At 42.9% G+C, this 237,770-nt stretch overlaps 16 protein-coding genes and 1 non-coding gene across 31 annotated transcripts; 8 read left to right on the plus strand and 9 right to left on the minus strand.

Annotated features, from left to right (window-relative positions):
• Positions 1-3,884: 3,884 nt before the first annotated feature.
• Positions 3,885-35,106, minus strand: kctd5b (potassium channel tetramerization domain containing 5b). Of its 2 annotated transcripts, XM_014158936.3 has the most exons (7): positions 34,752-35,106; positions 16,504-16,612; positions 16,259-16,350; positions 13,763-13,858; positions 13,469-13,573; positions 6,071-6,196; positions 3,885-4,090 (listed from the first exon to the last, which is right to left on the minus strand). In XM_014158936.3, exons 1-7 carry the CDS (start codon positions 34,971-34,973, stop codon positions 4,061-4,063), a joined length of 780 nt encoding a protein of 259 aa, XP_014014411.1. In that variant the 5' UTR covers positions 34,974-35,106; the 3' UTR covers positions 3,885-4,060. The 2 variants fall into 2 exon arrangements, with proteins under 2 accessions (XP_014014411.1, XP_014014414.1); XM_014158939.3 differs by lacking the exon at positions 13,469-13,573.
• Positions 35,107-35,821: 715 nt separating this feature from the next.
• Positions 35,822-45,946, minus strand: pdpk1b (3-phosphoinositide dependent protein kinase 1b). The gene is made up of 14 exons (XM_014158934.3): positions 45,773-45,946; positions 41,442-41,714; positions 41,155-41,197; positions 40,906-41,043; positions 40,613-40,757; positions 40,291-40,388; positions 40,055-40,130; positions 39,824-39,892; positions 39,570-39,666; positions 39,216-39,389; positions 38,824-39,047; positions 38,586-38,643; positions 38,177-38,329; positions 35,822-38,001 (listed from the first exon to the last, which is right to left on the minus strand). Exons 1-14 carry the CDS (start codon positions 45,794-45,796, stop codon positions 37,888-37,890), a joined length of 1,686 nt encoding a protein of 561 aa, XP_014014409.1. The 5' UTR covers positions 45,797-45,946; the 3' UTR covers positions 35,822-37,887.
• A 758-nt stretch (positions 45,947-46,704) lies between these two features.
• tsr3 (TSR3 ribosome maturation factor) lies at positions 46,705-52,353 on the minus strand. Its single transcript, XM_014158932.3, has 6 exons — positions 51,954-52,353; positions 51,169-51,379; positions 50,740-50,933; positions 47,998-48,165; positions 47,711-47,765; positions 46,705-47,590 (listed from the first exon to the last, which is right to left on the minus strand). Exons 1-6 carry the CDS (start codon positions 52,072-52,074, stop codon positions 47,440-47,442), a joined length of 900 nt encoding a protein of 299 aa, XP_014014407.3. The 5' UTR covers positions 52,075-52,353; the 3' UTR covers positions 46,705-47,439.
• Positions 52,354-52,411: 58 nt separating this feature from the next.
• Positions 52,412-58,904, plus strand: gnptg (N-acetylglucosamine-1-phosphate transferase subunit gamma). The gene is given in 11 exon segments (NM_001141599.2): positions 52,412-52,544; positions 55,092-55,146; positions 55,255-55,322; positions 56,691-56,745; positions 56,959-57,042; positions 57,174-57,267; positions 57,448-57,562; positions 57,671-57,753; positions 57,970-58,095; positions 58,262-58,343; positions 58,485-58,904. Coding segments are annotated over 11 exon segments (912 nt in total). The 5' UTR covers positions 52,412-52,477; the 3' UTR covers positions 58,568-58,904.
• A 3,667-nt stretch (positions 58,905-62,571) lies between these two features.
• chlsn (cholesin) lies at positions 62,572-79,326 on the minus strand. 2 transcript variants are annotated; one of them, NM_001146629.2, is given in 6 exon segments: positions 62,625-63,575; positions 63,939-64,020; positions 64,297-64,526; positions 78,524-78,658; positions 78,796-78,946; positions 79,287-79,326. In NM_001146629.2, coding segments are annotated over 5 exon segments (753 nt in total). In that variant the 5' UTR covers positions 78,931-78,946; positions 79,287-79,326; the 3' UTR covers positions 62,625-63,404.
• LOC106579223 (uncharacterized) lies at positions 65,582-71,208 on the plus strand. The gene is made up of 2 exons (XM_014158922.3): positions 65,582-65,771; positions 69,707-71,208. Exons 1-2 carry the CDS (start codon positions 65,769-65,771, stop codon positions 70,754-70,756), a joined length of 1,053 nt encoding a protein of 350 aa, XP_014014397.1. The 5' UTR covers positions 65,582-65,768; the 3' UTR covers positions 70,757-71,208.
• Positions 75,673-77,160, plus strand: LOC106579224 (G-protein coupled estrogen receptor 1). Its single transcript, XM_045702539.2, has one exon. The coding sequence runs from the start codon at positions 75,891-75,893 to the stop codon at positions 76,902-76,904; it is 1,014 nt and encodes a 337-aa protein (XP_045558495.1). The 5' UTR covers positions 75,673-75,890; the 3' UTR covers positions 76,905-77,160.
• A 605-nt stretch (positions 79,327-79,931) lies between the features above and the next one.
• On the plus strand, positions 79,932-81,255 carry uqcc4 (ubiquinol-cytochrome c reductase complex assembly factor 4). The gene is made up of 2 exons (XR_014381654.1): positions 79,932-80,147; positions 80,701-81,255. It is a non-coding gene; the product is annotated as a ubiquinol-cytochrome c reductase complex assembly factor 4 (transcript).
• Positions 81,256-81,976: 721 nt separating this feature from the next.
• Positions 81,977-88,870, plus strand: c19h8orf33 (chromosome 19 C8orf33 homolog). Of its 7 annotated transcripts, none has more exons than XM_014158925.3 (6): positions 81,977-82,335; positions 86,974-87,086; positions 87,195-87,703; positions 87,793-87,883; positions 88,049-88,195; positions 88,470-88,870. In XM_014158925.3, the coding sequence occupies exons 2-6, from the start codon at positions 87,059-87,061 to the stop codon at positions 88,691-88,693; spliced, it is 999 nt and encodes a 332-aa protein (XP_014014400.2). In that variant the 5' UTR covers positions 81,977-82,335; positions 86,974-87,058; the 3' UTR covers positions 88,694-88,870. The 7 variants fall into 7 exon arrangements, with proteins under 7 accessions (XP_014014400.2, XP_045558496.2, XP_014014401.2 ...); XM_045702540.2 differs by having other exon boundaries at positions 82,158-82,270; XM_014158926.3 differs by lacking the exon at positions 81,977-82,335 and adding an exon at positions 86,088-86,178.
• h3f3d (H3 histone, family 3D) lies at positions 83,449-85,880 on the minus strand. Of its 3 annotated transcripts, none has more exons than XM_014158930.3 (4): positions 85,771-85,880; positions 84,526-84,667; positions 84,269-84,422; positions 83,449-83,902 (listed from the first exon to the last, which is right to left on the minus strand). In XM_014158930.3, exons 2-4 carry the CDS (start codon positions 84,651-84,653, stop codon positions 83,774-83,776), a joined length of 411 nt encoding a protein of 136 aa, XP_014014405.1. In that variant the 5' UTR covers positions 84,654-84,667; positions 85,771-85,880; the 3' UTR covers positions 83,449-83,773. The 3 variants fall into 3 exon arrangements, with proteins under 3 accessions (XP_014014405.1, XP_082821982.1, XP_014014406.1); XM_082965856.1 differs by having other exon boundaries at positions 83,449-83,898; positions 84,265-84,422; XM_014158931.3 differs by having other exon boundaries at positions 85,738-85,832.
• A 407-nt stretch (positions 88,871-89,277) lies between the features above and the next one.
• On the plus strand, positions 89,278-94,230 carry anks3 (ankyrin repeat and sterile alpha motif domain containing 3). 3 transcript variants are annotated; one of them, XM_014158918.3, is made up of 16 exons: positions 89,278-89,380; positions 89,704-89,918; positions 90,011-90,209; positions 90,351-90,472; positions 90,565-90,646; positions 90,777-90,894; positions 91,012-91,167; positions 91,317-91,442; positions 91,612-91,727; positions 91,826-91,993; positions 92,122-92,246; positions 92,423-92,564; positions 92,667-92,937; positions 93,059-93,130; positions 93,238-93,341; positions 93,463-94,230. In XM_014158918.3, exons 2-15 carry the CDS (start codon positions 89,746-89,748, stop codon positions 93,318-93,320), a joined length of 1,953 nt encoding a protein of 650 aa, XP_014014393.1. In that variant the 5' UTR covers positions 89,278-89,380; positions 89,704-89,745; the 3' UTR covers positions 93,321-93,341; positions 93,463-94,230. The 3 variants fall into 3 exon arrangements, with proteins under 3 accessions (XP_014014393.1, XP_014014394.1, XP_014014396.1); XM_014158919.3 differs by having other exon boundaries at positions 93,238-93,329; XM_014158921.3 differs by having other exon boundaries at positions 91,826-91,960.
• Positions 94,231-94,466: 236 nt separating this feature from the next.
• On the minus strand, positions 94,467-102,751 carry wdr24 (WD repeat domain 24). 3 transcript variants are annotated; one of them, XM_014158914.3, is made up of 12 exons: positions 102,676-102,751; positions 102,095-102,196; positions 101,681-101,742; positions 101,005-101,488; positions 99,757-99,934; positions 98,910-99,582; positions 98,674-98,783; positions 98,474-98,589; positions 98,214-98,318; positions 97,533-97,873; positions 97,032-97,216; positions 94,467-96,676 (listed from the first exon to the last, which is right to left on the minus strand). In XM_014158914.3, the coding sequence occupies exons 4-12, from the start codon at positions 101,483-101,485 to the stop codon at positions 96,508-96,510; spliced, it is 2,358 nt and encodes a 785-aa protein (XP_014014389.1). In that variant the 5' UTR covers positions 101,486-101,488; positions 101,681-101,742; positions 102,095-102,196; positions 102,676-102,751; the 3' UTR covers positions 94,467-96,507. The 3 variants fall into 3 exon arrangements, with proteins under 3 accessions (XP_014014389.1, XP_014014390.1, XP_045558498.1); XM_014158915.3 differs by lacking the exon at positions 102,676-102,751 and adding an exon at positions 102,344-102,648; XM_045702542.2 differs by lacking the exon at positions 102,095-102,196 and having other exon boundaries at positions 102,676-102,698.
• zgc:112496 (uncharacterized) lies at positions 102,682-105,226 on the plus strand. Its single transcript, XM_014158917.3, has 6 exons — positions 102,682-102,854; positions 103,246-103,418; positions 103,691-103,784; positions 103,982-104,141; positions 104,469-104,621; positions 104,873-105,226. The coding sequence occupies exons 2-6, from the start codon at positions 103,285-103,287 to the stop codon at positions 105,046-105,048; spliced, it is 717 nt and encodes a 238-aa protein (XP_014014392.1). The 5' UTR covers positions 102,682-102,854; positions 103,246-103,284; the 3' UTR covers positions 105,049-105,226.
• A 1,308-nt stretch (positions 105,227-106,534) lies between these two features.
• LOC106579218 (rhomboid-related protein 1) lies at positions 106,535-167,015 on the minus strand. Its single transcript, XM_014158912.3, has 8 exons — positions 166,554-167,015; positions 153,679-153,837; positions 146,271-146,495; positions 145,253-145,401; positions 144,054-144,166; positions 120,197-120,297; positions 115,701-115,761; positions 106,535-115,225 (listed from the first exon to the last, which is right to left on the minus strand). The coding sequence occupies exons 1-8, from the start codon at positions 166,590-166,592 to the stop codon at positions 114,954-114,956; spliced, it is 1,119 nt and encodes a 372-aa protein (XP_014014387.1). The 5' UTR covers positions 166,593-167,015; the 3' UTR covers positions 106,535-114,953.
• Positions 167,016-189,940: 22,925 nt separating this feature from the next.
• Positions 189,941-191,440, plus strand: h1-0 (H1.0 linker histone). Its single transcript, XM_014158911.2, has one exon. The coding sequence runs from the start codon at positions 190,212-190,214 to the stop codon at positions 190,806-190,808; it is 597 nt and encodes a 198-aa protein (XP_014014386.1). The 5' UTR covers positions 189,941-190,211; the 3' UTR covers positions 190,809-191,440.
• A 6,601-nt stretch (positions 191,441-198,041) lies between these two features.
• On the minus strand, positions 198,042-208,752 carry rhot2 (ras homolog family member T2). Its single transcript, XM_014158910.3, has 19 exons — positions 208,550-208,752; positions 207,490-207,548; positions 206,839-206,920; positions 206,544-206,587; positions 205,325-205,378; positions 205,082-205,134; positions 204,817-204,925; positions 204,524-204,625; positions 204,310-204,408; positions 203,545-203,653; positions 203,246-203,366; positions 202,823-202,907; positions 202,445-202,590; positions 200,519-200,619; positions 199,576-199,706; positions 199,263-199,343; positions 199,042-199,164; positions 198,681-198,883; positions 198,042-198,498 (listed from the first exon to the last, which is right to left on the minus strand). Exons 1-19 carry the CDS (start codon positions 208,584-208,586, stop codon positions 198,381-198,383), a joined length of 1,857 nt encoding a protein of 618 aa, XP_014014385.1. The 5' UTR covers positions 208,587-208,752; the 3' UTR covers positions 198,042-198,380.
• A 17,313-nt stretch (positions 208,753-226,065) lies between these two features.
• Positions 226,066-229,300, minus strand: LOC106579377 (adhesion G protein-coupled receptor E3). The gene is made up of 9 exons (XM_014159216.3): positions 229,174-229,300; positions 228,767-228,904; positions 228,532-228,575; positions 228,298-228,411; positions 228,032-228,191; positions 227,749-227,871; positions 227,288-227,442; positions 226,697-226,858; positions 226,066-226,538 (listed from the first exon to the last, which is right to left on the minus strand). Exons 1-9 carry the CDS (start codon positions 229,244-229,246, stop codon positions 226,389-226,391), a joined length of 1,119 nt encoding a protein of 372 aa, XP_014014691.2. The 5' UTR covers positions 229,247-229,300; the 3' UTR covers positions 226,066-226,388.
• Between the last annotated feature and the right edge of the window lie 8,470 nt (positions 229,301-237,770).

A 237,770-nucleotide genomic window follows, 5' to 3' on the forward strand; every position in this document is an offset into this window, starting at 1 on the left:
GATTGTCTCCAGCACTTTCTCGGTTAACGCAGAACTAAATTCTTACGTAAATTGGTCAGTACCATTTACAGTTGAAGTCAGAAGTTTACAAACACTTAGGTTGGAGTCATTAAAACTCATTTTTCAACCACTCCACAAATTTCTTGTTAACAACCTATAGTTTTGGCAAGTCAGTTAGGACATCTACTTTGTGCATGACAAGTAATTTTTCAAACAATTGTTTACAGACAGATTATTTCACTTATAATTCACTGCATCACAATTCCAGTGGGTCAGAAGTTTACATACACTAAGTTGACTGTGCCTTTAAACAGCTTGGAAAATTCCTGAAAATGTTGTCACGGCTTTAGAAGATTCTGATAGGCTAATTGACATAATTTGAGTCAACTGGAGGTGTACCTGTGGATGTATTTCAAGGCCTACCTTCAAACTCAGTGCCTCTTTGCTTGATATCATGGGAAAATCAAAAGAAATCAGCGAAGACCTCAGAAAAAAAATTGTAGACCTCCACAAGTCTGATTCATCCTTGGGTGCAATTTCAAAGCGCCTGACGGTACCACGTTCATCTGTACAAACAATAGTACACAAGTATAAACACCATGGGACCACGCAGCCGTCATACCGCTCAGGAAGGAGACCCGTTCTGTCTCCTAGAGATTAACGTACTTTTGGTGCGAAAAGTCCCAGAACAGCAGCAAAGAACATTGTGAAGATGCTGGAGGAAACAGGTACCAAAGTATCTATATCCACAGTAAAACAAGTCCTATGGACATAACCTGAAAGGCCGCTCAGCAAGGAAGAAGCCACTGCTCCAAAACCCCATAAAAAAGCCAGACTACGGTTTCAACTGCACATGGGGACAAAGATCGTACTTTTTGTAGAACTGTCCTCTGGTCTGATGAAACAAAAATAGAACTGTTTGGCCATAATGACCATCATTATGTTTGGAGGAAAAAGGGGGAGGCTTGCAAGCCGAAGAACACCATCCCAACCGTGTAGCACATGGGTGGCAGCATCATGTCGTGGGGGTGCTTTGCTGCAGGAGGGACTGGTGCACTTCACAAAATAGATGGCATCATGAGGGAGGAAAATTAAGTGGATATATTGAAGCAACATCAAGACATCAGTCAGGAAGTTAAAGCTTGGTTGCAAATTGGTCTTCCAAATGGACAATGACCCCAAACATACTTCCAAAGTTGAGGCAAAACGGCTTAAGGACAACAAAGTCAAGGTGTTGGAGTGGCCATCACAAAGCCCTGTCCTCAATCCTATCGAAAATTTGTGGGCAGAACTGAAAAAGCGCGTGCGAGCAATGAGGCCTACAAACATGACTGAGTTACACCAGCTCTGTCAGGAGGAATGGGCCAAAATTCATCCAACTTATTGTGGGAAGCTTGTGGAAGGCTACCTGAAACGTTTGACCCAAGTTACGCAATGCTACCAAATACTAATTGAGTGTATGTAAACTTCTGACCCACTGGGAATGTGATGAAAGAAATAAAAGCTGAAATAAATTACTCTACTATTATTGACATTTCACATTCTTAAAATAAAGTGGTGATCCTAACTGACCCAAGACAGGGAATTTTTACTAGGATTTAATGTCAGGAATTGCAACTGTATGTTTACGTAGTCTGTCCACAAGAGATTACCAGCTCTAACATTGAAGTGGTAGCAAACCACTTGGAAATGTATACGTTAACATAAATTAAGTTAACTATTTACATGCATTTAAAGTCTATCTAGAGTGGGGTGTGCTTGTTCCCTTTTCTCCAGTCAAACAAGTCAATGTTTAGGTAAGTGGGGAGTGCAAGATCGCTGGAAGGCTTCAGAATACTATAGCAAATGTAAACATAGCCTAGCTGTCAAAACACACTTATTTAAATTGAACCTCTGCAGATTTCATAGTTTCCACTTTAAAAGCCCTTGTGTGTGTATGTATGTATGTATATCAAAAACATGCATCCAATCACCTTTAATGATATAAAACTGTTTGTTTCATGGAAAGAGTGTGTGTAAAATAGTTGTGGGTCAATATATGTTTCCTGCTGCACATACAGAGTGCGTGTGCCCGCAACCAGAAATGTTTACTTATCCCGGACACTAAAAGTTCATGTATAAGCGGCACGTAAGACATTGGATTTGGTCATCACTGGGAAAAGGAAACACTATCAAAAGTTGAGCAGTACCGCATCTCCGGTCAGAAACAATTCTCGGTATAAAAAGTCTCCTGAAATGCAGCATTTACCCTTAAAACAGTGTTGCAGTGTAAGGAAAGCAATGTACACATCCTCCAACTAGCTTGGAATGCTGTAGTCTACACAATACAAAAATGTCTCAAAGAATGTGTAGCCTTTCAAGACCAATATATCTTTTTACAACATAACAGTCAATGTCTGAGCCCAGGTATATTGCCCACATTATTGGATATCAAAAGATTTCAGGTGTTTTCTAAGTAAAACAGCGCACCAACCATTTGAACCTTGATTTACAAGTCTTAATATGCAGAGACCCATGTACAAACATTGCAAAACTCAAGTTATCAATTTAAAATTGTCAAGACTTTCTAGCTATGATCCAGTACAACAACTTACATTTGAAGTTGTGTTTAACTATACAGTGTACAAAACGTGCAGTTTAACAGTTAAATATTAAATTGACTTTTTAGATTATGCACATCAACAACCCTAAGGATATTAACATATATTCCTTCTCCGTTACCTTCAAAACATTAGCAAACCCCAACCTTCTCAAAAATATCTTAAACCCCTAAATAAACGCTTTAAACAGAAAGTCCCATTTAAAATACAGAGGACACACCAGAAAAGGAAGCATTAAACTCGTTTGAAAACAAAATGAAGAATCCCTGTCTCTTTTGCGACCAATTTCTCAATAAGTATGCTTAACTACCTTCTACTACTACTGACAGTACAGGTTTTAGCAGTTTATGCTTGATAAGAGATTGATCATCATAAACCCTTACAAGATCCTGGAGTGAGAAGGTAACAGAAACTCAAAAGTAGCCCCTGAGTGAATCATTGGCCGTGTATGACCATGGCTATGTTTTATAGCATAAAACATTATAATTCATCACTTTTAGTTAGAAGAAATTTGCCACTAATTCAAAAATGGTCCAGTTTAACCTTACATGCACACAGTCTCTAGACTTATTTACATTATAAAATAAAATGGAGGAAAAACACAAACAAATGTACGTCCCTCTTAACAGTCTTATCCGTTGTGTGACGGGTTCTTCCTTGTCAAGGATATGTTTGCATCGTTATAGAGCCCCACAGTGGAGGTGTCGTAATACCCAGAAAACCTGGCGGTTAAACAGGGAAATGGTTTCAAATCGTTTTCACACTAATCATTTTTCCCCATAGGTGATTTTAGAAACACTTAAAATAAAAGGGCCGTGTTTTGTTTAGGCTTGATGTGATGTTTTGATAACCATGTAAATCCCTCTCGGACAAGGTGACTTATCAAGATAGTCGCTTCTATTTCCCCTCATATTCAAAAATGCTAATTAGCATCAGAGTAGACATCATGCAAGACTACAAATCCCTACAAGCTCCTGCATGTCATTTCTAGCTGAAAACCTTTGCTAAACAAGTATTGTGTCAATTTAAAACTTGCACAAGACAGTTCACAGAATAGTCAAGTTTAAGACATTTTCCCAATTTATTACTACATTCAGCTATCATTAGATAGTTAATCCAGACTCTTACCTTTGCCTCGATTCAGCAGTCTCATCCAGATCACCATCGTATTTGTTTTTCTTTATGATAGCCACATTAGTGGTTAGATTTACATTTTTTCGTGGGTAAATATATTGATAAGTAATCTTGTCCTAGAGAGATTTACACAGTTATCAAAACATCACCCCAAGGTAAGCCTACACAAAACACAGCCCTTATTTTAAGTGTTTCTAAAATCCCCTATGGGAAAAATGATTGGTGGAAAAACAATTGTAACCATTACCCTGTTTGACTGCTAGGTTTTATGGGTATTATGACTCATACGATTGTACTCTATACCTGGTGCTTGTAATACTGATCATTCACATCCTGGATCCCCTCTCCTGAAGAATCTGCAAAGGGATTAATCAGTTCATGTTAAAATATATAGTAAAATATCCCTGCAATTACTTAGCTGTAAATGTGAAACTACACTGCAGCAAGCTCAATCTTTGAGTCTGGTATCTGTGAATGGGACAGACCTACTAAATCTAAAAATCAATTTATTGTACCATTTTTTTTTAGATGCATCTTTGTTTAATTTTCCTTGAGAATCTAAACAAAAGTCGACATGATTTTACCTCTTTCCTTCCCACACACAATGATCCAAGCAAGCGAGTACATGCAGGTGCCACACACACACACACACACACACACACACGAGTGGGAGGATAGGATATGGTGAGGGGTTTCCTAAGATAAAGTGCACTTGGTTTCCATGTCAGCAATACAAAGCAAATATTTGCTAATTGCTAAAAAGTAAATAATGACAACTGCAGCCAACCTTAGTTCTAGAGAGACAGTGTGTAAAAGACTTATGAAGTGATTGAAAGCCTGACAGGACCAAAAGCCCAGACATAATCATCTTATTGATCAGGGTTGCAAGCACCAGGGCAAAGACACATGGGGGAGTTGTGGAAAGGTAAGATGGAGGGAGTCGAAGGAAAGGAGGGCAGCTGAGCTCTCACCGTTGAGTCATAAGTGCTCAACCCTAATCAGAGTCATTCATTTCATAATCCGTCTCTTCGTCCTCGCTCTGAGCAACATGCAGCATGCAAATGGGACAGGAAGAAGACAAGACAGGCAAGTCTTACAAGAATGAAAATGAAAGGGGAGAAAATGTCAGGGGTAAAGTGGGGTATAAAACAACAAGGTTGTGTAAATGTTACAAAACATTTACCTTCAAACCAACATCAGTCAAATGAAGACTCAAAACAGGGGATGTATCACCAACTATTACTACAACTAATTGGGACTTGATTCTCAAAAGGGGTTCCCTCACATTTCCGGTTCAAGACACGATCACAACAGAGGGACATTGAAGGGTCAGAGGGTAGACCACCTTTCATATCTACTACGACTCACCTGCAATCGATCCAAGCCCCCCCCCCCCCCATCCTCAAGATGTCCCTTTGTGATTGCGTTGCACCTTAGTCCATTTAGTATACAGACGTACTGTAATAGGCGTATCCAAATCTGTTTAGAACTAAAGCGAAAAGCCTCTGGTGTAAATGTATTGAAATTCCTATCAATAGGAAAATAAATCTAAAACTGGTTGTAACTAGACTACATCCATGTGACTTCTAAAACCACTGACAGAATCCAAGACTCCTTAATGTCAGCCTATTAGCAACAATTCAATAGAATTACCAAGTCTGGGACTAGCTAGAGTATGAAGCAGGCCCCAGAGGACTGGGCCCACATGGGAACCAGCAGATGGGACTAGTAATTCCCACTGCTAGGCCTGCTGCTCTGCTCCCAAAGCCCTCAGAAAGAATGACATTCTCCACTAATAGTCCCAATAATCCTCAAGGCTATGCTCTTAGCGTTCTCCTAATGTGGATTCAAATGTTTCAGTTTTTTGGTGAAAGGTCAAATCTAACAACTTCAATCTTGTAAAGCTGGATTAATGGATGTAGGCCTGCGTGTGGTCTGACTAATAACTGTACACTAAATGACCGTACTGTCCTTTTGATTTAGATACAAAATGGTTGACAGTTCATTTTTAATGCTATGAAAAGGATTTGGATAGATTAATTGAAGGCTAATTCTCAGTAAATTAATCGCTAACCAAAGTCATTGACCATTTAAAAAAATACTTTTCAGAAAATACCAAATTCAATTAATTACTCTGTGCAACAGTCCAAGCCTATCTGCTTCAAAATGGACTCTTCTATGAAGGTTGACATCAGTAAACTAGGGATACTTATATCACTGTCTCATAGGAATAGTTAGTAAATGTGTTGCATTTAGACATTAGAACAATCCACCATTCAGACAATCTTGTCATTGGGCTTACTTTCAGTGTAAACACATTTTAGGATGGGGCTCACCTTGGCTTTCTCACTGGGCTCACTGTTTGGGCCATATGATTGGTTGTGCAGCTCCTTGGAGACTACACAAAGGAACTCAGATTGGTCCTCGTTTCCGTAGTTATAAGAGGATCCAATGCTGACCAGCTGGGAGGGGAAGAGAGAGTTAGCTTCAGAGAGAAAAAAAAAGAAGAGGATTACAGTGTACTTAGAGCAGATGTGAAGAGTTTGAACAGAAATTAAAAGCATTAGATAATACTTAGAACATACAGAAGACAGAGCTAGAAACAGATCAGAACACAAAAGGTGAGTTGGCTACAGACTCCAAATATGTAGAAAGAAATTAGTGTGTGTGTGTGGGGGGGGGGCATATTTGCTTCCTTAAAATGTTAGTTCCTTTCTTAAAGGTTAACTTTTAAAAAGGACACAACGAAACAGACAGGGATAACAGCACATTAAACAAACATGCAGACGGTGAGGTGATACGATGTCATGCAAATACATATTTGACAATGTCAGACGAACACAAAATGTTCCTCCACTCAGTCGAATGCTTTTAACTTTAGTGTTCAACCAGGCGGTGTGTGTGTGTGTACATACACTATATACACACACAAAAGTATGTGGACACCCCTTCAAAAATGTGTGGATTTGGCTATTTTAGCCACACCTGACGCTGACAGGTGTATATAAAAAAAATAATAAATAAATATAAAAAATTAAAAAAAAATCGAGCACACAGCCATGCAATCTCCAAGGATAAACACAGGCAGTAGAATGGCCTTACTGAAGAGATGTGACTTTCAATGTAGCGCCGTCATTGGATGCCACCTTCCCAACAAGTCTACCACAGTCAACTGTAAGTGCTGTTATTGTTCAGAAGCAACAACGGCTCAGCCACAAAGTGGAAGGCCCCACAGACTCACAGGAAGGGACCGCCGAGTGCTGAAGCGTGTGAAAATCGTCTGTCTTCAGTAGCAACACTCACTAGCGAGTTCCAAACTGCCTCTGGAAGCAATGTCAGCACAAGAACTGTTCGTCGGGAGCTTCATGAAATGGGTTTCCATAGCCAAGCAGCCTCACACAAGCCTAAGATCACCACGTGCAATGCCAAGCATTGGCTGGAGTGGTGTAAAGCTTGCCGCAATTGGACTCTGGAGCAGTGGAAACACGTTTTCTGGAGTGATGAATCACGCTTTACCATCTGGCAGTCCGACAGACAAATCTGGGTTTTGTGGATGCCAGAAGAATGCTACCTGCCCTAATGCATAGTGCCAACTGTAAAGTTTGTTGGAGGAATAATGGTCTGCGGCTGTTTTTCCATGGTTCGGGCTAGGCCCCTTATTATCCTTCACTGGAACTCTTAACGCAACAGAATACAATGACATTCTAGACGATTCTGTGCTTCCAACTTTGTGGCAACAGTTTGGAGAAGGCCCTTTCCTGGTTCAGCATGACAATGCCTCCTTGCATAAAGTGAGGTCCATACAGAAATGGTTTGTCAAGATCGGTGTGGAAGAACTTGACTAACCTGCACAGAGCCCTGACCTCAACCCCATCAAACACCTTTGGAATTATTTGGAACGCCGACTGCGAGCCAGGCCTAAATGGCCAACATCAGTGCCCGACCTCACTAATACTTGTGGCTGAATGGAAGCAAGTTCTTGCAGCAATGTTCCAAAATCTAGTGGAAAGCCTTCCCAGAAGAGTGGGAGGCTCTTGTAGCATTAAACGGGGGACCAACTATTGATGCCCATGATTTTGGAATGAGATGTTTGACGAGCAGATGTCCATATACTTTTGGTCATGTAGTGTATGAGAACTTAACAGTGTACTCTGTGGGTGTGTATGTCTCAACATTCACAGACTCATTAGCCACTTCTGCAGGAGCCCTGTTGTTGCCAAGAGACGTCTCACACAGGAGGCAAAAGTATTAGACTACTCTATAATCGATGCTAAACGTTAAAGTTACCAGCTACTGTACCATGATTGACTCCCACCAATCGCGATACCTACTTAAGCCAAACAATATGGTCAACCCCAAATTTTCTGTAAGTGCAGTCAATTTGCAGAGCACTTGTTTGCTAAGGTTACTTTGAATAAGCATTCACAAACCTCTCCACCAACCTAGTGTGGATGATCGGTTAAAAATCTCAAGGCAGCCCAGGATCGGGTTTGTAGCACGAAAGTGAAGAAAAAAGGTCAGAAATGGATTATCACACAAGTTTCAATCTGAATAATAATTATATTTTTTGTTGTTGCAAAACGTTTCCCAATGAACACAAACCAGGACTGGGTGGCTCTGAAATTAGGGCAATAGGTTAGCGGAGTGCGTGTGCCCAGATGACAGGGCTCACTGCTGCTGAGCCTTAAGCTAAAGGTCAAGGAAGTGTTTTAAGGGGCTTCCCATCAGGAACCCTGTAAGAAGATTAGTGAGATTCCTGCTCTCAGGGAGATCCAGTGATCATTCTTACCCCCCCAAAGGGATAGTGGGGTCAGGGGAGATTCAGAGCTTATCCACACACACACTTACAGCCTGCACACAAACCCCCTAAAACCAAAACCATAAAAGCACTGAATGGGGTCATTGCAATTACCAACTTGGAGTCAAAACAGACAGTCTGTCAAGCAGTAACTGGTGTTAATTCCCCAAAATAAGCATACATTTGAACATTACACATTTAGTCAAGTTTTATGTTTGAACAGTTATTTTTCTGCTCAATTTCATCCACATTTTCTGTTATTCATTCAAAGATACTCAGAGGCTGAGAAATAGGCGATTGAGCTAAATTGGACATACCGGTATGACCTACGTTTTATTTTACACTTGATACCTTTCAGAAATTTTTGGTGAACTCGGTTTGGGTTAAAGTTTGGTGCAATGCGAATGCTCCAAAATAATTCAGATCCCTCAAGAGCCCCTGGAGCGAGTCAAACTCGAGAGGTGGTCTGAGTTCGGTTGGCTTTAAGTCCACGGTCCGGTTCTCTTTTTTTAGTGCAATGTGAACCCAAAGCTCTTCAGGCTCGCTTGTCATTATTACCACACCATGCAGTAGGCTACTGCAATACCATTTACCCTGCTATAACCCCTCACGTTGGTGCCACAAACGAGAGAACATGTGCAGGTTGGCGGGGGGGAAAAATGTGTGCTGTTTTTGGGCGGTAAGCAGCAATTTAAGGATTCCAAAATATGTGTGGAGTTAAACAATGTTTATATTTAGAGCATCAGCACTAAACATTTTAAAAAAAAGTTACTTTATTCAAGCCCCACAATCGAATAAACTAACATTTCATGAAAACCACAGAAGTAAATTACAAAATCAACACAAACTGTTAGGGGCAGTAGCCTACATCACATATACAATTTTCAAATACAGCATTCAATCTGCAGTTAATATTCTGCCATTTATCCTGTTACCAGTCATATTTACATTATTATATTTAATATTTTTATTATAATGGTCTTTGATGAACTCAATTAAATCTATTATCTTCCAACCGGTTCTGATGGTATGGCTTGTCCTAAACATTTACCCATAGTGGATTGAGTCAATATTGGAAGATGATCTTGGTTCATTTCTAAACACAGCAATGTGAATGTAAGAGTACTCTGACCACAATTGTTGAAGTGAACTGGCAAGAGAGCAGAGTACTCATTCAAAAAGGCAAGGGCAGTGTGAAATCGGGTTCGAACCAAAATTATTTTCCAATCGTTTCGTTCTAAACAGAACCATTACTTTATTAGTTCCATTCCACTGTTCTGACCAGCAAAATAAAGTTCTGAACCGGTTCGGAAAAAAAACAAAAACATTATGGTTTATATGGTTCCTTTGTTCCTTTTTAAAGCCTCAAATTTACATTTAGCTCAACAGTAAATTACTTCACCAATCAGCGCAGATAGAGCAGCTTGCTATGGAGCGGGCTAGCTATTTACATGCATTGGACCGACAAGTGTAGGGGCGCGACGTGACAATTTTGCGCATAGCGAGAGGGAGGCTTGAAGCATTGGGCATCTTGTTGTTATGACATGCATTATCTGAATTAGGCCCACAGAATTATACCTACGGAGGAGCGGCTTCTATTGAGGAACTTTGAATGTCTGAACTTCAGAGACTGGACCAGAGCTAGCTAGCGAGCTAACAGGCATGTGTGTGCAGCGCGGCACCAGAATTAAAATAAAAACATCTTACCTTTCTGTAGTTAATACAGCCATTGAAATAACTATAGTATCCTTACCTAGTATTGAAAAGGTTAATCCATTCTTCTCTAATAAAAAAAATCCCTAATTTCTGAAACACGCTTGTAACGTCAGTAGACTATACTTCGGAGGGGGAGGGGCAGGTAGCCTACACATTTTTAGCTGGCAGGCACTGGAATAAGTTTGAGTGACAGAGTGAAGGCTTTGCATAGGCACTTTGTTCTGTTTGTGGGAGTGAAAAAAAAATGCTTGAATGTTAATAACCAGTTCCAATGCTTTTAAAATAACAGTTCTGTTCCTTGAACCGGTTCCAAATCCTGGTGTGAATAGAGGACCAAGATTGGTTAAAGAGGACTATATGTGAAAACAAAGATGGCCACACTGGAGCCATCAGACATTTAGTGCCAATTTTGCATTCGAAAGATCAATGTTTTTTATACCAAGTTGAGTGAATGGAAGCTGAATATGTATTAAAATGTCTGAGTTATATTTGTTTTAGTGGCTGCCACACCCCCTCAAGGCCAAATCTGGGTGGCTCCATATCTATCTCTTCAGGGTACATCTACCTCTGTGCCAAATCTGGTGCTTGTATCAAAGTGCACTATTGAGTCAACATTTTCTGTTTAGTATACAAAATATATTACTTTTCATCCCTCCTGGAAATCATGGTAAATTGTTATTTTTTTTTGTCAGTTACTAATTGCTTGACAAAGTGCAAACATTTCAGAAGGATAAAGTCTTACAAAATTGATTATTTTAACACTTTGGGGTCAAATTTGACTTTCTAGCCACATTATTTAGCCTGGCAACAAGGGCGCAGTCAGTTTGTTGCCAGTGCCTTCCAACTTGCGGCACATTGACACAGCAAATCCAGGGAGGAGCTAAATATATATTATATTGGTCAAAACTATTTCATTAAGTGCACTGACTCTGAAAGATTTTAATTCTCCTTCTTGAAATATTGTAGAAATAAAAACATTTGTTTTTAATGTCGAAAAAAAAAACGCCAACATTAGCACAGTTAGCATTCCCATATTGTCGCAGTCTGACGAAAACCTCTCATCTTCCAGACACTGAAGGAAAATAGGGAAAAAAAATGCAATATTTGACCATTAACAAACCTACAATTTCAAGACTTCAGAAGCTATTTGGAATATATTTTCCAGGTCCTAAAATGTTATGAAATATTCAGGGTACATTGAGGTGAGTTACTGCTCACCTCAATGTACCCTACATGTAAAATAATAAAAATTGGCAAAAATGTACTTAGAGGTTTTCAATCAGACAGCAATGACATACTAAAACATGGATGTTAGTTACCTAGTTAGTTATGTGGCACAAGAGATCGAAAAAACCTAATGTTATCTTCAGAAAACCCTCTCGGCACACATGCAGCAAAGAGATCAATGGAACGCAAACCGTCGTGGCTAGAACAAGGATGCCGTCATTGGTGTCCAATCAAAAACAGTCAAATCCATCATGATGTGTGTGTTCTAACAGGCCCACAGTGTGGTTAGTAAAATCCGATTAGGATATATTTGGCTGTTTACCCTACATAATATTTAGAAGTTGTCCTTTTTGGGTTTATAAAAAAATAAAAAAATCTCTGCTAAATACTAGCTCCTGTTTTGTATAAGCTGGTAGCATAGCTAGCCATATAGAAAAAAGAAAAGAAAATCGGTGGTAGTTGAATTAGTTTGAGTGTAATGCAGATTATGGTGACATGAACAAGTATTGGGGTTGACATTCACACAAGCATTATACTCAGATTTTTACCTCAACATAGTGTGAAATACATAAACAGTAACCTAAATGTAGGCTAATTTTGATGGGAGGCAATGAGGAGATTCTGGATCTATCCCCAAGGGGAACTCATGTGTGGCGTTTACATTGTTTTTGTCAAACTCTACCCAATCTATTGTGTCTGTCTTTTGTCAATGGTATTCGTGTCTAACAATCATCCTTTCAAGTATTGCTCTTTGAGTGAAAAGGGAAATAGCCTGTGAGGATAACAACCATTATATATGGTTTAAATACGCTATCTAGCTAACCATCCATGTTGAGTCTATGGGAATGCTAACTGCACAAATGTCAATGTTTAAATTAAAATGTAAAAAATATATATATAATTTTCCTCATGTTAATAATCAATCTTTCAGATTCTATGCAGTTTGTTGAATAATTTGGAGAAGTGTGATTTATGTTTAGCGACTGCTTCTCCCTGGGTTTGCAGTGTGTCAATGGGCCAGAATAGGCCATAAGGTGGAAGAGAACCGCGTTCAATCAGGAACTGGGTCAAGTGGGTGGGGCTACATAAGGTGAATAGCCTAATCAGGCTTCAATCTGTTCCTTCTCTCATCAACTAGCATGGGTTAAAAGAATAAACAAGGTTGACGATTTCTTCTTAAAATCAGCCCTGAATCTCTTTGTGACAGGGGGAATGGCAGCTTGTTGTGTGCAACGGGGGTGGCAATTGAAACATTTCTAGCCTGCCTATTTTAACCTGCTCAGTTTTCCACCACAAAACACTGGAAAATGTCCAAAGAGTAGAACCAGCTCACCTGCTTTTACACTAGGATTTGACTATTAGATATTCAAATGTTAGATTTTTTTTTTTAAGGAATAGTTTCACCATAACAAAAATGAGAGTTCAGTTCACGTAACAGGGTTGACCTTAAAATGAGGGACAGACGTAAATGAATCACAGGAAATAAATAATCTTCAGAAATGACTGTCAAAGCAACAAAATAACTAGGGCTTTATTTTGGGGATTAAGTGGGATAAAAATCGTCCTAGAAGTGACACAGGGTTACATTTTTTGCACTTTAGCAAGCCTTCTTTCATATAAAAATCTGATTTAATAAATTCGATGTGGTCTGTATTAAAAAGGGCACTTCATATAATATAACAGGCTTTTAGAATTCCATATTGCCACACAATTTCTATAAAAATAGCAATAACTCTTTGTGGAACAACCTGCATATAACCAACAAACTGAAAACAAAAATGTGAAGGGGAGGGGATAATCAAACACAGACATAGAAAGGGTGCTGTGTTCATTTGGGTCCTTTGTTGGAAAACAGTACACATCTTAAAATTGAAATCAACTCAAAATGGCTGCCTACTGTTCATAGAGTTGGGACAGAGGCCAAAAGGGTTGTGAATGGGTACATAGGGGACATGCAGTGACCAGCCCGTGGACGGAACATTGTGGGACACACCTCTCCGCTGTGGCTTGGGAAAGTAGACTCCTCCCCCTTCACCTCCCTTGACACAATCAGCAGAAACTCTGACTGCTGGGCCCGCCCGTAACCTATACTGACAAGCTGCAACAACCAAATCAGAGCACAGAGGGATGCTCGGATCACGTATAAGACACAGAAAATGTAACAGTTTTTTTTTTTATGTTAATTTCCAATTCATGAATTGGATTGTTTGGGCGATGTGAGGATTATGGGTCGAGGGAAGTACAAATAAAAGGACATTTGGCTCCTCGTGGCGAGAGGCAGCATTACCTGCTCAAACTTCCAGCCGTCTGACATGGTGGACACCATCTGGGTGAGCTCCTCCTCCTGGCACTGCAGCACCCGGTACACATGTTTCACTGGAGCCTGGGGAGAGAGCAGGGAGACGAGAGGGTATTCGAGTTGAGTGAATTCTGGCTACACACACACACGCGCGATGGAGCAGGTGCATTGATTAACAGTGCACTCACAGCCAAAGGCCAGCAATCCCAAAGGGTAGGGAATCTACCCACCTCTGCCCAGTGGGTGAAAACATGCTTTGGTGATGAAATGTCACTTCCTAAAATACATGTTACCAAGACAAATCTGATTCTTCATGTTCTGAATCGTTCAGTGGGGTCTTTTAACCTATCATTAACATTGTATCCAAAAAGTCAGATTTCGTAACCTAATACATCCGATAATAAGCACCAAGCTCTTGACATTGTGGTGTAGGTTTCTCATAACTTGAGGATTTTACATTCTGTAGCCATCGTCCTCGAGCTGAATTAAATGTAAAAGGCTTTGAAAATAAAAAGCTCAGTGCTCTGTTGACATTTCACAGAGATGCACTTGTTTTTCTGAGCAATCTTCGAAAAACAGGAGTTAAGGATATAAAAAGCATACACTAAAATATGAAAATTCTAAGTCTCAAAACCAATATCCATCTTACGTCTATTGTTTTATGTCCTGCGGATTTGAGAAGAAAAATGACGAGTTCAATGGGAAAGTGAGCCTCTCAGGTACCAGTAGCCTTAATTCTTCACAGAATCCAGCCTAACTAATGCAATGTAAAACTTGACCACTTTTTTTCCTCTGACCTCCGTTGATTTAGTCACCCTAATTCTGGCCATCCTACAAAGGGTTCCTTACTCCAATAACTTTTGAATGGACTATGATAGACATGAGGTTTGGACCACTGGATTTCTCAAAGGATTATCTACATAATTAAACTCAGGAAAAAAGGAAAAGGTCTCTTTTTCAGGACCATGTCTTTCAAAGATAATTCGTAAAAATCCAAATAACTTCACAGATCTTCATTGTAAAGGGTTTAAACACTGTTTCCCCATGCTTGTTCAATGAACCAGAAACAATTAATGAACATGCACCTGTGGAACGGTTGTTAAGACAATAACAGCTTACAGACGGTATTAAGGTCACAGTTATGAAAACTTAGAAAGGCCTCTTTAGTGTCCTATGGACTCTGAAAAACACCAAAAGAAAGATGCCCAGGGTCCCTGCTCATCTGCGTGAACGTGCCTTAGGCATGCTGCAAGGAGGCATGAGGACTGCAGATGTGGCCAGGGCAATAAATTGCTATGTCCGTACTGTGAGACGCCTAAAACAGCACTACAGTGAGACAGGGCGGACAGCTGATCGTCCTCGCAGTGGCAGACCACGTGTAACACCTGCACAGGATCGGTATATCCGAACACCACACCTGCGGGACAGGTACATGATGGCAACAACAGCCCGAGTTACACCAGGAACCCACAATCCCTCCATCAATGCTCAGACTGTCCGCAATAGGCTGCGAGTGGCTGGACTGAGGGCTTGTAGGCATGTTGTAAGGCAGGTCCTCACCAGACATCACCGGCAATAATGTTGCCTATGGGCACAAACCCACCGTCGCTGGACCAGACAGGACTGGCAAAAAGTGCTCTTCTCTGATGAGTCGCGGTTCTCTCTCACCAGGGGTGATGGTCGGATTCGCATTTATCGTCAAAGGAATAAGATCTGTACTCTGGAGCGGGATGGATTTGGAGGTGGAGGGTCCATCATGTTCTGGGGCGGTGTGTCACTGCATAATCGGACTGCCTGCAATGACGAAATGCTCAATCTCAACACTGTGTGTTACAGGGAAGACATTCTCCTCCCTCATGTGGTACTCTTCCTGCAGGCTCATCCTGACATGACCCTCCAGCATGACAATGCCACCAGCCATACTGCTCGTTCTATGCGTGATTTCCTGCAAGACAGGAATGTCAGTGTTCTGTCATGGCCAGCGAAGAGCCCGGATCTCAAATCCATTGAGCACGTCTGGGACCTGTTGGATCGGAGGGTGCGGGCTAGGGCCATTCGCCCCAGAAATGTCCGAAAATTTGCAGGTGCCTTGGTGGAAGAGTGGGGTAACATCTCACAGCAAGAACTGACAAATCTGGTGCAGTCCATGAGGAGATGCACTGCAGTACTTAATGCAGCTGGTGGCCACACCAGATACTGACTGTTACTTTTGACCCCCCATTTGTTCAGGGACAGATTATTCAATTTCTGTTAGTCACGTCTGTGGAACTTGTTCAGTTTACGTGTCAGTTGTTGAATCTTATGTTAATAAATATTTACATATGTTAAGTTTGCTGAAAATAAAACGCAGTTGACAGTGAGGACGTTTCTTTTTTTTGCTGAGTTTATTTTAACCATTGGTCAAAAGATACGTATCCTTACAAAAGGGATAAGAGTTTTGAAGAAATACAAAATCAATAGCGTACGATTGGGAAGTTCACCTACCTGTGATGTTTTGCAGTCTCGTTCCCTGATCTTGTCCTTGAGGAGCTTTATTAGTGATGTGATATTGTAGAATTCGGCTTCCTCCAGGACACCTTCAAAAACACACATTAAGAATTCATTCTGGCAGGAATGAGCAACATATTAAAAACAGACTGCTACAGAGGATACTTAAGAGTTGATGTTGGAAACCAACAGCTTCACTGTGCACATTAGTAGCAACATTCATCTCACATGTCTAGTCTTACCTTCCTCTGCCAGCTCCCTGTTGAGCACCAGCTTGCCATGCCTCAAGTAGTTCAGTACCGGCCCAAAGTATGTGGGGTCTCTGTCTATGAGATAGGCACCAGTGTCATCCTGTAAATGGAACAGATTGAAAATAATTAAGTCAAGATTTACAGTTCACCATTGTCAGACAAAGACCACTACGTTAAGTGAAGAGAGGAAAACCACTGGACAGAAGTTAGAACACACAAAACCACACTGCATATATCAGGAAACAGAAACCCCAACATAAACCCATATGAATGATGGAGGAAGCTACTGGGCTCATAATCCCTGCAAGTGTTGAGGAGTCACACACACACACACACACACAGCAGTCAATGATCATTTCTAGCCTTTATTCCCAGAAGCACGCAGAGTTTGATCCTCTTGAGCTCATAACCAGTGGGCATTGCAATATTCCAGTAAGTACTGTGAATAGAACATTCTGCCTTTATGTACATATCTACCTCAAATACCTTGTACCTCTGCACAGTGTTATGGTACTGGTACTCCCTGGATATAGCTCTATTCTGGTATTTTATTCCTTGTGTAACCATTATTTTTACACCATCATTGGGATGGGCTCATAAGTAAGCATTTCACAGTAGTCTACACCCATTATATTCGGCGCATGTGACAAAATTAATGGTCACACAAGGAATAAAAAATACCAGAATAGAGCTATATCCAGGGAGTACCAGTACCATAACTCTGTGCAGGGTTACAATGTAATTCAGGTAGATATGTACATAAAGGCAGGATGTTCTAAATCACAGTACTTATAGGAATGCCCACTAGTTATAAGTACTGCGATTAAAAAAATAAAAAATATCTTTGTTTCCTGGGGGAATGGGTTGTTGAAACAATTAGAGCAGAACAGAATGAGATTTGGAACAGGAGGCTGAATCCACAGAGGGGACCAAGAGGGAAAACACGACTGTACCATCTTCAATGCAAAACAAGACGGAACAAATTACACAACCACCCTCTTCATTCCATTGAAAAACACAGAAGTTATTGAGACAGTTTGTCAGCAATCTGCAGTTAACACCAGTGCACCGAGAACAGGGGAAAACAAATAATTCAAGTTACAATTAAATGGAGAGTGAATGTCATTCACCACCAAAAAAAATAAATAAAAAAAACAAACACTTGTGGGGGGGTGAAACCCAAAACAAATGTAACGCAAATCTCGTTAATGCAACAGGATGTGTGAGTTTGCATACTTTTGAGTACTTGGCTTCAGCGATCTAGACAAATTAGCTGAGGCACTGGGCTGGCAGCTGTCCCAACATAATTTACACAACACACACTTCATTTTCATACTTTCCAGGCCTTGGTCAAACAAAGCTAGGCAAACACCTCTTCCTTCGCCATTGATAGACTGCCATCAAACGTTGTTAAACCCTATTAGGTCTTTCCAATAATGAGAAACTGTCTCAGAGCATTCTCTAAGGTGCTGAACCTGAAGATTCATGGCTGACTGACCTCCTTTCCACGGCAAAAAATACCCCACTGGACCCCCATGGGTTATGAACTAGTCCAAATGCTCTGTGCATCAGTTCCTTAATATTCTTCTGCAGACATTAATTTAACCACAGTTACAGGTGGAAAGTACAGGAGAACAGAAATAGGTCAGTTAAGACTCATTTTCTGGTGTAGCGGCACCTCAAAAAAAATAAACTTACAAACTTAAGTCCTGCTAAATTAAACAGACGCAAGTCCATAGTGATAACATTACTGTGCCATGTTTGTACTTTGTTGATGTGCAGCAATGAAGGTTCATAGACAGCTTTAAGGACAGGCCACCTAGATTTAGAAGCATGCCTCTGTTGCCATATCTGTACATTGTTTCAGTCTCTCGTTGACATGTCAGCTCTGAGCTGAACAAGTGGCCTATCCTAGTGTTATGCACATGTCAAGAGTGTGCAAAGCTGTCATCAAGGCAAAGGGTGGCTACTTTGAAGAACCTCAAATATATTTTGATTTGTTTAACACTTGTTCACTACATGATTCCATATGTGTTATTTTATAGTTTTGATGTCTTCACTATTATTCTACGATGTAGAAAATAGTAAAAAATAAAGAAAAACCCTTGAATGAGTTGGGGTGCCCAAACTTGACTGGTACTGTGCGTGTATATACACTGCTCAAAAAAAATAAAAGGGAACACTTAAACACAATGTAACTCCAAGTCAATCACACTTCTGTGAAATCAAACTGTTCACTTAGGAAGCAACACTGATTAACAATACATTTCACATGCTGTTGTGCAAATGGAATAGACAACAGGTGGAAATTATAGGCAATTAGCAAGACACCCCCAATAAAGGAGTGGTTCTGCAGGTGGTGACCACAGACCACTTCTCAGTTCCTATGCTTCCTGGCTGATGTTTTGGTCACTTTTGAATGCTGGCGGTGCTTTCACTCTAGTGGTAGCATGAGACGGAGTCTACAACCCACACAAGTGGCTCAGGTAGTGCAGCTCATCCAGGATGGCACATCAATGCGAGCTGTGGCAAGAAGGTTTGCTGTGTCTGTCAGCGTAGTGTCCAGAGCATGGAGGCGCTACCAGGAGACAGGCCAGTACATCAGGAGACGTGGAGGAGGCCGTAGGAGGGCAACAACCCAGCAGCAGGACCGCTACCTCCGCCTTTGTGCAAGGAGGAGCAGGAGAAGCACTGCCAGAGCCCTGCAAAATGACCTCCAGCAGGCCACAAATGTACATGTGTCTGCTCAAACGGTCAGAAACAGACTCCATGAGGGTGGTATGAGGGCCCGACGTCCACAGGTGGGGGTTGTGCTTACAGCCCAACACCGTGCAGGACGTTTGGCATTTGCCAGAGAACACCAAGATTGGAAAATTCGCCACTGGCGCCCTGTGCTCTTCACAGATGAAAGCAGGTTCACACTGAGCACTGTGACAGACGTGACAGAGTCTGGAGACGCCGTGGAAAACGTTCTGCTGCCTGCAACATCCTCCAGCATGACCGGTTTGGCGGTGGGTCAGTCATGGTGTAGGGTGGCATTTCTTTGGGGGGGCCGCACAGCCCTCCATGTGCTCGCCAGAGGTAGCCTGACTGCCATTAGGTACCGAGATGAGATCCTCAGACCCCTTGTGAGACCATATGCTGGTGCGGTTGGCCCTGGGTTCCTCCTAATGCAAGACAATGCTAGACCGCATGTGGCTGGAGTGTGTCAGCAGTTCCTGCAAGAGGAAGGCATTGATGCTATGGACTGGCCCGCCCGTTCCCCAGACCTGAATCCAATTGAGCACATCATGTCTCGCTCCATCCACCACAGACTGTCCAGGAGTTGGCGGATGCTTTAGTCCAGGTCTGGGAGGAGATCCCTCAGGAGACCATCCGCCACCTCATCAGGAGCATGCCCAGGCGTTGTAGGGAGGTCATACAGGCACGTGGAGGCCACACACACTACTGAGCCTCATTTTGACTTGTTTTAAGGACATTACATCAAAGTTGGATCAGCCTGTAGTGTGGTTTTCCACTTTAATTTTGAGTGAGACTCCAAATCCAGACCTCCATGGGTTGATAAATTGGATTTCCATTGATTATTTTTGTGTGTTTTGTTGTCAGCACATTCAACTATGTAAAGATAAAAGTATTTAATAAGATTATTTCTTTCATTCAGATCTAGGATGTGTTGTTTAAGTGTTCCCTTTATTTTTTTGAGCAGTATATTTTCAAAGAAGTCTGACCTTTTAACAGTCCCCCCCCCTTCTTCTTCTACCATTTTCAAGGCACACATTCACCAGGCTCACAGCCGGTGCATTTAGCTGAACAATTTATGACGGATTAATGTCTCAAGTTCTAAAATGAACAGCTCCTTTTAGAAGCCCCTGAAAGCTTTCCCTTCATAAGAGGCCGTTAAAGAGTTCCATCATGGCTGGGCTGGCAAAGGGGAAAATCACTCCTGTCCAAAGCACTCTCTGGGTGGGGAATATCCCTGTAGAGGAGGAGAAACAGGAGCAACGTAAAATATTTACTCTGCCTCAGAAACCATCAGTCGACAGGGAGATCGAGACACAGCTTACTGCTTCTCGATTACGCGACCGACTGAGCTGGCTAACTTCTGGAGTGTTCCATCGCCATGCGGCAGGGCCACCAAGGCATGTACAGTCATCCATAGCTAGCCTATTTTTGCAAGTGCCCTGCGGTGGTGCCGAATTGTCACTGGTTCTGGTGATTTGTGGCATGGTGTTTAGAGCATGGCAGTGTGAAGGCAGCAGTGGAGGAGCAGGGAGCTGGTAGTGTTAAATATTTACACTGCCTCCCTCCCAGTGTTCAGGCGTGAACCCAGCGCTAAATGCGGGCCGCACATCTCACGCACATGGAGAAAGCCTTCTCAGCAGGCAAATGGATAGGAATATGAAAAGAATTAGATGGGAAAGGAACAAGAATTTTATGCAATGGAATTCTTGAAATATTGATGTTGCTCTCAAAACCAGAGAGCTGGAATGTCACTTGAGTGGCCCTGCATTTGGTTCAGATGAGTAGTCTGATCTCACATTAACAAAGGAAAAAGTGATGAGGTCCTGTAAGCTTATGGTCCTGAAGTCATTAGATTGCGGACCATCCACAACTTACCTGACGTCTGACCCAGTATACTTGGCTGATAAAATACTTGTTCTACCTGCACTTCAAGTTAGCCAAGAACTGTGCACAAAATCAGTCAAAAATCAACTAAGAGATATGTGGCAGAAAGGACCCATAAGTCAGGTGATTATCTAATACTATTCAATATTTATTTAAACAAAATAAAAGCAGGAAGAAATGTCTTAAAATATAGATGCAGTTCCCTCTGGAAACAAGAATTTGGGAGAAACTTAGTTGTGGTGACCGTGCATGTGAGTGTACTACACCCCCCTACACACTCTCCCTGGCTTACCCCAATGTGCAAAACAGGCTCCAGTCAACATGAATAAGGCAAAGCTCCTTCTGAAGCACATCAGACTTAGTGACGGAAGACCAAGGCACTCGTTTCCTGAGGTGGTAAACAATACTGCATCGCCAAAAATAGAACACTTGAATTAGCCATCAGTCTTTGGTGCTTCCTGTTCAAGTGAAGGGATGTGAAGTGACTCAAAAAAATATAAAAAAATAAACTTGCACTCAACCATGTGCAAAATGAATTCATGTATAAACATTTTTGAAAGGTGTTGGCTATAGGGCTGACTATGGTTGATGGGAATAGCTCTTTTTATATTGAAGGTAGCTATTAGTCAAAGCTGCTGGCAGACAGGGATATGTAGTGCATTAGCCTGAGAGCCCAATCTGCACTTAGGCAGGGGATTGGGCTGGGTCGCTCCATTTATGATCAGCTGTTCACGTTTGGGAAAACCACCCAAAAACACACCGATTTAGGCTATTGAGAGATTAGGAGATTTGCATGAGCAAATGAAAATATGAAAGGAACTGAGAACCGTAAATCCAAGGGAATGTGTGGTAATGGAGATTAACGGTGCTAGCAGATGAGCGCAACGGCATGTGATGGAGCAACGATCCCGCAAGTTAAGAAGCCGGATGTGGAGGTCCCGGGATCGTCTGAGATCAGCCACCCGGACAGCTGATGAAACTGGGTTTGCACAACGGAATAATTTCTGCACAAACTGTCAGAAACCATCTCAGGGAAGCTTATTGCATGCTCATCCTCACCAGGGCCTTGACCTGACTGCATGGTTACATGTGGTCTGCAGTTTTGAGGTTGATTGGACGTACTGCCAAATTCTCTGAAACAACGTTTATGACAAATTAACATTCAATTCTCTAGCAACAGCTGTGGTGGACATTCCTGCAGTCAGCATGCGAAATACACTCTCCCTCAAAACGTGATACAGCAGTGGCATTGTGTCGTGTGACCACGATACACATTTTAGAGTTACCTTTTATTGCCCCCAGCACAAGGTGCATCTGTGTAATGATCATGCCGTTTAAATCAGATTTTTGATGCGCTACATCTGTCAGGTGAATGGAATATCTTGGCAAAGGGAAAATGCTCACTAACAGGGACGGAAACAAATATGTGAACAGAATTAGAGAAATATGCTTTTTGTGGGTATGGAACATTTCTGGGATATTTTATTTCAGCTCAGGAAACCAACACTTCACATGTTGTGTTTATATTTTTGTTCAGTGTACATTGTGCCAGTGAATTGAAATTGAGCAAATGTTAGTTTAATTAGGCCTAAATGTGCAATAAAGAGTATTGTGCCTATAGTTTATTTAATGAAACCCTGGCTGTTAATTTCCTAGGCAATAGATCGCAAAGCGACTGAGCTAAACTTTTTGGAAAGGGCAAGTTCACTTCCTCATCCAGTCTCAAACGCAAATACTGTTCAGCAGCTAAAAATCACTTTATTAGGACGAAAGTCTACCATGTATCGCTAAAATAATGATTATGTCAATTCCACAATTTAAATATTATGGGGACACATATAGGCTGTTTGGCAGCCAAGCACGAGTTATTAGTGTAGCCTATTATCTATCATCTGCATGACCTTGAAACATCTTCACGCACAATTACAAAAAACCTCCACTCCAAGCTTCTGTTATAAGTGCCAATTGAATGAAAAAAAAACAAAAAACAGGTAGCAGTTTGGAGAATTAATGGATTGTTTTAAATGCTCAAAAGTACGGCACAATGAGCACAGTTTCCTATTACAAAAATATATTGTTCAAAATATGTTGTTCAGTTACTTACTATTAATACTGTGCCCCTCATTGACTGCCAGCAGCGGCAGCTCCGCCTCAGTGGGCGCAAAGGCCGTGCATATCGTGCGAGAATTGCCAGCTATTTGCTATGAGGGGGGGGGGCTGCCCATAGCAAACAGCACAAAGTAAATGGACGGTCCTGGTGCACTCAAATGTGCGTTCAGTCAGAACTTCTGGAGCTCCGCTCTAGTCTCCTCCCAAAGAGTCTCTCGCACCACACTGCTTACTTCCGCCAGTGACAGTAGGTTGAAGATGGGAACCTAGAGCAGATCTAGTCACGTTTATCAGATGGAGTTAAAGCAAATTGTAATTAACTTGTAAATAAATAGGAGCCTGGGACCTGAAACCAGACAAACAAGAGTCGAAGGACTAACTAGCTAGAACCTTCTCATCGCGGATCTAGTAGGACAAAAAAGCATGGGCAATTTTAATGCTTCACCTTGATGTGGTTTGTCAGGTTCTACTGTGGGTGACAGGGTAACATGTGCGGACTATAACAGCATAAAACCAGGTGTATCTCAAAGCATGATCAAATTAATTAGCCAGCTACAGCAATTGTGCGAAATAGAGAATTTGTTACGCAGCTAGCTAGCTCCCATGCCAATGTCAAGTCTTTCTAAACTCATGACCAACCCGGAAATATGAAGTTTTCAGAATGAACGTTAACTGGTTAGCGCATCATGCTTTGTAACATTAAGTTAGCTAGCTATCCCCAGTTAGATAACGTTTTCACTTGCATCTGCGTGCTTGTGGCGTTCTCCCTAATGCACTCGTTAGTTCGTGAGCTGGCTGCTCGTTCTACATAGTATAACCTATCCTGTCCAAAACAGTGGCAGCATGTGCAGCAGTGTTCATTCGGTTTTTGACATACCAAAATGTAATAGGTGTATTTATGTTGTTCAAATGCACATATCACTTTACATTTCTTCAAAATTAACTACCGGTGGTTAGCAAAGCTAGCATTCATTTCTGTCATGCTGCTTTGTTGACAACCACCATCTCGCGTACCGGGTATTCAGCGGCCGCCGCTGTACTAATTCCGTCCGAACAGGCTATAGCCTACAAAACACGGTAAAGAACAGGCTTATTTGCATAGAGTGCATCATCCCATGGGATCTGTCAAGGCTGCGCCCAGCAGAAATATTCTAGTTTCCCCAGCAGAAATATTCAAGTTCCTACACGTCACCTATTTTCAAACTAAATAGGCCTTTATAAGTTAATAAGCAAATGGGCAGCATCATGCTCATGCCAGTCCGCTCTAGAAAGCAACATTTGTCTTCCAAGTAGGACTGCAATAATGAGGTGGTTTGAACGTGTTTTGGGAGTCAAGCAAAAAAAAAATACTGTTGTTCCCCCCTGGGCGGAGGGGAGAAGTGAAATGCAAGCTGCTGCTGACAGATGGACGAACAGAGTAGGGATGGGCATTGGGCAAGGTTATTCGAATATCCGAACAGATGTTAGTATTCGAATACTTGAGTGTCTTCATTTTTGACAAACATTTTAGGCCCATTTCAATGAAAAGGCGTTGTCTGAAATTAAATGATCTATGTGACATTGCTACATACAAGGATAGACCATGACATTACAAAATGTTAGTAAAACAAGTTAGTGTGCCCCATAAACAATAAGTACCGGTAGCCTACACACTTTCCCATGTGTAGCTTGTTATTGTTGATCAATCAAAGCAGCACTACTGTCAAGAGGCTCCATGTATGCAAATTACAATTCCATAATTAAGTTGGTTAAATGAGTAGACTACAATGATTAACCAACAGGTAGGCTGTTTAATATGAGTTGTATACAAGGACGTGAGGAGCGCAGCAAAAGCCTCAATTAGCCTTGATAGCTGGCTAACTAACTTAACTGGCTAGTGTACCTAGCTTGCTAATTTAAAAATAGATTTAATGCAGTCAAGACAGACACTACCAGATGAGATGATAGGTAAGTTATCACAGCAACAAGTTTGTCCAACTTGCGAGTTGGTTTGGCTACTTTGTGTCAGACACGCCCAAGTGTGCAACTGCAGCCCACAATTTGGGGTGTTCCTGCCTCAACTCAACCGTGTTCCAGAGAAAACCGTGCCTGGGACACAGTCTACCGGTCGCCCCCGTTTCCAGCTAGCACAGAAGGCGGGAGGGACACAGTGTGTTAGCTTACTAGTTTGTGACACTGTGGTAGCTCGCTAGTTAGCACACTGTCACCTACACCTCCTTTATACTGGAGTCATCCTTTGGAGTAGCTGGCTAAGCTAGCACACAGTGTCATTTGCTTCTGCCTGCCGAACACGTGCCCTCACCGTCGTTAACAGAACTGCGGGAAAACAATGCCCGACACGCAGGGGCGAAGGACACTCTACCGGTGTGTACTAGCTATAGCTAGCTACCGTTGTCGACCCTGCCTCTTCTTGTGGGGTTTATCAGCGGTTGGCATCCAACGTTATGGTGAATTACCACCATCTACTGTACTGGAGCGCCCCTGCCCATGTACTAAAGTCATAGCTTAAAGAGAGGATGCAGATGCAGGAATGCCCACACACAGGAACTCCAAATTGCGGGCTGCAGTTGCACCCTTCAACACCGGCCCCTGCTCCTCTTGTGCACCTCAACACCAGTCTGTGCTGAAACAGAGTGCACTGCCTCTTTTTTAATGGTCACATATACCTTTTTAGCAGATTTTATTGAGGGTGTAGCAAAATGCTTGTGTTCTTATCTCCAACAGTGCAGTAGTATGTAACAATACACACAAATCTAAAGTAAAATAATGGAATATATAATTTAGGATGAGAAATGTCAAGAGTGGCATTGACTGAAATACAGTAGAATAGAATACAGTATATACATGAGATGAGTAAAGCAGTATGTAAACATTTAAGTGCAACAGTAGTCACTTTAAAAAAGGGACCAATGATTCCATGTCTATGTATATAGGGCAGCAGCCTCTAAGGTGCAAGGTGGAGTAACCAGGTGGTAGCCAGCTAGTGATGGCCATTTAAACAGTCTGATGGCCTTGACATAGAAGCTGTTTTTCAGTCTCTCTGTCCCAGCTTTGATGCACCTGTACTGACCTCGCCTTCTGGATGATAGAGGGGTGAACAGTCCGTGGCTTGGGTGGTTGTTGTCCTTGATGATCTTTTTGGCCTTCCTGTGACATCGGGTGCTGTAGGTGTCCTGGACGGCAGATAGTTTGCCCCCGGTGATTCTTTGGGCAGACCGCACCACCCTCTGGTTGCTGTACCAGGCCGTGATACAGCCCAACAGGATGCTCTCAATTGTGCATCTGTAAAAGTTGAGGGTCATTGGGGCCAAGCCAAATTTCTTCAGCCTCCCGAGGTTGAAGAGGCGCTGTTGCGCCTTCTTTACCACACACCATAAATTGTCAGTGATGTGTACGCTGAGGAACTTGAAGCTTTTCACCTTCTCCACTGCGGTCCCGTCAATGTGGATAGGGGTATGCGAGCAAGTCCCCATTGAAGAAAAATTCATTTTTTAAAAACATGCATTTCGACGATCCAGATATGCAAACAAAATGAACGATATAATAGTGTAATAATTTCAAAATGCCCAACCCTAAAACAGAGGCCCCTGATTCTCACGCAATACAAGCATACAGCCCATTCAGGGAGGGGAGTGACGTCATCCCTTGGCTCCCCACCACACTTGGAAAAGACTAGAACATGAACTAAGCCAGTGAGAGAGATATCCATACAAGCTGCTCCTTCCAGACCAGACACACAGCCAGAGGGTGAAGGGGATGAAGGATGGTAGTCAGTGTGTGTGTGTGTGTGTGTGTGGGTGTGTGTGTGTGTGTTTAAAAACAGAGCTAAAGTGGGGGAAAGGAGAGAGATGTTGGATATTAAGGCATTTTCATTTGCAGGGCAGGTTACTAGGCCTATTAGAAAACAGTGATTTATTTATTTATTTTGCCATCGTCTATCTGGCTTTTATTTCAGCTGTCAGTCAACTTTCCCTTGCACTGTGACAAGAAGAAATCTAAATTGCATGACAATCTTATTTGGAGCTAGGCTTACCTCTTCTAGCATTCTCATTTTAGAAATGTCACAGCAGAACAATATTTGTCTAAATTAACTCACGTTAACCTTGAAAAAACAAGTGCATGCATTTCATTATTATCATTGTGTGTGAGCAGCATCACACTAACTGGTGCTGCCCATACACAACTGCTTCTTCCTCTATGCCCAGTGGATGAATAGGAAATTCATCACACGTGGCTGGAATGTCATTCATGCAAGCATTCAAACCAGTTAGCCAACGCACATTTGGGCACTGGTTCATTCCACGCCATACAGTAGTCTGAATCCCTTATGCCGCATTTCCATTGAGGATTTACCCCAGAGTTTTAGCCAAAACGCTCAGACTTCTGTTTCCATCTACACAGGCCGGCACCCGTCTCTCACTGGGCCGCGGCTCTGTTGGACCAGCTCTGACTTGGAGCCAACTCAAGGCCCAGGGTACTTTTCAGCTTGCATTGACATAATAGCCAACTGGACTGGGTCGCACACGTTACACGGAATGTGGAACTCCTGTTCATTCAGCGCGCTGTTGACATCTGACACCGGAAATCCACGTAGCACATTGGGGGCGAAACAAAGGAGCCCCATTCATTTTCAATGAAGGGAAGCTAAGTGGGAAGGGGACCATTGGGCGATAATAGCATGGCTAAGGGAGCATGAACAGGGAGGGACCAAAGTTGGAGAAAGCTGAACATTATGTAAATATTCTGCGACGTCGCGTTGCTATTGACCAATCGAAGCTCACTATAATTTCCAGCCCCTACTGGATTATCTGTTGATATCTAGCACCAACGAGGGTGAAACAAGCTTGGCTATCCAAATGTACTTGTTACACGGATCTCGGCCATGACTACCAACATTTTCACATGATTCTACATGTAAAATTGGTTTGCACTCAGTTCGCAAGTACTCTCGGCAAGCAAACGCCATTGTTGTGTTCAAGCCCTAAAACGACAGTCTTGAATGATGGAGGTTGTTGATTCTGCTTGCCACAAGTATTTAGTGTCACAAGCTTGATGGAAACAAAAACACTAGTAGTGATGGGCATTCCGAGTCTTTTCGGTGAGCCGGCTCATTTGACTCCAGCCAGTAAACAAGTATGCTTATTTGGCTCTTCGTTCAAAATGCTTAAAGGGCAATTCCAGCATTATGGATGTGACATTTGCACACAAAATGAGAAACAAAATGTCTCACAGAATTGACTTATCAAGCATAAATGAAAATGTTAATGTGTATGTTTCTAGAACCCTATAGGGGAAGTGTAGACAAAATTATAAAAATGTTAATAATTAAACAACTTGCATTATGGAAGATATGTACAGGCATTTTTGGGAGAATGACTGACTTTGGCTAATATGTCAATCTCAAAGTCTTAAGGTAAAATATGAATAGCCACTTTGAAAATAAGGCTTGGCTACACAAAAAAAAAGTCATACATACACTTGAGGAAAATGTACAGTCGTGGCCAGAAGTATTGGAAGATAGGTCGGTAAGACTGGCGTCCAATTCATTAAACCAGTCAGAGAGGAGAACGAGGGATCATGTACCTACCGTATGGAGCACTTAAAAGTTTGGGATGGGCCCCCTGGCCTATTCAGTGCTCACTTTGACAATGACAGAAGCTCAAAGTTAAGTAAACACAATCATATATATGATTGTGTTTACTTACCTTTGAGCTTCTGTTAATATATACATGCATATAAAAACATTTTTTTGGGGAGTGACAAATATTAATTTCCAAAGTTTGCTGCTTCAGTGTCTAGATATTTTTGTCAGATGTTACTATGGAATACTGAAGTACAATTACAAGCATTTCATAAGTGTCAAAGGCTTTTATTGACAATTACATGAAGTTGAGGCAGAGTCAATATTTGTAGTGTTGAACCTTCTTTTTCCAAGACCTCTGCAATTTGCCCTGGCATGTTGTCAATTAACTTCTGGGTTACATCCTGATGATGGCAGAGGTCATAATCAATGCTTGGAGTCTGTCAGAATGTGTGGGTTTTTGTTTGTCCACCAGCCTCTTGAGGATTGACCACAAGTTCTCAATGGGATTAAGGTCTGGGGAGTTTCCTGGCCATGGACCCAAAATAATTGATGTTTTCTTCCCCGAGCCACTTAGTTATCACTTTTGCCTTATGGCAAGGTGCTCCATCATGCTGGAAAAGGTATTGTTCGTCACCAAACTGTTCCTGGATGGTTGGGAGAAGTTGCTCTCGGAGGATGTGTTGGTACCATTCTTTATTCATGGCTGTGTTCTTAAGCAAAATTGTGAGTGAGCCCACTCCCTTGGCTGAGAAGCAACCCCACACATGACTGGTCTCAGGATGCTTTACTGTTGGCATGACACAGGAGTGATGGTAGCGCTCACCTTGTCTTCTCCGGACAAGCTTCTTTCCGGATGCCCCAAACAATCGGAAAGGGGATTCAGAGAAAATGACTTTACCCCAATCCTCAGCAGTCCAATCCCTGTACCTTTTGCAGAATATCAGTCTGTCCCTGATGTTTTTCCTGGAGAGAAGTGGCTTCTTTGCTGCCCTTCTTGACACCAGGCCATCCTCCAAAAGTCTTCACCTCACTGTGCGTGCAGATGCACTCACACCTGCCTGCTGCCATTCCTGAGCAAGCTCTGTACTGGTGGTGCCCCGATCCCACAGCTGAATCAACTTTAGGCGATGGGCCTAGCGCTTGCTGGACTTCCTTGGGCGCCCTGAAGCCTTCTTCACAGCAATTGAACCGCTCTCCTTGAAGTTCTTGATGATTCTATAAAAGGTTGATTTAGGTGCAATCTTATTGGCAGCAATATCCTTGCCTGTGAAGCACTTTTTGTGCAAAGCAATAACGGCACGTGTTTCCTTGCAGGTAACCATGGTTGACAGAGGAAGAACAATGATTCCAAGCACCACCCTCCTTTTGAAGCTTCCAGTCTGTTATTCGAACTCAATCAGCATGACAGAGTGATCTCCAGCCTTGTCCTCGTCAACACTCACACTTGTGTTAACGAGAGAATCACTGACATGTCGTCAGCTGGTCCTTTTGTGGCAGGGCTGAAATGCAGTGGAAATGTTTTGGGGGGGGATTCAGTTCATTTGCATGGCAAAGAGGGACTTTGCATTTAATTGCAATTCATCTGATCACTCTTCATAACATTCTGAAGTATATGCAAAATGCCATCATACAAACTGAGGCAGCAGACTTTGTGAAAATGAATATTTGTGTCATTCTCAAAACTTTTGCCCACGACTGTACCATTATGTGACTGTGCAAAATGTGTGTTTATATGAGATATATTTCACCAAACGTCATCATAATACTTTTGTCGTCATCTGAAAATGCACTGTACCTCAAAGAACCAAGAATTCACCAGTATATTGTATAGTTATTGCATAGGCTATCAAAGTGTACTTGAGTTCCATGAATGCCCAAATGTGCTAAAACAAATGCATTTAAAAATCTCTCATTTTCATTGCGAATTAGAGTGCTTCATACCTCAATCGGAAATATTTGCACTTTCATAATAACACTAGAGGAAAATGGTATGTGACAGGGTCCCAAAAGACAGTTAGCAAATTACACTGCACTCCATTTCAAATGTACAACGTTTCAGTAATTTAATTCAAGATCATTCATGACAGATGTGTTAAAATATTAAATGTTATCAATCACCTACTGAGTAACAGAATACACTGTTTAAAAAAGTGTATTATTAAGATGAGGCTTTGTCTTGATCTAACACCCTTTAATCTGCCAGCACAGGCTCTATGAAACTGTACCCCCTCTCCCTATATTGTCCACAAATTGACACAGGGACTGAACAACATGACCTGCAGCCACCCAAGTCTGGTCGTCCTTGGCTAGCAAGATGTACAAAAATCGTTTCTCCTCAAGAACTGCATTTCAACAGCATCTGAGTCAGTCTTTATCTGTTACCAGTCCCACAAACTGCCTGTAAATACACACACGTCGAATATACCAAACATTAGGAACATCTTCCTAATTAAGTTGCACTCCCCCTCTAAAAAGGCGTCGAAAGCATTCCACAGGGATGCTGGCCCATGTTGTTCTTGATACAGACGGGAAACCGTTGAGCACCCAGCAGCGTTGCAGTTCTTAACACAAACCGGTGCGCCTGGCACCTACTACCATACCCCATTCAAAGACACATTTTTGTCTTGCCCATTCACCCTCAATGCACACATACACAATTTCTGTCTCAATGCTTAAATATTCTTTAACCTGTTTCCTCCCATTCACCTACACAGATTTTAAAGGTGATTTAACAAATTACATCAATAAGGGATAATGGCTTTCATTGAGAGACATCCTGGTCAGTGTGTCAAGGAAAGAGCAAGTGATCTTAATTTTTTGTAAACTCAGTGAATACCTCTAACCCTAGATTCTGGGATTGATACACTGATTTCATTCCCTTGTTTGAGCTAGCTGGACTCATTCCTTATCTATACTGTATCTTGACATGTCATTTTGTTGACGTCAATCCTATTTAGGGTTTATCTTAATTTTCGTTAGGTGAAATAGTAAAAAGATTTAATTGAAATATAACCTACCACTGGTGCAGGGTTTGCACTTTCACAGACATTTCTTGTCAGATCGTAAATCACCTCAGGCTTGACAGCTGCAGTACACAAGCACGTGCAGGACAGACTACACAGATACATTGTCACTGACGGGTACCCGTCCTTACTCAAGGAAGTAAACAAACTCAGCATGACCGGTGAAATTGTATGGATTTTTAAGAACTTAATTATGCAATGCTCCAGTTAGCAGAAAAACATGATTGCAGTTCACATGATAACGTGAGTAGACCCAAAATAGATAACACTATGAAAATGTCCAGCTAGCTTGTTTGCAAATAAGCACACTAGGGCAAGCAATAGAATGGGCATGAACATTTGATCATGATCGCGTTATACAGTGTTGCAGACTGTAACGGTCACATCCGTTACGCTTAGAACGAATAAGTTACTGACAAACAGAAAGGAAACCAATTATACATCACCTAAGCACTTGATTAAAGCAAGCTTTGCACAGAAAGTTTGCATACAATCATACTCGAAACGCGTCCACAATAACAACATTTCCTCCAAAACGTTACGATTGTAACACTGCCTGTCCAAATCAGCGTTCTTTCTATACTAGCACTCAGACACATTTAAAAATATATATTGTTTCATTAACCTTCCGACTTGGTCAGAACACAGGGGGACAAATGAGTACCAAAACAAATTCTGTGAGCCATTGCCAAAAGCTATGAAATCTGGTTGACTGAAAAAACATTTGGGACTGTATCCTACTTTGTAGTAACAATAACATTCAATTTGGCAAATAAAGGACAAATGTAGTCTTTAAATTCACACATCCAAGGTAAATATGAAAGTAGTTTAATTAGGAAATAATATTGTTCATGCTCAGGTTGAACTTACAATTTTTTTTAAATCGACCTAGAACCATAAAAACATTGCAAATCTCCAATGTAAAGCACAAAAAAGGTAGGCCACCATTATGTCAGACCCTGAAATGCGCGGTCAAATACATTTTTACCTAGTCAAATTCTTAACAGTTAAAAAAGTTTAACACACTCCCCACTATTTGTTTCTGCAGTGAGGATTCACCCCATTTAGATAATTATTTTTAACTTCTCTGCAGAAAAACATTTTTTTAAACTAAAAAAGCAGTAGTAGCTGTATGCAAATCACAGCTGAACGGCTCTTTCACAGATGCGATTCGGTTTCCCGACGTTCACCAAAAAGAGCCGTTCGACCCATCACTTAAAGTTGTTATTAACATAATACACTGGCAGCAATTAATGTTAAAGTCTCAATGGAAAATACCAGTGTCCTTAAACTGGACATGGTCACCAATACAAAAATACATACAATTAATTATGACACTGAAAATGCATATTTCAAGAAGGTAATATGGTATATTGTTGAGACTTATGTAGGCACTCAATGCCAACCTAATACGCACGCATTCTAACAAGTAGTCAGTAAAGACCGCACTGGAGGGGAGGACTGGCGAGCCATTTCAGGAAGCTAAGATGAAAATGTATGATCATTTAATTTCCTTGAGCTAATTCTAGCTTGTTAGTCTACGTTGTATCAACCAACTCTTTACAATGTTTGTAGCTACCTTGGTAACTAGAGAACCAGTTCTGCTCTCCTGCTAGCTAGCTAACAGGCTACCAGTACCAACTAGATACTTGTGTGTGTGTGTGTGTATGTGGACACCCCTTCCCTTCGAATTAGTGGATTCGGCTGTTTGCTGACAGGTGTATAAAATCGAGCACAGATGCATGCAATCTCCATTGACAAACATTGGCAGTAGAATGGCCTTACTGAAGAGCTAAGTGCCTACCAATGTAGCACGTTATAGGATGCCACCTTCCCAACAAGTCTGCCCAGGCCAACTAAGTTCTGTTATTTTCAAGTGGAAACATCTAGGAGCAACAACGGCTGAACCGTGAAGTGGTAGAGCACATAAGCTCACAGAACGGGACCCCCGAGTGCTGAAGGGTATACAACTCTGGAAGCAATGTCAGCACAAGAACTGTTTCTTGGGAGCTTCATGAAATGGTTTTCCATGGCCGAGCAGCCGCACACAAGCCTAAGATTACCATGCGTAATGCCAAGCGTCAGCTGGAGTGGTGGAATCACGCTTCACCATCTGGCAGTCCGACGGACAAATCTGGGTTTGGCGGATACCAGGAGGACGCTACCTGCCCCAATGCATAGTGCCAACTGTAAAGTTTGGTGGTGGAGGAATAATTATCTGGGGCTGTTTCAGGTCGGGCTAGGCCCCTTAGTTCCAGTAAAGGGAAAGCTTAATGCTACAGCATACAATGACATTCTAGACAATTCCGTGATTCCAACTTAGTGACAATTGCTTGAGGAAGGCCCTTTCCTGTTTCAGCATGACAATGCCCCATGTACAAAGCAAGGTCCATACACAAATGGTTTGTCGAGATCAGTGTGGAAGAACTTGACTGGCCTGCGCACACTGCCCTGACCTCAACTCCATCAAACACCTTCGGGATGAATTGGAACACCGACTGAGAGCCAGGGATAATCGCCCAACATCAGTAACCGAACTCCCTAATACTATTGTGGCTGAATGGAAGCAAGTCCCCGCAGCAATGTACCAACATGCTGTTATAGCGGGATGGACCATAACTCTATATTAATACGCATGATTTTGGAATGGAGATGTTCGACTTGCAGGTGTCCACATACGTTTGGTCTTGTAGTGTACATCGTTTGACGGCTGTCGGGAATCTGGAATTAACGTTAGTAAACTAACTAGCTAGTAGTCGATTGCAATCGGTCATAAAATCTCTTTCACTACATACCATTACATTTGCCGACAACCTAGTTAGGCGAACCCAGACATTGAATTATTCACCATTGACACAAGAAACCCGGAGAAGGCTAGCTAACTCGGCTAACATTACCTTATCAGAGTCGAGTTCGGGGTCAGCCTGGCTCAGTCGGTACAGAAATGATTTCGGATCTCGGCACAGCGTCTGTCGTGTTGTTAAGAAATACGTTCCCCCCACGTTCAAGCGAACCCATTTGGATACCCCGTTACTGGTTGACTGGGTTTTTTCCCCGGTAGAATGAGTCAAACACCTCCGATAAACGGAACCACAAGTATCGGAGCTGTTTTCTGCCATCCCCTCTTCTACGCCCTCTGGTATGACTGGGTGAGGCTGTTGACAGGAAGCTTTTCCTCTCCAGTAGGCTCCACGCCATGCACTGGGCTGCGTTCAGTACGAAAAAAAAACGTAAGGGAACGTAAACGGTGCTGTTCTGAACGACCAGTTAAAAAATAGAGGGGATGGGTTGTGGATTCAAAATGCACCGCTGCCCGTTAAATAAGTCACTCATTGCTTCCAGACACCATCCAAATGGCGCAAACGCACCTCTTAGTCTCGGAGGGTCAAACTCACCACCGCGAGCCGAAGCGTTTTTCATTTCAATCAAGACCTAGACTACCAGGTGAGGGGATTTCCTTACTAATTAGTGACCTTAATTCAAGTACAAGGGTGGAGCGAAAACCTGCAGACAGTCAGCCCTCTGTGGAACGAGTTTGACACTTAGTCTGTTCAAGACATGAGCAGCTATAAAAAGAACAGGTTCAAGAACGTGGGACCGTGTCGTTCAGTACGAGCAGTTACGAAACGTAGCATACGTTTAATCAAACTGAACGCACCCCAGGCGATACCACTCCTTTTCCTCCATCTACTAGAGGCCTACCACGCCACTTAATAGCATAATATGCAGTGAGCAGAATCATTTCAAACGCATCTCTGAAATACATAACATTCCTATCAATGTACACAACATATTGAAATCAGGATACAGTAGACCTACTTATATTTCGACAGCTATGTTGGAATGTTAACACTTTCTTGCAAGTCTTCATATTGTATCAATTTAACACTACGCTGATGGACAGATACATGACTGGTGAAACATTACAAATGTATTGTCAGGTTGTAACAGAAGACAAGAGGCATGGTTTTATTGTATGCCTAAATCCCTACATGCTTTAATTACTGGACTACCAAGCATTACGTGGAAAATTCATCATTCAACTACTGACCTAGCGCACAAATAATGAACAGATTCATTAAATTATCAGAAATATATGATTAAATTACTGCGCAAATAGAAAATGTATATGATATAGTAAGAAAAGAAAGCTGTAAAATATTATAGTTTACAATAATTATTCACATTCAAAGGCTTTACATCTCAATACATACACAACATGGCCCCTGAACATGACTTCAATCCAAATATGATTCATATATTAGAATTTAAATAACACAGAATGAACTAGAGGCTAAACAATAGCCATCAAATAACCTTATACAAGAATAAAAATACAAAAACTGTATCCTAATATCATTGCATTTCTTGCTTCAGAGTTCAATAATACATTGTCTGTACATCACAGTTCTAGTCGGTTACAAACCAGGTAGAGTATTACATACAATGTAACCGACTGTCGCCCAACTTGATAAAAAAAAAAAAAAGTCTAGCAAGAGAGCAAACACTTTCTATAGTGTTTCCTTACTTTAGAGAGATAGATACAGCAATTTCATCTCTTATTTGGATCAGATACCATTTAGCTGACATCAAAGCACGTTCAGCCCAAACCAGAGGCCCGCGGCTACTATTCACTCGCTCCAGTCACAAAGGCAAATCAATCGCTTGATACATGGGCCATAATTGGGCCATGTATCACATTGTAGAAAAACCATAGGAACACTCCCAATGAACCTTGATAACCCAAACAAGGCAAAGCTGCCAACTTGCCCTGGGACTACAGCTTTACTGTGATTGCTTCCAAGAAATGATAGTATAGTATTATGGATGTAATGCTCTGTTGATGCTTTCCTTATCACCAAAGCTGTTCAACATGGTCAGCATTAGATTTAGTTTTAAACATGACATACTTAAGATGAACCGACAATCCCACCCCCAAAAAACTAAAAGTATTCAAACCACAAAGAAATAGCCAGTGAATGGTAAAGAACAGCCAAATAATTCAATAATATTAGCCATGGTTGCCAATGCAGTCAAAATACCCACCTTAACTTTAATAAAACTACATCGCCAGTGCCCTGGGAGAGAAGCAGACAAGGCTGAGCTACAAAACTGGCCGTGCAGGAAAGCTAAGCGGGTCTTATGATAGAGTACAAGCTAGTGGCATGTTCACCTACCCCGTATTGGCAATGTAATGGGTCTACTATTAGGGACTGTCCCCTCATAGTCTCAGTCTCTGGAGAACCAATGCTGAAGCACAGAGCTATTCATAGCTACGCCTCACTTTGGGGACCAGCGATCCACTCCGAAACATTAACCTACAGACTCAAACTGAACTGCAATCATTAAGTACCAAGAGCCTTGAAAACCAATTAAAATATTATACTCTTGTGGACAATGGGGGTCAGACTAAAAATATAGTTTATTTGGTTAGTGCCTGGTTGCAGTGCGATACTGAACCAGGCAATAGTCTGCTCTAAGTATGGAGAATGTGTGTGTGTGTGAAGTTCAGGTCTGATCACAGAGGCATACAATGTTGGATTAAGAACTGGGTTGAGTGTCATACTGTGTTAGGATAGGCTCTGGTATACAAGTGATGCTGGACTGTGTTTTGTGGTTGAACAAGTAAACCAGTCCTTGCACTCAGGTGGTCCGAATGGTACCTTATGCCAGTGGAATTATACAGACAAGCCTGTCCTCTCCCTTTACATTGCAGAATATACAAGATGCCGATGTGCATGGAAGCAGTCACATCAACACATGGAAAAATGCATTTAGAAGCCTCACAGAGAGCACAAAGAACAAGCAAAGCAAACCTTAAATCCCATGGTCTTTTTTTTCCTATTGGTTCTGCTTATTTCAGAGAAGGAAAATAAACAAGGTCTAGATGCCATAGATGCTAGCGTCTCTAAAATTGTTGTTTTTTTTGTGTTTTTTTTACATTGCTGTGAAGGGCACTCAGGAGGGTGTCACTCTGCTCCGTGATTGGCCTCAGAGCTAGGAGGAAGGAGTGGCGCAGGAGGAACTGCTCTCCTATAGGCCAAGATTTTGGTGCTTGTGATAGATCTTTCTCCACACTTCCTGGATCTTCTTACACCACTTGTCTGCATTTCCGCTGGGGTCCATCAGATAGTATGTTCGATTGGGCTGTAAATAAATGCCAACAAAGACCAAATAAAAAAAAACATTCAAAGCTGAGAAAGTCAATATAGTCAGAAGAGACCAAAGTTTGTGATCAGGTCAGTTTGAAGCTACAAACGGTTGCTTTTTGCCAATATAATTTTTTCTACAGTCATTAGTGTTAATTGCCGTTAACATTTACCGTGTGGACAAAGAATGTCTTAAAGTTCTTGGCCTCTGGACGCAGCTCGGGGGACCAGGGGATCTCCCCCTTCAGGACCTTGTTGACAGGGTCCACGTAGTACAGGTGTGGCCCTTCAGTGAGGAGCAGCTGTCTCCTTCGAGCAAACAGGCCCTGTAATGGAATCATGGCATGAGATCACCACCAGAGGGGGCTAGTTCTAAGAGCGTGGCATTACACACCAGAGATGGTATTCCCCTTCGCTGCTGACCTAGAATCAGCTTTCTCCAGCTCTAACAAGTGAAACTACACACAAACACTGCTCCTCATTGTCAACAACTAAACATTTGGTAAGTTCAAAGTGATAGTCTTATGAACTTACTTACTATGAAAACTCTGAAATGTGATGTAAAGTTTGGCTTCCACTCACCTTCCGTTTATCCACTGGGCCCATTTTCAGGATCAAATTATTCTCAACAAACTGGTGCCTGTGTAAGCCAGTAATAGTAAGGGTTATGAGCAAGTACTTCCAAGCAAAGCTAAGCAATGTAAACAAAAAGTTCTTACAACACACTTCAAACTATCAATGTACATTCCAACATCAAATGTTCATGGTCAAACCAATTTTTTTGTATTGCTAGGAGAGAGTTCCTCAGAGTGGGGCTCACCAGGGGTTTCCACTGGTCTGTTTGTCCAGCAGCAGCTGCTTCTCCTCCTCGGAGAACAGCAGGTCCAGCTCAAACGAGTTGTTGTCCAGGTCGTGGATGTACTGCTCAATGTTGCTGCTGGACCTCTGCGGCGCTGGGGGAATGGTCTCAGGCGTGGAGAGCGAGTGGGACGAGCTGGACTGGGCCACCTGCATGCTGCTGAACTGGCTCAGGAGGTCGTCATACTGGGGAAATACAGGAGATGGGGGCAGAAGGTGGTTAGTTGGATTATTGCATGGGCTTTTGCATGGCACAAAGATATAGATCCAATGAATTAACAGGATTCTTGAAAAATCACCACAAGCCAATATGACATGGTTGCCAAGTTCTATGTATGGGTGGAAGTGTCTCACGTTTCCATAGCAGTCCTCGTCATCCTCAGACATGGCTGGCAGGTAGGGGGTGAGCTTGGGTGGCGTCTGCACATGGAGGTCTCCCCAGGAGATGGTCTCGAAGAACGGGTGTCCCCTCAGGGGGTCGTACCCTCCCATCTCCTCGCAACCGATTCTCTTGGAGGGGTCCAGCGACTGAGAGAAACAGAATTACATTAATATACAAACACACACACACTGACCCATAGCCTTAAAATCTTACTACAATTAATGAATCCAGTCTGTGGATGATCGAGAGATGCACCATAACATGTTGTACAACCTATACTACAGTGCTCGTATTACTTTGAGTATATTGATGAAAACAAGACCTACCAAAAGCTGTTCAACAAGATCTTTCGCTTTGGGGAAGAACTTCTCTGGGAATTCATACTCCAGCTTGATTATCTTCTGGAATATTAGGTACTCGTTTCTGGTCAGAAGTAAGCACAGAAGGACAGTTTGTGAAGTAGAAGTAAGAGCAGCTCCATAAAACATAATATCCAGATTAGTTAATCACAAGTTTAGTACTAGCCTAAAACAAAAAAAAAGGTGAGAGAGGCCGCAAGCAGACATCGTGCTCTACTTACCCAGCTCTGAAGGGTGGTAGCCCAGCCACCAGCTGATAGACTATGCATCCCAAGGCCCAGAGGTCAGAGCTGAAACACACAACCAGTTGATATCAATATGATATCCTATGGGAGAAGGACAGACATTCACTAACTGTATGGAAAAACAATGCATTGGCACAACACTACAAAGGGAGTAGAAGAAAACCAAGTGAGTTGTGAAGAGGTACTCCATGTTCGAATCCCAGTTACCTCTTGCAGGCAGATTTTTCTGTCAGCAGCTCTGGAGACACATACTGCGCAGTTCCTACAAAGGAGTTTGCTCTCGCTGCAAAACAATAAGGGGGTATGAATCAGACAACACACCTGATGTGACTGATCAAAACTGTAAAGAGAACAAATTTGGGCATTAAACTAAAAATATAAAATAAGGGAATGTTCAGGGAGGAATAAATCGCAATTATTGCTAACTGTTGATAAACATCTACCTTGTTTGCTATCGGAAGATAATTGCTTTGCTGTTCCAAAGTCTGTTATTTGGATGTGCATGTCTTCGCTCAGTAAAATATTCTCAGGTTTAAGGTCTCTGAAAGACAAAGTAAACAAATGTGAGGGAACCTACTCAATCTACATTTTCAATAACAGAATATGGCATAGCAAGAAGGGCTCATTTGTGTAAACAGTGGCAGCAAGTTTACAAGTCGAGTCATTCATACAAATATTGTACATTTCATGTTAAAATGTATTATATAAATTGAACTAGAATATCCTGTAACATATGACAGGCTTACCGGTTCAGACATTTCCTACCTGTGAATAATCCCCTTCTCATGCAAATATTCTAGTGCGCAAACAATTTCCGCCGAGTAGAATCTAGTACAGGTCTCATCAAAAGAACCGATTTTGCGAATATATTTCAAAAGCTCTCCATTCTTAGCATAGCTAAGGCCAAAATCTGATAGCAAGTTGTTAAGGAAAACTACAAGTCAAAGGAACACAAACAAGAGACAAAATATTTGAATCATACAGAGACTAGATAAGTTGATAAGTGAGTGATGCAGCCAGGCTCCGAGTCATCGTGGTCTCGTCTTATTAAAGGATACACAACTTTTCATCATCTTGAAATGTAAAGTAGAGTTTGACAAAGAATGGGTGATCTAGGTTTGACATCACATCCCTTTCTCTTTTCACGTACTGTGCCTTGTTCTCCTTCATAATATGCCGCTTCTCCAAAATTTTTACTGGAAGAGAGAAAAGTTAGGAGTGAAGTTGAGGGTAAATAGCACAAAAGAAAACACGATAAACAGAAACTTTGCACGGAGTTCGACGTGAATGCCTACAATTCAACTTACTTGCATATTCTTTTGCCGTTGCCTGTTCTCTTGCAAGGACAACCTAGAGGAAAAAAATACAATGTTTGAAGAAAATCTATTTCTACAACTAAAGCAGTAGACCACTTCATCACCATAGTAAATGAGGTGCCAGGCTAATTTAAAATCTATTGAAACTACTCAGCCATTCTTTACAATAAACATTAATTGAAGTTGAGTCACTGGAGTATATGACCACAAAAATGCTTGCGTGTAACAACATCTATCTGAGACTAATTCGTAAGTAAAATGGAATGCAGGCTACATACGGTTGAGAACGAGCCCTCTCCTAGTATCTTGCCGAATTTGAAGTCCTCTGGCCTCTTTTTGCGCGGCTGAGGGGCCTGCCGGAGCTCGGAGCCCTGGCTGGTAGGCTTGCCCGGAGCCCGGGACTCGGAGGTGGGGCCATCCATGCTAGGACAGTGGCTGCTACTTGCGCCTGGGATACCAAGTGGCGAGCAGGAGTCGGGCTGATTTCTTACCATTGATGGATGTGGGCAGGAACAGATGACAACGCTGGATTGAATGGGCACAACATCATACTGTAAGGGAGAGGAGAAAGGGGCGACATTAGGTGACTTACCCACAACATAGTGATGATGGTCTGTCTAGACTTGGGGCCATCTAAATCATCAAGTTTTTTTGCTCAATCATTCTCCGTTATGTGAATGATTGAGGACAACAACCAACCGAGCCACTGCCTGTTCACCCGCTATCATCCAGAAGGCGAGGTCAGTACAGGTGCATCAAAGCTGTGAACGAGAGACTGAAAAACAGCTTCTATCTTCAAGGCCATCAGACTGTTAAATAGCCATCAGTAGCACCTTAGAGGCTGCTGCCCTATATACATAGACTTGAAATCACTGGCCACTTCAATAATGGAACACATCTCATATGTATATACTGTATCTTAGTCTATGCCGATCTGACATTGCTCATCCAAATATTTATATATTCTTAATTCCATTCCTTTACTTAGATGTGTGTATTGTGAAATTGTTAGATACTACTGCACTGTTGGGAGCTAGAAACAAGCATTTCGCTACACCAGCAATAACATCTGCTAAACACGTGCATGTGACCAATCAAATTTGATGTTTAATGTCTTGTCTCTAACACACCAATAGCGTTTTCCTGCCGAGAGTACTTGTGAAGACAGTGCAACCCGATTTTATATGTATAAATGCGTGAAAATGTCTGCAGTCAGACGTCAACAGCGCAGTGAACAGTCGGTAGATGAATAGGAAATCCACATTCAGTGCGATGTGTTATGTGGATAGGGCTAAATTGAAATGTTTCTAACAGAAGAAATATTGAAAGCAGATGCATAACCATGATAGGAATTAAAAGGGAACAGTTTAGAGATTATGGAAAAATATGACTAATAGTGAGTACACAACCATTCACCTGATAAGACTCAATCCAAACATTACACTTGATTTTATCTGCATTTTACATGACTGTACTTTTTGCCACATTTGTTGATAACGAAATCTTAAAATACACAGGATACATTCAGTAACATGATAAGAATAATACCCTCATAGCTGTGCCATTGAGGAACTAGAGCACGCACACTTGTTTTGTTTGGAACACAGCCCTGTATCCCCTACATCACACAATTAATGTTGTTTACGCAATCCAAAAACAGTCCATTAGAAATCGCAATCTGGGTAAGGTGGGCATCATTTGAAAGCTAGTTCTACTGCCAACATTAGAAAATAGGATCTTACATCGTTAGGCTGTCACAAGGCAATTCATAGAGGCAGATTGTAATTGTGGTGCGCATAGAATGGAGTCACGAGGGCATTCAGATGCGTAGTCCAAGGCAAATTTTCTTCACAATACAACAAACAGGCTCATTCTGTTCAGAATGACCCAAGGTATAAAGCCATGTCATCTTTTAACAGTACATCAAACGTAGTGACCATAAACATTGACACTGTATATTACATGAATTTTATGATATAGAAATGTGAAATGCACATTTGGACTTAAGGGTGTTTGGCTTGCTTGTATGACAACGGTACTTATTATCCTCAACCTCTCATCATTCCAAAGACATCAACTCCTCTTAATTAACAACATTTCCCTCACTCAGACAAAAAAACTACTGCAACCGTTTCCAATAAGCGGGAGGGATGGAGGCAACTTCTTAAGGTGTGCAGTGCTCAAGTTCAGAATGGCTGTCAGTCAAAACCCATACAGCGCTGTGAAGCGCTGACCCTGAGCTCTGAAGTCCTGTATAGCATATCTTACTGTACAGCCAATTTAGGCACAAATCAGCCATTTACAAACTGTATATGGGTACGAGTGTAAAGGGCTACGCTATGCCATGTTCAGTCACAGTTCTTTAAGAGTGTAGGTGTGAACAAAAACAGCCTAAACTCTGTTCTCTGGAGGGTCTGAGGGCCCCATGAGGAGGCAGGCTAACTTAACCTAGACATGTGCAGGAAAGCACACTGTACAAAACTGTCAACATGTGCATGAGGTAATCTAATAAAGACATGTTAATTTAATCCCCACTGTCAGGGGACAGTATTTCCTTTGCACGTTTGAGTCAGGATTAGTGTCATTTCTATACATTTTGTCATGTCTGGGAGACAGGTTGGCTAGGTGTTTGAAAATAAGGATAGCTGGCAGGGCTCCAAGCCCAAGTAGGAGCACAGGTGAAGAGCATTATGTTCTATTTACAACCTTGGGCTCGTTCCACTCCAGACATGCTTAGTTGAGGATGAGGCAAAACTTCAAGGCAACAAAAAAATGATAATATAATGTGGACATTCTTGAATCATCTAGCTATTTAGGTCATCATGATCAGTAAGTAACCTCATACCTTATGCTCACTATGGGGCAATTTAATCACAAGGGGTGGAGATTTATCTCGTTGACAAGACAATGTGAAGTAGATAAACTCCTGACCCAACCCTTTCCCTGGAAGAAAAATCCCACTTACGTCCTCCAGTGAGAGACGTCAAATGGCTGACACCAAATGCTTATACGATTAAATTCATGACAATATATATTTTTTTAATTGACTGGTGCTCAAAAAAAAAAACAATGATATCATGTGGTGCATTTTCTTAGGCAAATAGCTAACTAGCATCCCGCCTACCATCCTGTCATTAACTAGCTAATGCTAACAAGCAAATTAGCATTGGCTAACAGCTTGCGAATGTGAGCGAGGACGCCCAACGGTTGTTTCACTTAGTAAGCAAGCATCACGAATGATCAGGAAGCCAGTTCCTCTTTAAAGTGGCAAACATACAAGCACTATCTAAAGACATCACCGGCCAAATAAAAAGCTTTAGATTCTATAAATATCGACTTCCTAAATTGTAAACTGAGTTAACTAGCGAACGTTAGCTTGCTACCCAGTTAAGGCTGAGAAATGAGAAGCTAGCTAGCTTTTTCAGCTAGTTAGGCAGTTTAGCGAAAGGGAGACATTTATTATTATTATTAGTCGAACACGGACAAGTGAAATCTCGAGCGAGCTGCTACTGTAGCTCGTCAACCGCGACACACAACAAGGTGTGGCCAGATTGGTTCCTTATCCATCGGCGAACTACCTAACGTTACATCGTATTGATTCGGTTATTTAGCTAGGATGCGCCTTTACATAGGTCTCAGTCTGCTAACGTAACCAACTAGTTTGTTAGCATCATCGGCTAATTCTAGAGCGGAAGCTTCAAGTGTCCAACAACAAGTTAGCTTCCTACTTAATTAACTAGTCAGCAATCCCTTTGCTTTGCTTGGTAGCAACGGTTAGCGAACGTTACTGTGTTGAATAGTCAACCGCCAGTTAAACGCCAAGTTGGCTAACAACCTGGAATTCAACTCACTTACGTTAGCTAAAAGTAAAGCGGGCTAGCATGCTGGCAGGATAACTTAATTGACAAACTAGCTAATTTATCCAACAGAATAGCCAAACGTATCTACATACAGTCGTTAACGTTACCACATTTCAAACAATGTAAAACTACCCAGCTATAACGTTAAGGTAATGTTCCTATTTGCTAACCAAACCAACATTTTTACGCTAGTAATCAAGCTGGTCAAACTAGCTCGGTGAACTTGAAGTGAAAAAAGGTTTGAAAACGTAACGTTAGCTAGTTACCTCAAAGGGATGGACCGCGTCTTGTACCGTTAGTTAGTATTTATCCCACAACAATTTGTCAAATCGATCAGATTTAATCTAGCTAGCTAGCGGTATTTCATTAAACTGCCATTTTTGTCCTCATGCTAGGCTAGCCAATGCAGCCCATTGGCACTGGAATCCGTGAAAATTGATTGGCTAAACTAGATAGAATAAGGACGAAAAAAAGCAGTTAAAGCGACAATTTCCATCCCTAGATTGGGGCACGTTTTCAAACCATTTCACTAGAAGTTCACCAAGGTGCAAATATATTGGCATATGGTCGTTTCGACTATTCCTTGTAACTGGTCGAAATGTTTTGGTTAGCTAGTCAGAGGTCCTCGTACTGCTGCGCTGTTTTAAATGAGGGCCTAACACATCGAAAATGTTGTCAAACTGCCGCCAAACAATACATCTTGAGCAACGGCTTCGAATTGAAATTCGGATGAAAGAGCCAATACTCACAATTTGACTTGTAGCTCTTGCCATGGAAGTTTTCCGCGAGTATTTATTTGGGAAAAAAATATTACAGAACCTCCATTAATGGCTGCCTCTGCACCTTCATTTTTCCAGCTGTGACGTCGTTCCACAACAATGTTACCGCAAAGACAGAAGATGATAGGCCTACTTCCCTGTATCCGCCCCCTTCGCATCGTTTCAACTGAACTCCGTCAATATGAAGACGGCGATAGTCGTTTCAGGAAAAGTTCAAAAACGTATTGCTTAAGCCTATTTCAAAGCGCCTTTGCATTGCATAACTAATAATCAGCAGCATACAAAATACGTTACGTCTATATAATAAGCCTTTACTGTATATAGTATTCACACTGCAGATACTCCATGTCATGGTCTTCTCTTTCAAATGTTTGAGACTTAGTATGTCCATGTACAACCCATGTTCAAGTATATTTTCTACCATCCACACACTTTTCATACTCAATATCTTGTCTTTGCTATTGATGCCTATGTCATTGAATACCCATCTCTGCTGCTTTTCTTGTTCATATTGTAGGGAACCCGGTGGGTAGCCCTGACAGGGACTCGAACCCACGTCCAACGACTGTCAAGCTAACACCTTAACTGTTATGCATCTCTTGTCGAGGTGGCTATATTACCCCCTCCTTTCTGAGAACGTGTCCCCACGATTCTCTATAACAAAGCTCCTGACGTGTACACACCTCCCCAATTGTCCCACGACTGCCCCCCGACTTCTGACGCCAGTGTAGCGAATTCAGGATGTAGCCCTGACCGGGACTCGATCTCAGGTTCAGCGACAGTCAAGCCAAGACCTTAACCGTTGCACCTTGACGAGGTCACTAAGTGTTGGGTTAAATTCGCTACAATATCCTATTTTTTTCACTCACATAATTGACACAAACTTAGATTAAGAGGCGTAATTGCGTTACTTTCAATTCAATTTAATACTCGTCAATTAAATTTTACTGAATTAAGAATGTATAGACACTGACTAAGGTTACATGCACACAATAATACGATTATTGTTGATAGTCAGATTAATTTAATAGTTCGTTTAAAACGTTAACATGCTTTGCAAAATGGACGATTTCCCTAATAACCATGTTTACATTGACACATCTGGAATCAGGCTACCTGATGAGAAATAAATGCATAAAAATCACCAATCAAAATAAACGTTCTACCACAGCGACCATGTTATTTTTGCGAAGCCTACTTGATTCTGAGTTCGGACACAAAGTTTGTACTGAAAAGTATTTCCAAAATGTATAGCCTACTTTCAGTTTTTCCAAACTTACGTCACTCCCTCAAGAGGGAGGATTGACCTACTGGTGCTGGCAGGTCAAATACACTACTGGAACGAGATTTATGCAGTTTACATGTCCTAATAATTATAAATATTGATCAGAAAACCAGGTGTTTTAATCGACATATGCTTACTTCGATTGTGACCATATGACGATTAAGATAAACAGAGTAAAGTGTTTACATGCCTATTGCCATACTCGGCCAATTGCCATAATCCGTTTATTATCAAATAAGTGTCCATGTAAACCTACACAATGTTTAGTAAACAAAGGGCCTCAATTTCTTCCCTTTCACATAGTGAAGAAGTCTTGCCATTCTCCTCAAAGTCCCAAGTATATCCACATTTTTCATTGCACTTTTGATGGCTCTTCCTCCTCATCTCGTTTCTCTCTCCTTTCCCCATCTTCCTCTTTGACATCATCGTTGTCATCTTCTGATGTTCCAGAACTTCCAGCTTCCTCACCATCACTCTCTGTATCATCCTCTTCCTCAGCAACACTAAACAAAGATGATATGCAATACCATTTACCAACATAGTTGTCATAACAAATGTGAAACTGAAATGAATTAAATATATTATGATTTTCAATTCAATACAAAGCAATGCGTCTTTATTACCGAGGGGGTCTGTTGAGATTCATGCATTCTCTCCCTGAGTCAACATCGAATGGATCTGCAAAGACAATGGATTAGACATTTTTGGTTCAAGACAGTCTCTGAAGAAATACACAAACACTCAAAGTAAAATGTTAAAGACTAAGCTTTCTATGTATGACATCAAAAGTGCTCCCTCCAAAGGCATATCAGTTTTCTTAACACCTTCTTGTATGGCTAAACATTCACCCCTCACTCAACTCCAAATATTTCCTGGGATTTGATCCCAAACTTCTCCAACAGTAACTTACCAAACTCCTCTTTCTCAGGAGGGGTGTTAAGGTACTCTTTCTCCACAGCCAGCAGCTCCTCCTCTGACTGACAAGCTGCATAGCGATCCAGCAGAGTCTTGTTCAGATCCAGAAACACAGTCCCCCACTTAAACTTCCTTAGCAGAATCACAGCCAGGTCCTGAAAACCTGCATTTCAGACATGTTAATTAATGATTGATCATGACACTGCCAACATTTAACACTACTAAGGTAATCTGATGGTAAAACCAATTAATTTGTATAGATTAAATAAAATGAAATGTTATTTGTGACACACGCCGAATACAACAGGTGTAGACCTTACAGTGAAATGCTTACTTAAAAGCCCTTAAGCAACAATGCAGTTTTAAGAAAAATAAGTGTTTAAAAATAACAAATAATTAAAAAGCAGCAGAAAAATAACTAGCAAGGCTATATACAGAGGGTACCGGTACAGAGTCAATGTGCAGGGGCACAGGTTAGTCGAGGTAATTGAGGTAATATGTACATGTAGGTAAGAGTTAAAGTGACTATGTATAGATAATAACCAGAGAGTAGCAGCAGAGTAAAAGAAGGGGTGAGGGGGACAATTAAAATAGTCTGGGTAGCAATTTTAATTAGTTGTTGGGGGTAGAAGCTGCTAAGAAGCCTTTTGGACAGAGACTTGGCACCCCGGTACCGCTTGTCGTGCGGTAGCAGAGTAAACAGTCTGTGACTAGGGTGGCTGGAGTCTTTGACCATTTTTAGGGCAATCCTCTGACACCACCGGGTATAGAAGTCCTAGATGGCAGGAAGCTTGGCCACAGTGATGTACTGGGCCGTACACACTACCCTCTGTAGTGCCTTGCGGTCGGAGGCCGAGCAGTTGCCACACCAGATAGTGATGCAATCAGTCAGGATACTCTCAATGGTGCAGCTGTAGAACCTTTTGAGGATCTGAGGACCGATGCCAAATATTTTTTGTCTCCTGAGGGGGAATAGGCGTTGTCATGCCCTCTTCACGACTGTCTTGGTGTGTTTGGACCATGACAGTTCGTTGGTGACGTGGACACTAAGGAACTTGAAGCTCTCAACCTGCTTCACTACAGCTCCGTCGATGAGAATGGGGGTGTGCTCGGCCCTCCTTTTCCTGTAGCCCACAATCATCTCTTTTGTCTTGATCAAGTTGTGGGAGAGGTTGTTATCCTGGCACCAAACGGGCAGGATTCTGACCTCCTCCCTATAGGCTGTCTCATCGTTGTCGGTGATCAGGCCTCTGTGTCGTCGGCAAACTTGATGATGGTGTTGGAGTCGTGCAGTCATGGGTGAACAGGGAGTACAGGAGGGGACTGAGCACGCTCCCCTGAGGGGCCCCTGTGTTGAGGATCATCGTGGCAGATGTGTTGTTACCTACCCTTACCACCTGGGGGCGGCTGTCAGGAAGTCCAGGATCCAGTTGCAGAGGGAGGTGTTTAGTCCCAGGGTCCTTAGCTTGTTGATGAGCTTTGAGGGCACTATGGTGTTGAACACTGAGCTGTAGTCAATGAATAGCATTCTCATGCAGCTGTTCCTTTTGTCCAGGTGGGAAAGGGCAGTGTGGATTGCAATAGAGATTGCATCATCTGTGGATCTGTTGGGGCGTTATGCAAATTGGAGTGGGTCTAGGGTTTCTGGGATAATGGTGTTGATGTGAGCCATGACCAGCCTTTCAAAGCACTTCATGGCTACAGACGTGAGTGCTACGGGTCGGTAGTCATTTAGGCAGGTTACCTTAGGGACTATGGTGGTCTGCTTGAAACTCCCGTACGGACTCGGGAGAGACGAAGGTCGAGAGCCGTGCGTCCTCCGAAACACAACCGCACTGCTTCTTGACACCATGCCCACTGAACCCGGAAGCCAGCCACACCAATGTGTCGGAGGAAACACCGTACACCTGGCTGCTGTGTCAGCGTGCACTGCGCCTGGCCTGCCACAGGAGTCGCTAGTGCGCGATGGAACAAGGACATCCCTGCCAGCCAAATCCTCCCCTAGACGACGCTGGGCCAATTGTGTGCCGCCCCATGGGTCTCCCGGTTGCGGCCGGCTGCGACAGAGCCTGGACTCGAACCCAGAATCTCTAGTGGCACAGCTAGCATTGCAATGCAGTGCCTTAGACCACTGCGCCACTCGGGAGGCCTTGCTCTCATGCATGCTTCAGTGTTGCTTGCCTCGAAGCGAGCATAGAAGTAATTTAGCTTGTCTGGTAGGCTCGTGTCACTGGGCAGCTCGCGGCTGTGCCCCACTTTGTAGTCTGTAATAGTTTGCAAGCCCTGCCACATCCGACGAGTGTCGGAGCCGGTGTAGTACGATTCAGTCTTAGTACTGTATTGACACTTTGCCTGTTTGATGGTTCGTCTGAGGGCATAGCGGGATTTCTTATAAGTGTCCGGGTTAGAGTCCCGCTCCTTGAAAGCGTCAGCTCTACCCTTTAGCTCAGTGCGGATGTTGCCTGTAATCCATAGCTCCTGGTTGGGGTATGTACGTACGGTCACTGTGGGGACGACGTCACCAATGCACTTAATGATGAAGCCAGTGACTGATGTGGTGTACTCCTCAATGCCATTGGAAGAATCCCGGGAACATATTCCAGTCTGTGCAAAACAGTCCTGTAGCTTAGCATCTGCGTCATCTGACCACTGGGCATTTGTGTCAAATCTTCTATTCAGGTAAATGCGATACGACACCACAGGTTATGAATGAACTGCAGAATAGCTCAAGTCTTACCCACAATGCAGAAGGTGGCAGCAAAAGCCTCCACACAAGACAGCTTGCAGGGCTTCCCATAGTTCACTGGGTTGGCAGCAACCAAGTACGGTAGCAACCGAGGATGACTACCTATCATCTTATTGAAGGGCGTCTCCTCAAGTTTAGCCCAAGAGCAGTCAATGACAGCAAGTCCATTCTGAGCCACAATGTCCCTGAAAAATAAAAGAAAACACAGGACTCTGACTTCAACATCACAAATACTTGCATATACTATTGAGATATGCCCCAATAATCTTGATTAGAAATTGATGGTTGTGGTCGGTTAAACATGTCCTGATCTCACAGACAGTGAAAGGGTAAAGGTATGGTCAAATTATATCCAGCCCTTTGATCTATCAGTGGTCATGATGTGCTTAGGGTTTTGGCCATGTCAAAAGCATCACTCACCTGTCTGCTGGTGAGACATATTTGGTGCCCATAGGGCTCAGAATGAGTCCATGGAACCTCTGGTTGAGGCGTAGGTTGTGAACAAAGCCTTTGCGGACCAGCTTTCTTCCTGTGCAGCGCTTTGGGTCGCAGTGGCCCAGCTCCCACATGGCCAGGGGGCAGGGCAACTTCACCTGGGCAGCCTCCCCTGCATCATCAGGCTGCAGGCTGGCTGAAACCGAGAAAAAACAACCAAGTTACCAACCTGGTCTCGGAGCATTTCGTATTATTCTGTACGTAAATCCGAGGGACCTCATTTAGTATGATACGTTACGTGTGGTTACATAAGACAGATGGTTACTTAAGGCAAAAACAAAAGGAGGGTAGTTGCTCAGGGTGGATGGCTACGCATAACAAATCTCATCATGGACAACTTTAAAATTGTAGCTTCTTTTCAACTACTTACTACTTTTTAGCTACTTTGCAACTACTTAGCTAACCCTTCCCCTAACCCTTTTAGCTAATCCTTCCCTTAACCGTAACCCTTTAAGCTAACCCTTCCCCTATCTCCGAAATGTAACCCTAACCACTAACTCCTAGTAACAGATAATACGAATTGTAATTCGTAATATATCATACAAAACAGATCATACAAATTAATACATACCATACTAAACGTAACAAATCATTCTAAATGGGGTCTCGGATTTACATACAGAATAATACGACATACTCTGAGACCAGGTTGAAGTTATATGATCACACATGCACACAACGTGACTGTTTCGGGAAGAGGCATACTGTACCTTGCAATGCATCATGCATCTCTTCTGTGAAACACTCAAGAGATTTCCCCTTCATCTTGTGTCGTTTATCTTTCCCCTTGTTCACTGGGCGTTCAAATTTACCCTGCTTCTTTCGCCCCATGTCAGAACTGTCAGACTCTCTCTACCTACTGTTAATTGACTGAGAAAAAATGTAACGTTAACCTGACTTTGTAGCACTTGAATCAACTGGTCCAACAGAACAGAAGTAAACATCCAAGCAAGCTACCAACATGACATAGAAAACATGTGTACTCCGCTCCTCTTGTTTTGAGATTATTTGGTGTCGCTTTAGTTGACTAAATAAAAGTATTAACAACAATTTCGTTCACTTTCCATGTGCTCACGCTGTACGGAGGAAGGACTAACATGCACGCGCAGACCGTGTATTTTGGTCAGCTGACTTCTTCCCATGTTTCCCTAATAGTCACGTGACCACTACTGTAAAACAAAAAAATATAGCCACGGATTGTATAGCTAGCAAAGTAAATAAAAGTCCACTAATCATGTATTATACATCGACTAGAATACTACATTTACTATGGATATGTCTGCTATGTCTTACCCTGCTGAGTAAGTATTTTTCACTTAATTCATGTACTCAAACAAAACAGCATCTGTCGTTTCAAGGGTTCTTCCGGGTTAGGTTTTAGAGGAGCGGATTGCGAACTCAAACATTGTAACCAAAATATAGAGCAGTTAAATATATACAGTACCAGTCAAAAGTTTGCACACACCTATTCATTCAAGGGTTTTTCTTTATTTTTACTATTTACTAGAATAATAGTGAAGACATCAACTATGAAATAACACATGGAATCATGATTGATGAAGTGCTGCATCCGATGACCTGGCCTCCACAATCACCAGACCTCAACCCAATTGAGATGGTTTGGGATGAGTTGGACCGCAGAGGGAAGGAAAAGCAGCCAACAAGTTCTCAGCATATATGGGAACTCATTCAAGACTGTTGGAAAAAACATTCCTCATGAAGCTGGTTGAGAAAATGCCAAGAGTGTGCCTACTTTGAAGAATCTGAAATATAAAATATATTTAGATTTAACACTTTTTTTGTTTGTTTACTACATGGTTCCATATGTGTTATTTGATCGTTTTGATGTCTTAACTATTCTACAATGTAGAAAATAGTACAAATAAATAGAAACCCTGGAATGAGTAGGTGTGTCCAAACTGTTGACTGATACTGTATATATTTTGATGTTATGTGGCTCTGGATTTTATTTTATGTGTATTTTCTTGTATATTCAAGATTAACCCTGCTGACAAATGATGTCGCTCAAATGTTTCTTTTTTAATTAAAGCTGCAATATGTCTATGAACATAGCAATGTGAGTTATAGATCTGTCAATGTCATTGAGAATAGATATGAAGCGGTAGGTATGTTCTATATGTGCCATTTATGTTCTATATGTGCCAAGTTTTGTTTTTGCATCCTTTACTTTCGGTTTTGTACACCAGCTTCAAACAGCTGAAAACACAATATTTTTGGTTATTGAAAATATATTTCACAACGGTTTAGATAATACAATTGTACACAAACTGAAATTAGGCAAACTATTAGAATTTGAGCAATTTCACATTATGAGCATGATTTGTGTCAAATTACGTATTAGCATCAATACACACTAGTGTTAATTATAAATTACATACATTTCCCCGTTTTCAATCACTTCAAGACAGTATCTTCAAACTTAGCCCATATTTGTTCGTATTCATATGACTTTCCATGTCCATTTGCAATAGTTTTCAAAAATGTTACAGTTGGCTATTCATTGACAGCTGGAGCCATTCTGCAAATGAGGGCGGCTCCTCTTTTTTCCAATGCTTTAAATTTCCCTTTTAGCTATGAGAGTTAGTGTCCTAAGCATGGAAGCATTTGGCGTATTTTCCCAGCGAGATAAAGGCTGCATTTGTGTGTAGTCTGTTTTTCTATTGCTCCTAGAAATAGAGAGAATATTATTTTCCAATATGCTTCCAGTTTAAGACACTTGACCAACATCATCTGATATACATCTTCAACATTTGCTGTTGGTTGTCATTTTTGCCATGTGTATGTTTTGAGTCCAGTAGGTTCTATTAATTATATTATACTGAACCATTTGTGTTTTAGATTCTGCACGGTTTAAAACTGTTTTTCCATACCTTTTCCCATTCAGTTACTTGTATATGATATATTCACATTTTTACCCCATTTCTCTCTTAAGGGAAGTGTGTAGTGCCCTTGTTTTTCGTTTAAGAATTTATACACTTGATGCCAGGTGGTTTTTGGAATGGACATCCTTTATGAAACTTTCCAATTCTTTAAACTCATGTTTATATTTAAATGGTTATTTATGCCGACTTGACTGCCTGAACAATCTGAATGATTGTAAAATGGTTGATAGAGCCGTCCTTTTCCTTCAGTTCATTCAGATCCATAGTTTTACCATCTTTATACAAATCCTCCACTATCCAAACTCCCATCTGTAGCTAATCTCTCCACAATACTGGTCTGTGATTGATTGATTAATATGTGTGGATTGCTCCAGATGGTTGCTTGGAGAGAGGTACATATGGAAACTGCGTATTTATTTCCAACTATTTTAAGAACATTCCAAGAAGCAGATCTTTTTGGATGGCCTTTTAGATATTTGGGAAGTATTCCCTATGCTATCAATCTAAGTGGCATGGGGTGGGATATTTCTTCAATTGCTAACCAACGGGGTTATTTTGGTGGGTAGAGCCAGTATACGGTTTATCTTGTAATATGTTTTAATATTTGGAAGTACCATGCCTCCTTTATATTTTGACATCATTAGTTTCTCAAGGGCAACGCTAGGTTGCTTTGAATTCCATATACATTAAGTGATCGGTTCATTGATCTTCTTAAAAAAAGCCTTGCGGTAGATTGAGGCAACATGCTCAGTTTGTAATTGATTGTAGGAGCAACTCATTTTTATTATTTAAATTCTTGCTCAGAATGTTAGAGGGAGGACCATCCCACAAAGTGTGCTTGAAAGGATTGCACAATAGCTTCTAAGTTCTCTTCAGTCTTCTTCAAATGTTTCTAATTTTAGTGTGGATGCAGATGGTTTATTCTTGTTAAAATTCCTATTTTAGGCCCCTATTCATTTGCTGGTAAAATGAAGATTGTTGAGGAACCAAATACATTTGGGTAAGTCCTTATGATATTCTATAATTGCATTTATATATGTTTCAAAAGTTAAATGTATAAAATATACTAATTCAGTCAGTGTAATGTGGTTCCCTCCTATTTCTCTAGGCTCAACAATCCCTTTTTGGCCCAAGGAAGTAGACTCCAGCCCAAGGTGACTCCAGGCCCAGTGTCAGGTAATAAGAATACGTATTACTTACTGGGTTAAAACTACATTATGGTCTGCAGACTGCAATAAGGTATTGTATAGGTATAGCAGTACAGATTGCTACTTTCACCAGCAGTGGGAAGGTACCGCAGTAGTCTGGTCCCTTTTTCGTTGTTGCTCAGTAATCAAAGGATTGAAACAATTGGAAAAAGAATCCCCTAATACAGAGGTAAATGAAATCACAATACGTCACCAACTGGTTTACATTTGTGAAAGCAAAGGAGATGGTGTTTGCAAGTAATTATCTAATTCTGTCAACACTGGCAGATCATGTGATTAATCAAGAATATACAGGTGACAAAATAAAAGAAACACCAACATAAAGTGTCATAATAGGGCGTTGGGCCACCACGAGCCGCCAAAACAGTTTCAATGCGCCTTGGCATAGATTTTACAACTGTCTGGAACTCTATTGGAGGGGATGCACGCCATTATTCCACAAGAAATTCCATCATTTGGTGTTTTGTTGATGGTGTTGAAAAACGCTGTCTGTCGCCATCCCAGAATCTCCCATAAGGGTTCAGTTGGGTTGAGATCTGATGACTGAGCCACAAACACACACACACACTTTAAACCCCCTATGCTCCTTTGAGACCCCTCTTTCAAAGTCACTGAGATCTTATCTTCTAGCCATGGTAGCCAAAATAATGGGCAACTGTGCATTTTTATACATGACCCTATGCATGATGGGATGTTAATTGCTTAATATACTCAGGAACCACACCTGTGTGGAAGCATCATCTTTCAATATACTTCCTATCCCTCATTTACTCAAGTGTTTCCTTTATTTTGGCAGTTACTTGTCTGTCTAAACTGACCATACCTAGCACTGTATTCAGTATGACCATACCTAGCACTGTATTCAGTATGACCATACCTAGCACTGTATTCAGTATGACCATACCTAGCACTGTATTCAGTATGACCATACCTAGCACTGCATTCAGTATGACCATACCTAGCACTGCATTCAGTATGACCATACCGAGCACTGTATTCAGTATGACCATACCGAGCACTGTATTCAGTATGACCATACCTAGCACTGTATTCAGTATGACCATACCTAGCACTGTATTCAGTATGACCATACCTAGCACTGCATTCAGTATGACCATACCTAGCACTGTATTCAGTATGACCATACCTAGCACTGTATTCAGTATGACCATACCTAGCACTGTATTCAGTATGACCATACCTAGCACTGTATTCAGTATGACCATACCTAGCACTGCATTCAGTATGACCATACCTAGCACTGTATTCAGTATGACCATACAGCCCTGTTTTTTACTTGTGCTCTTTTCATAACATTGCTAATCCTTTCTTATAGGACCAGCACATCTCCACCGACTAGCAGGAAAGTGCTTCAGTTACATAGAGTCCACGTAAGTACTGGGAAACTGAGCGCCTACAAAATCAACACCTAATTGCTGCGGTGAACATTATGGCAAAGTTTCGATCAAACTGTTTAGGACTCATCTTTGATTTCTGTACCAGTTTTCCAATTGGTTGGTTCACCGCTAGTCAAGGCTGCAAGATGACATGTGTAGAAAATAGGTATATTTGAGAATACATCATTGTGTTGTTATTTTGTTTAGGTATAAATATGAATTCTGTCCATTCCACAACATCACCCAGCATGAGCAGTCATTCAGGTGGAACGCTTACAGTGGCATACTGGGGTGAGTGGATCCTCCACAACACAATTTCAAACTGCACTCATCCTATCAGGTGAATCAGATTCATTGAAGCATGTTATCCTGTGAATACATTATTTCCATTCATCAGTTTACACCCTTTGTCTTTCCAACAGAATCTGGCAGGAGTGGGAGATTGTGAACAACACCTTTTTGGCCATGTGGATGAGAGAGGGAGATGCCTGTGGGAATAAAAATAGGCAAACAAAGGTAATAAATTGCTTGTGCTCATTCCTTCCAGAGGCCAATTGACAAAGCAGGATTGGCGAGCGTTTGTGAGTATAACGTGCAAACCCGGTCAGCGAGCTTTGTGAAAGGCCTAAAGACATCGCAGAGTTGAATGTTGAGGTTACTGTTCTTTGTGAAAAACAAATTCTCTCGTTTCACTAGGTCATTCTGACCTGCGGTGGAAGTAGCAAGTTGGCTCAAGTGTCAGAGCCCACTACCTGTGTGTATTCTCTAAGCTTTGAGACCCCACTTGTATGCCACCCACATTCTCTCTTAGGTAAGACGAGCAAAAGCAGGGACTCTTTAAAAAACATTTTTTTAATTATTAACATTTTAAGATGGTGCTTGTTTACATTCTGAGACACACGTGTGTCCTCTCATCAAGTGTACCCAACTCTGAGTGACAAGCTGCAGATGGAATGGGATGAAGTCGAACAGGCCCGCTATGAGAACCTCATTACTGAGCAGGTACGACTTTACATACTAACATAGGTGTTGACATTGCCCTTTCATAGCACTTATATGAGTGTAGGACTACATAGGAGTTTAAAGGTGCTCGCAGACAAAGCGGCAGGCGGGGTGGCCTATTCATTTTCAATGATATATGCGATATCCACTCCGGAGTTTCACTTCTTGTCTGGAAAGCGCTTAAGAAGTCTTTTAACGTGTATATGTGTATTACAGGGCTACAATAATCTACTGAGGGATATTTTTGAGGATGCTGGTTTCCTAAAGAGCCAGAAGGCAAAGGAGAGGCCGGATATCACAACTACCTCAAAGACACATGATTCCTTGCAGAAATGCAATCAGGTAAGTTCACTGGAGAGAATCCAAAACCATTCGCGACCATGAGTAGTAATGGAAGCCCTGACATTTAGAGCTTTCAGCTAACGCTCTAGTTTAGCTATCCATATACATGAAATGTCATTGTGAAGTTGTATTTGTTTACATTTCTACGGATGCTTGTTTTATGCAGGACGTCCGTAAACAAAGGGAAGAGATTGAGAGATTGCAAGCTCTCCTCACTCAACATAACATTCCCCATGATTCAAAGGCAGGTGAGTGTGAGCATTATTCTTCATGTACTAGTCCATACTTCTCCATGAATAGATGTAGGAAAGGAATCCCTTTGTAAGTTACGATTGCATTAGTCCGTACAATGTTAACATGTTTGCACCCTTCCCTCCCATTACGGACAGCTAAGGAGAAGATTCCAGTGAGTGTGACTGTGCAAAATCAGCACCTGAGGGGGGACAACGGCCTCATCGTAGACCTACTCTGAGGATTCCAGACATTTACACAAAATATTGCAGACCACTAACTGAACAGCAGAGAAGGCAGATGTCACACAATAAACATGGCAGTTCCATATTAGAGAATTAAAGTTAAAAAAGAAAGTGTTTATTCTAAATACAATTTTAGAGAATCAACCATGTTTTCTTGACTGTGAGGCGTACCTGTACTCCCCAATGGCATAGCTACATTCTTAGAATATATTTTTTCAACTCCATTGTCTGTCTAGACAGAAATCACACCTCTGCTATCAAAGGAAGGACACTGAAGATGTAAATTGTTTGATCCAGAAAATACATTTTTTAAGAAAATAAAAAGTTACAGCCTTGAGCAATTTTTTTATTTTATTTAACCTTTATTTAACCAGGTAGGCTAGTTGAGAACAAGTTCTCATTTACAACTGCGACCTGGCCAAGATAAAGCAAAGCAGTGCGACACAAACAACAACACAGAGTTACACATGGAATAAACAAACATACAGTCAATAACAAAATAGAGGGAAAAAAAGTCTATATACAGTGTGTGCAAATGAGGTAAGATAAGGGAGGTAAGGCAATAAATAGGCCATAGTGGCGAAATAATTACAAATTAGCAATTAAACACTGGAGTGATAGATGTGCAAAAGATGAATGTGCAAGTAGAGATACTGGGGTGCAAAGGAGCAAAACAATTCATAACAGTATGGGGATGAGGTAGTTGGATGGGCTATTTACAGATGGGCTATGTACAGGTGCAGTGATCTATGAGCTGCTCTGACAGCTGGTGCTTAAAGTTAGTGAGGGAGATATGGGTCTCCAGCTTCAGTGATTTTTTTGTTTGTTTGTTTGTTGTTGTTGCAATTCGTTCCAGTCATTGGCAGCAGACAACTGGAAGGAAAGGCGGCCAAAAAAGGAATTGGCTTTGGGGGTGACCAGTGAAATATACCTGTTGGAGTGCGTGCTACGGGTGGGTGCTGCTATGGTGACCAGTGAGCTGAGATAAGGCGGGGCTTTACCTAGGAAAAACGTATAGATGACCTGGAGCCAGTGGGTTTGGCGACGAATATGAAGTGAGGGCCAGCCAACGAGAGCATACAGGTCGCAGTGGTGGGTAGTATATGGGGCTTTGGTGACAAAACGGATGGCACTGTGATAGACTGCATCCAATTTGTTGAGTAGAGTGTTGGAGGCTATTTTGTAAATGACATCGCCGAAGTCAAGGATCAGCAGGATAGTCAGTTTTACGAGGATATGTTTGGCAGCATGAGTGAAGGATGCTTTGTTACGTAATAGGAGGCCGATTCTAGATTTCATTTTGGATGGGAGATGCTTAATGTGAGTCTGGAAGGAGAGTTTACAGTCTAACCAGACACCTAGGTATTTGTAGTTTTCCACATATTCTAAGTCAGAACCGTCCAGAGTAGTGATGCTGGACGGGCGGGCAGGTGCAGGCAGCGATCGGTTGACGAGCATGCATTTAGTTTTACTTGCATTTAAGAGTAGTTGGAGGCCACGGAAGGAGAGTTGTATGGCATTGAAGCTCGTCTGGAGGTTAGTTAACACAGTGTCCAAAGAAGGGCCAGAAGTATGCAGAATGGTGTCGTCTGCATAGAGGTGGATCAGAGAACCAGCAGCAGCAAGAGCGACATCATTGATGTATACAGAGAAATTAGTTGGCCCAAGAATTGAACCCTGTGGCACCCCTATAGAGACTGCCAGAGGTCTGGACAACAGGCCCTCTGATTTGACACACTGAACTCTGTCTGAGAAGTAGTTGGTGAACCAGGCCAGGCAGTCATTTGAGAAACCAAGGCTGTTGAGTCTGCCGATAAGAATGTGGTGATTGACAGAGTCGAAAGCCTTGGCCAGGTTGATGAATACAGCTGCAGCTACAGATGGTTTGGGATGAGTTGGATTGCAGAGTGAAGGAAAAGCAGCCAACAAGTGCTCAGCATATGTGGGAACTCCATCAAGACTGTTGGAAAAGCATTCCAGGTGAAGTTGGTTGAGAGAATGCCAAGAATGTGCAAAGCTGTCAACAAGGCAAAGGGTGGCTACTTTGAAGAATCTAAAATATTAAATATATTTTGATTTGTTTAACACTTTTGGTTACTACATGATTCCATGTGTTATTACATAGTTTTGATGTCTTCACTATTATTCTACAATGTAGAAAATAGTAAATCTTTAAAAAACTCTTGAATGAGTAGGTGTGTCAACTTTTGACTGGTACTATATATACATACATACATACTCTGGACTCCGACATTGCCATCCTAATATTTCTGTATTTCTTTATTCCATTATTTTACTTTTAGATTTGTGTGTATTTTTTGATATTACTGCACTGTTGGAGCTAGGAACACAATCATTTCGCTACACCCGCAATAACATCTGCTAAACACGTGTATGCAACCAATAAAATGATATTAGATTTTTGATTTGAGATTTAACGATGCTCCTACGAAGGTTCTGATGATTAACTTAGCCTTAAGATGCTTTTGGGAAACCGGGCCATGGGCTGATGTGTTTCTCTACTGAACATGTGAGTGATTGTAAGAGACTGTAACTATGCATCCAGCGTCTCTATGGAATGAAGATGAATGAAGATGGAAATATGTTATTATACAACAAGCCAGATTAAACTAAGGGAGAGGAATGGTAAAAAAAAAAAATATCCATTAAAGGGAATGTTTCCGATTATGGGGCAGGGGAGCGCTTGAGGGAGGGATAGAAGGAAAGAGAGGTTGACGCTTAAAGTTGTGTGGAGGAAGGGAACGAGGGATGAAATGCTTAAAGCTGGGTGTAAGGAGGCAGGGTGGGAAGAAGGAATGAAAGGGGAAAGAGCCATACCATGCAAGGAAGGGCAGCAGTGTCACTGCCAGCTTCAATAACCAAGTGGTGCATGTGTAGTGGTGGCCATTCACAGGCATACGCAGTACACCCACCAATGTCTCTACAGATACAGAGTATACTTAAGCAATAAGGCCCGAGGGGGTGTGGTATATGGTCAATATACCACAGCTATGGGCTGTTCATAAGCACGGCACAACGAAGAGTGCCTGGACATAGCCCTTAGCCGTGGCATATTGGCCATATATCACAAACCCACGAGGTGCCTTACTGCTATTATAAACTGGTTACCAACCTAATTAGAGCAGTAAAAATAAATGTTTTGTCACACCGTGGTATACAGTCTGATATGTTGGTAACCAGTTTATAATCAGCCAATCAGCTTTCAGGGCTCAAACCACCCAGTTTATAATCACATTACCATTGAGAATGATTGAACAATTGAACGATTAATCTTAATTCCTATCTCTGCCATTATTTGGTGGAGGGAAGGACCAGCTATAGCTAGCTACACCATATAGACAATTGCTGATAATTAATTCATACTCACCTGATGGCAGAGAGTGATGGTCAAAAGTTGTAATCTAATGCCTGCCTCAGAGAACTTGTTCATAAAGTTGCATTTGAAAACGATAGCTGGTCTGAGGCAGTTTTCTAAATAACTAAGTGCATCGTTAGATCATTTTTTGCCTTCCCGCATCAACTTTATACACAGAAGGGTCTAAACTACAACTATGCGACAATGAAACAAATTTGAGTTTACGCTTTTTTATCATTAAACAGCTTTTTATAAAATAGTTTGACAACCCTGTTTGTAAGGTTGTCAAAACTTAACCATTTATATTTTCCAGTGATGAAGACATGGATGTCTCATGGTAGGGTGGGGTATGGAAAATGGGTGCAAATCTATGGTAGATTTGGTTGATGGTTGATGCTGGACCAGGCCCTGGTCTCTGCTTGGCATTGATCGCAGTCACAGCTGAATTTATTAGCCATTGGCCAAAACACAGGCGGGGCAAACTGCATACTCAAGAAGTAGTCTTGAAGAACTCACTTCAGTTTCCCAAAAGTTGCATTGGTTGTACTGCAACAGTGAAACATTGGCTTGATAGCAGTCTAGTGTGCAAGACTTTGAATAAAATGTGTTACTCTTGTTACAGAATTTTTTTTATACTTCATACTCATTTATTATTTTTGTGGGGGGGAATTCCAATATATATTCTGTATATAGCCAGACAAACTGTTAAAAAGGCTACCTCACATTGAGGATACAGATGAAGCACAAACGGCCCATCTTCCCCCAGCAAAATTAACAATCTGCTTTAGAATAGAGTACTGTGAAGGGTTAAAGAGGCACTATGCACAAGTTCCTGGTTACTAAAATTCAAATAGTTTTCCTGATTTCAGTTTATGTGACCAAACAAGCAAGTATAGTGTAGAGAATCATTGTACCATCTAAACTGCTGTGAAACATTTTCCATAACCCAAAATATTGTATTTTCAGCTGGTGTACAAAACTGAAAGTAAAAACCGAAACTTAAGCACAGGAAGCATAGCGCACATAGAACAGATCTACTGCTTCTTAGACTTGCTTTCATTGCAAATAACAGATCTATAACTCACATTTCTATGTGAATTTGGCAGCGTTGCCCAAAAAGTTACATATTGCAGCTTTAAATGACTCATCTACTGGCAAATGACAAGTTTGATTACATGAAACCATGGATCTATTCACATTACATCATGTCATAACAAAACGTACAGCATCACAATACTTAACAGATGTGTGAACATAATATGGAATTCATTGGTATCAAAATCCCAGCAACCATGGATGCTTGCCATTTAATTTTGTATACACAGTGAATATACCACACACTGCATTAATTGAGGAACCAGCAGATAAGATTCTAGTGAACTGAATATTCCCTTTGAGTGTGGTGGTGGGGCTGTGGTGGTATTTGATTGATCATCTAGAATAATGGTAGTGGTTTGTCAGGAAAGCAGCTGGATGATTTCCCTAGCTCTTTGTATCCTCTGCTGGGCATCTGTGTCCTGTTCCCCCTCCCGCACCAATGTCTCAGCCTTCTGCACGGTGGTGTCCCTGGCCCCCCCACGCAGCCCCTCCAGGTAAGACAGAAGCACAGAGAAGTTCTCATCTGGGATCTGTGGAGACAGAGAACGTGATTTTGTCCTTATGTAAGAAAAGTTACGGCCTCATTGACTTCTTAGGATTTTAAAAGAAATAACTACCTAATTAGTATATTATAAAGGCTATACGTTCTATTTCAGGTGAGATACAGGTAAGGGTGTCATAACATATTTGCACAGAAAGTCATGTCTGTTACTTGGCAGTTGAAAGGAGACACTCAACACAGATGAGCAACCTCTCCCAACAGGGGGAGCCCTAAGATTGCTCTTTGGGGGTTTAGGTTTGACTACATGCAAGAAAAGTGTTTGTAAAAAGCACAATCAATATCTGATTAGATGGATGAAAAGGGTTTCCACTCAGGTCTTAGGACAGTTTACCTTCTCTGAGTCAAACATGTGCTGTAGTAACCACGTCTGCCTGGTCTTCTGGAACTTCCACTCCTTACGGTTCTCAGCCCAACTGCAAAGATGGAGAAAGACAAAATAGATAATAGATCACCTCCAACAAACACCATGCTGTATTTAAGGTTGCTAACAAGCTACATTTTACTGTGATCATCCAGTACTGTAGCAAATTTGATTGCACAGTAGTACTCAATTTGGAATGTGTTTGGGGACATTTATGTCCAACATACAGCAACATCAGCAGTGAAGAGTGCAATAAACAGAAGATATCCGTTTTACTTGAAGTCGCAGTGTGTGGGTGTGATTCATATGGTGCACTCTCCTCACTTACCAGGTAAGGTAGTCTAGCGCCTGTTGGGGAGCAATGGGTTTGGAGGCCTCATCTTTGTCTTCTGTCTTCCCTTCAGCTTTAAGTTGATCCTTTTGCTCCTTTTTCAGAATCTTCTTCATTTTCCTCTCGAGGACTCGTCTCTCCTCTGGACTCAAGTCCTCCTCTCCCTCCATCACTTTATCTTCCTCCTCATCTTCTGCTGCAGCTGGGACTATGATTGGCTCGGGACTCTGCTCAACAAAACCAGGGATTTATTTTTTTTAAATCACACTGTCATTAATTATCTCCACAATGTACTGAATAAGATTTATTTTTTTATACTTTTATTGGACTTAACTACATATCAGATTCATTTCATATCTCATTCTGCTAAGGGATGGAGGTAAAACATAAGTGAGGGGTGTCTTGCCTCCAGCTGGGCTGAGGCTACTTCCTGTCCCTTGGCTGTTCAAGGGCCATTTCCTGCATCTACAGCAAAGTGAGGCCAGCGAGAGACACATTCTGAAGTTCAATATGGTCAACCGCACCTCAGGTTAAATCAGAAGAGCGCCTTCCAACATCCTGTCTCTAGCAAAGTGAAAATAAACAGCCTTCCATCACATGCCAAATGTTACACATGACTTTTCAATTAAAAAGAGTCCGTGCAACTTCAGCCGTCTCATTACTGAAATGAAGATCATAGTACGGTGAAAGTATATTGAGCCACTTTAAAAGACTAAGGGGTAAGAACATTTCAAGCTGTTAGAACTAAAAGGAGCAAATAGGGAGAGAGCAGAAGAGAAGGTAAGAGAGCAGAGTGTCGATTCAAGCTACCGCGAGACCAGAGACACCCTTCAGGCATTTTCCATTTCTGTGTATTTACAGGGGTGAATCTGACGTACACAGTTTGAAATAAGTCCAGTGAAAATAGTTCCATTGATGCTCAGAGAATTTTCCACTGTGAAAATAAGTCAACTGAACTGCTCCACAGATGTTTATTTTTTTTAAAGCCATTGCGTTTCACTGAAACACATTAGGAAAAAGAGGATCTTGCGTCGAGAGGCAAAGGGTACATGTGTCTTTGTACAAGAGAAGATTGATGAATTGAAAAGATTTAGCATTTTGGATTTAGTTTCTTGGAAAAGTAAACCCCATTACTTCCAAAAAAGAAAAGTGTAATTCATATGAAAAACACAGACACCTTCTCAGACAAACTCAAACAAGGGACATGTTTCTTGTGGGTTTCTATAGTCATAAAAAAAAAACAAGTGTGGGAGGAAAAGATTTAGATCACGTGGCCACCAAGTCATTCTCAGAATATGCTGGCTGGGTGTAGCCAATAAAAATACAACAACCTCTCCACTGAAACTTGATGACTTGCTCTGCTCGCCTATATCCACGCAACATGCATCAATCCAAGAGAATGAGACTTTAGATCGCCTTGGCAGACAGAGTTAGTGAAAATAAACAGAAGACTCCAGCCGAAAGTGAAAATGGTAAGCGGAAACATTTGTTGCTTTGTGTGCAGTGAGTTCCTTCCTACTCAAAGCAGGGTATGGGGAGGTCTATGTGGTGATAGTCCACAAACCAACGTTTTCTTAGATATTGTCTATGAGAAATAAGGGACTAGGAGGTTCTCTACCCTGCTGAGAGAGCCAACACAGAGCTGGCAGTGTGTAGTTTTTATATGTTGGTAAAATTAGCAATTTCTGCAAAACTGAATGACATGGTAACATCCATCTTAGTGTGATGCTCTTTTGGGGAAAGCAGGTGCAGTAAAATGGATTAAATTGAGATTTTGTGTCACTGGCTTACACACAATACCCCATAAATGTAAAAGTGGAATTATGTTTTTAGTCCTTTTTATAAATTAATTAAAAATAAAAAGCTAAAATGTGTTGAGTAAAAAAGTATTCAACCCCTTTGTTATTGCAAGCCTAAATTAGTTCAGGAGTAAAAATTTGTAGAACAAGTCATGTAAGTTGCATGGACTCTTTGTGCAAAAACTGTGCTTAACATGATTTTTGAATAACTACCTCATCTTTGTACCCCACAAATACAATTATCTGTAAGGTCCCTCAGTCAAGCAGTGAAATTCGACAACAGAATCAACCGCAAAGACCAGGGAGGTTTTCTAATGCCTTGCAAAGAAGGGCGCCTATTGGTATATCAATAGTCACTACAAAGATATAAGCGTCCTTCCTAACTCAGTTTCCGGAGAGGAAGGAAACCGCTTAGGGATTTCACCATGAGGCCAATGGTGACTTTAAAACAATTACAGAGTTGAATGACTGTGATAGGAGAAAGCTGATGGTGGATCAACAACATTGTAGTTACTCCACAATACTAACCTAAATGACAGAGTGAAAAGATGGAAGCCTGTACAGAATACAAATATTTCAAAACATGCATCCTGTTTGCAATAAGACACTAAAGTAAAACTCCCAAAAATGTGGCAAAGAAATTAACTTTATGTCCTGAATACAAAGTGTTATGTTTGGGGCAAATCCAACACAACCTGCGTTTAATTTGAGCCAGATCCTGCACCACTCAGTTTTGGACTGTTTCGTTCTGGGAACCCATTTGCCAGGATCCGGTACCTTTCTTGGCATGAAAAATTCATTTTCACAGTTTGCAATGTAAACGTTAAAATTAAAGCAATCAGAGGTAATTCAAGTTGCCTCTGCAATTCTCCTACTACCCAAATAACTTAATGTGAAAACGTGCCTGATATTTTCAGAATTGACTTGGACCGGCCTGGGTTTATGCAACATCGCAGCCTATAGACCGTCGCATGGCCATTGCTGTGGTGAGAGAGAAGCGCCTCTGTATCTCTCAGAACTAGAATGACATTAACTTATATGATCTCTCTCCCGCTCTCTGACAGACATGAGGCTGCAACTCTCTTCTCTCCAGTGTTGCATTTCATAATTTATTTCATAATAGAATCATAGCCACGGCAACGATGCTAGAGGTGACATAACACCCCATATAAACTGAAATACATTTGCCAAAGTTATTTAGAATTACTTCTGTCTGTTCAGAAATAAAGTCTATAATTAAGCCACAGAGGATAAATAGCTTTAAAATAATAATAATAATAATAATGTATTGCCTAGCTGTGTATTGTGAGTAGCCCACTCAAAAGGCATGCCTACAGTTGGGAACGTGCGGCAAATCGGTCAGTGAGCAGCATTCAAACAAAACAGGCCTTTTGCAATATTTCAACGGCATTGATTTACAAAGTAAAACGAGAGAGGCTTCAGCCATCGCCGGTGAGTGAGATGCGCATCGTTGGGTGAGTCAGTGAAACTGGAAATCTTTTTTTACACACCTAGGTCTAGGCTATTGATGTATTGAAGTTTTTTTTCTTGATCTCAGATTCCCAGTGTCAAAGTAGGCTGTCATTCCGATCATTTGTGAGGTATTCAAAAAAATAAATCTGCTCAAATCTTAAGTAATCTAAAATGATATGGGTGTGAAAAAAAAAAATGGGTGTGAAAAAAAAAAACTTTCATAAAAATGTTTAATTCAGGCTGTAACACAACAAAATGTTGAATAAGTCCATGGGTATGAATACTTTCGGAAGGCACTGTTGCTGGTTAAAGCATTGAACCGACTTTGTAATAAACTCAGCAAAAAAAGAAATGTCCCTTTTTCAGGACCCTGTCTTTCAAAGATAATTGGTAAAAATCCAAATAACTTCACAGATCTTCATTGTAAAGGGTTTAAACACCGTTTCCCATACCTTTTCAATGAACCATAAACAATTAATGAACATGCACCTGTGGAACGGTCGTTAAGACACTAACAGCTTACAGACGGTAGGCAATTAAGGTCACAGTTATGAAAACTTAGGACACTAAAGAGGCCTTTCTACAGACTCTGAAAAACACCAAAAGAAAGATGCCCAGGGTCCCTGCTCATCTGCGTGAACATGCCTTAGGCATGCTGCAAGGAGGCATGAGGACTGCAGATGTGGCCAGGGCAATAAATTGCCATGTCCGGACTGTGAGACTCCTAAGACAGCGCTACAGGGAGACAGGACGGACAGCTGATCGTCCTCGCAGTGGCAGACCACGTGTAACAACACCCGCACAGGATCGGTACATCCGAACATCACTCCTGCGGGACAGGTACAGGAAGGCAACAACAACTGCCCGAGTTACACCAGGAACGCACAATCCCTCCATCAGTGCTCAGACAGTCTGCAATAGGCTGAGAGAGGCTGGACTGAGGGCTTGTAGGCCTGTTGTAAGGCAGGTCCTCACCAGACATCACTGGCAACAACATGGCCTATGGGCACAAACCCACCGTCGCTGGACCAGACAGGACTGGCAAAAAGTGCTCTTCACTGACGAGTCGCGGTTTTGTCTCACCAGGGGTGATGGTTGGATTCGCGTTTATCGCCGAAGGAATGAGCGTTACACCGAGGCCTGTACTCTGGAGCGAGATGGATTTGGAGGTGGAGGGTCTGTCATGGTCTGGGGCGGTGTGTCACAGCATCATCGGACTGAGCTTGTTGTCATTGCAGGCAATCTCAATGCTGTGTGTTACAGGGAAGACATCCTCCTCTCTCATGTGGTACCCTTCCCGCAGGCTCATCCTGACATGACCCTCCAGCATGACATTGCCACCAGCCATCCTGCTCATTCTGTGCGTGATTTCCTGCAACACAGGAATGTCAGTGTTCTGTCACGGCCAGCGAAGAGCCCGAATCTCAATCCCATTGAGCACGTCTGGGACCTGTTGGATCGGAGGGTGAGGGCTAGGGCCATTCGCCCCAGAAATGTCCGGAAACTTGCAGGTGCCTTGGTGGAAGAGTGGGGTAACATCTCACAGCAAGAACTGGCAAATCTTGTGCAGTCCATGAGGAGATGCACTGCAGTACTTAATGCAGCTGGTGGCCACACCAGATACTGACTTACTTTTGACCCCACCTTTGTTCAGGGACACATTATTCCACTTCTGTTAGTCACATGTCTGTGGAACTTGTTCAGTTTATGTCTCAGTTGTTGAATCTTGTTATGTTCATACAAATATTTACACGTGTTAAGTTTGCTGAAAATAAACGCTGTTGACAGTGAGGACATTTATTTTTTTTGCTGAGTTTATAACTCCTCTGGATACCAGCCCAAACACATTCAGTAACACCCTGTGAAAGCACACAAGGCTTCCGACAACGGTTTTGATATTTCTTCATATCTATACGTTTCATTAACTCTTTATTTGGTGTGACTGTATTGGCATTGTTTATAATGTCGTCTTTGGTGTGTAACTGCAGGAACAAAGCAAATGCTCAGTGACTGAACATTAGATGGTCATGTTGTAACTGGAACAGTGTTGTGTAATCTCATCAATGAAAATTGGATTGTGTACGCTCTTATTGTTCTAAATTGCCATGTGTTCTTTTTTCCTCATTGGACACAAGGCAAATCAAACAGACTTTCTGCCCCAGACTGAGATGAGCACCGACATGCAACCCTTCAACATCACCTCAACATCCAGCCCCTTGAACACCTCAGACTTCATTGCCAAAATCGCAGCCAACGACCTGACATCCAGGGCCAACTACGTCTATGCCCTCTGTGCCGTGCTGGGCTTGGCCTCGGCATGCATTCTACTCTACGGCTTAATTCGGTCCTACAGAGCCCAGAGGCACCTGGCCTGGCTGGACTCCCTGCTCTGGGCCTTTTCCAGCTCCCAGCTCCTTCTCTTGCTCCTCTCCCTCTCTTCCGTAGCACACCGGCCCAGCTACCTGGTGACAACACACATCGGCTGTGCTGCACTCGCCTTCACCGTCAACATGGCATCCCTCTGCGGGCTGTTGCTCCTGGTGTTCATGGGATACGCCCTGACCTTCGACACCCCAACTCACGCCCTGCTGAAGAGGCCTGGGGTCTGTGTGGCTCTGGTGGTCCTGGTTTCTATCCTGTGCTCCTTGGTGCTAGCCAAACTCAGAGGCCCCCCCCAGGAACTGCATTTGGAGGGCATATGTATTATAGACCCAGCTGAGGCAGGAAGGTCTTATGCCATGGCGAAGCTTTGTCTAGGGCTCCTAATTCCCTACCTCCTCCTGCTGGGGCTCCTGACAGGCGGCTGCGTCCGCCAATGGAAATCCAGCAGCCGGTTCCTCTCCGGATCAGAGGAAGGTCCAGTTTTCCTGGCCGTGGCTGTGGTGATATTTGTATGTCAGCTATTCCATGGCATTGTGCTGGTGAGGGGGGCAGGGATGCAGCAGGCTGGTGATCTCAGCTATCACGAGAGGGCGTTCATGCATGTGTCCGAGTTTGTGATGTTCTCTGGGAGTTGTGTGTGTCTAGTGTTAGTGCTCCTGCTGCATAGGCCGTGCAGGGAGAGCCTTCTGGAGGTGACAAGGCAGCTCCGCGACTGCTGCCGGGGCCTGGGGGGCCGACAGACCCACAGACAGATCATGGCCCCCCATATTGAGATCACTGACACTCAGGACTATAACCCTTAGGTCAATAACCATCTCAGACATTCTGGATTCAGGAATATTATGCCTTTTTTAAGACCGCCAAATCTATCCCTATAAGCGTTGATTCATATATATTAGAAGCTGACAGCAGATAACTTAAAAGCAAGGCTACATTCTGTAAGTTTACTTGCTGATCGTTTACATATAATTTTGGCTTGAATTTGAAGACTGTAAATAGTGTTATTCAGTTTTGTTTTCCAATGTACTTTTTTGTAACTTTTTCAACCTAACGATTATAATCTTATTTCATGTATGATCAGCGTACTGTTACTTCACCAACCAACCGACTTTAGTATGTGATTTTTTTTTTCTTCTGTGAATCGAACGATGTCTGTACATTTCATTGGTGACTTTTCAAATATGATGATAGTGAAATTGCAAACGACTTAGTGTAAAACGAAGTTGTGCAATGACAAATAAACCATTAACAATCATTGGCAAGACTATTTCTACTAATTCAACTGACATTATGTGCTACTGTTTCTACACTTAGACTTGCTATTTGACACACCCCTCTTCCAAGAAACAGACAGTGGCTGTGTTGGCATAAACATGTTTTACACAAAAACCCATTCAAACTCAATGCCACAATATGACAACTGAATAGTGGGAAAACACATTACATAGGAAATACAGTGCATTTGGAAAGTCTTCAGACCTTCCCTTTTACCAAGTTACAGCCTTATTCTAAAATTGGTTAAATTATATATTTTTTGTCATCAATCTACACACAAAACCCCATAATGACAAAGCAAAAACAGGTTTTACACATTTTTGCAAATGTACTTGAAATAAAAAACTGAAATAGCTGATTTACATAACTATTCAGAGCCTTTGGTATAAGCCTCGAAATTGAGCTCAGGTGCATCCTGTTTCCATTGATCATCCTTGAGATGTTTCTACAACTTGATTGGAGTCCACCTGTAGTAAATTAAATTGATTTAATTAATTGGACATGATTTGCAAAGGCACAGACCAGTCTATAGAAGGTCCCACAGTTGACAGTGCATGTCAAAGCAAAAACCAAGCCATGAGGTCGAAGGAATTGTCCATAGAGCTCTGAGACAGGATTGTGTCGAGGCACAGATCTCGAGAAGGGTACCAAAACATTTCTGCAGCATTGAAGGTCCCCAAGAACACAGTGGCCTCCATCATTCTTAAACCAAGACTCTTCCTAGAGCTGGTCACCTGGCCAAACTGAACAATCGTGGGAGAAGGGCTTTGGTCAGGGAAGTGACCAAGAACCCGATGATCACCCTGACAAAGCTCCAGAGGTCCTCTGTGGAGATGGGAGAACCTTCCAGAAGGACAACCATCTCTGCAGAACTCCACCAATCAGGCCTTTATAGTAGAGTGGCCAGACGGAAGCCACTCCTCAGTAAAAGGCACATGACAGCCTGCTTGGAGTTTGTCAAAAGGCACCTAAAGGACTCTGACCATGAGAAACAAGATTCTCTGGTCTGATGAAACCAAGATTGAACTCTTTGGCCTGAATGCCAAGCGTCACGTCTGGAGGAAACCTGGCACCATCCCTACGGTGAAGTATGGTGATTGCAGCATCACGCTGTGGGGATGTTTTTCAGCGGCAGGGTCTGGGAGACTATTCAGGATCGAGGGAAAGATGAATGGAGCAAAGTACAGAGAGGTCCTTGATGAAAACCTGCTCCAGAGTGCTCAGGACTTCAGACTGGGGCGAAGGTTCACCTTCCAACAGCACAACAACCCTAAGCACACAGCCAAGACAACGCAGGAGTGGCTTCGGGACAAGTCTCTGAATGTCCTCGAGTGGCCCAACCAGAGCCCGGACTTGAACCCAATCAAACATCTCTGGAGAGACCTGAAAATAGCTGTGCAGCGACACTCCCCATCCAACCTGTCAGAGCTTGAGAGGATCTGTAGATAAGAGTGGGAGAAACTCCGCAAATAGACTCAAGGCTGTAATCGCTGCCAAAGGTGCTTCAACAAAATACTGAGTAAAGGGTCTGAAATCTTATATAAATGTGATTTCTCAATTTTTTAGAAATGTGCAAAAAAATTATACAAATCTGGTTTTGCTTTGTCATTATAGAGCAATGTGTGTAGATTGAGGGGGAAAAACAATTGAATCAATTATAGAACAAGGCTGTAACATAACAAAATGTGGAAAAACTCAAGGGGTCTGAATACTTTCCGAATGCACTGTATTTTCTAAAGGAATGTACTAAAGAGAAGCTTGCCAAAACATTGGTGTAAGTTTCTTTTGGACTGGATATAGTTCAAGCATCCTATGGTAGTAATCAGTAGCGTGATGAAGAAAATGTCAAATCTTAGCAGCCAGGGGCTTCCTGTTCATAGATGGCAGAGACTCATCTAAAAATGGATTGACAAACTCAGATATATTTAAATAGAGATCTCACAAGAACATTTCCAACGGTGAAAACATGTCCTTAAGTTGTGTTGAGTAGGTGATGGCGTAACTTTATATAGGGGAGAGTGGGTTAAGTTGAGCCAAAGAGTTAATTGAGCCATGCCTTGTTTCTAGGAAGCCATACACAAAATGGAGTCTGAAGGAAGAAACCACATGGATAGAGGTAAGCAAGTTAAGTCCAAAATGATTTTCAGAAAATCAAATTAATTGGTGTTATGGGTTTCATGATGCTTGTATCTAAACCAAAGGTGATTGTTTTATAACATCAGTTGGGGACTCTTATCAGCTACAAGGTAGCATAGTGGTTAGAGCGTTGGGCCAGTAATTGAAAGGTTGCTAGATCGAATCCTCGACCTGACAAGCTAAAAGTCTGTCATTCTGCCCCTGAACAAGGCAGTTAACCCTTAAGAACTTGTTCTTAACTGACTTGCCTAGTTAAATAAAAAATGAAAGTGCATCCTTGTAGCTGTGTGGGATAATTATAGTAAAAATGTTTGCCTTGGGGTAAGATGAGCAAATGGTCACCATACTAATGATACAATTGTCTGTTTTATGCACACTATTTTTGCAATGTGTCATGGATATGAACAACAAAATATATTGTGCATTTTTATGGTTACAGAGCAGCCGTCATCATGCCGTACGTATACAAACGTAAAACAAGCAAGTCTAGCCCCCCTTGTGGTTCTTGAGAGAGCAGCTAAGGAAGTGAGAGAAGGGAAAAAGTACATTCGAGTAGCAGCAAAGGGATACAATTTTTAACTGAATGACACTGAAGAGGAACATTGACAAAAAAAAGAACACCTACACCTGTGCGAAAGAGGATATGATAGAGTAGCAGGGTCTTATCTAATCTCACTGACCAGTTTTATGGGCTTATTCGTCTCAAATGCAGAGAACTTGCCCACGAATTGGCACATCGAAATAACATCCATGTCCCAGACAACTGGTGAAGAAATGGAAGGGTAAGTGATATTGAACATAAATGTATGCCTACATTCAGATACAGATCTAAGATATACCACACCCCCATTCCATGAATTAAACTTTGACCTACCACTACCATCACCCACTGTCACAGACAACCACCATCCACTTACTCCAAGGTGGCTCAACTTACCCTGTCCCTATGCCCAACTTACCCCGTACACAGAGACCCCTTATTGGACAAGCTATGTTTTCAAAACTGTTATGTTTACATCATGAAATCTTATTTCCAGGGATAAACAACATCCTGAAATATATGTAGATATCTTTGTTAGAAATAACACTACATTTCCCTTGACGTTGAATGTAAAAAATGGCTCAACATACCCTACTCTCCACCACAGCATACCAGTTCTGCCATCCATCTTGTTTTGTGTAAATATGAGGCAGTTTCCAGTTTCCCCATAAGTTACCCATACCCAGTGACTCCCTTATTTATATATTTGAACATTCTACATAATGATCCACCCTTCATGCATGGATGATTATACTTGAATAAAAATTCCTTCCATAGAGCAAAAACAGTAAAACTGTGTAAAAAAAATCATTAAGAATCAGTCTCAAGTAACAGAAAACAGTAGAGAAGACCGGCTATAGCTGAGGACAACAGCAGAGAGAGAGAGGACTGTTTGCATACATCTCTATCTTATGCTGAGGAGCGGGTGACGTCAAATGACTTGGGGGATGAGCCAGTAAGGAAAGTCTACACAGCCTCAGTCGTTGGAAGGTAATGAGAATTGATTGGTGATGGTTGTTATACCTCTACACTGACAGAGAAAGATCTCGACATGAGCTATACATTCTGGTAATGAAAACAACACAGGAAGTCAACAATGTAAGTTTGCTTTTCCTCTTACCTCACCCTCTAAAGGGCAAGTGCTTCAGACTGGCTTAAGAGTGAGTCAGTCAAGCTCTTAAGTTAGGACAAGAGAGACAACAATCCATAGTTTTAAAAAATATATTAAAAAAACCCATAGTTCAGCTAATGCCAGAAAGCCAATACCAAGTATTTAGCTGATCATGTTAAAATACTCTGTTCAAGTTGTCTTTAGTATAGAAGATGTTGTATCTTTTTTCAGGCTGCATGGCGAGAATAACTTTCTCTTATATGGTAAAGATATTGCCATAGAAATGTCCTCATCAGCCACTGTACATGTAGTGTGCGGTTCCAGTTACATTTGTTCCAAAATGTTTACTACTGCATACATTTTCATGCTTTCATTTATGCTAGTTCACACATCTGCAAGGAAGAAGGACAAATCTTCTCAGATAAATAATGATTAAGTAATTATTTTTGTTGTTACTTAAACCAACTGAAGGGCACTGATACTACTGCACTGTTTGAGCTAGGAGCACAAGCATTTCACTACACCCGCAATAACAGCTGATAAATATGTGTATGTGACCAATAACATTTGATTTTACCCATTTCATTATTTATCCCCTTCCTAGCACCGTGAGTGAGCCATCAACCCTTCAACCTGAACCAAGAGAGTGTGTTTCTAAAAAGCACTGTGACTATTTGTGTCCAAACGCCAACACACCTTTGAGTGAGAAACAAAGAGACTATCAGCAGTGGTTATTATTGATGTGGGATTTTTACCTGGCAACAACTCCTTGATACCCCATTGTAAATTACAACTTGGGGCTAGAGTTCAACTGCAGGCTCAAAATGACAGCTTGTAACATTTGACACAGACAGACACCAGACCAGACAATGACATGGAGGTGCGCACGTACATGGACTATCCCGTTGCGATTTATAGCAACGTCACAGAACAGTTGAATAGCTCCTCAGCCACCTCATCTGGGCTGGCAGGAGAGGAACCTGACCCCCACCAGCATTACACCATCAGCGTCTTCCTCTCCTGCCTCTACACAATCTTCCTTTTCCCCGTGGGCTTCATCGGGAACGTCCTCATCCTGGCCGTCAACCTGAGCCACAAGGGCCGCATGACCGCCCCCGACCTTTACTTTGTCAACCTGGCGGCTGCCGACCTGGTCCTGGTGGCTGACTCCCTGATCGAGGTGTTCAACCTTAGCGAGCACTACTATGACATGGCTGCCCTGTGCACCTTCATGGCCCTGTTCCTGCAGGTCAACATGTACAGCAGCGTCTTCTTCCTGACCTGGATGAGCTTCGACCGGTTTGTGGTGCTGGCGGGCTCAATGAGTCTGGGCAGGAGCATGCCCCGGGCCCGTCTGACCTGCTGCCTGATCTGGGTGACCTCCGCCCTGTTCACCCTGCTGCCCTTCACCGTGGCCCAGGTGCAGCACGCCGGGGAGCTCCACTTCTGCTTCGCGAACGTATCCCAGATCCAGTGGCTGGAGGTTACGCTGGGCTTCCTGCTGCCCTTCTGCGTGCTGGGCCTCTGCTACTGGAGGATCGCCCTGGTTCTGGTGAGCGCTCAAAGGGAGCACAGTGGGCTGCAGCGGCGGCCACAGAAGCGGAAGGCTTTGAGGATGATTTCTGCGGCCGTGTTGGTGTTCTTCGCCTGCTGGTTACCGCAGAACATGTTTGTCAGCGTGCACCTGCTGAGAGGCGATGTGGATGGAACGCTGTGGCATGACTACCCTCTGACGGCCCACATGGTCAACCTGGCTGCCTTCTCCAACAGCTGCCTCAACCCCCTGGTCTACAGCTTCCTGGGGGAGACCTTCCAGGACAAGCTAAGGAGCTTCATCAAGGAAAACATCAGCTGGGCCAAGTTAGACAGCTCCTGCTGGAGTAGCTAGCCCCTCTGGCCTACCCACTGCAAGCTCCTGCCCCTGTCCCATACTTAAAAGTACCAGTCCCATCACACAACCTCTCCAAAGCTCCTGCTGCCTCTACAAACCAGCCATCCATCCTTCAAATCAAAACTCACCAACATGTGTGTGCCCTGGACAGGATTTCAATCACTTTCTGACCTCACTCCCTTTGACTTACACAAATCAGTTGGTCAAATGTTTGTCCTGCCAGAGCTGCCCCGGTCAACTGTAAGTGCTGTTATTGTGAAGTGGAAACGTTTAGGAGCAGCAACGGCTCAGCCGCTCACAGAATGGGACCGAGTGCTGAAGTGCGTAGCGTGTAAAAATCGTCTGTCCTCGGTTGCAACACTCACTACCGAGTTCCAAACTGCCTCTGGAAGCAATGTCAGCACAAGGAATGTTTGTCGGGAGCTTCATGAAATGTGTTTCCATGGCCGAGCAGCAGCACGATTCTGTGCTTCCAACATTGTGGCAACTGTTTATGGAAGGACCTTTCCTGTTTCAGCATGACAATGCCCCCCTGCACAAAGCAAGGTCCATACGGAAATGGTTTGTTGAGATCGGTGTGGAAGAACTTGACTGGCCTGCACAGAGCCCTGACCTCAAACCAATCGAACACCTTTGGGATGAATTGGAATGCCAACTGCTTACCAGGCCTGAGTTCAGTGCCCAAACTCACTACTGCTCTTGTGGCTGAATGGAAGCTTACAAACAGGGTTGTCCAACTATTTTCTTGAAACATTTTTCTTTATTGTCATTTTAAACTTTAACGTCTAAAAAAAGCTTCAACTCTGATTTTCTTCATTTTTGCATATTTTATAGTTTAGACCCATTTTAGATAATCTGAGGTGTTTGTTGTGTCCGCCATCGGTTGAGACAGCATACTCTTGAATAAGGGTGGGTGTCATTTCAATCGTAGAAATAGAATTCATAGAATGGATATATCCCTTCAGACCACTACAATTTAGCTAGTACATCAATGAAATATAAAATAAATGGACATTTAGAACTTCCAATTACTACCACAAAGATGGGTGCCAGTCCACCCATCGTCAAATGTCTACTTAAATGGAAATGTATATTCTATTATCTTTATTTCTATGATTCCAACAGGTTTCCTAAAGAAGATTGAAGGTGTAATTTAAAACTGATATTCCCATTCAAATAAACATTCTCTGATGTGTGGACCTCCAACTATCTTTGTGCTACCATTTGAAAGTAAAAATGTTTCAATTGTATTCCCATTTTAGAACATTTATCAGCCAAAACATGACACCCACCACCCTGTATTGAAAGGCATGCTGTGTCTCAACTGATGGCGAGCACAACAAAAATACCTCAGATGATGTAAAATAGGGTCTAACCTACAACATCAGCACACTGAGTCACAGAGTGTTCAGATAATTGCATAATTCTACACATATATATGCCCATGGATAGATAGATCTAGATATATATATATATATATATTTCTGATCACTTCCATGGGCAAATATGTGTAGAAAGCTTTGTGTGTGTGTGTGTGCGGCCCCATCTAGAGGTGTCACCATACAACATTTTTTCTGTAAATTAAATGAATAAAGCAGGAATATATAGCAGTTTACCCCAGTAGTTTTGTTTTTCTTCTTCTGCTTCTTTTCCTTCTGTGCATCATCTGCTGGTTGTTTGCGTTTCTTTGAATTTGTCACCACGTCCTCTGAAGTATTCTTTGACACTGTGGGGACTGGTATAGGAGCCTCCTTGGAATGTGCAAGACCTTATTTAATATTTCATCATGATGAGCTCAGCTTACAAGAAATGTCATGACATATGACTCTATGCAATCTTTTTTTTTTTTTTTTTTTTTAAATCACCATATTACTGTTACCATACTTGCCTCAATGTAAGTATTTTTCCTTTTCTTTTTCACTTTGCTTTCATCAATGCAGACATTTCTCTCATTTGAATTCAACTTCTTCCTTTTGGACCCACTTCTTTTGGGTTCTGATTCACATGATTTACTCTTTGCCATGATAACCAACTTGTTCCTGAAACATAATTGCATAGTTAGCTAGCTTCACAGTACAGTGTTGGACAATGGACATCCTGACATATCTGTCAAGGTAAAAGTCATGACTCTCATATGACGTTTAGCTACAATTTTACTTTGAAAACTAGCTCATTATTACTAGCTATGATACTTACACTGACTAGCTAGCTAGCTATTGTAACGTTAGCTATCAACAGTGCTAATTACACCACAATAACGTTATAAGCTTGCCATTTAGTTTCAGCATCTTTGACATGCTTTATTGTTTCATGTTAGCAAAAATTAAAGCAGGTTACATTCAAAAGATGTTAATAACTTACTAATAAGAATAAACTTACTGTAACAGAATAACTGTACTCTCGTTGACCTCAGCAGCATGAACACCAACATGCGTTGTGTGAATCAGGAAGTGTTGTCGCTTAGCTTGTTGTGATTGGTCAAATAGTCATTTCAGTTCGGTGATTGGTGATTTGAGATTAGTTACGTTCCTAAGTGTGCTGGGACTTGTAGTCTCAAGGTGAATGCTCTTGCAATTACAAAAGATGACAATATTGTCCAACATTTTATGCAAGCACAGTATATTGCATTTGTGATCTTTAGCATTTAGGATTATAGTATAAAATTCAAAGGCCTCTTCCTCTCGAACATCTCGCAAACGAATTTATTGACGGACACAATGCATTGCACAAGGAAATCAAAGATGTATTTTAACTAAACCCAAGATAGACCAAAGCCTGTCGTTTCCAATGGGAGTTGGGCAGGGCCAAGCAAAAGCTAGCGATAATGTATTTGCATATTTCCGATAGGGAACGCCCACCTTGTGAAGTGCGCGTGTGCAATAACTCAATTCGCTCTTGCTCTCCTCGACAACGGCTTTTATTTTATTTTTTATTTAAGGTTAAAGTCTACAAAACGCAGTTCCCTCTCGCTCCATCTTCTCCCACTGCCGGTTACAGTCATCACCATATTTGGTAGTGAGTGGAAACGCCAGCCGGATGCTTCACATTTATACATCCGGTGAAATATCTGTCTCATTGTTATATGTGTGACGAAATGTTACATGACCTGCATCGAATTGAGGATTTTGCCATGACATGACCATTCTACAAAATGTCGAGAATAGGACGTGTTTTATCTAGATTATCACACTATTCTCTGTGTCGTGGGATTGTGATTGATGGTATCAAGACAAAGCTGAGGTATGTACAATATGAGAAATATAGCCAGATAGCTATTTATGTTCACTTTCATGGACAGTGAGTGGTACAATGACAATGAGTCAAACCTGACAGAGGCAAGTTAGCAAAGTAGTACACATTTGGTTCAGGTTTTAAAATCATCACTCGCATGAGTGTTCCCAATGTATTGTCATTGGTTATTTGACCTTCCGATTTGACTTGGGAGTTCTATTGAAGCTTCCGGCACCTCATATATGCTCAGTTAGAAGTGATTTACGCATTAGTTAACAGGGATTGCTAGTTACTTACATTTCCTGCGGTCAGATCTGTGATCATGAGTAGCTGCATATCTGAAGCTCTTTCAAATATGAAAAGGAAAAAGATTACATGATTGCTAAATAGCTTGTGTGTTGTAGCCAAAAGATGATAGAATGCACAGCCCAGGCCAGCTTCCAAAATACATCAACAGGTGGCAGTATTGTATTATTCTATTTCTTGATATGTAACAGTTGTCACTTTGGCTTTTTAAGTGTTTTTGTAGATTCTAAAAAGGTTGTTCTCTTTTTCTTTTGAGATTGAACCATATACGGACCCTCTGCTTGACCTCCCATTGCCTGGCTAAGTCAAAGAAACCAGCAGATGAGGATGATGAAGAGTTTAGTCAACCCATCAAGTTCTCTAGCAGTAAAGCCAGTCACAAGACTTGGAATGTAGACCAGTCCCTGGGAAGCAAGTATCAGCGGCCATGGTGGAAAGTCCTCCCCATCAGTCTCTTAGGGGTGAGCTTCTTGCTGTGGTGCGCACTCAGGGGCGAGACGGTTATTGATGAACAGCTTGAGAAGAATCTCTATGAACAGTTACCTGGCTTACTCTCAGATGAAGAACAAAGCAAATCTAGCTAATATTGTGCCATTTAAAAAAAAAAGTATAATTTAAGGCTATTTATTTTAGCTAGATTAGGCCATGTCTATGGCATGCACAATTGGTGTATGCTTCCAGACCGAAGAGCAATGTTCATAAGATGTATTGTAATGTTCTGACTATTGTCCACCTGTGTCCATAAGTGCAGAGGCTCAATAGTTATTGTCCAAAATCCAATTGTCATTAAATTTTTCACCATCAAGATTTAGACTATGATCAATTGACAATCTGTTCTGTTGGAAAATATTGATACAGGCTCCACTTTCACTCGGTCTGCATCTATCTCCATGTACAAATCCTTTGACGTCACTCAAAATGGTTCACATCACACTTATTTTTCTAAATGTAAAACCCTATAGGAAATACAACACGTTAACCTGGCCAGTTGTCAGAATAGTGTGAAGGTAACATTGATGCAGTTTATACTTGACATACAATGGCAGGGGCCATTACCTAGCCACTGCAGGATGACATGTACACTAAGCAAATCTGAGTGAAATTAACCAAGTTGCATTACATTGAATGTTTTGCAGACACAGAAATGCAATTGTAGTTAATGTATTGGAAGCAATGCCTTTAGTAGAGCCACTTGTTTTAACCTCTGGTTGTGAAATGTTCTTTGACTGATCATGTTTGCTTTGTATAAGTAATTTTGCTTCAATTAAAATTGCCTTAATTTAGTCCTAACTACCGATTTAGGTTTACATTTCCACCCAATTGGCGACAGATTTGTGCAACTATTCTAAAATCTTCATTTTCCCCACCAGATGGCTTTCCAAAATGGCTTGTGAGTAAAATGCTGTGTGGTGTGGCGCACAAAGCATTTTGGCGTTCAAGTTTCCACATACCAAAAAGTTCAGCGTTTCCATCACATTTTCAACTGATTGTTTTGTCAAACATGCCCACTCTGGTTTTTGCGCATGCTCGCCAATAATGGAAAGTGTAGGCTATGGACAGGGTTGGGGACATGTAAGGGATTACAAAAACGGCAACTAATCCGTTACATTACCAGCAAAAATATTGTAATCAGATTATACTTTAGAAAAAAAAGATTTATTCGATAATTACTTTTCATTGAGAAGTATTTTTTGCAAACATCCTTTCTGAATTTAAATCAGCATCGAAAAAATACGCACATTTAATTTGTTCCACCTGAGCGAGTCACTGACAGTTTGGTTCGCGGGAAAAGAGCAGGAATATGCAGTTGTAGACTACAGCCCAAGGTATGTCTTCCGACGGTGCGACTGTCTGCATCCAAAGATTATCCAACTTGAAAAAACGCTTGGAGGTAAGGCGATACGGATACTTAGCGCATTGATGTGAAGCACACTGCTGCACTCCTATTAAGCTATTTGCGCTATTTGGCAGTTCACAAATGTAAATTTAAACCCAATAATGGTTGAACTCGAGCACTGAACTGTCAATCGTTTTGATACCAGTGGACAGCCAGTGACGAAAGCGCTCTTGCAACAGCTGAATAGTGCGGATCCCAACATATTGAAGAGGCTTTTATTGCTCAAATTCATGCAGACAAATTCCGTAGGCTTAATGGACACAAGCTCAAACTAACATTTGACAGACTTAAATTACATCCATTGATTGTAAATGCCTCGTGAACTTAATTCAACTGGTACACTCCATGAGAACCTAAAAGCTTTTTTTCCATGTTGGTAAACAAACTATAGCCTCATGGTTAAAACAATGTTGATATTATGGATGGTCATTCCTTGCATCCACAGCTCTCATCTGAGAATTGTTACATTTCTAGGGCCATCCCTCAGTTTTCTACCGAAAACGCGGGGCGTCCATTTTGTTGTGTATCTGCCCTTTAAAACAGCTGCATATTAAGCAGTCGCCAACATAGGCATAATGTAACATGGCATTCGTTGTCACATGACTAGAGCACGTAATTCATGATTTGCGACATTGTAGTAACTTACGTAGCATATCGAATGAAGTTTATGCGTAAAGTGAAACCACTTTGCTGTAAACGACTTCGCCGCAAGTCTTTGGCCCAACGGGATGAAATTAAGCCATTTTCATGATTTCTAGTCTTCACGGCAAATATCGTATGTCTTACTTTCGGTTTTGTACACCAGCTGAAAATATTTTTGTAATGGAAAATATCACAGCGGTTTAGAGGGTACAATGATTCTACACCTTTTTTTTCCCCAAACAGAAATTAGGCGAATGTAGAATTTCAACCAGGAAATTGCTGAGCGATTACATTTTATAGACAAAGATCCCTCCCTATCAAAGAAATTGTGAAAATGCAACTGTACAGAATTAACGTTGCCACTCATGGCTAGTGTCTACTATGCCTCACCTCACGCAAGGCCAAGAAAGTATACACTGTCAGCCCAGAATGTCCATAAAAGAAGAGGGGGTAATAAACCAAACATGAGGTAGTGGAAAGTTTATTTACAACAAATGGCCATAATGAGATTAAAAACAGTTCTACTCCACATGACTCATGCACATTACAAGATGACCTGAAGGTATCAACCATTTCTAAAATACACTTTCAAAACCTGAGAGGTTAGGAATGTTTGGCAAGACACTTGCTACTTCTGTACTATAAATCACAAGCCTTTATCCTACCAATGAGACATTACAAAATTAATTGAAACTAGTACATACTAATTCATAGTTCAGAGAAAACACAGCCCCAACCATGCCCACCCACCTAGTTACCCTCCAAAGAGGGAGTTCAAAAAGTGTTCATATTATGCACGCTCGCCTCGGATTCGCCTGGCCAGCTGAATGTCTTTGGGCATGATGGTGACCCTCTTGGCATGGATGGCACACAGGTTGGTGTCCTCAAACAGGCCAACAAGGTATGCTTCACTGGCTTCCTGTATTTGGAGAAAACAAGCATTTCTCAGAAAGTAACAATTACATCTTAAAGGGATAGTTGAATTTGTGGAGACTATTTTTATGTCTGTCCAGTATGAAGGAAGTAAGTTTTGCGAGCCAACGCTAACTAGCCTTAGTGCAATGACTGGAAGTCTATGGTATCTGCTAGCATGCTCCCGAAGTATCCCTTTTAGTGCAGCAGCAAACCATTACATCAGTTACTTGGGACACAGTTGGAAGCAAGGCCACTCTGGCTCACCACTTTGGGTGGTCCAATGTTGCTTTAACATTGGTAATTCTAAAATCAGCACCCATGTGACTACACCTAACAAAATCAATCTGTTCCAATCATAAAGTTAACTTGCCTGCAGAGCGCCAATGGCTGCACTCTGGAAGCGGAGGTCAGTCTTGAAGTCCTGGGCAATTTCACGGACCAGACGCTGGAAGGGCAGCTTCCTGATCAGCAGCTCAGTGGATTTCTGATACCTACGGATTTCTCTCAGTGCCACTGTACCCGGCCTACACAAAACACATTAAAATCAGTATCTGCAGGCGAGTCAAAACATTTGCCCAGAAGTCCAACATGGCAGAAAATCGAGAACTTCCAGGTGAAAAGTGTTACCTGTATCTGTGAGGCTTCTTCACACCGCCAGTAGATGGTGCGCTTTTCCTTGCAGCCTTGGTGGCCAGCTGTTTTCTGGGCGCTTTTCCGCCAGTGGATTTACGGGCGGTCTGCTTAGTACGTGCCATGACTCAATTGACTTCTGAAAATATATCAAATTCAAATGTGTAAGGAAAAGAGTGGCATTAGTATTAAAGTAAGCGCAAACTGATCCTTAGTCAAGGTTACTGAAGGCCAGCAAATTGACTAGTTGAGACCTGGCTAGTGTGGTTGCTCTAGATTATTGCAGTAAATAGCTAAATGACGTAAATGTAAATGTAGTTATCAGTTGGCATGCACCTACAGTCAATAGGCTAATATTAGCGTCATACGGGCCTTATAATAACGCCAAGTTAGCTACCGCAGCTAGTAGGAAACGGCAGCCATGATAGAATAAAAATAAACCACCAAAATGACAAATCGAGATTAGCATTGTGTAGTTTAATAACGTTAGCTTTGGAAAATATAATTGTAATCGTGTGGAATATGGGATTACTAGATAGCCACTTGATAACTGGCAAGTCGGCTGGCCAGGAACAGGACATAGTTGAACACACTGGAAGTAGCCAGGGCGCCAACTATCTGAACCGGTGGCGGGTCAATTGAAACTAACGTTAACTATTCTAACTAGACATTTTACATAGTACCAAGATGTGAGTAGTTGGCTAAAACTAACATCCACATCAGTAATTAACTGCTCATTAATAGATTGTTAAGGGCAAACCAAACTGAACGCTAGTTCAAAAGAATGTGCGCACCAACTACTGTTAATCTGCTTTTCAAGCCACCATTACGCGGCTTGTAACCTACACGTTTCGTTTATCTTCAAAGATGCCCGGCAGCTGCCCATTTTGTAACATGGCGCCTACACCGAGGAATCATATTCCCATTGCCACACAATGGCCTTCAAGGCCTGGGTGAAGTAAGTTACCTTACTCAGCGAAAATCGTAGAACGCACAGCACAATCAAAAACGAGTCGCTTGTATGTCGCAAATCGTAAACATGACTAAACACGTTATGCTAGGTAGGTGCTGTAGTTAGCTGCCTAGACAAACTACAGTTCTGTTTTACAGTAGTTAACTAACGTTACCAACAAAACCTCGCTTGATAGTTTTGGCTACCTACATAATATCAAAACGAACATTGACATGAACCACCACACATTTACACACCGTATTAATTTAGATAAAATCTTAGCTTGCTACCTCTGTGACCAAAACAGACGTTCAATATTTTTTTTCAAATGCTGTCTTGAACCGCTTCGGTGACTGTTCGTTAAGCGGAAACGGCACATTCTATTTATACTTTTTTATGTCTGATTTGTAGACCTGCCCACAAACATCAGCAAAACGCTTTGTATTGGTCAAACCAAAATGACGCAGTCTTCTTTACAAATTGAATCAAATTTGTAACAAGTTTATCCAAGCGAAATGTGAGACTAGTTTAATGATAAATAACATACCGGTAAACAAATTAAACGTAACACTTTTTAGTTAATTTTCAATCTAGACAGTGGCAACAACAAAAATATGAAAAGCGGAACCAAAAGTATTTGGAAACTTTGCCGGTTCGGAATAAGGATGGACGTGTACACAATGCTTGATGCATGCCCGGTAAATACATAGCCACAGTTAGAATTAGTCATACATGTATTTGATACAGTTTGGTGATGCATGCCTGTCGAAGAAAGTCTGCCAAACATTTTTATTTGGTTGCTTGAAATAGCGTTGTGAATCTTTTCAAAGGTGAGCATAAAGGCCTCTTCTCACCAGGTCCGTTAAAAACATAAATACGAGCACGTCTTGTTTATGACGCCATTCACACCAATTGTGAAATATCGTCCTGCTGCAATCCGCCCATTATTTATTCGAAACAGGTTCGATTTTTGCGTATTTTCGCTTTCCAAAAAAAGATGTTGACCAATAGAAATCGTTATCAGGGACACGTGATCTTTATCACAAAGGTAAACTTGTCTGACAGACTGATCGTGTTTGTGTCTCAGCACAGGGAATTATATGATAAACAGCATGTGTGCATGTTTTTTTTATTTTTTAAACCCCATCATTATTTGACAAACTGATTCTAGGTAACTGTAACATATACAATTGTGTCTAGACATGGCAACGCAAGCAAATTGAGTGAAGCGCAGGGAACTGCTTCCCAGCGAGCATTGCCTACACTCACCAGCCGTAGCCAGGTAGACCTAGATAGACCTAGACCTATAGGCTAAGCTTCGTGTTATATCATTAGCCTATATCTTAATAAACAACAATTCGTACAAAAAAAAACGCAACAGACTTGGTGAGAAAGGGCCTTAAGGGTGCAAAAACAATACTTTGATCGTCCGCTAGTGACACTTTATGTCATGTTCAGATGTCATGTTCAGCTTTGGCATAATCTTTCTGCAGCAATCTACATCTCATTTGATTGAAACAGAAGTTATATGAGTGTCTTCAGAGTGTTCATCTGGAAATAGCTGGAACTGAGTGAATCATGACAGAGCATAAGACACTGGTCATAGGTAGGACACAACAAGTCATTACAAGAAATTCCTTTACATTCTTATGCATTGTAGTCTGTTTTAATACTGTGTCTCTGCATGTGCTTGTATTTGTATGTTTTGGAGCAGACTTTGAGCCTCAGGTGAATGACACTGCCCAAGGCGAACAGAACCAACAAAGCAGAACAGAGAAACAACTCTGGGTACGCAGTGAAAACTCTTTCACCTTCAACTTCTTCCCTGAGGGTGCACCAGCAGCACAGGGGGCAGAAACTGCCCTCTCAGATGTGAAACACCAGTTTGCAGGATTACTGACAAAAACATCCACCTCTTCGACAGAACAGGATTCTGGTTTTGCATTCAACTTCCAAATCCCTGTTAGTACACCAGGGAAGATGGAGAAAGAAATTGGCACACCAGTACCCTCAGGGGCTGTAGCCCTGAAAGAGTCCAAAGAGGAAAAGCCTCAGGGCCAAAACGCTCAACAAGTAATTAAAGCACCTGAGCCAACCACATCTTCTAAAGCCAAGAAAAATAAGAAATCAGGTCATAAGAAAAAAGCCAGTGAAGGACAGCAAAAACAGATGACGAACTTGACAGACACAGAAGGGTCTCGTGGGGAGGATGGCACAATGCTGGTGGGTGATGGTGTTGTTTGAATTTAGTATTTATATTTGATTCAGTGTGGCTGGTGTATATCAGTTCAACTTTTGGTTGTATTTTTCAGACTACAGAACAGCAGCTAAAAAGAGAGCTTGACTGGTGCATTGAGCAGCTGGAGCTGGGCATGGCTACTCTGAAGGCTACGCCAAAACAGAGTGGGTGTAGTTTAGACTCTAGAATCCAGTTGATCTCTGAAGTGTACGATAAACAGTACATTCAAATGTGAGATGTTCATAACAACAACAGTGAAGAAGTAGATTGTTATGAGATGCATAAAAAGTTTGATGTGGGATTATATCTTGAGTCTTTGCTGTCTGTAGAGGAGGAGGCCTCTCGTGCCCTTAAGACGCTGCGCAGCTCCAAAGCCCCCCTGGCAAAGAAGAGGCAGGTGATGAGGGCCATGTCTGGGGACTACAGGAAGAAGATGGAGGAGGAGAAGCACAAGCAGTTCAAATTGATTCAGGCTGGTGAGTGAGTACAATGAGTACAAATCACATTTTATTGGTCGCATACAAATATTTAGCAGATGTTATTGCAGGTGTATCGAAGTCCTTGTGTTCCTAGCGCCAACAGTGAAGTAATATCTAACGATACAGCAAGACACATATAAGTTAAAATTTAAACAGGCTTGAAGTGGAAAAAAATAAACATGCAGCTTACACTAAAGTCAGACCAGAAATACTGCAAATGATGATAGATAGAAATATGTGGCAACTAAGTATTTATCTTTTTATATTTCAGCAATGACATCGGCTCAGGTCAAAGTAGTGACAGACCCTGCTAAGAAGTCTATTTTCCACAGGAAAGCGGAAGGTAAAACAGAGACTCTACACTTAAAATCCAATGCAACGAGTCAACAAGAGAATTTACAGGCACAGACTCCAAACACAAGTGTGCTGAACCAGGAGAACTCAACTTTTGTCTTCACTCCTGCTAATGAAGAGTTCTGCTTTAACTTCCTCTGATTTGCTCTGGGGAAGTATTTACTCAAGAAATCAGTCTTACTCTATAGACAAATACAAATTAATCCATTTTTAAAGTTCTTTGCTTTTGAATGGTTTTGGTTGATTATAATGCTATTGGTTGTGGTTTGATTAAGTATTGTAAACCTTTTGATTAATAAAATGGACAATTTGGGTAAATATCTGCATCTCGCATGAATTCATTTAAGTTACATCAATCTACGACCATCTCTACCTTTATTGAAACTGAAAGGTTAGCATTGTCCAGCAACAGTGGTCTTGAGTTCAGGAGGGAGAACAACGTTACAAATGTGCCCATGGGGCAGCTTCAGTGTGTACTATTTCATGCCATAGTTTCTCTTGCTACTTATTTTGTGTATCTCTATCAATCAAATACTGTATGACTGGGGTAAATATGATGTACATAATGAGGTTTAAAAGGTCTTGACCGGGGAGAGTCCACAAAACCCTGACTGTTTCTGGAGCTAGGAATCATGGGAAATGAAGTTACCCACCCAAATGTTTACTTTAAGCATTTAGTTCTCAAAGAAAAATGACTACAACTACCAGAAATATTGACTGCACAACTTTGGGCAGTCACCCGAGCAAATGTAATTGTAACACAAGCAAACAAGAGAAGTCTTGAAGACTGGGCAACTGAAGAAAAACTCAAAATAACTAGTTTTTACGGTAAATTTAAATGCTTAAACTATTGCTTAATATATCTGTTGTTTCCTCTGTCCAACAGCCCTGTCAGTTTTTGACTGTGTGCGTGTGAGTCTATATTAAAATGGCTAGATAACGAACGTTAGCTAGCTAACGTAGCTAGTTTGCTGTTGTTAGCCCCATCCAAAAAGGGGCTACAAATTTGCTTAGCCTGTTTTCTTAGCTAGCTACATGACAATGACAGAAGAGTTGGCTACAACACATACAGTATGGGACCAGGCCAAAGATTGCTCGCTAGAAAACATTTCTCCATGGCATCCTTTCTAAATTGGGTATCTTGTGTGCAGATTACAGCGGTGCAGTGGGAGCTTGCCTGGTCTGGGTTGAGAATGTCGGAGTTGAGCGATGAGGCGAGTGAATCGGAGCAGTTTGGTGTCAGCCTCTCCCTGTGGCTAGGGGACATTAACACTTTAGTACGACCTGAAGAATTGGATGTACCCCTCGACCTCCACACCGCCTGCTCTATTGGCCAGTATGATGTGGTATCAGAGTGTATTAAAAAGTAAGTACCTCATCAATTGTGTGTGTTTGTGAGAGAGAGACTGGATGCTTCTCAACACTCATTGATAGTAATGTACTGCTATGTCTTTTTAGAGGGGAGTTGAACTTGGACAGCAAGAACATTGGTGGCTGGACTCCCCTGATGTATTCCTCATATATTGGGCATGACAACATTGCTAATCTTTTGCTGGAGGCTGGAGTGAACGTTAATGCCACCACTGGCAAAGGTCTGACACCCCTTATGCTGGCAGCGAGCTGTGGGAATGAAAGCATTGCCTACTTCCTAATGCAGGTCAGATTTACTTTTCTGAATCAAACATTTTTCTAATTTTCACCTCAAATAAACCTCAGTTTAGGTTTAATTTTAGTGTAATGGGTGGTGGTGGTGTTATTGTACACTATGAAAACATTTCCTAGTTTTATCTCCCAAAAGCAAGGTGCTGAGTTGGAGCTGAAGGACTCTCGAGGCTGGACAGCCCTGTACCACTGCACCAGCACTGGCCACCAGCAGATGGTCAAGTTCCTGCTGGATAGCAATGCCAATGTCAATGTGAAGTGAGTATCGTCAGTCAAATTAATACAACCACAACAATCTATGTCCCACTATTCAATCATGAGGTGTGTAATGACACGTTTCTCACCTGCAGAGAGCCAGGGTCTGGCTTCACTCCGCTGATGGAGGCTGCTGCTTCTGGACATGAAATCATTGTACAATGCCTCCTTGACCACGTGAGTAGGTTTTCGTTTGCTAGTATTTACAGTACTGTCATTTTCATATGTTAGTCTCAAATACGTACCTGATGCAAATCTGTTGAAGGGGTACTGAAACCTAGTTTGTATATGATAACTCTTGTCTCAGGGTGTCAAAGTAGATGAGCGGAATGCCAAAGGAGAGACCGCCCGTGCCCTGGCTATGATGTACGGCCACACAAAGATCGCCAGCCTCATTGACATGCGCTCTCCTAAAGCCAAAACAGGTGCAGGGGAGGATTTGCTTACTAAGATTACTCTTTAAGTCTGACCTTTTTTAAGTTTTGGAACAATTGTGGTGGAGCAGTTTAGGTTCTCATTGCACCTACGTCTGTCCCCCACAGGACACTTTGAGGACCTGAGCTCGTCGGAGGACTCTGACAGCAGTGCTACCCCCAGACTGAGTCGCTTGAGTCGCAGCCGAGCCAAAGGCCCCAGCATCCACGATGGGCCTCAAGCCATCGCCAAATTCAGAGTGGGAGGCCCCAGCAAACACTCAGGTAGCGTTCTTTAGGTTACCTCTCTATTACAGCTGTATCTATTCCACAGAAGAAGTTGAAATGGTTGTGCTGAATCCAATTACTGCTCTGCTGCCAGATATTGTCCTTTTGGACCTTGTTTGACATAGCTATTATTCACATTCCTATAGAGCCAGCGGTGGCGCCCCCGGGATACATTGCATTCCGTGATGTCGGGGAGCAGAGTGAGGGCATGTGTTTCCGTGATGTCACCTCGCCTATCAACGAGCTGGACGGCCAGAGCAACAGCAGCAGAGGTATGACTACATAGTTAAGCACTCTTAACCGTTCACCTGTTCACTTATTTGGCAGTAGATCGTCCTACAACAGCAGCAACGTTACACGTTTCCTCTACACAGAAATACCAGTCTACACTTCTACCCATTCCGCCATGTTGCTAATCCAGCTGCTGTGATTCCGCTATAGATGAGAGCCCCTTCTTTGATAACGACATGCCCACCATGAGGAGCAGCAGTAGCAGCAGCGAGGGACTTCCCCGTGTGATCGGACTTAGCCGGGAGGGCTCGCTGGAGAGTAACGAGGTAACCGCACAAGGCACGGTGACGCATTCACATACCACAATGGTGATTCCAGTGATCCCTTTTGTCCTCCATTCACAATGTACCTTTGTCCTTTTTAGGACTCGGATCAGGCTAAAAAGAGCTGCTCCCGCCGCGCAAACAAGGGTCATCACGGTAAAGGCAAAGGTCGCCATGGTAGCAGCAGTGAAACGGTGCAGCCCGGTGGCCCAGGGAACTGTGGGATGCGCTCGCCTGTAGGTGGTCGTCCCAACTATGCAGGTCCCAAGGCACGTGTCAGTGTTGTTGGATCACTATACATTCATGAATATTTCATGCTGTTCAGTGAGTTCTGTTGTGTTTTTCCCTCGACCAGTGTCTGATCGATACCTGACCTTTGACCCCTGCCCTCTTGTAGGATCTGGCTGAGTTCCTGGAGCAGATTGGCTTTTCCAAGTACCTCCCCCTGTTGGAGGAACAGGACATTGACCTAAGGATATTCCTCACCCTCACAGAGAATGACCTTAAGGAAGTGGGAATCACGTACGTCGCCGTGCTCTCTCGTACCTAGCTTTGGCTCCAAAGCCTTCTCGTACTGTCTGGGACATACCCACATTCTATCGGCTACTGACTTTGTCTGTCCATCTCAGACCTACTCTGGGCACAATAGAATATCGCACGTCTCTCCATTCTGATCTACTTAGTTTTCTCCGCTGCAGGCTTTTTGGACCCAAGCGCAAGATGACCTCAGCGATTGCACGTTGGCACAGTAGTGCCCGGCCACCTAGTGACGCTCTGGAGCAGGCCTACGCTGACCAGCTGGAGGCTGAGATGCAGGAGATGGCCATTCAGCTACATAAGGTGTCTACACGATAAAGAAGCAAAAACTAACCAAAACCTTATTTCTAAACCACTTCATCGCTCCTCTCATCCCCCAACCCCTCTTTCTCCCCTCTGGTGTAGCGGTGTGAGGAGGTGGAGGGCCTGCAGGGCCAGATGTCTCAGGAGAAGGAATTACGCACAGTGATGGAGGGATGCCTGATGGAGTACAAGATGGCCTGGAGGAAGGTGCACACAGAGCTGGTAGACAACCACAGACTGGCCCAGGACATGAATGCCGTGCTAGAAAAGGCCCGCGCCTGCCGCTGCGAGCTCCTGTCTCGCCTCAGTGCCGACGGCAACGGAAGTCCTTACCACGGCGACGGAAAACTGAAAGGCGATACTGGTGGAAAAGGTGGGTGGCCGTGAGCTGCATTGTTGGATGACGGGTCATTTGCATGGGCCCAAAACCAAATGTCCTTCTGCCACTCCTTTGGAAAGCAACTTATTATTTCTCTTCTCGTTCTTTCCCTCAGGTGGAGAAGGTTTGAAGTCCACCAGTGTCTCGGAGTTAATGACAACGCTGGATTCGTATGAAGAGGAGCTAGGTAGGACAAACTATCGCAGGTTTTCAAATCTATCCAGTGCTCGGATGCTAACCATTGTTATGAGAGCTACTGTTGTCTGAGTGTGTCTGGTTGTTTGATCCTGCCAGGGGAGACCCTCCAGGCTGTCCTGCAGAACTTGAGGAGACTGAGTGTCCTAGAGAAGGTCACAGACAGCTGGGAACAGCCTTAGGCAGTACTGGTTAGTGTCTGGGTGGGTATAGACATTAGGTGCTAAAGCCAACCATTAACATGAATGGCTAACCATTTTTTAGGTAGCTAGGACCCTATCAACATGAGTAAGAAGTTCTGGGTCTCAATTCTGTCTTCAAAAGGCTTCCTGACAATGCTGACGGAGGGTGAACATGCCACCCTGAACACACTCAATGGACTGGGAGTGGGCCAGGCCAGCTGGCCTGACTGGATACAGTGGGCCGAGGACCAGTGTTCCCAGGCGCTCCCGAATGGGCCAGGGGTTGTGGCCTCTAGCCTGGCCAAAGATGGAAGAGGCCATTGGCAGCTACTGCAGGGATACGACAAACGGGCAAGGGCAGCTGTCCCTCACATGCCTGTGCTGGTGGACTGCTTCAGTTGAATTAAGAGATGCAGTTGGGGGAAAGCTGATAAACCAGCCAGCTCCCTTTGGCAAGGCTGTCTGGCTGTGAAACATTTGACAGTAGATCCTCTGTCCTCCTATCCTATATGTATGAGACACATGCATGCTGTGATCAATGATGCAGCCAAACAAAATAAAGATCACTCATGTTTTTAACTAAACTGATCTTTGACATGAAGAGAATAAATGTACATGAATTGATCATTTTAGATTTTTTTTAAAATACTTTTAAAAATGTGTTTTGTTGCATGTTAGGAAGTGTCGTCCTGCTGAATGTATCGTCTGGAACGGAAACAATGTCTGTAACCTCCATTGTTAATCTTTCACCACGCCTATGTTACTAGTGTCTTCTATAATGTTTAACTGTGTTTTCTGGGATGTTTTTTTTTCAAACTTTCCATTTTATTGTTCATGTTCACATATCTTAAGTATGACTTCAGTGAATGTAGTGTATAATCAACAGCGCAATAAATGTTTTATCGTGTCAGTCTGAAACCTGTGCATTATTAGGTTAACTTTCCAGGCAATTTTATCTAACAATGGTCATTTCTCAATAACATTGTAGTATGCCAGTCTTTGATTATTAATTACAATTTGATTAAGATGTAATCTATCCCTTTTCAAATTCTAGTTCCGTAAGCATTATGGCAATATGTCCCATTCAAAAGGTCACTCACTGACTGGGTTAATACAAGTTCACATGGTTTATGATACAGAGACAGCTGAGCTTCACAAAATGTTTTATTGCCATAGAAAACAGTGCTGGAGATTAGTTATCTGATGAATAAAGTCCACATCAAGACAGACATCTTTATCGCTATTTACATACAAATGATCCATTTAGAAGAGCAAACTGTTCCGCCCAGCTGAGCAACACACTGAATTACAAAAACAAAAGGCCATTTCAGCAAATATACAGTACCAGTCAAAAGTGTGAGCACACCTACTGATTCAAGGATTTTTCTTTATTGTCTACTTTGTAGAATAATAGTGAAGACAACACTATGAAATAACACATGGAATTATGTAGTAACCAAAAAAAAGTGTTCAAACAAATCAAAATATATTTTAGGTTTTTCAAAGTAGCCTTGATGACAGCTTTGCACACTCAGCATTCTCTCAACCAGCTTCATGAGGGAGTCAACTGGAATGCATTTCAATTAACAGGTGTGCCTTAAGTTAATTTGTGGAATTACTTTACTTAATGTGTTTGAGCCTATCAGTTGTGTTGTCACAAGGTAGGGGTGGTATACAGAATATAAAGACCAAGTCCATATTATGGCAAGAACAGCTCAAATAAGCAAAGAGAAACGACAGTCCATCATTACTTTAAGACATGAAGGTCTGTTAATCTGGAAAATTTCAAGAACTTTGAAAGTTTTTTCAAGTGCAGTCGTAAAAACCATCAAGAGCTATAATAAAGCTGGCTCTCATCAGGACTGCCACAGGAAAAGAAGACCCAGAGTTACCTCTACTGGAGAGGATAAGTTCATTAGTTACCAGCCTCAGAAATCTGCAATTAACTGCATCTCAGATTGCACCTCACAGAGTTAAAGTAACAGACATCTCAACATCAACTGTTCAGAGGAGACTGCATAAATCAGGCCCTTATGGTCAATTTTCTGCAAAGAAACCACTATAAGGACACCAATAAGTAGAAGAGACTTGCTTGGGCCAAGAAACACGAGCAATGGACATTAGACCGGTGGAAATCTGTCCTTTGGTCTGATGAGTCAAAATTTGAGATTTTGGGTTCCAACCGCAGTCTTTGTGAGATGCGAAGTAGGTCAACGGATGATCTCCACATGTGTGGTTCCCACAGTGAAGCATGGAGGAGGTGTGATGGTGCTTTGCTGTAGACACTGTCGGTGATTTATTTAGAATTCAAGGCACACTTAACCAGCATTGCTCCCACAGCATTCTACAGCGATATGCCATCCCATCTGGTTTGCACTTAGTGGGACTATCATTTGTTTTTCAAACAGGACAATAACACAAAACACACTTCCTGGCTGTGTAAGGGCTATTTGACCAAGAAGGAGAGTGATGGAGTGCTGTATCAGATGATCTGGCCTCCACAATCACCCAATCTCAACCCAATTGAGATGGTTTGGGAAGAGTTGGAATGCAGAGTGAAGGAAAAGCAGCCAACAAGCACTCAGTATATGTGGGAACTCATTCAAGACTGTTGGAAAAGCATTCCAGGTGACTACCTCATGAAGCTGGTTGAGAGAATGCCAAGAGTGTGCAAAGGGTGGGTACTTTTTAGAATATAAAATATATTTTGATTTGTTTAACACTTCTTTGGTTACTACATGATTCCATATGTGTTATTTCATAGTTTTGATGTCTTCACTATTATTTTACAATGTAGAAAATAGTAAAAATAAAGCAAAACCCTTGAATGAGTAGGTGTGTCCAAACTTTTGACGGGCACAGATGATTGTGTTCACTTAACTTTGAGTTTCTGTCATTGTCAAAGTGAGCACTGAATAGACCAGGGGGCCCATCCCAAACTTTTAAGTGCTCCATACGGTAGGTACATGATCCCTCGTTCTCCTCTCCGACTGGTTTAATGAATTGGACGCCAGTCTTACCGACCTATCTTCCAATACAGCCATCCTGCTACCATGGCCACCCCCCTGTGGACCCCAGTCTTTGGAGAGGCCAGCCTGGAGTGTGAGACGCAGGCCAGCGTGAGCCAGGTGAGGTGAGGTGCTCTCCCTCTCACAGAGAGCCGGCTGGGCGGGGGTGGAGCTGAGGGTCAGGTGTACTCACACAGGTGTCCGCAGCCGGCCGGGCAGTGAGAATTGCTCTTTAACCAGTTCATCACGTGCTCCAGGTGCCCGCCATGACTGCAGCCCTGGCACCACACAAACAGCCCCTTCACCACATGGTGGCACACGGCACAAACACTGGCACACTGGTGGCACCTGGGGAACAGGCAAAGAAGTTAAGTGGCTATATTGCACAACTTTCCAAATGTTCTCTTGCCTGGCTCCTCTAGGTTTCTTCCTAGGTTCCTGCCTTTCTAGGGAGTTTTTCCTAGCCACTGTGCTTCTACATCTGCATTGCTTGCTGTTTGGGGTTTTAGGCTGGGTTTCTGTATAGCACTTTGCGACATCTGCTGATGTAAAAAAGGGCTTAATAAATACATTTGATTTGAGCGTATCTAGAAATATGTAATTTGCCATTTAGTTACACTGTTAATGCCTTTCTAGATTGTTTCTCATAGGTTAGTAACCCTTCACTTAACAATTTACTGTGTTAGGTAGGTCAAAGTTATACCGGTCACAGATCCAGCCCCTGTTGCTCATGGGCCGTTTGCAGTTGCTGCAATTGACATGCAGAGTGGTGGATGTCTGGTTCAGACAGGTGATGGCGCTGCAAGTGCTCAGCTTGATGACCTCGTTGGACACGTTCCACAGCTCGAAACGCTGCAGCAAGTCAATGTAGGACATGTACCAGTGCTCCTGAAATAGGGTCAACGCTATTATTAGAACATGCCGAAATGAACAAAATATTTGTCAGCTTGGAAGACATGCAGATTACCAAGACTCTAACCTCCATCATTATTTAGTCAATCAAGCAGTTATTTGTAAACCAAATCAGCCATGTTAAATCGTTCAGAATTCAGAATTCTCAAGAGCATCCCAATTAATTTTATGCAACACATAATCATTGAATTTCTATTCTGGTTCAGGAACCGACCATACATATTCTCAACATTATCCGTATTAGAAAGCTTCAGTTCTTCACCATGACAACTGTTATATTCCTAGCTCACACCTGAGTGAGGTCGTTGATCTCCTTACGGATGCGGTCACCCAGGACGATGAGCACCGAGACCGCCATCTGCACGTCGCCCTGCTCGGCGTAGTGGCTCAGCATCTCCCTGACCACGGGGCAGAAGAAGCGGGCGGGAAGGTGGGGGCTGAACAGCGGCTGCGAGATGGCGATCAGTGAGAGGGACTCTATGGGCGTCAGGCACATGACCTCCGCCTCGTTGCCGCTGGCGTGCGGCGAGTCGGCCTTGTCCTGCTGCAGGTGCTCCGGGACCGACGGGTTGTCCATGATCTCGTGGCGCAGCGGGAAGGCCTCCTGGGGGAGCGTGTACTCCTGTTCTTCCACTGAAAGCACCAGAGAAGAATAATGCTCAGAAAGTACTAGGCGTAGATCATAGACTAGCTATGAAACATGGCTGTAACCTCCATTGAAATGGCATTCGACATATAAGGTTAGTGGAGGCTATTGGCTACATCAAAGGTCAAATAGGGGGGTGCTTATATTTATCCCGTTTCCCTGCATGTACAAGTGTACCTTGTACCCGTTTCCCTGCATGTACCTGTACGAGTGTGAGGTGTGAAATGGAAAATATATATGTATTTCCCCAACTCCCCCTTGGACACCCTCGGAGAGTCCAAGTCATCAGTGTTGAATGTATACGACCTGTGTTGGGGTCAGACTCACCGGCCTGGATTTCGTGCTCCATAGAGTAGAGGTCATCGTCATCCAGCTCAGCGTCACCAAACATGTACTCCGCCTGTCCCTCACTCCCCTCGGTCTCCTCATTCTCTGCAGTTGGACAAATCTCTGTATTGTTTACTCATCTATTGCATCCATCATAGTAAGTAACATTCTACTAAATGTGGTTCACAAAAACAACCTATATGTTGATTCATTTCTTCAGTCAAGTGGGAGCAGCTTGAATGTTTTTAGTTTATTCTCACCATCGTTGTTGCTGTTGATGAGCGAGTTCCCAGGCTCCAGGTGAATGTTGTCCTGTCTGCTCTCTCCTTTACTACGGTCCAGCCTGCTCTCCGTCCCCATCTCCTTCATACTGAAACTTGGGCGGACACAAAAAAAGGATTTTAGTTTGTCCACACTATTTTTCAGCTTATGTGTTTTATGTAAAGCCTGTGGTCAGTACCTGTTCATTAAAGGAAGGTTGCCCAGTTTGCTGATGTTATTTGGACCAGGTGTCGAGAGGTTCGCTGGATCTGAGAACATGAGCCGAAGCATCGTCCATGTAGTAGAAACCTTCAAATGGGGAAATATGAAATAGGTTTGTTAGTGATCCTCAAAACTCTACTTAGTTCCACAACAATATTTAATTGGATATGTGTAAATGAATGCAGCTCATCTCTGAGGGGAAGACTGACCAACCTGAGGTCTGTTGAGCTCCTTGGCCACCTTGGCATTGTGGTCGCACAGCTCAGCGAAGGGTTTGCCGCCGAGGAGGTAGAGGCGCGCCGTCTTGACAAACCAGTCCATGCGCCTGCTCTCCAGAGACGACTCGAACACGCTGAGGGCGCTGGACACGTGGGCAAACTGCTCCGTCAGATCGGGCTTCTTGAAGAAGAAGATTGGGTAGCGGCGGTCGCCACCCGGGTAGGGTTTCCTGTTGGAGTCGCCACTGATGAGGCTCTCCTTGGCGGCGAAGGCCAGGTCGCCAAACAGGCCGAAGCACAGCCCCTCGGGGTTGGCCCGATCCACGGGCCGGCTGGCGTCCTTGAACATGTGCTGGTAGAGCGTGCTGTCCTTGGAGCCTGACAGCAGGAAGTAGGGGTCATGCTGGTGGCGCCACACGATACCCGTGGTCACGTCCTTGTGCTCCTCGAAGGTGGCAAAGGGGATGAAGGGCCGTCGGACGTCCCACACATAGATGTTGTGGTCCACCATCATGGAGCAGGTGGCCAGGTGCCACTTCCTCTCAGGACGCCACTTGACCCGTGCCACCGAGGCAATGGTCTGGACGCAGTAGATCTCTTTGGCCCGGTTGGTGGTCATGTCCCACACCTTCACCATCTTGTCCCGGCCGCCAGTGGCCAGCCAACCCCTGCAGACAGAGGTCAATACATTAGCAAAGTGGCTGTTGAATCAGGTGAATCAACAGCCACACTGTAAGCAAGAATGGTTACTGCATCTAAAGAAAATTAACTTTAGATGAATGGTCAACCACTGCAAACATCTATGCTTTTTCAACATGTCTTTCTCTAAAGCCTCTGCCTACCTGTCATCGGGGTGCCAGTCACAGCAGAACACAGGGCCGGTGTGGGCTGTGAACATCCTCTCATACCGGTCAGGCCTCCGGATGTCCCACAGCTGGACGTTACCGTTCTCAAAGGAAGCAGCAAAAGTAAAGTAATCCTTCATGCTGAACTGAACATCTCTTACACTCTCCGACTGACCTGAAAAAAATAACATCGATAAACAGGAATGTTCTCAGGCCAGGTACGTTACCATGTCGTACGACTATGTTGTTTATTTAGTAAATAATAAGATGCTGTTTGTTTTGTAGCCCAGAGGCATTCCTGGACATGAGCAGGGCCCGGTTTCCCAAAAGCATCTTAAGGTTAAGTTCATCATTAGAACCTTCGTAGCAGCATCGTGAAAATCACCCAGCTGTTTCCCAAACCATCGTTAGTAAAAACGCACTTCAAAAACTATTGTTATTTATCAACTACCACAAACCATTCATAGATCAGCTAAGTGCATCGTTAGATGCTTTTTTTTGCCCTTCTGCGTCACTTTATACACAGAAGATCTCTGCTCAACATAGAATCAAGTTGTTTATCTGTCTCTCTTTGACAGCCGATAACTTCGGAAAGAAATTGACTATAAATACAAAGTTGCCAATGTCTTTGCAAGTGAAGGATAAAAATATGTTCTAAATGAAAACTGAGATAACTGCATTCCTACATAGGCATATACATTTAAATCATATGGAAATCAATTTCATGTTCAGTCAATTGAGTTCTATTCGTTGCTACACTGTCATTTTTGCCTCAATATATTTAATGATGTGTAACAACATGTGCGCAATGATGTGCCAAATTAAATTGGAGATTTAGTGCATTATAGGGTAAGCATTAGAATAAGCCACCTCAATATTTGCAGCCGTAAGGTGATAACTGTCTAGGAGCTGATCTGTCGTCAGTATTGTGGAATAATTATTATGTTAAGGTAAGATTTGAATGGAGAAAGCTGATCAAAGAGCAGCGCTGCCTTTCTTCCTATCAGTATTGACACATGCTCCAACAACGCACTCAGTGAACGTTCTTTCTGCGTGGTGTTTTGGGAAACGCATGTTAACATCTTCGGCCGTTGTAAGAACGATGCATCGTTAAAACACTTGTAAGCCTAAATTGCATCGCTATCGGGAAACCAGGCCCGGGTAGGTATTTCTACACTCCACCCAAGGTGTAACTCCTGGGTTCAACCTCAAAAGAGTGCAAGAACTATCCACAGACACACATACCTGAGAAGGTGCTGACGGACTCCTTCTTGCGCAGGTCGAAGCACTTCATGTAGCCGTCCTGGGAGCCACTGAGCAGCATGTAGACTTCCGTGGGGTGGAAGCACACCTTGTTGACCGTGCGCTTGTGCTCGGTGAACAGCTGGTCCTGCTTGTTGCGCGACGGCTTGCCCAGGTTCCAGGTGACTACCGCCCCGTTGGTGGCAGCCGTGGCCAGCAGGTTCTCCTCCATCTGGTGCCACATGACGTCGGCGCAGCTGAAGTTGAGCGAGGGCTTGCGGCCCACGCGCAGGTTGAGCTTCTCCACAAACTGCTCCTCCTCCAGGCCGTAGATCTTGAAGATATTGCGGCCGGCCACCACCACCTGTGTGGCATCGCGGCACACGCTGATGGCGTTGGCGGGCGCGTCCAGGTGGCAGAACATGGTGCGTCCGCTTATGGCACTGCTGCCCAGGGCTGTGGTTACCCGCGACATCTTCTCCATGGCCTGGTGGGGGACACAGAAGGGTGGTTGGGGAAATTATATTGGGAAATTCCAAAAGAATGGCCATAGTTTCACCAGAAGATGGCACTACAGCTATGAGGAGAGCTCAGTTTGGTACTTGAGCTGTGCTGTTGGCAGTGGTCTGTCACATACTTATAAGACTCTGTAATCTCTAATTCATTCCAATGGACTTACTCCAAATAGCAGCAGCGATCCTCTCTGCCTCTAGAGAAACACAGAGGCCTCCTCATACAGTCCTGTCAGAGGTCACCAGAGAAAAGGGTCATTATCCTCCACTTCAACAATCATCCACATGTATATGTTAATCTTGTGGGGCTGAGAAAGGGAACCCATTCAGTAGTGTGTCTGTAGGTTTTTGCTCCAACCAGCCAGCCACGACCTGATAGTACCTAGGCCTAACCAGTATCTACTTAGACAAAGTTCCTTCCTGTTCAGGTGCTGAGGTCCAAGCTGGAGCAAAAAGCTGTCATTGCAACTCTTCAAAATCAAATTATCTTTAAAGAGTAGCTACACTGATACGTCACTGAGGCTGAGACAATTACAGCAACCAGATTAAACATTCACAAGTTACACCAAAACAGCGCTTACCTACAACCCAATAGTCTTCTATAACATGGCTCAAGAGAATATTCACCCCCCTTTGCCCGAAGTGCATGGCGGACTGCTTAATGCTCCCAGCTCTCCAGATTCCTGCATGATTATAACAGAGGGGCGCATAAAACTAAGATGACCATTCATTGCTTAAAATGAACTTTGCAATGTTTAGGGAAGTTTATGACCTGTCATTTGAAATGTTTATAAATATTAGCTAGCATCTGGCTAGGGTAGCTAACGTACCTAGCTATACTAATTGTGTCGTTCACGTTCTCGAAATGACCTCACACCAGGAACAACAAGACTGAGACACACAGCCAATGAATGCATTTCAATAAAGAACATTTGTCTTCTAATTTGCGAGCAGAAATCACCTGGGAGCTGACTATAAAGCTTACTAGCTAACGTTAACTTGCTAAAGTACTAAACGTTAGTTTCAACATGCCAGCCGGATGACATGATGCTAATTATTTTACTAGCAGGTTCAAAATATTAGTTGACAAGAAAGGTACCGTTATTTGCCAATATAAATGTTTTCAGTGCACAACAATTGGCGCTAATTTTGGAGGACTAACCTTGCTTTTGAAAAAAAATTGTTGTTCACTGCACTGAAGAACCGGAAGTTGTAACTGTTATTTCCATGAATCTAGCGAAAACAAGCATTACAAAACGGAAGTACATGTTCTGAAAGGAATTCATTCATCGTTCATAGTTTGTTTTGTAACATTTTATTACTGTTCTACACAGTTGGATGGTAAGTGTTTTTATACCTTTTATTATTCTGACATCATGACTTTGAAGTCGCAGCTGAATGCATTTGTCTTGTTCTTCCCATACAGTTTCAGTTCATGCACATCTATCTATTGAATAGGCTATTTTGGGCCAGAATGAATATCAATACAGAGAGTAGGCCTATTGATCTGAAAAGAGTAGGCCTATTGAACTGAAAAGAGTAGGCCTATTGAACTGAAAAGAGTAGGCCTATTGAACTGAGAACTGAGAATGAGGCTTGTCAACTTTAGAACTTTAGAATGTATATAAAGGTTTAGATAGCAGCTGTCATCTGCAGTGTGTCAGGGGAAAAGTCCCTCCTCCCTCAGGAGTTTTGGGGAATAACAACATTCCTCTGTGTAATGTCTACTCAGGTCTGAGGTGGTTTTGGCCCATTAACCCTTTATAAAGCAATGAGTGGAGCACTATTCGCCTGCGAAGACCCAGCTGTCTGGAGAAAGTTATATGGGAAATACTGGGAGGTAGTGGAGGCCAAGTCCCTTGGGAAGGGCAAGAAGTCTGGAAAACTGCTTCCCTTGGATAAATGGTAAGTGTGGCACATATATGATCCCATTACCAGGTATCAATGAAGAGCAGACTATCATCACAACTACAGTCAATCTGTCACATTAATTAACATAAACGCACATAGATTTGAGCTTTCAATTTATCAGGATGGGGAATCCTTCAATGACATTTATGCATGCCCTTTGATTGATGTCAGTAAACATGGGATTTGTAAGTCGCTCTGGATAAGAGCGTCTGCTAAATGACTTAAATGTAAATGGGATATTTAGTCTGAGCCTCGTCTCTGGCCAGGTATCAAGAGGAGCTGCCTGTAGCCATCGCTGGGCGTGCTTACAAATACATCACCCAACCAGAGCTGGTGAAACTGATGGAGTGGAAGCTCACTGTAAGTAGTGCAGATAGATGCATAGCTTTATTGACTAAGTAGTAAGTGAATGTTTCTGATATTCCAGGTAATAATTTGAAATTAAAATAAAAATCCTAGTAACTATGCTTTCCTTACAGTCCATGAACAAAGAAATCTCTTTAAACTCCCTGCTCCCTGACTGGTTGTGAAATGTCTTGGCACTGTATCACCTGCAGAGGGGGAAGTTCCGTCCGCGGCTGCAGCAGCTCGTGGCCTCTAACAGTGATGAGATGGTGGAGAAGTGCTCTAGAAAGGCCTTCAGTCTCCTCCCTGACGTCCAGGCAGCCATCACAGAACTCAGCTCTCTCAAAGCCCTGGGCCCAGCCACCGCCTCAGGTCAGCAGCACCCAGGGGCTGTCTGTCTGGTTCACAGGATGAGAAAACACTTTTTAGGCAATTTTTAAGACTGAGAAGGCTGACATGTTTTCTTCTTTTCAAGAGTAGAAAAAAAAGTAACCTAGACAATGTTGGTTCAGTCACCTTCTTAATGGGATAAATTGATTTAGGCCTATTCATCTCAATTTAGCACGCTGAACAAAGCTCACAATGCAGGACGGAGGTTCCCGACACTGTCAAAGCGTAGTTAATATTCAGGAAACTACAGCAATCCGGTAAGGGGCACAGTTTAACTTGGACTATCTTTGACTGGCCGTTGTGTTCCAGCTGTATTGGCAGCAGGAGCTCCCGAGCAGGCTGCGTTCATGGCCGACGAGGCCGTTGAAAGTATCCCTGGACTGGGGCCCATCCAGTACACACCCAGGCACTATGCGCTCTACCTGAACAAGATGGCTACACACACACAAACACTTAACAAAGGTGAGATTGTGTGTGTGTGTGTGTAATGCACATTTGTGGATACATATTCAGTGGCTCCAAATATTATCTATCTGCAACATTGTAGTTTTGCTCCATATGCAATAGGCTCCCTCCTGGGTGTGTGTGTGTGTGTGTGTGTGTGTGTGTGTGTGTGTGTGTGAGAGACAGGGGGGGGGGGGAACTATGCCGTAACCCCATGCCATAATCTATGCTGATGTTGTTTGTTGACCCGCCTCCTCCATCTTCCTCAGTGGACAGCGAGCGGGACTGGACCCCCCATAGGGTGGAGCTGTGTTTGTGGGCATGGGCTATAGCCAATCAGCTGCAGCTCCCCCTGCTGAAGGACGTGAATCTAGAGAACAGCCTTCACAATAAGTCAGACCCGGAGACCAATGACAGGCCAGCTAAGAGACAGAGGACCAAGTAAACTTTTTTCGTCAGAAAACTACCTTGTCAAGCCTGTAATTTGACTATAGAGAATATGACTGGGATGAAAGAATGTCAGGCTACCTCACCATTATGGCAGTAGTGTTTTGTCTTTATGGTATGTCTAGTTTTACAGTGTAACTTGCAAATAAACTTCCAAATGAAATCTTTAAACAGGATTTATTTAGCATCTGGTGCTTGGTTGACTCACCCCATGTACCCACAATGTGTAGTGCCCACTTGATGATACTTTTGTATATATAGTGTATGTGGACACCCCTTCAAATTAGTGGATTTGGCTATTTCAGCCACACAACTGTTGCTGACAGGTGTATAAAATCAAGCACACAGCCACGCAATCTCCATAGACAAACATTGACAGTAGAATGGCCTTACTGAAGAGCTCAGTGACTTTCAACGTGGCACCGTCAAATGATGTCACCTATCCAACAACTTAGTTCGTCAAATTTCTGCCCTGCTAGAGCTGCCCCGGTCAACTGTAAGTGCTGTTATTGTGAAGTGGAAACGTCTATGAGCAACAACGGCTCAGCCGCGAAGTGGTAGGCCACACAAGCTCATAGAACGGGACCGCTGAAGCGCTTTGTCCTCAGTTGCAACACTCACTACTGAGTTCCAAACTGCCTCTGGAAGCAACGTCCGCACAATAACTGTTAGTTGGGAGCTTCATGAAATGGGTTTCCATGTACGAGCAGCCGCACACAAGCCTAACGTCGGCAATGTCAAACATCGGCTGGAGCGGTGTAAAGCTCGCCACCATTAGACTCTGGAGCAGTGAAATGTTTCTCTGGAGTGATGAATCACACTTCACCATCTGGTAGTTCGACGGACAAATCTGGGTTTGGTGGATGACAGGAGAACTCTACCTGCCCCAATGCATAGTGCCAACTGTAAAGTTTTGTGGAGGAGGAATATTGGTCTGGGGCTGTTTTTCATGGTTCAGGCTAGGTCCCTTAGTTCCAGTGAAGGGAAATCTTAACGCTACAACATACAATGAAATTCTAGACGATTCTGTGCTTCTAACTTTGTGGCAACAGTTTGGGGAAGGCCCTTTCCTGTTTCAGCATGACAATGCCCCCATGCACAAAGTGAGGTCCATATAGAAATGGTTTGTCGAGATCGGTGTGGAAGATCTTGACCAGCCTCCACAGGGCCCTGACCTCAACCCCACCTTTGGTATGTATTGGAAAGCTGACTGGAGCCAGGCCTAATCACCTAAAATCAGTGCCCAACCTCACTAATGCTCGTGGCTAAATGGAAGCAAGTCCCTGCAGCAATGTTCCAACATCTAGTGGAAAGCCTTCCCAGAAGAGTGGAGGCTGCTATAGCAGCAAAGGAGGGGGGGCAACTCCATATTAATGCCCATGATTTTGGAATGAGATGTTTGACGAGCAGGTGTCCACATACTTTTGGTCATGTAGTGTATGTACAAGGTGGCTAGTATAATAAATATAGCGGTGGGATGATGAGACATTTCCACAGTATTGTTCTTTATTCGTATTGTTCCTAAATTAAAGCAAATACAATGAACAGTACAAAATAAAACCAAAATATATACAATAGAAAATGGTTCAGTTCAGAACATTTAAAAAGTACAATACATCATGAAATAATTAATGAGGACTTTAATATAAACTATCCATATTTACATTAAATTTAGTTTTCATTTGTTTCTTGGTGACCCAGAGAAAAATAGCCTCTTTGTTCATTTTTTTAAATTATTTTTTTGTAAAGCTGTATTGGTACAACCTCTGGTCTGGATTTGGAAACTTAACTGCCGAAGCTTGGCACCATTTTATCAATGCAAGATAACAGCCAGTGAAAACTACCACAGCAGCACACATGACCTTAAACCAAACTGCCTCAATTATCCATAATATTGTACCATATTCTGCATTCAAAACCTCCATATACTGGTATTATAATGGTCTAGAGATGGATGAAAACAACTTGGATAACTGTTGATAGTTGTATGTTGGTCAAACCATGTGTGGATTTACACTGCTATCAAGTTTTTTTGTATTAGAAGGATACTGAGAAAGTAATGTGCTGGTTTGCTTGCTTTGATTCTTATTGAAAATAAGTTTATCTGGCTAATGAGCTACAGTAGCTTGCCTCATACAGTACTGCATTACAGTACCCCATGTTCAAGTAGTACACCGCTGACACATACTAGGAGAAGGCATCCTGCTTGGTCACAAGCATCAGCTTAAAGCAGATACTGCATACTGATATCATTAAGGTTGGTTGATCTACATATCCATAAAATATAAAGATCAGATCAGTGATGCAGTGCAGTGATCCTCCTAACCTGATGCCTTTAATCACACACAAACGCAACAGCCAAGTTTAGGGTGTAGATGCACTGGATGTAACAAGGCATTATCCGTAAGAGCACAACGGATTGTGGTAAGGAGGTAATACCTATGAAAGCATAAAATAAAGAACAAAATGGCACTATAACATATTGGCACAATGACATGCCAGTTTATCACGTTACAACAAGTGCAAAAAAGCTCACCTATGACAAAACACATGGGTCTGGAATATCTAATAACAGTATAAATCTCAAGTATGCTTGCTACAAAAGTTGTTGCATTTAGACACGGACAAGCAGAGAAGGAATGAACAGGGGGAGTTGTTTGAGAACGGCCCCATAGAATGATGTCAACTAAGGGGTTGACGCATCCGAGGAAAATGGAGGGCACACGGCAAGATGGTACGTTGGTTCCACTCTCTTTCAACAGTGACGTCCTTTAATTGGGATGTGGTTCAACAACAATACGACCTTCAAGGTGTTAGGCTATTCATGGACACTGACAAATATGCGAGGGGGGGGGGGGGGGGTCTTCAGACCACTCACTAAAAAGGTGGTGGTGGTGTTCTAATCAATAGAGCATCATTGATAAAATGGATCACGATACTGTATGATTGGCTGGCGGCCCCTATTCTACTCATGCTATTCTTCACCAGGCCCACCTATGTAGATGAAAACAAATGTCACACAAAAGACAGCAATTAAATCAACATCATGCAGCTTGTCACATTTACTGAAAGAAGAAGATATGTTTACACTGGTGGAGCCCCAGGTTCTGGTAGAACTGAGCCCTGCGTAACAGCCATACATCACTTCCGACGCCCGAGGCGTTGTGATGGGCACACGACAAGATATGAAGGCACACACAGCTGCTTTACGACCCCAATGGTGTTTTATGAGTGGTGCCACCTCCATCCCTCTTTCTCTATTCCCCCTCTCCCTGCATCGCTCACAGTCACACTTTGGCACATGGCAAAGTTGTCACGTATCAGCCTGTAGATGACACTTGCTCCTTCATTACAGTGTTTATGCCTCTCCCCCCAGATCCTCGGCTGTCTGGATAAAGCAGACAGCTTCATAGCCAAAAGGAGAGTGGGATTGGATTGGCTTTTGTAGAAGATGAGTTGTTAGTGCTGCTGTCTTTGGAGGCGGCCTAGGGCCAGGTAATTTGGCTTACAGATGGCTAATAAACCACTCCTGATGACTTTTCTCTGCCTGCTTAATTAGGATATATGCACTTCTTATTTCCCCCAACGGCTGCCTCATACGCCATGGTGAAAAGAGAGAGGAAAAAATGAGCATGTCTATGAATACAGAATTGGAGACTTATTTGAGACTGATCATACATTAAGAACAAATAACTTAAAGGGGCAGTGCAGTTAAAAACGTGATAAAAAACCCCAGTATGAGGTCGAAATAACACTGAAATTGTGAAGATTATCATAATGCCCTTTTTCTGTAAGAACTGTTTGAAAGAAAATCAGGTGGGATGGAGTTTTTGGCCCATATCATGACATCACAGTCAACCATGGTTTGCCAGTGCTGTGATAAGATTTGGTATTAAACAATGAATTTGAAGAATTTATATGCACTGTATGTTTGTTAGCTAGCTAGCCAGCCAGATTTAGAGGAATGATTACATTAATTTAAAAAGTAACTGCCATTTGCCATTCAAACAATGCAGTCAATCCACAGCCATACACTGGCTGAAATCAGTTAAGTTGTAAATTCAACAAGTACTGATATTGTATCATATAATAGCACTCACAGCTTTCCAAGTAAACAAACATTTTGACGGTCTATTTTAGAGGCTATTTATACAGAAAATTGGTATAAAACCTGTATAAACTGTATATATATATATATATATATATATAACCTGGCACCATCCCTACGGTGAAGCATGGTGGTGGCAGCATCATGCTGTGGGGATGTTTTTCAGCGGCAGAGACTGGGAGACTAGTCAGGGTCGAGGCAAAGATGAACGGCGCAAAGTACAGAAATCCTTGATGAAAACCTACTCCAAAGTGCTCATATATACAGTGCCTTCAGAAAATATTCAGACCCCTTGACTTTTTCTTTGGTCTGATGAAACCAAGATTGAACTTTTTAAGAAAACCTGGCACCATCCCTACGGTGAAGCATGGTGGTGGCAGCATCATGCTGTGGGGATGTTTTTCAGCGGCAGGGACTCGGAGACTAGTCAGGGTCGAGGCAAAGATGAACGGCACAAAGTACAGAAATCCTTGATGAAAACCTACTCCAAAGTGCTCAGGACCTCAGACTGGGGCGAAGGTTCACCTTCCAACAGGACAACGACCCTAAGCACACAGCCAAGACAACGCAGTCTTTGAATGTCCTTGAGTGGCCCAGCCAGAGGCCAGACTTGAACCCGATCAAACATCTCTGGAGAGACCTGAAAATAGCTGTGCAGCAACGCTCCCCATCCAACCTGACAGAGCTTGAGAGGATCTGCAGAAAAAAAATGGGATAAACTCCCCAAATACAGGTGTGCCAAGCTTGTAGCGTCATACTCAAGAAGACTTGAGGCTGTAATCGCTGCCAAAGGTGCTTCAGCAAAGTACTAAGTAAAGGGTCTGAATACTTATGTAAATGTTATATTTTTGTTTATTTTTAATAAATTAGCAAAATTGTCTACAAACCAGTTTTTGCTTTGTCATTATGGGGTATTGTGTGAAGATTGATGATGAAAAAAAAACAATTTAATCAATTTTAGAATAAGGCTGAATACTTTCCGAAGGCACTGTATACAGTTGAAGTCGGAAGTTTACATACACCTTAGCCAAATACATTTAAACTCAGTTTTTCACAATTCCTGACATTTAATCCTAGCAAAAATTCCTTGTCCTAGGTCAGTTAGGATCACCACTTTATTTTCAGAATGTGAAATGTCAGAATAACAGTAGAGAGAATGATTTATTTCAGCTTTTATTTCTTTCATCACATTCCCAGTGGGTCCGAAGTTTACATGCACTCAATTAGTATTTGGTAGCATTGCCTTTAAATTGTTTAACTTGGGTCAAATGTTTCAGGGGTAGCCTTTCACAAGCTTCCCACAATAAGTTGGGTGAATTTTGGCCCATTCCTCCTGACAGAGCTGGTGTAACTGAGTCAGGTTTGTAGGCCTCCTTGCTCGCACGTGTTTTTTCAGTTCTGCCCACACATTTTCTATAGGATTGAGGTCAGGGCTTTGTGATGGCCACTCCAATACATTGACTTTGTTGTCCTTAAGCCCATTTGCCACAACTTTGGAAGTATGCTTGGGGTCATTGTACATTTGGAAGACCCATTTGCGACCAAGCTTTAACTTCCTGACTGATGTCTTGAGATGTTGCTTCAATATATCAACATAATTTTCCTCCCTCATGATGCCATCTATTTTGTGAAGTGCACCAGTCCCTCCTGCAGCAAAACACCCCCACAACATGATGCTGCCACGCCCGTGCTTCACGGTTGGGATGGTGTTCTTCAGCTTGCAAGCCTCCCCCTTTTTCCTCCAAAAATAACGATGGTCATTATGGCCAAACAGTTCTATTTTTATTTCATCAGACCAGAGGACATTTCTCCAAACAGTATGATCTTTGTCCCCATGTGCAGTTGCAAACCGTAGTCTGGCTTTTTTATGGTGGCTTTGGAGCAGTGGCTTCTTCCTTGCTGAGCGGCCTTTCAGGTTATGTCAATATAGGACTCGTTTTACTGTGGATATAGATACTTGTGTACCTGTTTCCTCCAGCATCTTCACAAGGTCCTTTGCTGTTGTTCTGGGATTGATTTGCACTTTTCGCACCAAAGTACATTAATCTCTAGGAGACAGAACGCGTCTCCTTCCTGAGCGGTATGACGGCTGCGTGGTCCCATGGTGTTTATACTTGTGTACTATTGTTTGTACAGATGAACGCGGTACCTTCAGGCATTTGGAAATTTCTCCTAAGGATGAACCAGATTTGTAGAGGTCTACAACTTTTTTTTCTGAGATCTTGGCTGATTTCTTTTGATTTTCCCATGATGTCAAGCAAAGAGGCACTGAGTTTGAAGGTAGGCCTTGAAATACATCCACAGGTACACCTCCAATTGACTCCAATGATGTCAATTAGTCTATCAGAAGCTTTTAAAGCCATGACATCATTTTCTGGAATTTCCAAGCTGTTTAAAGGCACAGTCAATTTAGTGTATGTAAACTTCTGACCCACTGGAATTGTGATAGAGTGAGTTATAAGTGAAATAATCTATCTGTAAACAATTGTTGGAAAAATTACTTGTGTCATGCACAAACTAGATGTCCTAACCGACTTGCGAAAACTATAGTTTGTTAACAAGAAATTTGTGGAGTGGTTGAAAAACTAGTTTTAATGACCCCAACCTAAGTGTATGTAAACTTCCGACTTCAACTGTATATACTGTATATGGCAGTATTTCTATTAAACAACTTCTGATATATCGCATGCCTTACTTTTATTTTCCTGCATAAGGAAAAGCAGAAAATACATCACCTATGCCTTTACTGCCATTAATTCCAATTAGACTGGTTTGGATTTCTCCCTGACCAAAATGGCTGCCATTTCACCCCATTCTGGAACATTGAGGAATTAGTCATTTAATAGGATCTCTATGCCTCCTACTTTGAAGGGGTAAGCGGGGTAGGCTCTGGAGTCTAGAAGATCCTATACGCCAATCAGGGCTGTGTATGTAAATATATTTACATTCGTATTGACACGCTGCACAATCAGACTGAGCATTTCAATGGCAAAAAAGAGTCTCGGAGAAATAAATGATTAAACATATATTTTGAGTAATTTTGATAAAATAAACACACAGTGATTTATTAGACATACAGTGATTTAAAAATACAATTAAAAAGCCTGCTTTAACTGAGACCTGGGTGCATTTTTAAGGGTGGAGAAATATAAGCTTGTACCTTGTACTTCAGCTTTTGTCACCCCTTCAGTCGTTTAGTTTTCACTTCCTGGAAGGTTCCTATTCAAGGCCCAGTGCAGTCAAAAATGCGATTCTCCTTTGTTTTATATACAGTATATTTCCACGCTATGAGGATTGGAATAATACTGTGAAAATTATGATAATGCCTTTTTAGTATATGAACTGTTTGAAAAGACCACCTGAAATGTCTGCCTGTTTTGGTGGGATGGAGTTTTGGCCTGCCTGGTAACATCACCAGGCAGTAAATTCGTTAATAGACCCATAAGAACCTCTCTGAAAATAACAGCTAGTTTTCAGTTTTCCACTCCTCACTCAGTCCTAGCAAAATTATTTATTGAGATATTGCTCTTTTCTAAGAAGTAAATTTTTTTCAATTTTAATTTAAAACAATCACAGTTAGGTACTTAATTGTTAACCAGAAATGATTTGATATTGAGATAAAAATGGCTGCATTGAACCTTTTAACAGTTTTATGTGTTTTACAATAACATTGGTATTTAGTTTATAGCCCTTTCATCAGCCCTATGCCTTTTCTCGGTTAATGTGCTATGGATTCTTTAGCTTACGAGGCACAATTATCCTCCTCTTAGATAGAATTCACCTTTCATAAAGTTATGGCACACTCAGTATGCCTGTATCATCTGTCAGTGGCATAATCATGTATGCTGAGGATTATGTCTGAGACCAACTGTCAACATTGGAACTCTAAAAGTTTTCTAAAGCAGTCAGAAGAAACCTTCCAAATTAAATAGACTACAGACTGAAAAAAAAGTATACAGAAATTAAATAAGTGAATGGAATTTCAAGATTAGTCAAAGCTTAGCATTTGCTTGATTCAATCAATGAGCTAATTTGTGGCAGGTTTCTCTATCCAAAATGTGTCATTAACCAAAAAAGACTGGCGTCAGGCATCACCACACTGGGGGGATTTGGAATCTGGCAACCATGCAGTAACGTGTGTCTAAATATTCTATCTGGCAACCAAGGTTTTAAGATGTGTTTATCAACAAATATCTAAGGTCGCCTGAGAGCGACAGTCCAGCATTTCTCAAGCATGTTCTTGCACAAACAGTTTGGCTTTGTCATCCTGTCTCATTTGCCACATAACTCATATGACATATTTTATTATCAGCTTTGACATTACCAATGAGGACTACACGGCAGAAAGTTCACCGAAGCATATACCAGCAAACAGTCACTGATTGTTTTCACTCTGCCTTTGTTTTCCATTTCTACGTTGAATTGGTTCTTCTATGGCTTATTCTGTAAAGCACTAAGATTTATAAAGATGAGTGTAACTTGCTTCATTGATGTTCATTCATCATAGTAACCAGGGATGTCTGCTGTCGATTTACTTTCGGAGGATCAAAGCTGTATAGTGAGAGTAATCATAAGAACAACAATCATAGCAGTACGTCTGCACCATTTGAAACATTCTTCTTTTGTTTTCCCAAACAACAAAGAAACAGAAATAAATGATTAACACTCCTTTTTTTGTGTGTGTACATTCCTTTACAAAAGTATACAGTCCCTAAGAATGAGACACTGAGGTATAGACTGGGCTTTGACAGACTGAACCCAATGCCCGCTGGGACACGAAGGTCAGAGGTCAGACGATGATGACATGTCCGTTGCCCTCCCCAGTTCCGTCTGTTAGAGTGAGAATAGACAGGGGCCTGTGTCGCTCTCTTTGCGTTCCCGCGCTGACTTACAGCATCAGGCAGTGGTTGTTCTTGGAGACGGGGACACCGGAGAAGGGTGCGGGTTGGTGTGTCCAGGGTGTAAAGAGCAGACGTCTCAGTTTGAACCTTAGAGCATGAGCTAGATGAGATGCTGGTGCTTTAGCAGGCTAGGGTATGGTACTGCTAGAGATTATGCTAACCTGCTGAAGCATTTAGGTTGGGTGGAAAATGAGAATGACAACGACTACTAGGGACATGAGCACCACAGTGGTGATGGTGGGGAAATAGGATATCACGGTTTCAGCATAGATTTTTTTTTCTTCTCTGTCTTTTACACCTTCCTAGCTGCATGCCTTGTTACATGTAATACCTATTCCTGTGAATTCCAATTCTTATTCCACAGTGTAGATCTAGTGTTTAGGTGCATGTTGAGCAGTAGAACACTGGTGTCCTTCTGCCTCATGTCTTTAAAAGGGGCAGTGAGGAATACTGACAGAAAACACATCTGTCCAGTAAGAAGCACCTCAAGGGTCATAAACCCACTCTGAACGCAAAGGAGAGCTGACGCTGCATGGTATTAATCAAAATGGCTCTCTGACAGGTTCGACCTGAAGGTGGGTTAAGCTTCAACACAAAAGACAAAAGGGATGCTCCACAATGAGAATATGAAGACAGCTACACATCTTTCACCTGCATATATTGCTACCAAATTCCCTCCCACCACAAAACAGAGATCATTCTATGATGATATGGGTACATTGGAAAAAATTATTCCTGTTCTGTACAGTTTTGAATTAACTAACTTCCTGTGTTTTGAATGGTGTTGCCGGGGGGTTGGCTGAGCGGACAGGAAAAGGATACGGCGAAGACGCTGGGTCTTGACATGTGACAATGAGAGGAAAATGTAATGGAGTGAGAGAGAGCTTCTTGGTGTCAGGGAGCGGGTGGAAGCTGCACCCCCAGCAGCTCGTAGGCGAAGATGTTCCAGAAGATGGCGAAGAGAAGGAAGGTGATGAAGGAGAAGAGGATGACCCACCAGGAGCACTGCTTCTGCAGGCTCTCCTCGTAGCTGCGCAGGATGAGCAGGCCCATGCTGATGCCCACTACCGCCCCCGCCAGGTGGGCCATGAAGCTGGGCTGGGGCCCCGAGGAGGGCAAGGGCGGGGAGAAGCGCAGCCACACGGCACGGCCCACCTCCGAACTCACTGCAATGGAAGAAGTCATCAATATCAGTGGAAATGTGGGATTTGGCAGATAGAGTTTTGAATACGGTACAAGACTAGGGCTTTGTTAAGGCTAAGGCTATGTTAAAAGAGATGGGCTGGTTAAGGATACACTAAACTGAGGTATGGGGAAGTCAGACGCGGGACAGACGGACGGGACATATTGCACACTGACAAAAGTCATAGTGAATTGGGAAAAGTCACTGCCATACAGCATAAGTCATATCCTCTGAACAAAATACCACATATCCCATCTGCAACCTGAGGGCCACTCACTCCTCCCCATTGCACTTGAAGCAATACCTCAACTCATTTTACAAGGCCCACTCAAGTTTTTACACAAGCATTTCGCTATACCCACAATAACATCTGCTAAACACGTGAATGTGACCAATACAATTTGATTTGAAAATAGTGTAGATATTGAATGGCTATATGGATATAGTATGAAACTTACTGCACACCAGTGCCAGAATCATGCGGAGGAGCTTGTATGGACACCGCATACCGGCCCAGTTCTGCAAAACAGAGAGACAAGCGGCAAGTCAATCACAAACAGTCAGTTCCAAAGACCTGTATATTTACAGCTTACACAGTGAGTATCTCCACCATCTCTGCATTCTGTAGGGAACATGTGTAAACCACAGCAATCAGACATACACTTCCATACAAGTAGGATGAGGACAGGCCTACTAGACAGAGACATGATTATACACCTGGCTGGTCTCAAATCAGTGGTTCCACCTCGCTGCCGTTCTATTAATCAGGGTTAAGATAGCTTTACGGAGGGTGAGAACGGCCCAATAAAACACCCTGTGTTCCTCCTGGGATAATACAAAAGGTTTCTGCCTCAGAATAACATATTTATTACCCAGGATGAAGGATTGCACCAATCTCGTCCCTCTTCATATCCTCTAGGTCCTAGGAGACCGGGAGGAAGCAGCAGTGTTTTGCTCCCTGCAGAGGAAGCCAGGCAGGCAAAGCCGAGTGCCACGCAAGATTAAAGATCCTAAAGAAAGTCAATAAAGTGCAGGCCTATACACACAACTCGGCCTATTCGTCTATGGGACGGCAGGGCCTCGTAAAAGTGCAATAATACCACAAATAAATGACAAGTGTCAGAGTAGGGGGAGGTCAACCAAGCAGCATAAGTAAAGAGGGGAGAAGGGGGGCATTCACGTGATAGAGACACTCACTTTTCCCTTATTTTTTCCTTGCTGAAGTTGGGTTTGTTTAACATGCCGGTGCTCTCAAAGGAGAGAAGTGTATCCTCCATTTTGCTTATCAATACCAAGCTCAGGGATTTAAGTGAAGCTGTACCTTCATAGAGACAAGGGGATAATGGGTGCTTTTGTACAGTATTCTAAAAGCTGAATACTTTTCTTTGGCATTTCTACATCAAGACGATGTTAGTGTAGAACATGGGGATGTGTGAAAACTACTCCTCTGCATTAAGTGTCCCGCTTGCATTGCCTCATTAGCTAGCTTTTGAGGTGGCGCGTTTGGCTAAGACGCTTGAGGAGGCCAGTCGCATGTGTTTAAGGCAGAGGTCATGTGTTTAAGGCAGAGGTCACGTGTTTAAGGCAGAGGTCACGTGTTTAAGGCAGAGGTCACGTGTTCCTGTTCGTGCCAGGTATGGGCCGAATCGGGAGGAAGTGGTACATCCTTTACATTAGCTCTGAAAAGAAATGTCTGTTTTCAAAAGGTCTTCATTCTTATGAGCAATGCTAATCTCATTTCATCCTATTTATTGTCTTTAGCTTGTTGCTCAATAAAAAATAAAACATCTACACTAGTGAAATCATAGCGTAAAAGCAGGTGAGCTGATTCTATGCTTTTTGGCCATTTTCTGGTGTTTCGTAGTGGAAAACTGAGCGGGCCGAGCATAAAACGTCAACCCAGTTACCCATAGATGGACAGACTAGAAATGTTTTAAAAATAAAATAAAAATGTGTGAAGCTTACATTAAATTGCCCCTCCCTGTTGAACACAACAGGCTTCCATTCCCCCTGTCACAAGGGGAGTTATGGAGGATTTAAAATTAAGTTTTAAATCCTGTTACAGGCAACCTTGTTACTTTGTTTGGCGCTTAATAGGCACTTACTATAGTCATTTTTTTATTTAACCTCTCGAGATGGGAAAACATGTTTTTTATTAAAACTTCTTAAGGCTCCTTTTTTCTCAATTTCCACCTGAATGACGTGCCAAAAGTATACTGCCTGTTGCTCAGGCCTTGAAGCCAGGATATGCATATAATTGGTACCATTGGAAAAAAAAAACTTTAAAGTTTGTAGAAATGTTCAAATAATGTAGGAGAATATAACACAATAGATATGGTAGGAGAAAATCCAAAGAAAAACCAACCGGAATTTTTTGTTTTTTAGAGACCATCCTCTTAGAATGGCAAGTATAAGGTCATATTGAAAATTAGCTCCCTGGATGCAATTCCGATGGCTTCCACGGGGTGTTGTAAAAGTCTGGGTGTAGCTGGTGCAGAGGATTCAGGCACAGGGCAGCAGAGATGAGTAATAAAAGTAACTTTACTCAAAATTACCAAATACATGTAGAAATGCTAAGCCCACACAAAAGGACCGAAATACATAAAACAAACACACACAAAAACCATGGGGAAAACAGAGGGTTAAATAATTAACATGTAATTGGGGAATTGAAGCCAGGTGTGTAAAACAAAGACAAAACAAATGGAAAATGAAAAGTGGATCAGCGATGCTAGAAGGCCGGTGACGTCGACCGCTGAATGCCGCCCGAACAAGGAGAGGGACCGACTTCGGCGGAAGTCGTGACAGGTGTCAGCAGTCTATGTTCAAGGTTTCAGGCTTGTAACTTCAAAAATGAATAAGAAATATCAGTTTTAGTACAGGGACACAGTCTTGGAAATATGTGTTTGCGCGCGCCATGAAGACAGGATGCACCTGCTAAAATCGGTTTCCTATTGAACATACTTCTTTCCGTAAGAAATATTATAGTTTGATTACATTTTAGGGTATCTGAGGAGTAAATAGAAACATATTTTGACTTTAGGGGTAGATTTTTGGATTCCAATCTCTGATTGTTGAACGAGTGGATTACTCAAATTGATGGCACCAACTAAACTGACTTTTTGGGATATAAAGAAGGATTTTATCTAACAAAACGACACTACATGTTATAGCTGGGACCCTTTGGATGAGAAATCAGAGGAAGATTTTCAAAAAGTAAGTGAATATTTAATCACTATTTGTGAATTTATGAAACCTGTGCCGGTGGAAAAATATTTTGACGTGTGTCGCCGTCCTCAAACAATCGCATGGCATGTTTTCGCTGTAATAGCTACTGTAAATCGGACAGTGAAGTTAGATTAACAAGAATTTAAGCTTTCAACCGATATAAGACACTTATATGTACCTAAATGTTAAATATCCATCATTTTTATGATTATTTATTTGAATTGCGTACCCTCCAGTTTCACTGGAAGTTGTCCCGCTAGTGGGGCTCCTAGCTCTAAAAGTATTTTATTAAGTTGAACAGGTGCTCTTTGTGACAGAATGCTAAAATGAGGTGAAATATAACATTTTTTTCCCACCAGCTTTACACTCCACACACACACACACACATGCGCGCACAGGCAATAAAATTGAACGTTTTTCTCACTTTAACCTTGGGTGAGTATGACACTTAAGTTTTCAACAAATTATAAGATCAACATACAGTACATAAAAGGTTAATGCGGTCTCTAGTTACCCGTGGGAGGACAAATTAAAGTGTTAATTCAACCAGGATAGGTGCAGATTTCTTGTTCAGTCGGAACTTTAATGTAGAGATGAAGAGGCATTCAGCCGATTTAACGTAAATCATTTTGATGGCCTTGACAGCAGTGAGACAAAACCTCTGTTGAACCGTCTCATCCAAATAACTGACGATAAAAGCTTTTGGACAGATAGATGAGGTCTACTGGAGTAAAAACACTTCCGCCCCCCGAGACACAAAGAAGAAAAAACGAACCCAAGGGCCAGGCATAATAAACAACAGACGCTTAGTTTGCTGGGAGTAGGGGTCAAAGTTTAAACTCTTTACTCTGGGGCTGCTGATGCATTTTGAGTTCGACTTTTGCTGGCATCTCTTTTGCCTGTAGTGAAGGCCTTCTCTACTAAGAGTCATTCATCAGATCTTACACAGCCCTGAGTCCTCTGACAGAATGTGCTGAGACATCGCACATCCAGACACACTGATGCTGACACACACACACACGCACACACACACACACACACACACACACACACACACACACACACACACACACACACACACACACACACACACACACACACACACACACACACACACACACACACACACACACACACACACACACACACACACACACATACACAGTGTGATCACACATTTTATGTTTTCTGTTGCGGAGATATTTGGCAGACCAGGCACCTAGGGAGTACTGAGGAACAGATTGACATGGCCTTTAATATTCCCATATGCATAGAGTTTGGCACTTCTAAATAGAGAGGTGTTAAGAATAAATTACAAAGGAAAACAATGAATAACAGAGCAAGGGTGGAATCAAAACAGCCTTTCAAGTCAAGTCAATAGCCCAATGCAGAGTTCCTTTCTGACAAGCTGTGATCATGGGGGTTCTGGAATATTCGATGGCTCTTATCCAAAAAAGTGCTTGTTAGCCGGTTATAAAAAGTCCTTATCTCATCATATTGATAGGGACCCACTCTCTGTGTGTGCTCTCTGGCATGGAATCCTTACTAAAACTCATCGCTACCATTGTACATCCCACTCACACCTGCAGAGCTTGATGATGGCAAGCACAAGAGTCTTATCTAAACACAAACAAAAACAGAAGGATTTCGGGATTTCTCTGACATTTTGTCCTCCATTGGTACCGTTATCAAGTGTGACAATGAAGGCGACAATGACGGCAGTTACCATGACGACGTTGGCCAGATGCGCTGAGCACAGAGCGTAGACACCCCCGGAGCCCCCCACCACTGGAGCACGCATGTCTGTGATGGACACCGTCAGGGAACCTGGAGAGAGAGAAATGGAGAGAGAGAAAGAGGGGGAGAGGAGAGAGAGAGAGAAAGAGAGACGGAAGGAGAGAAATGTTCAGAAAGAGAGCGCATGAGTGAAAAAGATTGCGAAAAATATTGGGAGGGAGAAAAAGAGAGAGAAGGAGGGTTAGGTTACTCATCATCACCATAGCAATTTCAGTCACCTTCCTCCCAGCATTCCCCTGAACCCAAAAGAACACATCCTGTCTGTCTGTCGTCAGCTGACCTTGACTTTCCCTCTTTATATCTATACACCCGCATACTGCTTTTCTCTTCTGTGCTGCTGTGCACATGCTTACACTATAGCTGCAAGCACCACCACCAGGCTCATTAAACAGAACAGCCACATTAAACAAAAAATACCATAGTCACAAATGTTATCTTATATACTGTACTTAGACACATATTAAATTGGGCAGCTACAAAGACCATAATCTACACAAACCACATGGAGACCATAATAGGAGGGTTTATCTATGACATACTCTTGCTACGATACTATAATGTCCTCTTGATCCCATGTAGATTATACTGAAGCATTGGCTTCTGATACACTACATGGTCAAAAGTATATGGACACCTGCTCGTCGAACATCTCTTTCGAAAATCATGGGCATTAATATGGATATGGTTCCCCCTTTGCTGCCATAACAGCCTCCACTCTTCTGGGAAGGCTTTCCACTAGATGTTGGAACATTGTTGCAGGGACTTGCTTCCATTCAGCCACAAGAGCATTAGTGAGGTCGGCACTGATGTTGGGCGATTAGGCCTGGCTCGCAGTCGGTCTTACAATTCATCCCAAAGGTGTTCGAATAGGTCAGGGCTCTGTGCAGACAAACCATTTCTGTATGGACCTCGCTTTGTGCACGGGGGCATTGTCATGCTGAAACAGGAAAGTTGCTACCTGCTACCCTTTCTCTACTACCTGTTGCCACAATGTTTAGTGTTAAGATTTCCCTTCACTGGAACTAAGGGGCCTAGACCGAACTGTGAAAAACAGCCCCAGAACATTATTCCTCCTCCACCAAACTCTACAGTTGGCACTATGCATTGGGGCAGGTAGCCTAGTGGTTAGAGCGTTGGGTCAGTAACAGAACGGTTGCTGGATCGAATCCCTGAGCTGACGAGGTAAAAATATTTTGTTTTGCCCCTGAACAAGGCAGTTAACCCACTGTCCCCAGTAAATAAGAATGTGTTCTTAACTGACTTGCCTAGTTAAATAAAGGCGCTTTTTTTTTTCATCCACCAAACCCAGATTTGTCCGTGGGACTGGTGAAGCATGATTCATCACTCCAGAGAACATGTTTCCACTGCTCCAGTGTCCAATAGCGGCGAGCTTTACACCACTCCAACCGAAGCTTAGCATTGAGCACAGTGATAATATGATTGTGTGCTGCTGCTCGACCATGGAAACCATTTCATGAAGATCCCGACGAACAGTTCTTGTGCTTGACGTTGCTTCCAGAGGCAGTTTGGAACTCGGTAGTGAGTGTTGTAAACGAGGACAGATGATTTTTACGGGCTATCAAGCTTCAGCACTCGGCATTCCCGTTCTGTAGGATTGTGTGGCCTACCACTTCGCTGCGGAGCCATTGTTGCTCCTAGAAGTTTCCACTTCACAATAACAGCCCTTACAGTTGACCGGGGCAGCTCTAGCAGGGCAGAAATTTGAAGAACTGACTTGTCGTTAAGGTGGCATCCTATGACGGTGCCACGTTGAAAGTCACTGAGCTCTTCAGTACGGGTCATTCTACTGCCAATGTTTGTTTATGGAGATTGCATGGCTGTGCGCTCGGTTTTATACACCTGTCAGCAACAGGTGTGACTGAAATAGCCAAATCCACTGATTTGAATGGGTGTCCAGTACTTTTGGACATGTAGTGTACGTTCTCTGTCACAAATGACTGAAAGTGTTATAGAAATAAGTTAAAGTGGAGCAGCATTGAATACCATTTGTAATTTGTTTAGGATGCTCAAGAAAACTGTCAATGAATGCCATTGACCTTATATAACAAAAGCCTAGCATTACTCTGGAAGATAAATGTAATTGGCTTCCCAAAATTACTTGCATACGTACAGTGCCTTCATACAGTGCCTTCAGAAAGTATTCACCCCCTTGACTTTTTCCTCATTTTGTTGTGTTACAGCCAGAATTTAAAATGGATTAAATTTAGATTTTGTGTCACTGGCCTACACACTGATGTCAAAGTGAAATTATGTTTTTAGAAATGTTTAAAAATGTGTTAAAAATGAAAAGCTGAAATGCCTTGAGTCAATAAATATTCAACCCCTTTGTTATGTCAAGCCTAAATAAGTTTAGGAGTAAACATTTGTAGAACAAGTCATGTAAGTTGCATGGACTCTATGAGCAAAAATAGTGTTTAACATGATTTTTGAATGACTACCTCATCTTTGTACCCCAGACATACAATTATCTGTAAGGTCCCTCAGTCGAGCAGTGAATTTTAAACACAGATTAAACCACAAATAAGAGGGAGGTTTTCCAATGCCTCGAAAGAAGGGCACCTATTGGTAGATGGGTAAAATAAATAAAAGCAGACATTGAATATCCAGTTGAGCATGGTGAAGTTATTCATTACACTTTGGATGGTGTATCAATACACCCAGTCACTACAAAGAAAGAGGCATCCTTCCTAACTCAGTTTACGGAGAAGGAGGAAACCGCTCAGGGATTTCACCATGAGGCAAATGGTGACTTTAGAACAGTTACAAAGTTGAATGACTGTTATAGGAGAACTTAGGATGGATCAACAACATTGTAGTTACTCCACAATACTAATTTAAATGACATAGTGAAAAGAAGGAAGTCTGTACAGAATACAAATATTACAAAAGATGCATCCTGTTCGCAATAAGGAACTAAAGTAAAACTGCAAAAAATGTGGAAAATAAATTAAGTTTATGTCCTGAATATAAAGCGTTATGTTTGGGGCAAACCCAACACAATAGATCACTGAGTACCATATATATTATTTTCAAGCATGGTGGTGGCTGAATTATGTTATGGGTTATGGATATTTTTGTCATCGGCAAGGACTAGGGAGTTTTTTAGGATACAACACAAACGGAATAGAACTAAACACAGGAAAAATCCTAGAGGAAAACCTGGCACAGTCTGCTTTCCAACAGACAATGGGAGACAACTTCACCTTTCAGCAGGCCAATAACCTAAAACCCAAGGACAACAATACTATGCCTTCGGAAAGTATTCAGACCCCTTGACTTTTTCCACATTTGTTACGTTATAGCCTTATTCTAAAATGAATTAAATAAAACAAATTCCTCAGTAATCTACACACAATACCCCATAATGACAAAGCAAAAACAGGTTTTTAGACATTTTAGAAAATGTATTAAAACTGAAAAAACAGAAATACCTTATTTACATAAGTATTCAGACCCTTTCCTATGAGACTCGAAATTGAGCTCATGTGCATCCTGTTTCCATTCCATCCTTGAGATGTTTCTACAACTTGATTGGAGTCCACCTGTGGTACATTCAATTGATTGGACTTGATTTGGAAAGGCTCACACCTGTCTATATAAGGTCCCACAGTTGACAGTGCATGTCAGAGTAAAAACCAAGCCACGAGGTCAAAGGAATTGTCCATAGAGCTCTGAGACAGGATTGTGTCGAGGTACAGATCTGGGGAAGGGTACCAAAACATTTATGCATCATTGAAGGTCCCCAAGAACACAGTGGCTTCCATCATTCTTAAATGGAAGAAGTTTGGAACCACCAAGACTCTTCCTAGAGCTGGCCCGGCCAAACTGAGGAATCAGAGGAGAAGGACCTTGGTCAGGGAGGTGACCAAGAACCCGATGGTCATTGACAGAGCTCCAGAGTTCCTCTGTGGAGATGGGAGAACCTTCCAGAAGGACAACCATCTCTGCAGCACTCCACCAATTAGGCCTTTATGGTAGAGTGGCCAGACGGAAGCCACTCCTCAGTAAAAGGCACGACAGCCCGCTTGGAGTTTGCCAAAAGGCACCTAAAGGATTCTCTGGTCTGATGAAACCAAGATTGAACTATTTGGCCTGAATGCCAAGCGTCACGTCTGGAGGAAACCTGGCACCATCGCTACGGTGAAGCATGGTGATGGCAGCATCATGCTGTCGGGATGTTTTTTAGCCCAGCCAGAGCCCGATCGAACATCTCTGGAGAGACCTGAAAATAGCTGCGCAGCTACGTTCTGAATACTTGTGATATTTCAGTTTTTTTTTTAAATAAATTGGCAAAAGATTATAAAATGTTTTTGCTTTGTCATTATGGGGTATTGTGTGTAGATTGATGAGAACATACAAAAATTATTGTAGAATAAGGCTGTAACCTAACAAAATGTGGAAAAAGTCAAGGGGTCTGAATACTTTCTGAAGGCACTGTACACTGAAGTTACTTACCAAGACTAAATTGAATGTTCCTGAGTGGCCTAGTTACAGTTTTGACTTAAATTGGCTTGAAAATCTATGGCAAGACTTGAAAATTGCTTTCTAGCAAGGATCAACCAACTTGACAGAGCTTGAAGAAGTTTTAAAAGAATAATGTGCAGATAGATATTGTACAATCCAGGTGTGAAAAACTCGTATAGACTTATCCAGAAAGACTCATAGCTGTAATTGCTGTCAAAAGTAATTCTAACTTTATTGACTCAGGGGTGTGAATATTTATGTAAATTAGATATTTCATTTTCATTTTCAATTTTTTTACTATATTTAATCCATTTTGAATTCAGGCTGTAACACAACAAAATGCAGAACAAGGGGTATGAATACTTTCTGAAGGCACCATACACGCTACACAGACCAGTCAGATGATTTAATCAATTCCATAAAAGATAATGATAATGACGCTGGAAGGAAAAGCGGACGTTTTACGGGCACTTGACCAATTGCTATTTGTTTATTATTTTGTGCTGATTTTTCCTTTTACTGTACATAATGTTTCCGCCATCGTTTCCTATGACCGAAAAGGGCTTCTGGACATCTGTCACTAACTCGATTTGGATGAGGACTTCTACTTCAATGAGTCGGAGGCGAAAGACCATTGTCCCAAGACCAGATCCAAATCCTCGACACGGGACATCTGACGTGACTGTGTCGGAGAGTGGATAAGCCGCGTCTACTCTTTGTTCTATTAGCGAACGTGCAGTCACTGGAGAATAAACTGGACGAGCTCCATTCGAGGCTATCCTATAAACGCGATCTGAAGAACTGTAATATCCTATGTTTCTCTGAGTCGTGCCTGAACAAGGACATAGACAATATAAATCTAGCTGGTTTTTCTATACATCGGCAAAACAGAACAGCAGCTTTGTGTAAGCTCAGGGGAGGGGGTGTGCGTCTCTTTGTTAACAACAGCTGGTGTGCAAAATCTAATATTAAGGAAGTCTCAAGGTTCTGATTGCCTGAGTAAGAATACCTCATGATAAGTTGTAGACCATACTATTTACCAAGAGCTGTCTATTTATTACCACAAACGGATGCTGGCACTAAGACCGCACTCAATGAGCTGTATGGGTCATAAGCAAACAAGAAAATGCTCACCCAGAGGCGACGCTCCTAGTGACACTCCGGTGATTTTAATGCAGGAAAACTGAAATCTGTGTTACCTCATTTCTACCAGGATGTCACCTGTGCAACTAGAGGCGAAAAAAAACACTAGATCACCTTTACTCCACACACAGAGATGCATACAAAGCTCTCCCTCACCCTCCATTTGGCAAATCTGACCATAACTCTATCCTCCTGATTCCTGCTTACAAGCAAAAACTCAAACAGGAAGTATCAGTATCAAGGAAGAGGTCAGATGAAGCGCATACTTAGTTACATGACTGTTTCGCTAGCACAGACTGGAATATGATCTAGGATTCATCTGATGGCATGGAGGAGTTTAATACATCAGTCATCATCTTCATTAATAAGTGCATTGATGATGTCTTCCCCGCAGTGACAATACATACATATCCCAACCAGAAGTCATGGATTACAGGCAACATCCGCACTGAGCTAAAAGCTAGAGCTGTCCCTTTCAAGGAGCAGGACACTAATCCAGATGCTTATAAGAAATCCTGCTATGCCCTCTGATGAACCATCAACCAGGCAAAGTGTCAATACAGGACCAAGATCGAATCCTACAACACCGGCTCTGACACTCATCGGATGTGGCAGGGCTTGCAAACTATTACAGACTACAAAAGGGAAACCCAGCTGCGAGATGTCTAGTGACGCAAGCCTACCAGATGAGCTAAATACCCTCTTTGCTCACTTCGAGGCAAGCAACACTGAACCATGCATGAGAGCACCAGCTGTTCCGGACGACTGTGTGATCACGCTTCCAGTAGCCAATGTGAGTAAGATCTTTAAACAGGTTAATATTCAAAAGGCTATAGGGCCAGATGGATTACCAGGACTCGTACTCATGCGCTGACCAGCTGGCAAGTGTCTTCACTGACATTTTCAACCTCTCCCTGACCCAGCTTGTAATAATTACATGTTACAAGCAGACTACCATAGTCCCTGTGCCCAAGAACGCCAAGGTAACCTGTCTATAGGACTATCGATCTGAAGCACTCACATCTGTAGCCATTGTTAGGTTTTAATTCTCAGAGTAAAAAACTCAGCGGACACTATGAAAGCTCAACCAAGTTTATTCTTCCATGAGGATCAATACAGCTGCACAGGACAAAAACATTTTCACACAAGCACTGGTATTTAACCCTTCCTCCTAGGCGGAGTCTCCTCCTACACATCTGTACAAACATTGTATATTCTACTGCTAGGCAGGACACTAAGTGATATGGGCCATACACTTTTCTTCCTCCCTTAACGTGACCTGACCTGACCTCGACCCCCCTTCATCACTAATCCATCAATACCTGCCACATGTGATCACTTCTCTGCACTCAGTCTTTCAATAGGATCCCTGATATAATGTAAACATTATACATTACCCTCTCTCCCTCAGTGACATGAATAAGTATATTTCATATTCTCAGAACCCAACACCATGAAAAGCTTTCAAAGGCTGGTCATGGCTCACATCAACACCATCATCCCAGACACCCTGGACCCACTCCAATTCGCATACCGCCCCACAGATTACATTTACATTTACATTTATACAATCACTATTGCACTCCACACTGCCCTTTCCCACTTGGACAAAAGGAACACCTACATGAGAATACTGTTCATTGACTACAGCTCAGAGTTCAACACCATAGTGCCCTCCAATCTCATCACTAAACTAAGGAATCTGGGATTAAACACTTCCCTCTACAACTGGATCCTGGACTACCTGACGGGCCGCCCCCAGGTTGTGAGAGTACGCAACGACACATCCGCCACGCTGACTGGGGCCCTCAGGTGTGCGTGCTTTGTCCCCTTTTGTACTCCCTGTTCACCCACGACTGTGTGGCTGCGCACGACTCCAACAACATCATTAAGTTTGTTGACGACACAACTGTGGTGGGCCTGATCACTGATGACGATGAGACAGCCTACAGGGAGGAGGTCAGAGACCTGGAAGTGTGGTGCCAGGACAACCACCTCCCCCTCAACGTCAGCAAGACAAAGGACCTGAGGGCTGAGCACGCCCCCATTCACAGGGCTGTAGTGGAGACGGTCGAGAGTTTCAAGTTCCTCGGTGTCCACAGGACCTATCATGGCACAAACACACCAACAAAGTCATTAAGAGCGCACAACAGCGCCTCTTCCCCCTCATGAGGCTGAAAAGATTTGCCATGGGCACTCAGATCCTCAAAAAGTTATACAGCTGCAACGCTAAGAGCATCTTGACTGGCTGCATCAACGCTTGGTATGGCAACTGCTTGGCATCTGACTGCAAAGCGCTACAAAGGGTAGCATGTACGGCCCAGTACATCACTGGGGCCGAGCTCCCCACAATCCAGGCGGTGTCAGAGGAAGGCCTTAAAAATGGTCAAAGGCTCCAGCCACCCAAGTCATAGACTGTTCTCTCTGCTACCGCACGGCAAGCGGTACTGGAGCGCCAAGTCTGTGGCCAAAAGGCTCCTGAACAGCTTCTACCCACAAGCCATAAGAATGCTGAACAGTTAATCACATGGCTACCCCTTTTTTTCCCCCACTGGCATTCTTGCACTGGCTCTATGCACACTCACTGGACTCACACACACACACATGCTACAATGTCACTCCAACACACACATACACATTCACATACACATACACACACACTACATACACTCACACACACACCAAACACACACACGCACACACATACATATTGACACCACACACACATTTTCACACTCTTCACATATGCTGCTGCTACTCTATTTATTAGCTATTCTGATTGCCTAATCACTTCTACCCCTACCTACATGTACATAACCTCAACTACCTCAACTACTTCGCACCCCTGAACATTGGCTCGCTACCGGTACTCCTTGTATATAGCCTCGTTATTTAGTTTTTATTGTGTTACAGTTATTTTTTTGGTCTTATTTGCTACATTTTCTTACTTTTACTTTGCATTGTGGGAAAGGGCTCATAAGTAATAATTTCACGGTAAAGTCTACACCCAATTGTACTCGGCACATGTGACAAATACAATACAATTTTATTCCAATTCTTTTTGTGACTATCTGGTCCTGTATTCATAAGGAAAGTCTAGTTAGAGATCTGCATAGCTTGGCTATGGGCCAATTCCTCTGCTAGACTGTGAACGTAACCTGATTGGTTAAGTAAAGGCGTTTCAGACACCGGCAAAATACATGATGGGGTCAAAAAGCTAATGCGGCCAGACAGAGACTCGAGTGGAAAAAATTTAGACGTGAAGTATCTCTTCGCTATCACTATATTTATATGTAATGATATGGGTAGCAGGTACTGTCTAGTTGTGTAGGCACACATTGTCAAATCATTTACAGCAAAAATGTTGATAAAACCTCTCCTCACTCAAATTATTGTCTCGAATTACAAAGTAAAACTTGGTTTTGTCGCAAATGTGTTTTTTAAACCGTGCAATCTACACAGACATCGCAATCATACTACAACATGTCACAGTGTGTCCTCACTGTTGTTCTACTGTACCCGCCAAAGTGAAGTAAGACAGAATTTTAAGCAGTTAATCACAGTGGCAGTTGTTCACAAGGACACCGTCAGCCTTCACTAATTATGGAAATGAGCAGAAATGAAAAAGGGTTGATAAAATAAAATTGTGCGGGCATTCATCTATAATGCCTATTCCATTAATATTCTGTGTGTGTGTGTGTGTGTGAGTGTGTGTGTGTGTGTGTGTGTGTGTGTGTGTGTGTGTGTGTGTGTGTGTGTGTGTGTGTGTGTGTGTGTGTGTGTGTGTGTGTGTGTGTGTGTGTGTGTGTGTGTGTGTGTGGGGCTCCTTAAAGAGTGCCCTGTCAGCCTGTGGTGGCAGTGGTGATCATCATCAGATGACAGATGGAAATCGGAGTGCGTTTCCTGAGTCGTTTATCCCCCCCTTTCCCCCCCGACACTCACGGTTCTATTTTACATGGATTTCCGGAGGATCCGACGCTTGATGAAGTGAGTGCAGCAGCTGAAGACTTGTAAAGATCCATATTCCCCCATTTTTTTGTGGTTCCAAGAAATTGCAATTACATACTGAGTGCTCTCTGATCTCTTCAAAGTCACGGGAAAAAATGGAATTGGAGCAACTTTCACACAGGCTACTCTCAGATGTGTTCCTCGAATCCTCAAAAATATAAATTCAATATGGTTCAATTATTACTTCAATACAGCATTAATTTTCCAGTTAAGACTAACTGTAAGTGAAGCTTTCATGTACATTTGAACTGCAAAGGTGAATTCACAGTACAAATGCAAGAGTAACTCATGATACTCATACTATGAATGAGTTTCCTTTAAAACACAGCACAGAGATGTAATGTAGTTGGCAGGCTGTCATAACAACACTACACTGTTTTAGCACTAGCGCGGCGAGCTGCCACATCGCTATGGCTGCATCCTATTAAGTAGCCAGCGGCCCAGGGCCACACGACACTAGTCGCTGACGGGACGCCGCATCTGTAGTAAAGTGGGGGGAGCAGGGAGGGAGGGAGCCCAAAGACCCCCGGCCTGAAAGAGAAGCGAAGGAGTCCGTGGGGAGGACAGAAGTCTTTCACACAGCTCCCTCCTCCTGCTAGCACAGCTCTGGTTAAAGGGCTTTGGATATGATTATTAACCAGGGCCTGTCATCTGGGCTCTCCTGTTTACAGGGAGTTGGAGATTTAGGGATATCTCACTCATCGGGAGCCCAGACGTGAGGACTCAGATTATTTCTGTGTGTTGTTGGCAGTTTACAGTTCATGCGCAGATGCATTTACTGTGCTGATTTTCCAAGCATCATCAAGTTCACCCCCTGGTCTTTGTGTGTGTGTGTGTGTGTGTGTGTGTGTGTGTGTGTGTGTGTGTGTGTGTGTATATATATATATATATGTGCGCACAGTATGTCTACAGTATGAATCCTCTTGTAATGCATAGAATGCATTTTTACACTATATACTCAGGGTCACATTTACAGTGACTATGTGATGATGATCCTCTTTTGTGGGCGAACTCGACTGATTCTGGTTGTGCCTGTCAAACTAAACCAAGCAGATTGGCAGTGATGTTAGTAGATGATGCCCTTAAGCAATGGCTAACCATGACCAAGGGAAAACTGACCCCAGACCAGAGCTGAGTGCCTAAGGGAGTCACTCCAGTGGCTCAACTGGCAGCTACAGAACAGAACATAAAATGATGCAATAACTTAAGAATCCTTCAAAAGGATAGCTGCCGTATAGAGTATTTCAACAGCACAGCAGGGTTAAACAGTTGTAGGTGGAACAGGTTAAAGTATCGTTGTAGCGTTACACATTTTAGGTGATTTTTGGACAGATAAGAGCTTAACCAAAACGTGGGATTTGTCAACCTATTTTATTATATGACCCAAACTGTGTGGAGCACTAAGGACACCAATTGATTAATTGGCCCAGAGCATTAACATGCATTGAGCAGCATTTTCTGATTGGCCAGTCAATAAGTGAATCAGAAAGGGACGCTGCAAGGACAATGAGGGGTGATTTATTCATGTGATTCACACACTCCGTGATTCACATACCCCGTTCCTTTTAATCCTTCACTGCGAAAGGAAGGATATAAAACATTTTGTCAGTCAACTCATCATCGCCAGAGCTCTCAATTCACGGAACGGCGATGACCGTGTCTGATATCTGATCCCACATAGTTTGCTATTACCCAGACTAAACTGCATGCATGGACAGCGTGTTTTTCTAAAAATGTTATCGTGGTAATCGTCATTGATGTGTGTCTATAATCAATACCAAACGGTTGAAATGAACTACACTCCACTTTGCCTCAGCCTTAAACCGAACTCAGGTGCTTGAGAATTCTTCCTTTCAAAGATCTTTTCAATAGAGGCTATTTCTATCCTCTGAGAGGATTGTTTAGTTGAAGTTCCGGTTGCTCAGTTTGTACACGCTCGCCTCAGACAGATACATCTGCTATGTATTACATCTCCCGGCCCTGCAAGTGAGAGGTGCTGCAGTCAGCACTCTCCCACTCGAAAGGCTGCCTCGCCGGGCTAATAAACTGAGGAAATGCCTGATCAGATTTATTTCCCAAGCCGAAATGGAGGGAGAGGGAGGGAGAGAAAGAGAAAGGGGGTGAGAGAGAGAGGATGAGAGAGAGAGAGAGTAGAGAGAGCGTATGGGGGCAGGAAACTTAACAAAAGGCAGGTGTGTGTTTTCTCGAGGGGTGGGGGGTTTACCCGGAGTAGGAGTAACCACTGTTCTTCAGGCAAAGTGAAACTGACATCCTTTAACGAGACAGAGATGAATTAGTGTGCTGTTTGCAGTGCTGCAGAGAACAAGGTTGAGAGAGGAGGCAGCCACAGTAAACATGACTAGGAAATTGTAATCAGCAACCTTGACAATCTAAAATCAACACAAGTTTACTGCAATGGGGAATGAATGCTCACAAGTGGTGCACATGAAAGGACTGCAACTGAGCTTAGGTCAGAAGGTCAACACATTGTTCTGTTACACTGGGATAAACACACATGGAACATCTTTGCAAGGAAACAAACACAGCCTTTATCTTAAACCTAACCTTAGCCTTAAACCTTATACAGCACAGATCTATAAAGTTGTGCACATTTGTTCCTTGGTCAAATAGATTTCTGATGGAGTGGTATCTGCAGTCATTACACAACAAGAGCCACACGCAACAGGATGAGGGCATACGGGAACTCTACTGCCTGGTCTTGATAATGAGTGGCGGACAGGAGTGGGCGGGATGAGGGTGGATGGGGTGACATAACTGGAGGCTAGCCATCTTTCACATGGGCTTTTGTCTACTCTATTTGATATGGGCATAACGCCAAAGGTCATTTACTTGACGGGAGTCCATTTTCAAGTCCCAATAGAACTGCAATGGTCCTGTCAATCTGGGAAAGTTTGTTTAAAATATGGAGGTATATCTGGGATAGAGATATAGAGATCCCTCTCCCTGCCAGCCCTTCTCTGGTCCTTCGTGGGCACGGAAAGATAAAGGAAATATCCTCATCCTCCTCTCTGTGGCTTTTCTCTAAGGGGAGCGGAACAATCTACAATCAGTCCCCATCCAATCTGCCACCACAATCCATCTCCCTGGCTTGGTGTAGAGTCAGAGGACAGAGGAAGAGATTCAAATCGACGAATGACCTTAACGGAAAGAGGAGACTGAGGCCTTTTACTCATCATCCCCAGTTCACACATACCAGGTCACCAAGGGAATGAGTCCTTTCAAAACACTTACACCTGGACATCCAGTCACAGCACACCACCAGAGTCCCCATATCAAGTTGAAGTTTGTTTTCTGTCATACTGTATACACATGATGCACATGGAGTACACAGTGCAACAAAATGCTTACTTGCAGGTTCACCACTAGACAATGCAACAACAATAGGGAAGCAAGTAAGTGTATAAAGAATAATAACAATAAAAACTCAATCAATAAAAATAGGATCAAATGTTGCTCAAATATAATACAAGAAGGCACTCAGACGAAAGTAGGATATTTACACGTGCCGGGGAGTTCTGAAATAGATTGCGCAGTAATAATAACTAGTCATTGTGTAGTAATAATAAATAGTCATTGTGTAGTAATAATACATAGTCATTGTGTAGTAATAATACATAGTCATTGTGTAGTAATAATACATAGTCATTGTGTAGTAATAATACATAGTCATTGTGTAGTAATAATAACTAGTCACTGTGTAGTAATAATACATAGTCATTGTGCAGTAATAATACATAGTCATTGTGTAGTAATAATACATAGTCGTTGTGTAGTAATAATACATAGTCATTGTGTAGTAATAATAAATAGTCATTGTGTAGTAATAATACATAGTCATTGTGTAGTAATAATAAATAGTCATTGTGTAGTAATAATACATAGTCATTGTGTAGTAATAATACATAGTCATTGTGTAGTAATAATACATAGTCGTTGTGTAGTAATAATACATCGTCATTGTGTAGTAATAGTAAATAGTCATTGTGTAGTAATAATAAATAGTCATTGTGTAGTCATTATAAATAGTCATTGTGCAGTAATAATAAATAGTCATTGTGTAGTCATAATAAATAGTAATTGTGCAGTAATAATAAATAGTCATTGTGTAGTAATAGTAAATAGTCATTGTGTAGTAATAATAAATAGTCATTGTGTAGTCATTATAAATAGTCATTGTGTAGTAATAATAAATAGTCATTGTGTAGTCATAATAAATAGTCATTGTGCAGTAATAATAAATAGTCATTGTGCAGTAATAATACATAGTCATTGTGCAGTAATAATAAATAGTCATTGTGCAGTAATAATAAATAGTCATTGTGTAGTCATAATAAATAGTCATTGTGCAGTAATAATACATAGTCATTGTGTAGTAATAATAAATAGGAGTCCAGTAGAAGCAGTCATGGAGTTGATGTGTGGCGTGGATGTGTGTGAGCGGGAGTGTATCTGCATGTGGTTTTGAGCCTATGTGTGAGCGTGTGTGTCAGTGAGTGTGGTCATATTAGCCAGAGAGAGACAACATTTAAGCTCAATGTACAAACAACACAACAGCCCAGTCTAAACACTGAGTTCCACATAATCAGAGGGTTCCTTAAACGCTACTCTATAAAAACAAAAACAGCAATAAAAACATGAGTGCGATGCGAGAGCAGCGCTTCAAATCATCCCACAGAGAGATATAAAATTCGGAACATTTGCGCTGTGCTAAAACACCCGGTCCAAAGACACCTTGCCCTTGGTCTCCTCGGAGATTGATTCGGTTTATTCTATCACAGGCAGCGTTCTACTCTGTCCAAATTTGTCAGGCTGGGAAAAATATGATAATATTTATGTTTCCCGGAAGCACAGGGGGCACCGAGAAAAATCAATAGTCACCAGCAGTCACATCCTCAGAGCTGCTGAGAGAAGAGACCATTCAACACAGCACCGGGTGTCAGAGGCCAGATATAATCACATCTCACCTCTGGGTGTGGTGTGCACGTGTGTTTGCGTGTTTCTGAGAGATTGCGAGAGAGAGAGAGAGAGAGAGAGAGAGAGAGAGAGGGGGGGGGGGGGGGCATAAGCAAATGAGAGTGTAAGTGTGGTGTATACTATGGTGTTTGTTTGTACTGTTTGTGTCTCTGGGTGTGTGTGAATGCCTGTGCTGGTAAGTATGAGTGGCTACTGGTATGTGAATACACTATTTAAAAAAAACGTTTCCAAAAAGGTTATTCGGTTGTCCCAATGGGAGAAGGGTTCTACCTGGAACCAAAAAGGGTTCTTCAAAGGGTTCTCCTATGGGGACAGCCGAAGAAGCCTTTTAGGTTATAGATAGCTCCTTTTTTCCTAAGAGTGTAGATTCTAGTCACAACCAATATCGTCCTCAAGTCACGGCTACTTTTCAGCAAACAGACACAACAGATGACCTTGGGAGAAAATGATTCCACATTTTTTTTAAGATTGCCAAGAAAACATCCATGAAATACAGTCCTGTGCTTTTGCTCAAGGTTATGGAGCCACTGTTCAGTGTCCAATGGAAACAAACAGAATGTAACTGGACAACCCACAGAAATAGAATATAAAGTCATTATTTGGGACAACCACAACACTTCAGAAAGGATTCTGGCACAAAATGGTCACCGTGCATCACCCAGGAGGGTGTTGCTGCATTACAACAAAGCATGAGATGGGCAACACCCCCACACTTCCAGGATCCTCGGATGAGGTTGAACAACTTGCACTACACTAAAGCCATCCGTTATCATTGGTATCATTACCAGTGAGGCCGCAGAGGGAAGACTGGGAGAGGAAGTGAGCCTGGATGGTGCCACATTGTGTGGTGGGGTTGACGGTGAGAAGGGCCCCATGGAGGAGGGCTGGGGGATTACCATAATCACACCGGCAGCCAATGAACCAGCCACCCACTGCACCGCGCCAAGGTCACCCTGCCTGCCTCCTCAATGCAGATTCACACTACCCTGCCACCGGGAGACTACATTGAGGCACTCACAGCCACAGAACTACACACAAGGCCAGGGGCTTAATGCAACACCAGGGTCTATAAACAAATACAGGTTAAACAGAGCTCAGTACAGGCTATACTACTAATGTACTGTGTAGTGTAGAACACCATTCATAAATTCACAGAACCAAACGTATAATAAAGCAAGTGACTCAGCTAGCAGAAGCAAAGCCATATTGACAACTACATAAGCCAAAAGAGTGTCTCCTCTCTCTCAAATCAGACCACAGTGAATATTAAATATCCTTCCGCCTGGAGTCAGAGCCTCAGTGCCAGGGTGTCTGAGTCACACCCTGAGTCACCTCTCCCTGGCACCCGAGGTGATTTATCTAGCCCTGTGTTCTCTGCACCCTCTTCTCTCCTCCTCTCTACTCTTCTACTGTGCTCTCATTCTCCCTTTCCCTCTCCCTAAAGGCTGGCTTAAAGTTTTCCCACATTGGGCCTAAGAAAAGGGAAAATAACTGTCTGATCGGAATCCTCTGTAACACGACAGCCATACCAGGTATCCACAACAACACTCATACAAATCAACTTCCTGGGAAGAGATTAAAGAGGGCCAAGTTTCTGACATTGTATTCTGATAAAATATTATATCAAATACAAAGGATAGCTAATCCATCTCATATCATGGCGCATCAAATTTATATGCCTTAAATTTCCCCTTTGGGAAATACAATGTGGACTCCTTAATACCGATTTAATGTGTATCCAAGACATGATGAAACTATGAGACAAAATCGACAATGACTTGTCAACCCACACAGGTCCCTTGCAAAGAAATGTGAATATTTTCTCAAAACAATACAAGGCGCGTTGTAGAAATATCATAGCAATTTCTACAAAACTGAAGAACAGAGAAAACAAAAAAATCGATTCAGCCCCGTTTCAGGTTTCTATCACATTGATAACTGGATGCCCAACAGAATGCTCCTGAATCAAACCCATTAAGAGAGAACTCAATGATGGATTGAAACCATTATTCGAATTGAAAATCAGCATTACTGCAAAGCCATATTTGTTATCTTTGTTTGAATGAATATGTTGATATGGGAGCTACAGTATGGATTTTTCCACATACACTACATGACCAAAAGTATGTGGACACCTGTTTGTCGAACAACTCATTCCAAAATCATGGACAGCCTCCACTCTTCTGGAAAGGCTTTCCACTAGATGTTGGAAAATTGCTGCGGGGACTTGCTTCCATTCAGCCACAAGAGCATCAGTGAGGTCGGGCACTGATGGTGGGCAATTAGGCCTGGCTTGCAGTCGGCGTTCAAATTCATCCCAAAAGTGTTTCGATGGGGTTGAGGTCAGGGCTCTGTGCCTGTCAAGTTCTTCCACACCGATCTCGACAAACCATTTCTGTATGGACCTCACTTTGTGCATGGGGGCATTGTCATGCTGAAACAGGAAAGGGCCTTCCCTAAACTTTTGGAAGCATTGAATCGTCCAGAATGTCATTGTATGTTGTAGCGTTAAGATTTCCCTTCACTAAAACTAAGGGGCCTAGCCCGAACCATAAAAAACAGCCCCAGACCATTATTCCTCTTCCACCAAACTTTACAGCTAGCACTATGCATTGTAGCGTTCTCCTGGCATTCGCTAAACCCAGATTCGTCCGTCAGACTCCCAGATGGTGAAGCATGATTCATCACTCCAGAGAACGTGTTTCCACTGCTCCAGAGTCCAATGGCGGCGAGCTTTACATCACACCAGCAGACGCTTGGCATTACGCATGGTGATCTTAGGCTTGTGTGCGGCTGCTCGGCCATGGAAGTATCTACTGTCTTCTCTGGGATGTCGATGTCACGTCTACTCCCGCTCCCCCACTCCAGAGCTCGACTTCACCGGTCTACTAACCACCGGTCCTGGCAACCCATCATTATGCACACCTGGCAACCATCATTACGCACATCTGCGCCCCATCATGAGGCACACCTGGACTCCATCACTCCCTGATGACTTCCCCTTTATCTAGCACTCCGTTGTATCACCCATTAGGTAGTATTGTTTCCTGTTTTCATGTTCATGGTTCATGTTTTTGTATTCACTCTGGTCGTTCCTATTGAACTCACCGACTGCACCTGCTTCCTGCGTCTCTGTTACAGTCAAAATCAATTCAGAATGATTTGATGGCTTCCATTGCATCATCCATTACAAGTGAGATTAAAAGAGAGGTTGGCGCAGCACATGTTATCGCATGGTAAATGGATGAAATCACAGACATCAGCTGTCGCTCGCAGTTCTTAGTTAGTGTCAGTTATGTGGATGATCAGGGCTTTATTCAGGAACATTTATTTGGCTACCTTGATGCGCAGTCTGTGTTTTACTTTGTGAAGTCTGAGATGTCTGAGTTTAACTTCATGGAGAAACGTGTTGCCCAAACCTATGATGGTACTGCTCTAATAGAATGGATCTGCTATTTATATTTATAGCTAAGTCCCCTCCCGTTCCCTGATTAAGAAGGGATGTCCACTCCACTACGTGTCAACTCTCTCCTGATATGACCTGATTGTGCCCTCTCATCCATTGGCACATTGAATGTTTCCTCTCCAAGCACTGTAAGAAACCCTGTCAATGTTCTCTCATTACTGTATGTAGAGTCAATCATATACACCAACACAATCACGTTATTACACATACACATCAATGTGTTTTTAATCCTGGCTTGGACAAACTCATTCTTAGTTTTTTTTTGTCTATCTGCGTTGTGTTCTTGTTTTTTGACTTCCCAGTCAAATCCTGTCCTGCCCTCAGCGGAAGTGTCGCACTGTTCTCCAACACCGTCCAACCACGATGAGCCTGTCCTGCACTGAAGTCAAGTCTGAACAGCTCCACTCATGCCTCATACCCTCATTCAGTCACTACTGTGATTCCCTTCCAACACTGTGTAAGTAGACCTCTCATTCCCATTCCCCAACATATTTTACTCTTAATGTCTTTAAGTGTTTAAGGTTATAAAAGAATTTGCCATTAACAATTTTGAAACAGGCTTTGTCGTCTCTGTGCGGTCTGCACCTATACCGTGGGTCTCCCATCCTCCTAAATTGTTCAGGTCACCAGCCGCCACTGGTCCCTATAGGCCTACAAGGTCCACTGCTTTTCGGTCAACACCCACACACTAATGCACACACACTAATGAAAGTATAAGCGTATTTACACTTGGAAATACAAGGCTTTGTGCAGTGACCTTCTATTACAATAATGAATTAATTAGGCTATGTTCTGGTGAATACTGAAAACCAGCAGTGCTGCTTTCATGGATTAGCAAGGCTTCATCATCCTCCACATAATTTAATGAAGAGCTGATGGTATATTTACTCAAAAGAGAAACCTGAAAATAACTATAGATTGGACATGTTTACTGTGTATAATCGACTCCCTATAACTCTTGTACCGCGAGTGAAGACACACGCTCACTAGCTGCTGAAGGTCTGTGAGGATGTAATCACAGAGCACGACTAAACCCTGTGAGGTCTACTGCTCTCCAAGAAAAACAAACACATTCTGACACGATTGAACTCGTAAGCAAGACAAAACATGCATATAAACATGAGGCTACAAACTGAGTTCCAGTAATCTGTATCCCTGGGCAACTTTTATATAATTCACAAACAATCAAAGAGAGGAGATTTCTGGGAAAAACAGAGACTTGAATGAAAAAGAAGACTCAACGTCACAGGGTTGTTCTCCTTGAGGTAGGCATTAACTTCACAAAAGATTGGCATATTGGAATAACCCATGGAAAGCACAGTAGAAAATGTATTGTTATGATCGCCTACAGTATGTTAATGGAGGCTGCTGCTGGGCCCTAACTCAAACTTCATATCACAGAAAATGTATTCCAACAGCATAAAGCTTTAAGGCTTGCTATATCGTGTCTGCCATTAAATAAGCCAAACTAAAACTCCAGTCGGAGCGTCAGTAACCCCCCCCCCCCCCCCCCACCCCCACCCCCCACCCCCCCCACCCCATTTAATGTCTGCCTGTTATTTTCATGTAAAATGTTAGCCGAAGGCAAGAGGGCTCGGGGTTCCGTGTCTTTATTACCCTCCCACTATGCCTAGAGCTGCGGCGGTTGGCCCCATTGACCTCTCACCTGGAAGTCAATCCTCGCTCTCTCACAACTCCCCTGTTAGTACATGTACCTCTCATCATTAGTCCCCCTATAACCCTACCTGAACCTGTGATTTTGAGTCCCGGCTGAGCCTATGAACCCCAAACCCCAAACAGATTACCGACCATTTCGAAACCCACCGCACCTTCTCCGCTATGCAATCTGGTTTCAGAGCTGGTCATGGGTGCACCTCAGCCACGCTCAAGGTCCTAAACGATATCGTAACCGCCATCGATAAGAAACAGTACTGTGCTGCCGTATTCATTGACCTGGCCAAAGCTTTCGACTCTGTCAATCACCACATCCTCATCGGCAGGCTCAATAGCCGTGGTTTCTTAAATGATTGCCTCGCCTGGTTCACCAACTACTTCTCTGATAGAGTTCAGTGTGTCAAATCGGAGGGCCTGTTGTCCGGACCTCTGGCAGTCTCTATGGGGGTGGCACAGGATTCAATTCTTGGGCCAACTCTTTTCTCTGTATACATCAATGATGTCGCTCTTGCTGCTGGTGAGTCTCTGATACACCTCTACGCAGACGACACCATTCTGTATACTTCTGGCCCTTCTTTGGACACTGTGTTAACAACCCTCCAGACGAGCTTCAATGCCATACAACTCTCCTTCCGTGGCCTCCAACTGCTCCTAAATACAAGTAAAACTTAGAATATGTGGACAACTACAAATACCCAGGTGTCTGGTTAGACTGTAAACTCTCCTTCCAGACTCACATCAAACATCTCCAATCCAAAGTTAAATCTAGAATTGGCTTCCTATTTCGCAACAAAGCATCCTTCACTCATGCTGCCAAACATACCCTCGTAAAACTGACCATCCTACCGATCCTCGACTTCGGCGATGTCATTTACAAAATAGCCTCCAATACCCTACTCAACAAACTGGATGCAGTCTATCACAGTGCCATCCGTTTTGTCACCAAAGCCCCATATACTACCCACCACTGCGACCTGTACGCTCTCGTTGGCTGGCCCTCGCTTCATAATCGTCGCCAAACCCACTGGCTCCAGGTCATCTACAAGACCCTGCTAGGTAAAGTCCCCCCTTATCTCCGCTCACTGGTCACCATAGCAGCACCCACCTGTAGCACGCGCCCCAGCAGGTATATCTCTCTGGTCACCCCCAAAGCCAATTCCTCCTTTGGCCGTCTCTCCTTCCAGTTCTCTGCTGCCAATGACTGGATCAAACTACAAAAATCTCTGAAACTGGAAACACTTATCTCCCTCACTAGCTTTAAGCACCAGCTGTCAGAGCAGCTCACAGATCACTGCACCTGTACATAGCCCATCTATAATTTAGCCCAAACAACTACCACTTCCCCTACTGTATTTATTTATTTATTTATTTATTTTGCTCCTTTGCACCCCATTATTTCTATTTCTACTTTGCACTTTCTTCTACTACAAATCTACCATTCCAGTGTTTTACTTGCTATATTGTATTTACTTTGCCACCATGGCCTTTTTGCCTTTACCTCCCTTATCTCACCTCATTTGCTCACGTTGTATATAGACTTATTTTTCTACTGTATTATTGACTGTATGTTTGTTTTTACTCCATGTGTAATTCTGTGTTGTTGTATGTTGTCGAACTGCTTTGCTTTATCTTGGCCAGGTTGCAATTGTAAATGAGAACTTGTTCTCAACTTGCCTACCTGGTTAAATAAAGGTGAAATAAAAAATAAATTAAAAAATGTAAACTCCCCTGGCACTGCTCCACCTGCTTCGAAAAGGTCTGCCACTGCTTTTCCTCCCCCTTCAGTTTTGATTGCATCTCAAATCCAACAATCTTGTCTGCTCTTATGCCAATATCAGATAGATGAAGCCTGCATTACTCAGCTTCTCCCCCTATCGCTTTCTCTCTCTCTCTCTTTCCACCTCTCTGCGATTCTGTCATCATACATTTTTTTTCATCAAAGCTCCAATAATGCATGAGCATGTACTGTGTGTGTGTGTGTGCGTCATTTTCAGGGAGTACAAGGAGTTGAACGACATTTAGACCAGCTTACAGATGTAGGATCTTAATTTGATCACACTGTTGCTGGAGAACTTTACTGCAATACAGGAAATATAAAACGTGCAGTGTATTTGCGGTTTAACAAGGCTTCTGAAGTTTGTAATTTCCACTGAAATTTCAGACTTGATTTTCTCTTACGAAAAATATATCAACCCCTACAAAAATATCAATTAATTATAACCCACATAATAATTCATATTTCCTGTTGAAGGATTATTTTGCTGCTGTAGCAAACTGGCACAAATTAAGATCCTACATCTCTACGCTAGGAGGAAAACAGGGGTAGTGAAAGAATTGTTTTTAGTAGACAATTGAGAAACAGTCCATGAAATTATTCAGGTCTAGCAAAATGAATGAATATCGCTAAATTGGAATTAGGCTTCAGCTTCTGACAGCAATCAAATAAAAGTAATTGAGAAAGTGATTTACGAAGTCAGAAAACAAAATAATGCAGAATGTAGATGGAAGAGAGCTATGGAAACAATAGTTTTGTGCGTCAGTGTCGATACGATTTCTGCAGTAGTGGGGGTGGGATATGGCAACGGAAACCACATCATCACAGAATCAAAGTGGATTCATAGGCCTCAATCTCCACACTGCCAATGAGGAGGACGGAAAGAAAGGAAGTTTGTTGTCAACAGTCCTTCATGTGCGTCAGCTCCTGCTCTGAACAAAAGTGGTTCAATATATATACAGTTATGTGACCTGGACTCACAAAAGTTGCTGAGTTAAAGCAGATCAGTGGACTGATCAACAACTACAGAAGCATTTGGTTGCAGTCATTGCAGATAAAGGTGGCACAACCAGTTATTGAGTGTAAGGGGGGAATTTACTTTTCACAGAGGCATTGGGTGTTGCATAACTTTGTTCATGAAATAAATTAAATAAGTACGTAATTATGTGTTATTTGTTCACTCAGGTTCCATTTATCTAATATTAGGTTTTGGTTGAAGATCATTCTGTAATAAAAATATGCAAAAGTAGAGAAAATTGTAAAGGGGCAAATAGTTTTTCACAGCACTGTAGATAGCTAACACGCTAAAAATGAAACAAAACATTGCCTAATTTGTTTGATTGACATATACTAAATTCATTTTTAAACAGATGGGTTTGTTGGTGTTAAAATACACCAGTTATGCGATGTTGGACCACCAGGCTGCTAATGTCATGCAGCCTGTCGTTTTTGTGTTTCTACTTATTCATAAAGACAACAACAAGTTTGATGTCGGACGACAATAGAATGTTCCTGATGTCACTACGACAACTGTATAGCTAAAGACATGTTGATAGACGTAGTAAAAACAAGCCTTTAGTCGTGAAACCTTTGGCTGTTTAGTACACTACCGTACTCACTTTGTTTAGCACATGGCCTCACGTGAATCCTTAAAGAGACGGGTGGAGCTAAGGCTTAAGAGGGTGTGAACGATGCTGAATGGGTGTAGACAAAGAAGAGCTCTCCAGTAGGGATACCAAATTATTCAAGGAACATTTTCTCAAAAGTGGGGTTACAAGTTTGTCAACTTTCAAAGCAGAATTACTTTCCCATTGTTCCTCAACTGTAGAGTATGCTATACAATGTTCTAGCTCTGAGTCTCTACTTTTATCCAATGTAAAAAACACCAATACAAATTTTGCTACATAAGACTGAATCGAGCCGGTCGATCTCATATATCAAAAGGATCAAACAGACCACGACAGTACGTGATCTTTGAAGTGCACATACTAAAACACTTATACAAACCACTGTGTTGGATGAGAACAGTAGTGCGCACTTACCCTTTATGGCTAACTTATCAGCCATGTGGAACAGACTAATACACAAAGGAACCACAATATCACACCAACACAATAATATACTAAAACACCAAAGTACCAAAATACAGTACTATCAGCAGTAAAATAAATACAGCAATGCTAACACATTAACCCACCATAGTATCACATCAACCAATGATGCTAACACAGTGACACTCACCTGCCACTACACCAGCCATGTAGAGCAGACTGATGCGTAGGATGCCATGGACCATCTCCAAGGGAACACCGATCATCAGCTGGAGCAGAGCGTTGAACCCCAGCTGTTCCAACCTGAGAGACAGTGAACAGGGACAGTGAACAGGAGGAGGACACTGGTCTCAATGACAAAGGAATAATGCATAGTGTCTCCTGACCCCTCCTGTCTCAGCCTCCAGTATTTATGCTGCAGTAGTTTATGTGTCGGGGGGCTAGGGTCAGTCTGTTACATCTGGAGTATTTCTCTTGTCTTATCGAGTGTCCTATGTGAATTTAAATATGCTCTCTCTAATTCTCTCTTTCTTTCTTTCTTTCTTTCTTTCTTTCTTTCTTTCTTTCTTTCTTTCTTTCTTTCTTTCTTCTCTTTCTTTCTTTCTTTCTTTCTTTCTTTCTTTCTCTCGGAGGACCTGAGCCCTAGGACCATGCCTCAGGACTACCTGGCATAATGACACCTTGCTGTCCCCAGTCCACCTGGCCGTGCTGCTGCTCCAGTTTCAACTGTTCTGCCTGCGGCTATGGAACCCTGACCTGTTCACCGGACGTGCTACCTGTCCCAGACCTGTTGTTTTCAACTCTCTAGAGACAGCAGGAGCGGTAGAGATACTCTCAAAGATCGGCTATGAAAAAGCCAACTGACACTTACTCTTGAGTTGCTGACTTGTTGCACCCTCGACAACTACTATGATTATTATTATTTGACCGTGCTGGTCATTTATGAACATTTGAACATCTTGGCCATGTGCTGTTATAATCTCCACCCGGCACAGCCAGAAGAGGACTGGCCACCCCTCATAGCCTGGTTCCTCTCTAGGTTTCTTCCTAGGTTTTGGCCTTTCTAGGGAGTTTTTCCTAGCCACCGTGCTTCTACACCTGCATTGCTTGCTGTTTGGGGTTTTAGGCTGGGTTTCTGTACAGCACTTTGAGATATCAGCTGATGTAAGAAGGGCTATATAAATACATTTGATTTGATTTAGTGTTTTAAATCAGCTCCTTTGGTCTAGACACTTCATCAAAGGTATCTACAGAAGTCATCTATCACCGTCTATCCATCAACCCTGTCTATTATCTGACAATGCAGTATCAATTACATTTTGCTTCGCACTGTGAGTGAGTGACGGTGTGTGTGTGTGTGTGTGTGAATGAGGTGGAGTGGTTTCTTACCCAACGTGCATGAACATGTAGCTGAAGAAACGCCACACCTGGAGGCGGTGTCTGGGATGGTACACCAGGGAGCTCTTCATGAAGTCTGGCTGGTATGTCTGCAGTACCCACTTATTCAGCATGATGCCGTAGCACATGAACACAATGATCTGACGGGAGAGGCGACACACGCGCTGGGTTCATACCCGCGTCTCTTCATTCAGACACTCATTTATATCTTATAGTACAGAGTTCTGTTATGAGAGCCAATTGGGATTCAGCTAATAAATGCCATGAATGTTGTCTTTTTGTTTTTGTTGAAGACTTCCATTGGCACCGACAGGCGATGCACAGAGAGAGAGACACACACAGCTGGTCCGATTCCATTAGCTCCTTTTCATAGATCAATTAATCATCATTTCAATGAATTTAAATGAACGGGAAATAGTATTTTTCGTAGCCAAATTGTCATTACAGACCGTTCACTGCCATTGTGAAGCATTTAAGAGCACTTACAGTACTTGGCTTTCTTCAGAATGACACTGAGTTAGAAGAGGAAGTGCTGTGGCTTCGTTGAGTTGCAGCAGGTTTTATAGCATTGCCTATTCAAGTCATGGCCACCCGGGCTAAAGTGGTCTGGTGGTTTTCTTTTCTTTCCCGTCACTAAATTGTTCCATTAATATCCCTAAATTGGCCAGAGAATATTCCACTGGCTTGGTTGCCCAGTTCGACATCAGTTGCTGATAAGAATCCAAGAATCCGAACATGAAAGCCAATTTGACAGTGTTGCCTTCGAGGTCGGGCATTGAATATACGCACCCTTAACCACTGTTTACCAAAGCGTGGGTCAGTGTCCAGACTGCCCAGTGCCCATTATCGGGTCACATCCATTTCCTCATTCTTCAAGCTAAGTATGTTTTATGCCAGAAACATTGCACTGCTTATTTTAAAGGTCATACGTTAATACTAACATCTTCAGGTGGGTCACAACGTAATAAAGTCTTAACAATGAGCAGCTCACTCATCTTAGACCTCTCACCTGGATGATGGTAATGATGGCCATGAAGACAGGAGGGGGACACAAGCTGTTCTGGTGGAAGTACCAGCGCCGGTCTGTCTCGCAGGGCAGGATCTCATATGCCACGTAGCGCACAAAGCGCTTGTACACGCCCAGGCCCGTCTCGTCCAATAGGATCTCCCGCTGCAGTGTGCGGCGGCCATTGGCGATGGCCCGTCGGAAACTGCTGGAGCGCTTGCTGCTCATCTGAGGAGGGTGGAAGATAGAGAGAGAGAGAGAGACAAAGAGAGAAGGAGAGAGCGAGAAGGAGAGAGAGAGAGAAGTTAGTATTTCTTTGAATCTGACAGAGAAAGCTATAATTTGATTGCTAATTACAATTGGCATGCTAAATACCTCCAACTGCTTTAAGAAGTTAAAACACAACCATTATGCAGTAACCCCATGTCTTCCAAAAGTGCTGAAGCAAACTTTTGAAGGCACAGAGAACCAAAAAGCCATGAGCCTAGCTGGGGCTAAGACATTCAAAGTGCTAACTTTAAACAAAGAGAATCTCCGTTCTTCCAGTTTCCATGGGAGAGTAAAGACGTACGTCAACTTGAACCGTTCAGTGCTAAAAATGGAGGAGATTATTTCAGTGCTGCCTTGCCTTGACAGGTACACACTCTCTTCACTCAAAATAAATGTGTGATTTTGCCATTGAGGGGCAAAGCTCTGCTGAGTAGAACTGTTTTACCAAAGGAGGAGGGAAGGAGAATGCGGTGGGGAGACGGGTGACAGGTTCCTGTTATCATGGAGACTCCAGGTTTGCTAAGTTAGCAGTAACGGCACTGCTGGGGGCTAGCGTGACATGGTACATGGAACCCTGGATGTTTGCTGCTTTGGTAGGACCTTGAGAAAACACCCTGGTGCAACCATCACTCTGACAGTTGAAGCCCAAAATATCACTAGATATTACTAGATAAGACACATATTGTAGCATGAATCTGGAAGAAAATGAACGTCCTCTTAAATAATATAAAAAATTGAACAAAAAATTATAGCGAAGATAAATCTGAAAGCTCCACAAGGACAGGACAGTGGAAAAAGCAAACCGATCTGCGTTTACCTATACAATGGAGAAAGGCTTCAATCCAAGATGACACACAGGCAATATTGCAAGCCACATTCCTATTGTATCCATCTGTACTGCAGCAGTTGTCATAGTCCCCCCCCCCCCCCCCCCCCCCCCCCCCCCCCCCCCCCCAGACAGGCAGCTAAAGCAAACCAACCGTAATTCATTAGCTGCTGTTGTGTGCAGGCTCATTAAATCCGGACATTGTGGGGAGCATAATAATAATGAAAGAAATTGGGGGCAATATCAATACAGCCCTAATTAAAGAAAGAAAAATAAGGAGACTAAGAAATATATAAACAAACAAATCACATACAAATGGATCTTAGCTGTCTGAGGATATTAAAGTAAATAATTAAATAATAACAGAAATATAGTTAGTCTGTAGAGCGGTGGTGGATGGTGGTGGGGAAGTTTAGCGGAGCGGGATGCCGTGAGACACGTATTAAGTAATTACGATGCCGGGGTTGAACAATGAGCGAGTGTGGGCCTGTGGCATGGCGATAACCAGCGTGAGCACGAGAGGAGCTGCCGGCCCTCCCGTGGATGCACCACAGCATATTTTAGCACGGAGATCGAGCCCAGGAAATGTAATTATACTGTACGTGCGCTAGGAGGGAGAGGAAAGCAGAAGAGAGGGGGTGGGTGGGAGACATTAGGAAATAAGGAAAGGGAAATTAGGGAGGGAAAATGGGATACCGGTGTGGATCGACTCGCTCCGGGAAAGGACGGCTGCCGTTGGACTGCGGAAGTGAATTGTTTCCACCCGTCTTCAATAATGTCTTTATTAGAAGACTTAAGATAAAAGGAAGGTGTTTGTGTGTGGTTGGGGGATGTATACACAAACATATTTTTTTTCTTCTCTGTGGGATTTATTTTCTAAACGATGCCTGTGTTTCCAGTGTTTTATCTGTTCGTTCTCCCAAAACACCTGCTGCCTCTCCTCTTAGTGGCACGTTTCATCTCGCTCTCTTGACATTTGTGCTCCCGAATGTTCCCGGGAGACATTTCCCGATAGACACTTCTCATTCTGCCCCGCCTTCTCCACCCGACATGAGGAACCGCCGCTTCTAACATGAGCATTAAGCGGCCTTTGAAGTTCGGGACGTGAGAGAGGGAGGCAGACAATAAAGCGCGTTAGCGCGGGAGCTGACGACTTGACTGGTGAGCCCTGAGAAACTCAGTAGGAGCACTCTAGCAGGGTGTGCTAGCATCACATCCCATCACTACTCATGAGAACCTCAGACTCTGGCATCAACATGGTACGCTGCTAAAACTCCCCTTACAAGAAGGAGATGCCAGGGAAAATAATTGATATTAAAGGCTAAGTCTGAGGATGGAGCTATAGATACAATTCCCTTCCAGGGAGACCGGATTGGACCTAATTGACATCGGTGTGTGTGTGTACCTGTGTGTGTGTGTGTGTATTTAAAACAGCAGGGTGGTTACAGTACATGTTGGTACTCAGCTCCAGCCTCTGTCCTTCATGACTTAATTAGTACTGGTGTTTGGTCAATACTGTACTGCTCAATAGTTTGAATTAATAATGAAACATAAAGATGCTATTTGATCCATAGTCGTCTCTTTATAGAGGTACATGTGTATATTGAGTTCGGTATGGAGTCATTCTAAATTATTCAGGCTATCCATTCCAGAACATTTCCAAAGTTGGGCCTGATGCTCACCAAACAATGTGAGCTGAAATTATTTCATGAATCGCTGATTGGGAGAGTCCTCCAGGTGCACAGTCAGAGAGTCCTACTGCTAAAAGCTAGCTAGCTTGATGAATAATCAAATCAAATGTATTAATGATATCACTTTTTTCACCTTTATTTAACTAGGCAAGTCAGTTAAGAACAAATTATTATTTACAATGACGGCCTAGGAACAGTGGGTTAACTGCCTTGTTCAGGGGCAGAACGACAGATTTTTACCTTGTCAGCTCAGGGATTCGATCTTGCAACCTTTGCGGTTACTAGTCCAACACCTAACCACTAGGCTACTAGGCTATGCCGCATAGTGCTATACAGAAACCCAGCCTAAAACCACAAACAGCAAGCAATGCAGAGCTCATTCAATTAATGTAACTAAATGATTTACTACATACTGTGCAGAACCAGGTTGGAATCCTAATGTCCTAATGAAGGTTAAATAAAAAAGTCCTGAATCACCATGGAGTAAATGACTCACCATCACTTAGTTCTGTTAAACAGGATCAGCACACCATTTACTTCTCATTTACTGGTCATTAATAATGCATTATTAAGCTATTAAATACACACACACACACACACACACACACACACACACACACACTCACTCACTCACTCACTCACTCACTCACTCACTCACTCACTCACTCACTCACTCACTCACTCACTCACTCACTCACTCACTCACTCACTCACTCACTCACTCACTCACTCACTCACTCTCACACTCACTCACTCACTCTCACACACACACACACACACACACACACACACACACAGTAATCACTGTGTTCGCCCACCTTTTCCACTGACCCAGATTCTCAGAGCCATTCTACCAAAATCCTTTTAAAATGAGAGCCCACCTTTATCTCCCAAGCAGCCCATAGCCATAACCCTCCTTCATGGTTTAATCATCAGGACCTAAACTGGAAAAACCTTCACTCCACGACACTTAAGCAAAGTGCACCACTTTAGAGCCAGCAACCCACCTAAAAGAGACATGGTGCTTGCCTGAGTTTGTAGTGTGTATTGCGAGAGTGTGTTTGTGTGTGTATGTTGCGAGGGTGTGTGTGTGTGTGTGTGTTGCGAGGGTGTGTGTGTGTGGAGCTGATGTACAGTATGTATGTACGATGAACAGCCATTGTGTGTGTGTGTGTGTGTGTGTGTGTGTGTGTGTGTGTGTGTGTGTGTGTGTGTGTGTGTGTGTGTGTGTGTGTGTGTGTGTGTGTGTGTGTGTGTGTGTCAGGGATGATAAGGTGCATCTGTATCCTCTTTGTCTTTCCCTCCAGTGAGACCCTGCACGTCAACTCAGAAGACAGATGCACCCTGGGCACTAAATACTGTCAGAACGACTCCGTTGAAGTCTCTAAACACTAGAACGACCACACTGGAGCCACTAAATATCCCAAATGGCCTTGCTGGGGACTCTAAACACTCCCAAAGAGAGCTTCAGTCAGGTCACAAGTGACAAACGGTGCTCTGGGCTTAGGGTGTCAACCTCGTCCCCTCTTCAAGTGAAGCAGAAACACAGAATCCCTGCAGCAATATTAGTGTTAAACAGAAAACCGGAAATATTGTCACTTCACTATGTACTGTAGTTGACTGAAGCATGCTTGGTAAAGTTCGCCTAACGTTTTATATATTTGTCTGCCATGACTAAAACACAACGCACACTGGCAGATGGTGGCAGTGGTGGGATCCGTATTGGTGTATCTCCGATTAAGGAGGAACAATGACTAGGGAAAGGAATATTTCCTGAACACAGTCACCTGACAATGAGGTGTGTGTTTGTAAGTGTGTGTGTGTGTGTGTGTGTGTGTGTGTGTGTGTGTGTGTGTGTGTGTGTGTGTGTGTGTGTGTGTGTGTGTGTGTGTGTGTGTGTGTGTGTGTGTGTATATGTGTGTGTGTGTGTGTGTGTGTGTGTGTGTGTTTGTAAGTGTGTGTGGGCCTCTCGGAGTACAGGTCTGCGATCCTCCTGAGAGGCTTTAGTGGAGCGCTAGTTATTCATCCCTCAGGCTGGTCCGATGGAGCTCTCTGGCTCCGATCAGCCGGCATGAAAAACATGAAGTCAAACACATTTACACACTCACGCAGCCACACGCTACTGGGCCAAGAGCTCGCTTCCGACACATTTACACCCAATCACGTACAGACAGTATGTGTGGATCAACAACTCACACCGAGCCCGAAGACCAATATCGCAAAGGAAAGTTTAACATCCCTGTTCAGCAGACCAACAGGATGAAAGTCCCAAGCCTCGGGGCCAAACGGCTAGACATAACGCTAATGTACAGTATGTAGAGTGCACAGTGTACAGATGTGTGAAAACACACACAGCACACATGCACAAGCACACACTGTCACACACACACTGTCACACACACACTGTCACACACACAGTGTCACACACACACACACACACACACACACACACACACACACACACACACACACACACACACACACACACACACACACACACACACACACACACACACACACACACACACACTGCTCCAGCTCCACAGGCAGGGGTGTTTTATCTTCTTTGCCAGGTCTTAATTCAGGCCATACGGCAGACTGTAGACACTGGAGATAATACAATGGCAGCTGTGCGCTTTCCAACTCAAAATACCATTCATCCATCACATACTGTCAATGGTGTCCCTCTTATAAATCTCCCTGAAGGAGAGGGAGGGAGAGAGGCAGGCAGACAGAGGAAAAGTGAAGGAGATGGAAAGAAAGAAAGAAAGAAAGATAGATAGATAGATAGATAGATAGATAGATAGATAGATAGATAGATAGATAGAGATAGATATGATAGATAGATAGATAGATAGATAGATAGATAGATAGATAGAGAGAAAGAAAGAGGGGACAAAAGGAGGAAGAGAGAAGGAAAAATAAAACGTGATAGAAAGAGAAGAAGAAGACAACCAGAGGGAGGCTGGGGGGTGTCAGCTTGGTTATGACCTGGTTAAAAATGTCACGCTACATTTGCATGTTCTCCCCGACAAACTAAACCAGAGCGCCACCAATACAGACCTGCTCCTATAAGATACACATCACACAGAGAAGAGAGCAGATTCCCGTCAGCATTTGAATATCATCCAAATTAGTCAGCAAATTTGTACGCTGAGCATGTGTATGATGAATGAGTCTGTGTGTGTATGTATTAGCCTCCCTGATCATGTGTTAGTGAGCAAGTGCACGTCCTCTGTGAGTGTGTGTCTGTGCCCATTCAGTGAAAAATGTATGCAAACTGTGTGTGTGCACACGTTTGTCAGACAAATCTTTACCAATCAGACATGGATGTCGATATCTCTGTGAGGCTGAGCAATCTCAAATTACCTTAGATTACTGCCTGCTACTACCAATGCCTGGCTGATCGAACCCAATTTGCATTTGGCTGACGGTGAATATTAAACTGTCTCGCTGATGCTGCCTAAACCTGGGGAGGGTTTTAACATACGATCTGGAGCTGCACGGGTGACGGAGAAGAAAATAAATTCTGAGCGGTTGAGACGGGGGGTTAAAGGAAAGGGGGGGTGATATTGGGGAGAGAGGGGGGTACGTTATGAATAAAGGGATACTATTAAAGGAGGATCAGATTTGCAGAAGGGAGTAGTCGGAGGGAAGAGTATCACATCTGGGATGGAGGGAGTAACAGAAGGAAGAGGCATGAAGATCCAAAAAGGGAGGGGTGGACGATAGGAGAAGGGCAAACTAAAGGAAGGGGTTGGAATGTCAGCGAGAGCACCTGCATCTGCATTGCTGCTCACACACTAGAAGCGAGACCTGAGCATTTGGAAGGGGAACTAAATGGAACAGCTTTCATTACAAACCATGAGCAGAACAGAGCGAAGGAATGAACCAGCTTAGGGAAGTGAAAACATGTCAGGAATTGCATCGTGTTGAATTAATCACGCTGCTTAAACCCATATGCTGCGAGAAGAAGAAACATGCTCTGGTCTACGGCTACACTCAGGGCTAAGAATCACCTCAGCCCCTTTAAAAGGCTTTGCATTAATTCGATATATAGGAACAAAGGTCTAAACACAGACAGGTTAAGTGGAGAGGAATGAATAAGAATGTCTCTGACCTCCTAGCAGCATCAGAACTCAGAACACTGCTCAGTAGAAGACACTGAGGCAGGATTTTCCCCTTTGCTCCACCAACAGCTAATACAGTATAATGTATCACGGTGTGTGTGTGTGTGTGTGTGTGTGTGTGTGTGTGTGTGTGTGTGTGTGTGTGTGTGTGTGTGTGTGTGTGTGTGTGTGTGTGTGTGTGTTTGTGTGTATTTATAATTACATTTAATTAAAAAGATCAAACCTCTTTCTGAAGAACTAAAAACTGCAATGGGCAGGTGCATTTTGACATCATGAACCTGTCTTTTCTCGAATCATTCTGTAGCAAGTGTGTGCACGTACTATACGTGTGTGTGTGTGTGTGTGTGTGTGTGTGTGTGTGTGTTGTTTGTGTGTGTGTGTGTGTGTGTCGTGTGTGTGTGTGTGTGTGTGTGTGTGTGTGTGTGTGTGTGTGTGTGTGTGTGTGTGTGTGTGTGTGTGTGTGTGTGTGTGTGTGTCCGTTCCCAGTCACTCACCAGCTCGATGAGCTCCTGGTAGCACACCTGTCCATCCTCGTTGCTCTGCACCAGGGCAAACAGCATGTCCAGTTTGGAGGGGTCCAGCTGCAGCTCATGGTGCTCCACCAGACTGGTGAAGTTCTCCACTGCGATGAAACCGGTGTTGTCTGGGTCCAGCTGGCAAAACACAACAACACATGAATATCAGTGCAGGCTGATCAGAATGCTGCTGTTGATGATTCTAGTAGTAGTGCTTATTAGCAAGGATCGGCTCAATTCCATTTCAATTCAGGGAATTCAAGATTTGAAAAGTGACATTCCTTTCCTACGTTGAGTAAATTGAAAGGGAATTAATCCTGTTCATTTCGAATAATTCTCTTTCTCTACCTCCCATTCTTGATCATCAGAACACATCTTTTCTGCAGTGCTTTTTAAAAGCATCCTGCGCTCAATAGGCAACAGTTATGTAGAGAGGTACTGTAGTTATCAACTAGTCCGTAGACAACAGTCGACAGCAGACACACAATAGAACAGACAGACCAGGACAATGGAGAGCAACGGAGCCAAGAGAGAAGAGTCTGTCAATGAGAGCAGCATTAATTAAGCCATACTATCAGTGGGAACGTCAATGGAAGAATTAGACCTGCTGAAAAACAGAACACTAGCTAGCTGTATTTATTCTAATTAAATGGGCAGGCGAGAAGAAAAGAGCAGGCTGATAACATCAGTCATTTGGCAGGACTGATAACCAAAATGGGCCAACATGTCAAAATGGTACACCGTGACCTGAACCCACTGTACGACTGAAATCCCACCGCTGTCACCATATGTCGTTGTACAGAATGAAATCAGTAGAGAGCATTAGATTCTCTGGAGTCTTACTACCGCTGAAGCTCGCATGCCTCGGTCTACCCGTGATTAATTTAAGTGGGGGAGTGTCATAAAAATCGCCAGAGTTTAACCGTCCGAAATAGTGCCGGTTAAAAATGGCCCATAAAGTATAGCGTGTATGTGCGTGTGGTGTACAGTGTGTATGAGCCCTCGTCCGACTGTGTTTTTATGTTTGTACTGTATCTATCCGTCATCAACTGCCTATTTTCCTTCCTTTTTTAAATATTCAATTTAATTTGATTCAATGGCTCATTAATATCCAGTGCTAGTTTCTCTTTAGGGTGTCTAGCTGTGCCTGTGAATGAGTTTACCTAAGGCCAAACCCATCCAGCACAAACAGACCACATGGGACGACCGCTCAGTGCCTAGCCCTTTACTATGTTTCCAGTAATGCTAACGTAGACTCATTAGTCATCTGAGAGTAAACCAACAGCTCCTTGTCGCTCCAGGGCGGAACAGTGGTCTTTCAGCTGTTGCATCACTCTGGAGTCACCCACAGTGTGTATCATGTTGGTCTGTGTAAAGATAGGAGGGACTCTCAATGTTCCCCATTGTGGTTTGGGCCATTTCGTTCTGAATATAGATGGCCCTGTGACTCAGTGGGCAGAGGTAATTTCCCTGACTGCCTCAGGATCAGGAGTGGAGACTGGTTGTACAATCACTGAGCCTGGCAGTACCAGTCTATACTGCAGCTGCCACAAGGTCAACAGCTTTACAGCTCAATTTAGCAAGGAAGATCAATCAGAAAATCCCTGGGAGTGCCTGATACAGTGTGTGTGTGTGTGTGTGTGTGTGTGTGTGTGTGTGTGTGTGTGTGTGTGTGTGTGTGTGTGTGTGTGTGTGTGTGTGTGTGTGTGTGTGTGTGTGTGTGTGTGTGTGTGTTTTGTTGTGTTACAGCCTGAAAATAAAATGGCTTAAATCAAGATTTTTTGGGGTCACTGGCCTACAAACAAAACCCCATGATGTCAAAATGGAATTATGTTTTTCGAAATGTTTACAAATGAATAAAAAATGAAAAGCTGAAAGGTTTTGAGTCAATAAGTATTTAACCTCTTTGTTCAGGAGTAAAAATGTGCTTAACAATCCACATATTAAGTTGCATGGACTCACTTTGTGTGCAATAATAGTGTTTAACATGATTTTTGAATGACTACCCCATCTCTGTACCCCAACCCACACAGTTATCTGTAAGGTTCCTCAATCGAGCTGTGAATTTCAAACACAGATTCAACCACAAAGACCAGGAAGGTTTTCCATTGTCTTGCAAAGAAGGGTACCTATTGCACCTAAAGCAGACAATGAATATCTCTTTGAGCATGGTGAAGTTAATTACACTTTGGATGGTGTATCAATACACCCAGTCACCCAGTCTTTTCTAACTCAGTTGCCGGTGAGGAAGGAAACTGCTCAGGGATTTCACCATGAGGCCAATGGTGACTTTAAAACAGTTGAAGAGTTGAATTTCTGTGATAGGAGAACAACAACATTGTAGTTACTCCACAATACTAACCTTATTGATAGAGTGAAAAGAAGGAAGCCTGTACAGAATACAAATATTCCAAAACCTACATCCTGTTTGCAACAATGCACTAAAGTAAAACTGCAAAAAATGTGGGCAAAGCAATTCATTTTTGTCCTGAATACAAAATGTTATGTTTGGGGCAAATCCAATAAATTAGCAAGTACCACTCTCCATATTTTCAAGCGTAGTGGTGGCTGCATCATGTTATGATATGCTTGTAAACGTTAAGGACTGGGGAGTTTTTTAGGATAAAAAGGAAATGGAAGTAAGCACAGGCAAAATCCTAGAGGAAAATCTGGTTCAGTCTGCTCTCCACCAGACACTGAGAGATTAATTCAATTTTCAGCAGGACAACAAGCTAAAACACAAGGCCAAATCTACACTGGAGTTTCTTACCAAGTTATAGTTTTTACTTAAATCTACTTGAAAATCATCTATGGCAATACCTGAAAATGGTTGTCTAGCAATGATCAACAACCATTTTTTTTATTTATTTTATTTTTTATTTCACCTTTATTTAACCAGGTAGGCAAGTTGAGAACAAGTTCTCATTTACAATTGCGACCTGGCCAAGATAAAGCAAAGCAGTTCGACAACATACAAAAACACAGAGTTACACATGGAGTAAAACAACATACAATCAATGATACAGTAGAAAAAAAATAAGACTATATACAATGTGAGCAAATGATGTGAGATAAGGGAGGTAAAGGCAAAAAAGGCCATGGTGGCAAAGTAAATAAAGTATAGCAAGTAAAACACTGGAATGGTAGATTTGTTATTTGAAGAAAGTTCAAAGTTAAAATATATATAATATGGTGCAAAGGAGCAAAATAAATAAAATAAATAAATACAGTAGGGGAAGAGGTAGTAGTTTGGGCTAAATTATAGATGGGCTATGTACAGGTGCAGTGATCTGGGAGCTGCTCTGATAGTTGGTGCTTAAAGCTAGTGAGGGAGATAAGTGTTTCCAGTTTCAGAGATGTTTGTAGTTCGTTCCCGTCATTGGCAGCAGAGAAATTGTAAGGAGAGACAACCAAAGGAGGAGTTGGCTTTAGGGGTGACCAGAGAGATATACCTGCTGGAGCGCGTGCTACAGGTGGGTGCTGCAATGGTGACCAGTGAGCGGAGATAAGGGGGGACTTTACCTAGCAGGGTCTTGTAGATGACCTGGAGCCAATGTGTTTGGCGACGATTATGAAGCGAAGGCCAGCCAACGAGAGCGTACAGGTCGCAGTGGTGGGTAGTATATGGGGTTTTGGTGACAAAACGGATGGCACTGTGATAGACTGCATCCAGCTTGTTGAGTAGGGTATTGGAGGCTATTTTGTAAATGACATCGCCGAAGTCGAGGATTGGTAGGATGGTCAGTTTTACGAGGGTATGTTTGGCAGCATGAGTGAAGGATGCTTTGTTGCGAAATAGGAAGCCAATTCTAGATTTAACTTTGGATTGGAGATGATTGATGTGAGTCTGGAAGGAGAGTTTACAGTCTAACCAGACACCTAGGTATTTGTAGTTGTCCACAAATTCTAAGTCAGAACCGTCCAGAGAAGTGATGCTGGACAGGCGGGCAGGTGCAGGCAGCGATCGGTTGAAGAGCATGCATTTAGTTTTACTTGTATTTAGGAGCAGTTGGAGACCACGGAAGGAGAGTTGTATGGCATTGAAGCTCGTCTGGAGGGTTGTTAACACAGTGTCCAAAGAAGGGCCAGAAGTATACAGAATGGTGTCGTCTGCGTAGAGGTGGATCAGAGATTCACCAGCAGCAAGAGCGACATCATTGATGTATACAGAGAAAAGAGTTGGCCCAAGAATTGAACCCTGTGGTACCCCCATAGAGACTGCCAGAGGTCCGGACAGCAGGCCCTCCGATTTGACACACTGAACTCTATCAGAGAAGTAGTTGGTGAACCAGGCGACGCAATCGTTTGAGAAAACAAGGCTACTGAGTTTGACAGAGCTTGAAGAATTTTTAAATGAATAATGGGCAAATGTTGCATAATCCAGGTGTGGAAAGTTCTTAGAGACTCACAACTGTAATTGCTGCCAAAGGTGCATACAAAATATTGACTCAGAGGTGTGAATACTTATGTAAATGAGGTATTTCTGTATTTAATTTTCAATAAATTTGCTAAAATTTCTAAAAACACGTTTTAACTTTGTCATTATGGCTATTGCGTGTACATGGGTGAGAAAAAAAGTTTGGAATTCAGGCTGTAACACAGCAAAATGTGGAATAAATCAAGGGGTATGAATACTTTCTGAAGGCCTATCACTCTCTCTTTGTGGAGTTATTTTCCTCCTCCACTGTACTGATTTCAGCAGCGTTTACAGCTGTTTAATTGAACAAAACCAACTCTTTAATTCAAATGAATCGACTGCTCACCCTCCCCAGGTCTCTTGTTATTTATTTATTAACCCAGGGGCAGGGTACTAGCAGACATGTACTAGTGTGTAAGCTCTGATGATGGTTCAAGTCAGATGGTAGCATGTTAGCTCTGTTGATACTAGCAATCAAATGTTAGCACCCTACCCTTTCTGAATGCTAATAGCAGCAACTACTGTAAATGCCTGTGTTTTCATTATCACACTTTGTTGTAAAAGCTATTTTTAATCCCAACAGGCAGGCACACGTACAAATGTACACACACGTGGACACGGACACAAGCATTTCACTGTAAGGTCTACACCTGTTTTATTCGGTGCATGTGACAAATAACATTTAATTTGCAACACGCGGATATGGACACACACACACAAACTGGTAATCAGTCAACTCGTGACATAACACACACTGGGTAATCTCTGCTGAACGCCGGGGCCCCTCGCTGGCTGGGCCTGACTGCCTGGAGCTTGTATGAGGCTTCCTGAAATGCAGCTAAAGCGAATGCATGTATGAAAATGAACCAAGAAAGAAAGAAGGCTCAGATCTATATTTACTTAATCCCCTTACTGTGTGTTTCACGGAGGTTTGTTGAATCACAGTCGATTCTGCCCCCGGTGCCAAGGAGAGAGAGCGAAGCGGTGCAGATACAACCAGCGTTTTACACAGGCTGATTGTAGGACACTAGGATGATAGGAGGGGGAGAATGGGAGGGCAGGACCATAATCATGGTTTGAGTTTTAGTGAGGTTCGGAAGGGGGGGGACAAGCAAAGAAAACAGCAAATACTAGCAAAAATTACCCCAGCCATTATTACCTTGGCTGCTGTAGGTTCATTCACCTCAATCAATCTACAAACACATAGCCTATTAGCTATACAATTGTAATGTTATACCCCTGAAAGGAGGGAAATATGAGAAGTGATTGACACTGACATGTATAGCATCAGCGACTGTTCAGTCAGTTATAATGATGAATTGCATGAAATCATCAACTCTTCACATGGATATCTCTTTTCTCAAACTACAGAGCCTTCACGTTTGTATTCCTAGGCATTACTAATCAAGCTCCGCACAAACAGACATCAATGGAGCACACAGATGATCGTATTATCACATTCACATGAATTTCTAGAATATTACTTACTATTCTGTATTAATATCAGTGATATAGAGGTTAAAAAAAAGTGGGTATTGGGTAAACTAAACTCCAGTGGGCAATCGAGATAAGACGAACAACCACTGATATAAACAAAAACATTTTTAGAACTTTGTTTGCATCTTAATGTAGGGAAGATAGGCTATGTGGAATGTTCATATTGAAACATACTGTATCTTTTCCCTAACTTGTTTGATTAGATTAGTACCCAAGTATGGGAACCACTGTACTAAGCTCTCTCTCTGCTTGCTTCCTCTCTCCCTCTGTCTCCTCTGCTTCCTTCTGCATGCATTGCAGCCTACCTCAGCTTCACCACTGAGCATCACATCACTTTCTGTCTCAGTAGTCTATTCTCTGTAAAGCAAAGTTATTATGAGAACTTAGTAGCCTGCTAAGGTACGCTCCGTTTAACGTTAGCTTCTTGACTCATCCTTCTAGCTGTCTACGTAAGACTAGCCAGAGCCCTTCAACCAGGAGGCTCCTCAAAAGAGGATGGGGATTACCATCCTACTCAGTGAATTTCAAAAAAATAAAAGTAGTGAAACATTAAAGGGGAATTTCACCCTGGGAGAATCTGGGCTTGTTTTCATCATGTCCGAGGCATTTCTAGGTCAGTGAGATGTGTTTCATACATAATTGCCCAGGAGGAAGGTCTGGGCTTTGCACGCTGACTGATACACCCTATGACTGCTTCTGGTGTCCTTGATATGGTTGTCCTTGTCCTTGATATGGTTGTCCTTGTTCGATAGAGCCATTGGAAGTCTTTCAATGATGTTCCTATCAACGGATTCATTGCTAAATATACAAGCTGACACCTTTTCTCCAGTCTCTGAAAGACTACAACCCATGTGGGGTGGTGCTTCGTGCTCTTGCCCTGTCTCTCCCCTAAGGCAGGCTTTTTTGAAATGGAGACGGACACCAATAACACAATCCTTTGGGCATAACTGAAAAAACTGACCAGACCGCAATGGCTTCAAGTGATTCCTCTCACCAACACGAATTCGACAATGGAGCATTTTTTTTGCTACATGGTGACATTCAACTATACATGTTTCAACCGGAATATAGCGAAGAGGATTTGAAACAAAGAGTTAGATTTAGCTAAAAGCTCAGCTACAGCCGATGGCAGCACCAAGAGGGCAGATTACAAATATGGTGGCTTGCTAAGTAAGTTATTTTTCCTGCAAGCCCCCTAGCTATCTAGCTAACTTTAGTTTAACTACTGAAACTCATATTGTGTATTGCTGGCTAACATGTGTTACAGGTAGCTAGCTAGCAAGTCTAGCTTGCTAAGTTAGCTAAACAACTACAGGTAGTCATATCTATGACTAAAAGTAGATTAGTTGTTACAATCGGAGATCTATTGTATCTCGATTGTAAAACCTCTTCTCTTTTTAGTAGTAGATATGGCTAGCTACTAAACAGCAAGCTACAACGTTACAACCAGCCACCTAAAGCTAGGTTTACCAGCAAACGTTAGCACGGCTGGAGTTGGCTAGCTAGTTAGCCTGGCACCTGCTAACTTGTTACTATGCGCCAGGCCTTGCGTTTGTAACTTTTTAGCAAACATGTAACATTAACTGTAAATAGTTGTATTTGCCAGCTATGTAACATGTAACATAATTGATGAGGGTTGACATTGGTCATGATTTCAAAATCACAGACGTCAATAACAATTATTAAGTTTAGTAGCTAACAGTGAGTAGAAACAACAATACAACAATTTAACTGTTGTAAATCTCTAAAACTGATAAGTTGGTTTTACAATATAAAAAAAGATTTGCCTAATCATGCCTGATAGACATGGCTGTAGCTAGATGTCTACCTAACTACCTAGGTACATTTGTACAGTCTGGTCACTGTGCAAAGGTTGAGAGTTATGCCATATTTCTATAGACCCTTTTCTAGTACACATCACACTGACATCACGCACAGATGCGTGCAACTCTTGACGGCAGTGAGAAAGCCATCGCCATCTGCGCCCATTCAACATAGCCTAAACAAAATAACTTTTTGGGGTTCTCATACGCTTACAATTATGTTTTGATAGTTTTTTAAAGTATAATGCAGTTGATTTGCGATGATGACAAAAACATTATATTAAGTAGGACATTCATACGAGCCTTGCAATCCAAAAGTAGTGCGAAATGCACTTATAAGCAACATGTAAATAGTTTTTTTTTGCTGCCGTTCTATAAGAACTCCCCTTTGTTCTGCCACCAAGTTACGCACGTCGTTCTCTTGCGGCAATGTTTGCAAACACAGAAAGGGGTCTATTAGGCTAGATATCTAAATGTAATCTATGTGCCTGTACACATGTATGCATGTTCAACTAGTCTACCCTAATGTTGTTATGCTGGCACAGTTTCTCTGTCGTTCAAACTCTGCAAAGGAGTATAATTTATTATACTTTTTTGTTTTACAGACAATACCGTGTGGTGCCTTGGCTTTTTCCTGGTGTGGATTCATGTGGAGAAACATAATTCCTCTGCCTGCGTGTGTCATTGTAGCAGAACTGTATCCCTCTCGATGGATTGGACATATGCGGGATTTCAAGCAGAAGATGACTCAAGAGGAGCTGAATGGCAGTTTGATCTGACAACACTTCTCCCGCAGTGTTCCCTGAACTTACTGTATGTTTCTTTCGAATGGCAATTTCATCATGAATACCTCTCCCATCATTTGCTGATCACCAGCTCTCTTAACTACAGATTGTTTCACCAGATAATGTGATTTAACCAAAGATCTTTTCTATCATTTACTGGGAGTTAACATTAGCTAGGTGGCTAATGCTAACGTTAGCTAGGTGGTAATGTAAGCTACGCTAGGGGTTAGGGTTAAGGTTAAGGTTAGGAGTTACATTACAGGGCTAAGGTTAGGGTTACCTAACAAGCTAAGGAGTTGCAAAGTAGTAAGTAGTTGAAAAGTTGCTAATTAGCTAAAATGCTAAAGTTGTCCGTGATAAAATTCAAAGGCGCAAATCTCTTTTCATTATTCCCTTAAGTAACCTTCTGTCTTATATAAGCCTACCAAACGTAACATATCGCACTGATTTGAATATCCCTTATTTTTGTTTACTATGTTACGTCTAGTCTATGAGACCAGCCTGGTTTAACAAGTACCAGGAGCAACCATCTTCTGAGAAGGTGAAGAGGTGGTGAAGGATTGGTCTTTGTTGGTAGTTAGAACAATTAACAATTAATACATTTAATTTGGAAAACGGAGTCGCGTGAATGACGCTTGTAAGCGGAGCCTTTTTGCTTAGTCAGGGTAGTGGGGTTCATGACTGTCTGACAGAGGAAGAAAGGAAAAGAGATGGGGGAAACAGAGAGAGGGAGGAGGGGTGAAAGAGGAGAAGAGGGAGGGGATGGTGCTGAAAGGCAGCTGTTATTGAAGCGATCCAACAGCGGGAGGATGACGCGTTGACAAACCACATTGTTGCCATGGTTACAAGTTTTTGCATTTCCCTTTTACGAGTGCTGGGGCATGAAGAAGAGACGGAAGGAGATAAAGAGGGAAGAGAGGGGATGAAGAAAGGTTAGAGGGGGAGGTGGAGCACTGGAGTAGGAAAAGATGGATATAGATGGATGGAGAGATAATGAGGGGAATGGATAAAAGGATGAGCTGAGGAAAAAGGGATGATGAAAGAAGGGAGGGCTAAGGGCCCAAGTGGGGGTGACACCAGTACCTAGGAATGGAGAGGGTGAAAGGGTTAACGAAAAGAAAGAGGACGAGATAGGGTGAAGAAAAATATGGTGGGAGCAAGTAGAAGAAGATGGATGAAGATAGGGGGAGGAAATAGTGCGGATGAGAAGGAGGCTGCAGGGGAATGACCGCTCTGTTAACCCCCAGGACCTCTATTACCGTCAGCAGAGCAACCAGCCACTGAGGCTGACCCCAGTGCAGACCTCACTTAACTGAGCAACCAGCACTACAGTGGGGAAGGGGAGAAGACCCTGACCTGGGAACAGACCGAAGCCATAAATAAAACAAGAAAGTTCTAGGTACTTTCAGTAATTATTTCTGCAGTACCTATCTATGAAGTACTGTAGTAACATGAGTGTACTAATTTAGCATTGTAGTAGTAGAAGTGCAGTAATATACACTGAGTGTATAAAGCATTAAGTACACCTTCCTAATATTGCCCTCAGAACAGCCTTAATTCGTAGGGGCGTGGACTCTACAATGCTTCCCGCAGTTGTGTCAAGTTGGCTGGATGTCCTTTGGGTGGTGGACCATTCTTGATACACACGGGAAACTGTTGAGTATGAAAAACCCAGTAGAGTTGCAGTTCTTGACACACTTAAATTGGTGTGCCTGGCACCTACTACCATACCCCGTTCAAAGGCACTTAAATCTTTTACCTTGCCCATTCACCCTCTGAATGGCACACATACACAATCCATGTCTCTATTGTCTCAAGGCTCTTAACCTGTCACCTCCCCTTCATCTACACTGATTGGAGTGGACTTAACAGGTGACACCAATAAGGGATCATAGCTTTCACCTGGATTCACCTGGTCAGTCTATGTCATGAAAAGAGCAGATGTCCTTAATGTTTTGTACACTCAGTATAGTACTGTAGTAGTATTAGAGTGGTGTAGTAGTGTAGTAGTATACATGAAGCATCTGAGTATTGCAGTATTATGAGAGTAGTACAAGTGTTGCAGTAGTACTTGCGTGGCAGTGTATTAGCATAGCGCTAGTGTCTGAGCTAACCGGGTATCCACAGCTGTTCTCTGACTGGGCCACTCTGTAATTATCATACGGCTGCAGCATTCTAGGCTACTGTGGCACTGACTGACTGCAAGATGGTGGCAGCCAGGCCACCACAACAGCTCTCTCTCTCTCGAACCGATTACTACATTTTCTTCCATTTACACATCCAGCACTGTCACACAAAAAAAAACGTCAAGAGACATTCCTCAAATGCCGTGCATGAAAAGCACCACACTGACGGTATCAGACCTCTAGGAAAAGAAAGGGAACATAAGAACCTTATCCATGCTGTGGTTGGCATATATACGTGAAAACGGTATAACCCTGTCCTTTATGGAGCAGGGGAAAATAACTCTGTAAGGAGGGGAATCGCAGAGGAGATATTTATCAACTAATGATCACATGGCTCCGTGATGGTGGAGCTCTAGCTCCCAGTTTCCTTATTAAGTGTCATTGCTATATAAATATATGTGTGTGTGTGTGGGGGGGGGGGGGGGGGGGGGTTGAACAGAAACAGCCTGAGCTCAGCACAGCTACCTCCTGCAGACAAAGACTAATAAAGTCACTCATGTAGCGTTCTCTCGCTCTCTCTCTCTCTGCAGAGTCTGATGTAGCAGCCCAATACGAAAGAGGTGCCTGCAACTAGCCCTCTAACATAAAGAGTGTTTCTCCACTGAAACCTCACACATTAAAGCTACAAGTAAATGATCTCGCTGTCACCTGTGTACCTTCGAGGATTTGCTCACAAACGATCCACTATGCCTGCTGCTTCTTGGGAACTTTGAAAACCACCACCATGACCACAGCACATCCTTTAACCACATTGACATTCACCCAATATTCCTTGGTGGCTTTCTCCTTGTCATACATAAACACACACACACACACACACACACACACACACACACACACACACACACACACACACACATATTGAAAAAAGGTCAGGTAAAACACACACACACACACACACACACACACACACACACACACACACACACACACACACACACACACACACACACACACACACACACCTCTAAGTCTGTTGATCAATGTGTTACAAATAGGCCCCTCGTGACCCTTAGACCCTGCAGCAGATAATCAATGCCTCCCTCTCAGCAGTATGATTGCCCATTCTATCTATCAATCAGGCAAATCCCCCACTGGTGCCTCAGAACAGTGGGATGGTCCAGTCAGCTAATAAAATGAATGAGGGATGAGGGGGGGTTAGGGTTAGGGGGGGTTAGGGTTAGGGAGGGCGGACTGATAAGATGAACACTAGCACGCCACACACACACACACACACACACACACACACACACACACACACACACACACACACACACACACACACACACACACACACACACACACACACACACACACACACACACACACACACACACACACACACACACACACAAGCAATAAAGTAGGCGTTGATTTAGCTAACAAAACACTTTAAATACTAGAACTGAAAAATGTGAAGAATGTTCAAAGATGAATAAATACCTCCTTAGAGAGCTGAAAAGGTGCTTGAGGCTGTGGCTGTCTGTGGCTGTCTGTGGCTGTCTGTGGCTGTCTGTGGCTGTCTGTGGCTGTCTGTGGCCGTCTGTGGCCGTCTGTGGCCGTCTGTGTGCTGGACCTTGATATTGCAGAGCACAGCATCGCCTCTGGGTTCTTTTTTGGCCAAGAGTAACATCTCTGAGTGTCTTTGAGATACTCAAGGACTAGGAAAAAGACTAGACGTCTAGACAGACCTATGGCACACAATAACACAGGTACAACCAGAACTAGTGCCCAGATGAGTGGCCCACTGTTCACAGTATAATCATCAGGTCAGGACCAACCATCCCCAGGTAAGTTACCTCATGACCACCGCTACCTACAATCAATGAATTCATAACACTGCTGCACAGGTAAACCAGGAGAACACGCCACTGCCACCTCAGCAAACTGTGATCCATGATCTGACCTCACCTTCAAAGGGCTACTCTTCCATGACCCTACATTGCCTGAGTATTCCTCAGTAGCATCAGTCTACTACACCTTCCACCCCAGTGTGCCGACATGCCCCTTTTCCCACTCCCCTCTCCCCTAGCAGCAGTTCTCACCCCTGCCTCTTGCCTTACATCTTTAGATAGACAGACAGCGGCTGGCTGCTGGCAGGAGACGGTAACCATAGAAACCCCCAATCGCTGCTTTGCTTGCTTACCTGCTCTTGTATGAGCTGAAACAGAGAGCTTCTATCCATATACTGGCCAGGGAGTTGAGAGGAGCCGCCGAGGACAAGGGCATAGGGAGGAGCGAGCGGGCTGCTGCTGGTGGTGGTGGTGGGGAGAGGGATGTTTGGATGAAGTAGGAGCGGGTGCCTAAACCGTAGTGTTAGCCCCCTCCACTCCACGACGTGGCTACGTCCCCTGCTCAAAGGATGGAGAAGCCCAGCTTGCCTGATTCCTGGTGGCCCCTGGCTCTCCTGCTAGCAGTGTGGCTAACTAGCAGAGTAATCAGCAGTCTGTAGTGGTGGCAGGGTACTCTGTTGTGCCAGTGCAGTGTGGAAGGAGGCAGCCCAGCATAACAATCAAACAGCAGATCCAGAAGCTCTCATTCACTCACTCTCCTCCTCCCTACAGCACTGACTGCTCCCTCTCGCTCTCTCTTTCCTCTCTCTTCACTCACTCACACTGCACTGCCTGCATACCAATGAGATAGAGGAGGGAGGTGGCTCCTCTCGGCCAATGAGAACCGGAGAAGGAGGGGCCACTGGCTGTAGCTCCTCTCCTCACTGCAAGGAGGGCGTCTTGGAGAGGGGGAGAGGATAAGCTCCACTGCGGCCTCAGATACGGATGCACGTAGGCACATCTGTAACACAGACAGACAGACAGACAGACAGACAGACAGACAGACAGACAGACAGACAGACAGACAGACAGACAGACAGACAGACAGACAGACAGACAGACAGACAGACAGACAGACAGACAGACAGACAGACAGACAGACAGACAGACAATAATTAAACACTTAAGCTACTTATGAACAGAAGGACTATATGCATACATCTACATGCAGGCCTATCACATATTGTAACAGACAAATGTGAATAAACATTACACTCAAACACACTAGGATGCACATTGTAATTAGAATGGCGCCGGTGGGAATGGCGGCCGTTTACAGGCTCCTGACCAATAATGCTATTTTGTGTCTTTTTTGCATTGATCTTAAAGTTTTTTTGTACATAACGTTTCCACCATCGTTTCCTGTGACCGAAAAGAGTTTCTGGACATCGGAACAACAACCACTAACCTCGATTTGGACGAGGACTTCTACTTCAATGTGTCGGATGCAAAAGACAGGACACTAATTGCCGACACTTGTAGAAGGCGAAGACGGTGCTATAGTGGCCGGCGTGCGGGCACCATGGTGAGATGAATGAATCATCTCTACCCTCTGTTCTATTGGCGAATGTGCAATCGCTGGAAAATCAACTGGACAAGCTCCGTTCGAGACTATCCTATCAATGGGACATTAAGAACTGTAATATACTATGCTTCTCGTATTCGTAGCTGAACAAGGACATGGATAGTGTAAATCTAGCTTGTTTTTCTATGCATCGGCAGGACAGAGTGGTAGAGAGGCAGAGTCCGGTAAGATCAGGGGTGGCGGTGTGCGTCTCTTTATTAACAATATTAAGGAAGTCTCGAGGTTCTGCTCGCCTGAGTTAGAATACCTCATGATAAGTTGTAGACCATATTATTTACCAAGAGAGTCTTCATCTGTATTTTCCGTAGCTGTCTATTTACCACCACAAACCGATGCTGGCACTAAGACTGCACTCAACGAGTGGAATGGATCAAGAAAATGCTAATCCAGAGGCAGCACTCCTAGTGGCTAGTGATTTTAATGCAGGAAAACTGAAATCCGTTTTACCTCATTTCTATCAGCATGTCACCTGTGCAACTAGAGCAGGGGTATTCAACTCTTACCCTATGAGTTCCGGAGCCTGCTGGTTTTCTGTACAACCTGATAATTAATTCTACACACTGGTGTCCCAGGTCTAAATCAGTCCCTGATTAGAGGGAAACACATTGTGTCGAACTAGATTCAAGGTTCAGATGAGTTTGAGGGAACTAGAGAGATAAAAACTCTAGATCACCTTTACTCCACACACAGAGACGCATACAAAGCTCTCCCCCGCCTTCCATTTGGCAAATTGGACCTTAAGTCTATCCTCCTGAATCCTGCTTTCAAGCAAAATCTCAAACAGGAAGTACCAGTGACGTGCTCAATACGGAAGTGGTCTGATGAAGCAGATGCTAAGCTACAGGACTGTTTCTCTAGCACAGACTGGAATTCATCCTATGGCATTGAGGAGTCTACCACATCTTCACCGGCTTCATTAATAAGTGCATTGACGATGTTGTCCCCACAGTGACCGTACGTACCCCAACCAGAAACCATGGGTTACAGGCAACATCTGCACTGAGCTAAAGGCTAGAGCTGCCACTTTCAAGGAGCAGGACACAAATCCAGATGCTTATAAGAAATCCTGCTACGCCCTCCGACAAACCATCAAACAGGCAAAGCTTCAATACAGGACTAAGATTGAATCTTACTACACCGGCTCTGACACTCGTCAGATGCGGCAGGGCTTGCAAACTATCACTGATTACAAAGGGAAACCCAGCCGAGAGCTGCGCAGTAACACAAGCCTACCAGAAGAGCTAAATTCCTTCTATACTCACTTCGAGGCAAGCATCAGCTGTTCTGAAAGACTGTATGATCACGCTCTCCGGAGACCTTTAAACAGGTTAACATTCACAAGGCCGCAGGGCCTGACGGATTACCAGGACGCTGACAAGTGTCTTCACTGTCATTTTCAACCTCTCTCTGACCCAGTCTGTAATATCTGTTTCAAGCAAACCAGCATACTCCCTGTGCTTAAGAACGCCAAGTTAATCTGTCTAAATGACTACCGCCCCGTAGCACTCAAATCGGTAGCCATGAAATGCTATGAAAGGCTGAACATGGCTCACATCAACACCATCATCCCAGAAACTCTTGACCCACTCCAATTCGCATACCGCCCCAACAGATCCACAGATGACACAAACTCTATTGCACTCCACACTGCCTTTTCCCACCTGGACAAAAGGAACACCTACTTGAGAATGCTGTTCATTAAGGCACCATAGTTGACCCTAACCCCCCCCCCCCCCCCCCCCCCCCCCCCCCGGGGTGCGTGCTCAGTCCCTTCCTGTACAGCTTGTTCACCCACGACTGCGTGGCTGTGCACAATTTCAACACCATAATTTAGTTTGCCGATGACACTACAGTGGTAGGCTTGATCACCGATGACGATGAGACAGCCTATAGGGAGGAGGTCAGAGATCTAACAGTGTGGTGCCAGCACAACAACCTCTCCCTCAACGTCAGCAAGACAAAGGAGATGTAGTAGAGCGGGTCTAGAGATTCAATTTCATCTGTGTCCACATCACTAAGGACCTATCATGGTCCAAACACACCAACACAGTCATGAAGAGGGCACGACAACACATCTTCCCCTCCAGGAGGCTGAAAAGATTTGGCACGGGCCCTCAGATCCTGAAAAAGTTCTACAGTTGCACCATGGAGAGCATCTTAACTAGCTGCATCACTGCTTGGTATGGCATCTGCTCGGCATCCGACCGCAAGGTGCTACAGAGGGTAGTGTGTACGTCACAGTACATCACTTCGGCCTAAACTCCCTGCCATCCAGGACCTCTACAGTGCTTTTGGAAAGTATTCAGACCCCTTGACTTTTTCCACATTTTGTTAGATTACAGCTTTATTAAAAAATGTATAAAATTATTTTTTTCCCCTCATCAATCTGCACACAATACCCCATAATGACAACACAAAACAGTTATTGTTATTTTTTTTAAATGTTTAGGAAAAAAAATGCAAATTTATTAAAAATAGAAAACTGAAACATCACATTTACATAAGTATTCAGACCCTTTACTCAGTACTTTGTTGAAGTACCTTTGGCAGTGATTACAGCCTTGAGTCTTCTTGGGTATGATGCTACAAGCTTGGCATACGTATATTTGGGGAGATTTTTCCATTCCTCTCTACAGATTCTCTCAAGCTCTGTCAGGTTGGATGGGGAGTGTTGCTGCACAGCTATTTTCAGGTCTCTCCAGAGTCTCCCAGTCCCTGTGTCACGTCCTGACCTGAGAGAGACGGTTTATGTCTCTATGTTGTTAGGTCAGGGTGTGGGGTGGGCATTCTATGGTTTATATTTCTATGTTTTGGCCAGGTATGGTTTCCAATCAGAGGCAGCTGCCTATCATTGTCTCTGATTGGGAACCATACTTAGGCAGCCCTTTTCCCTCCTTGAGTTGTGGGATCTTATTTTTGTGCTGCTGTGTAAAGCCTGCAAGACGTGATGGTCGTGTTCCATTGTTTATTATTTTGTTTAAGTGTTCAGAGTTAAAATAAATATCAAGATGAACACATACCACGCTGCACTTTGGTCTACTCCTTTGCACAACTGTTACAAAAGATCCCACCACCAAAGGACCAAGCAGCGTGGGCCTGATGACTGGACCTGGGAGGAAATCCTGGATGGGGCAGGACCCTGGACAAGGCCTGGGGAGTATCGCCGTCCGCAAGAGAAGATAGAGGCAGCAAAAGCGGAACGGCGATACTGGGAGGAACAGGCAAGGAAACAACGGAAGCCCGAGAGGCAGCGCCCCCCCAAAAAATTGGGGGGGGGGGGGCACACGGGGATATTCGCAAAGTCGGGGTTGAGACCTGAGCCAACTCCCCGTGCTTACCGTGGGGAGCGAGTGACCGAGCAAGCACCGTGTTATGCGGTGATGTGCACTGTGTCGCCAATGCGCACTCACAGCCCGGTGCGCTCGGTGCAAGCTCCTCACCGTTGCCGTGCTAGAGTTGGCCGTCAGCCAGGAAGAAGTGTGCCGGCTCAGCGTTCCTGGTCTCCAGTGCGTTTCTTCGGCCCAGGTTATCATGCGCCAGCTCTATGCACGGTACCTCCCGTTCACCAGCACAGCCCAGTTCGTCCTGTGCCAGCGCTCCGCCCTTGCTGGGCTAAAATAACCATCCAGCCAGCACGGGGTGTGCCAGCCCTAAACTCCAGACCTCCAGTGCGCCTCCAGTGATGATCCATGGCACGAAGCCTGTAGGGATGATCCATGGCCCAGAGCCTGTAGAGATGATGCATGGCATGAAGCCTCCAGTGATAAGCCATGGCCCGGAGCCTCCAGTGATGATCCATGGCACAAAGCCTCCAGTGATGATCCATGGCGCGGAACCTGTAGTGATGATCCATGGCACGGAGGCTGCAGCGACGGTCCCCAGTCCGGAACCTATAGCAACGCTCTCCAGTCCGGAGCCTCCAGCGACGCTGCCCAGTCCGGAACCTATAGCAACGCTCTCCAGTCCGGAGCCTCCAGCGACGCTCCCCAGTCCGGAGCCTCCAGCGACGCTCCCCAGTCCGGAGCCTCCAGCGACGCTCCCCAGTCCGGAGCCTCCAGCGGCGGTCCACATTCCCGAGTCTTCAGCGGCGGTCCGCAGCCCCGAGTCTTCAGCGGCGGTCTGCAGCCCAGAGTCTTCAGCGGCGGTCTGCAGCCCAGAGTCTTCAGCGGCGGTCGGCAGTTCAGAGCCTCCGGCGATGGTCCACGGTCTGGTTCCTCTGGCGACACAGAAGCGGGGGGATCAGCGGGCGCTGTGGGGGCTACACCCCGAACCAGAGCCGCTGCCAAGTATAGATGCCCACCCGGGCCCTCCCCTATAGGTTCAGGTTGGCAGCCGGGAGTCCGCACCTTTGGGGGGGGGGGGGATACTGTCACGCCCTGACCTGAGAGAGACGGTTTATGTCTCCATGTTGTTAGGTCAGGGTGTGGGATGGGCATTCTATGGTTTATATTTCTATGTTTTCGCCAGGTATGGTTTCCAATCAGAGGTAGCTGCCTATCGTTGTCTCTGATTGGGAACCATACTTAGGCAGCCCTTTTCCCTCCTTGAGTTGTGGGATCTTATTTTTGTACTGCTGTGTAAAGCCTGCAAGACGTGACGGTCGTGTTCCATTGTTTATTGTTTTGTTTAAGTGTTCAGAGTTAAAATAAATATCAAGATGAACACATACCACGCTGCACCTTGGTCTACTCCTTTTGACGATCATTACACCCTGCCTCTGAAAAACATCCCCACAGAATGATGCTGCCACCACTATGCCTCACCGTAGGGATGATGCCAGCTTTTCCTCCAGATGTAACACTTGGCACTCAAGCTAAATAGTTCAATTTTGGCTTCATCAGACCAGAGAATCTTGTTTCTCATGGTCTGAGAGTCTTTAGGTGCCTTTTGGCAAACTCCAAGCGGGCTGTCATGTGGACTGGCTTCTGTCTGGCCACTCTACAATAAAGGCCTGATTGGTGGAGTGATGCAGAGATGGTTGTCCTTCTGGAAGGTTCTACCATCTCCACAGAAGAACTCTAGAGCTCTGACCAAGACCCTTCGACCCCGATTGCTCAGTTTGGCCTGGCGGCCAGCTCTAGGAAGAGTCTTGGTGGTTCCAAACTTCTTCCATTTAAGAATGATGAAGGCCACTGTGTTCTTGGGGACGTTCAATGTTGCAGACATTTTTTGGTACCCTTCCCCAGATCTGTGCCTCGACACAATCCTGTCTCGAAGCTCTATGGACAATTCCTTTGACCTCATGGCTTGGTTTTTGCTCTGACATGCACTGTCAACTAGAGATCGACCGATTAATCGGAATGTCCGATTAATTAGGGCCGATTTCAAGTTTTCATAACAATCGGAAATCGACCTTTATTTAACTAGGCAAGTCAGTTAAGAACACATTCTTATTTTCAATGACGGCCTAGGAACGGTGGGTTAACTGCCTTGTTCAGAGGCAGAACGACAGATATTTACCTTGTCAGCTCGGGGATTCAATCTTGCAACCTTTCGGTTAACTAGTCCAACACTCTAACCACCTGCTTTACATTGCACTCCACGAGGAGCCTGCCTGTTACGCGAATGCAGTAAGAAGCCAAGGTAAGTTGCTAGCTAGCATTAAACTTATCTTATAAAAAACAATCAATCAATCATAATCACTAGTTAACAACACATGGTTGATGATATTACTAGTTTATCTAGCCAGTCCTTCGTTGCATATAATCGCTTAGGTACACGTTGCTCCAACCATAAACATCAATGCCTTTCTTAAAATCAATACACAAGTATATATTTTTAAACCTGCATATTTAGTTAATATTGCCTCTTAACATGAATTTCTTTTAACTAGTCCACGAGGTACTGCAGGCCCCTCACCTTCTTGCAGGGGACCAGCTACCACCGGCCTGAGGAGAGACACATGAAACGAGGGGTTAATACGATAATAGGAAGGGAGTTGTAATCTGTAACACACCTCGTTTATCCTCCTCAGAACGTTGAAGGGCCCCACACACTGCGGCCCCAGCTTCCGGCAGGGCAAGCGGAGGGGCAGGTTTCGGGTCGAGAGCCAGACCCTGTCCCCCGGTACGAATACGGGGGCCTCACTGCGGTGGCGGTCAGTTCTCCTCTTCTGCAGTCCACCTGCTTGCTTGAGGGATTCCTGGACAGCCCTTCAGGTCTCTTTGGAGCCCTGCACCCAATCCTCCACCGCAGGAGCCTTGGTCTGACTCTGATGCCCCGGTGCCAGGACCGGCTGGTAGCCTAACACGCACTGAAATGGCGACATGTTAGTGGAGGAGTGGCGGAGTGAGTTTTGTGCCAGCTCTGCCCATGGGACGTACCTGGACCACTCCCCTGGCCGGTCCTGGCAATACGACCGCAGAAACCTACCCACCTCATGGTTCACTCTCTCCACCTGCCCATTGCTCTCGGGGTGATAACCGGAGGTCAAGCTGACCGAGACCCCCAGACGCTCCAGAACTACCCACCACAAACGGACCAAGCAGCGTGGTAAGAAGGACTCTTGGACATGGGAGGATATCCTGGACGGAAAGGGATCCTACACATGGGAGGAGATCCTGGCTGGAAGGGATCTCCTCCCATGGGAACAGGTGGAGGCAGCCAGGAGAGCGGAGGCAGCAGGAGAGTGGAGCGAACGCTATGCTGGCACATGGCTGGCAAGGAAGCCCGAGAGGCAGCCCCCCCCAAAAAAAAAAATTGGGGGGCACACGGGGAGTTTGGCTGGGCCAGGGGTGAGCCCTGAGCCAACTCCCCGTGCTTACTGTGGGGAGCTGGTGACGTGGAGAGCACCGTGCTATGCGGAAGTGCACACGGTGTCGCCCATACACGCTCATAGCCCGGTGTGGTATAGGCCAGCTCCCCGCAAGTGCCATGCGAGAGTGGACATTGAGCCAGTGCGGATTGTGCCAGCTCAGCGCGTCTGGCCTCCAGTGCGCCATTTCGGCCCAGGGTATACTGCGCCGGCTCTGCGTACTGTGTCTCCGGGGTGCTGGGAGGGCTCAGTTCGTCCTGTGCCTGCGCTCCGCCCGTGCCGGCCTACAGTGACAACTCAGCCAGGAGGGGTTGTGCAGGCCGTGCGCTCCAGACCTCCAGTGTGTCTCCAGGACCCGGTCTATCCGGTGCCTGCTCCCAGAGCCAGGCCTCCTGCATGTCTCCCCAGCCTGGTGAGTCCTGTGCCTGCGCCCAGAGCCAGGCCTCCTGCAAGTCTCCCCAGCCTGGTGAGTCCTGTGCCTGCTCCAAGAGCCAGGCCTCCTGCATGTCTCCTCAGCCTGGTGAGTCCTGTGCCTGCTCCAAGAGCCAGGCCTCCTGCATGTCTCCCCAGCCTGGTGAGTCCTGTGCCTGACGTCTGTCCGGAGCCACCAGAGTCGCCCCGCCTGTCCGGCGCCAGCCGCCAGAGTCGCCCGCCAGGTCCGGAGCCGCCAGAGTAGCCGCCAGTCCGGAGCCGCCAGAGTCGCCCGCCTGTCCGGAGCCGCCAGAGTCGCCCGCCTGTCCGGAGCCGCCAGAGTCGCCCGCCTGTCCGGAGCCGCCAGAGTCGCCCGCCAGTCCGGAGCCGCCAGAGTCGCCCACCAGTCCGGAGCCGCCAGAGTCGCCCTCCAGTCAGGAGCCGCCAGAGTCGCCCTCCAGTCCTTAGCCGCCAGAGTCGCCCGCCTGTCTGGGGCCCGCTGCGAGGGTCCCCAGTCCGAGGTCGGCGGTGAGGGTCCCCACTCCAGAGGCGCCACCTAAGTGGGCCAAGCCGAAGGTGGAGCGGGGTCCACGTCCCGCACCAGAGCCACCACCGTAAGGAAGGCCCACCCGGACCCTCCCCTTTAGAGTCAGGTTTTGCGGCCGGAGTCCGCACCTTTGGGGGGGTACTGTCATGCCCTGGCCATAGAGAGGTTTTTGTTCTCTATTTTGGTTAGGCCAGGGTGAACATTCTATGTTCTGTTTTCTATGTTTTGTGTATTTCTTTGTTTTGGGCGGGTATGGCTCTCAATCAGGGACAGCTGTCTATCGTTGTCTCTGATTGGGAGCCATACTTAGGTAGCCTTTTCCCACAGGGTTTTTGTGGGTAGTTGTTTTCTGTCTTGTGTTTTTCACCTGCTTTGTTCCACTTTGTTTTTGATTCAGTGTTCAGTACTAATAAACATGATGAACATGTACCACACTGCACCTTGGTCCTCTCCTTGCAACAGCCGTTACAGTAACGCTGCTTCGAGGGTGGCTGTTGTCGATGTGTTCCTGGTTCGAGCCCAGGTAGGAACGAGGAGAGGGACGGAAGCTATACTGTTACACTGGCAATACTAAAGTGCCTATAAGAACATCCAATAGTCAAAGGTATATGAAATACAAATCGTATAGAGAGAAAAATTCCTTTAATAACTACAACCTAAAACTTCTTACCTGGGAATATTGAAGACTCATGTTAAAAGGAACCACCAGCTTTCATGTTCTCATGTTTTGAGCAAGGAACTTTAACGTTAGCTTTTTTACATGGCACATATTGCACTTTTACTTTCTTCTCCAACACTTTGATTTTGCATTATTTAAACCAAATTGAACATGTTTCATTATTTATTTGAGGCTAAATTGATTTTATTGATGTATTATATTAAGTTAAAATAAGTGTTCATTCAGTATTGTTTTAATTGTCATTATTATAAATAAAAATACGGCCGATTAATCGGCAATGACTTTTTTTTGGCCCATAATCGGTCAACCTCTAATGTCAACTGTGGGACCTTATGTAGACAGGTGTGTGCCTTTCCAAATCATGTCCAATCAAGTGAATTTACCACAGGTGGACTCCAATCAAGTTGTAGAAACATCTCAAGGATGATCAATGGAAAAAGGATGCACCTGAGCTCAATTTCGAGTCTCATAGCAAAGGGTCGGAATACTTATGTAAATAAGGTATTTCTGTTTTTTATTTTCAATAAATTTGTAAAAAAATATATATATATGTTTTAGCTTTGTCATTATGGGGTATTGTGTGTAGATTGATGAGGGGAAAAAACGATTGAATACATTTTAGAATAAGGCTGTAACATTACAAAATGTGGAAAAAGTCAAGGGGTCCGAATACTTTCCGAAGACACTGTATACTAGGCGGTGTCAGAGGAAGGCCCTAAAAATTGTCAAAGACACCAGCCACCCAAGTCATAGACTTTTCTCTCTGCTATCGCACAGCAAGCAAGCAGTACTGGAGCGCCAAGTCTGTGACCAAAAGGCACCTGAACAGCTTCTACCCGCAAGCCATAAGACTGCAGAACTGTTATTAATCATATGGCTACCCGGACAATTTACATTGACCCCCTATATTATTTATTTAACTTAATTGTTTTGCCCGGACTCCCTTACACTGGCTCTATGCAACTCAGTAGACTAACCAGACACGAACACATACTACATTAACACATACTACACTGACACTCCAACACATATACGACTATTAACGCAACACACACACACACACACACACACACACACACACACACACACACACACACACACACACACACACACACACACACACACACACACACACACACACACACACACACACACACACACACTTTACATATGCTGCTGCTACTCTGTTTATTATATATCCTGATTGCCTAGTCACTTTTACCCCTTCGTGCATTCTGTATTACCTCAATTACCTCAACTACCTCGTACCCCTGCACGTTGACTCAGTACTGGTACTCCTTGTATATAGTCTCGTTATTGTTTTTATTGTGTTACTATTTCTTTTTTTTTTGCAAATACTTGTCTTACTTTTTAACTTTGCACTGTTGTGAATGGGCTCGTAAGTAAGCATTTCACTGTAAAGTCTACACCTGTTGTATTCGACGCATGTGACCAATACAATTTGATTTGACATTATAGCACATGCAATCGGGGACACACACTCACAAACAGGCATGCATAACTGAGAGAGAGAGTTTGGATGGCATACCGAATCCCCCTCCGTGGTAACACGCAAATTAATACCACTGCAATAACACTTCGGCAGAAATACCTGGCGTACAATAGATCCTTACAAGTAATACCAGTGCAAAGCCTTTTTTTATGTTAATCCCATGCATAATAAATGTAAATGACAAAGAGACCGCTGTATGGGGGCCTGAGGGTCAGAACATCAGATTTGGGTCAGAACATCAGATTGATGAATGGCGACTCGTAACCCCATGTGTGGACAGCCGTGGTAGGAGCAGTGCTATTACCAGACCTATTTCAGATGGGGCTCACCTTAGCAGAGAACACAATATTATTCACGAATGCATAAATCATAATCACTTATTTTAAGGACAATGAGGATGGCGGGGGATTCAGTAAATCCTGCCTTATGAAGTGAATTGGTTTATTAGTGTCCAATTGAACGATGTGGTAAGGCTGCTGTGGCTCATTTATGACCTGCTGGTGTATGAGGTCATCAATGTGTGACAACAATAAGCTATGAACCCCTCTCCATTCCCAGTCCAGTGCCAACTCTCAGCTCCTATGGTGCTCTGCTCTGCCTCTGGCCCAGTGACAAGACAGAGACTCTCTCTTGCTCTCTCTCTCTCTCTGTTTGTCTCGTAATTGTACCACACACTGTGACTCTCCAGCTCTTGGTAAATACATTCAGACTAAAGACCTCATCTTAGACAACATCAATATCCAGACCTCATTAACACAGTGAATCGTGCCCACAGGTATGACCGGAAAGCTGTCGACTTCAGAAAGTGGCAAAGGGAAAAATAAAGGAAAAATGAAGAGGTGAAGAAGGCAGGAACGTCCTGGGATGAAGCCAAGAAAACTACCCAGAAAAAGGTTCGCTGGAGATGCACTGTTGAGACCCTTTGCACCACAACAAACTCAAACGAATACGTCAAGTCAGGAACTGGAAAGCAGTTACAGTATGGTGAAATGTAGTCAGATCATTCAGGTCAGATATGACGCCCCGATGACCTCTCACCAATGCCACTCTCCTGTCAGTAAGAGATGGAGTGGTCTCTGACGGGTGGTCCCCTGGGTGGGCTCACACACCTGCACTCTTAGCACTGTCTGACTGGGTGTTTTCCTAATGAGGGGAGCCTACTAATCTTGGTTGAATGACACAGTCCCACACTCTCCAGGCAGATGAATGTACAGTGCCTTCACAAAGTATTCATACCCCTTGACTTATTCCACATTTTGCTGTGTCACAGCCTGAATTCGTAATGATATCAATAAAATATGTTTTATGTTTTTAGAAATGTAAAAAATGTATTGAAAATTAAACACCCCTGAGTCAATACATGTTAGAATAACCTTTGGCATCGATTATAGCTGGGACTCTTTCTGGGTAAGTCTCTAAGAGGTTTGCACACTTGGATTGTACAATATTGGCACATGGTGGTTGATCATGCTAGACAGCCATTTTCAAGTCTTACCACAGATTTCCAAGCAGATTTAATTCAAAGCTGTAACTAGGCCACTCAGGAACATTTAATGTATTCTTGGTAAGCAACTCCAGTGTATATTTGGCCTTGAGATTTAGGTTATTGTCCTGCTGAAAGGTGCATTTATCTCCTAGCAATGTTCCCTCAATTATTTTGCGGCACTGAGCAAATGTCAAGTCTGCTGAGAGCAAACTTGAAAGTTGTGAAAATTCTGTGCAACTTCCAGCGTACGTTTACTGTGAACACTGAGGCTGTACCGGCTTTAAGTTAAAGTTTTAACAGTGGCCAAGTAGGCTACTGTGGCTATTTGATCATAGTGTTGGACTACCAGAGTGGCCTACCATCAAAAACAATGGAGAAAATGCATCACATAACATTTTAACATGGAAATAGCTGTCCTATCATTCAGCCTACAGTAGCAGCCAGTGTGTGGTGTTCAATGTTGGCCTACATTCCATGAAACATTTGAAAAAAAACATGCAGGGCTTGACATGAACCTGTTTATCCACTTGTCCTTCAGACAATGAGGTGACTGAAAATGTTGTTGTTTTGTTTGATGCAATAAACCACTTTACAAAATAAAATGCATTATTATTCCCATACCATTACTACAGAGAATCAGACAAATGATGCTACCCTCTGCCTATTGGCTACTTAGCTTATTCAAGCCTGTTTCAAAATAAAACACTGTCCCTTTAAGACAAAAAAGCTCATTACCTGACTTGCTTTTCAAAGATGTGTAGAAATGTATATGTTTTGTGCTCTTGCAGGAAGCAATCACTCCCCTATTGCTGAACACAAATGATCTATAACTGGGTTAATAACTCACTGACTAGCAAAGAATATGAACAAAATGTGCACACGTGGCTACATGCAGCTTTTGCTTTGATCTCAAAACAAGCGCATCTACTCACAACCACAGCTGTAAACACAGTCCAGTTCAAAGTAAATGGCACATATCCATATATGGTAATGGTCGATTTGCAGATAGGCCTACTGCAGCTCTGATTGGCTATGCCACACTGGTTTTAGTTGAGTACAGGCTGAGTTGTGCGCAATAGAATCCTACTCCGATGCGAAGTTCAATCTTGTGTTTCTTTCCAGTGGGCTGATATTTCTTCTGCAAGGCAGTCTCCGGGCTGCTGAGTGCCTCGCATGCACGCAACTTAGAGGGAACACTGTCTCCCAGTGTCTGTTGGAAAGCAGACTGAACCAGGTTTTCCTCTATGAATTTTCCTGTGCTTGGTTCTATTCTGCTTCTTTTTATCCTAAAACACTCCCTAGTGCTTTCCGATGACAAACATACCCATAACATGATGCAGCCACCACCATGCTTGAAAATTTGAAGAGTGGTACTCAGTGATGTGTTATGTTGGATTTGCCATAAACATAACACTTTGTATTCAGGACGTAACGTTAATTTCTTCGGCACATTTTTTACAGTTTTACTTAGTACCTTATTGCAAACAGGATTCATCTTTTGGAATATTTTTATTCTGTACAGTCTTCTTTCTTTTCACTCTGTCATTTAGGTTAGTATTGTGGTGTAACTATGTTGCTGATCCATCCTCAGTTTTGATCCATCACAGCCATTAAACCCTGTTTAATATTCACCATTGGCCTCATGGTTAAATCTCTGTGCGGTTTCCTTCCTTCCTCTGGCAACTGAGTTAGGAAGGATGCATGTTTCTTTGTAGTGACTGGGTGTATTGATAAACCATCCAAAGTGTAATTAATAACTTCACCATGCCCAAAGGGACATTTAAACAAATGTATGTGAAGTTGAATTTATTTCGCCAATGTAACTGTGGTCTTTTTGTTATCACGGCCTTAGTGTATATTAAGGTGGCATATTAATGAGTGGGTTATAGAGAAAACAACGCAAATATCACAACATAGGTTGTAATATGGCTTTTTTACTGGCTTGGATTGGCTTTCTCACTGATATTACCCAGGCACCGCTACTGGTTAAATAGAACATGTGCTTTCTCTGGTCTTGGCACGTGCATTCTATCCAACAGCTGGCAGATACAATGCAGGTAGACTGTGCGGGTAGGCTGGTCTACATGATGAGATTATTATGGATAATATGTTTATTTGTCAAATGGCAGTCAAGCTCATCATGTCACCAGAATTAGACCATCAATATTTATAGGGAAGGAGCATCAAGATCACTGTGTACTTTCACCACCCTGTGAAGTTCATCATAATTTATTTCATCTGTAGCCTAATAAACTGCACGGTTTCTCTAGTTGTAGTGGGTGGACCACACACCATCATTGTGCGACTCCAAGTTTAAACGTCGATATAATGGTTATTATATCAGTATTTGCGCATAATGGCATTTGCACTGCAATTTCTTGCATTAATTAACTTTACCTACACAAAAAGATCACACCATGTCGAACTAACAAATTATCTGTCGGCATTTATGAAGTGGTACCGAAAATTCCCGTTTCCATCACAGCTTTCGTGATTATTTTTATTTATACATGGTATGATTGTACATGCATAAAAAGTGTGGATGGAAACGTGGTTAATGTAATCTTTCAGTCTGGCCTTGAGACAAATATTTATCCTATAAAACAACTGTGGGAGCATCAGAAACGTCCCAACACTAACACCTTTCCTATCTTAAAACAAAATCTTCTATAAACTAACATTCCTGTCATGCGTTGGACTAGTAACCGAAAGGTTGCAAGTTCGAATCCCCTAGCTGACAAGATACAAATCTGTTGTTCTGCCCCTGAACAAGGCAGTTAACCCACTGTTCCTAGGCTGTCATTGAAAATAAGAATTTGTTCTTAACTGACTTGCCTAGTTAAATAAAGGTAAAATAAATAAAATAAAATAAATGTTGAGATCAGGACCGTCAAGACCAAAACACAAGATGGGCCTCACTGGCTGAAAGATCCCTCACTTGAGTTTGACTTAAGCCCCCCATGTTGTTCTATTCACCTCGATAGAAAGACCAAACACAACCAGTTAGTTTGTCTTTAACAAGGACGTCAGAGGCCTGGGGGAGAATAACGAGGCCTTTCAGGCGGAGAGGAACACACGTTAATTAGACCGCCAGTCAGCCTGCACTCTGTTAACAGGCTTAATGACCCTAATGTCCGTAAGGCAGCTTATCATGGTGTGTTTCCGTAGAATGGATGTTTAAGTTTAAACGTGTGCGGCCTGCACTAAAGCAGGTCTTTATCCAGTGTGTGTGTGTATGTGTGACCCCATATTGCAAGAGTGTCTTCATTAGCATATACAAGCCTATAAGTGTTAGTGTGGGTGGGAGGATGTATGGATGAGCATTTTTCTACCAGGTTGTTCTGCATTAGAGTGTGTGTACAGTGTATCTATTACACAGTTCCGCCTTCATTAGAGTAATATAAATACTGTGTGTGTGTGTGTGTGTGTGTGTGTGTGTGTGTGTGTGTGTGTGTGTGTGTGTGTGTCCATCACCGTGGATCCTACTTCATTAGAGTAATGTGCTGGCCTGTGACTCAGCCCTCCTCTAGTCTCTCTAAGAGGGCGGAAGGGTACAGATTATACAAAGACACCAACAGCCAGTAATTATTTTACATAACATTTGCACCATTCAAGAGCTGAGGGTCTCAGTGAAGGAGAGGGACAAGGAGATAGGGAGAAGGAGAGAGTGAATGAGAGAGAGAAATGGAGGGATGGAGGGAGGGAGGGAGGGAGGGAGGGAGGGAGGGAGGGAGGGAGGGAGGGAGGGAGGGAGGGAGGGAGGGAGGGAGGGAGGGAGGGAGGGAGGGAGGGAGGGAGGGAGGGAGGGATGGATAGATGGATAGATGGATGGATGGATGGATGGATAGATGGATAGATGAGAGAAAGATCAAGAGCTCGAACACAATCAACAAGGCCTTTGCAATTGCTGCTGGAAAGAGCTGGATAGTCGATGTATTAGAAAAGAGTAGTAATGAACGAAATAAAAACGTATCAATGGAATGAAAAACGAAGGTATTTTATTAACTTGTCCAATAAGAAACGCTATGTTTTCCATTGCAAAATGTTTTGCAGCTAACAGGCCCCGAGATTAAGGTACAAGCTGGTTTTGGGATCACTCTCTCTGGGGTAAAGTCATCAGAGCTGAATGATGGGAATTAAGATAGATGATGCCTGACCCTCTCGCTTTCAGATGCCCGGCGATGGTTAATGTGCAGTGGGGGGAATCACCCATGTGATGAAGACGACAGCCGAATGAATCGGGTCAGTGACTGACACAGTTTTAGTCCAAAATGCCCTATTTTATGCAATCATTAGGGAGGAATCGGGAGGGAGAAAGAGAAAAAATTAAGAAAGAGAGAGGGTGCAGTAGAGGAGAGGAGTGAAACCATGGGAAAGCAAGAAAGACAAAGGGAGAGAGTGAGGGGAGAATGGAGAGGAGAAGAGAGTGAAAACAAGTAAAGAGAAAGAGAAAGGAAGAGCACAAACAGATATGATAGTTTGAGTTCACATTCTTACCGCATAAAATGCATTAAGGTTATTCTTCACAGGATGACAAAATGCTCAAGGTTGATAGGTTTTGCCATCGCCCAGATGTACACATGGGATCTGCATTGCTCTGCAAGATCTCTGCAATGTTGAAGTCCCAGAGGAGGTTCTGAACTGTTTAGAATATATGCAACGTTTCGACATTTTGGTGTCAGGGCAAAGAGATTTGTTTCGTGAGTTGAATCAAGCCTCGCTCCTTTTAAGCAGTTTCCAATGATAAGGGTAAAACTGGAATAGCTGAGGTAGTGCAATAATAAACTCTTGTTGTTTTTTGGAGTGAACAGAGTGGAGAGTACTCTAGTGTCTGGACACAACAACCAATCCAATTCACCGTGGCAACCAGGCAATCACAGAACTGCTGTGGAAGGTTGAATATTTATCCTCAATGCCTGTTACCTAGGTTGACCAGGAAGGTCCAAAACCACTGAATTGGTCTGTGTGTCAGATTAATACTGACTGCAGCAGTAGCGTGTATTCATAGATGCCAAGGGAAGCCATGCTTCCCCATAAAATTGACCAAGAAAAAAATATAAAATAAGTTATTGTCTCTCTGTGTTTCATAATTTCCCTTAATTTCGCAAGAGGCTGAATGTATCTCGCGGAGAAATCATCTGAGCGAGCGAAACAGCGCCCCTCTGTCTCTGTATGTGTAGCCCATCTATCTGATGCTGTCTGGTCAAAAAGAGTATGACACTGTTGCTGCCCATAGCATTGACTAGGAGCATTTGGCCTCCCTTGACAAAGCATAGCTGATTTGATGATGTTGAAATGTTGAAGTTGAAATGGTGCAGGAATAGTAGAGGCAGCTCCTGTTTTTTTGCGACTTGCGGTAACTCTCCGGTGTTCTAAATAAATAGTTTTCCTAAAATTTCAGAAACATTAACTTGATTGACCATGGTGTAGACAGGTCATGTAACTGTTTGTTACATGAAATATGCTTTGTGGACTCCACAAGACAGATGTTGCTATCCAGTTTTGTAATGAAACAAAGGCGTGGTTGAATTGATTCTGCCACTGTCTTATTATTGTCTCGGCCTTAGGCCTATATATCATTAAAAATATATATAATAAAAAATTAAAAAACAAAAATATCACGGTGGCAAGGCATATGAACTAACAGGTTATAGAGCAAACAACGCAATTATCAAAACACATAGTTTGCTAAATGTTTTATACATTTTTAGCTTGGCTTCCCCAGTGATTTTACCCAAGCACCCCTAATGGACTGCAGTACTAATGCTGCCTTTATCACTGGCAGAAACCTGAGCAGTTGCCCATATATTTGCAATATTACATTTGACTTTCTATCTCACATCTTCCTTCTGACACAAGATTGAAAACCAGACTGCCCTGGCAAAAAACATAGGTCGAAGTCACCCTAGACTGTAAGCTATATGAAGGCTAAGGTTAACACTGTTATAGTGCCCCTATTAGGAGGCTGCTGCCATCTGTTGGTGAAAAGAGTTAACATCAAGGCCCAACTTCAGAGCAAAAGCCCGGGACCAAAAAGTATTTGTTTTCTTTCAAATACCTAAGGTGCGTAGGCGGGGTTTGTACTTTTCCGTTGATTCCATTCTGTTAAGTCAGGAAGCTATATGAATCAAGTGCACCTTAAATATTTGAAAGAAAACAAATAGGCTGCTGCACGGCAAGAGGTACTGGAGAGCCAAGTCTAGGTCCAAAAGGCTCCATAACCGGTTTTCCCCCCAAGCCATAACACTGCTGAACAATTAACCAAATGGCTACCCGGACTATTTGCAATGTCCTCACTCCCCCTAATTTTTTTATTAATACTACTGCTACTCACTGTTTATTATCATCTATGTATAGTCATTTTACCCCTACCTACAGGTACATATTTACCTCAATTACCTCAACTAACCTGTACCCCCACACATTGACTCGGTACCGGTACCCCCTGTATATAGCCTCATAATTGCATTGTGTTACTTTAGTTTATTTAGTAAATATTTTCTTAACTCTTATTTTCTTAAAACTTTATTGTTGTTTAAGGGCTTGTAAGCAAGCATTTCAAGGTAAGGTCTACTACACCTATTCGGCGCATGTGAATAAAAAAAAAAAGTATTTACTATTTCAAACCAGGTCGTGATATCTGTCAGTCAGCAACAAAGCTTTATGTATGAAGCTTAACCAATGCTCACACATCATGACATTGTTAGGCTCTGTAGATAACTAATGGTTTACAAAATAATTCTGAAGATTAGAATGGTTTCAGAACACTTAACCACGCTCCAGTGAAATATGATCAATATATCTAACCTCAACACCCAAATCAGAGCTGAAAGAGGTAGCTAGGATACATCTAGATGACCAACAGAGAAAAAGCCTTGACAGTCTTGGACCTCTGCTGCTGGTCCAAAAACAAGATGCCCATTGGCCACACAACTTTGCTGCATTAACTTACTGAGAGCTGTAGAATATGTAGCCTAATGTTTTCAATGCTTGTGATGTCAGCTAAGATGTATGCTAAGATGTACACTGCTCTAGAAAGGAACCTGCTACACGATGAAAAGATCAAAGGCCTTTCCTAAAAACACTGTGATGGAATGGTTATAGCATGTGATCAAATTGAAAGTGGTCCTTATATATTCAATTTCGGTGTTAAACTGAAATGAAACATACTTCTGCTGACACGACATATCAACTCAAAAGCAATAAAGAGTAAGTTAATGGTTATATTCTTATCGTGGATCAAAGGCATGGACTATAATAGCTAGAACAGCCTTGATCAGACTAAGTCTGCTGGCTTGACTGACATCACACAGGTGCCTTTCAGATAAGGGGACTGTCAGGGGGGGAGGGGGGGGGGGACAGCTGTCACAGTGGAAATAGTTACCTGCTCTAAATACTCAGCTCAGGGGGAGATGCAGTATTTAGGGGGCAGGAAGGTTGAGTGATTCACAAAGAGAGCCTTTGGCTGGTGCCCCATACAGACAAACTGCTCTGTGTGGCGTTGTGTGCGCGTGTGCGTGTGCGTGTGCGTGTGTGTGTGTGTGTGTGTGTGTGTGTGTGTGTGTGTGTATGCATGAGGGTTGTGGTGCAGGCTGCTGCACTTGTTCTCCGTCACCTGCTCACCCAGACACTCGTGTTGTCACAACTGTCAAAAGTAAAAAAGTTACTCACACACAGTAACAGCATGTGTGTGAGTGAACACAGAACAACTGTGCAAGGACATAACATCAAACAAAATAGTTGTACAGTGCACCTTCAGGATAATTGATTTACTCTTTCATGTGCACTCACTTCATCTGAATGTATTCAAAAGTGACGAAACTCTACAGAGTATCTAACTACAGTTGAGGGTCTCAGATGGAAACCTTTTCATATAACGTAGTATATGTAGATCCAATTTGCTGTATTTGTTTGCACCCTAAGACAATGGTTCCATGGCAACCATCCATAATAAACACACAAGACTTGAGCAACATGGAGATTGACATTTCCCATAATACTTTGAGACTGCGGCACCGCACACCAGATCTAGAGAGGGTTTAATGAAAGGCTAAAATTACTATTTGGCAAAGGGATACATTTAGATGTAACTAAGACTAAGAATTTCTGACACTATTCTTTAGTTCTCCTCTAAGAATATATTGATGTATATGTGCAAACTTAGACCTCACTTGCCTATACTTCTTAAAGTAATGTAAACTACCTGACTTGCCTATACTTCTTAAAGTATTGTAAACTACCTCACTTGCCTATACTTCTTAAAGTATTGTAAACTACCTGACTTGCCTATACTTCTTAAAGTATTGTGAACTTTGTTTTCTGAATATGCAAGCTTTGAAATATGTAATTATTATTATAGCCCTACAGGATATGGGCATGACAGGGAGTTGTCATATGAAAAATGCTAAATAACAATTGTGTTTTCTTAACAGTCAATTGTGTTCTTATCATTAGGCTGCACTGTCTGCAAAAGTTAATTGTTAATAAGTTCTTGATTGCCTACGCCTGTCATAATAATTATTCATAATTTTTTTTTTTTAAATACAGACAATAATGTATAATTATGTTACTTATTATTACTAATTCCATCATTCTAACAACCATCACCATCATTAATCAATAATTGTAAATTTCCTACATCTAACAATCACAACACACCTTACATCAGAAACAGGAGCAAAACACCCAAATATGGCACTATTATGCAATGATTGCGAGGTCTTACAAATGGCTGGAGATCCTGCACAGATTCAAGTGAGGGTATGTTTACAGTAGCCATAGGTCAATTAATTTACAAACTCTACAGTTGGCGAATTGACTACTGATTCATTATGGTCTTCAAATAATCAAAGATGGATTCTGTTGACCCAACAGGCCGTCCGTCCATTGTTAAAGACGTCCCTCTGTCGGTGAAAGGAGGGAGTGGCCTTGTAGCGCGAGAAGTGCGTTTGGGTGCTGTTTTCAGCACCAAACCCTAGGCACAACCCCCGACGGAAGAACTACCATTCTTCGGACACTTTTGAGTGTTCTGTGACCATAATGACCCACTAGAAAATGGACTAATATCGATTAAGGAGGCCATGAATGTCCGAAAGAGGTCGACCACTACTGCTCTCAAATTGTTGGCACTCGTCAGCGTGAATACGAATTTTCACTACATACCGAACGACAGTGCGCGCGCATTCATTCGTTCATTTAGCGCGCTCCCTTATGAACACTCACTCATTCACCCACTAACCCACACATACTGTCGCACACGCACTTATAGGCTATTCATCTGAGAGAGGGAGGAGAGAAAGGGTCAGAGCGAGGAAGGAGAGAGAGAGAGAGCATACAGCAAAACTGTATAGTCTTGGTCCGTCTTTGTGCAGTCTATTCCATAAGATTTTGAATACATTTTTCATACGATTTTTAATACATACGCTTGATGACTAGTAGGCTATGGGCATAGCTAGGTATCCTACTACTTGAATAATGGTCAAAATTGGAAACATCACCTGCTACAATTAGCTTAAACCTGCTTGACAGTGTTATGTGACGTTATGGACCAACTGCAAAGTATGACATAAAAAGTTGTGATTACAATATATATATATATATATATTAGGAAAAATAGTACGTCACAATTACTTTATTGATAACAGTTATAAAGACCTAATATCAGAAAATGAATTAAAAAGTAATATGACTTTTACTAAGGGATCCAAGATGGCGTTTGAGCTACAGGGAAAAAATATCAGATGAAAATCTGAAATAAAAACAAACAATTGCAATGTTTCCTGTTGTAACAAATGTAGCCTGCATCACTGCGCATCAAACATGTATAGCAGTGGGAAATATGTGTTGATCCACGCGTCGTCATGTTGTTCAGTCGACGCTCCTATAGACTACCAGCCACTGAACAAAAGAATGTCATCAATGCGCCCTATGTTAAATCATAGGTTTAGTTTTGTGTAGATAGTAGTCACTCACACTTGAGCGAATACCACGTCAAATATCAGATAATCATGTTTCTTTGATGAAAATGTTGACAGATTCCGTGAATTATTATCAGAGAAGCAGATCTTTGGAGGTGTTGGCAACTTTCCTGACAATGGAGCACAGTCGCAAGAAGCATAGTGCCAGTTTGTTTATTCCCAATTCTGCCTTAAAACATCAAAGAAATGAAACGTAACCATTCCACTAAAGCCTATATAAATCTATATTAACATCAGATGCTTTACCCATACATCACATATTCTGTCATTTATTTATAGGAGGTTTAACAGTAAATAATCTCGACCACGTCACTCAAAGTCAATGGCCGGGCTGTGTTAGTTCGAAAATTATATCGGTGTATTAAAAGCAAAAACGAGCTGTTGCACGGGTCAAACCATGTGCATTCGTTAAAGTATTGATTCATTTTCATTATGCATTCGTCATTTGTATCGTCGGTTCTGTCTGTTTGGGTCAATTTAATCGGAATTCTTCAATATTGATAACAACGCGCAGTGCTTCGGGTAGGTTTTCATGAAATAAAAGTTTATCGGTCAGCGAATTCTATACAAATATTAATATGCCCGTAAAGCCCAAAGTGTCTACTTTCAAGCCAGTCGATTTTGTAGACATATGCAATTCAATACTTTTTAAATTTAGCAAGAGTTCGAGGATGAAGAAACACAAACGGGACTACGTGAGTTCCATGGAGCTTGCTGGATCAGCTGCTGGCGGTTGGTGTTCTCAATCACGTCCGCGCGTACGCTTCATAAAGTCAGAGGAACGTTTGTAGAATAAGATGCCTTAATAGAAAATCAGCTGTGACGCGCCATCGTGTGTGGCAAATTTACATCAACTTTTTGTATTATAAAGCTCTGCGTTATAGCAAACCCGGACCTTTCCAGGACTATTACAAGTTAGGAAGTATTTATTTAGCCGCTTTTGACGTTTTGTGACAGACGGGAATACTTGGACTGAACCCACATATTCTCACAGAATTCAACAACTCTCACGAGTCAACTATGGCAGAGACGGCGGCAGCTCCAGCCCCAAAGGCAAAAAAGGCGAAGGCACCCAAGAAACCTGCTTCACACCCGAAATACTCGGATATGATTAAGGCAGCCGTCCATGCAGACAAAAGCCGTGGAGGTGCGTCCAGACAATCTGTCCAGAAGTACATCAAAAGCCACTACAAGGTGGGGGACAATGCCGATTCTCAGATTAAGCTGTCCCTGAAGAGGATGGTGAGTGAAGGGGTCCTGCGCCACACCAAAGGCATCGGCGCGTCAGGCTCCTTCAAACTGGCTAAAGCAGAGGACACCAAAAAGGCACCTAAAGTTAAAGCCGTTGTGAAAGCAAAGAAGTCGCCTGTTAAATCTGCCAAGCCCAAGAAGGTTGCAAAGCCCAAGAAGGTGGCCAAATCACCAGCAAAAGCCAAGAAAGCAAAAGTGGCAGTGAAGAAAGTGAAAAAGTCCCCGAAGAAAGCGGCACCAAAGCCCAAGAAAGTAGCAAAGAAAACCAAGGTGGCCAAGCCAGCCAAGGCAACGAAACCCAAGAAGGCCAAAGCTGCGAAACCCAAACCCAAGGCCGCAGCCAAGAAAGCCGCAAAGAAGAAGTAAATGGACATTTCAGAGAGACTTATTATAATAAAAGTCACTGTAAATACTTTGAGGAAATGTTTTTCGTATATGTAATATTATTTTTGTATGGTCTCATGCGAACTTATACGTTTTTACCTATTGTTTTCCACTCCATTGATGCAGTAAAAGAGGGTCTGGAATTAAAGTTTTGGTGTGTGACAGCATTAATTGTTGGGCTACTATGTAGGCTATTATTCCTCTGTGATCTTTGAAACCTGTAGCATATGGACCTGTTAGAAAATATATGTGACACTAATCTGGAATTATTATTGTTTAGGCTATTGGAACAAGTGAATAGTTATTGTTCTCTTTGCACGAGGTCATTCTGAAATTCTGAAAACACACGTTTCAATAGCGAGCATTGTTAAACTATACAATGTATAGAACTGTGTAGCCAATGGACGTCAGCAAGATTTTCATGTGATGCGTAATGGCTCCAAATGCGGACTCTATGCTACTACTTTGTAAACCAACCATGTTCAATTAATTAATGCTACTACTTTGAAAACCAACCATGTTCAATTAATTCAGTCTATTTGTAATACACTGTGGACTATGTATTGCATTACTTTTGAAACTGTTTATAATACAATAAACTTTTCTCATCGAAATATGTGTCACAACTTCACGCGCATTTTAAGCAAGCGTAGGCGTACATGTCTAAACTACCGTTCGCAACACTTATTTGAATGAATTGCACAGATTACGTAATCGAGGGGCTATTCAGGAATGAAACAATTATTAACTAAATTCTACGCATATAAAACGAGTCAAAAGGAGAGCTTCTTTGACATCTGCAACCAGCTGAAAATGTTCGACTCGTATGACGTTATGCGCCCCGGTATCCAAATTGGTAACATAATGAATAAATGTTTTATGTGGTTTATGCGTTTTGACTGAAACTATTAGCTACCGCAGACCTAAAAATGTCCTATATGATTAAATTACCTAGAATTGGGGTCATAGAAAGCCCACTTCAAGGCTTTTTATTTTATTGGGCAGATGTAGTTCTACGCTACAGTTAGGACATCACGTCTTAAGACAAAAACAGACATCAACCAACACTGCAAACATACGTGACACTACCTACACAAACTGACAAAGCTATTACAGTTTTAGAACATGTGCCTATCAATTACCAACAAGTATTGAAAAAAACTGTGTTGTTAAATAAACTAGACTTGTAATTTATGTTCTCAAGGTACACCTTTAAAGAAAGTACATTTTCCAAATCCTGAACCAAGCCCATTAGCCCGAACTAAAGGTCAGGAACTGAGTCGAGCTAAAGAAGCATCCTTCGCTAATTTCCTTGTATCATTTCTCTGTAATGTAGGCCTAAACTATAGGTGAAGCAACATTATTTTTGGAGCGGAGCATCTGTTTTAAGCCATCGCTTTTTTCTGTCCTACTGTATGTACAGTGCAGATGGGATTTGGACAAGGAAAGGATGCCACCCCTAAAGAAAACAGTTTTTTCTACCTGAAGTTAACTCGATACTTCCATCTCCTGGTCGCTCTCCATATTTTCATGCGGTTTTCAGTGCAGTTTAAAATGTTTCTAAAAGGACAAGAATATTCAAACGTTCTTTTCTTCAAAGTAGTCTAGCATTTATTTTCTATTACTTTTGAACAACTTTAAACATCAATATTTCAGTTATTCAGCTATGCTACTTACTGCTTGTAAAGAAGGAAAAACTCTTGGTTGGTCCTGGTAGGCCTATCCTACCATTTCAACTTCACAGCTGCCTGTGAAGGTAGCCGAAGTGAACAGCTATTTTGCGTTCAGTAGTTCTTCATGACAAATATGCACTTGGGTCGAGACAGGAGTTAATTCCAAATATAAAATATGCTTTAAAAGGTTGCCGTTTTTCACATTCCAAATATAACATATATTTTAAAAGGTTGCCGTATTTGAATTTGTGAATGTTTTTGGTCACAATATAGTGACATGCCCATATAGTATTATTAACCGCAAAGTTGCCTCATTAAATTCAGAGGATGCCAACTGCTCACGTACAAAAGAGTTCGAAAAAAATAGATAAATAAGCAGAGGGCACATCAGAAACGTTTTTTTTTTAAAAGAGTTCTGATAGCATAACCAGTCACACCATTCTGTTAGGCTATACCTTTTACCATATTATCAATGCATTTATGTAAAACCAGTATAATTTTATGTGGAGTTTTGCACAAAATCTTTTGATATTTAGCCATATGCCTTTGGGCCCTCACATTAAACACACATTGAACCAGTGCACACTAGTGGTGTGTATTAATGGATTCAAAGGGAAGCCAGGCTTCCCAAAGAAATGGACAAATAAATAACAAAATAATTTATATTTTGTCTCTCTGTGTTTCATAATGTTCCGGCTGAATGGATCTCACTTGAAAAAGCATTCGAGCGACACAGCGCCCCTCTGTCTCTATGTGTAGGCCATCTACATTTGAAGTCAGAAGTTTACATACACTTGGGTTGGAGTCATTAAAACTCGTTTTTCAACCACTCCACAAATTTCTTGTTAACAAACTATAGTTTTGGCAAGTTGGTTAGGACATCTACATTGTGCATGACACAAGTAATTTTTCCAACAATTGTTTACAGATCACAATTCCAGTGGGTCAGAAAGTTACATACACTAAGTTGACTGTGCCTTTAAACAGCTTGGAAAATTCCAGAAAATGTTGTCATGGCTTTAGAAGATTCTGATAGGCTAATTGACATCATTTCAGTCAATTGGAGGTGTACCTGTGGATGTATTTCAAGGCATACCTTCAAACTCAGTGCCTCTTTGCTTGACATCATGGGAAAATCTAAATAAATCAGCCAAGATCTCAGAAAAATAATTGTAGACCTCCACAAGTCTGGTTCATTATTGGGAGCAATTTCCAAACGCCTGAAGGTACCACGTTCATCTGTACAAACAATAGTACGCAAGTATAAACACCATGGGACCACGCAGCCGTCATACCGCTTAGGAAGGAGATACGTTCTGTCTCCTAGAGATGAATGTACTTTGGTGCGAAAAGTGCAACTCAATCCCAGAACAACAGCAAAGGACCTTATGAAGATGCTGGAGGAAACGGGTACAAAAGTATCTATATCCACAGTAAAACGAGTCCTATATCAACACAACCTGAAAGGCCGCTCAGCAAGGAAGAAGCCACTGCTCCAAAACCGGCATAAAAAAGCCTGTCTACGGTTTGCAACTGCATATGGGGACAAAGATTGTACTTTTTGGAGAAATGTCCTCTGGTCTGATGAAACAAAAATAGAACCGTTTGGCCATAATGACCATCATTATGTTTGAAGGAAAAAGGGGGATGCTTGCAACCCGAAGAACACCATCCCGACCGTGAAGAGGCACGGGGTGGCAGCATCATGTTGTGGGGGTGCTTTGCTGCAAGAGGGACTGGTGCACTTCACAAAATAGATGGCATCACGAGGGAAAAAAATGATGTGGATATATTGAAGCAACAGCTCAAGACATCAGTCAGGAAGTTAAAGCTTGGTCGCAAATGGGTCTTCCAAATGGACAATGACCCCAAGCATACTTCCAAAGTTGTGGCAAAACGCATCAAGGACAACAAAGTCAAGGTATTGGAGTGGCCATCACAAAGCCCTGACCTCAATCCTATAGAAAATTTGTGGGCAGAACTGAAAAAGCGTGTGCGAGCAAGGAGGCCTACAAACATGACTCAGTTACACCAGCTCTGTCAGGAGGAATGGGCCAAAATTAACCCAACTTATTGTGGGAAGCTTGTGGAAGGCTACCTGAAACGTTTGACCCAAGTTAAACAATTTAAAGGCAATGTTACCAAATACTAATTGGGTGTATGTAAACTTCTGACCCACTGGGAATGTGATGAAAGAAATAAAAGCTGAAATAAATCATTCTCTCTACTATTATTCTGACATTTCACATTCTTAAAATAATGTGGTGATCCTAACTGACCTAAGACAGGGAATTTTTACTAGGATTAAATGTCAGGAATTGTGAAAAACTGAGTTCAAATGTATTTGGCTAAGGTGTATGTAAACTTCCGACTTCAACTGTATATGATGCTGTCTGGTCCAAACGAGTATGACATTGTTGCTGCCCATAGCACTGAACGCAAGGGAAGCCAGAGAGCATCTGGCCTCACATGACAAAAAAAGTATACTAAACTGTGAATGGTCCTAGCGCACCAAAAAAAAGTGCCAGACTCACCGGGGATTTGGAGTCACTCCTATCAAAGCCCATTGAGAGCAAACATCATTGACAGAAAAACACGAATTGTTGCATCTCGTTGTGTTGTTGTCCTCCGGTGGCTAGCTAGCTAAAATTGGCCCTTTCCTTAATTAGCCATGGATGGAGATAAGGATTTGGACTTGTGGTTTTAGTTAATTATCCGTACTGGCCAATGATTATAACGGTGATTCTGATCCAACCATTAATTCATACATTGTTGTGCTCCTGGCCTGAGAGGATGGAAGTTTAATATGTAGCTAGATGTAGAAGGCTACTGTTAACTAGCTAAGGTTACCCATGATTGGAAGGTAGGCTGGCGAGCAAGCAATTAGCCAGGTAGCATAGGACAACAAAAAAATTAAAACGTGTACTGTATGACAGAGTGATAGAAAGTTTCATCAACATGAAAGAGAGAGGATGGCATTGGCGTTTCTCTACAAGTAGGGTGAGTTAACATGTTTTTCTACTTCACAATGTCATTTACAAAATAGCCTCCAACACTGATTTTTTTTTTGAATGCAGTCTATCACAGTGCCATCCGTTTTGTCACCAAAGCCCCATATACTACCCACCACTGCGGCCTGAATGCTCTCTTTGGCTGGCCCTCGCTACATATTCGTTGCCAAACCCACTAGCTCCAGGTCATCTATAAGTCTTTGCTAGGTAAAGCCCCGCCTTATCTCAGCTCACTGGTCACCATAGCAGCATCCACCCGTAGCACGCGCTCCAGCAGGTATATTTCACTGGTCACCCCCAAAGCCAATTCCTTTTTTGTCCGCCTTTCCTTCAAGTTCTCTGCTGCCAATGACTGGAACGAATTGCAAAAATCACTGAAGCTGGAGACTCATATCTCCCTCACTAACTTTAAGCACCAGCTGTCAGAGCAGCTCACAGATCACTGCACCTGTACATAGCCCATCTGTAAATAGCCCATCCAACTACCTCATCCCCATACTGTTATTTATTTTTCACTCCTTTGCACCCCAGTATCTCTACTTGCACATTCATCTTCTGCACATCTATCACTCCAGTGTTTAATTGCTAAATTGTAATTATTTCACCACTATGGCCTATTTATTGCCTTACCTCCCTTATCTTACCTCATTTGCACACACTGTATATAGACTTTTTTTTCCCTATTGTGTTATTGACTGTAACTCTGTGTTGTTATTCGTGTTGCACGGCTTTGCTTTATTTTGGCCAGGTCGCAGTTGTAAATGAGAACGTTAAATAAAGATGCATTTAAAAAAAATATATATGTTTTTCTACTTGCATGAACGAACACACACAGAAAATCAGAACTATGGACAGCAACATATTTAGCTTATGTTGATTGGACTAAATTGTTTTTGGTATATTTTAGTTGTCACTGTCTTAAGACTTAACAGAGTTGATTTGATGATGTCGAAATGTTAAAGTTCAAATGGTGCTGGAATAGCAGAGGCACCTCCTGTTTGCTTTGTAACTGGCGGTAACTCTCTGTGATTCTAAATCAATAGTTGTTTAGTGGTCGGAAAATGTCAGAAACATGAACTTGCTTGACCATGCTGTAGGTCATGTAACTGTCTGTTGCTGTACATGCAATTTGCTTTGTGGACGTCACTGGACAGAGGTTGCTATCCAGGTTTTGTGATAAAACAAAAAAGGTGTGATTTAATTTATTATACCACTGTCTTCTTACTTACTATCTCTGCCTTTTTTGGGGGGGCGGGGGGGCTTGGCTTGGCTTCCCCAGTGATTTTACTCACGCACCAACAACACACTCTAATACTCAAACAGTCTGACAGTCAAGGATAGAAGTTTGGCAAAGCAGTAAACAATCCTTGTTTTGTTTTATTCAGCATTTCACTTTAGTTGTTTTGATATCCCTTTCAATCAATAAGATCCACATCACTTTTTCTGTGGCAATAGCAGGTCCCCAACTAAAATAACCAACCAATAAAAATGTGTGATTCCCATATTTAAAACGAAAAAAGAGAAAAAAAAGGGAAAATTAATTATACAATCAAAATCTTGACACACAGGTTCATGTATGCACACATGCAAATATACATGTGCACCCACACACATGGCTGATTTATCAGAAATAACATTTGGGGCCTAAGTTCCAATTTGTGGTGAATGCACATAAAAGCCAAGACCAGGGGAGGCAGATATTTTCCTTATAATGATCATTCAAAGCGTTAATTTGCACGGGGCAGGATTTAGTCTTAATACCATAAAATAAAAATGATTTGGCTGTTTTAACATGACTGATTACTTTGAGTAAGGAGGATGCATTACAGAGTTCAGTGTTTCTTTTTCATCAATCGAATACAATATAGTCACTTCTCTCAACAAGACATTGCTTCCTTCTCAATTCTAATCTGGCAAGCCACAACTACTGCTATTTTGTATTATTATTTTTTTTTTTACATAAATAAATGTATCTAGTTAATTTCACCCACAACTGTAGTATTGTAGCAGAAGCTAATGGAGTGATAAGCATGTATTTTACTGGAACGGTCCGTAAGAGAGAGGCTTCTGTATTTGGCAAATCAGGTCTGAAAGTCTATCTCAGTGGCTTGGTCAATGGGAAGACAAGTCTTTAGCTTCTGCAGGGGACTTCCTGTGCCCGCTCAGAGTGTCTGTTGCTCGGTTACGTCCTTGCAGCAGGGTCCTCCATAGCTTGTGCTTGAAGGCTTGTCTTCACCCCCCCCACCCCTCCCGTGATATGGACTGTTTGAATTTGCCATTTTGGTTTCTAACCAGCACCAGACTTTTTAAAGTTTGATATGTTCTTCCAAATTGCTATTACATTTTGAGATTCTCTTCCTTAGGAAAGACCACACATTAAAAATAAATCTATCCATTCTCCTGAACACCTTGTGGATGCATGTGGAAAAGTCTTGGGTTTGAAATGTCTCTCTTCTTGTATCTGTATATCCTCATTTGATAAAGCACCCACATATTCGTAGCAGCTCTTGGGGGAATCGTTGCGTTGCGCACAGGGAGGATACCTCCTTAGCCTGGATTTTGACACCATAAGGCAGAGTGAGCAAAGGTGGTCAGGAGAGGGTGAGAGATATTGTCACGCACCTCCATTTTGACTGAGATTATTACAGTCAGTCAAGAAGACGTGACTAACTGGAGTAGACTGGAAGAGCAGAGCAAAGACGAGGAGAGGGGAGGTTAGGGTATAAATCATGACAAAGTAAACCGTATCTGTGTTTTGTCTGTCTGGTCTGTCTGGTCTAGTGTGTCTAGGCGCTTGGTCTGGAGGATTGGTCTGGAGATTGGGGTTGTGGGGAAAAAAGAGGGAAGGTGGGCTCCGGTCAGGAGCCTAGTCATTTCTGTCGGGCGAAAGCTCTGTACATGGCAAAGCCTAGGACCGCGACCACTGCTGCTCCTAGCGTCACTCTCAGCCAGAAGGATGTATTGCTCATGTCGGAGCCATTCAGATGTCTGTGGGGGGGGACAAAGGCGTCAATGAAAGGACATATGAAACTGCATAGAGGTGCAGACATGAAAAAAGTGACATGATTTTCCTGTTTCTCAACACTGAATCGCGAAACTATAGATTAAATGGTGAGTGATTGAAAGAGGGACCAACAGTTTGTCAAATGTGACAGAGAACTCATACGTACGGGAACATGGCGGCCCAGGCCAGCTTGGTGTAGATGTTCTTGCTGGTGGAGTCCAGGGACAGGCCGGAGAAGGGGAGCGGCGGAGGCAGTCGGTGTTTGTAGCAGAACTCTGCCGGGGTCATCCCGTGGAGCTGTCTCACCTCGGGGAGGTCCGCTTTGGAGGCCACCATCACACAGGGAATACTGCTGTCCATGTAGTGTTGCTACAGAAAGGAAAGTAGACAGATGTGGATGAAGAGGAATGGGATATGGCGAAGAGAAAGAGGATGTGGGGAAGAAAGAAAGGAGGGAGACATTGAACAGATTCCTGATATCTGTGAAAACCAGAGAAGCTCTGAAGAAGACATGATATCCCACACACCTTGTAGATGCTGGCGCAGTAGTCGAAGGAGTGGGGGTCGCTGACATCATACATGAGACAGGCTACGTCACACAGCGCATCCGACTCCTTTAGGAACTTTGTTTCCACGTCCACCTCGTAGAGCTGCCAGGGGAAGACAACAGATGGGAGGTGAGGCTAATGTACTCTACCAACGGTCAGGGGTCAGAGTTGAGGTCAAAGTAAAAAGGTACGGAACTCACGATGAGGAACTTCTCCTGGTTGCTAACTTGGACAGTGTTTATGGTGTAGAGGGAAAAGCCACCAGTGGAACGCTCCTCTCTCTGAAACAAACACACCGACTGTTACTCTCATTAGTTGTAGCAATGTTAGTAGTTGGGGTCTTCAACATCATTTCTCAGCTCGAACACGTATTGACAAAGCGGGATGGTTTTACAATGAAGAGTTCAAGGCGTACTACTAGTAACAAAGTACTAAACGGTTCCTCCAGGAATGTGTGATTCTGTATCGCTATTTAGTCTAAATAACAGGCCAACAACAGCGAGATGATCGTACCGCTGTGTTTCGGCCGAGGAAGGCCTGGAGGAAGGCAGACTTCCCAGTACCCCGTGGTCCGATCACCTTACATAGGAACACCGACCGCTGAGTCTGGCCCTTCTCCAGGTCCACAGCCTTCTCCCGCGTCACTGCAGAGGGACACATACGGATAGCGCCAATACAGACACACACCGAAAACACAGGGAGTACACATACACTGAAAAACATATCAGGACAGGGAACCATTGATTAATATGATGGAGCACTATCAAAGCATTTCAAACATAATCGTATTTCCCCTTGTGGGTAATGCGGGATACATTTTGAATCTGATCTAAGGTGGTAGGACCTCTCCCACATTTATAGCAGGGTCAGCTAAACCTGCTAGACTCTGTGGCACAGACTGAGTGGGTGTGAGACTTACGTCACCCTACCCTAATCCTGCTACCCCATGCAGCCACGCCCTCAGTTTTACACACACCAACCAGCGTTCCTGAAGCACCCTTGTGGATGCAGGTTTCCGCTTCAAACAATCCCACTTGGTTTCACTGGAAGGTGGGTTGAGGTTAATTGACTAAATGACCAATTGAAGGAATGCAACTACGACATTATTGGTACCCTCAAATAAATGTGTGAATTTTGTGTTAGCAGCGCATATAATAACTACACAACACACACTCTGGTAGTCTTCACACCAGTCAAATAGCATACTCAAAGTTGACCTTTCAGAGTCACTGTACATCCTCAGAAGGCATACATGTACTGGATATAATTCCGTCTGTAGGGCCTATAGTGAACCAGATTATAGTTTTAATCCTCCTCTATGTACAGCGAGTGAGGTTTACTGCGGCACTAGGATTATAGGTTCTTGTTAACATACAGTCTATTTTCCCAGAGAGGCTACTTGCAGCAATGTAAAAACAAAACAAAAAGATGTGTTGACATGCGTACAGTCACAGACCTGTGACTGCAGTGGTTTGGGAGTCCTGCTCAGTGAGAATAGAATAGCCCAGGTATCCCAAGTACTCCAGACAGCGATGGATGTCAAGGTACGCTGAAAGCCTGTATATGGAGAGTAGTCACATTAGTGAAATTAGAGGAGGGAATAGGAAAACACTCACTGTCCTAACCTAACATTCATTTGTACTCACGGACCTCCTTACACAGAAATTCTAAACATAAAAACCCCCATGGCTGACATACACACATTGTCTGACAGACATGCACACAAAGCTACAGTGCCTTATTCAGACCCCTTGACTTATCCCACATTTTATTACATTACAGCCTTACTCTAAAATTGATTAAAATGTTCCCCCCCCCCTCTCATCAATCCACACACAATATCTCATAATGACAAAACAAAAACAGGTTTAGAAATGTTTGCTAATTTATAAAAAAGAAAATACTGAAATATCACATTTACATAAGTATTCCTTTACTCAGTACTCTGTTGAAGCACCTTTGGTAGCGATTACAGCATCGAGTCTACTTGGGTATGACGCTACAAGCTTGGCACACCTGTATTTGGGAAGTTTCTCCCATTTTGCTCTGCAGATCCTCTCAAGCTCTCTCAGGGTGGATGGGGAGAGTTGCTGCACAGCTATTTTCAGGTCTCTCCAGAGATGTTTGATCGCGTTCAAGTCCGAGCTCTGGCTGGGCCACTCAAGCACATTCAGAGATTTGTCCCGAAGCCACTCCTGTGTTGTCTTGGCTGTGTGCTTAGGGTCGTTGTCCTGTTGGAAGGTGAACCCCCCCCCCCCCCCCCCCCCCCACGCAGTGAGGTCCTGAGTGCTCTGGAGCAGGTTTTCATCAAGAAACTCTGTACTTTGCTCCTTTCATCTTTCCCTCGATCCTGATTAGTCTCCCAGTCCCTGCCGCTGAATCCCCACAGTATGATGTTGCCACAACCATGCTTCACCGTAGGGATGGTGCCAGGTCTCTTCCAGACATGACGTTTGGCATTCAGGCCTAAGAGTTCAATCTTGGTTTCATCAGTCCTTAGTCTGAGTCTTTAGGTGCCTTTTGGCAAAGTCCAAGCGGGCTGTCATGTGCCTTTTACTGGAGTGGCTTCCATCTGGCCACTCTACCATAAAAGCCTGATTGGTAGAGTGCTGCAGAGATGGTTGTCCTTCTGGAAGGTCCTACCATCTCCAAAGAGGAACTCTAGAGCTCTATCAGAGTGACCATCGGGTTCTTGGTCACCTCCCTGACTGAGGCCATTTTCTCACGATTTTTATTTAAAAAAATGTATTTAACCTTTATTTAACGATTCCTCAGTTTGGCCGGGCTGCCAGCTCTAGGAAGAGTCTTGGTGGTTCCAAACTTGGAGGCCACTGTGTTCTTGGGAACCTTCAATGCTGCAGACATGTTTTCATACCCTTCCCCAGATATGCGCCTCAACACAATCCTGTCTCGGAGCTCTACGGACAATTCCTTCAACCCTAATGGCTTGGTTTTTGCTCTTAGATGCACTGTCAACTGTGGGACCTTATGTAGACAAGTGTGTCTTTCCAAATCATGTCCAATCAATTGAATTTACCACAGCTGACAGTGTGGGCTCAAATCAAGTTGTAGAAACATATCCAGGATGATCAGTGGAAACAGGATGCACCTGAGCTCAACTTCGAGTCTCATAGCAAAGGGCTGAATACTTATGTAAATAAGGTATCTGTTTTTTTATTTGTAATAAATTTGCTAAAATTTCTAGCCTGTTTTTGCTTTGTCATTATGGGGTATTGTGTGTAGATTTTTTAAATGTATTTAGTCCATATTAGAATAAGGCTGTAACGTAACAGAATTGGGGAAAAGTCAAGGGATCTGAATACTTTCCGAAGGCACTGTACATACCAAGATGGCTACAAAGCGAACAAGGGTCAATACTCACGTCCATTGACACATGTAGCCATGATTGGAGATGTAACCCTCGTCTGTGGTTGAGACCGCCGTGTACACGTCTGCGCCCCAGGGCATGTAGGGAAACACACTGAAGAGATTCTTAAGCTCCGCGGGAGAGAGGGCAGAGTCTTTATCCTGGTGTAAAAATGAATATTGATAGAGGGGTAAAACACACCACTAAGTCCTAACAAACTGTCAGCAGCCATAAAAACAGCCATGCTGTTGGAGTGGGGGTACATTTCAATGCCTAAAATGTGTATTCTCTTTCCGCTAAAAATATAACCTGCTTAGTGCTTTGTTGACAAATAGACAGATGGATATAAATAAATGGACTTCCTGATTGATGGCCACTGAGGCGGTCACACACCTCATCATACTTGTCAAACAGCCTCTGGAGAAACTGGTGACCCAGATGATTGAGCTCAGTGGTGCAGCCCACGGGAACCCGTAACCTGGCAACACACAACAAACAGCCATATAAATACCTGGGCTTACCGTACACACACACCACACACACACACACACACACACACACACACACACACCCACGAGACGTTACTTGTCTGAGGTTTAGCTAACGGACGATATATCACTCTGGCTTGACAAATTAACATAAATCGTGTAAGGGCAGGATGTTTTCTGGAAAACACTGACTCACCAAAAACCTTTGTGACAATACCCGTGCAGTATCATCTTCAATATCACATTACATGGGGGAGGTAACCAACTGTCTCTAACATATGTCTGTGAGTGGGTCAGAAACATAAAGTAGTGGAGCCAGAACACATACTGTGGGTATAGGTAGTCATCCGTCAGCTCCAGCGAGTCATCGTAACCAAACTTCCTCAGGATGGTCCACGTGGTCTCGTGCCGACCCCTCTGGATGAATAACGTGTTGAGGAACAGGAAGCCTGGTGATAGAGGATACAATAGAATCAGGTCTGTTATGTCGCCATCTTATCACGTCGGCTCCATACTAACTATTGCCGCTACTAGCAACATTGAATTTCACAATTTTACCAGAGGCTAAACCCAACAAGTCCTATATCTTTATAGGCTGAGCCATCTCACTGTAGGCTCATCCCTCACCGTTCAGGGTAAGGCCATTGTCCTGCACCCCGTCGCTCGTGTTCTTCCACACCACAGTCTTCACGTCCTCCAGAGCTTGAGAGGCTAGAGGGTTCCCGAAACACGATTTCTGAGGAACCGCGCACACGCACACACACACACACGCACAGAGAGAGTTGAAACTATACCCGGTGTTCCAATGGCCATGCCATTGTGGGAGGAGTGGGAGGCCCCAGTGCACAACTGAGCAAGAGGACAAGTACATTAGTGTGTCTAGTTTGAGATACAGACACCTCACAAGTCCTCAACTGGCAGCTTCATTAAATAGTACCTGCAAAACACAAGTCTCAACGTCTACAGTGAAGAGGCGACTCCAGGATGCTGGCCTTCTAGGCAGAGTTCCTCTGTCCAGTGTCTGTGTTCTTTTGCCCATCTTAATATTTTATATTTATTGGCTAGTCTGAGATATGGCTTTTTCTTTGCAACTCTGCCTAGAAGGCCAGCATCCCTGAGTCGCCTCATCACTGTTGACGTTGAGACTGGTGTTTTGCAGGTACTATTTAATGAAGCTGACAGTTTTAGGACTTGTGAGGCGCATTTCTGATAAATTTCAAGTTATTTTAATAGACACATTTTTGTTGGCTTTTCTTTCAAAAACAAGGACATTTCTAAGTGACCCCAAACTTTAGTGTATATATTAGTAGTGTATATATTAATAGATTAATTGACGTATGGTTGATAGATTAAAGGATGAGGATGGATGGATGAGTGTTATTTGATTCTCACCTGGAAGCAGTTGAGTTCAGTGTCACTGAGGATGCGGTCATGGTCCTGGTCTGAGATGCTGAAGACTCGGCTAAGTGCTCGGACACACATTGACTTTAACTGGAAGTAACATCAACACACAGACACAGTTAACACTCAACAACCAAGATTCCGCAGTAAAACCAGGTCATTCCAAGGTATAAGCTAAAGCGATCCTCAAAATGTCCTCCCTGACCTGTTTGTCTTCCGGGTCGTAGAGCGGGGCGGTGGGGTGGAGCACAGCCTTCTGAGCGTAGTAGAACAGTTCAGAGATGTTCTTCAGGTTCTTGGCAGAACACTTGGGAGAGAAAAGTCAAAACCTCAGGTTTCCCTAATCATAGGTGTGTTCAAACAAAAACAGTTTAACTAAATATTGTTTGCATAAGATCGGTGGGAGTAATTATTGGTGTGAAACCAGGTCCTCATTGCGTTGAGTGAGTGGGGAGGCAGCTGAAGAGAGCAGAGTGAGTTATGAGATGCAAGCCTTACCTCAACACAGGTCTCAATCTCAGAAAACTGGTTCATGATAGGTAGAATGGTCTCCATGGAGCTCCCAGAGCGAAGGTCCGATTTATTCCCCACTAGGATTATGGGAACTCTGTGACATCATAAGGAATGCATTAAAGATCAAAGATATCCAAATGTTTTATGACACAAAAGGCCAAAGAGGCTAGTTCAAGCACAACACTTTAAGGCAACGACGACACACACAAGCTTCTAAGCACATGTCATTGAAACAACAGTATGCACATACTTATTCCCCTTCTCTGCTTCGCCATTTACCAAGGGGATCCATTTTGTTCGGATCTGAAAGGCGAGTAGCATAAGAAATTATAGCAAAACACTAATAAAATCTCTCATTTATCATATTGGTCCCATACTGTAGGCTACATTATACAAATGCTTGTTATACCATGCCAAATGCTTCCATATTGGTTTTTCCAAGAAGGAAATTTAAGCTCTATCAAAAACAGTGCACATGTGTGAGAGAGGATACCTTGTCTATAGTTTCCTCCTGGGTGACGTCATAGACCACACACACCACGTTGGCCTGCATGAGTTGAGAAATCATGATTGGAGTGCAAGGTCTTTATCGTCAACTAAAGCACGCAATCGAACACATTCTCCAAATGATTGTGAATTTGTAAGGTACAGCTGGGAAAGGCTCACTACCACACATACTCAACACATGATTAAATAATGAGGCGAGATCAACTGGTGGTCATCTACAGATGCTTCTCCTGTTCATTAGTGCACTTTGACAGCTGTTAGGTTTCGGTTAGATTAGTAAAAATATATATTTTTTAAAACATTAAAAATGCACTATGTGGGTTGAATGCTGTAACACAGACTAAAACAATGAATAAAAGTCCCATGATGGTAGTGACTCCCCATTAAAGCTTATCACCTATTAACCACCAGTTAATAAGTGAGGGCACACACTTAGTGTGTTGTGAATTCTGTAATGAATGATGTATTGTTTTAAAATTGTATAACTGCCTTAATTTTGCTGGACCCCAGGAAGAGTAGCTGCTGCTTTGACAGCAGCTAATGGGGATCCATAATAAATACAACACAAAGTTATTCACATTACTTTAATAAAATATTTATGTTGTTGTGTATATTACATTTGTTTTATTTGATCACTATTATTTCATTCCAAGTCATCAGCTCATCTTTTTAGAGCTGCTGCCTATGCTGTCTGACAAAATCACTATTTTTGTAGTTTTCAACGTAAATAAGGCATACTTTTATGACTGCTGAATAACAATACCTCGCAAAGCAACTGCTCTCTATGTATCCCCTCTTGATTGCACATTCTTCTATCTCTTACGTGGCAGGCGTAAAAGAAACAGACCAGACAAGCAGCCACGCAATGGATTATGGTCATTGTAGTATATTATCATGTTTTCTGCGCATTGAGCTCACAGGAAAAAAAACTAAAAAATGATTTAACCGACGTCAGTCAATTAGTTGTTTAAAAACAGAAAAATAACAGATATTTCAATTAATAGCTTAGCACTACCTGTTCAGCTAGGTGTAGCGTGAAGTTTCCCCTAGATGATGATCTTGGGTCAGTTTAGTATTTTCCCCACTAATGGTTAAGGTTAGGATTGAGGGAGGGGAAGCTGATCCTAGATCTGTACCTAGGGGAAACTTCACCCTTGAGCGTTCAGCTAAGGAAGAAGTGGGTCAACACTGAGAACTAGCCTTACCTTGATAATCTCCTCTCTGAGGACCTCATCAGTCTGTTCCGTTTCTGTAGGGCCAAAACAATGCACTCAATTTAATCAACTGATAACCAGTTGATAACAGTCACAGCACCTCATCAGCAGCAGCACTGAATTGGACCGATAAGCAAGCAATTACACTTAACCAGCAGTTCTGTTAGCTTGCAGACAAGACTTTCTGGCAGCTAGGAAGATATTTGGTCTTCATAGAGACGCACAGGCACATACACAGACTACAGCAAGAGAGTTGTATTAGGCCACTGAGCGAACAGCACCTCACCTGAGTAGTCCACTATGTGTGTGGGCACCTTCTCTGGAGTGACATCGGCAGGGATAGTGATCTCCTCAGCTCGGAGGGGCACCTAAGGGGGATTATATAGATTCAACAGTTTGACAGAGGGATTCCATTAACCTTTAATTAGCTTGGAACTGACAGGCTGAAATTAACTTCATGATTAGAGTGTGAGGAGTGTTTAGGCATTACACTGTCTGAGACTGGGATAATGACTTGGAAATGTCCTCTTTTTTGGATGAGGTGAGGAGAAGTGGCATATTATGAGTACAATACTACAATAACGAGTGCTTATATATGCAAAGTAAAGAGGACTAATGGAGGTTTATTTTCCCTACCAATCACACTTTCACAGTTGATGGTTATCGCCGACACCAAACTGAATAGAGCCACCTTCTGTGTGCTGTGGTGTAGATAGCAGACAATGTGTATGCAAACTTTGAATGTACCAAGCCAATGAGAATACTGCTTTTGTACGGTGTAGCAGTAGTCAGTGGATACATCTTTTATAAATAAGCTGACTATTTAGTCATCAATGTAGTGTTTGCATTCGGTGGGTATAATTTGATAGATGTGTCAGCACTGCAGACAAAACTGAGAAATAAACCAGTGGGAATGTACAGTCATAGCTACACTTACATGTTCAGGAAACTCCTCCCCAACCAATGACATGATGAGTGATGTTTTGCCCACCTTGGCTGTTGACAGAGGGGTGAAAAGTGGAACGAGACATTACTGAAAAAGGAGGAAAATGAAGCATGGAAGAAGAGTATTTCTGGACTGCAAAACACACTTCACCTTGAGGTCATACCCTCAGGTAAATAGATCACATTCTCCAGCTCATAAGTAGCCAGAGCTGGATTACATGGGGGGCTAATACTTAAGCTGAACTATAACTAAGTCTAGCTAGTTAAATGTCTTTATTTTATTAACCACAGAGTACGGCCTGATAAGGGGTTCTCTCTGACATTCTCTTGTTGAGTTTCCACGTCCTGGACACGATGGGTTCAGTGTTCATGAATAGGTCTGTTCATGAATAGCCCTGTTCATGAATAGCCTATTCAAATAAAGGGGCAATCAAAGTAGCTAAACTTACAATGCAGCTAGGGATACAAAGATAACAATTAGGAAAATACTTGGGGGTAGTTACTTGTAACAGTTAGCTAACTAGCTAGAATAGATCTGTTTTTTCCCCGAACCACCAACCACCAATATTGTCAGCAAAACATGTCAAATAACAAACATGCTCTTTAGCACACTTGGTGGCAAGGTATCTAAGTTAGTTAGCTAGCTAACGAATGAGAAAACATGTTGACAGTTAACTATCTAGCTAAATAGTTCTACCTAGCTACTAACTTGGCTAGCTAACATTAGCTAACGTAGGCTAGTACTGTAAGTGCATGTGCAAAACAACACGTACTGACTAGTACTGTCAGATTTGGTGCTGGCTAACTAGCTAATGTTAGACTAGCTATGTTATGTACCTAAATCATAATGATGGGATGGCTGGCAATGCTATAACATTAGGTAATTAGCTAGTAATTCACGGGGGGGGGGGGGGGAATCCAGAAAACTGCAGGTTTCCATCAGGCAGTCTGTAGCTAACAACGTTGGCAACGTTAAGGCGTTAGCTGTACAGTGGCTAACTAACGTTAGCGCGCTAAATATGTGTGTCAATATTAAATTAGAATTGACTTACGTTCCCCCAATAACAGTATCCTGACATCTCGTTTCATGTTTCGCTCCCTTTTCCAATGAGTGTACTCTGCTGGGTCTAATGCGTCTAAATTAGTTTGACTTTTTAACCGCTGTTCAGGTAGCTAGCTACCTCTCGGACCCATTCCAGCTAGCTAGCTAGTAGCTACAGTTAGCGAGCAGCACCCAAGGAGAAATCTAGTGGCTTCCGGTTCAAGAGAGCCAAAAATAGCGCCCACTGTCGTCCATAGAGTGGGCGAACTTGTAGCTACTGTAACAATATCATGTGTACCAAGTACAGCAAGTGACTACAGGTTTTAAGAATGTCCTCTCTATAAGCCTGAGGCACAAAAAAAGCAAACAACCAATTTATTGACTCCACAATGTCAGATTTAATTGTCCATTTTTCCCAATACTTAAATCAAATCAAAGTTTATTTGTCACGTGCGCCGAATACCACAGGTGTAGACCTTACAGTGAAATGCTTACTTACAGGCTCTCTTACAGGCTCTAACCAATCAGTCTGATGGATAACAGTCAGACGCTGTATTATAAAGATACAAATTGGTCATCAGTATTGGTAGTATGTTTATTGGTCTTACCAAACCCTCTTTAATGTAACCTAAGTGTTGGGGGCCACCATGGCGGCTATCACGTTACTTTAAATAACAATCATATAATCTGCACATTGTCGAACTAATCAAATCAAAGATTGGTCACTGTTCAGATGTATGGTCCAGGTCTCCAGGCAGCCAACTAGACAATTTCATATACGTAGGCACAGGATAAAGTTGTTATGCACATCATATAAAAAGGTTAAACAAAATTGACAGATTTTAACTTCGCAATTTATTGTTATATCTATGTTGTAATACATTTATGTATTTTTGGGGGTTCAGAATATATCCACAACTTTATCTTTAGCCATTATAGGTCAGGGTTGCCTCTAGTAAAATCACAAGAAAGTAAATAAAGTATTAATATTGGCATGAGAATCTTAGAACCAAAACAATGACCACGTTTGTGACAATTGAAATACACCAATAAAGTGCCAAACATACAGAATGGTGTATTTAAAATATATACACTGCTCAAAAAAATAAAGGGAACACTTAAACAACAGAATGTAACTCCAAGTCAATCACACTTCTGTGAAATCAAACTGTCCACTTAGGAAGCAACACTGATTGACAATAAATTTCACATGCTGTTGTGCAAATGGAATAGACAACAGGTGGAAATTATAGGCAATTAGCAAGACACCCCCAATAAAGGAGTGGTTCTGCAGGTGGGGACCACAGACCACTTCTCAGTTCCTATGCTTCCTGTCTGATGTTTTGGTCACTTTTGAATGCTGGCGGTGCTTTCACTGTAGTGGTAGCATGAGACGGAGTCTACAACCCACACAAGTGGCTCAGGTAGTGCAGCTCATCCAGGATGGCACATCAATGCGAGCTGTGGCAAGAAGGTTTGCTGTGTCTGTCAGCGTAGTGTCCAGAGCATGGAGGCGCTACCAGGAGACAGGCCAGTACATCAGGAGACGTGGAGGAGGCCGTAGGAGGGCAACAACCCAGCAGCAGGACCGCTACCTCCGCCTTTGTGCAAGGAGGAGCAGGAGAAGCACTGCCAGAGCCCTGCAAAATGACCTCCAGCAGGCCACAAATGTGCATGTGTCTGCTCAAATGGTCAGAAACAGACTCCATGAGGGTGGTATGAGGGCCCGACGTCCACAGGTGGGGGTTGTGCTTACTGCCCAACACCGTGCAGGACGTTTGGCATTTGCCAGAGAACACCAAGATTGGCAAATTCGCCACTGGCGCCCTGTGCTCTTCACAGATGAAAGCAGGTTCACACTGAGCACATGTGACAGACGTGACAGAGTCTGGAGAACGTGGAGAACGTTCTGCTGCCTGCAACATCCTCCAGCATGACTGGTTTGGCAGTGGGTCAGTCATGGTGTGGGGTGGCATTTATTTGGGGGGCTGCACAGCCCTCCATGTGCTCACCAGAGGTACCCTGACTGCCATTAGGTACCGAGATGAGATCCTCAGACCCCTTGTGAGACCATATCCTGGTGCGGTTGGCCCTGGGTTCCTCCTAATGCAAGACAATGCTAGACCTCATGTGGCTGGAGTGTGTCAGCAGTTCCTGCAAGAGGAAGGCATTGATGCTATGGACTGGCCGCCCGTTCCCCAGACCTGAATCCAATTGAGCACATCTGGGACATCATGTCTCGCTCCATCCACCAATGCCACGTTGCACCACAGACTGTCCAGGAGTTGGCGGATGCTTTAGTCCAGGTCTGGGAGGAGATCCCTCAGGAGACCATCCGCCACCTCATCAGGAGCATGCCCAGGTGTTGTAGGGAGGTCATACAGGCACGTTGAGGCCACACACACTACTGAGCCTCATTTTGACTTGTTTTAAGGACATTACATCAAAGTTGGATCAGCCTGTAGTGTGGTTTTCCACTTTAATTTTGAGTGTGACTCCAAATCCAGACCTCCATGGGTTGATAAATTGGATTTCCATTGATTATTTTTGTGTGATTTTGTTGTCAGCACATTCAACTATGTAAAGAAAAAAGTATTTAATAAGATTATTTCTTTCATTCAGATCTAGGATGTGTTGTTTAAGTGTTCCCTTTATTTTTTTAGCAGTATATAATTAACCTTTATTTAACTAGGCAAGTCAGAATGGCGAATAATGACAAATTATTGGCAGACTATTGATAACATGTTTTGAATGGGTTCTACTGCATGGAATTGCAGGAAAAAAACATTGATTTAAGTTGAGGTTAAAATGCTGTTGCGACCGGTGGCCTCCATTGTGTTTCTTGGCTGATAGGGTGACACCACAGGCTTTAAGCAGGGATAGGACCACACAGGCCAGCACCACAGAAATTCCAACCCACCGCATCACCTGGCCACTTTTCTGTCAATGAGGAATCAAACACAGAACGTCTAAACATGGATACTCAACTCACATCGAACACACAGCCTTCTAAAACGACATAAAAACATGACAAAACTATCACCAAGCATGATACACACTGACATAGGCTGTAGTGTGTTTCTGTCACAGATCTAAGACTGTCACGGATGACAAAGTAGGCAACGAGAGACACTGAGATATGGTGCAAATATGAGGAGTTTTAGTCCTTCAATGTCACGTCCTGACCAGTTAAGGGTTATTTGTTGTTGGAGTTTGGTCAGGATGTGGCAGAGGGTATTTGTTTTATATGGTTTGGGGTGGTGGTGTAGGTAGTAGGTTGTTTTATTTATGTATTCCGGGGGTTTTGGGCACTGCTCTGTGTTTATGTATTTCTAGGTTTAGTTAGTTAGTTGTGGGTATAGGTTCTAGGTTTGTTTTCTATGTAGAGTTAATTGGGATTGGACTCCCAATTGAAGGCAGGTGTGTTGAGTTGCCTTTGATTGGGAGTCCTATATTAGTAGGGTGTGTTTGTGGGTAATTGTTTGTGAGCACTGCGTTTATTGAGCCTGCTGCACTGTCTAGTTGTGAGTATTGTTTTGTTTTTCCTGTGGATGCTTTTTGTTTTTTCCATTAAAAGAATGAGTATCCACATACCCGCTGCATTTTGGTCTTCCCTTCAACACGGCACCGTTTGTGACATTCAACTTGCAAAAGATACAAATTATGCCAGGAGAAAATGAACCAAAAAGTATTAAAATGCCAGGAAAAGATGAACCAAAAAGTATTAAAATAGACAAATAAACTGAATTGAAATGAAAACAAACTGTCCTAAAGCTTCAACTTCAAAAATAATTGAAGTCAAAAAGTGAAGAACAGAATGTAACATAAAAATAAACTCATGAATCAACTTCAAAAATAAAAAACTGACAAGTGGGAGTTTTACCTCAAGAATATACACTGAGTATACAAAACATTAAGAACACCTGGTCTTTCCATGACACACTGACCAGGTGAAACCTATGATCCCTTATTGATGTCACTTGTTAAATCCAGATTGTGTATGTGTGCCATTCAGAGGGTGAATGGGAAAACTTTCTCATGGCTTCTGGAAGGAAATGCTGTAGGAATGCTCAACCGGTGTCGCTTATTCAGCCGACAGAAACTTTCAACCGGTTCTCCCCATTAAGCGAGTCGGAGGCCGAAACTTCTCTGGTCTCTACTCCTCCCGTTGTGGGGTCTGAGACGCCTAAGGCTCCCACCATTAGCTCTGACAAATTGAAAACCCTAGTCATTGGCGACTCCATTACCCGCAGTATTAGACTTAAAACGAATCATCCAGCGATCATACACTGTTTACCAGGGGGCAGGGCTACAAGGCTAATCTAAAGACGGTGCTGGCTAAAGCTAAAACTGGCGAGTGTAGAGAGTATAGAGATATTGTTATCCACGTCGGCACCAACGATATAAGGATGAAACAGTCAGAGGTCACGAAGCGCAACATAGCTTCAGCGTGTAAATTTACATTTACATTTACATTTAAGTCATTTAGCAGACGCTCTTATCCAGAGCGACTTACAAAATGGTTCATTCACCTTATGATATCCAGTGGAACAACCACTTTACAATAGTGCATCTAAATCTTTTAAGGGGGGGGGGGGGGGGGGGGTTAGAAGGATTACTTTATCCTATCCTAGGTATTCCTTAAAGAGGTGGGGTTTCAGGTGTCTCCGGAAGGTGGTGATTGACTCCGCTGTCCTGGCGTCGTGAGGGAGCTTGTTCCACCATTGGGGTGCCAGAGCAGCGAACAGTTTTGACTGGGCTGAGCGGGAACTGTGCTTCCTCAGAGGTAGGGGGGCCAGCAGGCCAGTGGTGGATGAACGCAGTGCCCTTGTTTGGGTGTAGGGCCTGATCAGAGCCTGAAGGTATGGAGGTGCCGTTCCCTTCACAGCTCCGTAGGCAATCACCATGGTCTTGTAGCGGATGCGAGCTTCAACTGGAAGCCAGTGGAGAGAGCGGAGGAGCGGGGTGACGTGAGAGAACTTGGGAAGGTTGAACACCAGACGGGCTGCGGCGTTCTGGATGAGTTGTAGGGGTTTAATGGCACAGGCAGGTAAATCAGCTAGAAAGATGTGTCGGCATCGATTAATTGTCTCTGGCCCCCTCCCAGTTAGGGGGAGTGATGAGCTCTACAGCAGAGTCTCACAACTCAATCGCTGGTTGAAAACTGTGTTCTGCCCCTCCCAAAAGATGGCCAATTATCTACAAATTCTATCTTTCTGGGACTCACCCACAAACAGGACCAAGCCTGGCCTGTTGAGGAGTGACGGACTCCATCCTAGCTGGAGGGGTGCTCTCATCTTATCTACGAACATAGACAGGGCTCTAACTCCCCTAGCTCCTCAATGAAATAGGGTGCAGGCCAGGCAGCAGGCTGTTAGCCAGCCTGCTAGTTTAGTGGAGTCTGCCACTAGCACAGTCAGCATAGTCAGCTCAGCTTTCCCCATTGAGACCGTGTCTGTGCCTCGATCAAGGTTGGGCAAAATTAAAGATGGCGGTGTTCGCTTTAGCAATCTCACTAGTATAAAGACCTCCTCCATTCCTGCCATTATTGAAAGAGATTGTGATACCTCACATCTCAAAATTGGGTTATTTAATGTTAGATCCCTCACTTCCAAGGCAGTTATAGTCAATGAACTAATCACTGATCATAATCTTGATGTGATTGGCCTGACTGAAACATGGCTTAAGCCTGATGAATTTACTGTGTTAAATGAGGCCTCACCCCCTGGTTACACTAGTGACCACACCCCCCGTGCAACCGGCAAAGGCGGAGGTGTTGCTAACATTTACGATAGCAAATTTCAATTTACAAAAAAAAAAACAATGATGTTTTCGTCTTTTGAGCTTCTAGTCATGAAATCTATGCAGCCTACTCAATCACTTTTTATAGCTACTGTTTACAGGCCTCCTGGGCCATATGCAGTGTTCCTCACTGAGTTCCCTGAATTCCTATCGGATCTTGTAGTCATAGCAGATAATATTCAAATTTTTGGTGACTTTAACATTCACATGGAAAAGTCCACAGACCCACTCCAAAAGGCTTTCGGAGCCATCATCGACTCGGTGGGTTTTGTCCAACATGTCTCTGGACCTAGTTTTGTCCCATGGAATAAATGTTGTGGATCTTAATGTTTTTCCTCATAATCCTGGATTATCGGACCACCATTTTATTGCGTTTGCAACAAATAATCTGCTCAGACCCCAACCAAGGAGCATTAAAAGTTGTGCTATAAATTCTCAGACAACCCAAAGATTCCTTGATGCCCTTCCAGACTCCCTCTGCCTACCCAAGGACGTCAGAGGACAAAAATCAGTTAACCACCTAACCGAGGAACTCAATTTAACCTTGCGCAATACCCTAGATGCAGTTGCACCCCTAAAAACATCTGTCATAAGAAACTAGCTCCCTGGTATACAGAAAATACACGAGCTCTGAAGCAAGCTTCCAGAAAATTGGAACGGAAATGGCGCCACACCAAACTGGAAGTCTTCCGACTAGCTTGGAAAGACAGTACCGTGCAGTATCGAAGAGCCCTCACTGCTGCTCGATCATCCTATTTTTCCATCTTAATTGAGGAAAATAACAACAATCCAAAATGTATTTTTGATACTGTCGCAAAGCTAACTAAAAAGCAGCCTTCGCAAATGGAGGATGGCTTTCACTTCAGCAGTAATACATTTATGAACTTCTTTGAGGAAAAGATCATGATCATTAGAAAGCAAATTACGGACTCCTCTTTAAATCTGCGTATTCCTCCAAAGCTCCATTGTCCTGAGTCTGCACAACTCTGCCAGGACCTAGGATCAAGGGAGATACTAAAGTGTTTTAGTACTATATCTCTTGACACAATGATGAAAATAATCATGGCATCTAAACCCTCAAGCTGCATACTGGACCCTATTCCAACTAAACTACTGAAAGAGCTGCTTCCTGTGCTTGGCCCTCCTATGTTGAACATAATAAACGGCTCTCTATCCACCGGATGTGTACCAAGCTCACTAAAAGTGGCAGTAATAAAGCCTCTCTTGAAAAAGCCGAATCTTGACCCAGAAATTATAAAAAACTATCGGCCTATATCGAATCTTCCATTCCTCTCAAAAAAAATTGAAAAAGCTGTTGCGCAGCAACTCACTGCCTTCCTGAAGACAAACAATGTATACGAAACGCTTCAGTCTGGTTTTAGACCCCATCATAGCACTGAGACTGCACTTGTGAAGGTGGTAAATTACCTTTTAATGACGTCAGACCGAGGCTCTGCATCTGTCCTTGTGCTCCTAGATCTTAGTGCCGCTTTTGATACCATCGATCACCACATTCTTTTGGAGAGATTGGAAACCCAAATTGGTCTACATGGACAAGTTCTGGCCTGGTTTAGATCTTATCTGTCGGAAAGATATCAGTTTGTCTCTGTGAATGGTTTGTCCTCTGACAAATCAATTGTAAATTTCGGTGTTCCTCAAGGTTCCGTTTTAGGACCACTATTGTTTTCACTATATATTTTACCTCTTGGGGATGTCATTCGAAAACATAATATTAAATTTCACTGCTATGCAGACGACACACAGCTGTACATTACAATGAAACATGGTGAACCCCCAAAATTGCCCTCGCTAGAAGCCTGTGTTTCAGATATAAAGAAGTGGATGGCTGCAAACTTTCTATTTTTAAACTCGGACAAAACAGAGATGCTTGTTCTAGGTCCCAAGAAACAAAGAGATCTTCTGTTGAATCTGACAATTAATCTGGATGGTTGTACAGTCGTCTCAAATAAAACTGTGAAGGACCTCGGCGTTACTCTGGACCCTGATCTCTCTTTTGAAGAACATATCAAGACTGTTTCAAGGTCAGCTTTTTTCCATCTACGTAACATTGCAAAAATCAGAAACTTTCTGTCCAAAAATGATGCAGAAAAATCCATGCTTTTGTTACTTCTAGGCTGCAATGCTCTACTTTCCGGCTACCCGGATAAAGCACTAAACAAACTTCAGTTAGTGCTAAATACGGCTGCTAGAATCCTGACTAGAACCAATTTTTTTATCATATTACTCCAGTGCTAGCCTCCCTACACTGGCTTCCTGTTAAGGCAAGGGCTGATTTCAAGGTTTTACTGCTAACCTACAAAGCATTACATGGGCTTGCTCCTACCTATCTTTCCGATTTGGTCCTGCCGTACATACCTACACGTACGCTACGGTCACAAGATGCAGGCCTCCTAATTGTTCCTAGAATTTCTAAGCAAACGGCTGGAGGTAGGGCTTTCTCCTATAGAGCTCCATTTTTATGGAATGGTCTGCCTACCCATGTGAGAGACGCAGACTCAGTCTCAACCTTTAAGTCTTTACTGAAGACTTATCTCTTCAGTAGGTCCTATGATTAAGTATAGTCTGGCCCAGGAGTGTGAAGGTGAACAGAAAGGCTGGTGCAACGAACCACCCTTGCTGTCTCTGCCTTGCCGGTTCCCCTCTCTCCACTGGGATTCTCTGCCTCTAACCCTATTACAGGGGCTGAGTCACTGGCGTACTGGTGTTCTTCCATGCCGTCCATGGGAGGGGTGTGTCACTTGAGTGGGTTGAGTCACTGACGTGGTCTTCCTGTCTGGGTTGGCGCCCCCCCCCCCTCCCCCCTTTGGTTGTGCCGTGGCGGAGATCTTTGTGGGCTATACTCGGCCTTGTCTTAGGACGGTAAGTTGGTGATTGGAGACATCCCTCTAGTGGTGTGGGGGCTGTGCTTTGGCAAAGTGGGCGGGGTTATAGCCTGCCTGTTTGGCCCTGTTCTGGGGTATCATCGGATTTATGAACATTTTAACATCTTGACCATGTTCTGTTATAATATCCACCCGGCACAGCCAGAAGAGGACTGGCCACACCTCATAGCCTGGTTCCTCTCTAGGTTTCTTCCTAGGTTTTGGCCTTTCTAGGGAGTTTTTCCTAGGGAGTTTTTCCTAGCCACCGTGCTTCTTTCACATGCATTGCTTGCTGTTTGGGGTTTTAGGCTGGGTTTCTGTACAGCCCTTTGAGATATCAGCTGATGTACGAAGGGCTATATAAATAAATTTGATTTGATGGGAAAGACAAAAGATGTAAGTGTCTTTGAATGGGGTATGGTAGTAGGTGCCAGTCGCACCTCTTTGTGTAAAGAACTGCATCGCTGCTGGGGTTTTTCACACTCAACCGTTTTTCATGTTTCAAGAATGGCCCACCTAAAGGACATTCAGCTAACTTGACAACTGTGGGAAGCATTGGAGTCAACATGGGCCAGCATCCCCATTGAATGCTTTCAACACCTTGCAGAGTCCATGCCCCGACCAATTGAAACTGTTGTGAGGGCAAAAGGGGAGAGTGCAACTCAATATTAGGAAGTTGTTCCTAATGTTTGGTATACTGGGTGTATGGTGAGTGGACAGTTCCATTGTCTGGTAGAAGGTGAGTTTCGCAAGATATACATTTTCAATACACATGATCGTAATATAACGTTTCAGGGTGCTGATCAGATTTGAAATACATAGTTATTTTAGCATTAACAGTATCAATGTATGAAAGGTACTTTGGAATTTCGACATGTGAAGCAAAAAGTGTTCTCCCGCAGTGAACAGAGGGGTGGCACTTCCCAATTCCCCTCCGGGACCATACTTTAACAACGGAATTCCGGTCGGACCTCCTTTACCAGAACACAGCTGGCTTCCATGCTGCAGACATGGGGCCGGTAACAGCGGAGACAAACAGAAGACATTACCTAGAACTTTAACTGTTTGTAGATAAGGATAATCGTTCAATTATAAAGTTAGATGATACCAGTGACTGTTACAACGTAATAATGACGCGTCGACTCAACATAGAGAAACGATAATAACAAATGTCAAGACTAATTGTGCATTTCTGCAATAAAGTTATGGATGGGATATATGAAACAAAAACCAAGTGTCGCATCATTACTTATATTTCTTTATACTCCTCTGCTCTCATCCTTCTAGACCTATCTGCTGCCTTTGATACTGTGAACCATCAGATCCTCCTCTCCACCCTCTCCGAGTTGGGCATCTCCGGCGCGGCCCACGCTTGGATTGCGTCCTACCTGACAGGTTGCTCCTACCAGATGGCGTGGCGAGAATCTGTCTCCGCACCATGCGCTCTCACCACTGGTGTCCCCCAGGGCTCTGTTCTAGGCCCTCTCCTATTCTCGCTATACACCAAGTCACTTGGCTCTGTCATATCTTCACATGGTCTCTCCTATCATTGCTATGCAGACGACACACAATTAATCTTCTCCTTTCCCCCTTCTGATAACCAGGCGGCGAATCGCATCTCTGCATGTCTGTCAGACATATCAGTGTGGATGACAGATCACCAGCTCAAGCTAAACCTCGGCAAGACGGAGCTGCTCTTCCTCCCGGGGAAGGACTGCCCGTTCCATGATCTCGCCATCACGGTTGACAACTCCCTTGTGTCCTCCTCCCAGAGTGCTAAGAACCTTGGCGTGATCCTGGACAACACCCTGTCATTCTCCACTAACATCAAGGCGGTGACCCGATCCTGTAGGTTCATGCTCTACAACATTCGCAGAGTACGACCCTGCCTCACACAGGAAGCGGCGCAGGTCCTAATCCAGGCACTTGTCATCTCCCGTCTGGATTACTGCAACTCGCTGTTGGCTGGACTCCCTGCCTGTGCCATTAAACCCCTACAACTCATCCAGAACGCCGCAGCCCGTCTGGTGTTCAACCTTCCCAAGTTCTCTCACGTCACCCCGCTCCTCTGCTTTCTCCACTGGCTTCCAGTTGAAGCTCTCATCCGCTACAAGACCATGGTGATTGCTTACGGAGCTGTGAAGGGAACGGCACCTCCATACCTTCAGGCTCTGATCAGGCCCTACACCCAAACAAGGGCACTGCGTTCATCCACCTCTGGCCTGCTGGCCCCCCTACCTCTGAGGAAGCACAGTTCCCGCTCAGCCCAGTCAAAACTGTTCGCTGCTCTGGCACCCCAATGGTGGAACAAGCTCCCTCACGACGCCAGGACAGCGGAGTCAGTCACCACCTTCCGGAGACACCTGAAACCCCACCTCTTTAAGGAATACCTAGGATAGGATAAAGTAATCCTTCTAACCCCCCCCCCCCCCCCCCCCCCCTTAAAAGATTTAGATGCACTATTGTAAAGTGGTTGTTCCACTGGATATCATAAGGTGAATGCACCAATTTGTAAGTCGCTCTGGATAAGAGCGTCTGCTAAATTACTTAAATGTAAATGTAAATGTTATATATTATGTGTATAGTGCAAAGTGATTGTTAACGTGCATACATAACGATATTTATTAGGCAGGGGGTTTTACTGTGCGGTCCGCGATGTGGCAGTCAGACTCCTTTTCCTCTTAGTAGTTCTACAGTGTTGTTGTGCATCACCTTTCACTCTTGGACTCCCCTGAACAGGGTGAAGCTGCTGAGATGGGTGCAGGCAGAGAGGGAGAGGCGAAGCAAGACGTTTTACTCTCGCCAAAATCTGTCCAAAATAAGACCAGTGCATTTCTATGGGCTTACTTTTGACCTAAGCTTGTCGCCTGCCTTACCGCCTTTGGGTCAACTCCCAAAGTTTGTGCGGAGACATGTGCATCTCGTCATTATATGCAGATCTCTGGTGCAGGAGCATACAGCGTGGGTGGAGTTGGACACCATTGAGGTGCAACGTTGGCTTGACCTCTCCACCCTCTGACCAATTAATCTAACGTAGCAGGAGAAAGAAAGGCCTGAGTTGGGTCTTCATCAACCGGAATCATCTGGATTTCAGGCTTCGCCTCTTTAAGCCTGTTGTCACTAAGAAGCCTAATGCCACTGCTGCTGAGTGGGACTGTACTTGGGTAATTCCTGTCCTCGCTGATCGCTGTCTCCAAGGTGGTGTCAAGTAGGGTGTTCTCATTGGTCAGTCTGACTGGTCCTCGGGGTGGTGTCCTGTCCCTCTTCACCACAACCTCTACCTCTGTTTTTTTTTTTTTAAATGAACACTGCAGCCAGACTAACCTGAATATATTTTCATATTGAATATACAGTTGAAGTTGGAAGTTTACATACACTTAGGTTGGAGTCATTAAAACTCGTTTTTCAACAACTCCACAAATGTCTTGTTAACAAACTATAGTTTTGGCAAGTCGGTTAGGACATCTACTTTGTGCATGACACAAGTAATTTTTCAAACAATTGTTTACAGACAGATTTTTTCACTGTATCACAATTCCAGTGGGTCAGAAGTTTACATACACTAAGTTGACTGTGCCTTTAATCAGCTTGGAAAATTCCAGAAAATGATGTCATGGCTTTAGAAGCTTCTGATAGGCTAATTGACATCATCTGAGTCAATTGGAGGTGTACCTGTGGATGTATTTCAAGGCCTACCTTCAAACTCAGTGCCTCTTTGCTTGACATCATGGGAAAATCAAAAGAAATCAGCCAAGACCTCAGAAGAAAAATGGTAGACCTCCACAAGTCTGGTTCATCCTTGGGAGCAATTTCCAAACACCTGAAGGTACCACATTCATCTGTACAAAAAATAGTACGCAAGTATAAACACCATGGGACCATGGAGCCGTCATTCCGCGTTCTGTCTCCTAGAGATGAACTTACTTTGGTGCGAAAAGTGCAAATCAATCCCAGAACAATAGCAAAGGACTTGTGAAGATGCTGGAGGAAACAGGTACAAAAGTATCATTATCCACAGTAAAACGAGTCCTATATCGTCATAACCTGAAAGGTTGCTCAGCAAGGAAGAAGCCACTGCTTCCAAACCGCCATAAAAAAGCCAGACTACGGTTTGCAACTGCACATGGGGACAAAGATCGTACTTTTTGGAGAAATGTCCTCTGGTCTGATGAAACAAAAATAGAACTGTTTGGCCATAATGACCATCATTATGTTTGGAGGAAAAAGGGGGAGGCTTGCAAGCCGAAGAACACCATCCCAACCGTGAAGAAGCACAGAGGTGGCAGCATCATGTTGTGGGGGTGCTTTGCTGCAGGAGGGACTGGTGCACTTCACAAAATAGATGACATCATGAGGTAGGAAAATGATGTGGATATATTGAAGCAACATCTCAAGACATCAGTCAGGAAGTTAAAGCTTGGTCGCAAATGGGTCTTCCAAATGGACAATGACCCCAAGCATACTTCCAAAGTTGTGGCAAAATGGCTTAAGGACAACAAAGTCAAGGTATTGGAGTGGCCATCACAAAGCCCTGACCTCAATCCCATAGACATTTTGTGGGCAGAACTGAAAAGCATGTGCGAGCAAGGAAGCCTACAAACCTGACTCAGTTACACCAGCTTTGTCAGGAGGAATGGGCCAAAATTCACCCAACTTATTGTGGGAAGTTTGTGGAAGACCACCCGAAACGTTCATCTCTAGGAGACAGAACGCGTCTCATTCCTGAGCGGAATGATGGCTGCGTGGTCCCATGGTGTTTATACTTGCGTACTATTGTTTGTACAGATGAATGTGGTACCTTCAATTTACTGCATAGTGATGTCACCATGGAAAGCCCAAAACTCCCACCTATGCAATCCTGCTGACAAGAAGGTCCTGTGTAGATAGTTGCTGGTTGAAAGTACAATCAGGAAAAAAACACTGTTCATATTTTATTCACACTTTTACAGTGTTAGTTTCATCAGCTGTTCTTTTGTTCAACATGATACGAAAAACACAGAAAAACCCACATTTTGTCTGCACTGAGCCTTTAAAACTAAAAGGAAGTAGTGCACACAGAGAGATTAGTGTGATGACAAGGAAAGGCTTACACTTAAGACAAACGCATACATATTATTTCACAATTCTTACCCAAACATTGTCCAATTGCGTCAACCATGAACACTGGTTGGCACTGACAGATGTAGTTGCCGATGCAAATGTTCTCCACAGATGGAGAGGTTACACTCATCGATATCTATATGATACATATGGCTGAAAGACAATGTATGGGTCAGCCAAAATCACAGGAGGTTGGTGGCACCTTATGGGGAGGACGGGCTCGTGATAATGGCTGGAGTGGAATCAGTGGAATGGTATCAAATACATTATTATGAGCCGTTCTCAGCAACCTCCACTGGTCAAAATACATTAAATCGTCAATGATGCTCAAAAGCTGTTTTTCTGGTCAATGTGTTCATAAATCTTATCACATTTTTATTGGGCGCATACGCATATGTAAGACCAGAATCATGACAGATAAGTTGTAGAGAAGCACATTCTGAAACAGTTGCACACACACACAACAAAACATTAAGAACACCTGCTCTTTCCATGACAGACTGACCAGGTGAATCCAATTGAAAGCTATGATCAGTTATTGAGGTCACTTGTTAAATCCACTTCAAATTAGTGTAGAAGGGGAGGAGACAGGGTAAAGAAGGATTTTTAAGCCTTGAGAGGATTGAGACATGGATTGTGTATGTGTGCCATTCAAAGGGTGAATGGGCAAGACAAAAGACTGAAGTGTCTTTGAACAGGGTATGGTAGTAAGTGCCAGGCGCACCAGTTTGAGTGTGTCAAGATTTGCAATGCTGCCGAGTGTACAAAACATTAGGAACATCGTCGTACTATTGAGTTGACTTGCCTTTTGCCTTCAGAACAGCTTCAATTTGTCGGGGCAAGAGCATTCCACAGGTTGACTCCAATGCTTCCCACAGTTATGTCAAGTTGACTGGATGTCCTTTGGGTGGTGGACCATTCTTGATACACAAGAAACTGTTGAGCATGAAAAACCCATCGGCGTTGAAGTTCTTGACACACTCAACCCGGTACACCTGGCACCCACTACCATACCTCATTCAAAGGCACTTAAATCTTTTGTCTTGCCCATTCCCCCTCTGAATGGCACACATACACAATCCATGTCTCAAAGGCTTAAAAATCCTTCTTTAAGCTGTCTGCTACCCTTCATCTACACTGATTGAAGGGGATTTAACAAGTGACATCAATAAGGGATCATAGCTTTCACCTGGATTGACCTGGTCAGTCTATGTCATGGAAAGAGCATGTTTTGTACACTCAGTGTTTATATACTATATATACATATATATATATATATATATATATATACATATATACACACTGTATATACAATGCCTCCAGAAACTATTCCCAACCTGTGTTTTTTTGTTGTTAGTTGTATTAAAGCTTGAATTTAAAATTGGTTACATTGAGATTTTGTGTCACTGGCCTACACACAATACCCCATAATGTCAAAGTGGAATTATGTTTTTAGATTTTTGTTTTTACAAATGAATAAAACATGAAAAGCTGAAATGTCTTGAGTCAATAAGTATTCAACCCCTGCTTTCCAACATAAACTGGGAGAGAAATTCACCTTTCAGCTGGATAATAACCTAAAACACAAGGCCAAATATACACTGGAGTTGCTTACCAAGACGACATTAAATGTCCCTGTGTGGCCTAGTTACACTTTTGACAAATCTATTTGGAAATGGCTGCCTAGCAATGATCAACCACCAACTTGACAGAGCTTGAATGTGGTACAATCCAGGTGTGCAAAGCTCTTAGATTCTTACTCAGAAAGACTCACAGCTGTAATCACTGCCAAAGATGATTCTAACATATTGACTCAGGGGCATGATGTAAATGAGATATTTCATTTTCAATAAATTTGCCAACATTTCTAAAAACAGGTTTTCCCTTTGTCATTATGGGGGAATGTGTGTAGATGGGTGAGAAACCCCCCCATGCTTGGATCCCATGCTTTCTTGATAATACAAACCTGCTGTCCGAACCAAGGCTTTAGTTATTAAGCTACTCAGTGAGCTCACACTTGGAAGAAAGCACAGGGTTCAAGTGCAAGACGTTTTCTGAGTTGATGTGTGATCAACTATTGCATGTTCTCACACACTCTCTGTTAATATTTATCCTTTGATCTATTCTTGTGTTCCCTCCCTTTCGCAATCATACTTTTCATTTGTGACGATATGTACAGTATTGCATTTAACAGCATAATGCGTAACTACAGCTAATCAGTTGCTCTATCAACATTAGGGGAACGGAGATAAAAGGTTAAAGCCATCCAGTCACATAACAAAAATAACTTATACACATGAGCTTTTGAGTATAAACCCAATTACAAAATCGGAAACCATAAGCTTAAAAAGGTCATATTTCCCAAAGAAAATTGCTTTTGAGTGACTAAAACATCACCCATAATACCCCCCCCACCCAGATTCAAATGCTCAGAATTGACCTTTTCTCTTACCTCCAACTATCAGTAAGGCTGAAGGACCAGTCTGAGTGGGTGGGGAGCTCACCTTGATTGCCAGCAACTTGGATGCAATGCTGCAGCGAGATCATCTCAAGCAAATGTGCTGATACAGGAAGCTCAACTCAAATAAGATTCCAATCCAATCCTGTCATACATCACATCATGGGTTCACAAATTATTTGTCTATCCAACTGTTTGGTTTTTGTAACCGCATCGATATAGACAACATCCTGTCTCAGTTCATGTTGGACAATTTCATTTGAAACTGGTCAGGAAAAAGCCTGGGTTGACTTCATCAATTACATTTGTTGACTGCCAGACCATGTACATAAACCATGCCTTGCCATGATATCAATCATTTTGTATACATCGTTTGGCATGTCTCTTCTATTGCAGTTCATAGCCGCACTGACATGACAACGGAGTCGGAGTTCCAAACAGAATTTCTTCCCCAATGCTGGCCAGTAACTAGCTAACACCAGATACGGATGAAAGTGAAACCCTAGAAGTATATTTGCCATAGATAAATAGGGGAAACCTTTAACACCCTGCTGTCAAATTTTGGCACCAGTAGTCTAGCTAGCTAGGTAAACCACGTCCCTCTACGAACACGTCTTCTGCAATGATGGTTACAAGGCAGTACTTATTTAAATAAGGTATGAGAATAAGACGTTACTATTGGTGTATTACAATGAGCGGCTAAATGTGATGTTTCACCGATCCCCAATAAGCAAATAGTATCTGGATTCCTGAATTCAAGATTTTGACATAAAGGAGGAAGCAAGTCACTTTATGATCTAACTTTATCAATGTACCAGCGACAGTCATTTGTCATACTCTGATAGGGTTTAATCCAAGTCATCCAATTTGATGATAAACATGATTTTGACTGTTCAGGACCTTTTAAAGATGCTTTTCATTCTCTGACATTCTAACCAAAACAGAAACTCAACCTGGACTGTCTGTTCCTCACCTACCAGTTTCAGGAAAGCCAGGTTTTAGGAAGCTGCAGCTGATGGACTTGATGAGCTTTCCTACTTGGAAAGCCTGAAATATTGTAGAGGTTTGCTGTTTAACTCATGTTTTGTTCTCCTCGTTTCATGTTTTCATGAAATCTGCCTGAAGCACTTGAACAGGTCTCCAGGTCGCCGATCATAGGCCACATAACGGTATGTATGTAATGTAGGTATGCATGTGCAGTTTGTCCCTTCTACGTGTACAGTATACACAGTGAGCGTAAAGGTGTGTGTTCAGTCTTTCAAGAACAAACATGTACATCCTTCCTTTGATTACAACAGAGCTTCTATTTAAACTTGTACAATAATACTGTATGGTAAGCTCGTCTCCAATTGAACAGAGAAAAAGTAAATTGACATTGATGGGAATTGAGAACAATCACTAATCTCTAATATCTAAATACATATATTTCATGAAATCATTTTTCATCAATTGACTGAGGTTGGAACTGAAACTTCATATTTACATTTTCTAACGGTTCGTTCACAGTCTAAACAGTTATTTTACAATAAATTGACATAGGGTAGGATTATATACAAAACACAGGAAAGAGAGATTTTAGAAATCCCTGCCGTCTAAATTGAGGTGCTTTAGAGTTTAAAATGCTGTTCTGGTTGGCTCCCTCCATTGCGCTTTTTGCTGATAAAGCGACACCACAGGGTCATGAGCAGGGATAGGACCGCACAAGCCAGCGCCACGGAAGCGCCCACCCACATCACCAACGGCAACTGTCCGCATTTCTGTCAATGTCAATGCGGAATAAAAAGAATCAAACACAGACCATACTACTGCCCCAAGGAAGGTCTGCTTGGGGTGTGAGTTTGAAGGCAAAAAGACCTTCTCACAGATATAAGACCCTTCTCCCTCTTAGCAGTTCTACTGTGTTGTTGTGTATCACCTTATTCTCTTGGATTCCCCTGAGCAGGGCAAAGCTGCTGAGATGGGTGCAGGAGCACACAGTTTGGGTGGAGTTGGACATCACTGAGGTGCAGCCCTGGATTGACCACGCCCCCTCACCATCCTCTGACCAATAAACACAGGTGGTATTCGCATCACTGGACTGGAGCACAGAGGAGATGAGACTCATATCATTTTATGAACAGCTAGGGTCTACTGCGTGCATATCTGTTAACATTTTTTTTTAATGTCTAATAAAACCTGTTTTAAAGAGATAGTTCACTTTATTTTGAAGTGAAATCCAGAATAATCTGGCTAGCATTTTTGTATCCATTAGTAGTGCATTCAAAAGCATGGGGACGTAGACCACACCGAGCTCTTTCCCCATGATTTTGAACACACCGCTAATGGACACAATCCATTTCCACTAGCATTGCTACATTCCCCAAAAATTGTAGCTAGGAGACCAGCTATAGAAATGTAAAAAACTGTTTGGAGCAAACAATCACAGTCTAGGGAAGTCAAAGATAAGCGAAAGAAGTGAACTATCACTGTAACTGTCAGTCAGCCTTTTGAGAAACACAATTGTTACCTTCAAGTGATTGAAGGTGAGAATGATAGGTTCAGACAGGTTTGTTCTATTGGGGTTGCTAACAGATACAGTCACCACTCTGGAGGAGAGCTGCTCAGAGCTGTTGGTCAAAGTCTGCAGACTCTTGTAGCTGAGCAAAATGGCAAACCCAAATCCTGCAAACAACATAACACAAAACCAATCCACTTAAAACATACAGAAACACAAACAATATAAAACAAAACCAATTCACAAATCATCAAGTATACAAACCCATCAACCTAAAATAAAACACACATGGTACACAAAATATGCCCTATATACAGTATAATAAGCCCTGCACAAAACACAAAAGCCTCCACACAAATCCTACAAGATATAAAATGAAACTTATAGAAATGTCAGTAAATATTTGTCACTCAGAAACTCCCAATTAGTTTTTTTAAGAAGGCCAATGCCACTGCAGCTGAGTGGGACTGTACCTGGGTAATTCGTGTCATCTCCGATCGCCGTCTCCCAGGTGGTGTCAAGTTGGATGTTTTCATTGGTTAGTCTGACTGGTCCTCGGGGTGGTGTCCTGTCCCTCCTCACCACAACTTCTACCTCTGTTTTTTAACATAGGGACAAAAATGTATACTGAGTAGAAATCACCATTATTGAAAGAACAAGTCGTCACTTAGTGGTCAATATGTTCTGTGTAAGGTTAAGTTGTGGTACCGGTGAGGTTAAAGTGATCACTAAATGTGTTTTCAGTATAAGTGTTACCTGTATGGCTTGTATTTATCCTGCTCACATTTTCTCTCAGCTGTGGAGCAATCAGTCTGATAGAGTTTTCTACTGTCCTCAGTAGTGTAGTCACTTTACCGCTGTTACCACCTTGACCATTGGACTGGAGTTGAAGAACATCAGTGACATTGGCCAGTACCTTTAGAAAAGACAGACAACAGAGACATGATGTAACGTGCGTGTGTGTGCGTGCGTGTGCGCGCTTGTGTGTGCGTGTGTGTGTGTAGCTCAGGGAGGCAACATACTGTCAAAAGCGCCTCTCCAGTCTTTTCTGTAGCTCCAGCCAACCCAGAGGAGTTACTCAACACCAAACAGTTGTTTCTCAAGAGAGACAAGAGGCTGTCAAAACCTGGTAGAGTCTGAGAGAGACAGAAAGTACACAGAAAGAGAGAGAAGGATAAATGAGAAGAATATGGTGAATAATCAAGATGAAGAAAAGTACTTGAGAAAATAATCATTTAAAAAGAGGAAGAATTTACCTGTTCAGGTGTACTCTGAGTTGCATAAGGGTCACAATTCAGCTCTAAAGGAAAACCATGAATGTAGATGACCTCAGTTTGTAAAATACAACATAATGTATCAGGCCGGTCATCGTGATTGTGAAACTGGTAGGCTGGGTGGAGGTTTCAACAGATGGCCTCAAGATCAGTGGTCACAAGCGAAGACAATTGAGGTCAGCAGAAAATGAAAAGGTAGAACAAGCATTTCTCTCACCTTGACACTTAGTTTGGTTGTTGCCGTAGGTAGTGAATCCAGGGGTGCAATGACACCTGTAGCTGCCCTCCAGATTGAAGCAGGTTCCATTCTCGCCACAGGGGTATTTGTTCCCAGGCCCTATACACTCATTTACGTCTGTGAGTGTGAGTGAGAGAGAGAGAGAGAGAAAGGAAGTGGGGGAATAAGAAAGACGATGACAACATGGATGTGTCGGACACTGACCTGACAGAGTGATACTAAAGACACAATATCCGAAACACAATGTGGATAAGACGTTTCAAATAATTTCGGTCAATGCATTTATTATTTTTGCGGTACTGTTAGGTAAAGTGACTACCTCACCGGTACCACAACTTAACCTTACACAGAACACATTGACCCAAGGAGAATGGTGTTTCTCTCACCTACACACTTAGAACTTATGTTGCCATCCTGATGGAATCCCTGGAGACAACTGCACCAGTAGCTTCCCTTCATGTTGTGACAGGTTCCCCACGCCCCACAAATATGTCTGTCCTCACCACACTCATCAATGTCTGATAGTAAAAAGAAATGGTGGGGAGAGAGATGATGATGAAAGTGTATGTGATGAAAATGGGAGAGTACCAAAAAAATACAACATTGCAATTGTCTGTATATACAGTGCATTTGGAAAGTATTCAGACCCCTTGACCCCCCCCCCCAAAAAAAAATAATACATTACAGCCTTATTCTAAAAGAGATTAAATTAAATCTACACACAGTACCCTATAATGACAAAGTGGAAAAAACTAAACAGAAATACCTTATTTGCATAAGTATTCAGACCCTTTGCTATGAGACTCAAAATTGAGCTCAGGGGCATCCTGTTTTCATTGATCGACCTTGGGATGTTTCTACAACTTGATTGGAGTCCACCTGTGGTAAATCCAATTGATTGGACATGATTTGGAAAGGCACACACCATTCTATATAAGGTCCCACAGTTGACGGTGCATGTCAGAGCAAAAACCAAGCCATGAGGGCAAAGGAATTGTCCGTAGAACTCCGAGACAGGATTTTGTCGAGGCACAGATCTAGGGGAAGGGTACCAAAAAATGTCTGCACCATTGAAGGTCTCCAAGAACACAGTGGCCTCCATCATTCTTAAATGGAAGAAGTTTGGAACCACCAAGACTCTTATTAGAGCTGGCTGCCCTGCTAAACTGAACAATCATGGGAGAAGGGCCTTGGTCAGGGAGGTAACTAAGAACCCGATGGTCACTCTGACAGAGATCCAGAGTTCCTCTGTGGCGATGGGAGAACCTTCCAGAAGGACAACCATCTCTGCAGCATTCCACCAATCAGGCCTTTATGGTAGAGTGGCCAGGCAAAAGCCACTCCTCAGTAAAATGAACAACAGCTCGCTTGGAGTTTGCCAAAAGGCACCTAAAGGACTCTCAGACCATGAGAAACAAGGTTCTCTGGTCTGATGAAACCAACATTGAACTCTTTGGCCTGAATGCCAATCGTCACGTCTGGAGGAAACCTGGCACCATCCCTACGTGAAGCATGGTCGTGTGTGATAGCCAAATTATAAGATTGTTTAATACTGTTTATGCATCAAATGGTTGTTTTATGCAATAGAATAGGTTACTATTAATACTTTCTCATGTGTCTGTGTGAACTGAGAGGAGCCTCTGATGCTTAAACGCTGACAATTTATTTATGAATGGTTTGGTGCTAAAAATCAATCATAGAATGAGTTGGTGTTTGTACCAGGGAGAGATGGCTCGGAAATGGATAATAATAATAATAATGAGAGGAACCTTTTCTTAGGGGTCAAACTCTGGTTTCTATACAATAAGACCAGTCTTCACAGTAAATGCTATCTGGCTGGGGAATACTCCTTTCTCATATATCAAGTCTCACCTTTTGACCCATTCCACACATCTGTTGTTTGTCATGTAGACTAAGAGGGTGTATCTTTGCTATAAAATATATTTGTATGTCAGAGCTCTCGGCACATCACTCAAGAGTGTTGGGTCTCCTCATTATTGATTAGAATTTCCACTACAGTGGGGATGTTTCAGCGGCAGGGACTGGGAGACCAGTCAAGATGAACAGAGCAAAGTACAGAGAGATCCTTGATAAAAATCTGCTCCAGAGCGCTCAGGACCTCAGACTGGGGCGAAGGTTCACCTTCCAACAGGACAACGACCCTAAGCACACAGCCAAGACAACGCAGGAGTGGCTTCGGGACAAGTCTCCAAATGTGCTTGAGTGGCCCAGCCAGAGTCCGGACTTGAACCCGATCGAACATCTCTGGAGAAACCTCAAAATAACAGTGGAGCGACGTTCCCCATCCAACCTGACAGAGCTTGAGAGGATCTGTTTTTTTTTAATATATAAATTTGCTAAAAAAATATACATATATTTTTTGCTTTGTAATTATTGTGTATTGGGTGTAGATTGAGGGGGAAAACTATTTAATTTGCTAATTCATTGAAAATGAAATACATCTTATTTACTTAAGTATTTACACCTGAGTCAATACTTTGTAGAATCCCCTTTGGCAGCGATTACAGCTGTAAGTCTTCTGGGTAAGTCTAAGAAATTTCCACACCAGGATTGAGCAACATTTGCCCATTATTCTTTTCAAACTTCTTCAAGCTCTGTCAAATTGGTTGTTGATCATTGCTAGACAACCATTTTCAGGTCTTGCCATTTTAAGTCGATTTAAGTCAAAACTGTCTCGGCCACTTAGGAACATTCACCGTCATCTTGGTAAACAACTCCAGTGTAGATTTGGCCTTGTGTTTTAGGTTATTGTCCTGCTGAAAGGTTAATTAATTTCCCAGTGTCTGGTGGAAAGCAGACAACCAGGTTTCACCCCAGGATTTGACTTAGCTTAGTTCCATTCAGTTGATTTTTTACCCTGAAAACTCCTCAGTCCTTAATGATTACAAGCATACCCATAACTTGATGCAGCCACCACTATGCTTGAAAATATGGAGAGCGGTACTCAGTAATGTGTTGTATCGGATTTACCCCAAACATAACACTTTGTATTCAGGACCAAATGTATTTGCTTTGCCACATTTTTTGCAGTATTACTTGCCTTTAATTATTTTTTATTCCGTACAGGCTTCCTTCTTTTCACTCTGTCAATTAGGTTAGTATTGTGGAGTAAATAAAATGTTGTTGATCCATCCTCAGATCACAGCCATTAAACTGTAACTGTTTTAAAGTCACCATTGGCCTCATGGTGAAATCCCTGAGCGGTTTCCTTCTTCTCTGGCAACGGAGTTAGGAATGATGCCTGTATCTTTGTAGTGACTGGGTATATTGATACAATATTGAAAGTGTAATTAATAACTTCACCATGCTAAAAGCGATATTCAATGTCAGCTTTTTTTATTTGTACCCATCTACCAATAGGTGGCCTTCTTTGTGAGGCATTGGAAAATCTCCCTGGACATTGTGGTTGAATCTGTTTGAATTCACTGCTCAACTGAGGGACCTTACAGATAATTGAATGTGTGGGGTACAGAGATGAGGTAGTCATTAAACATCATGTTAAACACTATTATTACACACAGAGTCAGTCCATGCAAATTATTATGTGACTTGTTAAGCACATTTAGTATTGCCAATACAAAGGGGTTGAATACTTACCGATTTAAGACATTTCAGCTTTCATTTTTTATTAAGTTGTAAAACTTTGACATTATGGGGTATTGTCTGTAGGCCAGTGACAAAAAAAAATCTAAATTGAATCCATTTTAAAATCCGGCTGTAACAACAAAATGTGTAAAACGTAAAGGGGTGTGAATACTTTCGTAAAGCAGAGGATGTTATTAAATATTCCTGGTCAGTAACATAATGATTACAATGGATATTTAGGAATAGTTGATTAAGACCAAAATTCCTTCATCCAATGAGGATATGACTCACCAACTAAGCACTAATGAAATAGATAGATTTGTTATATTCCTGAGGTTACTTATATGTCTTAGATATAGGACAGATAGTCCGAAAATAAAATCATAAGGTTTTCAACTGTCTGTTTTGCCAAAGGCTTAGACTTTTAGAGGTTAACAAGTAATACAATAAAAATCTTTAAAAAGTTAGGCTCAAAATGATTGACACCCCTATTTTCAGTACCTTTCAATACCTCACCTTGTGAGGATAGCGGCATTTTAGGGATCTTAGACCATTCTTCCATACAGAATCCTTCCAGATACTTGATATATCTTTTAACTGCGCTTATGGACTGTCCTCTTCAATTTAAACCACAAGTTTTCAATGGGTTAGACATTTTTATTTTGTGGACAATTAACTATTTCTTTGTGGATTTTGATTTGTGCTTGGGGTTATTGTTTTGCTGGAAGATCCACTTGCGGCCAAGTTTCAGCCTCCTGGCAGAGGCAACCAGGTTTTTGGCCAAAAAATTAACAAGGGCTCTAGGACCAGTGGAAGCAAAATAGCCCCATAACATCAAGGATCCACCACCATATTTTATAGTAGGTGAAAGGGGTTCTTTTCTGCTAATGCATTGTCATTTCCACACCAAAACCACCACTGTAGTGCAAGTCCACTGATCCTGAGGCCCTTGTTAAGGTCAATGGCATCATGAACTTTATCCAGTACCAAGTAATTTAACCAAAAAACGGGTTGCCTCTGTCAGGAGGCTGAAACTTGGCCATAAGTGGATCTGCCACCAAGACAATAAACCCCAAGCACACATCAAAATCCACAAAGAAATGTCTAATTGGCCAAAAATATATATTTTTTGGAATAGCCATCTCACTCTCTGGACTTGAAACCCATTGAAAACCTGTGGTTTCAATTGAAGAGGACAGTCCATAAGCGCAGACACATGATATCAAGGATCTAGAAGGATTCTGTATGCAGGAATGGTCTAAGATCCCTCCCAATCTGTTCCACAACTCCAAACATTTTAGAAAAAGGCTCAGTGCCGTTATCCTTGCAAGGTGAGGTATTGAAAACAGGTGTCAATTTTTACCCCTACCTTTGAGGGAAAAAATAGAATTACTTGTTTAACAAAATCTCCTTCTCTGAGCAATTGTATTAGTATAAAATCCTATAATTTCCCAACATTTCTGAGCATACGATATAGCTCAGTATTTGAATTATGTATTTATTTTTTGCTAAATCTTTATCAAGGGTGTCAATAATTTCAGACCCTAATGTATGCTACAACATTATCATTATTTTAAAACTGACAGTGGTAGCTTTTAATTATCCCGTTTTATCCATATTAGTGGTAAGGAATTAAAGCTATTATTAGTTATTATTAATAACATCAGAGTCAATCTTAATAACACAGCATTGACCTGTACATCCATCTGCGGAAGTGAAATAAGTGATCCTAGATTCAAACCCAGGATGACACCGACAGTGGTAACTACCAAGGGTGTTGAAGCAAGTAGAATGGTTCCCACAGACGGAGGGATCTTCCACACACTCATCTGTATCTACAGAACACCAAATAAGTATTTGAGGTTAGGACAGATCTTAGGTATTAGTCAGTTAGTTGGTTGGCTTGAAATGAGTGAGAATAGAGAACAGTTTCGGCTAATGAACAGTGAATGCATTCTTTAAGACACCATCATTCTCACTCTAACCTCTTGGTAAGTCTGAATTCTAAACTTCTTATCCTAGATGTGAACCTGTAAAAGGCAACAGATAGAGATGAAATAAGCAATACCCTGCTGTCTACACTTGCCATTAAAACACAGTGATCTTTTTCATCACCAGGGTAAATCAGTTGATCTTACCATAACAGCCACTTCCAATCATAGTAATCTTATACCCTGTTTGACAGAGTGGAGGATAAATCCCTTCCAAAGGTAGGGCCAGGTAGAGACCTGTAGGAAAAAAATAGAAATATCAGACATAAACAAATGATGCCTCTATATACATGCAAGCATATCCTTTAGACCAGTGCAGTCATGCCATTGGGAAGTGTCAAATTACAAACAAACAGATAGTCTCTCAATCTATGAGATGCCCTCATCTTTATTTCAGGCAACTAAAACCTCCTACAGTTGGAAGGCCCTCCACTACCATGGAGAAATGAGCTAACTCACCAAGAATCCAGAAGCATAAATTCACTCCCATTACAAAGGCAGTTTGTTTTGTTGATTAACTGTGCGTGCCGTGTAACTGACAGAGTAGTACTTCAACACGGTCACATTATTCTCTCTCTGCAAATGTCTCCCTTTTATCACTTTTCTCAACACCGTCATCTGAAGAGATTTCATCTTGAAGTAGAAAAGGGAAGTCACTATAGCAGTTCTTCTCATCATCATCTACACCTCCTCATTTACTCTATCAGTGATGGGGAAAGAGATAATGGGTAAAAAAAAAATCCAGTCAAAGACATCACAAACATTAAGAGCTTTAGCGTGTCACCCTGCTTAAGGAATACAAAATCAACCACTAAAAGATGCATTCTTCTCTCTCATTTTTTTCTAAATAAAACAAAAAAAACTACTTGCAAAACTATGCATCATCCCAAACCTTGTTGTGTAATCAGAATGACACATTCAATAAACAAAAACAGAATTTCTCAGTACTGGCTAAATGCACGTCACACTAGATAGCGAGCGATAATGCAGCTTCCGGTACATAGCTGTCTAAATACTTGCAATTCAATGCCCCCTCAGCTCAACCAAAGTCAGAATTTCATTTGATGACATAACATTACAATCTAAGCTTGATGCCCTCAATCTCACACAAATTATCAATGAACCCACCAGGTACAACCCCAAATCCGTAAACACGGGCACCCTCATAGATATCATCCTAACCAACTTGCCCTCCAAATATACCTCTGCTGTCTTCAACCAAGATCTCAGCGATCACTACCTCATTCCCTGCATCTGTAAAGGGTCTGCGGTCAAACTACCACCCCTCATCACTGTCAAATGCTCCCTAAAACACTTCTGCGAGCAGGCCTTTCTAATCAACCTGGCCCGGGTATCCTGGAAGGATATTGACCTCATCCCGTCAGTAGAGGATGCCTGGTTATTCTTTAAAAGTGCATTCCTTACCATCTTAAATAAGCATGCCCCATTCAATTTTTTTTTAACCAGGAACAGATATAGCCCTTGGTTCTGTCCAGACCTGACTGCCCTTGACCAGCACAAAAACATCCTGTGGCGTTCTGCATTAGTATTGAATAGCCCCCGTGATATGCAACTTTTCAGGGAAGTTAGGAACAAATATACACAGGCAGTTAGGAAAGCTAATGCTAGCTTTTTCAAGCAGAAATTTGCATCCTGTAGCACAAACTCAAAAAAGTTCTGGGACACTAAAGTTCATGGAGAATAAGAGCCCTCCTCCCAGCTGCCCATTGCACTGAGGCTAGGAAACAATGTCACCACCGATAAATCAACTATAATTGAGAATTTCAATAAGCATTTTTCTACGGCTGGCCATGCTTTCCACCTGGCTACCCCTACCCTGATAAACAGCCCTCCACCCCCCACAGCAACTCACCCAAGCCTCCCCATTTCTCCTTCACCCAAATCCAGATAGCTGATGTTCTGAAAGAGCTGCAAAATCTGGGCCCCTACAAATCAGCCGGGCTAGACAATCTGGACCCTCTCTTTGTAAAATTATCTGCCGAAATTGTTGCAACCCCTATTACTAGCCTGTTCAACCTCTCGTATCGTCTGAGATTCCCATAGATTGGGGGGGAAAGACACTCTAGACCCAAACTGCTACAGACCTATATCTATCCTACCCTACCCTGTGTTTCTAAGGTCTTCAAACAGATTACCGACCACTTCGAATCCCACCGTACCTTCTCCGCTATGCAATCTGGATTCAGAGCTGGTCATGGGTGCACCTCAGCCACGCTCAAGGTCCTAAACGATATCATAACCGCCATCGATAAGAGACATTACTGTGCAGCCGTATTCATCGACCTGGCCAAGGCTTTCGACAATGTCAATCACCACATTCTTATTGGCAGACTCGACAGCCTTGGTTTCTCAAACGATTGCGTCGCCTGGTTCACCAACTACTTCTCTGATAGAGTTCAGTGTGTCAAATCGGAGGGCCTGTTGTCCGGACCTCTGGCAGTCTCTATGGGTGTGCCACAGGGTTCAATTTTCAGGCCGACTCTCTTCTCTGTATACATCAATGATGTTGCTCTTGCTGTTGGTGATTCTCTGATCCATCTCTACGCAGATGACACCATTCTGTATACCTCTGGCCCTTCTTTGGACAATGTGTTAACTAACCTCCAGACGAGCTTCAATGCCATATAACTCTCCTTCCGTGGCCTCCAACTGCTCTTAAATGCAAGTAAAACTAAATGCATGATCTTCAACCAATCGCTGCCCGCACCTGCCCGCCCGTCCAGCATCACTACTCAGGACGGTTCTGACTTAGAATATGTGGATAACTACAAATACCTAGGTGTCTGGTTAGACTGTAAACTGTCCTTCCAGACTCACATTAAGCATCTCCAATCCAAAATTAAATCTAGAATCGGCTTCCTATTTCGCAACAAAGCATCCTTCACTCATGCTTCCAAACATACCCTCGTAAAACTGACTATCCTACCGATACTTGACTTCGGCAATGTCATTTACAAAATAGCCTCCAACACTCTACTCAACAAATTGGATGCAGTCTATCACAGTGCCATCCGTTTTGTCACCAAAGCCCCATATACTACCCACCACAGCGACCTGTATGCTCTTGTTGGCTGGCCCTCGCTTCATACTCGTCGCCAAATCCACTGGCTCCAGATCTACAAGTCTCTGCTTGATAAAAGCCCCGCCTTATCTCAGCTCACTGGTCACCATAGTAGCAACCAACCGTAGCACGCGCTCCAGCAGGTATATCTCACTGGTCACCCCTAAAGCCAATTCTTCCTTTGGCCGCCAGTTCTCTGCTGCCAATGACTGGAACGAACTGCAAAAAAAAAATCACAGAAGCCTCTTACCTCCCTCACTAGCTTTAAGCACCAGCTGTCAGAGCAGCTCACAGATCACTGCAC

The sequence above is a fragment of the Salmo salar genome, chromosome 19, assembly GCF_965601325.2.
Source record: "Salmo salar chromosome 19, fSalSal1, whole genome shotgun sequence".
Classification (NCBI taxonomy): Eukaryota; Metazoa; Chordata; class Actinopteri; order Salmoniformes; family Salmonidae; genus Salmo; species Salmo salar.

Excerpts from the sequence above, each read along its gene's own strand:
- kctd5b (XM_014158936.3), bottom strand. The coding sequence starts at position 34,973 with ATGGCAGAAAACAGCTCCGATACTTGTGGTTCCGTTTATCGGAGGTGT. Across the intron at positions 6,197-13,468 it reads TCCCAAGCCACAGCGGAGAG|CTGGTCAGCATTGGATCCTC; the intron begins GTGTGTCCCACA and ends TTCCCCTCCCAG. Across the intron at positions 4,091-6,070 it reads AGCCCAGTGAGAAAGCCAAG|ATTCTTCAGGAGAGGGGATC; the intron begins GTGAGCCCCATC and ends ATCCCTTTGCAG.
- pdpk1b (XM_014158934.3), bottom strand. The coding sequence starts at position 45,796 with ATGGCAAGAGCTACAAGTCAAATT. Across the intron at positions 41,044-41,154 it reads AACGGCAAAAGAATATGCAA|TAAAAATTTTGGAGAAGCGG; the intron begins GTAAGTTGAATT and ends TCTCTCTTCCAG. Across the intron at positions 39,667-39,823 it reads CTACCACCCTTCAGAGCTGG|AAACGAGTACCTAATATTCC; the intron begins GTAAGTAGAGCA and ends ACTTCTGACCAG.
- tsr3 (XM_014158932.3), bottom strand. The coding sequence starts at position 52,074 with ATGGGGCGAAAGAAGCAGGGTAAATTTGAACGCCCAGTGAACAAGGGG. Across the intron at positions 50,934-51,168 it reads TATGTCTCACCAGCAGACAG|GGACATTGTGGCTCAGAATG; the intron begins GTGAGTGATGCT and ends TTTATTTTTCAG. Across the intron at positions 48,166-50,739 it reads TGCCACCTTCTGCATTGTGG|GTTTTCAGGACCTGGCTGTG; the intron begins GTAAGACTTGAG and ends TCTGAAATGCAG.
- chlsn (XM_082965480.1), bottom strand. The coding sequence starts at position 74,585 with ATGGGTAACTTATGGGGAAACTGGAAACTGCCTCATATTTACACAAAA. Across the intron at positions 64,527-74,495 it reads ATGCTGTGGTGGAGAGTAGG|AGTCCCGAGCCAATCATAGT; the intron begins GTATGTTGAGCC and ends TTTGTTGAGCAG. Across the intron at positions 63,576-63,938 it reads ACATGTTTGACTCAGAGAAG|ATCCCAGATGAGAACTTCTC; the intron begins GTAAACTGTCCT and ends CTGTCTCCACAG.
- LOC106579224 (XM_045702539.2), top strand. The coding sequence starts at position 75,891 with ATGGAGGTGCGCACGTACATGGACTATCCCGTTGCGATTTATAGCAAC.
- h3f3d (XM_014158930.3), bottom strand. The coding sequence starts at position 84,653 with ATGGCACGTACTAAGCAGACCGCCCGTAAATCCACTGGCGGAAAAGCG. Across the intron at positions 84,423-84,525 it reads AAGAAGCCTCACAGATACAG|GCCGGGTACAGTGGCACTGA; the intron begins GTAACACTTTTC and ends TGTTTTGTGTAG. Across the intron at positions 83,903-84,268 it reads CAGCCATTGGCGCTCTGCAG|GAAGCCAGTGAAGCATACCT; the intron begins GCAAGTTAACTT and ends CTCCAAATACAG.
- c19h8orf33 (XM_014158925.3), top strand. The coding sequence starts at position 87,059 with ATGACAGAGCATAAGACACTGGTCATAG. Across the intron at positions 87,087-87,194 it reads GCATAAGACACTGGTCATAG|ACTTTGAGCCTCAGGTGAAT; the intron begins GTAGGACACAAC and ends GTTTTGGAGCAG. Across the intron at positions 87,704-87,792 it reads GGGAGGATGGCACAATGCTG|ACTACAGAACAGCAGCTAAA; the intron begins GTGGGTGATGGT and ends TGTATTTTTCAG.
- anks3 (XM_014158918.3), top strand. The coding sequence starts at position 89,746 with ATGTCGGAGTTGAGCGATGAGGCGAGTGAATCGGAGCAGTTTGGTGTC. Across the intron at positions 90,210-90,350 it reads TTGCCTACTTCCTAATGCAG|CAAGGTGCTGAGTTGGAGCT; the intron begins GTCAGATTTACT and ends ATCTCCCAAAAG. Across the intron at positions 91,168-91,316 it reads AGGCCCCAGCAAACACTCAG|AGCCAGCGGTGGCGCCCCCG; the intron begins GTAGCGTTCTTT and ends ACATTCCTATAG.
- wdr24 (XM_014158914.3), bottom strand. The coding sequence starts at position 101,485 with ATGGAGAAGATGTCGCGGGTAACCACAGCCCTGGGCAGCAGTGCCATA. Across the intron at positions 98,590-98,673 it reads AACCTTCCTTTAATGAACAG|TTTCAGTATGAAGGAGATGG; the intron begins GTACTGACCACA and ends TGTCCGCCCAAG. Across the intron at positions 97,217-97,532 it reads AGATCAACGACCTCACTCAG|GAGCACTGGTACATGTCCTA; the intron begins GTGTGAGCTAGG and ends ACCCTATTTCAG.
- zgc:112496 (XM_014158917.3), top strand. The coding sequence starts at position 103,285 with ATGAGTGGAGCACTATTCGCCTGCGAAGACCCAGCTGTCTGGAGAAAG. Across the intron at positions 103,419-103,690 it reads CTGCTTCCCTTGGATAAATG|GTATCAAGAGGAGCTGCCTG; the intron begins GTAAGTGTGGCA and ends GTCTCTGGCCAG. Across the intron at positions 104,142-104,468 it reads GGGCCCAGCCACCGCCTCAG|CTGTATTGGCAGCAGGAGCT; the intron begins GTCAGCAGCACC and ends GTTGTGTTCCAG.
- LOC106579218 (XM_014158912.3), bottom strand. The coding sequence starts at position 166,592 with ATGGATAGAAGCTCTCTGTTTCAGCTCATACAAGAGCAG. Across the intron at positions 146,496-153,678 it reads ACCAGGAGCTCATCGAGCTG|ATGAGCAGCAAGCGCTCCAG; the intron begins GTGAGTGACTGG and ends CACCCTCCTCAG. Across the intron at positions 115,762-120,196 it reads ATCTGGCCAACGTCGTCATG|AACTGGGCCGGTATGCGGTG; the intron begins GTAACTGCCGTC and ends TCTGTTTTGCAG.
- h1-0 (XM_014158911.2), top strand. The coding sequence starts at position 190,212 with ATGGCAGAGACGGCGGCAGCTCCAGCCCCAAAGGCAAAAAAGGCGAAG.
- rhot2 (XM_014158910.3), bottom strand. The coding sequence starts at position 208,586 with ATGAAACGAGATGTCAGGATACTGTTATTGGGGGAAC. Across the intron at positions 206,588-206,838 it reads ACACATAGTGGACTACTCAG|AAACGGAACAGACTGATGAG; the intron begins GTGAGGTGCTGT and ends TTGGCCCTACAG. Across the intron at positions 202,591-202,822 it reads TGTTTGACAAGTATGATGAG|GATAAAGACTCTGCCCTCTC; the intron begins GTGTGTGACCGC and ends TTTTTACACCAG.
- LOC106579377 (XM_014159216.3), bottom strand. The coding sequence starts at position 229,246 with ATGAAGGGAAGCTACTGGTGCAGTTGTCTCCAGGGATTCCATCAGGAT. Across the intron at positions 227,872-228,031 it reads GATAAATACAAGCCATACAG|AGGTAGAAGTTGTGGTGAGG; the intron begins GTAACACTTATA and ends GTTAAAAAACAG. Across the intron at positions 226,539-226,696 it reads GGGGAATCCAAGAGAATAAG|AAATGCGGACAGTTGCCGTT; the intron begins GTGATACACAAC and ends TGACATTGACAG.